General features: G+C 39.8%; 3 protein-coding genes and 2 pseudogenes across 5 annotated transcripts; 2 read left to right on the top strand and 3 right to left on the bottom strand.

Moving 5' to 3' along the window:
• The first annotated feature begins 32,759 nt into the window (after nucleotides 1–32,759).
• NPY2R (neuropeptide Y receptor Y2) lies at nucleotides 32,760–40,193 on the top strand. Its single transcript, XM_059697781.1, has 2 exons — nucleotides 32,760–32,944; nucleotides 37,689–40,193. Exon 2 carries the CDS (start codon nucleotides 37,711–37,713, stop codon nucleotides 38,854–38,856), a length of 1,146 nt encoding a protein of 381 aa, XP_059553764.1. The 5' UTR covers nucleotides 32,760–32,944; nucleotides 37,689–37,710; the 3' UTR covers nucleotides 38,857–40,193.
• A 7,553-nt stretch (nucleotides 40,194–47,746) lies between these two features.
• On the bottom strand, nucleotides 47,747–49,983 carry LOC132236134 (flt3-interacting zinc finger protein 1-like; annotated as a pseudogene).
• Nucleotides 49,984–50,877: 894 nt separating this feature from the next.
• Nucleotides 50,878–52,309, top strand: LOC132236133 (protein-S-isoprenylcysteine O-methyltransferase-like; annotated as a pseudogene).
• A 211-nt stretch (nucleotides 52,310–52,520) lies between these two features.
• On the bottom strand, nucleotides 52,521–68,687 carry LOC132236132 (phospholipid-transporting ATPase IK-like). Its single transcript, XM_059699523.1, has 24 exons — nucleotides 68,586–68,687; nucleotides 68,046–68,159; nucleotides 66,848–66,949; nucleotides 66,465–66,526; nucleotides 65,859–65,931; nucleotides 65,655–65,725; nucleotides 65,113–65,195; nucleotides 63,894–64,052; nucleotides 63,488–63,576; nucleotides 62,765–62,955; nucleotides 62,288–62,679; nucleotides 61,748–61,936; nucleotides 61,540–61,670; nucleotides 60,543–60,707; nucleotides 60,306–60,417; nucleotides 59,446–59,521; nucleotides 59,137–59,221; nucleotides 58,628–58,868; nucleotides 58,318–58,541; nucleotides 55,470–55,553; nucleotides 54,700–54,933; nucleotides 54,383–54,521; nucleotides 54,057–54,184; nucleotides 52,521–52,982 (listed from the first exon to the last, which is right to left on the bottom strand). The coding sequence occupies exons 1-24, from the start codon at nucleotides 68,685–68,687 to the stop codon at nucleotides 52,773–52,775; spliced, it is 3,456 nt and encodes a 1,151-aa protein (XP_059555506.1). The 3' UTR covers nucleotides 52,521–52,772.
• Nucleotides 68,688–106,204: 37,517 nt separating this feature from the next.
• On the bottom strand, nucleotides 106,205–277,059 carry TLL1 (tolloid like 1). Of its 3 annotated transcripts, XM_059697780.1 has the most exons (23): nucleotides 275,297–275,423; nucleotides 243,815–243,914; nucleotides 201,755–201,865; nucleotides 198,302–198,382; nucleotides 196,423–196,575; nucleotides 195,781–195,898; nucleotides 187,272–187,450; nucleotides 183,788–183,893; nucleotides 176,790–176,914; nucleotides 170,839–170,954; nucleotides 163,889–163,991; nucleotides 161,241–161,357; nucleotides 159,908–160,053; nucleotides 148,471–148,666; nucleotides 147,330–147,455; nucleotides 144,922–145,082; nucleotides 141,425–141,605; nucleotides 133,348–133,431; nucleotides 129,843–129,968; nucleotides 127,503–127,630; nucleotides 116,087–116,300; nucleotides 110,631–110,881; nucleotides 106,205–109,419 (listed from the first exon to the last, which is right to left on the bottom strand). In XM_059697780.1, exons 2-23 carry the CDS (start codon nucleotides 243,834–243,836, stop codon nucleotides 109,288–109,290), a joined length of 2,976 nt encoding a protein of 991 aa, XP_059553763.1. In that variant the 5' UTR covers nucleotides 243,837–243,914; nucleotides 275,297–275,423; the 3' UTR covers nucleotides 106,205–109,287. The 3 variants fall into 3 exon arrangements, with proteins under 3 accessions (XP_059553763.1, XP_059553761.1, XP_059553762.1); XM_059697778.1 differs by lacking the exon at nucleotides 243,815–243,914 and having other exon boundaries at nucleotides 275,297–277,059; XM_059697779.1 differs by lacking the exons at nucleotides 133,348–133,431; nucleotides 243,815–243,914 and having other exon boundaries at nucleotides 275,297–277,058.
• Nucleotides 277,060–288,358: the final 11,299 nt, after the last annotated feature.

Below are 288,358 nucleotides of genomic sequence, written 5' to 3'. Positions count from 1 at the left end.
GAAAGAAAGAAAGGAAGAAAGAAAGAAAGAAAGAAAGAAAGAAAGAAAGAGACAAAGAAAGAGAAAAAATGCTAACAAACTTGCTTTCTGAAATAAACATTTATAAATCTCAGCATCATTTTATAGAAATATTTCTCTCATGGCACTCAATATTATGAGAAATGTCTTTAACTTTCTTTAGTAAACAAACATAGGAGCCCAACTTTATGATGATAAAATAGCAAATAAGTATAAATTTAATTTAAATGCTATAGTAATTGGTATGTAAACACTCTTCAATATTATTTCTTAACTCTCTAAACAAGTATAATGGTTAATCTAAAATTTTATCTTCTCAAAGCACTAGTACAATAACATTTTTACCATAACATGCCTTAGTAAATTTTTCTCATTCACTGTTAGTTAAAACTGATGACCTTGGTTCAAATAGAATTTTTGTCAGGAATGAATTTAAAATGTTTGAGGCTTATTTAAAATTTTTTTATAACATATACAGGGTTGGGTAAAAGTAGGTTTTCAGTGTTTGTATGCAAAATGATACAATAATTAATAAATGATAGTATAAGAATAAACTGTGTTTTGCATACTTACAATTGTAAGCCTACCTTTGCCTCACCCTGCATATCTCTATATATAAAAGCCTAAGTGACGGTTACAACCAGTCGACCAAATGACCAGTTGATTGAACGACCAGTCGACCAGTCGCTATGACATGCACTGACCACCTTGGGGCAGACGCTCAATGCAGGAGCTGCCCCCTAGTGATCAGTGTGCTCCCACAGCCAACCTCTCATGCAGACCAACCTCCCGCGGTTCCTACCCCCAGCCAGCCAGGCCGAGGGACCCCCCCCACCGGTGCACAAATTTGTGCACCAGGCTTCTAGTATCTACACTAATAAAAGAGAAAAATGGTAATTGGCGTACGACGCTGCCCTTTTCATTGGCTAATCAGGGCTATATGCAAATTAACTGCCAACTAAGATTGGCAGTTAACTGCCAACAAGATGGCGGTTAATTTGCATATGTAGGCACAATGAAGGGAGGTGAAAGGGAAAGCAGGAAGAAGCCCCCTGCCACTGACAGTGATCAGAAACCCAGGGGGGAGCTAAGAGCTGGGGGGCAGGGCAAAGGCGGCCCTGGGGCCGCCTTTGCCCTGCCCCCCAGCCATGATCGGAGAATCAGGCACCTTTGCCGCCCTGGCCAGTGATAGCAGGAAGTAGGGGTGGAGCCAGCGATGGGAGCTGGGCACAGTTGAAGCTGGCAGTCCCGGGAGCTAGGGGTCCCTTGCCTGGGCCTAAAGCGGAGCCCACGATCGCGGGGCCGCTGCCGCTGTGGGTCCCCGCTGCCTGGGCCGGACGCCTAGGCCAGAGGCGTCCTGCAGGGGCAGGGGCGGAGCCCGCGCGATCGCAGCACCCCCCGCTGCCACTGCAGGTCCCCGCTGCCCGGGCCAGATGCCTAGGCCAGAGGCGTTAGGCCTGGGCAGGGGCGGAGCCTGCAACTGCGGGGAGCTGGGGATCCCCTGCCCAGGCCTGACACCTCTGCCAGAGGCCTCAGGCCTGGTCAAGGGGCCGATCCGGTGATTGGTGATCGGAGGGTGATGAGGGTCAACTCCTCTGGCTGAGGCATCAGGCATGGGCGGGGGGCTGGGGGTCCCCTGTCCAGGCCTGATGCTTGGGCCAGAGGCATCAGGCCTGGGTGGGGGGCGGAGCCGGGGATTGGGGGGATATGATGGTCCCCTTGCCCAGGCCTGAAGCCTGGGTCAGAGGCATCAGGCTTGGGCGGGGGGTGGAGCAAGCGATCAGAGGGAGATGGGGGTCCCCTGCCCAGGCATGATTCCTGGGCCAGAGGCATCGGGGGGAGATGGGGGTCCCCTGTCCAAGCCTGACACCTCTGGTGGAGGTGTCAGGCCTGGGCAAGGGGCCGATCAGGCGATCGGAGGGTGATGGGCGTCTACGCCTCTGGCCAAGGCATCAGGCCTGGGCAAGGGGCAGAGCCAGCAATCGGAGGGGTCTGGGGGTCCCCTGCCCAGGCCTGATGCCTGGGCCAGAGGCATCAGGCCTGGGCTGGGGGCAGAACCAGTGATGGGGGGAAATGAGGGTCCCCTGCCCAGGCCTGACGCCTCTGTCAGAGGCGTCAGGCCTGGGCAAGGGGCCGATCCTGCGATTGGAGGGTGATGGGGGTCAACGCCTGAGGGCTCCCAGTATGTGAGAGGGGGCAGGCTGGGCTGAGGGACACCCCCCCCCCACACACACACACCCAGTGCACGAATTTCGTGCACCGGGCCCCTAGTATTTATATAAATAAGGCTGCATGCCTTCATATCTATAATCTGTCTACCTATTCTCTATCTGCACTCTATCCTTCTTTTGAGCTTCCCTTACCACTTCCTCATATCTCCATTTTATTTATTTATTTATTTTGGTTTATTTATCCTTCTCATTCTTTGATACAGATTTACTTGAGAATTTTCTGCTCTTATTTTTAATACTATGAAGTGACAATGCAAATATCACCTTATGTTATCTAGAACCTTTTCTGGATTTTTGTCCCATAAAAAACCTTTGGCATTTTTAGTAAAGAAACAGAATTATTATCTCAGACTTTCCCAAGATAAGAAACTCCTCTCAACCTAAAGCATTTTCACAGAGGATGAGGGACTACATGATTTGGTAAGCAGCAGGAGAGGCAGGCAATCTAGAAACTGTCTCTAATTCTTAAATGGTTTTATTCAGCTTGTTTCTGAGACGTGCTGGGTTTACAAATTGGTTCATGGATTCAGTGTATAATCTTAGGACTCTTTCTAGAACAAAGATAATCAGATGTCAGACCTCCTAGACCTAGACAGTCCTGGATCAGTAGGTAAGATCCAAATTCCCAATAGGTTGATGTCAATTGGAAAGTTATACACATTTTATTTTTAAGTTAACAATTTTATGGAGATTCTGATATACAGAATTATTATTGTTAAAGTATGAATACTTGAATAATTCCCTAATGTCTCTAAGCTTCAATTCTTTCATCTCCAAAATTCTACATTATGAGGTTGTTTGATAATTAAATTAGATAATGTATATGGATGGCTCAATTAGTTGCCTGACACATCAGTAAATATTGCTAATAGTGATGAGATGATAATGATGACGATGATGATGATAAAACCAAATTCAAAGCTCTGGTACCCATGTTAGGTATAATAAACATTCCATGCCCTGGTTTCATATTATTAGTCTTCCTAGATAGCTCCAACTGAATGCTCCATAAGTATCTAAGATTCAAATTTATCTCATACAACATGTAAACTTCTATCCCTCCTTCCAGACATTTTCACCAGTATTATGTACCCACCCATTGTCTCCCCCATCCCCAATCCACAGCACTGACTGCGTCCTTATCTTGGTGCTTGGCATCCTCACCATGCCATGAATCTGCTCACCCACACAGAAACATTGTGCCCTCCTAGGCCTCTCCCTTGCCTTTCCTCCTCCTTCTCCCTCACACTCCCTCCCCCATGATCATTTGCTCACTCAGTTCTGCCTAATCTACCTGCAAATGATAACAATGGCTACTTTCTGGGTACTGGCTCCTTGGTAGGCACTTTGGTAGTTATTTAGCTCCCTATTACACTTAATCTTTTCCCTACCTCTTCTGTTTACAGATGGAGAAGGAGTGGTTCACAAAGCCTCCAGACAACTCATTGCACTCAGTCACCTTGCCCTTGTAAAAATTCTCTTTATACTCTCCTTTCTTCTCCACTCCTACTTCCACTGACCTATTTCGGAGCTTTCTTCTCCCATGTGGCATTCTACAGTACCTTCATTGTGGGTATCCTGTAGCCTTGCCTCCCTGGAATCCACACTCCACAAAGTTGCCAGGACAGTTGCTCTAACATGCACATGAGGAGGTTACTCCGCTGCTCAAGATTCATTGGGAGCTCCTCAGTAGCTACAGAATCAAACCTGAAGTCCTTTGTATGGCATCAAGGCCCTTTATAAGTTGGTTACTTCCTATCTGACCTACCTTATTTCTTATTACTTTCTACCCATCATCTTTATCCAAAATCTATTGTGCAGTGGATTTTTAACTACTTATTTCCTAAATAAGCCACATATTTTTAAGCCTCCAGAGTTACTATTTTCTGAAATGTCAAACTTCTACCATGCTCTGCTTAGTTCCAAGTTATCTCCTCTGGTAGGAGTTCTCAACCATGGCTTTATGTTAGAATATTCTAATATTCTTTTTAAGGCATTTAAGAAATGCCTGTGCCAAAAGACTGTGACTTAGTTGTCTAGGGCATTGTCTGATTTTGACATTTGTTTTGAACTCTCCAGGTGATGCTAGTGTGCTCAGATGCTTCTTTCTCTTACTTTCTTTTTTTTTTAATTAAAAAATTGGAATGTTGACATTATTGCAAGTGGCCTCCCTTCTTCCCCCCTTTGCCCACCTCCATCTACCCCTGTATCCTCCTCCCTTGGCCTTCCCTTTATATAATGTGAGCACCTGTAGCATAACACTGATCACCTTTTGTTGTAATTTATTTTCAAGTCTCATTTCCCATCGAGAGCATGAACTTCTAGAAGGATTGGGACCATATTATTTATCTTTCTATTCTCTGCACGTACATAACAAATGTTTGCTGAGTAGATGATTCTGTTGTAATTTTTGGTATATTTGTTGTGTCAAGTGCAGATAATGCCTATAAAACATATTTTTGCATCAAATGAATTTCTATATTTCATTCATTTGGCACCTGTTAATTTAGAAACAATTTAACTTACCATGTGAGATTCTAGAAATGATTATTAGTTTGAACAATGTTTGTTGTCAAAGTAATAGAAAAATAAATATTAAGAAAATGAAAATGATTAATTAAATGTGTGATTTGGGTCAAAATGGTGTTTAAAAATTATGTATACTTCTGTGGAGAAGTGCACATCAAGACTCATCAGTGTCCTCTAATACCTCCTCAATGTTCCCTAGAGCTTACCACTGTCATATTTATCCCTTGTTGAAGCTTATGCTTTGATGGTATTATACGGCCTACCCCAGAAACATATATTATTCATTCATTTATTCTCTTTTGCTTTCATTCAACACTTATGAGTTATGCTTTATTTTAGAGATTCTGAAATGAAGAGCTCATAGTCTACTCCTAATGTTTTCAGTTTGTAAACTGAAAACAATTTTTTGTCATTCTTGTATTGAGTGCAGTACCATTTTAGACTTTGTCATCTAAGACTTACATTTTAATCCAATTAATGACACACTAATATGCCATCTTCAGTGAGGATTGTGAACTCTTGATGTTTTAATATGCAAAATACACATTTCAAAGAGCAAAAATTTTGTTTTTATTTTCTGAGCTTACCAAGTTTTTGGAAGTAGTTAATTTTAGTGCAGATGCGTTGCCTCCCCCCCCCCCCTCCCCAAACTGACTCTTCTGTACCTCAGATAAGAAATGCATTCCTAGGAGAGCCTTGTTAAGTTTGAACCAAAAAAAATCTTAGCAATTAGAAAAAAATATCATATATACTATTACACAAAAGTCCTGCAGTTAGAAGTAATAATTTATCAATAATGAAATTTTGCAAGGGAACAGCAAAATAAAGCCACACAAATTATAAAGTAACTCTTTTGCTTTTCAGATATACCACAATACATGGGCATTAAGATGAGAATATTTAAGAAGGAGAATGATCAAAGAACAATGCTCTCATAGGCTTATATGTCAGTGATACTGATTATATATTTTAAAATATTATTAAAATTATGTCACCACAAGAAGTTAATGTTATCTTTTATTTATATAATGTTGAAAAGTAATAAAGGTAAAAAAAATCTTAGGCCAACTGGTTCTTAAAATTTATATTGACTCTAGTCATATTCTTTAGCATCTCCTCTTTTACCTCAGTCACTTAATTATATCTTGTTAAAATCATTTACTTTTGCTTGTTTCATTGCCGACCATAACAAAAGAATACATTCATAATTTAAAAAACCATCTCAACTCCCATCTCATATATGGTTCCCTAGTATTGATAAAGTTATCATTTCCTTCCCAAATCTCGTGCACCACCCAATTCATTCCTTATTCTAGAAACTATAATCCTATATAATAAAGAGCTAATATGCTAATTAGACCAAACAGCAGACCAATAGTCTGGACAACCTTCCAGACGAAGCCGGGGCTGCAAGGGCCAAGCCCCTTGCACAAATTTCGTGCATTGGGCCTCTAGTTTGTGATATAATTATTGGTTTGGGTTCATGTTTCTCCCATTGAACCAAACTATTTGAAGATGGTTATTGATCTTTACACCTACGTGTCTCTCTGACACATGAGTTGTGGTTTGAGGCCAGTTAAATGGAACATTTTCAAACCAGACTAACTCCAGACTGTTATATTCTCTCTCTCTTGCTGACACAGAGGTCAGAAAGTTATATCCAGGTTATCTTTAGTCTCATATATTTCAAATCTTATCATTATTGCATCCTGGATATAGCAGTGTGTATCCAGATGGGTCACATTTTTTAGGTATTTTATTTGGTCAAGCATTCTTATGGGCAACTTAGAATCCTAAACACCTCTGATCTCCCGGGTTTCTTACAGTCAAGAAGCCCACAGATGCAGGATTTCTCGCTCGCTCTCTGTCTCTCTCTCGATTTGTGCTATGACACCTTTGTGGCTTGGGTTTGGTCTTACTCTAATGTCAGTTTCTCCTTTCTTTTCTATTTCTCTTCTTATAGTTTATGGTAGATTTTTGCAAAATAACTACCACAATTACCTATTCTGCATCTATACCCTTTGCTAGTGCCTTCCTGCACTGACTCTGGACTTGCCCATATGACTGACTTACTGATGGAATGTTAGCAAACTTGAAGGAAATGTATGTTTAAAGCATTTGCACACTGGGTCTTTAGTGAATTTCAAATTATTGGGGTTTTTTTTAGTAACTACGTTTGGGGTGATTTTTTTCCCCTGCAAAAGCTACCTGATAGAAAAAGGGATACGAAGACTTGGGATGTTTCCATAACAACAAAACAAAACAAAACTAAACATGTGACAGTAGCTTTGGAACCATGCAGTGGGCAGAAGCTATAAGACATTTTGTGAAGTCTGGAAATTGGCAAGTTAACTGCTAGTGGAGGATGGAAAGATTGTAACATGTGTTATGTAATATTATGAGATAATTTGTGAAACTATTGCCTCCAGTAATATGGAAGATTAAAAAAATGGGGACTTTGGTAAGATAATTTTCAGGAAATCTGTTTAAAATACCATTTTCTTCTTTTAGTTGTTTATGACACTTTATAGGAAAAGAGAGAGGCACTAAAGAAAGTACTGATCAGTTTGCAAGAAGAACTTATATAGAATACAGAGGAGCCAAAACATGCTGGATTAACTATTGCTCACTTGCAGTCTCTCCAACCAGTAAAAGAGTCCCAAAATAAATTTAAACCTGAGGGTGCTTTTAAAATACAGGGTACTTCCAGCAAAACATGGGCTCCGAGTCAAGATCAAATCAAGAGTTTGGTTTGTAAAACCCTTTGTTAGGACTTAGGACAAATTGAAAGTGATGTCTAGTGGACTCTGTCAGCGAGACAAAAGGGCTTCAAAGACCAAATAGCATTGCCCGGTAGCAGCTTAACCTGCTGCCCCAAATAATCTGAAAATAACTGTGGGTATGACCTTTAGTAAGAAATGCTTAGAAAGCTCAATATTTTTGGAGGGAGTTGTAACTTAGACTAAAGAGCTGCTAACTTAGACTAAAAAACAAACAAACAAAAACCGAGTGCCTTCAAATGAAAAAGAGGCCTCTGGACCCCCAAATTACTAATGGAAGCAGATTTAGGAAGCTACTTAGTTATTATCCACTTGGGCCTTTTTTTGTTGTTGTTATGGAAAACGGAGGATGTCTTGGAGGAGCCAAAAGCCCAGAGGCCAGAGATAAGAATCAAGGGGAAGAGAGTGCTTGCAAAATGGCTGCTAAAATTCCTGTTTCATCATCTGTGCCTCTTGGTAGTATCTTCCCACACAGCCTTGGGGCTTGTCATGTGACTTACTTTAGTGCATAGGACATTTGCAAACTTCACTTAAGTAGAGGTTGAAAAGTGCTTACTCCTTGGGGCTTGTCCTTTTCCTGATCTTGGATTTCTGCTTCCTCAAGGGAGTCCTCGACCTGATCCAGGTTCTTGTCATGGAACAAGAAGGAATTCACGAGGGTGACAGAAAGGTTTAGCAAAGCACAGTAAATTTATTCAAGCAATAAGATGCATTGGAGAAGTTAAGAGCAGTTGACCTTGGAGGAGACTTGCTGTTGGGCTCTGGGTGGAAGTGGGCAGGTTGTGGACTCGAACCCAGTGTGGAGTATGCAGGAGGCAGCTAATCAATGATTCTCTCTCATTATTAATGTTTCTACCTCTCTCTCCCCCTCTCTGAAATCAATAAAAATATACTTTAAAAAGTATCAAAATGCAAGGTAAGCTTTCAGTATGCTTCTTTGTTGACAGATTAATAATTTTCCTTCATCTCTATCTTTCACAGCTCAAACTTTTTGAACTCATGTACTAATTCATGAAATATTTATTGACACCTAATATATGTCTAGCATGTTATGTGCTAGCATTCTAACAAGGAGAACAGGATTTAAAACAAACAGAAATATAAATACAAAAATAGATATTACCATGCAACAATGAGCATATATCATGAGTACACCAACCAGCACTAGGGAGCATATCTTACCCAGGATGGAGCACAAAGAAACTCTTCAGCAATGCTCAGTGTTGTCCTATGAAGTTGTAATTAAGGGGTAGAAAAGGCAGGAGGAGAAGCGGTCCTGGCAAAAGAAGCAACATCGAATGGATTCACAGTGACAGGAAACTACAAGGCGCATGGAGGGAGAAGGTATTTTGTAGAGGGGGAGGGAGTCAAGTACAACACTTGGCTACAGAGACGAGGCAAGGGCAGGCTATGGCCAGCTCTGCTCCTGACACCAAGGAGCTTGGGAATGCTCCAACGGGGGATTACTTGGAAGGTAGCAATAGAGATGAGCTATGATAAAATGCTTGTGTTGGACCAAACTGATCCAGAGCAGTAAAATATGGCCGTGGTCATATTTGGTCTTCCTTCCATCCAGATGTAAATGTTAGAATATATAGGAAGAGTGATATGAGCTTTGTTGCCTGTTCTGAATAAGAAACAAGGACTAAACTTTGTATGCATGCACATCACTTCAGCATTGTTTTCTTCCTTGGGTGAAGGGAAGGTAGTTTTGTTGATGAATTACCCTTGTCAACTGCTTAATACCATGGTATGCACCCAGTGACTTCTCAATTTATATTAGTTGATACTCATGAAGTTATGATCAGTAAATATATGTTTTAAATGCAACATGTTTTTCTGCTTACTCTGGGTGTTTAGACTGCATAGATTTTTAGAAGGTCAGTTGTGAGAGAAGTTCAGTTATTTCTCAATTTTATATTGCATTTAAAGGGAACATAATCCATGACTCTCTTAAAGGTTATTTCCGAAACTCACACTTGAGGGAATTTATTATGCCTTGTGTTTGTTTAAACGTGGTCTTCACTGTCTTTCACTTCGTGTTTATTTTTCTCCTGAAAATTTCAATCTTGAGTGCTGAGTTTAATAAATCAATTGTTTAATAAAACTGGGATATTGGATGACTAGTGGAAGGCCTCCATTGCTGCAGCCAGAGAAAGAGAGCACTTGCCTTCTCACATGTGACTAAGGACCACACGCCACACAAAGAGAATTGACTGCAAACCTTATCTCTATAAATGGGAATCCCTAGTCATGTGTAATGTTTTGGAATAGATACCCCTGCTAAACAGATCCTCATATGTCACTTTTCTTTTATTGGGAAATCCAAGTTCACATGTGTGGAATCACATTGTTTGATATGTTTATGCATGTTGGATAACAGAGTATAAAAGTTCCATATTTCAGGTAAAATGTCACCAACTTGGGCTCACTCTGATACTAACCAACTGTCCATGTATCAACGCCAATATCTGGAACCTAAGAGGGGAAAATATAGAGAAATTTTCATATAACCAGAGCTTTTTTAACTTTGAAAAGAACTTTTCATACATCAAAACTCTTTGAAGACAAGGTAGGCATATCAAATTGAAATGAGTTCCCTCTCACTAGGAGGATAATGGAGAGACATTACAGTTTCTCAGTGAGGATGATGTAGGGACAATTCAAATATCAGATGCATGGTGGAGTCAATCTCTTATCTTTCCCAAAATATATTCTTATGATAGTTAGGTTTTGAGCCATGTGGAGAATCAGAGAAGGTTTTAAGGAATAGAGAGAAAATGATTGTCAGGAATTATACAAAGGCAGTCTCTGGTACAAATAGTTGAAACAAAATTAAGTGTTTTCATATTCTCTTTTGTTATGAACCCAAATGTATTATTTGTATTCCCTTTGCTAAGTAATGTGAAAATCTTGCCAAATACATTCTGCGTAAAATGAATAACCTGAAACGCAGAAAGACTCTTTCGATTTATGCAGTCCAACTAGTAAAAACACAGCCAGGCCCTGGGACTGCAGCGCCTGATGGGGATAGAGCTCCAGGTGCTGTCTGTCCGTGCACAGTGGGATAAGAAGCTGGGACATCTAGGGCTTTCTGTTGCCTTCACATCCGTATCTATTAGCATGCTTTCAGGAACAAGCAGCAGAATCCACTGAACAATAAAGATACAGAGGTCTCCCCTATGGATGCCTGAAACCACAGACAGCCCTGAACTCTATTTATTGCTATGTTTTTTCCTATACACACATACCTATGATAAAGTTTAATTTATAATTGGGCACTTCCTATGTATTTATGATGTTGCACATCAAGAAGCCCGGAGTAAAGCAGTTCCAGGTGCAGTAGATCCAGTGGCTAATGCTGTCGGGTATCCAGGTTGAATCTCTGTGATTCCTTGTGGCTTTTCTCTCATAGCGGCAACCTGGCTGAGCAACACAAACAACCGTGTAAGCGGGCTGAAGCGCTGTATGGATATAGATATTGTTCTCACACCACGATATCTAAAAGCAAAGAAAACAGTGTACGTACCTGTCTTGTGTTACTTATCAAAACAGAAGAAAACTTTCCTAGGAGCCGCACAGCAGGGTTATGCTACAACGAACAACTCACTGGACCTTGCTTGCCCTGGCACCCTGGCTTGTTTCTTTCCAATGCAGTGTCATCCCCTTGGGCAGGAAGCCAGCTACTAGCTTTGTCCCCAAGCAGGGCACAGGCCACACTTCAGATAAGGCTAAGGAGGATAAGGGACAAAGAACAGACTCCCAGGGCTATAAGCTTCACGCCACCGAAAACACTGGGTAAAAATTTCCTCCCCAAGAGTAGAATCAGTGTCTACTCAGGATACAGCCATTTCTGCTATAACCTATTAACACACGCATTCCTAGAATCCACTGCACTGTGCAAAATCCTGCAATGAAAACTCGGGGCGTATGGGGAAAATGGGGCTAGGACGCAACACTCACAAACTTTGCCAGTGACATATGAAAAGTAGAGATAAGAACCTGCTAAAAATGGCGACACAGCCTTACACATAAGGGATCCGTACATGCTGCAGTAAAGTCAGCACTGCACTGGGAAGACGGCCCGAAGCGCTGGTATGAGTAGGCTTTGGAAGGGTTGCAAAAACTCCCAGTTGTGTGCAGGGAACAGCAATGCATAGACTTTAGAGTGAGTCATAGAAGAAAGCATCACTTAGAGGATCTGAAGGGAAACATCCACATCTCAGCAGAGCGGAGCGGGGAGCCCTCCCCTGCCACTTCCACTTCCTGCCTCACTACCTTTTCTCTCCCCAGCACTTGTAAGAAGAGCTGCACGCTAACATTGAGAGTGAAGGGCACATAACTGTACCATTGGGTAACACAGAGGCTATGGGCTCAGTGTCAGTGCTGGTGAGGACTGCTTGTGATGTTCTCAAATCCCCTTTGCAGAAACTTCGCTGCAGGGTTGATTTCAGGTAGCAAACAGGATCTGCAGCAGCCAGTCCTCCGTTTGCCAGTTCTTTCACTGTCGTGTAATCAGCTAACTTTGTATGTGGGTTTCAATGTCAAGTATGCATGTTCCTTTCATGTGTATTTAATCATGAAATTTAATTTTGCACACTGATTTTTAATGTTTCTTTTAAATAAAAGTGACTAATTTTGTTGTAAAAATAATGAGTTGTTTAAGGGAAAAATTATTACTAGTTAAGATCATGGCTGAGGGTGAGGGTACAAGGGAGACGTTTGGGATGCTAGTAAATATTGTATGTGTAGACAGAGGTGGCAGTTACAGGAGTGTGTTTAACTCTGTGATAATTCATTGCGCTGTATTCTTACAGTTTTGGAGGACACAGCTCAATGTGCTGTCTCTTTATGTATATTTTACTTCAATTAAAAAAATAAAAAGGAGAAGCTTTACCTCCAAAATTCTCCTTCTCTTACTTAAATGTACGTACACAAGTACAAATATATTTGTTTTCTCTTATATAGGAAGAAAGTAACTTTCATTGGGTGTATATTGAAGGCATGAGCTGGGTCTTATTTTCCTCTGGCTAAAGGTGTTTGGATTCCAAACACAAAATTTGAAAGAGACGAAAATCCTTACTTGTCAATCATCTCCTCCCCATAGTCCAACTGCAAACAATAATTTAGAGTCCTTGCTAGTGTGGCTCAGTTGGTCGAGCTTTGTCCCACGCACCAATAGGACACTGGTTCGATTCCCAGTCAGGGCACATGCCTCGGTCTCCAGCTTCATCCACAGTAGGGGGCATGCAGGAAGCAGCCGATCGATGTTTCTCTCATAGATGTTTCTCTCTCTTTCCTTTTTCTCTAAAATCATTAAAAGCATATTAAAAACAATAATTTGGAAGGGAAAAAAATCAGTGAATTAAATAGTATACTTTTCCCCATGGACAAATAGCAAATACAGAATGGAGAAATCACAACTTCAAAAACTTTGGTAAGCATAGAAAATGTAGACTTCATTAGCCTGTAGAAAAAATCAAGATTAAATAGTTAATTCAGATTTCAATAATTTATAATAACAGTGACACACGATTAGCTAATATTTTTGAACATTTACCATATGTCATGTACTGTGTAAATTATGTGTAGCTGCATAACAATATTAATGCAGACTTAGCAAGTTCAAAAAGCACACATGTATCGTCTCAGTTTCTGGGGATCAGAGTCTGGGCATGGTTTAATAAGGTTTTTGGCTTTAGGGTCTCCAAGAACTATAACCAAGGTATCAACCAGGGCTGTGGTGTCGTGTGAGGATTAACTGGGGAAGGCTCTGGTTTCAAGCTCGCTTGGCATTATTTAGTTCCCTGTATCCTGACAAATTGAGGGCCTCAGTTTCCTGCTGGCTGTTGGCCAGAGTTCTTTGCTCTGTGGGCCTTCCCAATATGGCCCCTTGCTTCCTCAAAGCCAGCAAGGAAGAGTTTCCTCTCAAGATGGACATGACAGTCTCATATAATATAATCATATACATATAATCACATCCTCTCATCACCCTTGCTGTACTCAATTGGCCAGAACCAAGTCAGAGGTCCTACTCACACTACAGAGGAGGGCATTGTATGAGGCTGTGAATGCCATGGTGGGCATTTACTCTTCACAATAGCTCTGTAATGTAAGTTCCATAAATGCCTCTATTATACAGAAGAGGAAATTCTGGTCCTAAGAAGGTTAAATACCTTGTCCCTTTATATGTGTTGGAGTTGTGATTCAAATAGAGGCACCTAGAAATTAAAGTTACTTGCCTTTATTGGGTTAAGGTTTAATATTCCATAATTAATAAAAAATTTTATAATAAAGTATATTACAAAAGTGGAAAATCTTTTTAACTACTTTAGAAAAGATATATTTTAATAGATTATTAATAGATTATTCTTATCTATTCACAAAAGTGGTATATGTTCTCTCGCAATTAAAAAAATAAAATTCAGCCTGAAATGATATTTTGTTAGATTATTTGTACTATATTAATGAAAAACACAGATTTCTAGTATTTGATTAACAAATTCATATTGGTTACAAGTGTGTATTTTAATGATACAGTTTCACATATAAAAGATATATTTAAACCAAGAGATTGAACTTAATATCATATTTTTAAAAGGAAAATGAGAGACAGAGAGATGACCTGATTTAAGAGTTTCAGTACTAATTAGCTGTAGGCTATGTTTAAAGGGGTGTGATAATACACACTGGAATCATAAGTGAATTTTCACCATGTTAGCCATTTGAGTTCTATGAAATAGAAATTAAATGACAGAAAGAGAGGCCTTAGTGGAATAAATTACACTTGTTGCAAAACACAGTTCACCAAGGTACAACACTCATCAGTGGACAATTAGCAGTATTTTGCTCAAATAACCATTAACAGAAAGTGCTGAACCATGTGTTAACACTACCTTTCATTGACAGAAAGTATCCATGGGGAACATATTGACAGGACACATGTAGGATTATCTCTTTAAATTAGAAAAAAAAATTTTATAAATAAATGGCATTACAAAAACAAAACAAAACCCAGCATTATGTTAAGCAGTGAGTAATAACTTGTCACTGAAAGTAAGTCTCAGATTGGTTAAATGATTTGCTCAGGTGTACAGAGCAAGTAAAAAACACAGCCGGGCTTTAAACCCTGGCGACTGGACCCAGGAAAGCCCTCATCAGCGCTTCTCAACCCTGGCGGTGCTCATCAGAGCCACTGCACGGCCTCAGCAAAATGTGACTGCTTTGGCCACAGGTGAGGCTAATTATATTGAAATCCCAGGGTCTGGAATTTAGGCTTTTATACAGATTTTTAAAGCACTCCAGGGGATTCTAATGTGCAGTGAGGGTCAAAGAGCCTGGTTTTATGCTACCTATTTTCTTACTCATGCCACGAAATTTTAGTACACTATCAGATTCTCTTAGCTATGTCTCCTTTTCTCCTGTCTTCTTATTTGTTTGTTTTTGAATTTCATAGCTAAAAGGATATAAATATTATGAATTTGCAGAACCATATTCATTCAGCTTAAGCCACAGACACAAATTGTCATGGCAACCAATCCAACGTAAACAAGAAGCAGAATGTGCTTTTTCCTTTTTTAAGCACTACTGTTTAGTTTTGATTAATTTGATTTTACACCCTTTGTGTTCTTTAAAGGACAGATTTCATTTCTCTCGGAGCCCAAATTCATGCCAGTCACATGGATATTTTTTTAACGACAGTGCTCATAGCCTATATAATAAAAGAGTAATATGAAAATTGTCCCCTCAACTGGGAGTTCTTCCAGGAGTTTGACCAGTGGGCAGGGCAGGCTGGGGGAAGGTAGGGAGGCCCTGGCCAGTGGAAGGTGCCCAGGGGAAGGGAGGGAGTGCAAGTTTTGTACACTGGGCCTCTAGTGTTTTAATAAATGTTTTAATGCTTCACAAAACAAGAACTTATTTAAACTGCCCAAATCTTTTGTGGATTAAGTACAGTTTAATCATTTGTTGAAATGTCAGCACAAGCTGCAATTTTAGGGCATCTTGAGGTTGTTTAGCTCATTTCTGAGAATTAGATAAAATGATTTTCCTGGCTTTTTGAGAAGAATTTCATGGTCTTATTCAAGAAAAATCTAGGTTTAAATCATGAAAATAGTAATAACTAACTGTCATTGGGGTTGAAGCAACTAAGAACAAAGTTTGCCTTAATTAGTTAACTTCAGATAAAAATTTTTTTTTAATTAAATCTTTATTGTTCAGATTATTACATTTGTTCCTCTTTTTTCCCCCCCCATAACTCCCCTCCTCCCAGTTCCCGCCCCACCCTCCGCCCTCACTCCCCACCCACTGTCCTCATCCATAGGTGCACGATTTTTGTCCAGTCTCTTCCCACATCTCCCACACCCCTTTCCCCCCCAAGAATAGTCAGTCCATTCCCTTTCTATGTCCCTGATTCTATTATAATCAACAGTTCATTCTGTTCATCATATTATTTATTCACTTGATTCTTAGATTCACTTGTTGATAGATGCATATTTGTTGTTCATAATTTGTATCTTTACCTTTTTCTTCCTCTTCCTCTTCTTAAAGGATACCTTTCAGCATTTCATATAATCCTGGTTTGGTGGTGATGAACTCCTTTAGCTTTTCCTTATCTGTGAAGCTCTTTATCTGACCTTCAATTCTGAATGATAGCTTTGCTGGATAAAGTAATCTTGGTTGTAGGTTCTTGGTATTCATCACTTTGAATATTTCTTGCCACTCCCTTCTGGCCTGCAAAGTTTCTGTTGAGAAGTCAGCTGACAGTCATATGGGTATTCCCTTGTAGGTAACTGAGTTTCTTTCTATTGCTGTTTTTAAGATTCTCTATCTTTTGCTCTTGGCATTTTAATTATGATGTGTCTTGGTGTGGTCCTCTTTGGATTCCTTTTGTTTGGGGTTCTCCGCGCTTCTTGGACCTGTAGGTCCATTTCTTTCACCAGGTGGGGGAAGTTTTCTGTCATTATTTCTTCAAATAGGTTTTCAATATCTTGCTCTCTCTCATCTTCTGGCACCCCTATAATTCTGATGTTGGTACGCTTGAAGCTGTCCCAGAGGCTCCTTACACTATCCTCGCATTTTTGGATTCTTTTTTCATTTTGCTTTTCCGGTTAGATGTTTTTTGCTTCCTCGCATTTCAAATCATTGACTTGATTCTTGCGCTCCTCTGGTCTGCTGTCGGGCGTCTGTATAATATTCGTTATTTCAGTCCGTGTATGCTTAATTTCTAGTTGGTTCCCCAATATAAGATCGAGGGTCTTATTAGTTTTCGTGTAGATCTCATTAAGTTTATCGGCAGCTTCTAAACAGTTCTTGAGAGACCTTAAAAGTGTGGTTCTGAACTCTACATCTTCCATTGACAATTTTGTCCTGTTTCTTTGTCTCCCCATTTTGTTATGCTTCCTTGGTGCACCCCCTAGTGGTCTTTGTTCGCAATCTTATAGTTAAATCTTGATTGTTGTAGCTAATTCCAGGGAGGGTTTGACCTCCAGGCCAAGTGGCTATGAGAATCAGCTGTGTCAGCAGTGAGAGAACTTCTGTCCTGTAGGGAGGTGCTAATCTAGCCTTTGCCTGAGGCTATCCGGCAAAGGCCTCTGTGCAGGGCTTGGGCGGGGCGGGTCGCACAGGATCAACAGGGTGGGCCGGAGAGAGCAGTTATGGCGGCTCTCAGTCCTGTCCCCAGGGGCTCTGCCTCTCTGAGTCCCAGCACCCGCTGCAAAGCTCGGAGAGAAAGCTGCACTCGCTCTGACCAAAGCCAGACAGTCCCGTTTCTCCTGTTTGAGTCTGAATTCCTAAAGACTCGCCCGGACCTGGAGCTCAGAGTCTGCGACTCCCTCCCGATTGAAAACAACAACCGCGCGCTCCGCCGCCAGCCCGCTCAGCGCACTCCGCACCTCAGAACTTGACCTCAGCACCGCCCCTCCTCTGAGTGTCCGTGTGCATTTCTCTTTCCTCCTAGTTGTAGGATTTCCACTCAGCCTGTGGTTCTGGGTGATGTCCCTTCCGTTTTTTGGTTTCACTTTTGAAGTAGTTGTTCAAAGCAGCAAACTCCGGCGTTAACCTATGCCGCCATCTTGGTTCTCTGGGGAATCCAGATAAAAATTAACTAACATATATTACCAGGTACTGTGCTAGGTTCTTTTACTTATTATCTCATTTATTTCTCACAAATTTTATTCCTATTTTTCAAAGGTTATTGTTTCTATTTTGTGGAATCATATGCTCTCCTAGCTGGTGCATGACAGATATATCTGGACAGGGATATTTGGAATAGCATAGGCTATACTTAAATATATATATATATTCTATCTAATAAAGAGGGAATATGCTAATTGATCCTCATGCTGTCACAAAGATGACGGTGCCCACAGCCTATGAGGGAATAAGCTCATTGACTGCCCTGCTCTCAAAGATAGTGGCGCTCACAGCCACAAGATGGCTGGCAGGGGAGGGCAGTTGTGAGCGATCAGGCCAGCAGGGGAGGCCAGTTAAGGGCAACCAGGCCAGCAGGGGAGGGTAGTTGTGGGGGGCCAGGCCTGTAGGGGAGGGCAGTTAGGGGTGACCAGGCTGGCAGGGAAGGGCAATTAGGGGTGACCAGGCTGGCAGGGAAGGGCAATTAGGGGCAACCAGGCTGTCAGGGGAGGGCAATTGGGGGCAACCAGGCTGTCAGGGGAGGGCAGTTGGGGGCAACCAGGCTGGCAGGGGAGTAGTTAGGTGTTGATCGGGCTGGCAGGGGATTGATTAGGGAGTGATCAAGCTGGCAGGCAGAAGCAGTTAGGGCAATCAGGCAGGCAGGCAAGCGGTTGGGAGCCAGCAGTCCCGGATTGTGAGAAGGATGTCCGACCGAGCCTAAACCGGCAGTTGGACATCCCCTGAGGGGCCCCAGATTGGAGAGGGTGCAGGCTGAGCTGAGGGACACCCCCCCCAGTGCACAAATTTTGTGCACCAGGTCTCTAATATATATATTCAAGTGAAAAATGATTCTGAGAACAAGAGCAAGAAGTCTGGAAAAGTCTGTTTGAGGAAGTACAATTTAGAAAGTTCAAGAGAAGTAAGGCTAGGAATGCTAACTTTCTGATATTTGGAGATGGTTATGATTTAAATAATTATCTATAACAACATGAAAATCATCCCCAATACCAAATTTGGCCTTGACTTATTTTTGATCATTATGATTCTTTTATTCCAAGGATGTCAAGTTGCACAGACTCAAGCTGAGTTATTCTAAAGCTATTCCCTAAAAGATACAAAATATTTAGATCTTTAAAAATGGATTTGAATCTTAATTTTCTACATGAAAAGAAAGAGATACCTCATTCTTTCTCAGTTTTCCACAATTAACTTGAGAGTCTTGTACAGAATATGACTGAAATGTGCAGTGGTAATTTTAGAGCATCATTAAGGCAAATTTGGGTAACCAAGTACCATTTTCAGATAAACTAAGTGCAGTTTTCACATTGTAATTCCCAGGAGTATGAAGAAAGAAAAAGTGATGTCAAGTTCTGTAAAATCTGCTGAAGTATTTGTTAATGCAGAGGGGAAACGCAATCAGTGAAAAGTGCATTATTTAAAAAGTTTTTAAGCTCAAGAAAAAATAAGATTGACCTAGGTCAGTGATGACGAACCTATGACACGCGTGTCAGAGGTGACATGCGAGCTCATTTTTTTGGTTGATTTTTCTTTGTTAAATGGCATTTAAATATATAAAATAAATATCAAAAATATAAGTCTTTGTTTTACTATGGTTGCAAATATCAAAAAAATTCTATATGTGACATGGCACCAGAGTTAAGTTAGGGTTTTTCAAAATGCTGACACGCCGAGCTCAGAAGGTTCGCCATCACTGACCTAGGTGAACCCTAATTAAACCCCAATAAAGAAAATAGTTCCATCTGTATTAAAAACAACCTCAGCTCTGCCATCTAATCATGGCTTTTAATATCTAAATCTACAACCTTGTCGTCAGTCTGTTTTTCTCAGTATTGCTGAGAGACTGGAGAGATAATTTTGCTTCATATATAATTAGTAGGTTTTAATGTTGGTGAAGATAGTTACAACTGACCCTTGAACAACTAGGGTTTGAACTGTGCAGGTCCACTTAAATGGATTTCTTTTTCCAATAAATACCTGTACTATTACCATGTGCTTGATCTACACCATCTTATTTCATTGACTTTGGTATCTACCAGGTCCTGGAACCAATCCCCTGCAGATACTGAGGACAAATTAAGTTTTGGAGGACTCAAAAGTTACACACAAATTTCTGACTGCGTGGAGATGGGCTCCCCTAACCATTGTGTTGTTCAATGTAATATCTAGATGATAGCAACTTGTTCATTTTTATGGGTAATTTTTGTTAAAGGCTGGTCTAAAGTGTAATTACTAACAAGCATCACAAGATAGTGAACTACTAATTGCTCTTGGGTTACATGTCCAAGAAAGTGATGTGTATTAGTTTTTTATTTGCTGCAAGTGACATAAGTTGAACTCACACCAGTTTTAAATTTAGTGAGACATTTTTCTTGACCAGTATATGGGCTATTTGGATGCTATTTTCCATGATACTTTACAAAAATATGTATTTGAGCTATAAATGTCAATAAAGACAAGTTGGTTGCTTTGTTCTTTAAATCTTCTGGAACTAATGGTTTCTCTCTACTTGTTTTATAAGTACTCTGAAGAATGTTGAAATAGGCAACTGTAATTGTATATTTTTCTTTTTCATTTTAGTTCTTTCAGTTTTTGCTTCATATATTTTAAAGTCTTTTTGAAGCATATTGGGTACATATGCATTTAGGATTAGCATGACTTCTTGATAAATAGAACTACCTTTATGTTAGATGTTCCTCTTTGTCTATGTTAATATTCTTTGTTCTGATGTCTGTTTTGTCTGATATTAGTTTTTATTAAATTTTGAAAATTTTCAGACATTATTTCTTCAAATATTGTTGCTGCCTCTCCTTCTCCTTCTGCACAAATGTTACACAACTTGATATTGCTCCATAGGTCACTGAGTCACTATGCAACTTTAGCTTTATTTATTTTTTAAAATATATTTTTATTGATTTCACAGAGGAAGGGAAATAGAAACATTAATGATGAGAGAGAATCATTGATTGGCTGCCTTCTGCATGCCCCTTCACTGGGGATCAAGCCCGCAACCTGGGCATGTGCCCTTGACTGGAATCGACCCTGGGACCCTTCAGTCTGCAGGCCAATGCTCCAGCCACTGAGCAAACCAGCTAGGGCTAGTTTTATTTTTGTTATTTCTCTTTTTGGCTAGTTTTGGTTGCTTTACCTTCAAATTCACTTTTGTTTTGTTTTCCTGCAGAATATAATTTGCTGGTTATTTCATCTAGTGAAATTTTTATTTCAGACACTGTATTTTTCATATCTAGAAGTTGCCTTTTTTATATATTCCATTTCCCTCTTAATTATGACAATAAGATATTCCCATTTACATCCCTGAGAATGTTCAACATACTTAAAAGATACTTAATGCCCTTGTCTGCTAATTCTATCATATTTGCCATGTCTGTGTCTGCTTCTATTCATTGATTTTTCTCCTGGTTATGAGCCACATCTTCCTCTCTCTATGTCTCCTTTTGACCCAATGCCAGATACTGTTGAGTGCCTGATTTTGTTGTATGCCTTTGAATAGTGTTATATGAGTGCCTGATTTTGTTGTATACCTTTGAATAGTGTTATAATTTGTTCTGGTAGGCAGCTGAGTAACTTGTGAGACAGCTTGATGCATTTAAGGCTTGCTTTTAAAATTTTAAAAGATTTCCTAACTTGTTTACTAGTAGAGTATCCTCTACCCTAGGCAATTATTATTACCACTTCTAAGACATGACCATTTTGGAATCTCTATTGCAGTGGTTCTCAACCTTCCTAATGCCGCGACCCTTTAATACAGTTCTTCATGTTGTGGTGACCCCCAATTTCATTGTTACAAATTGAACATAATTAAAGCATAGTGATTAATCACAAAAAACAATATGTTAATATATATGTGTTTTCCGATGGTCTTAGGCGACCCCTGTGAAAGGGTCGTTCCACCCCCAAAGGGGTCGCGACCTACAGGTTGAGAACCGCTGCTCTATTGATTGTTCTAGTGAGTCCTCTAAACCCCAGCTAGTTGGAACTCAAGTCATTCTCAGCCCCTGCAACATGGGCTCTGGAGAATTTTCAGCTGACATTTCTCTGGTAATTGTTCTCTCTAAGGAAGTGGTTCTTTTACTGTTCTCATGAGGTCTCACTATGCACGCACAGGTTGGTGTTTGATCAAAGACTCAAGAGATCCCTTTGCAGATTTTGTAACTCTTTCACTGTGAAACTCCCTTTTTACCGATAATCTGTCCCATAAATTCTTGACCTCCCCAAACTCCGATCACGGTTTCCTCATCTCATTGAGGCCAGGTGACCACGTTTAGAATTTCCCGCCATCTGCTGCACTCTGGAAGCTTTCTCTGAGAAGAAAGCTGGAGGAATCCTAGTGCTCACTCATTCTGTTACTTGCCATCAAGGACCCCAGTCTTGCACTGTCTGTTTTCTAATCTATAAGTATAGTTGTTTCCTACATTTTGTTCAATTTTCTAATTGTTCACAGCAGGAGGGTAATTCCAAACTCTGTTGCTTCTGCATAGAAATGGAAATGCTGCTCTCAGTAAGTAACATTTTCTCAATGTTTTTATTTAATTCTTTATAAACCCTGCATTTGCAAACTAGGGACTATTTTTCGCCCTTCTAACACAAAGGGTGCTCACGTCCACTTGTCATAAAAAAATGGAATTAATTTATTTGGATTTTTTCAACCTCATACTTCCTAAATGGCTGGCACGTTTCATTTTTCACTAATTTGTGTGGAATTCTTTCTGTTGTTTTGTAAGAAACAATGAAATCTTTATCCTTCTGACTAGGTTATTTTTAATACTCCAGGGGGAAAATGGGATATCCTAAGTCTTCTTTTAAGTATGGGAACTTCAATACACATGTTTGATTTTTCATGAGTATTTTTTCTTTTCAAAACGTTAAGCTTCATTTCGTAGTTACTGTGAGAATATTAGAAATTGTCCATTTTTATGCAAAATTAGAAAACTTGATTATAAATAATTGCTTGAATATTGACTTTTTGTCCTTATATTTGACATTTTGAATTATGTGATACAATAGATAGATAGATAGATAGATAGATAGATAGATAGATAGATGATAGATAGGTGTCTGGACAGATGGATAGATTCTCTGTGATAATGACATCTATAAATTTGAACTAATACTTTATGGTAATTTAAATAAGCAGCCTAATAGTGCTGAGATTTACCAAAATTATGAGCAATTTTTAATAAAGCTAAGAACATAAATTACACTATCCTCTCAATTTATATGTCTCACACTCTTCATGTGCTGTGCCTATTTGTTAATCTGATACCTCTCAGTACATATTTATGGCCTCATGGGGCAGTTCTCTATGACAAAGTGATGAAAAATATGAGCTTACTGCCCAAGTTATTCTGCATAATCATTTGGCTCCATCCCAAAGTGAAATGTTCTAGCATTCACCAGCTGAGGGTGGCCCTGAGAGACAGCCTAGAAGGAATTACCTCTGTGTTAGAGACACTGTGTTAAATCCTGATGATACAATTTCAAACAGAACACCTGGTTTTCACGGGTTTTCCTGTAAGGAGGGATGTCCAAAGGCATGACTCTATGTACATTTATGAGCAATTTCTAATGATTTTTGAAGGATTAGAAAAATAGTGATAAGGAGATTTGCAGGAGGAAGGTATCAATGGATATCTCAGGAAGGGACTAAGTGGTGAAGAAATCTGAATCATGTGAAAGCTTGCTCAAAGACTGGAAGCAACCAATAATCAGGTGGATAAGATGACCTGCTCATGCTCGATTAATGGGTTATGAACAAAATGCCTTTGGTGATACAAATTAAGGTTACACATGGACTCACCAACATGAACTGCCTTTGCAAAACACTACATACCGCAAAGCCTTAAATTATTTTGCAAGAATTTCTTTAATATTTGCTCCTGAGCCTAAGGACACATGGTCAGCAAGGGTATTAAACACCTCCAAGTTCTTCGAATCCATCTGTAATCTCTAAAAGGTTGTATTAGTACCATTTTACCTGTGTAAACTTATCCTTTGATTTAACAATTCTGCCCACAGAAATCTTATGAGTCCTGTTGGAGCTAATTACTAGTAAGAAATATAGGGCATAACAAAGAACCCCAACTGTTTCTAGTTCCCTCCTTTTATAATGTGAATGAATAAATCTTTTTTATTTTCTATTGTGTTTTAAATAATCAAGGGCATGCTACAATCAACTTGGAGCACAGAAAATTATTCTGTATTATCTACAATCTGGGCAGATTTCATAGAAGGTAAAACAAGCAAGCAAAGAAATATTTTACTATACCTTGTTGAAGGCAGACAGAATGCTCAAACAAAGTTAGAAAACCATGTTCTAGATGCATTAATGTAATTGGTCCCCAATTTTCCCTGTGGGCAATGCCTCACTCTTGAGGCACCATGTGAATTGCTTCTACCCAGTAGAAGAAAGCAAAGGTGATGAGTGATCTCTTCCATGATTATTATTACATAAGATCAAAACTTCTCTTTTGCTAGCAGACTCTTTCCCTTGCTGGCTTTGATGAAGTAAGTAAGCCTCAAGGTAGAAAGGCCCATGTGACAAGAGAGAGTCATGTAAATCTGTGGACTTCGGAAGTTACATATATCACATTGCAACTTAATTACTTTTCACACCTCAGCTCTTTAATCAGATTTTAGGTCCTTTAGGGCAAGAATTGTAATTTATTTATCCCCTTATCTAGTGACGGATGAAATATGTCCTTGAGTCAGAAAAACATTGACTTTCCTTAGCAGTTCAGGAATACCTACTTTCTTTGCGGTTTAGGGGTAGCTCCTTTTCTGAGCAGTGGAGAAGGGTGACTTGTGCTTGAAGAGGACATAAAGGGGGCAGGAGAGACATGTTCAGTCTACGAGAAGTAAGAACTGACTGCATGAGGCACCGATGAGTCAAGAAGTAGGAAATTGACAGAGATAATAAGAAAGGAGAAGAGAGTTTCAATTATTTGTGTAACAATAAGTTAACAGGTTAAAAGAAGGAATATTTTGGTAGACTACCTTTTCATGTTCACAAATACATACAAATGTGCAAGATACATTGATTTACATCTGTGTTAGAGGCACTGTGTTAAATCCTGATGATACAATATGATAAAAACACACACAGAGCCTGCGCTCAAAGTCTCAAGGAATAGTTGGGAAGATATTTCATCAAGTAGTAAAATCAACACTAATAAAAGAGAAAAATGGTAATTGGCATACGACGATACCCTTTTCATTGGCTAATCAGGGCTATATGCAAATTAACTGCCAACTAAGATTGGCAGTTAACTGCCAACAAGATGGCGGTTAATTTGCATATGCAGGCACAATGCAGGGAGGCGAAAGGGAAAGCAGGAAGAAGCCCCCTGCCACTGACAGTGATCAGAAACCCAGGGGGGAGCTAAGAGCTGGGGGGCAGGGCAAAGGCGGCCCCAGGGCCGCCTTTGCCCTGCCCCCCAGCCATGATTGGACAATCAGGCGCCTTTTCCACCCTGGCCAGTGATAGCAGGAAGTAGGGGTGGAGCCAGCGATGGGAGCTGGGCACGGTCGAAGCTGGCAGTCCCAGGAGCTAGGGGTCCCTTGCCTGGGCCTAAAGCGAAGCCCACGATCGTGGGGCCGCTGCAGCTGCGGGTCCACGCTGCCCGGGCTGGACGCCTCAGCCAGAGGCGTCAGGCCTGGGCAAGGGGCCGATCCTGCGATTGGAGGGTGATGGGGGTCAACGCCTGAGGGCTCCCAGTATGTGAGAGGGGGCAGGCTGGGCTGAGGGACACTCCCCCCCCACACACACACACCCAGTGCACGAATTTCGTGCACCGGGCCCCTAGTAATCACATAAAAATGTAAAATTGGAAGTGCTACAAGTGTTGAAAAAACACAAGCGGCTAAGTTTTCAGATAGCCAGGTCAGTGTGGCTCAGTGGTTGAACATAAACCTATGAACCAGGAGGTTATGGTTTTAATTCCTGGTTAAGGCACATGCCGGGTTTCAGGTTCGATCCCCAGTGATTGGCATGCAGGAGGCAGCCAATCAATGATTCTCTCTCATCATTGATGTTTCTATCTCTCCTTCTCCCTTTCTCTCTGAAATCAATAAAAATACATTAAAAAATACTTTTAAAAAAGTGAATCTCTGACTTCTAACTAGAAAGTTAATTAAGCAAAGAGATGTATCCCCAGGAATTTACAACAGATATTTATATCTTCAACTAATTTTGTTTATGGAAATAAAATGTAGTATTACATTAAATTAATATGAGCAATGGGAAGGGAAGAATTGTCCAACAATTTCTGAAAACATCAAAATTCTGAATAATTCAGGTAATATTTTCTCTCTGTGTCATTCTCATTTATTTAGCCTTTAAAAATTTTTATTTTTTTATTAACTTTATTGGGATAAAATTGGTTAATAAAATTATATAGGTTTCAGGAGTACAATTCTATAATAAATCATCTGAATATTGTATTGTGTGTTCACCACCCCAGATTAATTCATCTTCTGTCATCATTTGTCCCCTCTTTATCCTCTCTACCTCTCCACACTCCTCTTTCCCTCTGGTAATCACCATATTCTTGTTTGTGTTTATGAGGTTGTTGTTATTTTTTCTTAATCCCGGCACCTTTTCACCAACTTCCTCCAACCCTCCTACCCTCTAACAGCTGTCAGTCTATTTTCTGTGTCTATGAGTCTGTTTCTATTTATTGGTTTATGAGTAGGATGTCCCCTTAGCTTAGTGCTTGTCAAAGGTAGACATACATTTGAATTATCCAGGAAACTTGGTAATCGCAGAGTTACCCCAAAAGACTCTTTGGCTGCAGTGTCTGGAACGGAGTCCTGGAATCTGCATTGTTAGGAGGGATCCTGGATGATTTTAATGAAGGGACCCTTAGGATCACAGTTTGACAAACATAGTCCTACTTTAGATAATTGTATTCCACATTTGTATTTTCTCCACTATGCTTATCTCAATATAATCTTAGTATTATACCCATGTTACAATATATAATCCGTAACAGGAGGTAATATTTGCATTTTCTGTATGCTTTCCCTGTGACAGATAAACTTAATTAAATAATTGGCATCTCCAAACAAAGCAGTTACATTATCAGATTTCTATGTACTAGGAAACAAAGAGCAAGATGAATGAATCAGTCAAAAGCCTTATTATAGCTTATTTTTTATACTGCCACAAAATAGAAGAAATAAAGATGCCAGAGGACAGAATTGCCAGAAGACTACACAATTCTATATTATTTGCTCTTAGTTATTAGTCTTGAAAGAATAACTCAGTAATAATAAAGAAAAGTAGAATAAATATCAAGACATGAAATTTTTATTTAAGTGTGGTCTAGATGTTAAATGACTAAATTGAACATTTTAGCATTTATTTCCAAGAATTCAACAAAAAACCCTGAATGTATCACCCATGCACGACAATATAATTTTTAGAAGTTTAAAATCCTAAAATGGAAACAAAAGCCAAGCACATACCCCTTTTACATCCTGTCTGGGGCATAACATTCCATAGTTAGAACACCATTCTCTCAGCTACACTTTTTCTGCTAAAATTTTTCCCATTCTGTCTACTGATACCAACAGCAATTTAGTATGAGAGAGTGCTTTGATTTTGCTTGTTCTTTTTTGAGAAAAATTAAAAATTCTATTCAGCTTGAGTGTATGATTCAAAAGCTATACATCAAATTATGTCTCTATATGTTACAAGGATAAACACATAAAAATTTAAGTTTCCAAAAGGGTGCATACTTCATCTTTAGCCCTGGGCCTTCTGTGCACGTTTCAGATAATCAAATGAAAATTGGCATTGATTAAATTCTGAATTCCATTGCAAATGTCCCTTCATTTGTTCTACCTTAAAATTTGAACTGTGAATCATTTGCATTTAAATATCCTTTTAGATTTAGATCCTTACCAGTTTCAATATCCATTTGTCTGATCACTGAGAAATAAAAATCTCAGTAAAACGTTGCATATGCTGCTTACAATCCTGCTTAATTACTTTGAATATTTAAAATTTCAAAACAAAAATAAAATCTCTAAATCCATAGACATGAAAATCATTGCAAATGATATCTATGCCCAATTTCAGATTTAGCATTCATTTCACTTTGAATGATTAGTTGCTGTTCTTCAATGAGACACCTGTCTTCTTCACATACTGCACACAAACATTTGCAGAAACTCTAGCCTCTCAGTTTGTTTAATTCAGTATTTGGTGGCCATTTCTTGCTCATTCACACATTTGCTGGTGCACTTGTTACAAAAAAACAAGTTTGTAATGAAGCAGAAGGAAGTAAAAGTATTACCATCAAAACAAGCGTGATGAGACTAGCTAGGTTTTTAAAAATTAAGGTTTGTTTTTTTTAAAGAGAGACATTTTAAAAGTTATAACACTTCCAGATCCATTCATATAAACTGGTCTCTCTATTCTTGTCTCCTTGATGCAACCTCATCATATCTGTTCAGATATTATGTCTCATTGTGCCTTCTCCTACCGGAAATGAAAGATGAGCACAGATCCAATAGAAATATATCAATTGAAAATCAATATGATAGCCAAATGGCCTATTGACCAGGATATCTAAGTTCCATAATTTTTACTATAAAGGAGTGTTACTGAAACTTTAAAAAGAATTTCTGTAAGATGGACTTAAGCCTAAGGATAAATAATAACTAAATTTATTGAACATTTAAATAAAGCAAGACAGAATCTGTGTCAAATATACTAAACACTATAACTACCCGTTAAGTTAGTTTAATTATTACTATTTCCTAACCGAGGACTTGTTAGCAGGCTTTTTTTGTTTACTCTAGGTTATTTTAGAGCTTCCCTGAGCTTTTCTGACATTACTGGGGTTTAGAGAATTCCTCTGCGTGGGCTTGCTGCCCTCTCTCTTTTGGTCCTATGCTCTCCACCCCTTCCTCAGATTCCTTCTTCACGCTGGTATCTTGACTTATGGAGCTTCCTTCTTTCTTCTTCTAGAATCAGTTTCCACATTCCAGCTGCACTACGCTATTTCTTTCTGTCTGTGATTGAAGTCAGGTTGCTCTGGATCGAAGTTTATTTAATAATCTCTCAGGAAACTGTGACATAAACCTGAGAAGAAAACTAGCTTCTGGCAGAAGGAAACCAGGAGGACATTCCCCCAAGAATCCAAACATACTTATTCTTTTCAGTGGGTTTTTAAAATGATTAAAAGTTAGCAGTCAGCAGTTGCACCAGCCACATTTCAAGTGCTCAAAGGCCACGTGTGGCTGGTGGCTACCTTATTGGATGGTGCGGCCAAAAAACATTTTCATCACAGTAGAAAGTCCCACTGGGCAGCATTGTTTCAGATAATGTGAATTTCTTTGCTCCTTTTTCTTTATTTGTATTGTTGACACTATTACAGATGCCCCCACTCCCCCCTCACTTGCTCTCCTCCCCTCAGCTCTTTGCTTTTTCGTTTTGTTTTTAACTTATACAATGGCTATAAATTACTTTTATTATCAAAATAACAATGAGATTATTTACACCTTGAGGGAAGCTTCCTTGCTTTTAAAGTAAATTTAGGTGAAAGGAAATCCATATCATGATTTACTTTATCTAAAAATATATCACAGTCCTAGTTGGTTTGGCTCAGTGGATAAAGTGTCAGCCCGTGGACTGAAGGGTCCCAGGTTCAATTCCAGTCATGGCCATGTACCTCAGTTGCAGGCTAAATGCCCAGCCCTGGTTGGGATCCCTGTGGGAGGCAATCAATTGATATCTCTCTCTCACATTGATGTTATTCTCTCTCTGTCTCTCTCTCTCCCTTTTACTCTTTCTAAAAATCAATGGAAAAATATCCTCGGGTGAGGATTAAGAAAAATTTTTTTAAAAATACGTTACAAATGGTGTTCTATATGATGTTATCCAACTTTTTCTTGTTAAACAGTGAGCTTCTCAGAATTGTCTTCATTTTAACTATCCAAAATACCAAACTGTTCAGCTACTCACTCGGCCCTTTACTTCAGAGCCTCATTGAGAACATCTACTCAACCAGAAGTGGAAAAGAAAATTACTTGTTTGGCAATTAATTTTTAGTTGTATTCCTTTTATATTTATATGTGCACAGAAGAATGGTGTATGCACAGGACCCGGTAGAAGAAATGGTAGTAGAGGCATCTTTGAGATATTTTAGGAAGTTTGTCAAATATCACATACTAATATCAGAAGCTTCAATGTTGGAGACCCAGGGGTCATGGTGCACATATTCATCCATCCATCTATCTATCCATCCATCCATCCATCCATCCATCCATCTCCTTATTTATTTTGGTCTGCACAGATATGGCCCATGGGGGGGGGAGGGGGAGGGTAACTTATTAAAAATTAATTTCCTTCATTTAAAATTTGGAAAAAAATTAAGAACATGGATTCTGCTTAAAATGTCAGATCTGATAATACTGGATCTAGGGTTGTGCAGGGCAGCTCAGTGGAATATGAGAAGCAGCCTCCTCCTTCAACAAAGTATGCTTTTGTGCTGTCCAAGGTGTCAATACCCCACCACTCTGTCTCCCACAGCCTCATCTGCTGGTGTATTTATGTCATTGGCACCAGCTACATAGGCATCTGAGTTTGAGTCTGTTCCTTATTAGAAGAGCAGTCAGCACTCAGTCTGGTTAGATGTGGTAGTGCCTCAGGAACTAACTGATTTGATGCAAGAGAAATCAGGCAGCGATAATCCTGTCCTATCCCAATTCGGATTAATCAATATTTCACCACCACTTCCACAAACTTCTATCAGTGTCGTATTTGGCTTTATGGGTGTTCATCAAAGTGACTCACTGTTACCATAGCACACAGTATATGCACATTAAAATATATGCACAAAAAATATCATGAGTTTATAGTTAAAACTATCCACGATAATGTGACACACAATAAAGCAACTTTTATTTCAACAGATTTCGTTACTCATTCAATTCTGCTCTTTGGAAGACATTAGTCAAAGAGGTCACTTACTCTTAGGGCTGCTGACTAGATGTCTGCGGAACTATGTGAATCATCTAAGACACACATATGTCGATAAGGAAGTGAGCAAACATCTGTGTATGATTGATTGCCAAGAAGCTTTTAAAGGAGGCAAAAATGTTTTGTGCAATCAATGTCAGTGAAAAATCAGGTGAGTCCTGCCAAGCCATTACTCTGAAGGCCAGCACTCACATGGTCTCCTGTGTACTGTGTTTGTTTTTGTGGCTGTTGTTTCAAGCCACTCATACTTTGCACTCCTTAGTACACAGCTCTTTCTTCACTGGTGCAAAGATATTAAGAAGCATGGAACCTGTTGCATAAGACACCTGTCTGAGCAGGGAATACTACCCAAGGTAAAAAAAAAAAAAAAATCTACAAAAACATTCTAAGTGGAGCCGTGTAGAACATCTTGGATATATCCTGTTCTGTTTACTTGTAACTCTGGGTAATTGAAAAGCCCAAGCTGCTGCATTTCGGAAGTAATTTCTATGCTGCTCTGGGCGCATTTCCACATTACGATCCTTTTCAGAATAGGCTGTGTAGAGATGCCTTACCAATGCAGCATTATTAGGGTGGGTAAACGGGCATGGGATTGGAAATTCAATCCTCTTGAGGTTAGGCCTTAATACTTTGGAGAGAGTATTTTTTTAGTAGTTTAATCCCTCCCCCCCTTTTTAAATACTTCAGAGAAATTCCAAGTGAACCAGTGTGATCATTCTCATTTCAGAAACGAAGAGACTGATACACAGAAGGAAAGGAACGTTGGGTAAAACCCCAACAGGGGAGAGTTAAGAAAGAGGTTGGTTTCCAGTCTCAGGCTTTGGTTTTCCTCACTTGACAGGGTCTGCTGTCCCCTCCGAAAATGAACATGGGAAAGAGAGACTGGCTGTAAACTTCCAGGAGTGGCTCCGAATAAGGAGTTTTGGGGAGGAACACCGAAGACACAGACCCCATGGCTCTGTGGACTGGCTCCAGGATCCTGCTTTCCTCCGATCCACTACCAGGCTGCAGGCGTTAGCACCGGGCTTCGCCAGGAGGAGACAGGCGCTCGTGGGGGCAGTCAAGGTTTGGGAAATGACCGAAGAGCGAAGGATCTGGAAGTCAGCTAACTGGCTAAAGCGCCCTTTGGTTTTACTGGGGACCCATTGTTTTCCTCTTCCTACTCCAGCCCCTGCCCGTAGCCAGAGCGCACACCACGCCCACTGCTGCTTTAGCGTCGGCAGCCGCGCTCCCGGCTTGACTTGTGGGCTGACACCTGTTCAGGCATCACCGATCTTGGGCTACAAGGACCTGAACTCGCTTCACCTCAGCGACCCCGTTGAGAGTGGCATCAGCGCCCTGCGTTCCAGCCCTGGAGCTGAGCGCCCAGGTTGCCAGCCGCGCAGCTGTGCGGCGCTTTGCCCGGTCTCCGCGCGGGTCCCGCGCTCCCCCTCGGCTCCTGCCAGCGAGAAAGGAAGCAACTTCTGCCTCCCGCGCCCGCCTCCCGCCTCCCGCCTCCCTCCCGCCAGCTGGCGCCCTGCCCGCCCGGGCCGCAGCCCCGCTCCCGCAGCTGGGTCTGGCCTCCCGCCTGCGCCCGGACCCGCTCCTTCCCCAGCGGATCTGGTGAATCCCGACCCGCGTCTGGGGGGTCCATCCTTCCCGGGTCGTCTCTCGCGGAGCAAAGCGAGGGAGGGGTTCGTGGCAGGGAAAGGGGTAGCGATGCTACAGAGGTTTCCCAAGAAGAGCATCAAACTTGAGAGTCGCCCGGGGGAGTGAGAGCAGCAGTTGGGGGCGGCGGTGGGGACCCGCGAGGAGGCGCCGCGTAGGGCAGGGCGCTGCCGGGAGCGCTTCCGAGCCCGGGAGGCGGCGAAGAGACGGCGGTCGCGGTCCCCGGCTCCCTCGCTCGGACACTTCCCATCCACGCCTCTCCCCTGCCGGCCCTTCGCCCCCACCTTTCGCACCGGTGTCTTTTTCTTCGCCGGAGGGGTTCACGGGCTCTCCACCCTCCCACCACTTCCTCCGCCGCCGCCTCGCCTCCCCGCTCACCCCACCGCGGGCCCTGGCTGCAGACGTCCGCGGCGGAGCCTCCGGCAAGGACCCAGCCTCCCGGCCACCTGGACCGAGGGGCGCCTGCCCTGCGAGGTCAGGACGGACGGAGCTGGACTTGCCTTCGGGGACCTTGCAGTGCCTTCGGTCAGGCGTCTTGCTTGTGCTTCTAAGCAGAAAGAAACTCGACGGCCGGCTCAGTGAGTGTAAGTCCTAACTCTGATTCGCCTTCTGGGGAGAATATCCCACGAAGAGGCGCTCGGGTGCTATGAAGGGGGCCTGGGGGGAGGGCCTCATGAGTGTAGGAGCTTTCCCCCCTCGTTTAGGTCAAAGGTGATGCCATCCCCAATTGCTATCTTCTCAAGATGCGTGACCATTTCCTTTTCCTTGATTCTTCCTTCCAGAATAGCAAGTTGTTATTGTTCTTGCCCCCTTTTTGTTTTAAATATACTTTTATTGATTTCAGAGAGGAAAGGAGAGAGAGAGAGAGATGGAAACATCAATGATAAGAGAGAATCATTGATTGGCTGCCTTCTGCACGCCCCCTACTGGGGATCGAGCCACAACCCAGGCATGTGCCCTTGACCAGAATCGAACCCGGGACCCTTCAGTCTGCAGCCCGACGCTCCATCCACTGAGCTAAACCAGCTAGGGCGTTTGTTCTTGCCTCTTCTCTTTAAAATGAAACCCCTGTCTAAAGGGGAAGGTCGTATTGGATACTCCCGAGCTGTTCAAGAACAAACACATTTATTTAAGCACCCACTGGTAGGAGCATATGGTGGATGGAGGAGAAGGAGGCAAAAGTAAAAGCCTTAAGACTTTTTTTTTTTTTTTTTGCCAGAGGAACACATTATTTAAACTTAGTAACATGAAACAGACAATGCTGTTTTCAAAGAAAAACCACAAACTCAATTGGAAGAGAGATATTCAAGCCCTTTGGCAAATGTTTTCAACTTTTTGCTGATTAGGCAAACAGCCATGTCTTGTGTGTAGCATTCTTGAATGTCCACTCCTCTCTCTCCTGGGACCAGCAAGTATAAGGCGCTTGGTGTGGTTTTTGGGCTTTTCTTTTGGGAAAAATTCCTGGAAGGTTTTGTGATTGATAAGGTGGTAAGTTTTATCAAGGCCAACCTGTGACAATAAGCATACCATTGTTAAAAGTTCCACACATTTAAATGTATCGTTAAAGCATAGCCTGGTTTCTCACTGAGATAAAGTTCTTTGAATCTCCGGGGGGAGCGGGGGGGGGGGGGGAGGGGGGGCTTGAAGCTATTTTCTTGTTCTATAAAGAAATATCACTATAACAGAATTCCTAAAGAGTCACTTTAAGGAAAATATTCAGTTTTCCTTAAGTGTCTTGAACAATGAGAATCGTGTATTTCAAGGAAAGGGTTTTCCCTTGTCTACTTCTCTTTTAATTTTTGTGCTCCTGAGTTTTTAACCTGGCAGCTCTCTCTCTCTCTCTCTTTGCTCTTGTGCGTTTCCACAAGTGTGCTCATGAGGTAACACATTCCCAGGTGTGCTCTGACCTGGCTGAAGTCCAGCACCCATATACTAATAGCTTGGCTGTTCCTGCAGAGAAGCTTTAAATAAAGGGGCTTTGAAATAAAGAAAATGGGACTATAAAGGAAAAGAGGTTAATAAATGAAATATGGTCCTAATATCCTTTTATCTCAGGCTCACTCTCAATTTAGTTTGCTGCAAACCTCTAACTCAGGCCTCTTGGAGTCTTGTTAGTTCTGTTAATGAATTGTCAGGATTGACTAATCCACTCTGTAAAGTCTCTCTTAGTCTAAGGGAAATGGCACAGCCGATCAAATACACACGCCAAGATTTGGCTGGTTAGTTTCCATTTTCCCTAATTACTAAAGAGGGGAGGCAAATGCAAATGAGGACCCCGGCTTCTTGGAACAGTCTATTTAAAATTTATACGAAGAGAACTTGAATATATTAGTAAAGCAAATATGTGAGTACATGGACATCTCTCTCTGCATTATGGCTCCTATTAGTGTGTGTGTGTGTGTGTGTGTGTGTGTGTGTGTGTGTGTGTGTGTTAAGCCCTTGAGATAGAAAGTTTCCTTCTGGGTATCCCGACTGACAATTTTTTAATGTTCTAATCAGGGATTGGTTTAAGAGGGATCTTGGCATCTTGGGACAACTTTCTTCTAGAAGTGGTTGCCTGACCAAGAACAAGAAAATAATTACCAGGATGGCATATCAGAACAAGGAGTTCTGTACAGGCTATTACAGTCAGTAAAGGAAAGGATCAAAATTACTTGGTGTTTTGCTGCTCTCAACTATTCAGCAAGATTATGTTTTCCTTTAGCTTCATATTTGTTTTGCCAAAGTATTGAGCACCTCTAATGTGTTGGATGGTGTGCTAAGAATTAAACAAGGGGTGGAAATGACCCAGTTTCTGTCTCCCAGAGATTGCCGTGTGGGCCGATGGGAGGGAAACACTTGCAATGTGACACGCAGAGCTTCAGGGTTAGAAGTGAGCACAGGTTGTCCGGGGAACGAGAGGCTTCCCACTTCTGGGCAGGGAGGGCAGAGAGACAAGAGAAAGGCTGGTGTGCTGCTGGAATTGGGAGTAGTTTAGTACAACGGAAGCACTAGTATATACTGGGATGTCAGGAGAGATGAAGCCAGAGGGGTAGGCAGGGATGAGTCCAAGGAAAGCTTTGAATGTCATACAATGGCGTTGGGATTTTCTTCACATGCCAGTGTTATCAACCTGTGCGTGCAGAACCTTTAGTGGGAGAGCACATCAATGAAAGCAGCAGGTCCAGCGAAATAAGCTATTCAAGAAGCAAAAGAGAAGGAATTACAGGCAGCGAATTGGTTATATAAGTAATGAAAGCCAAACAGGGGATGTTGAGGCCGCCCAGGGATTAGCAAGAGCAAGGAGTCATTACTACCTCCAGGCAGACGGACATGGGGAGGAGGCAGTGTGACTGAACCCCAGGGACCAGGGCCATCCACTGGCAACAGAATCACTATGGGTCAGCCCTGTGCCAACCAAAGCCATGGATGGGCTGCTGAGGCTCTGGTGGGAAGAGAGAAGGAGGGAGAAGAGTACAGTGGCTTCTGCCTTCCTCCTGCCCTCTAATTACCCGCCAGGAGTTCCCATTGGCCATTCATTCTGATGAATCATGGGCCTGAAAGTACAGCCTACAACAGTCAGCCATCCAGAGGAAGGGTGGGATATGGGGCTGGGGCACTGAGGCCCAGCCAGCCATGGTCTGTGAGGTGAATAAATATAACTCACCAATGTAGGTAGATGCTGTTATGATGAATACAAAACAAATTCATTTAAAGGAGGTTCTAAATTAATGGTGGAAGCCTTTTTTTCATTATGAATATATTCAATAGGTACCACTACTATGATGTTGGGATCTGAGTGTTTTTATAGACTCGAAAGGGGAACTATTATTAATAACCAATATATTATATTCTTTTAAGACATCTGGGGACATATGGGAAGTAATATGATCACGTTTGAATTTCAGAAACCCCATTTTATTATCCAGTAAAATGTAGGAGCCTAGAATAGAGGTCCTATCCTGCTGTCTTTTCCCGCAGCACAAATTCTTATTCCTGACATAAGATTTTAAATGCTTGCTCAATGCAAGGATGGAGCTATGCCTGGCATTTGGAACAGTGGTTCTCAACCTTCTGGCCCTTTGAATACAGTTCCTCATGTTGTGACCCAACCATAAAATTATTTTCGTTGCTACTTCATAACTGTAATGTTGCTACTGTTATGAATCGTAATGTAAATATCTGATATGCAGGATGGTCTTAGGCGACCCCTGTGAAAGGGTCGTTCGACTGCCAAAGGGGTCGCGACCCACAGGTTGAGAATCACTGTTATAGAAGATGCTCAATTATATTTGTTAAGTGAATGAATGAGGAAGGAAGGAAGGGAGGGAGGGAGGGAGGGAGGGAAGGAGGAAGGGAGGAAAGAAGAAGGTGAAGAGGGAGATAAGATAGAAGACTACTAGAGTAATTATGGTAAGAGATCAAGGGTAGCAATGATAAGAGGACCCCTGGGAAAGATAAGTGAGAGATCAGTCTGAGGGTTTCTTAAATGTGGGGGCTAAAGGAGATGAAGAAGCCTAGAATGGTAACTTGCTTTTGAAGTTTACTTGGCTTAATGGATGGAGAGAGTATTGACTGAAGTTGGGCATGCAGAAGAAAAAGCCTGGGATTGGGGGGCTGCTATTGGGGAAGCGAAGTGTGAAAACCTTAATTTTTAGGGGTTAGAGAGAGATGTAGTTCAGATTTAGACATAGTTTTTGCATAGTTCCTATGTAGGATTCTGCTGTATGTCAGGTAGAATGTTTATTTTAGAACATGAAAAAAAATCCAACTGCTTTGAACAGGTTACCTGTTTTTAACACTAACCCCTACACTAGGAATAGTGGCAAAAAAAGAGAATCCGCTCACTTTACCCTAAATATTTTATACTCCCAAAGTTCAGGCACCAGGCCAAAGGTTTCAAAATTTGTCTCTTTTCTACGTAGTTTGTTGCTATATTTATAAATTTAGAACAGTCAAGATATTGAAGGACACTTTTTCTAATTTAAAATTAATTTGATGAATTAATAGAAGTTATAAAATTAATTGATAAAGTTTCTAGTATTCATCTCATAAAATGGGTTGAATCAGTTTAGTGGCATTCACATAGGAATTACATTTATACATAGGTATTACATTTTACCATTGTAACATACATGTCAAGGGCCTTATTTAATTCATCCATATTTAGACTTAGACAAAGAATAGACACATTAAAGGGCCTGTTTTATTAAAAGATTACACTATGTGCAACTTGAGATATCAGCGGACAGGCACTTTGAGCCCCCCCCCCCACAATGAAACCAATCCTTTTGTGATATTCCTTTGTCTCACCCTTGCTTCATAGTTGTTCTTTTTTTTAAATTGTAGATTCTTGAGCTAGTTCCTGAAAATGGGCCCAATAGGTGCAGAGGCTGATGAGAACCAGACAGTGGAAGAAATGAAGATGGAGCAGTATGATCCAGGGCAGACCACTCCTAGAGGTGAGCTGGCCCCTGACCCTAAGCCAGAGCTTAGAGACAGCACCAAGCTGATGGAGGTGCAGATTGTTCTCATCTTGGCTTATTGCTTCATCATCTTGCTTGGGGTGATTGGCAACTCCTTGGTGATCCATGTGGTAATCAAATTCAAGAGCATGCACACAGTAACCAACTTTTTCATCGCCAATCTGGCTGTGGCAGACCTTCTGGTGAACACCCTGTGCTTGCCATTCACTCTTACCTACACCTTAATGGGGGAGTGGAAAATGGGTCCTGTCCTCTGCCACTTGGTACCCTATGCCCAGGGCCTGGCAGTACAAGTGTCCACGATCACCTTGACAGTAATTGCCCTGAACCGGCATCGTTGCATCGTCTATCACCTGGAGAGCAAGATCTCCAAGCGAATCAGCTTCCTGATCATTGGCTTGGCCTGGGGCATCAGTGCCCTGCTAGCAAGCCCCCTGGCCATCTTCCGTGAGTACTCACTGATTGAGATTATCCCTGACTTCTCGATTGTGGCCTGTACGGAGAAGTGGCCGGGTGAGAAGAGTGTGTATGGCACTGTCTACAGTCTTTCCTCCTTACTGATCCTGTATGTTTTGCCTCTAAGCATCATATCTTTTTCCTACACGCGTATCTGGAGTAAACTTAAGAACCATGTCAGCCCTGGAGCTGCTAATGATCACTACCATCAGCGACGGCAAAAGACCACCAAAATGCTGGTGTGTGTGGTGGTGGTGTTCGCTGTCAGCTGGTTGCCTCTCCATGCCTTTCAACTCGCTGTGGACATTGACAACCAAATCCTGAACTTGAGGGAGTACAAGCTCATCTTCACCGTGCTCCACATCATTGCCATGTGCTCCACTTTTGCCAACCCCCTTTTCTACGGCTGGATGAACAGCAACTACAGAAAGGCGTTCCTCTCTGCCTTCCACTGTGAGCCCAGGTTGGACACCATTCACTCAGAAGTGTTCGTGTCATTCAAGGCTAAAAAGAACCTGGAAGTAAAGAGGAAATATGGCCCCAATGGCTCTTTCACAGAGGCAACCAATGTCTGAGGAAGCTGTGGTGTGAAAATGTGTGGATGAATTCTGCCCAGAGCTATAAACCTGGGTGGGGACGGCACCCAGGTACATCCTGATTTCCCATTTTTAGGAAGAAAAAGAGCATCTAAATGGATGCTCTTTGGTGTCATCCACGGAAAACGCATCGGCAGAGCCGAGGTGAAAACACACCTATTGGAAGATAGGACAACAAAGCATTTCACGTACAGTTGTATGGCTGGAAGGTGGAATTACGGAAATGCTCCTGACAGTTTCCCAGAGTGAAGGGAACCTGAACAAGGAACTGGCGTTTTCAGCATCCCTAAAAGGCGGTGGCTAAATAAATTGACTTTCAAATCACACTGGGGAGTAGGTTGGGGATGATGTATAATTAACTGCTCTCCCCTCCTCTGATGAAAAGATGACCAAACACCAATTTCCCTAGGGAGCCACAGGCTCTCTCTCCTTTATTGTATTTTGTGTGTGTGTCTGTTTTAATGAATCTTCCTATAGATTAAATCCACTAGGAAATGCTGCAGGTAACTGTTACCACCGAATTGTAGGACTTCAAGGAAGTAAACGGAAATTTGCCATATAATTAGTGTTTTGGAAAATGACGGGGGAAGTTCTTAATGCTCAGCTAGCTGATTATTCTTAAAACCAAATGCACGTTTAGTGAAAAGTTGCTTCAACTCAGAATCAAAGGTTGAAGTTCTCAGAATTATGAAAATGTAAACCATCATTTGACTTCTCATTTAAGTTGTCCCTGCTTTCTATATATAGATACCATTTAGATAACCAATAAGCATGCAATGTAATGCATTTAGTGATTTAATTAATTAATATTAATTATTATATCTTTTGAACATGTATTATTCCTATGTTGGAGTGAGTTTGTCTTCACTAGAAATTAAACCAATTAGAAAATAATTTTGTGGCATTTTAAAAAAATTTGTGATTATTTGTAAGCAATATTTGCACAGGTACATAGCTCTAATGTGTTCACAGAACACTGTAGTGTTTTTTTGAAATTCCTTTTCAATGGACTCATTCATGAAACAGTATAATTTCATCTAAATGGAACCCCTCTGATAAGAAAGCTAAAGACATTGGACTCATTCCATTCTGCAAATGTTCTGTTTGGACCAATTTCAACATAAATTATGCTCTCCTCAAAGTTATTAGCTGAGTTATTTTAATAACATGAGTATATACCTAATAAAATTGTACCTATACAACCAAAGATGCTTAAAACCCTATTATGTTCATGACAAATAATTGAGATGTTAAAATAATTGTAGTTCTTTGAATGCTGTTAAAGAAGTTTCACTGCAATCATGTTTTTGTAAATAGAGTCTCTAAATTAAAAAAAAAAATCCATGAGTAGTATAACACTTAGTTACAAATATTAACTTTTTGAACTGGAGAGTTTTATTTTATTGACATATTTAAAATTCATACTATAGCTCTTACTGAGTTACTTTCTTGCGAGAAATGAAAGACTGATCTTGAAGAAGACAGGACTTTTGGAATACAGAAAAAGAATGAAAAATATAATTTAGATTAGGTGAAAGACTGGTTTAAAAGTAAACAAAAATACTACATCTGTAATATATCATATAATTAAAGATTTTTCTGTTGCACTTGACATATATGTCCAGAAAGAGATTTTTTGCCCTTTAAATAGCAATTACTTTGCATAAGCTATCAATAGAAAATTGTGGTTAAAAGTCTTTTTGAGAATTCTTACACTGTAGGAAATGTGAATGGTACCATATTACCAGTTGTAATAGTAAATTATTAGAATTTAATTAATGATTCAGTAAATGTACATGATCTAATTAATTCTGTTAACTCAGTAAAAACATCTTTTTGTATAGTGATTTCATCTGTTGAAATAAATAGAATCTAGGAAACTAGAGAAATTGAGTGGTACTTTATATAAGTTCCTATTCAAGACGAGATTGTAAACCTCTCACATAGTTAAAACAGGAAATGAATGGTGGCTTCTCAACAGTTAGTCTATCTCTCTTTCCATTTTAAACATGAACCTGAGTCAATGGACACACTCTGATGCCTGCATCTTTATTTTCATACCAGACCTCTCATCTGAACTTGTGTTTGTATCAGCTGACCTGACATGTCCACACAGCTATCTCGTCAGCAGATCAAAACCAGGATGCCTGAAACAGAACCTTCCACTGTGATGCACATCCCAGCCTCCTCCACTTTGTTTTCTTGTATTTCCTGCCCCAATCACTTCACTACTATCTTCCCAGGTGCCCAGAGCCTTACACTTTAGAGTTACCCTTGACTCCGTCCCTTTATCACACACGTCCAATTAATTCCCACAGTTCCTTCTAATTCCTAGATGTTTCCTGAATCCATTCACTTTTCTCCATCTCTATAGTCCCTAGCATATTTCAGGCTGTGATTATCTCTCCAGACCACTGTTATCTCTCATCTGCTTTGATGTAGCAACTTCCTAATTAGTCTCTATATCTTGTCATCTTCCCATCGAATCCAACTTTTACCCCCTAGCCAGAATGATTTTTCAAAAACTCAAACTTTATGCTGTTTCATTGTCATCAGACAATTCTGGCAATCTTGAGAATTGCCCAAATAGTAATTTCTAGTTTCAACCTCATCTGAAGCAGGGGGTCCCTCAGGGGTGAGGACGACAGAGCCCCAATGCGCTAGGGCTTCTGCATGCACGACTCCGGAGACCAGGTTCAGTGACGCAGATCCGTTTTATTGTGGAACTACAGGGGTATATACAGCATGAGGGGACCAATCAGAGGGAGACACGTTGCTACAGGCGACCAATGGCTGAAAGGCTGGGGTACTGTGCATGTGGCTCTAGGAGTTTGTTCAGGCGGGCGTTGCTACTTCCTGGTGTGCCGAGGAAGCATGTCATGGTGGAGTGTGCTCACACCATTGCATCTGCCGCAGAGCTGAGACATACTTCCCGAGCTCTACGTACACGCATCCTCTCATCTCAGTGCTTTGTTGGATTATGCAGAATTGCAATGATGTGGAAAGACTCCATTTCAGTGATGGCAAACCATTTGAGCTCGGCGTGTCAGCATTTTGAAAAACCCTAACTTAACTCTGGTGCCATGTCACATATAGAAATTTCTTGATATTTGCAACCATAGTAAAACAAAGACTTATATTTTTGATATTTATTTTATATATTTAAATGCCATTTAACAAAGAAAAATCAACCAAAAAAATGAGTTCGCGTGTCACCTCTGACACGCGTGTCATAGGTTCGCCATCACTGCTCTATTTCTTTTCCTATTATGAAAGCCAATGTGTTAAAGATATTCTCTAAACCTGAAGATATTAGGGGTGTTAATGGCACCTAGCTAAGATGAAAATTTGTTAAGTATGATTAAACATTTCTAGCACATATTTAGGTACCTATCATTAAGCCTGAGTTTCTACATTAAAGAACTTTTTGAATGATATATAAATATCTTCAGCTTCTTCAGGCTGAGATCCTCATTTTCATTCACACCAAAACTACAATATTGTTTTTAATCCACCAGAAGCAAGTTATAAGATATTATGAATCAACCCATTTGCTTGAATAGCAACACCAATCAAAAATCCTTTAACAAACTATTCAGTTTTGATTTATGCCAGATGTATAAACGATCATTTGAATGCTTAATATGGAACTTAAATGGAAATGCTGAAGAAGTCTGTAATGGCAGAACTGTAAGATGCTTTACAGCTCATTTTATGAAATTCATTCTAAAGTACATTCTTTCTGCCCATTTATTTATATGGTATTGTAACTCTGATCTCAAAACCTATCCAGTCATAATAACCCTTTGTTCATTTTACTTCATGTACTGTACTGTTTTCTGCCTTCATCTGTTTCACTCTGAGACACACTCTGATTAAGATAAATACTTTCAGGAAATCAATTGTTCTAAAGCTCTCTCTCTCTCTCCCTCCCTCCCTCACCCTCTCTCTCCCTCCCTCCCTCCCTGAATATATTCTCAATTGTGCTGCTCTAGTAGTCAATAATGACATCGTTTTTGTTTGTTTGTTTGTTTGTTTACTTTTCATATCTGCAATGCCCTTATAAAGACAAGAATATACATAGTTTTTTCACAAACAGCCCTTCCCAGGTCAGCCTCACCTCTGCTCCTGTCCCCACTCAGGCCCAGCAGTCCTAGGACAGTGGCTTGCAGCTTCCAGTGTGCCCTTCCCACCAGGCTTCGGGAATGCTGCCTGCAAAATCCTTCTGTCCTCTCTTTCCTTATTTGATTCCTACTTTTCCTTCGTATTTCAGTGGAATCATCACTTTCTTAAGGAAATTGTTTTGCCCTTGAACTAATGTATCTTCTCTGTTACATGCTTTCACAGTGGCATGTACTTTTCACAGTCATAATTTTAAACTCATCTGTGAGATTGACTATGTCCCTCAGTAAACTGGGAATCTCCAAGAGTGTTAGCACTGTGCTTCTCTCCCACCTGGCCTTTTTCAAAAAAGACAGACCATGTTTGCTTTTTTGCTTACCAGTTTATTTCTGAATACTGAGCACATAGTGTCTGGCACACAATAGACCTCAATAAATATTTGTTAAATGAATTTTGACTGGATAAATCTAATGGGTACCAATTTTAAAAATATATTACTGTAAAATTCTGAGCTACATTTTTATAACATTCATTTAATCTTTATAAGAAGCATATCAAATAAGAGTTATCCAATTTTAAAGATGAAGGCATGGAGACTTGGAGATATTGAATAAATTCACCAAAGTGTCACAGCTGATAGGAGAGCTAGACAGCTCCGACTCCAAAGCATGTGCCATTAACCAGTGTGAAGTGTGATTTTACCAGGTTGTTCATTCACTGCCCAGTTTTGTTTCCCCCCCTTCAGCCTAGATTAATTTATCTCTTTATTTTTAAAGGACTTTCACTTGCAAAATATACTTGATTGACTCAAAACAATTTCCCTCATAGGTACATGTTTTTTTCAAAAGACATGTACATCCTCAGCAAAAATAAGTGCTGTTCTCGGTTCTATGTGTATTCAAATATATACTTACTAAAGGCCAGTGCACAAAAAATTTGTGCACTCGGGGGTGGGGGGGAGTCCCTCAGCCCGGCCTGTGCCCTCTCGCAGCCTGGGACCCCTCAGGGGATGTCCACCTGCTGGCTTAGGCCTACTCCTGGGGGGATTTGGCCTAAGCTGGCAGTCAGACATCCCTCTAGCAGCCCAGGAGCCCTTGGGGGATGTCCACTTGCCAGTGGGGAGCAGGCCTAAGTTGCAGTTGGACATCCTTAGCGCTGCTGAGGAGGCGGGAGAGGCTCCCGCCACCACCGCTGTGCTGGCAGCCTTCAGTCTGGCTTGTGGTTGAGCAGAGCTCCCCCTGTGGGAGTGCACTGACCACCAGGGGGCAGCTCCTGCATTAAGCATCTGCCCCTCGGTGGTCAGTATGTGTCATAGTGACCAGTCATTCCCAGTCGTTCTGCTGTTAGGGTCAATTTGCATATTACCCTTTTATTATATAGGAGTGCCTGGCCAGCCTGGGTGAGGGGCTGATGGCCGTTTTCAGGCTGGCCACACTCCCTGGTGATCCAAGCTCCCAGCCTCTCCTTTTTTTCTTTTTTTTCTAGGATTTATTTATCTTCTATAATTGAAACTTTGTAGCCTTGAGCAGAGCCCAGGTCCAGCCATGGCAGGTGGGAATCTTGGCTTCCTCCATTGCCAGGGGCAACCCAAGCCTCCTGCTTGCTCCAGCTCTGTGGCCGTGGCCATCTTAGTAGGGTTAATTTGCATACTCGCTCCTGACTGGCTGGTGAGCATGGCTTGAGCATAGCAGAGGGATGGTTAATTTGCATGTTTCTCATTTATTTTATAGGATATCTGTATATCTGTGTCTGTGATGGAATATTTAGACCATAAATGCCAGAAACTCATGAAGGTTGATAGGATTTATTCTTTATCTACTAGTATATATGTAAAAGCCTAAGCAACCATTCAACCTGTCAACCGTTCCACTGTTCCACCAGTCGCTATGATGCACACTGACCATCAGAGCTGCTCCCTGGTGGTCAGTGTGCTCTCACAGTGGGAGAACCAACTCAGCTGACCAATGGGTGCCAGACACAGGGCTCATGGCTAGCCACCGCAGCCTGGAGACCGCATCGGAGCGGCAGCAAGCCTACTGAGCAGCGGCAGCAGGCGGGCCAGGATGAGTAGGAGCAGCAGGCAGGAGCAGCAGACTGCATTGGACTGCTGGTTTCACCAGATCTCCGCAGGCCACACTGAGGGGCCCCATGGGTGCACGAATACGTGCACCAGGCCTCTAGTTGCAATATAAACTAAGAAGAGGCAGAAAAGGATTTATTTTATGGTTTAGCTTTTATATTGTAAATAAATCAATAGCAATGCTAAAAATCTTGAGCTACATAATCCTATAGAAAAATATGTGTTTCATCTCCAATATAACTTCCAGTACTGGTTCATTACCAATAAATGCGATTTTCAACCCTTAATCTGTCTGTCAACTATTTAAAGCGAGAGAACACTAAAGTACAGGCTTACTAGTTTATATTCTTAATTTTAAGTTGAGCAAAGCAATGAAATCCTCCCAGGCCACTTTACTTGGAAAATACCAATCTCAATGCATTTTTAGAGACTAAGAAGTTAATTCCAAGCCATTCAGAGAACAGTGTGATTCCTACAAGCATGCTATCATGAGCCAAGCCCTCTTTTTTAGTCCATGGGAGCATAGCCACCTGTTGCAAAGAACTGGAGCCACCACTAATTCCCTCAGTCAGTGGGAGTCAGAATACTTGTGTCTGAGGCTGATTTCCCCACTGGGCTTGGTGGTAGCACATGTTCAGCAAGGTGAGTAGTAATTAAGCTGTGTGAAGTCCCATTTCTTAGGCTGAGAGGAACAGGGCCTGCAAGTCATTTTAAACCCATTAGCTGGGGGAGCAGCAGCAGGTAAACACTTGACTGCATTGGGCTCTGCTTGATATATGTTGGGGTGAATGAAGCCACAGGGGTACTGCATTAGCTCTAATGAAAGGTCTTGGCTAAGTAACCTCAGTCTGCATTTGCCAAATGGTTAACTGCTCTTACAGTCATTTCATAAATGCTCACTCACAAGGGGCACACCGAGTCCACCCCCTTTTGCTCTTTCATGCAGAGATTGTCTTACCATCGCTTCGGATTTGAAGAGGAGGAACCATCCTTTATGGAAAATGCAATATTTCTTCAAGGGTGTGAGAAATGCTCCTGGGAGGACTCCTGCCACCCTGAGCCACGCTGACCACAGTCACTGCCCTGGGCCCTTGGTGCCCACATAAAAGCCAAGGTGAAATAGTATCTTCATAAATGCAAGGCTGGAGTCACCAGCAATACTCTTACTAAAATACAATCTGTTTGCAATTATACTTCAAGTGTTCCGCTGTCCTCGCTGCTTACGCCACCTGGAGCTGGAAAGGAATCCTTTTGCAATGCGCATTAGCCCTCTCACCTCACGTAGATGATTCTCAGTCCATTTGTAGACCTTGTAAACTGAGGATTAAATTCTCAGTAGACCTAAGGCAACCAAAGGCCCAGTCCTCTATTATTCAGATTTTTTTTTTTTAAGGGGTAGGGTTCCATGTAGTTGATAGGGTTAAGTGCCATCTCAAGGACTCCAAATTCCTTCGCTCTTTGAGGGGCCTGGTCTAAGTCAGGAGGGAGGAACCCCCACACCCTGGGGCCAAGGTACAGACAATGAGATGGCATTGACTGACAGGATGAGGTTTATTGGGGTCTTGGAGACACTGGGGACTGGGATGAGGGGGTGAGGTCAAGGCTCATGGGGAGAACTCCCTAGCCAGACCCTCCTTCCCCTTGGGTTTGGGAGGAACACAGAGACAGACAAACCAACTGAGATGGGAAGACCAACAGGTGCTAGAACAGAGTGGGAGGAGACCCCAGTGTCCACCAGCTCCCACTCAGGTGAGCTAGCAGGTCGGGAATGACGCAGAAGAGGAGGGGCGTGTCTGCTGTGTTCACTGTGAAGAGGGTGCAGCGCAGGCCACAACAGTGCCAGCCCATTCCAGTGGACAGGAGGCTGCGCATCTGGACCAGTCCAATCTACTGGGGGTGGGGGGGATGCCCAACCAGCCTAGTCTAGTGTTTGGGGGTGGGGAGATCACTAGGGTTGACCCATTCCACAATAGGGGAGAGCAGCCTGATTGGGAATGGGCTGAGGGCAGGGGGATCTACCCTGGTCTTCCTTCAGCACAGGGAATGCAACAGGGAAGGCAGATTCTGGCTCTATCCATCACCTAGGCAGCGGTTCTCAACCTGTGGGTCGCGACCCCTTTGGCAGTCAAATGACCCTTTCACAGGCGTAGCCTAAGACCATCCTGCATATCAGATATTTACATTACGATTCATAACAGTAGCAACATTACAGTTATGAAGTAGCAACAAAAATAATTTTATGGTTGGGTCACAACATGAGGAACTGTATTTCAAGGGCCAGAGGTTGAGAACCACTGACCTAGGGTCACCAGTGATTGTGGGGGGTGCATTTGGAAGGATTCAGGGAGATTGGCGGCATGGTCCCCCCCCACACTCTCCAGACCAAGGTCCTTGGGAATGATGGCTCTCAGGGAGGGGGCAGGCTGCCCTTGGGGAGGGGTGCCCATCTTTTATTAGGGCCCTAGAGGTGACAAGTACTTGTGGAGGCCCATTTCTTGGTTCCCCAGCGTAGGGGCCCATTGATTTGCGGGTGCCCAGCTCAGGGCCTATATAGGTTTCTGGTGGCTCTATCTCTCCAGCCAGGGCCCCCTCATCTCAGAGTCCCTGCCTGGATTTGGGTGGCCCCCTGGGGAGACCCCGAGTCCAGCCCCAGGCGGCGGGGCGTGGTCAGTCTGAGCTTCGGTGCAGCTTCAGGTGCCTGGAGAGGTTGCTGAGCGTGATGAAGCCCTTGCCGCAGATGTGGCAGGGGAAGGGCCACTCGGTGGCGGTGCCGTGCAGCAGCCGGTGGCGCTTGAGGCAACACTCATGCGGAAGAACTTGCCGCACTCGAGGCACGGAAGGGCTTCTCGCCCGTGGGCACCAGCACGTGCTGCTCCAGGTCCCGCGGGACCAGGAAGAGCTTCTCGCACTCGGAGCAGCCAGAGATCTTGCTGGGGCCGGAGCTGGCCGCGGGCTCCCCCTGGGGGGCGGCCGTGGCTGGCATGTCCGTGCTCTTCCAGAGCCGCCAGGGACGCGTGCAGCGCCCCGCAGTGGCCGCAGCCGTAGGTGGCCGGCCCCAGTGCGCTTCCAGGTGGCTGGCCAGCGCCGCCGAAGCGAAAAAGGTTCCACAGTTGCACGGCTACAGAGTGTCCTCCCAGGGCTCTGCCGCGGCCGCCGGTGGTGGTGGTGGTGGGGGCTCCCCGCCGCCCACCCCCCGGGGGGCAGTCCCCCCAGCTCGGGCACACCGCCCCCCACGCGACCCAGGAAGAGCCCGCCGTCCCAGGCCGGCCTGGCATCCCCCGCCTCCTCGGCGCCACCCTCCCCAGGGGTCTCAGGCCCCGCACCAGCCCCCGCGGCCCAGGCCTGCGCGGGGGCGGGGGCGGGGGGGGGGGGGACGGTGCGCCCGGGCCCTGCAGGTCGTGCGTCAGCTTGTGCCGCTCCAGCAGCGCCGGGGTGTTGAAGTCGCGCTCGCAGCGCAGGCACTGTGTGCGGCCCAGGGGCCGCCAGCTCCCGGCCGTGGTCGAAGCGCCGAGCACAGGCGCCGCACGCGGATGGGGGCAGCGAGGCCGCTGCGGCCGCTGCCGCCTCCGCCAACCCCCAGCTGCGCGGGCCCACCCCCTCCGGGGCCTCGCCCCGCCAGCGCCCGCGCCCCCGCACCCGGAGCAGGGCCCCACGTTGCAGCACCGGAGCAGGGCGCGCTCAGGGCGGCCGGCGCGGGCCGGGCTGCAGTGGGGACGGGAGCACCCGCGGGGCTGGCGCTGGCGGTGGCGGCCCAGGCTGGAGCGCGAGGAGAAGCGGAGCTCGCAGGCCCGGCTGCGGCAGGGCTCCTCTCCGGGGTGGCCCCCCTGGTGGTGCCACAGGCCGGCGGAGTCTCAGAAGCCCGTGTGCGAGCGCAGGTGATGGGCCGGATGGAAGCTGTGCTTGCAGCCCTGGCCACAGCGCGGACACGCGTGGGGCTTGAGAGCCGTGTGACGCGCGAAGTGGCGCCGCAGGTCCGAGCGGTAGCGGAAGCTCTTGCCACACTCAGTGCAGTAAAAGGGCCCGCGGGGGGCGGCGGCGGCGGTGCTGGGGCCCGGGCGGCCGGGACAGGGCGCGCTGGCCGCGGGGCGTCATCCTTGGTGGTGAGGCGTCAGGGCGGTGGCTCTCTGGAGCAGGGGAGACATGGAGGGAAGGTGAGGGGAGGCACCTCCCCGAAAATGGTGGTTTTTATATTTTTTTAACTTTCTCATGTTGAAGCCAAAGCACTTTAATCCTCCTAGGCAGTGGTTCTCAACCTTGGCTGCACATTAGAATCACCTGGAAATCTTTTTTCTTTTTAAAATATATTTTATTGATTTTTTACAGAGGAAGGGAGAGGGATAGAGAGTTAGAAACATCGATGATAGAGAAACATCGATCAGCTGCCTCCTGCACACCCCCTACTGGGGATGTGCCAGCAATCAAGGTACATGCCCTTGACCAGAATCGAACCTTTCAGTCCGCAGGCCTTCGCTCTATCCACTGAGCCAAACCGGTTAGGGCCTGGGAATCTTCTTAAAATCCTGATTTCTGGGCCTCATCCTCCGGAAATTCTGTTTCTTTGTTACTAATGTTGTGGCCCCACCACGCCCAAGGCTAGGAAAGCTGAGGGTAGAGAACTAAGGTGACACGTGGCTTCTCCAAGGACCTCTTCCGGTTTCTCATGGAGAACTATGCTTGAGTTTGGGCATGAATTAGGAACCATATTCCAGCAGATGGCAGCAAAGTATTTAGCACCTGAGATTAAATACCAGGACATAATCATTAATATTTTCAAAAGAATTTACTTTGCTTAGAGTCTTATTGTTTAAGAAATACATTTTTAAATCTTTATTGTTGGGAGTATTACAGATCTCTACCCTTTTTTCCCCATTGTCCCTCTCCATCAGGTTCCCACCCAGCCCCATGCCTTCACCACCCTGTTTATATGCATAAAAATTCTTTGGTTAATCTCTTCCAGTTCCTCTTCCCTGCTTCCCTCTGAGATTCATCAGTCCATTCCATGTTTCCATGCCTCTGGTTCTATTTTATTCATCACTTTATTTTGTTCATTAGATTTCACATAGAAGTGAGAGTATGTGATATTTGTCTTTCTCTGACTGGCTTATTTCATTTAGCCTAATAATCTCCAGGTCCCTTCATGCTTCTCTCTCTCTCTCTCTCTCTCTCTCTCTCTCTCTCTCTCTCTTTCTTTTTTTATAGCTGCATAATATTCCATTGTGTAAATGTACCACAGATTTTTTTTTTATCCATCCCTCTACTATTGGGCACTTGGGCTGTTTCCAGATCTTCGCTATTGTAAATAGCACTGCTCTGAACATAAGAGTACATATATTTTTTCTGGTTGGCGTTTTGGGATTCTTAGGATATATTCCTACAAGTGGGATCACAGGGTCAAATGGCAGTTCAACTTTTTTTGAGGAAACTCTACACTGTTTCCCATAGTCGCTTTATCCACAGTAGAACTTCTTTCAAAAGTTGAAATCAATCCTCTGAAATCCTACCACTGCTTTATCAACTAAGTTTATGTAATATTCTAAGATTGTTGTCATTTCAACAATCTTATTAGCACCTTCACCAGGAGTAGATTCTGTCTCAATAAACTACTTTCTTTGCTCATTCATGAGAAGCAACTCCTCATCTATCAAAGTTTTATCATAAGATTGCAGCAATTCAGTCACATCTGCAGTTCTAATTCTAGTTTTCTTGCTATTTCCACCACACCTGCAGTTATGTCCTCCCCCGAGTCGAACCCCTCAAAGTCATCCATGAATGCTGAAATCAACTTCTAAACTCCTTTAATGTTGAAATGTGGAAAACCACTAAGAAATACATTTTATAAGGCTAAAGCTGCCACAGATAGTGACTCCTCTGATGGATCTGGACAAAGTAAATTGAAACTTTTTGAAAGTAATTCACCATTGTAGGTGCCATTAAAACATTTACAATTTATAAGAAGAGGTGTCCCAGCTGGTGCCCCAAGCCTCAGTGGGGTGGGAGAGGTGTCTCTCACTGAGCAGAGGTAGTGCGTCCTTCGGGTTAGAGCAGCTCCCTCCACGCCCACTCCTCATCCCCATCCTTCCCACCAAAGCTCCCAGCAGATTGGTGCATACAGCTCCCAGGGAGCTGAGAGGATGGCTAGGAGATGGGGAGGATGAGCTACCATGGTCCCCCTCCTCTTCCTTGCCCCCATAGGCGTGGAAGGACAAACCCTCGTGTGGAGGATTGTCTTTCAATAGATCTAGATCGCAGTGAAGGAGGTGCTCTGCCCCGGAGGAAACCTGACCAGAAACAGGTTGTCTACAATGGTTTAGCACTAGGTTCCCCAGGAACATGTGTTGTGTGATGGACAGGGGCACGGGGTGGGAGGGTGGCTCCCTTTCCAGCTGGCCCTGTTTTCCAGACTGAGGCACCCTCGGCATCAGGCCCCTATCTGACCCCCTGCAGGGAACCAGCCATGGGGCCAACCAGGCTTCAACAGCCCAGTCCAGAGTCCCTAACTGGCCCTACTTAGTCAGCTCAATGAGCTGCTGCTGCTGCTGCTGCTCGACCAGCTTCCCTTCGAGCGACCACATAGCCATCTGAGCTTGCTTTCTGGACTTCCTGTTCCAGCAGGTTTTAGCCAGTGTTCTTGGAATCACTGTGGTTGGTCACATCTAATACACCCCCCACGGCCAGTAGAGGATTTCCCCATATATGGTGATTTCAGCCCCTTTGAGAGCCTTCTAGCCCCTGCCCTGGATATGAAACCAGTGGCTTCCAGTATATATGCCCCTTCCCTGACATTGTTCCAGTATTCTGAATACTTAGCCACAGTGGTCAATAATCCCCAAAATCTGTCCTTGGATTTCTTTCTCTGGAATCGCAGTCTGGAGTACACATAGGTACTCTTTCTTTTCGGATAGAGTTCACACTTGAAAATATCTTTTGTCCAGAACCTGAAGCGGATCACCTGACTCGGTGCCACAGGCCTGCTGATGGTCTTTGGAGAATGTCTGAGGAAAGTGGCCATGTTTACAGCTGTTGCAATTTCAACCACGTGGTGCAGAATGGAAAATCAGAAGACCATAGTCTGGTGACAAATGGAGTGTATGCCTGATTCTAGCATCCTTTGGGTGGTTTTCCTAGAGTATCAGAACACCAGTGATGCTGTGCAACCCTGTCTGTGATGTTGGCTATGCTCTGACAGTATGGCAAGTCTCTTGCCGCCAAACAGAACCTTTCCATACCTAGACCTCCCCATCTGCAGAATGGGGTCAGTACCACATACCACCTCACAGGGTGTTGTGAAGACTTAGAAGAATGTCAAATGTTTTTAATATTTAGACGACATTAATGGAATCTATACTGTGTAAGAATTACATGAAAATGGACATTAGGTAAACTGTACCAGATACCAGAAATGTGTTGTTCAAAAGAGCATTTTAATAACAGTATTAATTTATAGACTTCATGGCCTAATTAATTTTTTCATTATTACATATACCAAAAAGGAAGAGAGAGAGAGAGAGAGAGAGAGAGAGAGAGAGAGAGAGAGAGAGAGAGAGAGAGACTGCCCTTCCACAATCAAGGAGGAGCTCATCACAAAGATGATTTCCTCAGAGGACACCTTCCCCCTCCAGTGCTAGAACCTATTCTCCCCCAGGAATGACATCTTCTACTGGTACCAGGGTGGCTTAATGCTCATGGAAAATCATCAGATGAAATCTATGCTTGTGGAATGATCCTCATCAGATGAGTATTTGTTGACCAATGACCTGCGCATAATTGTGCCCTGTGTGATGAGGTCTGCATAGCCTTCTTGGTGGGAGAAGGCATAGCTTGAGCGACGGGCCCGTGGCACCCCAGCCGTCTCCTCAGTCGGGACCTCTTCCACCTCCTCTTCTTTCTCCTCCTCCTTCTCTTCCTGCAGAGTAAAGGGGCAAGCAAGGGTCATCAAGATCTCACACTGTGCAGACTGCTCTTGGGTTACCTGCTCCCAGTGGCTACCATACATTGACCAGGCTCTTCCTACCTAAGTTGACCCAACTAGAGTCCTCGATGGGACCTGATTCTGGATCAACTGCCAAGTGCCTTAAGTGCGCTCGTATATCAAATGCAGGAGAAATTAACCACGGGGTAGCCATGTCTCCAGCCTGTGTGACAAAACATGGCAGGTCTGTGGCCATATCTTGGTACACTATTCTAGTCAATTCTGTAGCCCAGCCCAGCAGCTTGTCCTTCTAGGTTTGTTACCTGAGACAGTTTAAGTCCCCCAACATTTTTTCATTGTGGTAAAATAGACACGAAATGTCCCATTTTAACCATTTTTAAGAGCATAGCTCAATGGCATTAAGCACATTTAGTCACACTGTTATGCAACTATCAACTCCCATCCATCTTCAGAACTTCATCTTCCCAAATCCAAGCTGTCCCCATTCAACACTAACCGCCCCCCAGCACATGCTCCCACTATCTACTTTCTGTTTCTATGAATCTGACTCATCTAGGGACCTCCTCCTATGAATGAAACCATACAGTATTGTCCTTTTGTGATTGGCTTGTTACTGAGCATAATATCCTCAAGGTTCATCCACATTGTAGCAGGGGTCAGAATTTCCTCCTTTTTAAAGACTGAATAATATTTCACTATGTGGATGGACAACACACTGTGTTTATCCATTCATCTATCGATGAACAGACACATTTGGGAGTGTTTTTAATCTTTCGCCTAAACCTTTTCCAGGTCATTTCTGTCACCTCAACCCCCAAGTCCTAGATAATTCATGGTGGAAGTCGGACGAAGTCAGAGCTGGAACCAGGCTGGCCACCTCCGCTCCGGGAAGCATGGTTTCCTTTCTGGGGTCCCAGAGCCCATTACTTGGCCTCCCAAGAGGGCACTGGGTGTGCGTCTGGGTCTCCAAACCCCTAACCCCAGCTCTACATCTCCTTGGCGTCCCTGCTTCCAGCAATGTGCAGTGGGGACCCCAGCCACCCTCACCTTGAGAGGTAGCTGCTTGAGGGCTTGGTAAATGACACGGAAGGCCAGTACAGGCAGGGTGTTTAGTGACACATTCAGCATGACCACCAGCAGGACGTAGGGGTGAGATAGCACGTTTTGTTCAACAGCTGAAGGAGACAGGGCAGGGTCATGGCCTGCCTCAGGGTTTAGCCTCCCTAGAGCCTGCTCCAAACCCCCTCTTCCTGACACCCACCTCCTTCCTCACCCTTAACCCCCAGGGTGCCTTTGTGCAAATTCTCTTACAACACTGGTCCCACCCATCTCCAGGGCTGCCCCCCCCCCCAATCTCTTACTGGAAGGCTCACACATAAAAGGGAAGGTTATGGGGGAGACGGTGAAGAGCCAGACGCTCTGGCTGGCCCTAGTTACGACTATGTAGAAGCAGAGGCTGAAGAAAATGGCCAGCACGCTCAGGATTGTCCAGTACTTGATGATGAGGATGACCTGAATGGGAAAAAGGAGGGTTAAACCAGGAGGGCCAGAATTCCAGGCAAGGCTATGTGGAGGAGGTTGAAGGGTGGCACCTGCTAAGGCCTCTCAAGGAGGGTCATCAGGTGATGAGACTTCCATGGTTGGTGTCCAAAGTCCCCCTGGGAGTGGGGAGGGCAGCAGCCCTGCCTACCTCCATGGTGACTGATAGCAGGCCCGACAGGGCCATGACAGTGGCAAAAGACTGATAGTCACTGATGGGCCCAATAATGTCATGGCTGATCCACAGGGTCATGAAGAAGTTGACCAGGGAGGTTCCTGTGCCATGGACAATGGCTTGGAAGAAGACCCAGTAGTTGAAGAGCTCATCCTTCTGGCCAGCAATGTACAGCTCAGGCAGCTCCAGGCTCTGCTCATCACTCACATCCTGGAGTGGGGGTGGTGGTGGAGGAATTCTGGAGGTTGGTTTCCCAGGAACATGCGTGCTTGGCATGCCTGAACCATGCATGTGAGAATGGTGAGATGGTGAATTTTGCTACTGTTTTACCAGTGTAAAAACTTAAAAAAGATGAAATGCTATGTCTCATTCCTCAGGTCACACCAGGAAGCCTCAAGTACTAATTGTTAGCCCCCTGTGGTTGGTGGCTCCTGCCTGAAGAGCATAGGCATGAGGCACTTCCGTCATCCTAAAGGATCTACTGGACTTCCCTAATCTGGATTACGTAGCTAGACCCCTATTAAAGAGGAGAACCATCTTTTCTGATCTCCTCCCCACTGTGAGATTGAGACTCGTGGGAGGTAGCTGGGCAAGAGAGCTTCATCCACTGTCAAGTTGGGCTCTGGTGGGAACAGTAGTACTCTCCCAGTCCCATCCCCACCCTAGCCCAGCACCCTGGAGGAGAAGGCGGGGCAGAGACAGGAGTATCTTCAGGGAAGGAGGAAGCAAGTCCTTGGCCTGCTCACCTGTTCAAACAGTCCGATGTACAGAACCGGGAGGGTGGTGTACAGCAGGTTGAAGAGCGCCAGGAACCAGCTTTCATAAAGAGGCTAAGGGTGGGAAGGGATGGGAGAAGGTGGTTAGTGATAAGCCTTCAGATGCCAAATGGCCAGAAACCAAAATGTTCTTTACCTGAGGAGACCCACTCAAGTTAGCTATGCACCTGGAGAGGATTCCTAGTGAGTTAGGAAGTTGCATTATAATCAACGGATGATTAAGTTTGGAAAATAAAAGAGAGAAAAAGCAGAATCTAATTATTTTAAAATAGAATCATTGTGTGTTTAATATGAGAACTGCAAGTAAAGAGCTATAGGAGGAAATATGGCTAAAAAGTGTGGTTTTTGGTCATTTTAGATTTAGGGAGACACTGATGGGTAAAAAGGAGTTGGAAGAGACCCCAGCAGACAATGAGCTCAACCAATTCTCTTTCCAACGCCTGTATCCAGTCCAGTTAAAGTCTATGGAGGAGAGAGGGGTTCTGTTCCAAAAACCATTTTTTAAAATGTGGACAAATAGGGGCCACATGCTAACCTGACAAGCTTAGAGATTGCCGGTGTGGCAGTCTTGCAAACTCAGAGATCTAACATAACCACAAAGGATGGTCTAAAATGAAAACTTTTAAAACTAAAAGCAGTTTATGGTGGGTAGTCATGTCTTAGACCTACATCTTCCCTGACAAAGGTCAATCTTTACCTTAACTGAACCTATAGTCTTTTTGCATGTATAGCATATCTTTGGAATGTCACAGTAATTTTCCACTTTGTGGAGACCACAAATCCCCCCATTGTTATAATTGTTGACTGTTAACTATCCTGTACCCACCTATGTAAAAGATGTGTCTATCATTTTACTTTTCATTCAATTCCAGAGGTTTCCCTGCTTTGCTTTCTTTCATGCACCTCCCAATTTATCACTAATAAATTTCATGTAGCCCACTTGGATCTGCTCTTTTGATTGTTATATATAAAATGAGGTGCAAAACTGCCATTCTCTGGAGCATTTTCTTAATCTGCTGAAATTTTGCTTCCTAGCAATTGTCTTCAGTTTGGTTCAAATAAACTCACAAAAAATTCTCTACAGATTTGAATGTTTCTTACATTGACAAAATTTAAAAAAAATATTTTATTGATTTTGAGAGAGAGAGTTAGGCAGAGAAACAGTAATGTGAGAACAAAATATTGATTGGCTGTCCCCTGCATAACACCCACCAGGGATCAAGCCCAAAATCTGAGCATATTCCCTGACACAGGAATTGAAACAGCAACCTTTCAGTGCATGGGACAATGCCCAACCAACTAAGCCACATTGACCCAGAACTCAAAAACCATTTTATGCGCATTCTGCAAGCAAAAATATAATGATCAAGAATTTTATAAGAATCAAGTTTCTCACTGCTGGAGAAGTGTCATAAATGAGTACCTGGAAAAGGCTAAGCTGAGCCTTGTCTTGTAGGATTGGAATCAGAACTATCAGTATGAACTCACATAATTTTTAATATACACAAGCTAGATGGGTAGACATATAAATAAAAAATAGACATAGAGATGCTTCTATCCATGGGCTAATATGTGTACATTTCCTAAATCTGTCTATTGAGAGGGTAATAGCACCCAGTGGCCCTAAGCACACACTGAGCACTTAGCTCTTAGTGTCTAATACTACCCTTCTCTGATGAAAAGAACCAGGTTTCCTTATTAGCCTGGAACCTCTTGTAGCGCCAAAAATGAAGTTATGCTCAGGGAATAAAACAGGCCGGGGACAATCGGAGCAAAGAAATACACAATAAAAAATACCCAGGAGTCCAAACTGATAAAAATAAGTAATTTCATAAATAAATGAGGGAGAAGGAAAGGTTGGTTCTTCCTACAGAAGCATTCCAGTTAATAAGTATTGAAAGACAGAATGATGTCCTCAGTAAGACTAGGAAAAAAACAAAGATGCCAACCCTCACCATCTCACTGGGAGTTCCAGCCAGAGAATTTAGGTAAGAAAAGGAAATAAAATGCATCCAACTTGCAAGGGAAGAAAGGGAAAACACTATATTTGCAGATGACATGCAGGAAATCCCCAGGGATCCTCCAGAAATCTCCTAGAGTCAATAAAAAGAATTTAGCAAAAAACCCCATCTGTTTCTACACACCAGCAATAAGCTATCTCAAAAGGGAATTAAGAAAACAAATTCCATGCACAGCAGCATCTAAATGAATAAAATATTTGGAAACAAAAAAGTGAAACAAACAATTGTACTTATTCAAGGGTGCCCTCTGGCAAAGCTCTCTCTCAAATGCCTGGATAGCAATGACAGCAGCTTATTCGCTATCACAGCCATCTATTTTCAAACAATTTCCTGATACTCATGGGAAATCATCTTCCTAGGACTCTTCTCAGGCTCTAGGAGGCACACTTTTTCTTCACCACAACACTGTCAAGAGTGTCTTAAAGTTAGACCCAGACCCCATAGTCTTATCTTCTCTGGGGTTCAAGCTTTCCCTCTTTCCCCTAGAAAGATTTACCCGTTGGAGCATGTGCTGTCCTGCCCTGCCTTCAGAGCTCAAATCTGTCAAATATCCCTGAAAATGTCAGGCTCAAAGCTGACTGAGCAGAAACCATCCCCTCCCTTTATCTATACTCTATACCTCTCTGAGTGCCATAGAAATTATTGATAGGCCCTGTGACTTCAGGCAAGCCCTGCCCCATGAGGATCCTAGAGTGGAGTAGGTAGTGCCCACCACCCTTCTGCAGGCCATGGGAAGGGCACAGAACCCCAGAACCCCAACACAGAGAATCCCCAAAGGGCTGTTGCCTGCAGTGCACCTGAGCAGTGAAGCCACTGTAGAAAGCAAACCAGATCTGAACCATCATGATGGCCAGCGTCTTGTAAATGAAGTAGCGTAGGAACTTGCACACTCGCATGTAGGACCAGCGCCCGTGCACCAGCAGCAGTCGCCTCAGGAAGCGGAACTGGGCCAGCATGTAGTCGCTGTTCTGCACTGCCTGCATGCCCTCTTGGCCCGCCAGCCCTACACCGATGTCCGCAGCTGCAGGGGCATATGCAGCATGTTGGCCCTGGGCCACCCCCAGCCCACCACATGCCTTCCCCCCAGAACCGATGCCCACCACTCACTCTTGATCATGTTGACATCATTGGCACCATCCCCGATGGCCAGGGTTATTACCTTCTTGTATTTCTTGACCAGTGCCACAATCAAAGCCTTCTGCTTGGGTGTTACCCGGCAGCAGATGACTGCTTTGCACCTACAGGCCAGTTCCACGAAGGTCCGTTCCCGCCACACCTCGGGACTCTGGGGGGTGTTGGAGTCCTTATTCTGCAGCACTGGCCCTGCTACACTCTTCATCAGCTGGTCCTGGTTAGCAAGGGAGGGTGGGGGCGAGGGGGCACATCACTCTGCCTTCACCTCTCCCCTTAATGAACGTCCCCAACTGGCCTCTGCTCCCTCCTGGCCTTCTGCCCCAAACCCCAGTGTGGACTTGACCACATGGGCTCCAGTTCATCTGAAAACCATCTCCTAGCGTGGCTTTCATTTTGGCTTTTCCAACAGTCTACCCCCACCCCGTCCTCCCAGTTCCCTCCCCCATGTTAGGGACCCCAGTCAAGCCTGAGTTGACACTGACCAGAAATTCTCCACTAACGATCATGGCAGCCATCTCGACCTGAGGCAGGCTGTTCTTGGTCTCCTGGTAGGCTTCCAGGATTGCACTGCAGGGACCCAGTTGGGGCTCAGCCATGCCCAGAAACAAGCTTCCTTCCATCCTCCACCTCCAGCCGTGCCTCAGTTTCCCCTTCTGGGAGTCCAGCCTGGTGGAGGCTGAGGACACTCTGCTGATCCCCAGGGCCACACCTAGGTGTCCATGGGTGTTCACTATCCCCCACCCTGACCTTGCCCCCAACCAATTCACCTGCCCCCACCCCCAACTCCTTACATTATCTGCTCCTCATCCAGAATGTGCATGTCCTCCGACAGCAGCTGGCAAGCATAGCCAATGTTCACCGCGGTCTCTGCAAACCAGCCCAGCTCAGCCTCTGCCTGGGGCCATGCCCAGGCACTCAGCCCACTCCTGGCTATGGCAACTGGTTCAGAGGAGGGTACAACCCAGGCTGGCCAATGAGAGCTTGCCCTGAGATTTTGGCCTGCAGCTCTGAGCAAAGGGGCCTGCACTCTGGCTATCTGGGGCAGGGGCCAAGGGATCATTAGACTTATCAGGCTAGGGCCCATGGGCACTTTTAGGAACCCACCAAAAGAATTTATTTTAAAATCTGAATAATGCCGAAACTGGTTTGGCTCAGTGGATAGAGCGTCAACCTGCGGACTGAAGGGTCCCGGGTTCGATTCCGGTCAAGGGCATGTACCTGGGTTGCAGGCACATCCCCAGTAGGAGATGTGCAGGAGGCGGCTGATCGATGTTTCTCTCTCATCAATGTTTCTGACTCTCTATCCCTCTCCCTTCCTCTCTGTAAAAAATCAATAAACTATATTTAAAAAAAAAATCTGAATAAAACTCATGTTTTCCAGCCTTGACATTTGTCTTTATAACAACACCGCTGTAAAACGTCATTTTAAATATTTTGTGTGTATGTGCCTCCCACCCATAGAAGCACTAATTCAGAACCTACTGGCAACCACCTGAGGGAGGTGCCAGCAGTTTTAATCATCCCATCTTCCCTTCCCCAGGACAAAGTGGGGGGCAGGACTGAACCCAGACCAGTGGGATAGGTTGATGGTATAATGCTTGGGGCATCTATAAGTCCTTTCTCCCACATCAATGGCCACCCTAGGACCTACCTTGCTTGTCCCCTGTGAGTACCCATATTTTGATGTTCCCTTTCTTGAGACACTGGATAGTTTCAAGAACACCATCCTGAAGCCTGTCTTCAATGGCTGTGATTCCCAGCAGCTGGATGGGGAGTGAGCAGGAATAGAATGACTGAGCAGGGACCCAGTTAACCCCAGCACAAGTGGGAGATCCACGGTCCCATAGCCAGGGTGCTGGAGCCCCCTCACTTCTTGTGCCATGCTCACCTGGAGGTCCTGCTCTATCTCCTCATACACCTGCTGCAGGGCTTGGGCTCGGTTCTCAAGAAGGATCTTGGCTTCCTGGTGCCGCTGGCTCCACTCTTTGTACTGCTCCTCTTCCACCTTTTTGTAGGCCAGGCACAGTGTGCGCAGGGTCTCCTCAGCAAAGGACTGGGGGCCGGGCGGGCAGGCAGGTGCCACCCTGTCACATCTGCCTCCCTCTGCTTCTTTCAGCCCCTTCTCCCTGTGCTTAGGCTCCCTGAGCCTTGATTGCACTTCCCCAGTTCTTAGAAACTAGTTACCTGCCCTGGACTCCTGCTCCTGACAGAGCTGGGCACTCTGAGAAGTCCTGAATGAGACGCCAAGAACACTCTTTGCACAAACCCTGATCCCTGTGCTGGGTGAGGCTGAGGATTCAGCAAAGCCCTTGGGCAATCTCAAAGGGTCAGAGCCGGGCCATAGAGCGGTAACCTGGCATAACATGTCAGCCCCATGTTAGGCTCAGGCAGGAAAGTCTCTGGAGGTGGCAGAGCCCTGAGGACCAAAAGACCCCGAGTGACAGAGTGGAGGAAGGCATCCAAGCAGAGGGAACAGTGTGTGCAAAATTCCTGGGGCATCGCATGAGCATGGGGAAAATTGGGGTCCTGGGGAATGCCCTGTGGGCAAGGGGGGTTAGTCTAGAGAGGGCAGCAGGACACAGCTTTGAAAGCTTAGCTGAGACATTTGGGGTTCACTCATGGAGACAAAAGATTTGGGGCAGAGTGTGTCTCAGAACGCTCACCTGACTAGAAAAGGTTTGAGGGGGCTGGGAGCATCCAGGCCAAAGCCTAACCAGAGGGGGTCACTTGTGTCACTTAGAAAAAATGCTCCCTCTGTGAAGGGTTAAGGGCATAACCTGGCCAACTGTATATGACTACTCTGTGTACCTGAGGCCATTTCTCTGCACACCTTCCCTTCTCTTTACCCCCTCTACCCAGCCTCCCTCCCTTCTCACAGGACTCACAGTTAAGGCCTCTTCTGTAGCTGCTTTCACGATCTGCTCTTTCCTATACATGTCTTTCTTATGCAGGCGTTCGAAAAGGACAGTGTCTGCGCCTTTGGTGTAGAGGTAGATGGAGCCCTCGGGGTTTCGGACTGTGGAAGGAGAGGTCTGGGTGCCCATAAGTGCTCCCCTTCCTGCCAATCTCCAACCCTGGGCAGAGGGCACTCACCCAGAATGGACATCCGCTTTCGGATGCTATTGAAGTCCATCAAGGCCAGGACCTGGTATACCCGCTGCTCCCCCAGCTCCATCACCGTGATGCTGTCCTGTGTGCGTGCCAGGAACACATAGCCGAAATTCCGGGCTGCTGTGACCAGTGCCTCCTCATCAGGGGATGCTGCCTGGTAGAGTAGCTGGTCTGGCAGGGGAGGGGCCATGGGATGGGATGTGAGAGGGGAACATTTGCTGAGGACGTGCTGTCTTTTTTGGGAACCTACCACCCATCTTCAATGGACACAGTTGGTGCTCACCAGATATAAGACCATGGTCTCCTGGGCCAGGACAACCTCTAAGCCAAGTAAAAGAAAGTGGGCACTTGGGCCCCCATCTTGGGACCTCCCCTTCCCAGCTCAGTAACAGATCTCCAGCCTCATGCCTGAGCACCCTCTAAGGTGGGTAACAGGAGCCCTGGGGGTTGGGATGGACAATCTCGAAGGCCAGACCACCACCTCAGAAGCCCCAGGGCCCGTATAGCCAGCAAAGCACTCACTGTCTTTCTCCTCCACCATCACTGTGTGGCAGATGGCCAGGAGACGCCAGAACTCCCGCACCACCTTGTCCTTGTTGGTGCGCACAATACTCAGGAGCTTCGAGTTTCTGAACAGCAGCTTCTTATCGGCAAATGCGTTCCAGAGGAAGGGGTTCTCCTTATATATATTCTCCTGTTCTGGGCTGTAGACAATGCCGTTGATGCAGCACTTCTTGAAGGTCATGATGTTCTGTGTGAGCGTGCCAGTCTTGTCCGAGAAGATGTACCCCACCTGGCCCAGCTGGACATTGAGACTGGTGCTACGGGCTTTGGCAGGCAAGTCCTGGGGAGCATAGTACATCTCCACATCCCAGTCAATGAAGATACTGTTCCCCAGGTAGATGAATTCAGCTCTGCAAACACATGCCAGGTCGCACCCTGTCCCGTTGCCGACCTGAGCTCCCACGTCCCGCTAGCTGAGTAGTGCCCGGGACTCACGTGATGAACATGGCCATCGGCATCATGACGCTGAGCAGAATGACGAAGCTCAAGAGAATGAAGATAGACTCGGTGGTCAGGCTATGCGCGTGGGCCGTAGGCACATAATAGTGCTCGGTCTTGAATTCCGTCACCTTGCTCCAGAAGCCCAAGGTCAAGGCCACAGAGATCAGCACCACGAATATGCAGATCTGCTCAGCAAAGGGAGACAGCAGAGCCTGGGGGAGAACCCAAGGCAGCACCACACACCACAGTGTAAAAGAAACAGGAGAGGGGAAGCACCCCCGCTCCCCCATCAGGATGGGGGAGGAGGGCTGAGGAGAGGCGGCTGGCAGTCCTAGGGGGAGGGAACTTGCAGGGGTTTTGCTGAGTTCTATGGCTGCTATTATACAAATTATTACAGTGACTTATTTAAAAAGACAGTTGATTAGGCAAAAAGTTAAGAATTGTTAAATAAATGTCCACGGAGGGTAGGTGAACATTTTATTGTCTCCTGTAGGTTTGAAAAAATTTCAGAATTGAGAAATTTTTTAAAGATTTTGATTACAAGAATATTTTCTGGCCCACAGACCTCTGTTTGTAGGATCAGGCTGCACACATTTTGCAGAGGAAGGAAACTGAGGCCTGAAAAATGACAGCCTTTGTCTATGGGAAGGGCCCCTTCCCTTCCCTCTTTCGTGTCCCTCAACCCCCACCCCAGGGCAGGGGCTCTGTGAAGCTCACCATGATTACCAGCTTGTTCATCAGACGGTCTATCTTGGTCCTCTTCAGATGGATCTTGCCACAGTTCCTCATGATCTTTGTGTCAAAACCTGCATGGTTTGCATCCATCCACCTGTCCACCTGCCTGTCCATCCACCTCATCCTCCATCCCTCTGTCACCCCACCCCTCTACCCATCCATCCACCTACCTGACTAGCCACCCATCCAAGGGGGATGGCTCAATATGCTTATTTCCACAGTTTTAGAACCCAAAGCTCCATAGAAGCTGTGCCAAGAGCCCCACATCTTGTGGCAGCAGACACTCAGCAGGCAAGCCCTGGCCTTGTGATTTCTTGACTACAACTTGAGGGTTCTCACCCACCCCACCAGGGCAGCTCATGCTGCAGAGGCTTTAGAGTGGTCATACCAGCATAGATGACCATTCCATAGCAGGTGTCTGTGTTTCGAATCTTGCAGCCACGTAAAAGGATGTTGCCACTATCCAGGGAGTATTTCTTGCCCTCCCACTCCAGGTGCCCGGTAAAGTAGTGCATCCGACTGTTGGGTTCCTCACACACCACCTTGCCTGTGAGTAACAGTGCAATCAAGGAGCTGAGAGGCATGCCTGGGGTAGGGCCATGCTTCTCCAATGCAGGGTAGAGCAGGATGTGGGGAACACTCCCCATCACTTTCTGGCTCCAGCCACCCTCACAATGCCCAAAACTTGTCCCATTGGTACCTCAATCCTCCTGCCATGCAGCCTCCTCTTCTGGATGCTCCAAAGCTGGTTCTATTAAGCCTCAGGGCCTTTGTGCATGCTGTTCCCTGTGCCAGGACTTGCACCTCCTCAAGAAAACCCTTTCTTCTGATCCTTCAGTTCTCCCCCCCCCCCCCCCGCCCCACCGCCCACCTCCATTAATCCCCTTTCCTCCTGGTTACAATCCTGAGAGGTCACTAGGCATGTACTCCTGCCAGTGGTGTCTCGAATACCTGTGAGTTCCAGCCTCATCTCCATCATCCTGGGGACTTTGGGAACCAGGCCAGCATCTGGCAGACAGTGCCTAGCTCTCCACGTAAGCTAGGCTTTTCCTCAGATATCATGAAAATGAATGCAGCCGGTGCTTGAATATCAGGAACAAAAGGGTTGTGGCTCAAGAGAAAAGATTCTGCTCCAGCACCAATAAAGTAACTGGTTTTTGCAACCAGACAGGAAAAAAAAAATGTGTCCCCTTGCTGGGCCTTGGGCAAACAGTACTTGTAACCCACAGGTGTGAAATGTCTCACTTTCCAGGTGGGAAATAAAAATATACTGCAATGGGTGAGTCAGTTCCCTATCTCTCTACACACAACATGCTGCCTTTTTGATGAAATAACCAAAAACATTAAATGTGATCAATGTTTTAAAAATAAAAATGCCTGATAAAAGAGTGTTGCATGTTTTGTAACAATAACAGAAAACACCCCAACTGTTACATGGATTCACAGGCCTGGATAAGCTGGTCTGTTAGAAGCTATTTCACTTCCCTCCAGCAAACACCATTGCCATTTCCCCAAACCCAGTGATATGGGGACATTTCATGCCCACTGTACAGAGGGGCAGACAAAGGCCCAGATGGGTGGATGGTGGATGAACTACTACCTCTTACCTTGGAAGGAAGCCATACTCTTTATAGTGGTCAGCTCATGATGCGTGACTAACAGGGCCTGCCTATACTTCAAGTTGGTCTCCCTGATGATGAGAAGGCGAGTGTGGTAAGTGGTAGGAACAGATAGTACCCAGGCAAGACATCTCCAGCCCCTTTCAAAAGTCACTCAAACATTTTCAGTGAGCCCCTAATATGCATGCCAGCTAACCCTTGAGGAGTCTGAGGCCCAGAGAAAGAAAGCCTTGCCCAAAATCACACAGGGCATTTTCAAAATGGCTGAAGCCAGACTCCAGGCCTTCTTTTGGGCAGGTGTACCTGGAGCACAGTAGGGCTTCTAGAAATGTTGGTGCAAAGATGGGTCCCTTCACCTGATTTAATGTTATGGCCCCTGCCAGCTTGCAAGTGCCCCCAAAATGCTCCCAGAATGAATGACCTAAATATCCCAGTGGGCTTGGGGATCCACATTTTGTGGCTGTTGGGGAATGAGGAAGGCCTTGCTGGCTCCTAGGTCCCCAAGCCCCTACTGATAACCCACATCTCACCCGTCGATGTCAGCTGTTTCCACATAACACAAGCTGCTGGGCTCCGTGCTGGACAGCAAGACCATATCGGCCTGGGGTGGGGAAGGTAGGGATGGGAGGAAGGAAATAGCATTGCAGGAGTGGAGAGGAGAAAGACAAGCGGGAAGGCAGGCCCTCCCACCCCAACCCTAGAAGTGGGAAGTTCTGGGCTGGCTGACAGCTCACCGGGACAATGTTTGTGTCATGCAGACGGACCAGGTCCCCCACATGCAGGTCCTTCCACTTTTTATGCAGAAACCTATGGGGGGGGCAGGTGTAAGAGAGGGCCCCAAGCTGACCCATCTTTGAAACCCTTGGCCCTCTTGCCATCCTGAAGCAGAAAGAACCCCAGGAGGTGGGGCTATAGATGACTCCATGGTGCTTTGCTTCCCTGTGTGCCCACCTACAGGTTTTTGGGGCAGGGGGTTCTTAGCCCACACAAGAAGTCCAACCTTCCCTAACCTTGCCCCTTCCCCCAGTTTGTGTCCATTCTTCAGAATTTCTCTGCCGCCCTTTTCCGCTAAACTTTCAGGCCTGCAGGGTTAACAATCAGGTCCTCTGCCTCTGTCCTCATCACAAGGCACATCCCAGGCCTGGTAGACAGCAGGCATCTAATAAATAATGGCTGAGTCCCTGTCACACATCAGACTCAACCAAGATGTCTGGGGGGCATGGAGGGTTCTGGGCACTCTGCTGGGCACTCCTCCCTGATATGTATACACACACACACACAGTTGTGCTGGAGTTTCCTTCCTCAGGATGAACTCCCCAACACAGCACTAGAGGCCTCACCTCTCCCCCACCAGCATCTCGCAGGGCCTGTTGTTGACGGTGCTGTCACTCTTATGTCGCCCCTGAGTCAATAGGGATGGGTTAGAGGGGTGGCCCTGTCCCAGCCTTGTGCCTTGCCCCCACCCATCCTGCCCCCACACCACCCTGGTGAAGGGCCTAGTTGCAGAGCAGTTCCAGCTCATACACATGGCCCCTATAGTGAGCCCGCACCAGCCACATCTGTCCAGCGCCCTGGTGGGGGAAGTGGGAACTGCTGGGACAATAGCTATTGGCAGCAAGGGCCAAAGGGCCATGTTGTGCGTGCACCTGTCCCTTGTGGAAGCAAGACAAAGACCCCATCCTGCCCCCAATGCCCTCCCCAGCAGTTCCGTGACTTTACTTACGATGTCATCCACCAGGTCTCGGATGGCCCGGATGAGGAGGAGGCAGACGAGTGGGGCAAAGAGGGTGAACCAGGGCATCGTGGAGATTTCAGGAAAGACACCCTGACAGACAGGGGTTGTTCACACCAAACCACCACTCCTGACACTCCCCACAACTGCCTCCCCCTGCCCCCCCATCCAGACCCTCAACCTGGCATCCTGCGTCCCACCTGCCACCACCACCTGGGCTCAGGGCCAGCTACCTCCCCCCACAAACCTTGAGACAATGGCCTATTTCCACACCCTGCCCAGAACTCCCCCCCACCCCCCCAGCAAACTCATCTCCCTTTCATGCCCAGCTCCCATGTCACATCTTTCAGGTACCCCAAGCATGTTCCCTCCTCAGAGCCTTGGGTTTACTATTTCTCTCCCTATAGTTCTGCTTTTCCAAGTCACCCTTCAGGCCTGAGTTCCAAGTGAATCACAGACAAGCCTGGGTGGGAGAGTGGGTCCCCTTTCCATCACTGGGCCCTGCCATGTGGTTTAATGAGAGTGGGTGTCAGGGCAACTGCTGGGCCCTCCGTTTCCAGCATTGGACCTGCACACAGTATGTTCATGGGATCGATGAAGAAAAGGAGAGGGTCAGACCAGAATGAACTGTTGAGGGCGAGGCGGGGGGGAGGTCAGGGTGCTCTGAAAACTGCCACCCAACTGAGACAGGCCGACACCTGCCCTTCTGGCAGGGTCACCCAGGTGCTGGGAAGTAGCCCAGCAGGTCCCTAGAATCTGCTCTCAACCCTTTGCTCCTCACCCTTTGGAGTCAGCTGGGGGGATGGGGCCAAGGGGGTTATGTGGCCAAGGCTGTCTATCCTGGGGAGAGGCTGCACCCTCCTTGGACCTGAAGGAGCCACTCACGCACCTTCATCGCTGAATGTGTATTGAGCACCTCCCGTGTGCCAGGCCCTGGGCTAGGCAGGGGGACTCAGCCATTTCCCAGTGTGTGAGGAGGAGCCAGACACTGCCCCACCCCTGCCTCCCCATCCAACCAAACAACCAACCTCACAGACAGACACACATCCTCCCACCCCCACCAAGTGTCTACACAGCCATGTGTCAAAGGTGGTTAGGTAGGGCTTCCTGGAGGAGGCGATTCCAGCAGGTGGAAGGAATGGTGTGTGCACAGAGGCTGACCCTTGGGGCCACCCCCACCCTGCCCTACCTGGAGAATGATGATAAAAAGGAAGTAGGAGTTGGATATTCGGTGGAACTGCTCGTACAGGTTCAAGGGCAAGAAGGAGAAGAAGTTGTACTTGGCTGTGTGAATGATGTTGCCCTAGAATGAGAGCCAGCATGGGGGCACTGCCCAGGCCAGGACTCCACCTTGGCCTCACCCCACCCTTTAGCTACTATCAGCAGTAACTGAGCACCCAGGGCAGACAAAGTCTCAAGCCAGATGTACTGAGTGCTAGCTGAGGGCCAGGCCTTGAGCCAGCATTAACTGAGCCTCTACTGAATGCAAAGACTCAGCGAAGAGGGCTGTGGCCCCGTATTTCTCAAAGTGAGTCGCACACATCCAAAGATTTTCGGTAGAGCCTGATGTACTTTGAAGGTTTAATATTAACTGATTTTAATGGGAATGGGGTGGGGGGCTGGCAAGGAAACACAGGACATTCTAGCACCAAACTGGTGACTTGCTCATGATTAAAACTGGGGCCGGGGTTCGGGGAAAGCGTGGGGGGAGGTAGGAGGGGCCGCCCACCTTGTACTTCCGCCTCTGCCAACACAGGAAGGCCTTCTCCTTGAACTGGTTGTTGTAGGTCCTGTCGTTGGCCTTCACTTCCCAGGTGAACACTGAAGCCATTGGGGGGGAAGGGGTTTGCAAGGGGTGTAAACCCGCCTACTGATCCCCCAGGGGAGGGTTCGTGGCACCTGGGGAACCTAGACACGGGGTCGCCTGGCTCTTGGCCACGGGTGTGGGAGCTGGTCGGCCACCAACAGCCTGGGCCAGGGCCAGTCACCAAGTGTGGACACAGGCCCGCCCTTCTGCAGGCGGGGTCAGAGCCCAGCGGCTCGCCCGGCCCGGGCAGCCCGGCCCCTTCCGGTCTGCAGCCCCCAAATCCAGAGTCCAGCACTCAGTCCCGGGGGCTGGCACTGCTGGGACCCAACGAGAACCCCGCGGCGGGTCTGCCGGATGGGTGTGGGGTCTCCCCGTCAGCGAACCTCTGCATGGCTCCTGGCTTCCTCCCGGGACCCCCCAGCGGCCCTGAGCACGCACCTGCTTTCTCCTCCTCCTCCAGGGCCTCGCCGGGGGCCAGGCTGCAGAAGCTGGCCGAGCTGTGGGGAGGGCCGGGTCAGCCGGGGGCCAGCCTTTGCCAGACCGGTCCATTAGCTCTGCCTCCCGACTGTCACCTCCCGCCTCACGGCTCCCCTCGTCGGGCTCTGAAGGCTCAGCCTCTGGCTCTGGGTCCTTCCCTGGGTGCCCCCAGGATGAAGGACTCTAACCCCAGCTGCCGCTGCCCCCTCCACTGCCACTGCCCCCCACTGCCCCCCGCTGCTCCCCGCTGCTCCCCACTGCCCCCACTGCCCGCCACGGCCCCCCACTGCCCCCCGCTGCCCCCCACTGCCTGCCACTGAGCCCCGCTGCCCCCTACTGCCCCCACTGCCCCCCACTGCCCCCCGCTGCCCCCCACTGCCCTCCACTGAGCCCCGCTGCCTCCCCTTCCCCCCGCTGCCCCCCACTGAGCCCCGCTGCCTCCCCTGCCCCCCGCTGCCCCCCACTGCCCGCCACTGAGCCCCGCTGTCCCCCCACTGCCCCTCACTGGGCCCCCCTGCCCCCCCTCACCCCACCCTCAAGATTCCCACATGGACACCAAGCCTCCCCGGCGAGGGGCTCCCTCCTTGTTTGTTGACCGACTGTGTGGTCCGGGTCAGAGGTCGTGGCCCTTAGTGTGGCTACAGCACCCGCTGCTCCGGGTCTGAGTGTGCTCTGGAGGCGGCATCACCGTGAGGGAGGCAGACAGCAGACTCCCCCGAGCCCTGACACCGCCCCCCCCCGCCTCCTTCCTGGTCCCTCCTTCAATCGGGGCACCTCACCGCCCCCAGCCGCTCCCCCAGTCCTGCCCGCATGCCCCTGCCCAGCCGGCTGCCGCCTCACCCCTCGGGTTTCCGCTCGGGGTGCTCAGGCGGGCCCAGCTTGAACAGGCGCCTCTTCCGCGCTCCCCCTCTGCTCGGGCTGCCCCCCATCCTGAGCTTCATGCTCTCTGTCCTCCGTCCGGGGGGCCGCTGAATGGAAGCCCCTGGCGGTTATAGCCGTTGGGGGCTGTCAAGGGCCCTGAAGCCGCAGCGCAAGCACGGGCGGGGCCTAAGGGTGTTGTGGGGCGGGGCCACGGCGAGTGGGCGGGGCGGGGCCTAAGGGTGTTGTGGGGCGGGGCCACAGCGAGTGGGCGGGGCCTGAGGGTGTTGTGGGGCGGGGCCACGGCGAGTGGGTGGGGCGGGGCCTAAGGGTGTTGTGGGGCGGGGCCACGGCGAGTGGGCGGGGCGGGGCCTAAGGGTGTTGCGGGGCGGGGCTGAGGCTGCCTCACCAGTGGGGCCAGCATAGGGGCGCTGCAGTGGCCCAGTGGGCAGGGTCCTGCACCGTGGGGTGGGGTGGGGTGCGATGTGGGGGGGTAATAGGCACCAGGAATTACTAATTACTAATTATTAGGGTCGGGACCTGGTAGAGCTGGGCCGGAGTCAGGGGGAGGGGGACCAGCGGAAGTGGGGCAGGGCCAGGATGGGACTGGGTACCTGGGCGGAGTCTAGCCACCTGGGTTTTCTCACCTCTAAGCTGGCAGAGACCATCCCAACGCCAGGATATACCCCAGTGCCCTCCGGCTCCGCCCTGGTGTGTGCCCACTCCGCCGCAGCCTGGGCTCTTGGTGGGGAGCTTCCTGAGGGAGGCGAGGGGGTGGGAGGCAGTGGTGAGGCTGGGGCGGCCTCCAGGCGGAGGTGGGGAACCAGAGCCAGGAGAGCCAGGGCGGGAGGAGTGTGGAAGGGGCTGCTACAGTTACGGTCCCCTTGAGAGTTGGGGCTCAGGGGGCGGGGCAAATTTGGTGGCTGTGGCCTAGGAAATCCCTAGGGGAGGGGTTTCTGTGTCCTCAGCGGGGATCCTGCCCTCATGACCGTTAGCAAAAGCCAGCGTGACGGGGTGGCAGGGGCCTCCTCCTGGCAGCCTTCCAACACGTTTATGCTCCCAACATCAGGACCTGGGGACGCCACCATCATCTGTCCCACAAGGCTTTTTCTGGCTTCATTTTTCACTTTGAATAAATTAAAAGCAGAATCTTGAACAGCCCTGGCTCTCCCACCCCCAAGAGCCAGAACAACACACCAATAGGGTAGGATTCAGGGCACTGGGCACACACATTTCCAGGGATGGGCACACAGCACACAGTGGGCCGTGGCCACCCTGCCCTTTCCATGGTAGCTTCTTGGACATTCAACGGGACTTGGCTGCTGGCTCCCAACAAGGGGCAGGTCCGGGCCACAGGGACAATGACTTCCTCGGGGTGTGGCTCCACACCTGGCACCCCCAGACATCTCAAATCCATACATTTACCATACAATTATTCTGTCCCTGCCTGGGGGTGGTGGAGAGGGCGTTTGGACATTGGGGGGCAGAGAGGATTGAGGCATTGAGGGGAGAAGGGTCGAGGCATTGCCGGGAAGTGGGGGTGGGGGGTTGGGGGGGAGGGTGAGGGCCTTCACAGACAGCTCCCAGGTGAGGGCATGGCTCCAGATACTCGAGGTTCAGAGACAGAAAAGAAACCGGGATGGGGGGGGGGGGGAGCGGGGGTATGTATATAAGACAGTCTGAGCCAGGCTACAGTAATGCACCTTGGGGGTGTCAAAGGGTCATTGCAGGATGATAAGAAGGGCAGATATTTTATAAAGTTTCCCTGCTACATAAATAGGTAAAACGTCAGTTCTGGTGATAACTCTTGTTGTGGGTCCGGCTTCTGATTTAAATTCTTCTACATAGTTAAGATGGGGAAGCAGAAGTTTCTCTTGAGCCCACTATGTCTCAGTTACCTTTAGTGCAAAACAGTCTGCATACCATAGAGACACATCCTGGGTGGCTCATTCTGAACCCAACACCGTGAATGAAGACAGAATCAGAAATACGATTCACTCAGATTTTCAAACACCCTTGGTAAATAACTGGTACAGTATAAGTGTGTTTCCGAGGTGCAAAATGACAAATGTGCTCAAGTAGAAATAGAAAAGAATGAAAGGCCCTCACCACCCAACCAACTCTAATTCAATCCCATTACATAACTTTCCATTTGTTTTTGCATTCAATTAGCTACCAGTGTAAAAGTAAACGATGCAAGCATTCTGCTTTTACTTAGAATGAGTGACTATTTTATTGCTGAAAATGTGAAAAAACATTTTTTGCAATATGCATGACATGGATTGTGTGGTTCAGAAAAGGAGAAGTAGAAATATATAAAAATATGAAATATTTTATAAAAAGTTTTTCAATACTTTTCCCCCATGGCTGTTTAAATATTAGAAATACATTTGTTGGTATATCTGTTTCTCTACATAAATATTTTACTAGAAATTAATTTCTGAATCCTTTTTAAAAATAACTTTTTACTAGTGATGCTTATAGGATAATGTAATTAAAATTAGGTATCATAATATTTTCTTGAATTTGAGTGACTTTTTATGCATTTTTGACAAATGAATCTAAATTACTAAGCAGTTGTTACTGTGGTTAACAATAGATGCCTGTATTGTATGACTCTGATTATTCTTGTTCTTTATCAACCTCACTGATTGTCAATTTTTAAAAATGTTCTTTTAAGTTAAGGGAAATTATTTCACACCATATAAAATATATTTCCTAACTTAAATTATGTAACACACACTAAGAGAATTAACAGCAGCGCTTGTGGGGGAAAGATGAAAACTAACATATTAGGCCATAAGGTAGGTTTCACACTTGCTTCTTTTTGTACAATTGCCTACAGAAGGGCCTCAGCCTCTCCTGGTAATAAATTGAATCATGGTGCCTGTAAAGTGTACATGAGTGTATATACACTCAAGTGGGTGACAAATACTGTAGATAAATTTAGCCTCTTGATCAAGTCATGCTGATATGAAGGCTGGACCTGCCAATCAAGAGCAACCATGTGGCCTCAGATACAAAGGTATTGGCAAATTTTGTTCCACGATATTCTGGTGTTGCTTTTGCTTACTGCTGAAAACAAAATGCTTAACTATAGCTTTCTATTCTATAAGGTTTCTTAAAGATCCATAGTTTACATTACACACACACACACACACACACACACAAAATACACAATGCATAGTATAAATGATATATATATATAAAAATATATATATATAAATGAATATATTTGATACACATGTACAATGCTTTCCTGAATTCTGTTACTTGTATTAAATCTGCTCTTCAAGTTTTCAAAGGTGCTTGGCATTCTTAGCTATATTTGAAGCTGATTAGTGCTAATAACATTCCATAATATTAATATTAACAAGGCCTTGACAGATACTTTCTTTTTTTGCCTTTATAATTTTTCTATAAAAATATTGCTGTTTAGATAAGAAGAGTAGTAATCATATAACTTTAAACAACAGGAGCCATATCATAGCAAACCGGAGAGTTCATGGCAAGCCCTGTCTGGTAAGATTCTGTGAAGGCAAGGTGTTCTGTCTGAAAGAGGCTACTATGCCATGAGTGCCTTTCTGTGGAAGATAAAGAGCAATGCTGCCATCTAGTGTCTAAGAGCTATAAGACAAGGGCTGATATTTTCCTTTATGAGCGTGCATTCTAAATGACCTGGATCACACCCAGGAGAAAGACAAGGACCCTGGGCTCCAGAGAAGGAAAAGGCTCAGCTTCAGTTTACTGTCTAACCTCACAGTTATCTAACGGAGTGTTTCCATTTGTGAGAAAGAGCAGAGTTTGGATGACTGTTTATTGCTGACATTGAGATAACTAGTGATTTCCAAAATCACTTTGTGTGCACTCAGACTTCCTGCCAAGTGAAGACAGCTTGTCACTGAAGAAAGAGAAAGAGAACTTAAGGAAAGGGTGGCAGAGGCTGTGACATAAGCACTCATTTAAAAGCCCTGGAATGGCAGACATCCGTAGGATGCCGACTGCTAGTACTCCTCTACTCATGGTAGCAGGTTCCCGACTCTCCCCCTCCAGGGGTCAATAACCCACCTGCCACGGCAGCTGTGCTTGCTGTGGGAAAGACCTCACGCAGAACTCTGCCCTGCCTTCTAGACTCTATTCCGTAGCTGCACATTCCCACAACGCCCCAGGACTCACCAGGAGCCAACTGGATATTTTCATCTATTGTAACTGCCTCAGTCAGCCATCAGAGATACACCACTGGCCAGGTTATCATGTAAACAGGCCATAAGATCGCACAGTCTGAGGAAACTTAGCCATATCTGTTTCACCCAGGGTAAACATTTCTAGAAATACCTACAGAAAACTAATATGATTCAAGGAGAATATTGTGTCTAAATTTCTTCCCTCTAGATCTGGGTTCATTGAGGCATACATATACAGTGGGTATCCGATATCTTTGAGTGTCTCTGAGGTAAACTTTGGGACCAGAATTATGCCCCATCGCTGCCTCCAAAGTACACCTCACTCCCCATATTGGGCTCTGCTGACCTTGAAAATTCACAGAAGTTTCCACTCTCACTTAGGCAACTATATACCAAATGATAAATGAGAACTAGGCAGGGAAAACAAGTAGCAAGTTTCTCTGTTGTAGGGAAAGTGTATGTTTTCTTAATAATTTACTTATCCTATATAATAAAAGCCTCATATGCAAATCGACCAAATGGCAGAACGACGGGTGGACGGACCATTCACTATGACACACACCAGGGGGGCCCAGGCCAGCCAAGCAGAGGGAGGCAACCAGCAGCAGTGGGATCTGTTTCTTCTGCATTTGTAATTTCTAAATTTTTATTTTTTCTTTAGTTTTATTGTCTCTGTTTGACTTTGTAATTCTGATTAATCTTGCTTTTTCTTATCTTATATCTTTGTTGAGCACCTCAGCTTGTTTGGAATTATTTCAGGGGATTGTCTTTTTGAAGCTGTTATTTTCTCTAAGAAAGTAATACTCCTTGAAACGTTTTTCTATTACAGTGATTTTAATTGAGCTTTGTCTTTGATTTTTTTTTCTATATATTCTCTCTTGTTTCCTTCATGTGAGTTTCTTTTTTCTGAACTTTAGAAGAAAGTTTGGCTCACATGGTTTTTCCAGCTTCACAAATATCTCTCTTATGTTGTATCTATGAAGTGTTTAAAAATATAAAGTATTGTGTTCTGAGCTGCCCTAGCTCTGTAACCTGCTCCTACCTTTACCTGGACCATCTGCTTCTTTTGTGCCTGTGGTCCCCATCCTCTCTCAGTGTGGAGGCCTGCTCTGAAAGGCATGTCTGAGGGCTCAGTGTCACCAGTTCCTGGAAGCTAGATTGCCCCTGTCCCTCTATGGCTAATATGCCCGGCATTTACCCACTAGCACAATGAACCCCTTGTATTGCAGTGACTATCCATTAGATATTAAGGATTCTCCACTTATTATCATGTCAGATGCCTGATCGTTTCCCTTTGCTTTCTCCTGAGCAGGTAAGAAAGCATATAGGTCTTGTAACTATTAGTGGTCCCCCATACCCCCACTAGTATTTAGGAGATATCTTGCTTTATTGTAAATTTTGGATCTTTCTCTCTAGTTACTCAGGATGTTTTAGCATGGGCATTCAGGAATTTACAAAATTACGCTGCCGATGCCACCGTGTTCTTAAGTTTCTTCCAGACTGTTTTTAACAGTGTTCAGAACAAACCCTTCAAACCCTCTTTGGGCTGTCTATTTAATTTTACTTCACCTCAGTGTCTATCCAAAGCTTAATGATGCTTTACAGGTTTGCCCTTAGACAGTTTACTTAGATATTGAGTTCCCTGTAAATGTGTGAGAGCTTAGATTTTATCTCCTGTTAAATAGTCCCATGTTTTGTTTTTCTAGTTGTGGATCTACTAAACTATGGGCCTATTCTTAATTAGTATCAGTGTTGCTGTTATTGTACATGGAAATTTTCCTTACTTCTCTGTATTCCTTTTCCATGATTTAGAATGCAGTTGTTTATATTAGATAAAGTCAAGCATCTTTGGGAGCATTTTTAAATTTCTTTATTAAGTCATCTGCAAGCCCAGTCTTTAAGTTTTGCTATAAAATTTGAACACAGCTAACATTTTCATTTTCTTTTTTTGTTGTTGTTAATCTTCACCCAAGGATATTTTTTCCATTGCTTTTAACTTTTTATTATTATTTAAAAAAATATTTTTATTGATTTGAGAAAAGAAGGGAGGAGAGAGGGATAGAAGCATCAATGATGAGAGAATCATTGATCAGCTGCCTCCTGCACTCCCCACACTGGGGATAGAGCCCATAACCCGAGCATGTGCTCTCATGGAGAATTGAACCGTGACCTCCAGGTTCACAGGTCAGTGTTCAACCACTGAGTCATGCTGTCCAGGCTCGATTGCCTTTTAGAGAGAGGAGAGAGAAAGAGGGAGAGAGAGAGAGAGAGAGAGAGAATCCATGTGAGACACATCAATTGGTTACCTCCTGTAGGAGTGGTGCTAGAGATTGAACCTGCAACCCAGGTAATGTGCCCTTGATCAGGAATCTAACCCATGACCCTTAGGTGCATGGCAGACACTCTAAACATTGAGAACCACCAGCCAGGGCTCATTTCCCCATATTTATTTATCACATAATGAAAATGTTATTGTAGGGCACAAATGTAAAAAAAAAGAGATAAAGAAATAAATGTGGGAAAGATTGACATTAAAAGGAAAAGATAAAGGAAGAAACAAAATAATTATGAATAAGATTAAAATTTTATAATTTTTATTGGTAATATATTTATAATAACACGATGTATCAATAAACTTGTTTTTGCACAAACAGTTCTATTCCTGGTAACACACATCCATAAATATTTAATAATTGCTTATGGTAAAGTATAAGTTATCAGGTCAGCTGTTTAGTACAAAATTTCCTCAAGGGGAAAACTATCTCTAAAGTGATATTTCATTTGTGCTGACCTAGAATCTCTAAAAATCATTGGGGCTTCTAATTTGTGCAAACATCTGTAATGGCTAACATGTGCTTTCTTTATTGCTTTTTTATTTTCAAAACATGTAGGGTTCAGCTTCTCTTGTTTCAATTCATTTCCTTCCTACAAAATGTGCAACATATGGATGTTTAAAAGCATGACCTGTAATAAAGTTTGCAATTTGGAGAACTGCTAAAATTTTCATAAATGTACTAACAAGATCTCCAGGGTAAAGCTCTAAAGCCTCAGAGAATAGGGGATTGGGAAGTTTGTGCTGAATTGGCACCTGCATATATCAATTCTTCATCTGCAAATCTTCTATGTCTTCTGCTTGTCTGTGATTATTTCCACTTGTCTCTGTAAGTACTCCCTTAGTGTATTCCTCTAAGAGTTATGCAACCTGACTGCTTTACTAATTCCTTAAAACTCTGTTTTACTTTGTATTATAGCTTCTCTTACAATAAGCATGAATATACATAATTTCTGGAGAGGAAAGCAGTGTTCAAGTGATAAGATACATGGACAAAAAGCTGAAGACTTACAAGTGAACTGGAAAATCTCAAATTTGGATGCATTTTTAAATAAAATGCACCAGATTCCTACCTAATTCAATAGTCATCTTGTTTTATGTTTTAGATGGTTGTGTTTGTTTAGATAAATTAGGCTTAAGTTTACTTATAGTTCCACATTCATCATGTTTGGCTTCTCTCACTTAATTTTTTCCAGGTGAATCAAAATCAGTGCACAGTATTTTGACAGAGGAAAGAGGCTCCTGTTGCTGAATTCCCCATTCTCTCAGGCCAGTTTATACTCTAAATGCCCATGATATTATGTCATGACTACCCCATATCTACCAACTGCTTGAAAAACCAAATGGAGGAGGTTGTAATTAAATCATAATTAAAACTTCTGATAATTTTGATCTAATTCAAAAACATGTTATAAAGCTATTGAGCACACACAGTAATGAAAGGCTTCCATTTCACCCATTACCACAGGATTCTTATCCCCATGTAGTGTGAACAAAAACTTCCTACGTATCTAAAGCTACCAGTGGACTCCATGGGCTCTGAGTTGACCATCCTCAATATACTCTCTGAACATCTTACTTTCCCTACCGCCAGTGGTCAGCAAATGGCGGCTCGCGAGCCACATGTGGCTCTTTGGCCCCTTGAGTGTGGCTCTTCCACAAAATACCACGTGCAGGTGCGCATGTACAGTGCGATTGAAACTTCGTGGCCCATGCGCAGAAGTCGGTATTTTGTGGAAGAGCCACACTCAAGGGGCCAAAGAGCCGCATGTGGCTCGTGAGCCGCAGTTTGCCGGCCACTGCCCTAGCCCAAATCAGATTACTTTCTGGGGCATAATTTACCCTGTAGTACTGTTAAGATGTGACAGAGTTTTTCCCTCCCATACTCTTCTCACCACAGGTTAAAAGTGGGTAACATCCAAACTCACTGATTAATCACCATGTGTTAGGCATTTACATCTATTAAACTCACTTAATTCTTAAAACAATTCTATGAGATAGCAAATATCATTCCAAACAAGCGATGAGAGAAGTCGGATGCCAAGAACTTAAGTTATTTACCGAAGGTCACCACATCTGCTAAGTAGCAGAAGTTAATTTGATTCCAAGTCCATAATATTAATTACTGAGCTTTGATACCTCCAGAGTAGGTACCCTCATTGAACTTTATATTCTAGAACATTTACTTTCCCTTTTCCCCCAACAGCATAACTTTTGAAGCTCAAATCAATAGGCCATATCACTTTATTTCTCTCTTAGTTAAAGTCAGCTATCTCCTTATCACCATCCCTCATGCATTGCAGAACTAGATTCTGATATTTCTCTTCATCAGTCAACATTCATGTCATTATTCTGGGTGATTTCTATAACCATGTAAAAGATTAATTCCAGTCCCACTCAATGACTTACTACTGCTTTCTTCATGTCTTCCAGCTATAACCTCCTATCTTCCTAGTGAACTTGCTTTATTCATCCAATGGAACAACTCTTTGATCCCTCCCACAAACATCACTAATCCATTAACTTGGCCTTTTTGCTTTCTCACCACCTGAATCTCTACTCAACCTTCAGCAGTAGTCAGGACTACATTTCCCCGGTCAATTCATCCTTCTATTCTTTGGGGTGATTATTATTCTCTCTTCAAATTTTCAACATCCACTTCTCATTCTCTCTTTCACATGATGATGTTGCCTCTTATTTAATTGGGAAATAGAATCATTTTGAATAGATTTCCTCATCTTCCCACCACCACATACATGAACTGACCTACATTTATATTCATTTATTTCATTTCGGACTGTTAAAAATACATTATGTATTCATTCTACTCTTGTTTAAGGCCAAGGTCTTTGCTTGTGCATAAGACCTTCTATTTTATTTCAGCCTTTCTAGCAAGGCCTGTGTGCCCAGGAGTCTAGTCCACTGAATCTGCTCTGACTAGGATCCAATGACCTTTATTTTTCCAGCTGGATGTCAGTTTCTATCTTTCCAGTCATTGGGTCCAACCCAATGGTCAGTCTTCATTTGATCCCACCTCTCTGTAGCACTGGGGACAGTAAATTACTCTTATTACTTTATTCATCACTTGATCTTATTTTATTTTTCCCCATCACCATTTATCACCCCATATCCTCTTCCACCTCCACCCACCTCCTACCCCTTGCAATCACCTCACTGTCCATGTGGAAAGAACTCATTACTTCTATTTTTAAAGCACTTCCCTTTTCAGACATTCTGCTTATTTTCCTCATTCTTCAAAGTTTCTCAGTCTCCTTTTATGGAATTTAATGTAAATAGGCATTTAGTGAAGAAGAAGGGAAGAATCAGAAAGTATTTCAAAAATCACATAAATATTACATACCCACTTCTTTATTATTTAGAAAACAGCTACTTTTAAAAGGCTGAAGCTAGAGGCCAGCTGGTGTGGCTCAGTGGTTGAGCAGTGATCTCTGAGCCAGAAGGTGACAGCTCGATTCCAGGTCAGGCCATATGCCCTGGTTGTGGGCTTAATCTCCAGTGTGGGACATGCAGGAGGGAGCAGATCAATGATTCTCATCATTGATGTTTCTATCTCTCTCTCCTTCTCCTTTCCTCTCTGAAATCAATAAAAATATATTTTTACAAAATAAAATAAAAATAAAAGGCTGAAGCTAGAAATGAGCATTTTCACTGAAATAACCCAAAATGTCATATGCACCAAAATGAGAGAAAACTTCCCCATCACTAGTGATTGGTTTACACATTACCATTGAACTCAGGGCATATATACATCTTTCCCAGAGATTTCACTGAACTGTTGTCATATATATAGCATTCAGGTTTCAGAATGTGTACAGGGAAGAATTAGAAACCATTTTTTTTTTTTTCATGGAGGCTACAGAATGCCATCATTCTGTAGACAACCATGGAAAATGATGTCATTCCATGAACTTTAGCTTCCAAAAATTTAAGTCAAAATCCATGGGAAATATACGGTGTCTCCATGTTCAGTGGGAAGAGAAGAAATGTAAAAGAAATTGTGCTTCTCTAAAATATTTGAGAAGTTTAAAACTTCACCTTAGTCGAGAGGCACCTCTCTTGTTGCAAAGTTCATTTCAAATAATCTGCACTGATGGTATTTGTGAGATCCCTTACTGAAGATTCCTTTTAAGTACATGGATAAAAGCCCATGTTCCCACAGCCATTTTAGTTTCAACTATTTTAGTTTCAGAAAGAAAGTGTTTGTTGTTGAGTTGGCACATAATATTTAAAAATTAGATTTGATTTTGAAAGTTATAAACATAAAAGATATTCTTTCTCCTTCCTTGAACTTGTGTATTTCTCCTCCTGGGAGCTGGCCTCACACTGGAAATCCCTGCTAGGGTGGAGTGAAGTTGTGTCAGCAGTTTTGTGTGCAGCCCACACACTGACACAGAGTGACTGGGTATTAAATCCATGTTTAATCGCTCATTCCCAAGATAGACGCATGAGCCAAACCGACAAAGGAGGAGCACATATTCATGCTGTAAATAGCTTCAGGCAGATTGCTCTTGAGTAAAGCATCGAGGTCAACTTGTCATTGCTGACTTTGTTTTCTGTTTTCTGGGAAAAATTCAGTGTGATGCTACTTGCTTTTTAAATTACACAAAGAGTTGTCCAACCATTCTGATCAGAGTTATGCCTACTCAGATTCTCTTCCTGAACTGGTCCAAGGCCATGGTGTTTTCCATTTTTGCACAGAATCTAAAAACCAGAGGCAAGTACTGCATTAGGCTGTGATGACGGATGCGTTGTCTACACTTCCCTTTATAAACTGATAGTATCTCTGCCTGGCAACAGCATTACCAATCATTTAGTAAAATGTATTGGCCATGAAGCCATTGCCATGATTTTCATTAAAAACTAGGTTTGCTTTCCAGGAGTCAGGTGTTTTCAAAGGCATGTCACCGTGGGACTCTCAGGCTGGAACCCTACAAGTGGCAATGAGGACCCCTCTCCAATAATCAGAACTCTCCTTTCTGGGGGCCGGTGCAAGCAGCCTCCAGTCGGCACTTGGCACGCCCCTTATATCTAGCTGCGAGTGAGGTGTCCTGAGAAATTTGTATACTAGTATTTTGGAGACACAGGTCAGATCAAGGTTTGTGCTTTGCATTCTATCCCACTCTTCTTCCCCAGTCCGATGAGCATTATTATTGTGCCTCTGAAGACTCCTTCGTCTTATACTCTTTTTGGAATATTTTCCTCCTAACAGATACACTTATTACTTCTGGCTTATGCAAGGAAACCAATTCTTTTTTAACATTAATACTAAATTGCTTTTTACTTTTATTCTTTGAGTCATTTCACTGGAGATTGGAAGTGGACAAGATATAAGCCCATATGCCCATAACATCTTGAGCTACAACTATGGTCCATTTAATAGCTGCTTTTATTTGTGTTGGTTTTACAAATGAATGATTTAGTTTTGTTTATTCTTAGGAAGTAAGACTAGTCACAACTGCCAAATACCTTGCATCTGTTAGCAATGAAACCAAAGGTTATAGTTGCTTTCCTACTATGAATATTAAAGGTATGGATCATCTAGAAAATCCTAAAAAATAGAAATATTTTATCATGAATGGGTTTTGAAATTGCAAAAATCTATATGATAGTCATAAAAAACCTGAATAACTTGGAAATCCTATATAATAAAGAGGTAATATGCAAATTCACCATCACACCCTCACCCAAGATGGCTGCCCCCATGTGGTCAGAATATGGCTGCCACAAGATGGCTGGCAGGGGAGGGCAGTTGTGGATGATCAGGCCAGCAGGGAGGGCAGTTAGGGGTGACCAGGCCAGCAGGGGAGGGAGGGCAGTTAGGGGGGACCAGGCCGGCAGAGGAGTGGTTAGGGGGTGATCAGGCTGGCAGGCAGGCAAGAGGTTGGGAGCCAGTGATCCAGATTGTGAGAGGGATGTCCAACGGGTCCCAGATTGGAGAGGGTGCAGGCTGGGCTGAGGGACAACCCCCCCACACACACACCGCCCAGTGCATGAATTTCGTGCACCAGGCCTCTAGTATGTAAAATAAACCCTGAAGTTCTTTCCCCTCTGTGGCCCATTGGTGATAACACTGTTCAACAGTTTAATATTATTAAAGTTTCTTTTTTCTGTCTCTCATATATATCTACTTATCACAACATTTTTGTTTATTTTTTAAAATTGCATTCTCTTCTACATATAACTGCGCATAATGCAGAAAACTATAGAAAGTGTGCTACTATTTCATAGTTTGCTGTTCACTCTAATATGTCAAGGATGCTTTATTATAGTAATAAATTTAAACGTTTTTTATTATTTAGACTGTTGCATATAGCTTTTGAATAAACCATTTTGTCTACTTATGGGTGTTTAGCTCATTTTCAATAGTTTGTTTTAAAAATTTCTGCAAGGAGCATCTTGTTCTTTCTCTCCTCTGTAAAAATATCTTTAGAAACATAGATGGGAAACTGCTGGTTAATTGGCATGAAATTTTAGATTTTTTATATAAATTGCTCCCCAAAAAGAATGTACCAAATTACAGTCCCATCAACAGTTGGTGCCCATTTCTCCACACAGCCACCCCAGTGGATGTCACCAATCTGCTTTATTTTTCATATCAGTCACAATACTGCTATAGTGTCACAAAAATTAAATAATCAAGAACTCTTTAATCCCAGTGGTTTACTACAGCGAAAATTGTATTTGTCTATCACCAAAATTCTTCCAACACTATAACTAAGCCATCTGGAACCAATGTTCTCAAAGCTGCTGCAGAAGAAGATTCTTTTTCAATAGCTAGATCCCACAGTGACACTATTTCTTCCTCTTGCCACCCACTGGCACTCAGACCAGCCCCTTCTATTTGCAAAGGGGTTGGGACATGTAATTCTTTCATATCCCAGGACGGAGGGAGCAGTGGTCCTGGGTGAGTAGAAGCCACTACCTCACTGTTACTAATGTGATGTGTGAAAAATGTTTCTCCCTGTGGCTGTAGTTTTCTTTCTCCCTGGTGGTCTTTTTACTGTGTGATTGTTTTTTCTTTCCTTTCCTTTCCTTTCCTTTCCTTTCCTTTCCTTTCCTTTCCTTTCCTTTCCTTTCCTTTCCTTTCCTTTCCTTTCCTTTCCTTTCCTTTCCTTTCCTTTCCTTTCCTTTCCTTTCCTTTCCTTTCCTTTCCTTTCCTTTCCTTTCCTTTCCTTCCCTTTCCTTCCCTTTCCTTTCCTTCCCTTCCCTTCCCTTCCCTTCCCTTTCCTTTCCCCTTCCCTTCCCTTTCCCCTTCCCTTCCCTTCCCCCTTCCCTTCCCTTCCCTTCCCTTCCCTTCCCTTCCCTTCCCTTCCCTTCCCTTCCCTTCCCTTCCCTTCCTTCCTTCCTTCCTTCCTTCCTTCCTTCCTTCCTTCCTTCCTTCCTCCCTTCCTTCCTTCCTTCCTTCCTTCCTTCTTTTTTTAAATTAAGCACTTCTAATTTTTATAATTGATTTATAGGAGCCCATTATCTACTATGCATAATAACTTTTCTTACTATATATTACAAATGTTTTCTCTCAGGCTTTCTGCTCTTAATAGTTACAACATTTTTGGTGAATGACCCTCCCTGTAAAAATCATTTGTTAAATCAGTGACACACCATCTCATTTGGGCCTTGAATTTACAATAACCAAATCTCCTCCAAGCTTCCAGACTAAAAGAAAAACTTACACATTTAAAAGTGATTTATGTCATGTGTAAAAGTGAAGATAGTGACACTGCATTACCTAACCATAGCTTCTGGGTTAGTTTTTAATCTTCCCATCAGTACCATTTTTTTAAACAAAGCTTAAATTTTATGCGATACTGCCCATTGTTGGGAACTATCATTCTAAGGTAAAAATAGTACAACAAGAGTCCTATCAAGAAAACCAGGCCTGCCTGGCCAGTGTGGCTCAGTGGTTGAGAGTCGACCCATGAACCAGGGGGTCACCGGTTTGATTCCTGGTCGGGGCACAGGCCCAGGTTACAGGCTCCATTTTCAGAGGAAGCATGCAGGAGGCAGACAGTCTATGTTTCTCTCTCAGCCGTGTTTCTATCTCTCTCTTCTTCCTCTCTCTCTAAAAATCAATAAAAACATATCTTTTTTAAAAAAAGACACCAGGCCTGGGAGTCTAACGAGCAAGAATAACACGGCATATACAGTAGCTCTGAACAAGCAGGGGAGGGTTGCCAGCAGAGTTACACTAATACTTTAAACATGTACACAAGCAACACAAACGCATATTTGGGGGAACATGTTCCAATTTGGAAAATTAGCCCCCAAACAAGTAAACAATGATTTAAGTCAATACATTAGAGTCCAAGAAATAAACCCATGTACCATGCACAAAATGCTGCAATTAAGCAGCCCTCGTAAACACACTTCAAAGTGAGGGCTCCCCGTTCACTGCCCTGGTCTTAGACTCCCTGCTGGAGAGAAGTGGAAACAGTTTCTACAGCCCTAATTTTGATAGGCTTGAGTGACAGCTACACACAAAATGTACAAGCTGTTAACTTGCTCTACATGCTGTAATTTATTTTTCACCCGTCAGAAACATCTTTCTGTAAAGCAAGTATAGTGGTGCCCCTTCAAATAAGCATTTCTGGTCTTTTGAAAGTCAGAATGGCCATTAGAGGAGAAGTTTCTGAAGGGTCACTTCTTACCACAGCTCCCACAGCAGATGCCCACGTAGCAATTCCTCCTCCAGGAACTGTGCCACAGGCGCTGTGCAGGCGTGCTCACTCCCGTGGGTAACCTGAAACAGACATCCTATCAGAGACCCACACAGCACTGTGCAGGCGTGCTCACTCCCGTGGGTAACCTGAAACAGACATCCTATCAGAGACCCACACAGCACTGTGCAGGCGTGCTCACTCCCGTGGGTAACCTGAAACAGACATCCTATCAGAGACCCACACAGCACTGTGCAGGCGTGCTCACTCCCGTGGGTAACCTGAAACAGACATCCTATCAGAGACCACAGTGATGACCCACGCAATAGGACAGTGAATACACTCTGTATGCCACTGAGACCATGGCTATGTTATCATTTCTGCTGCAAAACACATTTCTCCAGACACTAAATCACATTAGCCATAAGCTACATCTCACACTGTACCATGCATCATTCCCAGTCATATAGAGCCATGCCTGGGAGTGATGCTTTTAAGCAAGTGTCAAAAGAATTGAGGTTACACAGCTGTAAACAAAACAGAAATCCAGCAGCTTTAGGATTAGTATGGTGCTTTAATTATGTAAGCATTTCTATTTAAAGTGTCTTTTTCAAAGCATTAACATAGGGCATAGAATTTACAATCTCTGCCTTATTTTAACTCTATATTATTGCCTGATGTTTCCTGACATGAGCAGGAAAACTCAAATTTGAAAGACGGAATCAAAAAATTACTGAGATGATGACATGCATACAAAATGTAATTTAAAATAGAAGTTTCTCACAACTTCAGGTGCTTTTTTTCCTTCAGTAACATTATGAACGAATAGCTTTGAAGATCATATTTTTCCATGTAGGTGTCATCAGCTCATAAAAATAAACCGGTGGCCTGTTAGTCTGTAGGGACTTATGTATGGCCCTGAAGGAGAATAGGAAGATCTCTGAGACTTGTCCCCTACCATCTCCCATGCTGACACACCATCACACCACTGTAGCGAATAAGCACTAAACGGTTTACATTAAACTCCACCAGGGTGACTAATTCTATTTACTTCAGGGGCCATCAGGGCGACATAAATAAGGAAAAAGGATCAGATGAGATACAGTGGGGCAGTGCATAGGTGTAAGATTAATTATGCCAAAGTATACCTGTGCTGCCTAAAGACATTCACATTTAAAAAAATTCATAGAGTTCTAGTTAAAAATGATAAATTATACAGAAGTGTTTCTGAATTACATCTGTTAAAAGGTGCACTTCTCAAAGATGAGACTAAGCAATATGTCTTAAAATTTTTTTTAAATCTTCACATGAGGCTATTTTTTTTCGTTGCTTTTCAGAGAGAGTGGAAGGGAGAGAGTAAGGAGGAAGGGAGGTTGAGAGAGAGAGAGAGAAATATCAATGTGTGAGAGACACAGTGACTGGTTGCCTCCCACATGTGCCCTGACCAGGAGCCAGGAGTGAACTCACAACCCAGATATGTGCCCTTGACTGTGAATTGAACCCTTGACCCTTTTGTGTGTGAGCCAACACTCTAACCACTGAGCAACACCAGCCAGGGCAGTGATATGTCTTTGTATCCCTAGGATTTAGTACAGAATCAAAATATTGAGTCTTGTGATGGCTATTTGTTTAATTGAATTGAAGGATTGCTCTTTGAAGAATTGTGATTAAAGAGGACATTCAAGGTCCCATCTTATGCCCTCCCAACCTCTCAGAAGCCAGATAGGGAGAATGGGAAGGTTTAGGGAGGCGATCAGACCATGCGAGCACATGGGCATGGGTATGGGCTAAGATTTAGGAAGAAGCATTCACATACGTAGATATATCTATCATGGTAGATACATATGTAGCTTTAAACAAATGAGAGGAAAGAAGGTGAGAGAAATGAAATTTCATACAAAAGCCAATGGATGTTGCTAGATGTTTGCCTTAAAATACATGGCCTATCTGGTAATGTATCACTTTTTACTTGAATAATCACTTTTTAGAAGGGGGTAGGGTGCTCCTCAAATCTAGGCTGGAGCAACGGGAGATGATCTTATCAACATACTGTAACATAGATAACAGCATAAAAGAGAGGTACGGGTGGGGAGACTTCTAATAATTCCAGGAAAACTAAAGCTTCAGATAAAAATCCTCATAGAGAGTAATACACATCATGCCCAGTAGCTCCATATTTACCCTAGAAAAAATGGAGATCACCAAAAGAGTTGAATATAGAGTTGCATGGTCATATATATACACATTTTTTAGATTAACCCCTTCAGTGGCTCTGAGGGGTGTGGAATCTACAAGCAAAGTCTCAATGCAGGGACATCAGGGGACTGCTGCAATAACCCAAACAAAGATGATGAGAGTCTAGATCACTGCAGGTTTAGTAAGGATGAAAAACTAGGAACCAACTGAAAAACTGCTTACGAAGTCAGATATACAGTGCATAGTGATTTGGTTAAACGGGGGTACAAAAACAGTAAAAATCGGATTTGTATCATGGTGGCCGGGCAGAGGGAAATGAGATGATCCGGCTTAGAGCACAGAAGAAACAAGAGATTCAGAAGGAAGATGCCAACACAACAACTTTCGGTGAAAAAAACTTTAATGAGATATGAGGCATCAATTCAACACTGAAGAAGATATAATTCTGGTAACGTATCACTTTTGAAGATCATGTGCCTGTGAGTTAAAAGTCCATGTTTCAATGACAGAGTACAAATTCTATTATTCTTGAGTTGTTCAGAGAAACATGAAACGAAGGAGCCCAACAAACCACCCTCCCTAACTCAAGGTAGCTCTTAAACTACATAATAATATAAGCAAACAATTTGTTTTTCACTGAGGATTTTGGTGACTATAAGGGATGCAACAGTAAAATCTCAAGCAAATACAATTCTATGTCCTCCTTTTTAGTGAATGTCAGGTCTTAAAACTAGGGTTGTGTATAACAGATGATATAACTTAGGCTCTTATAGTTTGAAAGAATCCTTCTCTTACTACGTGTTTGTTAGCATAGCAAGAAAACCAGTGTGTAGCTGCAAATCTAATTTGCATCTCATCACTTTTCCTAGTGATGAGCTGGTGGCCTCAGCCCTCAGGCGTTGCGGTAACATGAGAATGAAATGGGAGGAGGTAGCAAACCCAAGGAGATGATAAGGGAAATAATGTGAATATTGCCTCTAGGAACCAATAACTCTAACATAATGTAACAGTTTTCTGATCTCATTTAACTTTAAAGAGCTTGAGAATATCTCTTTCTTCTAAGTAGTAGGAACAGATGGGCACAGATGATCCCAGTCCAAAACATTTCATGCAACAGCTTCCTCGTTCCCACACAGTTTGCACACCCTTCTACTCTTTGTTCATATATTTTATAAAATGTCCAAAAAATACACCACCCAATAGTAACAGTGGCTTCAGAAAAAGGTCATTCATTCTATCCGCTTCTGATTTTATGGGTGTTATTAATATCATGAAGCCCTAGGACCCGTTCATTTCCTGTGTTCTTCAGAATAAACAAATGTTCCATTCTACTTCTGAGGGTATGCTTGGAGAACTTTGTGATTTTTTTCTCTATTTACTTTAATTCAAGCCTGAAAAGTCAACCAACCAATTATGTTTCAATAAACATCCTGTTTTCCTTATTAAAAGTACGGTGCACTTCAAATTTTATTGTTCAAATCAATTGTGACATTTTATCAATTCTTAGAAATTGATTTTTGTGACTTTTAATATTTTCTCCAAAAAATTATCGGCCAATCTTTAAATTATTTTTTTTTTTTACTTGCATCCATTTTGATGAGAGGCTAGTGCAGTATTCTTACAAACTCAAATGATGTTAACTCCCTTTTCCCTAGATGTAAGCTATGTGATTCCACAGATGAGGGCGTCCAGGATCTCTGATGTCATATTCACAAATCTCTATTTCTTAGAGGAAATTCTGCCCTCAAACACAACTTCCAACAAAACAATTCCAGTGAGATATGTCCTTGATGTAGAGAGAGTGGTTTTCTATTTACTCCTTGAGCTTATAATTGCCAATTGTCACCAAGGATCCACAAATAAAATATGAATTTGATTTTTCACTTCTGCATTAGTTCTGTTTTGTGTGGATCAGCTACAAAGAAACAAATAAAGGGGGGAGGAAAGAAAGAAGCACAGAAAGGAAGGCGAGAGGGAGGGAGACAGACATGAGGCCAAGACCAGAACATTGGTGTCTTTCTGAATTGTCATTGTCTTCCCCACCCACCTCATTGACCTGATTTGACATGGTTTTACCCCTTCTGCCTTGGACTTCTACTCATGAATTAACAAGACCTCTTTAGCCAAAATGGCACAAATGCATAGCAAGGTCTTTTCCTGTTTGCCAGGCTTTTGGCTTTTATTACCTGTATTCTCTAACATCAAACTTGTTTAAAATATCCAGTGACCCACAGAGCATCCTTGCCAAGTGCTTGCGTCCTTCCTTTTAGACATATGCACACCTAAAAAAAGTGCAGTCTGCCCAGCAATCAAGAAGTGCCTGAGAAATATGTTGTAAGGTGACTCATGTGAAATTCCTTCCAAGGGGTCCAGTGATATAAATGCTGAAAGCTGTGCTTCCCGAGATGGTCTGATCCATGGTAGATCTTCAAATGTTTGAGTAAACCCTCCAAAGCACTTTTAAAAAGAACCATAGGTAGCCACGCATATTATGAGGATTTTTAAGCGTATTTTCTCTGAAGCAAGAAAAGAACATGTGCCACAAGCATGAGGGAGGACCTAAATCCAACAAGAGCATCTGGAATCAGGTCTGATATTTTTCTCCTCTTCGGGAACAGGGAAAAGAGAGTCAAATGAATTCTTTAGAACTCACTTGACAGACTCTCATAATATCTGCCGGGGTTCTTGTTCCAGCATCTAGAAGGGTTCAGCAATCTGGAGAAGCGCTGTGTGTAACGTAATAAAGAGTCCAGAGACGAAACATAATTTAGAAAGGCATGTTGAGGAGTCAGAGAAGACTTAGCAAGAGGAACTAAGTTCTGGTCTCAGGACCCCTTGCTTTTTATTAACACAATTTGTCCTAAGGCGAGGTAGATATGCACATCAAAGGGCAGGGTTTCCGTATACATAGTCCGTTGTCAGATTGGAAGACTTGCTTAGGGCTATTCAGGTGTTTGGCCAGTAGGAGGCAATAACATGTAGATTAAGATGCCCTTAGCTGTCTGGGAGCAAGCAATCATTTTTGCATCCTTTTCAGGTATGGGGAATGCCCTTCAGCCACTCCAGATTCAGCCCTGCTGTCTGGAATTGGCTTCCTGTAAATATCCCTGGCATCTTTCACATACAGTTTGTTTTGTTTGGGAGAAATTTCACTTAGGTGTGGTTACTTACCCATGTTCCTTCTCAAGTCTTATAAACTATTACTAATAGAAAAAATCCTAGCGATTCCTCACCAACGAGCTGTGCCAGAAATGGAACAGAGGGGAAGTGCTGCAGAACTCTGCCACCCCGGTAGTTTTTATGCAACTGGTCTGCATAACTTTGCCTCTAAAAATAATTAGGTACATTATATTAATTGACTTAGTACTTGAAAATTTGAAGTATCTATAAATTACTTACTATTGACATCTGCCAGGGTGCATAACTTCATATTAGAGAATGGACACCAAACCCATTTCGAAAATACATCCTATCTAATAAAAGAGAAACATGGTAATTAGCGTACGACCGCTACCCTTCCCATTGGCTAATCAGGGCGATATGCAAATTAACTGCCAGCCAAGATGGCAGCCGGCAGCCAGGCAGCTTGAAACTAACATGAGGCTTGCTTGCTTCAGTGATGGAGGAAACCAATGTTCCCCGCCTGCCTTGCCGGCCTCTGAGCCTGCAGTTTGAAACATTGTAACAAATATAGAAGCTAAACAAAACCCCAGAAACCTGCTTTCAGCAAGCCGGGATCTCAGAGCTGGAGTTATACATTGTTTCGATTATAGAACCCAAACAAACCAGATACCTGCTTTCAGCAGCAGAGGCCTCAGAGCTGGAGCCAGAGCTAAAGCTGGCCCAGGATAAAAAAGAAAAAGAAAAAAAGGAGCAGTTGGGAGCTTCAGCCCTCAGCCCCTCACCCAGACTGGCCAGGCACCCCAGTGGGGGCCCCCACCCTGAAGGGGGTGTGACCAGCTGCAAACAGCCATCATCCCCTCACCCAGGCTGGCCAAGCTCTCCAGTGGGGACACCCACCCTGATCCAGGACACCCTTCAGGGCAAACCAGCCAGCCCCACCCGTGCACCAGGCCTCTATCCTATATAGTAAAAGGGTAATATGCCTCCCGGCACCGGGATCAGTGTGACAGGGGGCAGCGCCCAAACCCCCTGATGGCCCTGCAGCTCTGTGTGTGACAGGGGGTGGGGCCACAACCTCCCTATCTGCCCTGCTCTGTTCGTGACAGGGGAAGGCGCCCCAACCTCCTGATCAGCCCTGCTCTGTGCCTGATACGGGGGAGCTCCCCAACCCCCTGATGGGCCCTGCTCGGTGCGTGACAGAGGGCAGCGCCCCAACCCCCTGATTGACCCTGCTCTGTGCGTGACAGGGGGTGGCGCCGCAACCTCCCCATCGACCCTGCCTTGAGTGTGACAGGGGGCGGTGCCCCAACCCCCCAATCGGCCCTACCTTGATCGTGACTGAGGGTGGCATCGCAACCTCCCGATCCGCCCTGCTCTGTGCATGACAGGGGGCGGCGCCCCAACTCCCCAATCAGCCCTGCTCTGAGCCCGACCAGGGGCTGCACTTAGGGATTGGGCCTGCCCTCTGCCACCCGGAAGCAGGCCTAAGCCAGCAGGTCGTTATCTCCCGAGGGGTTTCAGACTTCGAGAGGGCACAGGCCGGGCTGAGAGACCCCACCCTCCCCCCCCGAGTGCACAAATTTTGGTGCACTGGGCCTCTAGTGTAATATAATGCTGAATTGGATTTGTAATACAGCTTTTCACATAGATTTATGGACCGGCAAACAGATGAGAATAACATTTCAAATATTTTACTTTATTCAGTTGTCTCACACATTAATACAGTAGCAAATATATATGTAAAATGCACTATGCTTTGTGAAGCAACAACCTCAAAACAGTTTTTAGAAATTTGAATGCTGACCAATATTAATGTTAACACGCACATTTTAAAGATATGTGTAGCTCTCTGCCAGCTTAATATATTCTCAAGCAGAGTTAGAGGGAAGTACCCAGTCTGGCCCTGCCTGCCAGCTGCTGTCTCAGAGAAAACTCCCAGCCCACACAATTCCCTGTTTTCCTTAAAGTCATTCTTTACTATCTTCTTTTGAATTGAAGCCCAGTATCTCACATCAGCACTTTGGATCACAATGATTTCATCCTTTTAAAATTCCTCTTTTCTACATAGAAACCTATGCAGTTTCTTTTTATGATTTCAAAAATTGCTCAAACTCCATGACCACCCAAGTCTGAAAAAAATGTTCCTTTCTCTTCTTTTATATCTCATCGATTGCCCATGTACTAGATACAGATAGCAATACTACATTCCCTGTTGTTTCTTTCCTTTGGTTGTATATAATCCATTTCCTCTTTTTTTATTTTTAGTCTTTCATCTCATTTCATAAACTCCTTGAACAGAAGCTTGTGTCTTCAATGTCCTCCAGTCCTCTGTACTGTGTTGTAGAGAGCCTTGAATACGACAATTTCTGATTAAATATCTCTTGCTTTGCTTTGAATGACAGCATATTCTATTAAATTTTTGAGCCTGGTAGTTTTCTCCAGAAAAATACTACTACAAAGCTGACCAAAATATTAGCAAATATGATATTTTTAGTACTATATCATTGCTTCTGTGAGGCTAGCCAAATAAGGTGTCAGTTTTACACACTAATAATTTGACATATGCCTTTGAAGAATTTTTAAAAATATCTGTGCCTTATTCTAGAGAAATCATTTTGGAAGATGAAACTTGGAAGAGCACATCTAAAGGGATTAAGTAAGAATAGAGCTATAATATTAGAACTCACACATTGGCAGTCACACTTTTAAAGAAAAATTCTCTAAAGAAACCTAATTTTTGCCAAACTCTACTATAATTACAGCAAATGAGTTTAAATATGATAGTAACAAAAATTAGTAGCCAAGATATATCTGGGGAAGACAATAAAATGCACCCCAACCAGATTGTAAGAGTTACGGATTGTTCTTAGTGTACGAAGACAAGCTAGTACACAACTCAACTACACGACAATGATGAGAAAGCACCGAATACACAGAAAATGTTTTGTTCTACTGTCTATATAGTGGCCAATATGTTTTATATTTATATATAAATAACTAAGAAGCTAACTCAAATAAATGTTTTGGTTAACAATGGCAATGTTAATACTTAATGTTTATTAAATTTTTAATATGTTCCAAATATTTGTTTCATATTTCATGCAAATTATCTCATTTTATTCTCCCTAAATTTTGAAAAAAATAAGTTGCAACCTTTATAAATAATCACACTTAGACCTAAGTAGTGGAACTGGATTACATTGCAGGCTGTCTGATTCTAAAACACTTGTGCCCACAAATTAAGCTCTCTGCAAGATGCAAAATATTTTCTTCATTGAGTTAAAAATTAATAGTAAAGTTTATAGTCATTCAGAGCTGAGATTGACACAGAACATCTATAACAGATAACACACTTTTAATTGTTTTTGTTGCTTAATATATTTCTGTGCAATTAAAACAATTCTACATTTACTTACATCTTACAAAGTAAAATGGAATGTGATAATGCAGTGTTACGCTTTTAAAATTAATCCTTATTGTAGTCATGATGGTTTTACTTTTGTCAAAACTTATTTTCTCTTAGTTAGTGATTAAGCCTGATCTTCATCCGTTTCTCTGGAATTATGTACTAACGGCTCTTTATAGACAGAGAAACAGGTAAAGTAATGAGTGGCACATTACATGGGCGTCGCAAAGATAAGCACTAAATTTTAAACGTTTGTGAAGTAAATATAAAAAGAGGACCTGAAGGAGAGATGAACCACATGCCCTCACACGTAGTCTGCATTAGTTTTATCCTGCACGAAAGTTCATAGCAATGAAGTCACTCTCTCCCAATCTGGAACAGAAGTAGATAAATGTGATGTTGAGCTTTTCTTAAAGTTTAAGGAACTCGCTTTTGAATACAAGAAAGAAAGATGTTGAAATCTACTCAAGTTTAATTTTATATGTCACAATTGCTGTGACAATAGCAATTATTACATTTGGTTAGACTTCTGTTCATATGCGAGATCTTCTAAACTTCAGATCAAACAAGAGAAAATTTAGAACTAAATTTCTCCAAAATCAAAATAATACATTGGTCTGACATCTGCAAAATCATACTTTCCTTGGCAGCATCTTGGTCTCCTCTTTCTCTTTTCTTTGCATGTTGAATGGGCCAAGAAGCTTACAGCTGGAAAGTGGTCTAATGTTAAATGTGTCCTTCCCACAATATTATACTAGGCAGAAATGCGTAAGCAGAACACATATCTCCTTTTCTTTCCTCCCCTACCCACTATGGAGAGGAAATGTACACACAGAATTGAGGCAGATTCCAGGCAATTGATTGTGTAAACAAAGCCTTGATAACAGGCCCTGAAATTTGGCAGAAAGTTCAGAAGACTTCAAATGAGCCATGAATTTCTTATTTAGTAGATGCATAATATGGCACACATACTCAAACATTAGAGAAGAAAACAAGAAGCTGGTGTTTAGAGAACAGATGTGATATTATGCTTTAATATTAAAAATAAATACTCAAATAGAATGATCTCATTTGAAAATATTTTTAAATGAGTGAATTAAATGCTGTCATACCTTAATATTTAGCTGAGTGGGAAGAAATTTAAATTGGAGCTGTTGGACCTTGGGCCAGTCACTTAGAGACATGGACTAGGTTTTTCTTTCTCAAAAATGAAATGAACAAACGGAATTATCTCTGAGGTGTTAAACCTCTAAAATGACATAATTCTAAGAAGTACCAATGCACTTCTGAAAAATTGCTTGTGAAATAAACACCTTTGCAAAAAAAAAAGGTTTTATATTAAATTCTAATAGGAGGCAGGAAATAATAGAGAATATTAAGCAATGAATGGCGGAAATAGTTATTTGAATATGAGGGACAGAGTAGATATAAATAACCAAAATAAAAGCTGACTTCTTAAAAGATTAGTAATAAATCTTTTCACCAGTTTTGTAATGATCATTTCTTATAAGAAAAAGTATACCACATAATAGTATGCTAACTAAAAGAGTATTCATTCAACAAATATTTATTAAACACCGACTTTGTCCCAAAGTAGGGCTAGGCCATTGTTATAGGTGCTCTGAATATAGCAGTGAAAAGATAAAAATCCCTGGCCTCATGAATTTCAAATTCTAACTTTATGCAGACACATACATGCATACATACATACAGGGTACAATATGACTAAGTTTCAGAAAGATACTGTACCCAAGAAAGGCAATCCAACAATAATATCAAAAATAAGACTGATCTGTAAGTTCAGATCTCCCATAATCCTTCTTAAAATCCCCCCTTCCCCTTTCTAATCCTCTCCAACATCAACATTCTTCTAATCTCTGTCTATGTACCCTTCACTCTTGGTTCTGTAGTCCAACTTATTCTATTTCCCACACAGGTGAATTTTTCTTTCTTTTTCTATCAACCCTTTCTTCTAATTTCTTCTTTTAAAATAAGGAGTATATTGTTTTCATAATAATCACACAATATCACATATTTTTCATTCTTAGGCCTCTTAATTTGATTCATCTATTGCTTGCCTGAACTTTTTAGAAGAATATTTACTAAGGAATACATTTCCTGAGTTGTTTCATATTTTAAACTATTCTTTTATATTTGAGTGGTAAGTTAACTGACTATAATGTTGCATAATTACCCACCTTTTTTGGGGCAATATAATAATTTATTCAAGAAGTGTTTATTGAGCACATATTATGTGCCACAAACTGCTGCAGGTGCTATGGTTATAGCAGTGAATAAGTGAGATCTGGTCCCTGCTCTCATGGATCTTTATCTAAATCATCTATAGACACATCTCGGTTCCTTTTGGCATTAATGGTTATTGTGGAAATGTGTGAGGAAGAAGTGATTTTTCATTTTTCAAGTTTCTTGTTTTATCCAGGTAGAATGCCTGCATAAGGATATTTTCATTCTTACAATAGTTCACCGCTGTGCTGAGATAAGATTCAGTGTGTGCCCTTTCAATTTGTAGATGCAATCATTTCTTCATTTCAGGGAAATTCATCTGTGCTGTATCATTTAGTATTGTCCCTTCCATGTGGGTTATCTACTTCAGAGACACAACTTGTTTTATGTCAGGTTATCCCATTTACCTGTCCTGTTATAGTCTTCTTATGCTTTGATTCTTTTCTCTCTCTGTCTTTACTGTGATTGTCTCAATATTTTCTTCCATTTTGGGGACTTAATGTTCAGCTGGGCCTATTCTCCTCATTGAGGTGTCATTTGTTCCTTAGAATGCTATCTTGCCAGATCATTTCTTGTTATATTGCTCATGCTTAACATGACAAGCTCTGTCCAGGATCTCTAATTATTCTTATAGAGTGTGCCAGAATTGTAAATGTTGTGTGATTCCATTTCTAGATTATCTAGATTACTGTTCTCTGGGTGCAACAGTTTCAGGGCTAAGTATTACGGTACATTCATTGGGAGAAAACACAGAGAGCTGAACTGAGCTCTCTGATCACTGTGGGTGAATGGGCTCTGCCCTTCTAATATTGGACAGTTCTCTTTCCACATGCGCTCCACCCAGGGAGGGGTGTGTCATATTCCAGGATGGGGAATGCCTTAGAATTTGTGAGGCTTTCTCTTCTGGATCTCTAAAGCTATTACTTCAATATGAGAAGCCAGTTCTACCTCTCTACAAAAAGACAGCCTACTTTTACATATTCCAGTATACTTTTCACCTTTCTCTACAAAACTAACATTTATACTGATAAACAGAAGAGGAATTGAATAAGTGTACACCTCAAACCTGCCTTTTTCCAAATCTGCAGACATACAAAATTATATATTAACACATCGCAACTGCCTGAGGAAGAGCAGAAATGAGGTGAGGAAACATTCAAATTTTCTGTAACTATCTCCACCCCTGAATACCATAGTTCATTGATTAATACCTTTATCCAGGTGGGGACATTGAGTGATAAAAACAGGAAAGCCTAAGCTAAAAAAAAAAAAAGTTGGAAGTAACCTTAGACTTACCTACAAGCTATTCTGACCTACTAAGGTGGGACTTTGTAGCTGTATATGGTAACTTCACTGAGGATGAGACTTCATTCTGAGCTGAAAGTCAGTGTATCCAAAGTCAACAATAATAGCTAAACTCAAAAGAGAAGGAATCAGGATGCCCCTCTAGTGTTACATTGGCATTGAGGGATGCCACTGGGGAGCTGGCCAAGTGTGTGCCATGTCCTTGGAGCTATAGAGAGACAGTGAACTAGAGAGGGTCTTAGTAACCTAGAAACAGCTAGAGAGCATGAGACAGCAGGAAGACCAACTTATTGGAAAGTGGCCACTGGAGCTGTCACAACCAACAGTAAGGGAAGCTCCTGAGAGCTGCTGCATAATTCAGCAGACGCTGGAGTTGAGGAAAAGCCAACAGAAACATTTCAAAGAATTGTTAAAAGATGGTCTCTCCATAGAAGAATGGAACAGACTGAAGAATTTCTGAGGGAAGAGTGGGGGCAGGAAGAGACTAACCGAAGAACTTACATGCATACTAGAGGTCCAGTGCACAAAAATTCGTGCACGGGGGAGGCAGGGAGGGGAGAACACCCTCAGCCTGGCCTGTGCCCTCTCACAGTCTGGGAGTCCTCAGGGGATGTCCTACTGAGTGGGCCTAAGCCGCAGTCTGACCTCCCTCTGCAGGAGGCGACTGGGCCAGCCAATCAGGGGATGGCACCGCCCTCATCACCCTACCGCTGCTGCCGCCCGGCCTCCCTCTGTGGGAGGCGACCAGACAGGGGATCAGGGGATAGTGCCAGCTCCCCACCCCCATCACCCCTCCACTGCTGCTGGTCGCCGCCCCGACCACACACATCACCATTCCCTCCCTCTGTCCACTGGCATGTGCCTTGGCTGGCCTGGTGCCACCTGCTCGCCGGCCGCACTGGCCATGCCAACTGGCCGTTCCGCTGTTCGGTCAATTTGCATATTATGCTTTTATTATATAGGATATGCATAACCCGAGGACACAGACAGTGAGGAAGGCCCGAGGAGGGGGAGAGAAAGGGGAGAAGAGGTTGGGGGGGGGGACATCTGTAATACTTTCAACAATAAAAATAAATTTTAAAAACAGAGAAAGACAAAAATAAAGTTGACTTGATAGATTTTGATCAGTTGAATCAAACCTATGAATGCACAGATACATTAATGTAAACTAAAAATTATGATACCAATCATATCAGAGGTAAACTTGTTTTCACTGACTAAGGGCATATTGAGGTGTATTAAAGAGCATTGGCCTGACATCTTTAGGATTTGGTCTCTAGGTTTGGTTTTGTTCATTAACTTACATGAGTTATTAGGTACGTGGGTTTCAATTTCTGCAATTATACATTGAGGAAGTTGGAGTGGTGACCACCAAGGTTCCCTGAACCTCTAACTTTTCCGTTGTTAAGCACTCTTGAATTCTTAGGTGTATTTACTCTGCTTTCTTTAGAGAAATTCTCCAACATTTTGCTAAAACAATAAATTGTCAATAGAAAAAAATTGTCTCTCTCTCTCTCTCTCTCTCTCTCTCTCACACACACACACACACACACACACACACACACACACACACACACACAGAGGCCCTCCGAGTTAGAAGCTCTCAAAGATGTTAGACATCAGAATCACCAGACTAAACATCATCCAGGAATGGACAAAGACATGACATCAGGAGAGAGAGTACAAATTATTGATTTTTCAAAATACCCCTTGCTCTGGAGAGAAAATGTTTTTTCCCCAAGAAATTCAATAATTTCAAAGTTTTACAACTCTGGGTATGGTGTCAACCCAACTACAGAGATTTTGATTTTGAGCTCATTCATCATATCCAAACGTGAACTAGGAAAATAAAGTCACTCTAAAATAAAGAGTGTAATTGAATAAGCCTGCAGGCTGTCCTGGACTCTATCTCTGTGAAAATCAGAGATGGATTTTGGGAGGTAATGCATATCAGTCTCCTCAGTTTCTAAAACAGGATGTCAACTCTGCTCCTGTACACCTGGAATTTAAATTACATGGATACTACCACCACTAAGAGGGATCGAAGGGATGCCCTTCAGGCACGGGTCCCAGGACTCACTGTAAATAGACTGTGACGCAGCACTTGCCCAAGGCTGGCTTGAGGTGCTGACATAGCACAGGCACCCCCTAAGAACATGTGAAATCTTTACTCAAGTTCCTCCAAACTCTATCCCTCTGTTAAGGCAAATGCCAGGTTTTTGAAGGAAAAAGATCTGGATCACATTATCTTAATTCCCTATCTTAATTTTAGCGAGCTAAGATGTCAATGTTATATTCTCCATTTTGCTCAGTCATAATTTAAGAAACTCCAGTATAAAAGATGTGATCTTCCATTTTATAAGGCTGTATTAAGGACTCAAGATAACCTCAGTTAAAACATTCACAATCCATTTTCCTAGAAATTGAGGAAAATAACATATTTGTTTCTTTCCATCAGGTTCTGTAATGTTGTGTAAGGACATATGCAAGCACCTGGTAGACCTCATTAAAATTCCAGCCATTTCACTTACTGGTTGTGTGATGGTAAACAGATTGCCCCATAGGCAGAATCAGGATAATCATAGTGTTGGCCTCATAGGATTAGGTTTCAGTAAATTACTATATGTAGAGAGATGAAATGGCTGGTAGATAGTGACCTAATACAAAAGGGCAGGGAAGACATGATAATAACTCCCCCTTGGTAAGCAGCAATGGAGACAGAAGCAAACTGAGAGAGAACTGGGAGTAATATTGACAAGTCTTGGTGCAGCAGAAGGATTTCTAACATTACACCTCGATTTAGCGGTTATACAAATGGAGGAGAAATTACGTCATTCCTGAAAACAGAATACATAGAATCCTGACTTCAGTTTGGATATATTGAGTTTGAGGTATTTTTGAAATACCTGGTTGGTAGTTTGATATTCAGATCAGGAACATAACAAAGCAGTCTGCACTGGCTATGTGGATGTGTAAATTATCAGTTTCATATGAGGATTGGAGGATAGGGAAATAGTTTCAAATGAAAATAGACCTACAATTGAGACCTGAGGAACTGCAAAGGGCATTATAACATTATCACACTAATACAGTAATATTAATTCATACAAACTAATACATCTACCTCATACTTAAGTCAATCTTAAAAATCCACACTAATAAGAAGTAAGGATAATGGACATAGGTAATCCCAACTGATAGAAGACAAAATGTTGTTCAAAACATGATATAAAATAGGTTAATATTAGTGTATTTTAATCATTATACTAGTATCCAATATTGAGAAGTTAAGTACATTTGATTAACTGTGACAATATTAAGGATTGCATTACTGACATTCTTCCTTATAAAAAGTGACCTCATGCCGGGAGCCGGTCCATGCTTGCTGTTTCAAGGGACCTGGCATATATGGTATACTGTTCTTAATATGTTTGCTCACCTTCTTGGCACTATGTGTTTAAACCAAGGTCTCTGAGAAAGGTTGTTTCCCCAGGTAGGGATTTTTCCCTGAAGTAAGGGAGGGGATGAAACTCCTTAACTAAGTGCCAGGCGGGTAGTTAATCACTTTAACTACAAACAATCATGCTTAAGCTACATAATCTTTACTCCCTGGAATGGAGATAAGAAACGCCCTAACCTTTGTAATAGAGATTGATAGGATTGAATCAACTGGTATAAATACAGATGTAACAAGACAGCAAGACACAGAACTTAGAACACAGAACTTAGAAGTCAGAACTCAGAAGACAGAACCTACACAGAACCTACAGACAGAAGAACTTCGCTGGAGAGAACATGGCAAAAGATCCTGGACTGAACCTGACTACAGAAATATGGCAAGAGAACCTGACTAGAACCTGGTGACCGAACCTGGCTGGAGAACCTAGCGAGGGAACATGGCTACAGAATCTGGCTGGAGAACCTGGACAGAACCTGGCTGGAGAACCTAGCGAGGGAACATGGCCACAGAACCTGGCTGGAGATCCGAAGCAGAACCTCTCTGGAGAGCCAGACCAGAACTTGGCTGGAGATCCTGGCTAGAGATCCTGGCTAGGCTGCTGATCAACTGAACGCTGTCTCCGTGTCATTCCTTCTTCGCCGACTCCGTCCACACCTTTGGGGACCCCTGGACCTGCTGGGGTTGGACCCCGGCAACCTCACAATTTGGTTAGTCTATAATAAAAGAAGAATTATCTGGCTACTCACAATGGCTTTACTTGGTTTATTATTCCCAAATATAAAATTTTAAAAAGTATTCTGACATCCTTAACACTTTCTTCAAGCTTATTTGCACACATATCTTAAATAAACTTTAATATGTTAACAACCATAACATTAATGCAGCTATAGGTCTTTAATGCATGTACTAGTAAGTCCTCAGGGATAAAAAAGGTACTACATAGAATAAATATCATAGGCACAATATTATAGTCTATAAAATATTGTGAAAGTTAAAAGTGAATGAGGTTGTTAGTACTCTTTACTATGTCATACAGTTTTGCCATTTGTAAAAATGACTTTATCTTGTAGGATTATTCTGAGGATTAAATAAATTAATGTAATTTAAAGATCTTAAAATAGTGCCTGGCACATGAAAAGAGATTAATATATGCTAGTATAAAAAGTATATTATGGAGTATTGTGGTGCTTTCTTTGGTAAATGACTGTATATTTTTAAGGAAACAATATATTTAAAATACTTATTCAAGTAGAAATTAATTTTAGAAAGAAAATAATCAAGAAAAAGATTGGTTCCAATTCATCAGTAGTTGAAAGTAACACTAAACTTTTCTGAAAATGAAATATTAAGTGAAAAGCAAATTTTCATGAGGAAATTTAAACTATGTTGGAAAACTGAATGCAATGAGTGATTATTAATGCAATAATTGGGGAAGAAGACCAGCTGTCATAATAGGTATTGCTCATATCTAACATATATGTAGATAGATTGGTAGGTATATAGGAAGGTAGGTAGATAGATAGATAGATAGATAGATAGATAGATAGATAGATAAAAGAGCAGTATAGGTATAGTTATTTCCCTAAGAACAATAAACTATTTTAATAGGGATAATTGGAAAAAATAGAACATTAATTATATAAAAAAGATCAATGAAACTAAGAGCTGGTTCTTTGAAAAAACAAACACAATTGACAAATCTTTAGTTAGACTTACCAAGCAAAAAAGAGGACTCAAGTAAATAAAATTGTAAGTGAAAGAGGAGACAATACAACCAATACTGTGCACATACAAAGGATCATAAAAGTTTCTATGAACAAATATAGACCAACAAATTGGATAGCCTAGAATAAGTGGATACATTTTTATTATTACACAACCTACTGAATCATGAAGATGAATTATGAAATAGAAAATCTGAACTGACCAATTACTAGTAAGGAGATTGACTGAGTAGTCAAACAAAATTCCTGGCCCAACTTCCCGATACTCAGTTCTGAAAGTTTGAAAGGCTTCTCTAAAACCAGGAAAGAGGACAAGAAATTTTCTATATCATTGAATGGAATTCTTGGTTGATGGGTAAGACACCTTCCAAGTGCTAGATATGGTCAAGTAGCTATCCAAAGGGTTTGCACTGTCATTCCGTCCAGGAGTGTGTAAGAGTTCCTGTGCTATATACAGCCTTGCAAACTCCGGAAGTGTTTAAGACTTTGTTTTACAAATGCAATGGATATATAACAGTATCCCACTTTTTAAATTTGAAGTTTTTAAATAATAGCCATGTCAAACATGTTTTCATCTGTTTATTGACCATTCTGATTTCCTCTTCTGTGAATCACCCATACATATCCTTTGCACATTTATCTCTTACATAGGTTAGCTATCTTTTTCTGTAAAGGGCCAAAATAGTATTTTAGGACATATGGGCCAACATGCAATTGTCCTCAACTTTTTAACTAGTCTTAGCTCATGGGCTGAGCACAAGGAGGAAGCGACCTGGATTTGGGTCAGAGCATGTAGCTTGTCAACCCTTCATCTATTGGGTGGTTTATATATTATTGAATTTTAGGATTTCTTTATATACTCTGAGTTCAAATCCTTCGTCAGGTGTATAGATTGCAAATATTTTATATCTTAATATCTCTCTCACTGAGACCTTAGTATTCTAATTTATCATCATGGATTACAATTTTTTTAAAAACGATTTTGACAATTTTATATATTTTGAGGGTCTGTTCTTACATTCATCCAACTTCAAGTTTTTAAAATTTGTTTTAAAATGTTTAAATGTATTATTTATTGTTATCATTATGGAGTCACCACCAGATGAACTTTTATGCCTCAAGATTTATTTTATTTAATATTTCTATAGAAACACTAGCTATTTTTTAGCTTAGAAGTATCTGATGTGACTTCCAACTTTTCTGGTACTATGTTTTACAAGCAACTTTTCTAAAAGCTTATAAATATATTCGTGATCCAATGTGAGTATATCATTTCTTAAATTAAAAGTTGTAGTCTGATTTTTTATTGTGATTTATATTTACTTTGATTACCAGTATATTTGATTTTCTTCCTCATAAAATAGAGACAATAAAATGCAACTCATAGTTGTGAGGAATAAGTGAGTCAATGTCAGGCATTAAAAAAAACACTGACAGATGTCAAATTTTAAATATTTGTGAGCCCTCCCTTTAAATATCATAAAGGAATCATGATTTAAAATTATTGTTTTTAACTAAATTTTTATGGTTACTCTTATAAAATTTCCTAGAAGAGCTTTTGATGGATATGAAGTTTGTCAGTCCTTAAATTTGTTGAAGAGTTAAATATTAAGACTAATAGTCGAGCCCTAGCTGGTTTGGCTAAGTGAGTAGAGCATCAGCCTGCAGACTGAAGGGTCTCAGGTTCGATTCCAGCCAAGGGCACATGCCCAGGTTGCAGGTTTGATCCCCAGTGGGGGGTATGCAGGAGGCAGCCAATGCGTGATTCTCTCTCATCATTGATGTTTCTCTCTCTCTCCTCCCTTCCTCTCTGAAATCAATAAAACTATTTAAAAAAAGAAAATAAAAAGACTAATAGTCACATAATATTAGTGAATAGAAGCATCATTGGATCTGCTTTTTACAATATAATTTGCAAAATACACTGATGCATTGAGCTCATGTGTAAACTACTATGCATCAGTTTGAATAACCTTAGTTGCTATTTTTATTTCAGAGGCAAGTATGCTCTAAAAGTTTGATAGGCCAAAAATAAAATGCTATATAACTAATTTTTCAAGTATATGAAAAATATGGGTAGACAGAGCAGAGTAAGGGCAGTTGGATTGGTGAAGCGATTAGTTTGTATTCGTATAGAAATCACACATAACACAAATAATTTCATTACTTACTCAATGCCTTCCCCCTGGCTACAAAGGCAAAACAAGACCCAGCTGCCACGACCTTCTATCTTCTATCTAGCTGCACATTGGCTCCTTAGGTCTTCTCTTTCATAAGCTTTAACCCAGATATATTTCCATCTCCAAGTCTTCTAAAATTAGAAACTGATATTTATTGTATTAAAAATTGTTATTTGAGATATTGTGTGAGATATTGTATGTAAAGAGGCCTATAACCTCTTTGGAATCATCCTGCATCAGTGTCTGCAGAAATGAGGTGTCAAAGTGCAAATTCAAATCACACGTGGTGAGCCTGGATTCAGGTTGAATACCATGGTGGGTAGTGAAAGACGGGTGCGTTGAAGGCTGGACAATGAGAAAGAGTAGATGTCAAAAGAAAGTTCAGAGACTAATAATAATATCTCAGCATGTATCAGAGCCAGCTTTATCAACAATTTTTTTCTAAGCTAATGACAAAATTTTTCAATTTTATAATAACACTAAAAGGCTAAACGCTAAGTATTCACTATGCATTGAAGCATAAAATGCTCCCATTCATTCACAGACCAGCTTTTTTTCCTTTTTAATAAGCTCATATTACACATTTTTTCTTATAATAAAGGCATGCCCAGGCTGGTTTGGATTAGTGGCTAGAGCATCGGCCCACAGACTGAAGAGTCCGGAGTTTGATTCTGGCCAAGGGCACATACCTCCGTTGTAGGCTTGATCCTCCGCCCTGTTGGGGTGGGAGGCAACCAATCAATGTGTCTCTCTCACATCGATATTTCTTTCTCTCTATATCCCTTCCTCTCTCTCTAAAAAAATCAATGGGAAAATATCCTCAGGTGAGGATTAAAAAAAAGGGAGAGAGAAAAAGAAGGCATTACTGTAGTTCAAATTATAAAACTTTAGGAGGTAATTATTTTTCCTGCTTCTCCTCCCATGCCAGATTTAACAAGTGGCATAAAGGTTTTTCAAAAAGTAAATCTAATTCTCATTATCACTGAACAAAATTTCCAAACATTTTGATAATTGTTAAGTAAAAGTCATTTTGCATGTCACACAACTGTAGTTCACTAAATCTAAGCAATCTGTAATTTAATGTTTCTTTTAAAAATAATTTTTATTCTTCTTAAAGAATAATAATTAATCATTAGATGTTTTTAGAGATTTTCTGTGTGGAAGAATAAAATTTCCTATTTGAGGCTTCCCATAAAAATACAGTAGTAATAGAAATCAAATAAAGGAGACTAAGATATTTAAAAACAAAATTGAGTAGAATTTGACACTGTAATATGACACTGTAATATCTTAAACTTAGTCTTTGATAGCAAAATCCAGCCAATATAAACAGGAAACATTTGGGAGCTTCAAAATATAATTGCTGTTTCTCATTCATTTGTTTAAAAATGTTGTTTTATTAAGGTACATTAAGGCATGATAATAAACTAGATTAATGACTTTTAAAAATAACTTAATAAAATCATATTAAGTGGGAGCAGTTTTTTTCTGTGTACACGATGCATAGGAGTAAGAACTGTGGCAAATAGAACAACCAATATAGTAATGTAGGGGTTGAAAATAATTTACAAAATTAATTTAATAAAATGTCTAGAACAGTAACTAACAATTATTAACAAAACATTGAAGCTGTCTGCATTTGCATTTAACAACACATTTAAGCCAAAGTGGAATTAATATAAATTAGTATGCAGTGAACTAATATGACATAAGATACAATAAAAATTAATGACCACACTCGAGACCTAAGTTATGACATCGCCATATGCTTTCTAAATACCTTTTAACTTTAACTTCTCGGTTGTGTTGAAGCAGCACATTGTAGCCTAATTGTCAACTGGAATATCCAGAATATTTCATAAAGTAGAACACTACATTTCCCTACCACAGCAGATAAAATAATTTAATATTTATTTGAACAAAAGGCCCATGGTTACTAACTTCAAACTATTGTTTTTTTATATTTCTAGTACTAACTGTAGTCCTTAAAGCTATCTACAGTTGATGTTCGAATTGCCATGCTGTTTCTGAAAGGAATAGGTTTATCCTGAAGATTTAATGTATTTCACCCTATAATTTACTCAATGTGGAAAAGTTTCATCATAAAAAAATCCACTATTTATATACGTTAATATTGATTTTACTACATTTTGTAGGACAAGCACAGATTTTTAGAAGAGATAAGCTGGCTTTCAACATCTGACTGTACGCTGTGACCCTGGGAATATTATGTGTGTTCTTTGAGCCTCAGGTCCTGAACTAGAAAATGAGAACATCATCACAGTTGTCAAAGGGAGCACAAGGTTAAAAAGAGCTAGTACGTGTGCCCAGTCCCAGGCTGGGCATAGTGTCGTACACTGGGTGTTCATGTGTTTTTTTCTTTTCTCTTTCCCATTCCTGATAAATTTTGGCTATTTGGAGATTAGTGAAAAATATAGAAGTTACTGGAATAAGTCAGCTCCATTAAAATCTTATTACGTTGCAGGCAATAGTTATACATTTCCAAAGTAACATTCAATAAGATGAAAAGATTGGTTTTAAAAATGTATTTACATATTATAATTCATATGCAAGAAAAGATTCTTTAGGGAAACAATAACAAATAAACTATATCTGTGTGTATAGTTTAATTTTGTAAAAATGAAGAAAAATACCCAATTTTATTAAATGTTCAATATTCATGGACAGCTAACAGAAACAAAGCTACTTTATAGAGTGATCTCCATCAACATCAAAACATATCAAAATAGAGTTCCTCTGAAGGAAAGAGCCGTTTTTTAATGGGTCGATAATAATTAGAAGTTCCCATTATTTGTCCATGAAACTGCCTAAGAAAGGTGCTACTTCAAACAGGATTCTAGTAGAACTTGGCACATAAATTTTAACTTTTCAAACCGCCCACTACTTTTCACCTTCTTTTAGCTTCACTCAGACAAGCTCACATATACATACATTACTATTAAAAACACACATGGCTTTAAAGCAGAAAATCATTTTCTACAACAAAAGCAGGTCAACATATTTATACCCAATGTTCCGTCAGAGAAATGGATTTTCCTCATAGAGCTGCTAATTAACATACACTATTGCGTGCAATATTTCAAAAGATGTGTTTCTAGGAGGATATGGTTGATCATGTGCAAGAATTCTAAGGCATTATAAGTAGTTGTTCCATAGGACAAGTGCTGCCCTTGTGATGATACACTCTTGATACATTTTACAAGTCTTTCGTCTTCAAATGCCACCACCCAGACAGAGGGAGACATTCATAGTCTACAGGTGGTTGGCTCAAAGTCAAAAACTTTGTTTAAAAAAATGTTCATGGAATAGCACCATAGAAAGTCTTTCAGAACAAAACCTTTTTCCAACATTGCATTTTTTTCCTTAAAGTGAATCCCAGGAAGGAAAAAAAAGGAAAGAGAGAGAGAGAGAGATCTTTCAATTCTTACAAGGCCTACTTCCGCTTCATTTCATTTTTTTAAATACAACATTCACCATGACAACATCAACAATAACAACTACAACTACAACAGATCAACAACAAAAGAAAGACAATAGCAGCAGTGGTAACTTGAGTATGAACCACCCAGACAGTCATTTCATTTAGAAGAATCCTGTTCACACCGGTTGGGAATTTTTTTTTTTCCAGTTAAGTTCATAAGCCAGCACAAGGCTTCTTGGATTTGGTGTGAAAAGGCAGCACTTTCGCTGAAAGAACGGAGTCTACGGATCAACTGGGCACTTTTCAGCACTTCAATAAATGATGTCTAGAGTTTAATTGCTATAATAGAAACTATTGACATTTCAAAGTTGTCAAAATATCAGTAAAATAAAGTGGTCTCAAGATGATCTATGTTTCAAAGAGGTTAATCTGGCCTGCAAATGAAAATAATGAAGCTGAAATATTCCAGTTTCCAAACATTGGACACACCTACATTTAAATTACAAACCACCCTCCTTAAGACTCCTATTTCACAACATTTTACAAGGATCTGGTTTACACTGTGTCCAAGATACAACGCCAAAGCAATTATCCTAAGAAACAAGGAGAGGGTTTTCCAGTTTATGACCTGCAAGATCCTTTTATTTATCCCCAATCTTGCAAAATTGTCAAAAAGAACACTCTGGAGGCCCACAGACCCTGAACCTAATTGTCTGACTTGTGAGGCATCTGCGTCAAGCCGTGAGCAAAAGCTTGTGGAGTCTTCCTTGAAGCACGTCATGCCCTTCCACCAGCTTTAATCATACCGTCAAGCTGGAGTTCAAATGCCCTGGCAAAGCTGACCAAGGTTCACTGCCAACCTCTCGTTCAGTGCAGAGATAATTCTGGTCATACAGCTTTCTTCTGTTCAGTTTTATTATATAAAACATTGTGCTAATATCTTCATTTAAAAAAACAAACGATGTCTTCTCTCTGTTATGCACATTCCTTTATTTTCTGAAGGAGGTTTTGGTATTAGTTATTTGGTATGCGTGGTATCTTGATACCTAATGCTTTTGTATCTTATATGAAATCCTTTCTTGTTGATTGTGTCATCAGTGTGAAAATGAATCAAAACTGCATTCCCATTTGAATAGATCTCTTCTGGTGGCTGAAGAAAACAAACAAACAACAGAATAAGTCACTTTTCCTTTCATGGAATTCGTGTTTGGGAACTTTTGGGGGGTATATAACTGAATCCTCCTAAAACCTTGGAAAGTGGATATGAGTGATTTCTTCATTTTACAGATAAGAAAACTTGAGTTTCAGAGAAGCAAATGACACGCTCAAGTTCACCCAGTTAGTCAGTAATGTAGCTGGGCTTTGAGCATACTTAAGTCTGTTTCCAAATTCTGGAACTTGGTGTTTTGTGCCCAAGTTTTTAAGCCAAGTTCCTTTGATTTACAAATTAATAAAGTGAGGCTCAGAGAGGATGAAGAGACATTAAACTTGTTTCATGAGCTGCTCTGAGGCAGAGTCACTTCCAGAACCCAAACTTTCCATTCCTTCTAGTTTTAATAATTGAAGTCCAAGAAGGTTTTTGTTTTCATTTCAGTTGCTCTTTGGACAGGAATTTAATAGTATTAACTAAGCAATAGATACTGATAGACAATAAAAAAATTGGGGATAATGTCGTCAAAACAATATATATACTCAGATATTGAGTCTGTGGATTTGATATTGATGCAGAGGATTCTGGGAAAGAAAGCACTGAGGCTTTCCTTAAGCTCCCCCCTTTATTTTTGAAATTTCTCATTGTGACACGCTCTGGCCTGTACCTGGCAATGTGTCCTGTGCAGAGTGATCCCCTGCGGTTGAATAACATCCCGCTGATCTGCACGGTGGCGGACCATCCACTCCCACCAAACACATTTGTTGAAAAGAGAATGTCAGTCTGAATGGGGGAGCATATTCGTGTTTGTTTGTTTTGTGTGTGTGCGCGCGCTTTAATTTAGGAAGGTGACAACATTGTCAAATGTGTGTGTTTAAGTATATTCCATTTATATTATTAAAAAGTTAAATATTTATTGCACTATAAAGCCAAGAATATAAAATTTAGAATGTGGATGGTAACAAGAAATTATAACTACTGAATTCATCTACCTCTTTTGAAATTATCAAGCAAATAGACCAGAAGTGGTAAGAAGTGGTAAGGCGTGTTATAATGTGTTAGGAAACTGATAATATATCACTTTTTTTTTTTTGTCAAAACACCGCTGTTCTGCATGTTACATATGTTAAGCATGAATCGATAGGCTTTTCTTTTCTTTCTTTTTTTTTTTTTTTATCATGGCTATGGTATTCTGTTGGTACTGTATTTACCCCTGATCCACAAAATCGACCAAGCCCCATCGCTGTTGAATCGAGGCCACCAAAGAGCTCAACATAGTCATAGCCACAGTCAGCTTCTTCTTCCACTTCGAAAATCGGGAAAGATAACTCCAGTCGCGAGCCCCGTTCTGACACTAATAGCCATTCACAGTCGACTTGCGCTGGGTAGTTGTTATCGCCAAACTGCGCATGTGAGTAAAGGTCTCTGGGCTTGGATTCCGCTTTCAGGCGGCCACCGCACTCTGCCAGGTGAGAAATGAAACAGGTAAGCTCGATGAGCTTTAACAGGGCAGTTTCCATTCCAATGGAGTCTAACCATGTTCTACCTTCTCAACTTAGAAGTTATTGCTGTCTGCAAAAGGCAGAAGGCATTATCATTCAATTTTATTGAAAACCAAAAAAATTGCATAGTTTGAAAAAAATGGCTTAAAATATTTCAAAAAGTTCCCGTTTTTATCTGTTTCAATTCACAACTGAATCCTATGAACCACTCAAATAACCCTATGGACCCTATGAGTTTCATGAGTTCCTATGGATGGCTCAAAATAATAAATCTGGAATTAATTTTCCATAAAAAAAAGGAGAGAGGATTAAGTCTGCAGGATACCTTTTTAAAGGACGAACATTTGGCTATTGTATGCAAGAGATCTGATTGGCCTGGGAAACATTTCCATCAGCAGGAAATAACAGCCAGCGTGGGGCAATTGCTTATGAGTGGCTTTTGAAATATGTTCAATAGTTCATTTTACATGGTCCCTTTAAAAGAAGATATTTAAATAGAGTAAACACACTTCCTGCAAATATCCCTATTCATTTACCAAGTCAGCAAAATATAAACAGAGTAGTTTAGCATGTCAGCAATACCATCTTCAAATCCATTGAAAACACTTTGCAAGCTCCCAGAGCGTCTTCTACAGAATTCTGGGAAATGGAAAATGAAGCTCAATAAGAAAGGAAAAAGAAGAGAAGAGAAGCCCAGGGGTGGCCTTCATTTTAATTTGGAAAGACAAGTTTGTTCATTTCCTGAAAAAGTATTAAATTCCGGGAGAGGTCCTGTAATTTGACCTGTAAGTGCTTTTAGTGGTGGGCATTCTACTTTAATTGAGTTAGATCAAAATAATTTCCTTTCTAAGGAGCATAATAATGTATCATTTGATTTTTAAATGGCATTGAAAGTGTGATGATTTGTGCTACAGAAAAGTCCTACCAGACCATGCCATGTTTTAAAACATCACTTTCTCTCCACATTTCTCCTTTTTTCCTGTATTATAGCTGCATCCTCTGAGCGAATACACCGGATTTTTCTTTTTATTGGAAAGATTTGTTCCTTACAATTCATTTATTTAAAACTGTAACAATAACATTGCTACCAGATTAAAATAAAATTGGATCTATAAGAAACCAGATCTACTGTCAGGGGAAAACACTATTCTGCAATGAAGTCCATTTCCAGTGGATTTGGACAGTATTAACTTGAGGAAAAGTAGCCATAAAGCTATATTAAAGCATATTTCCAATCACCTGGTTTCAAAATTTGTAATGTTAGAAGCTTTTCTTGTGAATAAAATTAAAATTGTATAGAGAAATATAAATTTAGGGAAGTAAATTAAAATGCATACTTCAGGGTCCATTGATAATAGCCATATGTATTCTAGAAGGCTGTAAATCATGCATAAGCACTTTATAAATGTAGCAAAAACAGTGGACAAATGTAGTACTGGATTTGGCTGTCTTTTTAGTAGAAACTGCCCTAAATCAGAAGTTCAGAAATGTCTGAAAATCAGTTTAATTTATCATACTGTAAGCTGTTCACAGGTGAAAACTCCTATTTTCCAATAAATTCCCTTGAATTCCTAATTTTCCCTCAGAAATTACTAATACCTTACATATCTATCTAAAGCTTGTGCTCAATAAATATTTGATGAAAAACTACAGAATAGAAAAAACTTGTTAAAAAGAAAGCTCTGGGGAAAAACACATAGTAGGCAGAACATAAGAATATTTCAAAAGATGTGGCTACTAGAAAGTAGCAGTATAAAATAAACGTGTCCAGAAAATTCCAAGAAAGCTGGTTAAATGAGGGCAAAAAATTATACATAAAGAAAAAAACCTACAATTTTTGATAAGAGCAAATGATAAAAAGTTGGAAGGCCAGAACGCTAATTCCAACTGTTATTTTTGTTATGTGGTTGTCATCTAAGTTTTACTCATCTCAGAATCCTCATTTCTGAGATGACAGTGCTGGATTGGACAATATCCAAGGCACATTTTGCTTAATAAAACGAGATCGAGGTTGTTCTCGTGGGTTTATGAATGGGTATAAACTGCATAGGGAAAAAAAGGAGACTAGATTTTCTTGGACTGAGGGAATGTTTAAAACTTAAATAAGGAAGCATGCAATCTTTACCTATTGCTTAAAATAATCCATTTTTTAACAGTTTCCTTTCTTATCCAAAATTTGTACATTAGGAGAAAATATACAGTAAAAGTACATAAACTTTGGAGACAAAATTAGGATAAAATCCATGCTTTAATGTAATTTTAGAATTCTTTGAAAATTAATAACTTCTCTAGATTTTTCAATGTCTTCCTCTGAAAAAATAAAAATAATATCTATATCCTATAGCTCTTTTGAGCATTCAATGTTTGTAAAGCATATGTATGTGCCTCAAGTGCTGGTACCAGATTTATTGGGAGTGTCATTTTGTAAGTTATATAAATGTCTAATCACTATGCGATACACCTGAAATTAATATTGAATATCAACTTTAATTAGAAGCATGAACAGACTGTTGAACCTCAGAGGTAAGGCAGGGGAGGGTGGGTGGGAAGAGATCAACCAAGGAACTTGTATGCATATGTGCATAACCTCTGGACAGGGACAATGGGGTGGTGGGGACCTGAGGAGGGTGTGGATGGGAGCGGGCTGGAAGAGGTTAGGAGGACCTATGTAATACTTTTAACAACAGAGATCTTTTAAAATTTCCCCCCCAAAGTAGAGAATTAGATTCTACCAATATATTCTTTTTTTAAATTTTTCTCTTAAAAGGTATCTATCTATTTATGTATGTATTATTTAATTTCTTTATTGATTAAGGTATTACATATGTGATCTTATCCCTCCATTGCTGCCCCCCCCATTCCCCCACTTATGCCCTCACCCCCCCTGGTGTCTGTGTCCATTGGTTAGGCTTATATGCATGCATACAAGTCCTTTGGTTGATCTCTTCCTCTTACTAATAGATTCTTAATGGGAATATAAACACTGCAAATAGACTCCATGAGCAGATGCCAGGCACATTAAGGTGTCATGGAGTTTGTAGCTATAAGAAACTTTGAAATTATTATTTTACAGATGAATAAACTGAGATCCGAAGACAGTATCTTTTCCAAGTTCCCAGGTAGGTGATGGCATAGTTGGACCAAGAGCTCAGATGTACCAACATAATTTTTACTTTCCATTTACGACAAGTACAAAGAGAAGTTTCCCTATTAAAGAAAATTTTTACCAAGCTAAAAAAAGGAATTTATACTCAGATAATTTAAAAATACCATATCATCAACTATTTTGAAAGTTTTGAAAGCATGTTGTCACACTGCATTCTTGAAATTTGTGATAGCCAGAATTTCATATACCATGACCTCTCTACTGTTAGAAAAATGCTGACAGAGTAATGGGATTCCAAATTCCTTCAACATATGACAAGTTATCAGAAAAATATTTAAAAGTAAATGTCAAATGTATGGAAAATCCTTCATTAATATGAAATTTATGGTCCATGAAAGATTTTTCTCAAACCAAAATATTTATATTAATCATAAAAAAATTATTACTTTATATTACATATGAATCTTATTATTACTACTATGAATCAGATAACTATCCTGACAATTAATATTCACATTCTCAAAGCCTTCAATGTAAATCTAATGCTTATAATAAAATACACTAGAGTGAAAAATAATATTGGACAATAAAATAATTAAAATTCAAATTTCTAAAACAAAATGAAACAAAAAGATAAAAGCAATCAGCATGAAACTGTGACAAAAATTACTGCACTAAAATTGTTTCATAAGTATGCATGCCAGTAATTTTAAACTGGTGGGCTGCAAGAATATTTAAAACATGCAATACTTGACTATTTAGTCAAGGGCACTGACTTTTTTTGCCTTAGATTGTCAAATAAAAATATGACAACAGCCAACACAATAGCTGTTCAGTGTGAAGGAATTAAAATTATATCTATTTTTTTTCAGGTTTGCAAAAATATATTTTTGGTGCACTGCAGACTTTATTAATTAGTTTATGTGTGCCATGAGATGAAAAAGGTTGAAAATCGTTGATGTAGACATTTTATACTGTTCTATACCAAGATAGATTTCTCTCGTGTCTCAATAGTTTAGACATAGTTAATGCCACTAGATGTCACTATAAGCTAAATGACTTTAGTAAACATCTGCAATTAACTGATTTCTTTTTTTAAAAGACTTAAAAAATGACATTTCCTAGACATTTATGGAATATATTATTAAATTGGATCCAAGATATAAAAATACTATTCTACATGTTTGCCTAAAATTATCCATATTTTTGTAAATTATAGTTTATTTCTTAAAGACTTGTAGAACAGCTGTAATCTGTAAATCATATTAGTGATTAGGCTTACAGAACTTCTGTGTTTCATGCCAAATAAAAGGGGAAACAAATAAGGTTCTATAAAACAGATGATCCCCAAATTTGATTAAAAAGTAAACTAATGCGAAAACTAACTAGTAGGGATTAGAGAACACATAATTTTTGAATACCAAACTATAAATTTTCTATCTGTTAAATATGGCATATAAATCAAATTGTTACAGTTAATAATACATTATAGAAATATTTAGAAATATGTAGTTCAACTTGATCATAATGCATTTGAATACGAATCAGACCAAACTATTAGGTTGCTTCCTAAATGTTCATCAATGATAAAAGTTAGATAGGTCGGATGCTGCATGGTTCTAGACCAGCGATTCTCAACCTGTGGGTCGCGACCCCTTTGGGGGCCGAACGACCCTTTCACAGGGGTTGCCTAAGACCATCAGAAAACACATATATAATTACATATTATTTTTGTGATTAATCACTATGCTTTAATTATGTTCAATTTGTAACAATGAAAATACATCCTGCATATCAGATATTTACATTATGATTCATAACAGTAGCAAAATTACAGTTATGAAGTAGCAACAAAAATAATTTTATGGTTGGGGGTCACCACAACATGAGGAACTGTATTAAAGGGTCATGGCATTAGGAAGGTTGAGAACCACTGTTCTAGACAGTGCTTCAGTGAGATTTACTCTGTTGTGGGATCCTGTTATGGGACCCACTGCATTCACAGGAAGAAAAGCTGGCCCTTAGTCAGGAAAGAGAAGCAGGGCCCTAATTTGCTGACCTGTAGAATGTGTAGCTTGAAAGCCTCTTCTTTGAACAGATGCATCAGAAACAAACCGAACAAACATTTTATTTCCAGTAGCCACTAGGGGCTCTGGGATCTTGTTGCCACATAGTCGTCCAAGAATTGGTGATTTTTCTGTTTCTCCATCAAATACTTCCAAGTGATCGTAAGCACATTCTTGATGCTGCTCTATCTCAAACTCACTAAAGGCCTGTTTAAAGAAAGAAAGAAAGGAATGTAGGAAGGAAAGAAGGAAAGGAGTCGCTTATTATTAAAAGTAGCTTCTGGGTTTTGAAGCAGAAATACAGATCAATTAAATATGTTCAGGCCATGCAAATGATTTGATACATATAGCACATTATTAAAAGGGTTATAAAATCAATAAAATGTAAAATAGCTGGGAAAAAAAGAAAAAAAAATGTAATAACCCCATATGAAAGTCTACTATTTGACTATTATAACTAATTCTACTATTGCAATTAAATCCACACCAGTATTTAGACAAATTAGAATAACACAGTAATATTTTATTCCAAATTTAATTCCAAATATTTTATGAATGTATCAGAAAGTTTTAAACCATTATATTAAAAAATTGATTCTTTCTGGTTTTGATGATCATAAACTATTGGACATCATCCTACTTTCAGGCACCTAAACCAAGAAGAAAAATCCACAAAGTAATTATCATATTTTGACAAAAATGAAATGCAGTAAATCTTAATAGAATAACTAAAACAAAGAAAATTTTCACTATATATTTCTTTATTTAGATTTTACAACCCACATTTTTAGAAACTAATATAAATTTAGGCTAAACTTTTAAAATTTACTATTCAGACAAATGGTAAACTTATTTTATATTTGGAATCTTACAAAGTTTAGCATGCTTTGCCATTTAAAAATCATTTTAATTTACCTGTGTGTTAATTTTTATGTGCAGGTCTTTGCAAATTCTTAAAATAAAAATTCATTAAATCCTATGTAATAAAAGGCTAATATGCAAATCCACTGAACAGTGGAATGACAGGCCGCTATGATGCACACTGACCACCAGGGGCAGACACTCAATGCAGGAGCTGCCCCCTGGTGGTCATTGTGCTCCCACAGGGGTAGTGCCGCTCAGCCAAAAGCCCTGAGCCAGGCCCGTGGCTGGTGTGCACATCAGCAGTGACGGGACCCTCTCCTGCCTCCATGGCAGCACTAAAGATGTCCAACTGATGGCTTAGGCCCGCTCCCCCTGCTCCCGCCAGTCAGACATCCTCCAAGGGCTCCCAGATTATGAGAAGGTGCAGGCCAGGCTGAGCGACTCCCCTGAGTGCATGAATTTCATGCACCAAGCCTCTAATATATATATATATTATTGCAAAGAAAAGTGTAATGAAGATAGACTGAAAATAACATTGTCCAAACTATTAATGATTCCAGGTAGTCCAGGTTATTCACAATTACCAAATAAGGCTCCTCCCCCGCAAACCATCACACATTTGAAAAAATAATCTTTCACTACTATTTAAGTCTATAGAGCAGTGATGATGAACCTATGACACGTGTGTCAGAGGTGACACGCGAACTCATTTTTTTGGTTGATTTTTCTTTGTTAAATGGCATTTAAATATATAAAATAAATATCAAAAATATAAATCTTTTTTATACTATGGTTGGAAAGATCAAAAAATTTCTATATCTGACACGGCACCAGAGTTAAGTTAGGGTTTTTCAAAATGCTGACACGCCGAGCTCCAAAGGTTCGCCATCACTGGTATAGAGCAAAGCTAAAAAATAAAAGAAACCTAAGGAAATAGAAAATATACCTGAAAATTCATTAATTTTGCTATAATCCCTGAAGCATAAAATATTTGCACATAAGCTTTTTATATGCTGATAGATCACCTCTTCCCCGAAATGGCGGGCAGAGTAACGGTAATCATGACACAGCCTGCAGCCCGGAAATGCCAGGAGGCCCAATTCTGTACCTTATATGGACTATACATTGAATCACCTATCAGCGCACGCCGAGTACCCTAAGCCCCTGTTCTTTCCTCATTCCTCCCCTCAAAAGGAGCGCTCACCTCTGTCAGGGCCGCTGCTCTCCCGGTGTGAGACAGCCCAGCAGGTCTTTCTCCTAATAAAGCCTGTAATACCTGGTTTTCGGCTTCCGACTGATCTTTCATATACATGTTTTCTTTAATGCAATTTTGTGAAGTAATCATAATGCTCAGTTTAACTGACACACATTTTATAGTTTTTAAAGAAAAAGTGACTAAGAAGAGTTCTCCCTCAGTGCTGGCCACAGTTCCATACCACACCACTGTCTACTATCTCTTCTGACTTTGGGGGGAGGAAGAGAAAAAATGAAAGAAGCAATTTATATTAATTAGGGTGTAGGAGAAAGGAATGAAAGGTACTTAAAAAAGAAAAGAAAAGAAAGAGGGCTGATCTTTCATGTGTCATTCCATTGAATTCTAATTTTTAAAAAGAGTAAATTAAAATGCATTAGAGAATGAGGCTCAATCCCCAGTAGGAGGTGTGCAGGAGGCAGCCAATCAATGATTCTCATCACTAATGTTTGTATCTGTCTCTCTCTCCTTTCCTCTCCGAAATCAATAAAAACATTAAAAAAAAAAGAATTGCACTGGAAACAAAAAAAGTGGTGTGGAAAAATATAGTGAACAGTTTATCCTGAAACACAATATTCAAAGTAGGCAGTCACTGAAGGAGTTTGTCATTTATTATTATCTATTATCTACTGGCATAGAGTAGACATGAGATATGAGATACAGAAGAACCTAAATGGATGGTTGGCTGAATGTCTGGATAAGTCTGCCCATTCATTTGCCTACCTACCTATCCCATGTTTATGGCCAAAACCATGAGTGGAAATGCTCTGGGAGTGGCAGACCAAAGAGGCTGCTTTTCTGTCTCTCAGGAGATGGTACTCAGTTAGCGTCTCTCATCCTTGAGCACACATTCACAGTCTTAATATCAGTTTGTAACCTTAAAAAACCAATGAGAGAAAATTGGCTTAACTGCACCAGATAAATTTATTAAATATTATATCAAGCTTCTGAATTATAAGATCAATAGTATTTTAAGAAGAAAAATACTGATATCTGAAAATAATGACAAGTAATTGTCCCTTGGGAATGTGATTTAGAATAATTCATCTATAAATATAAAGAGCAGAGAGACATACTGTGTAGAAGAGAAAATGGTAAGTGTGGTGGGGGTAATGGCATTCTATAGCACATACTCTAAGTAAAAGCTAAACCTGGGATCAGATTTTACAGACCACACATGTTCAGTCCATTGATTGGTCCATTGAAAACTAAGTGAATGAGATAACTGACTACTTCACTCCTTAATGAAATGCAGGATGTCTGGAGTAAATCATAACATCTGTTTTACAGAGCACAGCAACATTACACAGCGTGGCATTGAGCTGGTGGGCTGGGGGGCACGCTGACACCTGGTCCGGAGCCAACTGGCTCCGGCTTTTTATCAAATTACTAATGGAATCAGACTGACCCTATAAGAATCAAATTAGGCAAAGATTCTGTAGCTGACATATTTTCAGGCAATGCAAACAACTCTCATTCATTAAGGTATTAATGAATTTTCTTCTTGGAATTGGTGGCAGCTTGTTAGGTCAACTGCAAAGATTGGGTGGTCCTTTTCCAGCAGTCAGCCTAACCTAAATGCGCTGCCACACACAAGCAAAGCATGACTAACTCACATACTGAGGTCTCATTAATTTGGCCCTAAATATCACTGAGATAGCCACATAGAGGGACCTCCATGCATAGTGACTTTGCCTCAATATAAAATATTTCTAGGCCATAGAAAAGTATTACGGGAGCCCATGGGGAATCAGAAATCTTTAAAAATACTCTTTCGAGTTTCCAAAGATATAATGAGATGCAGTTTATTGCTTTATGCTATGACACACTCTGAGATATGAATCTCTATTATATCTAAGTACTGCAGAACATGAACATTTCCAGCCACCAGGAACCAATGTTACAGCAATGCCCCACAAAGACACTTAGATAACCCACAGGTCCTGCACCTTCACAATGAAGACAGGACAGCTGGCAAAGCTGATGTATGGAGCTGTAAGGAACTCTGAATTTTGCTGCAACACTACCTTCTATTGTGGGATTTTAAAAATATTTTTATTAAGCATTTACACTACTACTTTACAGACATTTTGGTATTCAAATTTAAACCTTACTCATTCCATGCTGATAGTTCTGTGATTTTAAGCTTACTAATCTAGGTTTTAGAAAGACCAAGAAAGAGCGAATAACCGTGAGCTCTTGTCAGGAATCTTAATGTATTTCCCATAAGATAAACTAGGAGATTAAGGAGTCCCATTCAAAGGAAATAAAATCGAACTCTCATTTTAGGCTGTGGAAAGAATAACTGTGTGTTTCTGGAACACCCAAGAAAGCCTAATCTACCTTGCTGGCCACCAGCCAGGCGTGCATATGCAGGCCCCTCATATGAACATCTGTGGAGGTGCTTTTATTGAAAATACAGGCACTGGCTAAAGGATAAGGCCGTTCAGAGTCGCTACATGTATCCACAAAGGACAAGATAAGAAAATGATAGCGCTGAATGCGGATATAAAATTTAGCCAGGGTGGCCATTTAAGAGAATTAAAGAGACTGATGCAATTTGAGCAGCTGTGAAATAAGATTCAGAGCTCCCTAGTCCCAAGCCATCTTTTGCCTTTTCCTGTTTTGGGTAAGAACTGTCATTTGGTTTCCCACAAGATATTGGAAGAATTAGAGGCCACTGGAAAAAATGGTACAGTGGAATACAAACCCCAGTCTTCTAATATAAGAGCTTTTTTTTTTTCTTGTGAGCCCTCTATAACTTTGATTAAATACGCTCTTTATGGATTTATGGTAGAGAATTATATGACATGTGCGGGTGTTTTGTTTTCTAAAAATATCCCATATATGAAGCTATAAATAACAACTACGGAACTTAGCAGAACTCTAGGCCATGACGCAGAGAATAAAATTAATTACTGTATGCTCCATTGCCTGGAATTTTGTTTCAGTTTTATTTGTTTTGGTTTTGTTAATCCTCACCTGAGGATATTTTCCCCCCATTGATTTTTAGAGAGAATGGAAGGGAGGGGGAGAGACAGAGAGAGAAAAACCAATGTGAGAGAGACACATCAATTGATTGCCTCCCACTCATGCCTGGACAGGTCTGGGGATCAAGCCTGCAACCTAGGTACTGTATCCTTGACTGAAATCAAACCTGGGACCCTTCATTCCATGAGCCGCCTCTCTATCCACTGAGCCAAACTGGCCAGGCCTGTCTTTCTTTTTTTTTTTAAATATGTATTTTTTTTGATTTTTTACAGAGAGGAAGGGAGAGAGATAGAGAGTGAGAAACATCAATGAGAGAGAAACATCGATCAGCTGCCTCCTGCACATCTCCTACTGGGGGTGTGCCCGCAACCCAGGTACATGCCCTTGACCGGAATCGAACCCGGGACCCTTCAGTCCACAGGCTGACGCTCTATCCACTGAGCCAAACCGGTTTCGGCAAGGGCTGTCTTTAATGAAGAATAATTCAACATAATGGAAAAGGTCCCCCAAAATTTGATGAGCAATTTAGTCTCATAAAACTAAAACAGGATGAAGGCAGAAATAATAGATCCTTCTTCTTATTCATTCAGAACTTTATCCCTTTCAACCAAGGTTCTTTTCACTGTGTAGCTATTACCACACAGTAAGTATCTCATGATTAAATACATGCCTGCACACACACTAAAAACAAGGAAAATGCAGTAATTTTCTATTGTTGCTGTAGCAAAGGGCCACAAACTTAGTGGCTTAAAACAACACAGATTTATTGTTCTAGGACTTTGTAGGTCAACAGTCTACAAAAATGGGTGGGCAGCACGTAGTACTTCTAGAGGTCCTAGTGAGAATCTGTTTCCTCGCATTTTTCCAATTTCTAAAGGCTGCCCTCACTCCTTGGCTCATGCCCACTGCCTCCACCTTCAAAACCAGCAGAATAACATCATTTCTCCTCTCTGACCACCTGCCTCCCTCTCAGAAGGACACTTAGGACTCCATAGAGTCCACTCAGATGTTCCAGGATAATCGCTCCATTTCAGGATCCTTCGTTTAACCACAGCTCCTTTTGCCATGTAAGGTAACACATGTACAGGTCTGGGGATTAGGGCGGGGACATCTTTGGGGGTTTGGGGAGAATTATTCTACCTGTCATAGAAAGTACGTCCAAATGTTTTCACTCTGCTTTTCAGGAAGATGAGCACAAACACTGATGATGACATGATTTCAAACTCCTTTACCCCTGACCTCCTTAGCTTGAGTCAATGACCTAAATCCCACAGAGCAAATACGGCCTGCGACCTGTTTTTGTAATTAAACTTTTACTAGAACGCAACCACGTCCATTCATTTGTGGATTGACTAGGGCTGCTTTCACAGAATTAAATTGTTGCAACATAGACGACACAATCTACAGTCTATAATATTCACTAACTGGCCATTTAAAGAGAGAGTTTTCTGGCAAGTAATCATTAGCTACATTTTTAATTGTTAGAATTTAAAATGAAATTCATAGGCTACACAAAACCTTGATCATGGTTGAATTAGATAATAAAATGGTGTAACTTTTTAATTATTAATCATTATAATTATGATTTGTATTTGGTTATCATACATCAATATTTATTATAATTCAACAAAGCATTATGCCAAATATTTTATATTCAAATTCATTTAATACATATGAAATTCATGAGCACTAGGTCCAACTTGTAGATGAAGAAATCAAGGCTTTAAAGGATAAGTATCTTCCCAAGATGACATGGCTAGTAAGTAGAAGTGCTATGATCTAGATCCAAGTCTCTTTGAGTTCCAAATATATGTTTCTAATCCCTCCATGTTTCTCTTGTATATTTATTTGGTCAATCACTGTACGTTTGTCTTACTAACATGATTGTTTTCCATTTAAATTATTACATATGTGCATATACACAGCAATTATGGATTTCTTTCTTCTCTGATGCAGGATGTTATAATTAAAAATATATTAAATGAAGAGACAGAATGCCTAGGCTCTAAGGTGTTGATAGGCCTTCTAGTTTTATAAACTTTGCCAAGACACCTCAACTGCCTGGGACTACTTTCTTATTTACTGATCCTGATTCTGAGAGTGATAATGAGAGTCATGTTTTATAGGAATGTGATTAATGGGGGGAGGAGGGTAGAGTGGAATCAATATTATGCTATTATTCAGAAACTTGAGGTGGCAAAAGTGTTTTAACAAGTCTTCTAGATAATTCTGATGCATGCCAATATTTGAGAAAACCTGGTTTAGACTGTAACTACTTCTACTAAGATCACAAAATCTAACAGTTAAAGCAAAGATCCATATTTGCATTACAGCTCTTCTTTTCCTTCTGAAAATTACCTCTTTAGGATAATAGTAAGTATGACCATTGTTGAACAGACATGCTTTACGTCCTGATCCTCAAGAAAATACTTGCATGAAAACTAAAGCCTGTGAGGTATGAAAGAACAGACTTAGAGTTGGAAGGAATGTTCAAAAAGCTGGAAAACATACAATTGAGAATGAATAAAGTATGGCCAAATTTAGGTACATCAGGAATTCTATTTCCCTGTGGCTATAGAAAGCTGGAAATAGTATTGCCTTTACTCTAATAGAAAAAACTATATAAATTAAAAAAATCACAACTTTGCTGAACACATCCAAGAACTGAAGTCACCGGTCAACCAAATAGTATCAAATCCACTGAATCTCGGGCCCATCCAAGGAGAGATGAGACATAAACATCTGCTCACAGTGACAGACTACAGAAGAAAGGAATGCTGGGTGCCATATAACTAGGTAAGAAGCATTCAGCTACAATTTTTAATGGATTGGTAAAGATCAGGTGTGAAGAGGGTAAGAGTCTAAAACTCCCGGGAGCTATAGACATGGGGAGTTTGCAACCACTGAGAGACTCTTCTCCATGACCTCAATCTCCTGTTCATGAGAAAGATTGTAGGCAGAGCAGGAGATGGCCAAGTGCATTCCTTGGTGTTACAGGCTTGGAAAAGGGAATAGGTCACTGCTGTGAGCATGAAGCCCTGTTGCAACTCTTTCTGAGAAACAAAGCCCTAAGCCTCAGGGGGTGGAGCAGAAAACCCTATCACCATCAGGGCAAAGGTATAGATAGACCTAGCGTAGCCAAAGGAAAGGTGTTAAAAAAACAAAACACTTCTGCCCCTGGGGAAGTTCTGGGCACAGGTTCCTATCCCAATAACATGAGAGGTCTACTTCAACTGTGAGAGGGCAAAGAAACTTTCCCATGGAAGACCAACTAGAGCCATAAGGTGGAGTTTGGTTGTCACGGAGACAAAAAATAGGACCACTGAGAAGGGCAAGCCCTCAGACCTAAAAACACAGCCTGTCTAAAGAAGAGACTGTGCTAAGACAATAAAGAATCCGCAGCCCTCACTACCAGACTAGCAAGCACCAAGTAATGAGCAAATTCAGTCTACCACTGAAAAAGGAAAAAAGTGTGGAGAGGGACATAGTTCATGGTGAATATAAATGGGGAAGCTAAAGATGAAAGACAAACATTGATAAAATACCTCTTAAATCTCAGCTTCCCATCTAAGAAAATTGAATTTGAAGCCAATGTTACATTGAAGATAATCATAGGAACAAGAAAAACCAAACTCAGCTTAATTACTGACTAGATTCACTCAACAACACCCTCTCCCTTATATGCACATACATTAATAGCCTAACAGAAGAGATGTGTCTACTTCCAGACATAAAGTCTCTACTATTATATACATACTGTCTGGTGTTGAATAAAAAATTACATGACACACATAAAGGCAAGAAGAAAATATCAATGTTAAGACATAAAATAACAGAACAGACTCAAACATGACCCTTTTGTTTAAAGTATCCAACAGAATTTAAAGTAACTATGATTAATTTGTTAAAGATTCTAATGAAAATGCAGACAACATGCAAAAATAGATGGGAAATTTCAGCAAGGAGATTTTATTTTGGAATGAATTGTCCTCCCCTCAATTCACATGTCAAAACTCTAAACCCCAATGTGACTGCACTTGGAGGGAGGTCCATTAGGAAGGTAATTAAGGTTAAATGAGGTCATAAGAGTGAGACTGTAATCCCATTAGTGACCTTTTAAGAAGATGAAGAGGCACAGAGCTCTCTCTCTCTTCATGTGTAAAGGCCATGTGAGGATAGAGCAATGAAGTACCATCTACAGGCCAGTAAAAGAGGCCTTCCTAGATGCCAACACTGACAGTACCTGATCTTGAACTTCTAGTTTCCAGAACTATGAGAAAATAAATTTTTGCTGTTTTAGACATTCTATGTTACTTAGTCATGGAAGACTGAGCAGACTAATAGACGTGAGAAGTATAATAATGGGTCAAATGGAAATGCTAGAGATAAAAAACATAATAAGAAAGATAAAGAATGCCTTTTACAAGTTTATCAGTAGACTTAGGATAACTGAAGAAACAATCCCAGAACTTAAAGATAGGTTCACAGAAATTACTGAAACTTAGACTAAGAAAGAATGACAAAAATATAACAGAGAATACTAGAGTTATGGGGTAAAATGAAACAACCTAGTTTATATGTAATTAAAGTTCAAAAAGGTGAAGAGAGACAATAGTGCAGAAGAATTTTGTGAACAAATAATGGTTGAAAAATTTTAAAAATTCACGACAGACACCACAATACAGATGCAAGAAATTCATAGAATTCTGAGAATAAATTACCACACACACACACACACACACACACACAACCCTAGATACATTGAATTCCAACTGCTGATAAAAAGAAAATCTTGAATGCAACCATAGGAAAAGGAATCATTACTTTCATGGGAATAACATTAATATTCACAACAGACTTCTTAGAAATCATGAAATTCAGAAACTAAGGAGTCAATGGTTTAAAGTGCAGACAGTAAAATAAAATCGTCATCCTAGAATTCCATACCCAATGAAAATGTCTTTAAATAGTGACACCACACAGATATACTGTACACAAAACATAAAAGGAAATTATTCAGAGAGGACTTTGATACCAGACAAAATCTGAATTTCACACTGAAAACAGTCTTCGGGAAAATCCATGTTCTCAACTCCTTTAGCTAACTGCACTGTTGAAAGGAATGCAGCCTCTCTATCTCAGCCCATAACTTCAGAGAGTGATCCTCTTAATCAGGACCTTGGACAGGACTGGAAAGCAATCAAGTTCCTACAGTGCTGTCATCTTAGCATCTAGCATCCTTCCAAAGACCAGCTGAAATGAATTAATGTCTTTGTTTGGAAAGTCACTAATATTTTTCAAATATGTTGACTGCAAGGAGTTCCATACCAGGAATATGAATGCATTGGTGACTGCATTAGAGAATTTTGTTATAATATTGCAGAGAACTACAGCCTCTTTATTGCCCCCAAAAAATAACCACTAAAGGAAAGAGTTCAAACAATTTTAAAATTAACATTATGGCTGGACTGGCCTAGTAAGCTACCATGGACTGATAGCCTTATTCTCTACACAATTTCTTGTCTTTTCTTATGGCAACTGCTAGATTATTTTGAGCCTTCCTAGCTGGCATTCCTTCATGCTTTTGACAACAGCATATTGTAGGAATTTTTTAAAATTTCTATATTCCTACGATTTTATTTTTTTTAATTAAACTCTTCATATATATTCTGTAGCCTGTAATGAAATTTAATATATACTATCAGATGACCAGGACAGAATGTGAGGCTCAAAGACTACAGGAGAGAGGACAAACATTACATTCATATTTGAATTTGTGAGAAGTCTAAGGATATCAGTATATGTCTAAAGAGGCAACTATAATGCAAAAAAGAGTATTTCATAAACCACAACACAAAATTACCTCTATTATTAAAAATACATATGCTTTGTATATAGGGCATATAGAATGGACACAGCCAGTAGAATTTACTATGCTGTGTTTAAGTGCATACTTACTGCTGTCCTGCTGATTTTTTAATTTCTTTTTTATTTTCTCCATTTGAAAACATCACTTTCAATAATACATTAGGAAGTAGAGCTGACTGCTTTGCAGTAACTTTGGTAAAGCATCAGGATAAGATCACTATATGAGAAGTTCATGAGTACCAGTACTATTACCTTGATTTAGAAAATCAGGGATTTGTTTCGTGTTAGTAGGAAAGCAAAAGAAAGAAAATCTGTTCCATCTGTCTTTCTTACTAACTCAATTCCATCAAATAAACGCATATTTTACTTCCATGTGTGAGCCATAGAAGACACGGGCAATCGGCTTAATAAACGAAGGTGACGTGCTCACTTACTAATTTGACTCGATGGCCTGGAGTGGCACTGATTTCCCATGTGCATTCCTTCCTGCTTGGGTACTTGTCTGGCCAGTTGGGACTGGTGATGAGGCCACTTGAACTGTGGATCTTCTGTTCACATTCAGCTGTGCCAGTAACAATAAGATCAATCAGTGCAGAAATCTAGCCCAGTATTGGACCAACAATAAAGCAGTTTATTTACCCACTATCCTACTGAAAGACTTTTCTGAATACTAACTAATCATCACTCCAGTGTCTGTTATCATATTCATGTGCTTTGGCACACATGTTGCTGAGCATAATCAGGCAATGTTTGTTTTCTTGCTTTCATGAAATTAAGTGTTTACAATGAATTTTATAAATACCTGAAAGAAAATAAGCTATTTAAAATGGTTGGATCTGTAAGTTCAGACTTTAAACGAGCAGCATATATTGACAATTAAGGATATCAACACTTGGTATGTGCAAAATATTTAATACAATGTCACAAACAAAAATCAATGGATTTTGACATTTCAATTAATTTTTTTCTATAAACAGAAAGATTATTTATAGCTAATTAAGATCATTGAGCCATTTTATGAATTATGTACTTATATTTCTCTCTCCTTTAGTTGAAATATACACTTGAATACTGGATATATTTCTATATATAAGGAAGTTTCCTATAAAATCCTTTCTTAAAAATATTTACTGTAATGAACAAACATTTATTTGCTACCTGTGAGCCCTGGGCTACACGCATACTCTGCAAAAGCTGTCTCTTTTTTTTTTTGCTCTGAATTGTCTTCCATATCTGCAAAATGACTGGGCCTGTTCCCAAGCCTGTCAATTTCATAGATACTTTACCAAGTTACAAATATCAGAATCTCTAGGGTTCTGCATTCACACATGAAAGGGAAAAGAGGTGAAAATCTTGCTTGCCTATGATTCTGGGTCATGTCAGTAGCTCAATGAAAACATGGGGAGAAAAATAAACTCTTGACTCATGACCATATTAGAATAGAACTGAATGGAACAAGGGTCATTTCACGATACTATGTGAATGTGCATACAAACAGTTGCTATCTAACTGTGGTTCTAGACAGGTACCTACCAATCCACATGTGCTAATGACACAAGCTATAAAATCTGCCTTAGTAATTCTTTCAAAATAGGCATAAATCCAAGTTAAGTAGAAAATTCAGGAGCAGACCCTCAGCAACAATGATAGCCAATATGAGCTAGATGGGCACACGGAATATGTATTTAGAAGAAGTAAAAAACTGAATAAATATTTCTTGTGCTATCTAGCTCATATTGGGTATCATTGTTTTTATAAAATATTGAAATATTGTAAGGTCTGGGGTCCAAAACTGGTAGGCTACTGTTGTGCTACTAGTATGTTTCCTCCCTCCCTCCCTCCCTCCCTCCCTCCCTCCCTCCCTCCCTCCCTCCCTCCCTCCCTCCCTCCCTCCCTCCCTCCCTCCCTCCCTTCCTTCCTTCCTTCCTTCCTTCCTTCCTTCCTTCCTTCCTTCCTTCCTTCCTTCCTTCCTTCTCCCTTTCTTCCTTTTGCTAAAACCAAGACATAAAACTTTAAATGGCACAGTATCTCCATTTTCAAATGCTTTCTATCTGGTAGGCATCTGAGTTTGACTCTCCTGGTATTTAAAGTGGCATCACTCATATAGCACATATATGAGATATTTTGGGGAGGGAAACTAAACCAAATGCAAAGCCTTTAGCAGAAATTCAGCTTAAATATGTAGACTGTCAAAAGGTCTGTCCAATGAAAACCTGGGGATAACGTGGTCCTTTTCTGGCTGCCAGATGGCATCATAGCAGCAACTACGTCTGTTATACAAAGTTATTCTAATTCTACCCATGTGTGAAGTGCAGACTCTTTAGGTAATATGAGGTTTCCAATAGTTTGCCTTGGATCTTGGACCACTGCATGTGAGTGTGTGTGTGTGTGTGTGTATGTATATATATGACATTTGAACACTCGAAAGTGATATCACTCACTGATACAAAGAACTCTACCTGGAAGCAGTGTTTTACCCAAACGGCCTAAAATTCTAGCTGCTGTCAAGAAAAGAACACTCCTGAAATCAGAAGCATGGAACAGAGTGTGGAATTTCGGAGGGAAGACAGGGGAGGGTGGGTGGGTGGGAGTTAATCAACCAAAGACCATATATACAAGTATATATATATGCAAAACCCATGGACATAGATAATAGGGTGGTGAAGGCTTGGGGCAGAGGGCAGGGTTGAGGGAGGTCAGTGGGGGAAGAAAAGGAGACATATAATACTTCCAACAATTAAGATTTTTTTTTAAAAAGGACACTCCCTTCATACCTTCCTTGCAGTCGTGTTTATTTTCATGCAGCACAAATCCATTCCTGCACTGACACACGTAGCTTCCCACCGTGTTGACACATTCATGTTGACACCCACCGTTATCCTTTGAGCATTCGTCTTTGTCTAGCAAAGAGATAGCCCCATAGTTTAGTAAGTAGCTTTAAAAACAAAGAATATCAAAGAAGAATCATTTAGTTGCAGTTAACACAGGCAAAGGGTAAACTAAGCCACAGCTTACCCTGTTCCCAACAGAAAAAGAGGACAAAAAAACAAAAACAAAACAAATCTTAGTTCTATCCAGTCCTTGTTTAGCTTGGCGCCTTGTACCATAAATTGAGGGTCCAAGACCATTTGTGCCAGGATGAGAACTTGTAGTCCTCTTTCATTCCTGAAGTAAAAGTTTTGAGTAGGACATAGAGAAAGAACAGATCTTTTTACAACTAATTCTGAACATTTACAGTCAATATTTAAAAATAAATGTAAAACTGTGAGTAGTTTGAATAAATGCAAGATATGGCATTAAAGTAGAGAGAAATTCTTCAATATATTAACCATGGTGTTTAGATAGAGGCTAAACAAGGCTCCAAGATTTGTGTATAATCACTTGAAAAATTAGTTAGTGTAACTACTCTAGTTGATTTTTTTCATTAACATTGCAATTAGGCTAAGTATTGATGAATCTGGACATTTCATAATATTCTAAGACAGAAAAAGGCATCAACAGACTATCCTAAAGAAGAAAGCTAATTTATATCTATTTTAAAAATCCACTCCAGCAGCCTAGTTTATTAATAAGTAATTCCTTAAAAGGGCTTTTATTGTGCTAGAAGCAAAGGTTAGAATGGGAAATATGAGCTTTAAGAAACAGCCAACAAATGCACGACAGGAACAAAAGCCAAACTAGAGTGGCAGGCAGTCAATCCAGGCAGAGGCACCATCAGCACCACATCATGTCCCTCAGCTCTTAGTCCACGGCTGGCTTGTCTGTCAAAGTCGACAGATTGCTCATGACACACATATATGATGACATGTCACTCACACTGTCATCACTCCCACACCACAGAGAACAAAAGGGACCCACGAAGTAGTATCAGGAGTTAGGCTGAATTCATAATTTACACTGTCAACTGGTTTTCCTAAAGGGAATTTGTGAGCTCATGGTAGGTCACAAGTTGCAAATACTATATTTACATTTTTATCAAATCACTAGTCCCTCTATGAAGATGGGTTTAAGAAAGATGTTTTTGTCCAAGTATCTGAGAGTGATTTTTAAAGATACATCTATTTTTCCCCTTTTGGAGACTGATTGCATGGCAGAGTCCATACGGCTCCTGGCATATATTCACTGGTAATATCAGAATATTCCAAATAGAAGCAGGCAGTCCCAAAGTTTTAAAGAACACTATCAGAATCAATATCTCTATGATTTATGTGTATTCTACCTATCTTTAACAGTTTATTACACTTTTAATATTTACTATGGAGACTAAAGAAACACATTCAAAATGTAGAATAAGGAAAATTGCCTAGCACCAAACACCAATATGTATAGAAATTAGAATTTAATAGAAAATGAGCCTGGTAAAATTGAGAAATTTATAATAATTTGGAATCCCTACTCCCTTATTTGCATCAATAGTGAAAACTATAGTTTGAGTTATTAATGATTAATGCAAAACAGGTGGATGGTAAATCATACTTTCTGCCACCATGGTGGCAGCTACCTCCATTTTCTAATTTAGACAGTCAAGCAGTAAATGTTCTAAATTTATTGTTTTTATGTACCTTTCCAGAGGCTCTTAAGATCCCTCACTCTCTCATGAGTGGATATAGAATACACTTCATGTTTGTTAAGTGGAAAGAGCCAATATAAAATTTTCTGGTGCCAGAATTTCTTACTCTGCAATAGACACCATATTTCCAATGAAAATGTTTATATAATGATAGCTTGTTATACTTAAAGTAAATCTGACAAAGCTAACTGTAGTTGTACTATAGGTCAACCAGACTTGAGAGATGGTTGAAAATCTAACAACTGTAAGCATTGCCTGAATCCTCCTTTTATCTGGATCTGTTTGGATTGCTATACAGAAGATATAAAACTGTTATAATTAAAAAATGAATAAACACAAGTTATTATTGCTGAGTTTTTAAATCCATAGTCATTTCATCATGAAGATAATTCTAACACAAAATAAATATTTCTAACATTGAAGCTTCATTCTGGTGGAAATCTTGTCACTAGGTTATATTTCTAAGGAGGATTTTTTTCTTCAGAGTTGATAGAATATAATCTGACCTGTGGTAATGATAACTAAAGCGAAATAATGTTGAAAGTAAAACCAATCAAACTAGAATAGTGGTATTTCATAGCCAATTATTCATATGTCTGTTGTGATTGAAAAATAATAATTTAAAAATAATTTTTAGAGGAATGAGGAAAAGGAGGAAGAGCAGAAGGAGGAGAAAGAAAAATATTTTATATATTCATTATTGTCTAAGTATCTATTACACTTTAGTTTCCCCATTGGTTGGTGTTTCCTACCTTTGTCCCAACATCTAATGTCAATCAATATAATCAATGTTACATAAAATTCAGGATATATGCTAGAATATATGTATGGATTAATCTAACGTTTAGCTTAAATTCAAAAGTGGACTAATCAAAACAGTAACTAATAGCAGCAGAGGAGTCATCATGCCCAGCAAAGTAGCGTATAAAACTGTGCCCCCATGAGTCAAATGTTCATATGAAAAGAGAAAATTTCAGTAAACATTGAAACACTTAAAATTATCCCAATGTCTTACATCATTCAGATAAAGGTATTTAACTTAATATTTCAAGTTGTCTATGAAGTAGTAAACATGGTGAGGTTATTAAAACACACACACATTTGCTTGAATAGAAGTATATACACTATTCTAATGAAAGTGGATGTAATTTCAGAATATCTATGTTGATGAGAAATAGCAACAATATAAAATACCTAATTCCACAAGTATATTCTAGATTTCTTATGCATGAAAGGTCATCAAACCAGGGGGGAAAACTATTAGCAAACACAATTATGTTTTCACATTTCTTCTCTTAGGACACAAATTACAAATATTTTGAACAATGAAAATCCAAAGGAGAGAACCAAGAAGGGGGCAGCATTTTAAATATTTCTCAGAATGTCTGTATAATAAACTTAGTCATTGAGAATTTGATCAATAGTTAATTTGAAATTTTCTAGCATTTTCATACTGTAGGCACAAAATTTTTTAAATAGTTTTTCTATTAGTGAGAGAAATAAATGTTTTATTGAGTAGAAATAAAAACATTTATTTTTTGCAGATGGAATGAGCCTCCTTCATTGGAATGGACATATCTACTTTCCATTCTTTCATGTTAGATGAAGGACAGTCCATTATACGAGGCAGAGCAGGTGGCATTCCCCACAGAGGCCTGCAGAGCATCTCTGAGACTATCAGAGGCCATCAGTCTAAGAATAATACCTACTGGATGGAACTGAAGTGGCAACCTGTATCAAGGTCTTGCAAGATTCAAAAATAAAAATTTTCTCTTTGCAGAAAGCTTCTTTGTCTGTAGGAAAAAGAAGGGTCCATGCACCACAACAGAAACATACTGTATAAAAGCAGTAAACTCCCAATAAATGCTCAAATATAAACAGACCCATGTACACTGGTGCACACACACTGCCATGCATGTGTACACACAGACATCGCATACATAGATTTTAGCACAAAACTACTGAATAAATAATCACCTTCAGAAAAGCACTACTAAAGTATGAGCCACGACAGAGACAATTTATGCTTTCTAAGATATGCAAATATTTAAATATCATTAATAATAAAAACTTAGAACAATTCAAAATCATAGGAAAGTTTTATGTTCCCATTTGAAATGAAGCACACCAATATTTAAAGTTTTGTTAGAATAAAATTGGGTTGAATTTCTTCTAAAATATCGATGACCATTCCATGACAGAAATAATGTATAGGAGGAACAATGTAAAGAAAAGTCTGTATATGGTGAAAGATGAATAGGGTTAGGAGCATATCAGTTTAAACTACTTCAGTTTAGCGATAGAATAACTGCACAAATCATTTTATCTGACTCCTTTATTTACTACAGACACAAACCTGGGAGTCAGGAAATCTGGGACGTATTCTATTTGTTTCACAAAGCAAGTTACTAGGTCCATCAGTAACAGATTACATTCCCATTAAAGTTACCCATGAGGAAGACTGCTTTTAAATGAGGTTTATTCTTCAAATACTAAATACTTTAAAATATTAAATCAGACTTCATATGTGATGGTTTCTTAATTTTATGAACATAGACATGACAGGAAATTGATATTAATGACTGCTAATAAGTTCTTAGACTCATTCTTCCATTTCCCAGGCCTATACAGTGCTTTTAAAACGAAAGGTTATGTGCAAAAATAACTAACATCTCTGTATGATTATAAATATTTTCATTGTATACTGTACATTAAAAACCTAAAAAACATTTCCTTGTCTTTTTCCTTGATGCATCACAGCAGAAAGAAAGCTATTATTGACTCTAAATAGCTTTCCTCTTCAAATAATATGGAATCACCTATTGTCAAATATTGTTTCTTCTTTTTATTGGCTCCTTTGATAATTGTTCTTAGAAAAAGAATTTGAAAAAATAGTTGAACATGGTATATTACTCATTATCTACACTAATAAAAGAGAAAAATGGTAATTGGCGTACGACGATACCCTTTTCATTGGCTAATCAGGGCTATATGCAAATTAACTGCCAACTATGATTGGCAGTTAACTGCCAACAAGATGGTGGTTAATTTGCTATGCAGGCACAATGCAGGGAGGCGAAAGGGAATGCAGGAAGAAGCCCCCTGCCACTGACAGTGATCGGAAACCCAGGGGGGAGCTAAGAGCTGGGGGGCTGGGCACGGTCGAAGCTGGCAGTCCCGGGAGCTAGGGGCCCCTTGCCTGGGCCTAAAGCGGAGCCCACGATCGCGGGGCCGCTGCAGTTGCGGGTCCCCGCTGCCCGAGCTGGACGCCTAGGCCAGAGGCGTTAGGCCTGGGCAGGGGCGGAGCCTGCAACCGCGGGGAGCTGGGGGTCCCCTGCCCAGGCCTGACACCTCTGCCAGAGGCCTCAGGCCTGATCAAGGGGCCGATCCGGTGATTGGTGATTGGAGGGTGATGAGGGTCAACTCCTCGGGCCAAGGCATCAGGCCTGGGCGGGGTGCTGAGCCGGGGATTGGGGGGATATGATAGTCCCCTTGCCCAGGCCTGAAGCCTGGGTCAGAGGCGTCAGGCTTGGGCGGGGGGTGGAGCAAGCGATCAGAGGGAGATGGGGGTCCCCTGCCCAGGCATGATTCCTGAGCCAGAGGCCTCAGGCCTGGGCGGGGGCCAGAGCCAGTGATCGGGGGGAGATGGGAGTCCCCTGTCCAAGCCTGACACCTCTGGCGGAGGCGTCAGGCCTGGGCAAGGGGCTGATCAGGTGATCAGAGGGTGATGGGGGTCTATGCCAATGGCTGAGGCATCAGGCCTGGGCAAGGGGCAGAGCCAGCAATCGGAGGGGTGTGGGGGTCCCCTGCCCAGGCCTGATGCCTGGGCCAGAGGCATCAGGCCTGGGCTGGGGGCAGAACCAGTGATGGGGGGAAATGAGGGTCCCCTGCCCAGGCCTGACACCTCTGTCAGAGGCGTCAGGCCTGGGCAAGGGGCCGATCCTGCGATTGGAGGGTGATGGGGGTCAACACCTGAGGGCTCCCAGTATGTGAGAGGGGGCAGGCTGGGCTGAGGGACACTCCCCCCCCACACACACACCCAGTGCACGAATTTCATGCACCGGGCCCCTAGTGTTTTCATAAATCCATAACCACCTCTGAAATTTTTAGAACACTGGTTACAAACAGAACCATTTAAGACTACGTCTTCAGCCCTAGCTGGTTTGGCTCAGAGGATAGCAATGATGGTGAACCTATGAAACACGTGTCAGAGGTGACATGTGAACTCATTTTTTTGGTTGATTTTTCTTTGTTAAATGACATTTAAATATATAAAATAAATATCAAAAATATAAGTCTTTGTTTTACTATGGTTGCAAATATAAAAAAATTTCTATATGTGACACGGCACCAAAGTTAGGGTTTTTCAAAATGCTGACACGCTGAGCTCAAAAGGTTTGCCATCACTGGGATAGAGTGTCAGCCTGTAGACGAAAGGGTCCCAGGTTCAATTCCAGCCAAGGACACATGCCTGGGTTGCGGGCTCAATCCCACCCCTCCCCCCAAGTAGGGGGTGGGCAGGAGGCAGCCAATCAATGATTCTCTCTCATCATTGATGTTTCTATCTCTCTATCCCTCTCCCTTCCTCTCTGAAATCAATACAAATATTTAAAAAAAGATTAAGTCTTTATAAAATATCCCTTAACAGATACACTAGAGTAATATTTATTCAATTGTCTATAGTAAAGTAAATATTGCAAATTAACTATCAAATTAAAATTATAAAATTTAACTGAAAGTACATATTAATATTAACTTGTATTACTATTTATTAACTAATCAATAAATAGATGAATTTTAAATTTTCTTAACTCTCAATGATCAAAGTGTAGTAGGTAATGTTTGCAAGCCTAGAAATATTTTGGGTACCAGGTTGGTAGAGATATGATATGTGTTTTTCTCCTAAAGTTATTTTTATATTTCAATATAATGAAAACTGAGAAAACTTGGGGAAGAACTATAATGCACCAACTCTCCATCTTAATATAAATGTTCCTGGTATTTTTGCATAGCAGCTTTCAGGGTTGCTCCCACTCACATCTTGGCCATGTGCATAATGCACAGATAGTTTTCTACCGAGTTTTCCAATCATATTTTATCGTAGATAACTATTTACACATGGAATCATTAGGTAATCTTTATCATTAAATTAATACATTGCTATCTATTATTATACTTGAAGCATTATTAAAACTCAAACAATAATTTCAATGTGAGTAGCACCTATCTATTAAAATGGGTGATCTTTTGTAAATTCTGATTTTGTGAGATGATCATAATTAGGACATTAAGTAACAAGTCCTTATTAGTTACCATTTCTTGATAGCACCACACCAGCTCTTTACTACAAATATAATGCTTTTATCTTCCCTTTACCTGAGCAGACATATTCCCTAGGAACTTAAATGTGCAATAGATCTACTTACTCATCCAGAACCACAGTATTCTAAATATGAATCTGACAAGTGCTAAGACTTTTCAATACATCAAAAAGAAAAAAAATACTGAAAATTTATGCTCAATGGTAATTATCTTGGCCTTTACAAAATAATTATCTAATAAAAGGGTGAAAAGTGTATCTGGTGATTTTTCGGGGCACCAATATGTTCAGTGTAACATGTAACTAATGCCATTTGCAAAGGGCATGATCAGCTCTTATAGTTGAGACAAACCAGGAAAAATGGTGGGTTTCCGTGCTCTGAGACACTAAGCAGCTTACTCCTCAGCTGCTTTATCTGTCAAATGAATATAACAAAGAGAATGTCACAGCCTTATTGTGATTATGAGAGGTAATGTGTGTCTGCATAGAAAGTTCCCAAAATGGCAGCTATCTGACGGCTTGGGGTTCAACTTCCCCTTGAACTTCGTTGTTCAGCGTACTTTACTACCAACACGCCATCAAACAATTTAGGCTAGACTCTATCAAAATGAAGTGTTGTCACCTAGTTGACTTATAATTTTTAAATACATCACTGATAAATACTAAAAACAGAGACTATTTCTTAAAATCATCTGCATCAGTAAATGTGATTTACAGCAAATTGACTATTATGAGCTTTAGTACTAAGGTACTCAGATAATTTTACAATTATATGACTACATAGAGACTGGAGTAAAGACTATGCTCGCCCTGTGCTGAGAACAGCATCTTTTGTATGTGCCCTCATATCTCTATTACAGGGGTCCTCAAACTTTTTAAACAGGGGGCCAGTTCACTGTCCCTCAGACCGTTGGAGGGCCGGACTATAGTTAAAAAAAAAAAAAAAACTATGAACAAATTCCTGTGCACACTGCACATATCTTATTTTGAAGTAAAAAAACAAAATGGGAACAAATACAATATTTGTATTTGCATGTGTCCCGCGGGCCGTAGTTTGAGGACCCCTGCTTATAAGAATTAAAGTAGCATGCCTAATATTTCAGTACTACTGTTCTAAAGACATGAACAAATAACCTGTCTTTATGATTAGGGAAGTTTTTCCTGACGAAAAATATCAGAGCATGAATTTTAAATATTCTGATAACTTTAAATTTAATTGTGCTTTGTTACCAGTATACATAACATGCACCTTTAGAAAAAGTATTATTAAATAAAATGAATAACCAATTTAATGTGAGAGGGATCCTGAATAATATTAATATGATTATCAAATGTATTTATTTTATAATTTCAATTTTTAAAATGAATAATTTGGGGGCTCTAAGTAAGATAAGAAGCCTTATCTCTAATGACTGGAAACCTAAAGTTTGCAGCATCCATGATATTTTTAAAATAGCGAAGACTAAGGAAGTCTTTTTTCATTGAAATAGGATACTAAAAGTCTACTTTGAATAACATAAATCTTAAATGAATGCCTCAGAACAATTTTTAAAAGGCAATTAAATCTGGGGGAAGGAAGGGAATGAGAACAAGGGAATCAAATCCATTGTATTTTGAATGTACTTTTGTGTATGACTTGAAGCTCAGTGGAGCTTGTGAACCATTAACTTCAATTACACTGAAGACTCCAAACAAATCATTGCTATTGTAAATCTCATTAATTTTAAACACATGGGGACTGGAATAAATGGACTTTGAATTAACTCAATCCAAATTACCTAATATTAAAATATAATTGGAATTCAGTTGCTGTAAATTGCTTCCTAGTCTAAAAGGCAGAACAGATTGCTATACTAAGGTTTATTACAATTTTATCTAGCTTTAAAATTTCATAATAATATTTCTATTAGGTATGAAATGGGAAACCAAGGTAATTTTACTGATGTTTCTATATATTTTCTTAAAACTTGGGAACCTTTTATCGAATTTCAGCTCTTTAAGAGAGAAATTTTACTGTGAGTTCATTAAACTATTAAATTCCAAACACAGAAGTGTCAAATGCTAAATATATCTACTAATACACTGTTTTTAGTAAAATGATAATTTCCTTAGTTCTAAGTCTCTTCCTACAATAACTTCTATGGTGATGAGGCAAAATGTGATTTTAATATCAGCTAATAATAAGGATCCTATCTAATAAAAGAGAAACATGGTAATTGGCATACGACCGCTACCCTTCCCATTGGCTAATCAGGGCAATATGCAAATTAACTGCCAGCCAAGATGGCGGCCGGCAGCCAGGCAGCTTAAACTAAACATGAGGCTTGCTTGCTTCAGTGACGGAGGATTCCAACGTTCCCCGCCTGCCGCTGCAGGCCTCTGAGCTGCAACTCTAAGCAACTATGTAACAAATATGGAAGCTAAACAAAACCCCAGAAACCTCTTTAGTCCGCCAGGCTTCAGCCAGCAGGATCGCACCATTGTAAGCAAAGGCCAGAAACCTACTTTCAGCAGCGGAGGCCTAAGAGCTGGAGCCAAGCCTCAAAGCTAAAGCTAGCCCAGAAAAAAAAAAGAAAAAAGAAAAAAAGGAGCGGTTGGGAGCTTCGGTCACCCCCAGCCTGAAAACAGCCCTCAGCCCCTCACCCAGACTGGCCAGGCTCCCCAGTGGGGACCCCCACACTGAAGGATGAGTGACCAGCTACAAACAGCCATCATCCCCTCACCCAGACTGGCCAGGCACCCCAGTGGGGACCCCCACCCAGATCCAGGACACCTTTCAGGGCAAACCAGCTGGCACCCACCCGTGCACCTGGCCTCTACCCTATATAGTAAAAAGGGTAATATGCCTCCCAGCACCAGGATCAGCGGAGCCGCGAGACCTCCCGGCACTGGGATCAGCGTGACAGGGGGCAGCACCCAAACCCCTTGATTGCCCTGTGGCTCTGTGTGTGACAGGGGGTGGGGCCACAACCTCCCTCTCCACCCTGCTCTGTTCATGACAGGGGAAGGCGCCCCAACCCCCTGATCAGCCCTGCTCTGTGCCTGATAGGGGGGAGCTCCCCAACCCCCTGATCGACCCTGCTCTGTGTGTGACAGGGTGCGGCGCCCCAACCCCCCCACCCCCTATGGGCCCTGCTCTGTGTGTGACGGGGTAGAGCCATAACCTCCCCTTGGCCCTGCCCTGAGTGTGAGAGTGGCGGCACCCCAACCCCCTGATCGGCCTTGCTCTGTGGGTGATAGAGGGTGGCACCCCATCCCCCTGATGGGCCCTGCTCTGTGTGTGACAGGGGGCAGCACCCCAACCCCCTGATTGGCCCTGCTCTGTGCATGACAGGGTACAGAGCCCCAACGCCCCATGATGGGCCCTGCTCTGTGAGTGACAGGGGGCAGTGCCCCAACCCCCCGATTAGCCCTGCTCTGTGTGTGACAGGGGGTGGTGCCACAACCTCCCCATGGACCCTGCCTTGAGTGTGACAGGGGGCGGTGCCCCAACCCCCCAATCGGCCCTACCCTGAGCGTGACTGAGGGTGGCATCGCAATCTCCCGATCCACCCTGCTCTGTGCATGACAGGGGGCGGCGCCCCAACTCCCCAATCAGCCCTGCTCTGAGCCCGACCAGGGGCTGCACCTAGGGATTGGGCCTGCCCTCTGCCACCCGGGAGCAGGCCTAAGCCAGCAGGGCGTTATCTCCCGAGGGGTCCCAGACTGCAAGAGGGCACAGGCCAGGCTGAGGGACCCCCCCTCCCCACCGAGTGCACAAATTTTTGTGCACCGGACCTCTAGTACATATATAATAATAAAAGAAGTATATTGCTAAATAGTAAGAATTAAAAAATAGGTTTCTAAAATGAGACCACAGCCCTGGCCATTTCTCTCAGTGGATAGAGCATTGGCCTGCGGACTGAAGGGTCCCAGATTTGATTCCGGTCAAGGGAATGTACCTTGGTTGCAGGCACATACCCAGTAGGGAGTGTGCAGGAGGCAGCTGATCGATGTTTCTCTCTCATCGATGTTTCTATCCCTCTCCCTTCCTCTTTGTAAAAAATCAATAAAATATATTTAAAAATAAATAAATAAATAAAATGAGACTACATATTCTAAAAACAAAGATAAATTATTTTGAAAAGGTCTGACAGTTTTTGGACGTTTGGTATTATTATCCCCATCCACTTGTGAAGAGTGAAGTCACTGTATGAAAATACTATTATAGTAATTTCGTATTACTTATACCAGCCTTTACCATGTTATATTAGTTTATATAATATCTAAGTGTTTGAGAGCTACATTTCAATAGGGCACCTATTATTAACATTCTGCTTTTACGTAAAAAATTGTTCATCATAGGATACATGTTCATGCATTCTCTGTACCTCCAAGTTACTTTCATGGAATAGGTAACATCATTATTTAAGCCAATCCACCTTGAAAATGTGTGATATGCACATGCAGCTTGTGAATATTGATACCTGAGAAGAAATGCGCTTTGAAGCCCTTCTTGGATACAGTGTTGTCAGATTTGAACTCAATTCTCATGTTGTTGAACTGGGATGTGATCACTTCAGGTACTTCAGCACCACAAAATTTGCCATGCAATTTAGAATCAGAGGAAAGGCCACTCCAAATCTCCACATAATCGTATTTGCAAACCTAGTAAAAAACACACATGGTCATTATAGTCACAAGATTTGGAAGTATCAGATAACTGACATTTTTTTTTATTGCTTAAAGTATTACAAAGAGTATTACATATGTCTCCTCCCCCCCCCTTGACAATCCCCCAGCCTCCCCAGTGTCTTATGCCCATTGGTTATGCTTATACACATGCATACAAGTCCTTCGGTTGATCTCTTACGCCCCCGCCCTAATTTTATTTCTCAATTACAGTTGATATTCAGTATTATTTTATATTAGTTTCAGGTGCACAGCATAGTGGTTAGATAATCATATACTTTACTAAGTGGTCCTCCCAATATTTCAAGTATCCACTGCCACCATAGTTGGTTATTACAATATTATTGAGTATATTTCCTATGCTGTATTTTCCATTAAATTGGAATTGATAGGTAACCAAAAAAATCAAGGAAAGGGCCCAACTATGAGACAGAAATGTGTGCTTGTTTATATATATTTATAGCATATATCTTATATCTCTTTTTAAATGTTCAAATATTTAAGTTTTCACTAGGAACTGTGAAAAAATTTGTCATTTACTATCTTATTCAATGCTGACAACAGCTACATGAAATTTAGTCCATGAAGTAACCATTAGCAATAGACATGATCTTTTCTATTGTAAAGATGAGAAACCTGAGGCTCAGAAATTTTATATAACTTGCCCAAACTTATACATCTTATACATTGCAGTGTGGTGATTGATAACATGGACTTTGGCTTGGTCCAGACCTGCCTCCCAGAAACTTCATTCTAACCAGAACAGCACCGTTAGGAAATTTCAAAGTGAGACACTGGTATATAATAAAAAGGATCCTTTGCCTTTCAAACTTATCAAACAAACTGATATTTCTTTAAAAAAATATTTTTATTCATTTCAGAGAGGAAGGGAAAGGGAGAGAGAGATAGAAACATCAATAAGAGAGAATCATTGACCGGTTGCCTCCTGCACACCCCGGACTGGGGATTGAGCCCATAACTCGGGCATGTGCCTTTGACCAGAATCGAACCCGGGACCCTTCAGTCTGCAGGCCAATGCTCTATCCATTGCGCCAAACCAGCCAGGACCAAACTGATGTTTCTTAATTTCTTTGAATTGCTCGGCAGCATTGCTGCAGGACTACAAACAACAATAATTCTATACAGTGAGATGGAGGCAGACATTTCTACTAAAAAGAGATAGAATTTATATGTAATATACAAACACCACCAAAGTGGCAGAAGCTAAGTGAATGCCAGGTATTCTTAAGCAATCTTATGGCCACTAACAGATGTTTCCATCATACAATTCTAAAGTTTCGACAGGGCACATTGAAGAACACATCTTGCATGAATGACCTTATTACAAAAATGTGTAATTAGCAAGTGTAACAATGCATAAGATTGAACCCTGGGGTATGATCTGTACCTTGTAATATGTCAACTCAAATTACTGGTTCTTGGGGTTTTAATTAGGTGATAAATTAGCAAGATATTGCTAGAAAAAATGAAATGATTGTTCTATCTACTTTGTTACAGCTGCATCTTTTGTTTAGAGAGGCCTCTGACATTGGATAGGAGAATGTAACCAAGGCCAAAGTTGTCTGACATGGACTTTCCTTTTGGATATCCATTTAATGAATAAAATAACTACGTTTTAGCTAAACTCAGTATTCTATACAGTCAGGTTTTTATGCATGCCTTTATTTTAAATAGTTAAGACATCCAACTATGAAAATACACAGAATTTTGTAACATCCTTCCACACAGGGACATCATTATAAGTTTAAGACTCTGAGATATGTTACTGAGTCTGAATGGGTTTTCCATGAATAAAGACCATTACAATGAGAAAAATGCTTTTCGAACACAAATCTCCATTTACTTAGAGCCACCTCCCCCACCCCACCCCTGCTTCCTCCTGAATATAAACTTCAAGCCTTTTTAGGAACATTTATCAATGAATGAATCAAAACGTCCTATCTGCCACAACCAATAGCTTTAGGGAAAACTGAAAGAATAGAAGTCATTCAACACAAAGTTCATATCAAACCACAGCACTGGTAGGGAGATTCCCATTTTCAAAAAGTGTCACTCATATGAAAGCTCTTCTGAAAATACTATAAAATATTTTCGCCCTGACTGGTTTGGTTCAGTGGATAGAGCATCGGCCTGCAGACTCCAGGGTCCTGGGTTCAATTCTGGTCAAGGGCATGTACCTTGGTTGCGGACACATCCCCAGTAGGGGGTGTGCAAGAGGCAGCTCATCGATGTTTCTCTCTCATCAATGTTTCTAACTCTCTATCCCTCTCCCTTCCTCTCTGTAAAAAAATCAATAAAATATATTAAAAAATATTTTTGTCATTCAAAGTTCCTCTACATTTCATATAAGACTAAAGGAGAAGAATGTTCCATGTGGATAAAGTATGTTGTGAATATAAACTGTGGTCTTTCCCATCATAAAATGTATATATGACGTAAAGAAGATCTCAAAATGTCCAGTGAGCCCTAGAAGTCTACAGTTCTCTGAAATACAAATGTTAATCACATTTCAGACTTTAATTTCCTTTAAGGAAACACAAAAAACAGCAACTTCTTTTTACCTTGAAGCCATTAGTAAGAGGTTTGAAATCACACAGAAGCACCTTTCAAATAAATCATTTCATTTGTTTAAATGTGGTCACCTGACAGAAAACTGTACCTTCACTACAGTAAGTTTTTGTAAAGGAAAGATAGCATCAATTAAGTGCATTTTAATTGAGGTTAAAAATATTAATTTTGTAAATCAAAGACAATATCAACTAAAGGTACCTTTTATTAAGGGTAAAGTATTAACCTTCCCTTATTTGTGAACAGGGAACACATTCATAATAAAATACTAGTTATGTAATGAAAACATATCCATTGCCACAAGTCAAATATATTGGCTTCTCCCAAAAGAATATTTTTGTTATGACTCAACCAGTGGATTTTGGTTTATTTTCATTTTAGAAAAGTCCATGTGACATGAAGCTGACCTTAATGTTCTCAAAATTCTTTAATAAATCACAAATGCTGCATATTAATACACAAAATAAAAAAAACCCCTCAAAGTAATTTTCAGTCTCCCTGAAACAGTCTAAAATATTATCCAAGGCCAACAGGAATTATAAGCAGTTGCAGAAATGAGCAGTACAGCAAAGAAAGACTATAATATCTATACCATTGTACCACCAAAATACATTCTTTCTTTCCTTACATTTTTAGTTTATCAGTTTGCCTTCAGGAAATCCAAAAACACAATAGAAAAAAATTATATTTGTTATTCACTTACTTCATTGCCCTCCAATTCAAAAAACTCAAACTTCACAGAAATTCTGTACTGAGTTGGCGCAACCACTTGCCACACACAGTTCTTATTAGGAGGGTACTCCTTGGGCCAACCTGGAGTGGTTATGGTGCCATTAAGTTTGGTGAGAAGTCCACCACAAGCCGCTAGAAGAAAAGAAAAGGAAACCATTTTTCCTTAACAAAGTCATCTTAGCACCTTCCCATTGATAACCCAACATCTCAGCCTTAAATTTCAACCATCTTTCAGATTTTTCAAGATGTAGAGCATTGCAGTCTCTGTTCCTTAGACTTTAGTACAACTATTTTAATCATCCTAGTCCCACTTATAAACTGCTATTTCGTAGCATTGGAACCAAGCAAAGTATGGTTGTACTACAGCATTTTAGATCATTTTAAAGTTGGGTGATCAATATAAGGAAAACTGGGTGTCTGCATCCTTGTCTTTTTTAAAGATATATTTTATTGATTTCAGAGAGGAAGGAAAGGGAGAGAGAGAGAGAGAGACATCAATGATGAGAGAATCATTGACTGGCTGCCTCCTGCACGCCCCACCCTGGGGATTAAGCCTGCAACCCGGGCATGTGCCCTTGACCAGAATCGAACCCAGGACCCTTCAGTCCACAGGCCGATGTTCTATCCATTGAGCCAAATCAGCTAGGGCTCATTGTCTCTTAAATGGATATAATAATATCTACACCCTATGGTAGTTGTGAGAATCAATGAAAAGTACAGGTAAAACACAATGGGGTCTGATGCTGTAAGATCACCATCAATTGGTTATTCCTTTATACTCTTTTTTCCCAACACAAGCAATTCTTGGAAACAGTTGTCTGTGTAGCAAGCAAGATAAACTATACTAAATATAACATAGCTATTATTAAAAAAAATCCAATTAGAAGTATTTTTTCCCTTTTGGATGAGCTATTTAAAAGATGTACTATTTATGTTACCATTCTTCCTCATTGAGAGGGAGTTCAGCAAAAATCAGGGAATCCAAGAGGAAGCTAAGTGAAAAGAATATGTATTGTATGTATTTGGTTTACAAATAATTGCTAGGGAGTCAAGAGTTACCTAAAGTAACTGTTCTCTGCTTTCATTGCCCTTGTGTGTGTGTGTGAGTGTGTGTGTGTGTGTGTGTGTGTGTGTATGATGGGACAAAAGTTGGTTTACAGTTCTAATATATGAAACTGTTTATTCTTATATTATTATTTATTATTGCATTATTTTTCATATGAACACTGTAAACCTATTTTTGTCTCTCTATCTATCTATATACACACACATACACATATATACACATATATATACACACACACACATACATATACACACACACACACACATGCACATATATATCTTAAGCTTAAACTTTTAAGAAAAAACAGAGTCCTTGATTTTATAAATAGGTCACTGGGGTGTGGCATTTATTCATTAAACAAATAATTCTGCCCCCTTTGCCACTTTTTATGTCCTCTGTTACAGATACAATAGAGAACAAGGTGTTCATGTGTAGGGAACTTACATTTTTGTTGGAAACAAAAATAGCCTCAATACATACATAAACATGAATAATATTAAAATGTCTCAAGTTGTACGAAAATGATTGTGGTAGAAATCTTCAGAGAGGAAAAAATGAGGAACAGAATGGAGGAAGCAGATCAATTTATGTATTTTGTCTGTCACTCGAGCATGAGGGCTTCAGTGTGGAACAGGGGGAAAGGAAGAGTCAGCTTTAACTTCTGAAGGAAGAGATCATAGGACATCGCAACAAAACACCGTAGAGAAATCTCATCTTAGAATTACAGAGGAAATGCAGAAAACATGACAAAATGTCTTTGTTTATGAATCTTTTATTAATAACATGTATTCAGTTCCTGCTTTATGTCTGACTGTGCTGGATGCTGGAAATACAAAGATGACTAAGAGTCAGGACTCTGCAGTTCAATAGGGGAGACACACCATAAATTATGTTTAAGAAAATGTAATAGTAAGTGATAGATGAATGGACAGGAGGATAAAAATATAGGTTCAGAGAGAAATAAAAACGGAAATAAATAGTTAGATAGATGATAGATAGATAGATGATAGATAGATAGATAGATAGATAGATAGATAAATAGGTAGATAGGTAGATAGGTACATAGGTAGGCAGACAATTGGCCTGGTTAGTAACCAAAGGTGGAAACAACTGATTTTAAAATGAGAAGCCAAGCAGTTTCACATTAGCTGTGACTAAACATTGAGTCTTACTAGTTGAGGAAAGAAGTTATGATAGGAAAGGAAAGGAAGAGAGAAGGAAAGGAAAGAAAGAAAGGAAATGAGACTTTAATGAAAGAAAGAAATTAGGTAGAGGGTTTCAGCAGGGAGCGCCAAGTGCAAACCCAGTCATACCTTCACAGCTCCTTTTGTCAGGCCCCAGCTCATAGCCAGGCTCACACGCACACTGGTAACTTCCCAGGGTGTTCAGACATCGCTGCTCACAGCCTCCACGGTCAGGCTTGGCACACTCGTCTTCCTCTATAAAGACGGCATGAGTTAGAGAATGAGTGGAGTGTTTTGTTTTTATATACTAAGGTGTAAGGTTTTTTGAAATTATGATATGCTTAATAGCTCTGGATGAAAATGAGCCAATTAACAGCGTCAACAAAGGAGAAGGAACAATTTGCAAGCCCTTAATAGATGAAAAACAAGAATTCATGTCACTGCATCCTAAGAACATGTAAGAACCAAGAGAAGTACTAGAAACCTAGAGCAGGGCCAACTGCAGAGCACCGTATCTCAGACACAGTATTATTATTTTTCAGAATGAAACAGAAAAACTTTCTGAAAAAAACACAGCTTCACCTGCTCGTATCATAGTGTAGTTTTCTAGATATCCTAAAAATGCTTTTAAAGAAATATGTCATGGTGAATATAAATTAAAAAGGAAAAACTCAGGAACTTACTGGACCTCTTTAAATGTAAAGCACTCAGTGTTTTTATATAGACATATTGATCCAAAAAATATAATAATTTCATATTTTTACACCAATATACTCTTTTAATTATAGATGGAAACAAAAACGTACTATATGAAAGTATATATTCTTCATTAAAAAAAAAAGACATTCTAGGTATTCCACTAAGAGGCCATAAATGTTTTCCAATGTAGTAAAAGCCATTCTATAATGGGTGATTTGGACATGCTGTCACCTAGAAATAAATTGATGAACTACAAGTCAGTATGAATTCTTTGTTGACTATACTGCAAATATTTTCTCCCAGTCTATAGATCCCTTTCTGAATTTTACTTTGTCTATTTCATTTTAAAATGGTAGAATATCCTAACAGAACTAATACCCTAATACCCTGTGTGACAATGTCCCAAATTCTAGTATTTTACCAATAACCATTGTCCTCAAAACCCATCAAAATCCCCTTATGAACAGCGTATACTTCAACTTTCAATAAAACTTTTGTCCCTACCTCAAAGCTAAATGTCACATTTATCCTGGACAAGGAAAATCTCACATTTCAAATTATTTTAAATTACCTTTAAAAAAATTGGCAGCAAACCCTGCCTTGTTCACAGTCCCATCAGAAACAAACTTCATCCACAAGGTGTTGGAGGTAGACCTGATATCTTCAGGTTTATCATAACCACAGAAACGCCCTATCAAAGGGCTATTCTCTTTGGTCCCATCTCGAACTTCTAGGTAGTCATAGGCACAGTTGTCATGTCTTTCAATCTTAAGAGAGTAAAAGTATGTGAACATATGTCTCATTAATAGATAAAACAATTTCTACAGTAATATTATTATGTATTCCCAGTGCCATAATACTGATATGGTCATATAACAGATTGCTATCTTCCAAGTGTGCATGGTGATTATCTGCACTGCCCATGGATAAAAGACCCATATTATTCTGCTAAATGTGGAGAGATAAAAAACAAATCTACAGAACAATACATCTGTATGCATCTAGATCAACAAAAGTTAAACTGCCTTTTAAAAGAAAATTAAAATACAAGTGGTAATTCTTTAGAAAATAGAACAGATAACATATCCATACTTATAATGGTCCTTAAATGTGTGGACCAGATTATGCTACAAGAAGTGTAAAATTTTCTCAGGAATATAGGTATAACAACTGCCCGTTGTTAATCAAAGAAATGGTTATTTAATTCAAAGAAAGCTGCATTCAAATTCTATTGGCAAATATTACACTGTTTTAGGTTATAGATATATTTTTGAGGGAAAGTCTGATAAAATGGATTACATTACTTCCCAGTCTATGGAATTCTTTACCGATAGTTAGCATAGTTACATGTAGAAAGACCACCATACTGTAGAGTCAGCACTGGCGAGGCCTTTCTCCAAGTACCTCGGCTGATGTAGATGAGCCCTTTTACCTCAACACACTCCCCTCAACCCATATTAAGTGGCAGAACTCAATGTATCTTCTTCAACAACTAAATGCAAATGGTAGGTCAGACTATTGGCCTATGAAACTTATGGAGAACTGTAAGTTCCTGGACTCATGTTTTTGCCTGGAATTACTTCTAAAAGCAACAGAGCCAAAATTTACAAATTATTTTAAAAGTTATGAGACAATTTCTAAATAAAATTCTTGCTTTTTTATTTTATTTTTTTAAGAAAGGAGGCACTCATCCTGAAATTTTAATAGAGTCAACTGCTTATTAGACATCTGAAGCTAGAGAACCATGAAAAGTATTCCATCTTGTGAACCACTGCCTGACATACACTTTGCTGATATATAGAATTCGGTTGCAAAATACAGTCATTCATGGAACTACAACCAGAAGGCACAGAAATACTGCATAGTTGTTGGAAGAATCTGTTTCCTGAATTGTCAAACATTAATAGCAATAGTCTTCAAATTAAGTAGCATAAGGACAAAAGACAAAAAATAGATTTTTGAAGCACAGATTTGGTTAGAACTAAGAACTACATTTGCTGCTTCCTTTTCCCAATCGCAGTAGGATTCCTTCAACAGTCAGTGCCTATTCTCTGCCAGGCACTCTTCCCACTGCTTGGAAGGCACCATTCAGCAGAATGACAGCGCCCCACCCTCACAGGACTTAGCTACTTCTGGTGGGTAGAGAGCAAAGGAACAATCAACAGGAAAATAATTAAATCATAAACTATTAGAAAGTAATACATTTTATGGAAAAACGTAAAGTGGAACAAGAGGTAAGAGAAGTTGGGGGTAGGAGGCGTGAACGTTGCTCCATCAGGCTCATTAAATTTGATTAATAAATTCAGACTTTTCCCTAAAAATGTATTCTCTTTCTGTGTGAGATTATGGGAATGAATAGAAAATATTTAATATAAATAACATCTCATTTTTTAAACACACTTTTTAAAAAAAATATATTTTATTGCTTTTTTACAGAGAGGAAGGGAGAGGGATAGAGTTAGAAACATCAATGAGAGAGAAGCATCAATCAGCTGCCTCCCACACACCCACCACTGGGGATGTGCCCGCAACCAAGGTACATGCCCTTGACCGGAATCGAACCTGGGACCCTTCAGTCCCCAGGCCGAGGCTCTATCCAGTGAGCCAAACCAGCCAGGGCTTAAACACACTTTTTAAACTGTAGCTGTTTAAATGGAGAGATGGGGAGGGAGAGCTAGCAATAACTAATTAAGGCACTAGTAATTTAGTCACTGGAGATGACCGGCCAATCTGATCAGCGATATATATGCTTTCTTCTCGTCGCTTTTAATATACTCCTTTCAAAATCAAAGTTCTCTATAAAGATGAGACCATTTCCAGATGGCCAAAGGCTATTCTTCAGTCAAGGGACATATAAAATAACATCTAAAGCTCTCAAGGTGTAGGGCTTGATGGAAGAATAAGCAACATCGAACTAGAGACAAAACTGCAGGAAAAATAACCCATGTTCTCAGCAAGCCATCCTACACTCACTTGCTTAAAGCAGCGCAGAATGAACTGCCCCTGACTCATAAATCATATTGGAAGGGGGAAGGGGGAGCTAGAAGAGGAAAGGAAGAGAGACCACACAATGAAGGAAGAAGCTCCTTGTGGTAGGAAGTCAACTAATAGAAACAGAATTACAGTGCAGCATAAAAATTAAGAAGATTAATTTTAAAAGCTTTTTAATTACTATTTGAGGAGATTACTGCTTTTAAAAATTACAGTATTACAAGGAGAAAAACAAAATAGACACTATTGAAAATGAAACAAAAATTTATATTTCTTCAGTGATTGAAAAGAAATAAGATAATGGATATTTCCCTGTAAATAAAACTCAGTCTATTTTTTAACAGATATGCAATAGCTCATTTTAAATTTTAACTTAAAGTATAGTCACTAGCTCCTTAAGTTTAAATAATTTATATGAAACACAAGGATAAATATTTCATGATCAATTATAGGATTGATTCCACTGGTAGCTATTTATGAATTATGTATTACTTACATATTAAATATTATGCACCTGGTGTTATGGATAACACAATAGAAATATGCACTGTATTCTCACATAGTAGCCTCACATAGTAAAGGCTACAGTTGTTGAATTACTTAGAAAGTAAAATGTGCCTCATACATATGAATTTATAATATTCAGAAATGCATAACTGGTTCACCAACCATCCTGGATAACTTATCAATGACCTCAATGACCTTTGTTTACATAGTTTTCCAGCTTAACTGAATTAACCCTAAGTGGAATGCCAGCACAATGAATCTGTTATATTGGTGTTATTATAATTATACCTTTTCAACTACATCTCCACAGAAGTAATGGTGAGCACAAATGAAAGTTTCAGTTATTGTATTTATGTCACTTGCGTAGTAGCATTTGCTCCAGCTATTTCAATTATTTAATCAAGCAATATACTGATTAGCTAGAAATAAATATGGTTGAAGCTGAAAAGTGAATAAGTGTATTGATATTATACCGGTAACTTTAAGCTCCATGAGAAAAAGAATATCAAATTCAGTGATTTATAAAAACAGTAAAAAAAAAAAAGTAATTTCTTCTTGAGTTATAGCCTGGACACAGTTCACATATATGTGACCTGAATGCAATGCCATGCATGGCTGCACGTATAATAAATTTGTTTGGATAATGATGATGTTAATTTATTACAGACTTTAAGGTAACCAAACCATATATGAATGTGGCCAAGTTTATCTCAATGTAAACAGATCTAACATGCATTTAGAAAATACAATGAAAATGATAGTAAGCTTCTAATATATTTAGAAAACTGATATTTAGGAGATATTGGAAGTAGACGCAAATACACAAAGAAGGAAAAACAAGTATACAGATTAGTGAGAAGGTATTACGGTTACATTTCGTTACTCAGTGGGGGCTCATGCCTTTACTAGCAGGTTAGAGAGAGAGCATGAAAAAGCCAAGCAATTTCCAATTAGCAAGAACTAAAATCAATTACAGGTCATCTAACGTGGTCAGCCTCGCATTCTAAAACTGCCTGGCGGTGCGAAGCTTTGTGGTCAGTGCATGTGGGTGAGCGCCGACACTGAAGGAGAGCCAGCCTGGAGGAAGGACTATGCCTCTGCACAGGACCCATTCATGCACTTTGCTTCCATTTTATAACCAAATTTCTAAAAATAAACATAACACTGCAAAAATATCTACTGCAGTACCTAATTTGTAAAAAGCTTGAAAAGTTCCAAAGTTTCCAGATAATATTTCCAATAAAAGCTCTCCCATGTTCCCTGAAAAATTAAAAATAGAATTCCCATGTGATTCAGCAACCCCACTTCTAGGTATATAACCCCAAAATTGAATGCAGTGTCTCAAGGAGATATTTGTAAATACATGTTTACAGCAGTATCATTCACAATAGTCAAAAGGTGGAAGCAATCCACATGTCTGTCAACAGATTAATGCATAAACAAAGGTGGTATATAAACACAATGGAATATGATTCAGCCTTAAAAAGGGAGATGCCCAGGCAGCATGGCTCAATGGTTGAGTGTTGACCTATGAACCAGGAGGTCATGGTTGGAGTTCAGGTCAGGGCATATGCCCGGGCTGTGGGCTTGATCCCCAATGTGGGGCATGCAGGAGGCAGCCAGTCGATGATTCTCTCTCATATTAATGTTCCTATCTCTCTCTCTCACTCTCTGAAATCAATCTATATATCTCTATCTCTATCTATCTATCTATCTATCTATCTATCTATCTATCTATCTATCATTACAACATGGATGACCCATGAGGATATTACACTAGTAAAATAAGCAGTCACAAAAAGGCAAATATTGTATGATTCCAATTACATGAAGTATCAGAGTAGAGTAGATAGTCATAGAGAGAGAAATGAGAAGAATGGTTGCCAAGAGTTGGGGTAGGGGAGAAAAGGAGGTTCTTGTTTATTGCGTGTAGAGTTTCAGTTTTGCAAGAGTTCTGGAGAGGGATGGTGGTGATGGTTGCACAACAATCTGAATGTACTTGACACTACTGAACTATACACGTGAAAATTGTATATTTTATATTATGTCTATTTTACCATAACAAAAAACATAACCCTCTCCCGTGACAGTTAGTGTGTAGCTTAAAAATATAATTAATGCAATCAGCTCCTAAATGATTAAACTTTTATAGAAAATATCCTGTGAAATTATATACATTTGGAATAATGCTCAAGTAATTATTCTTTTTAAAATATATTTTATTGATATTTTAGAGAGGGAGGAAGGGAGAGGGATAAAGAGATGGAAGCATCGATGAGAGAGAAACATTGTTGATCAGCTGCCTCCTATGCCCTCCACTGGGGATTGAGCCTGCAACCCGGGCATGTGCCCTGACCGGCAATTGAACTGGTGGTCTCATGGTTCTTGGCTGGACGATCAACCACTGAGGCACACCAATGAGGCTCAAGTAATTATTCTTTGCTTTGGAAGAACATGTTAGTCTATAACTAGCAAAATCAATGTTAGTCACTAAGCATTAGTCACTAAAAAAGTTAATTTCCACAATGGGAAAAATCCAGTAGAGCCTAATAAATAATCCTATCAATAAGAGGAATTTTGAATAAAAGAAGAAAAGCTTAATAATAATTTATTATTTTTAAATTTACTATCATACTTAATATTTTATTATTTAATGAAAGTATTTTATTATTACTATTTAATTTTAATTAAAATACACAAATAATTACAGCTTTAAAAAGGAGGAGAAAAAACAAATATTCTCAACATGTGAAAATCAAAAGTCTAGTTTATGTTCATTTTTATGTGACTCAAGTTTTTAAATGCTGCCTACTTGATTTTTTCCCTTCATGACACAATTATTTTTAACTGCTCATAAATTTAGCAAATATTCATTGAAAATCTGTTATGGCCAGAAAATATTCACTTGATAGTGTGTAAAGAGTGGTGAATAAAACAGACACATCCCTGACTGACAGGCATATATGTTAATTAAACAGTACAAATGTGTAAATGAAGAATGTTATAAAGGGAAAGAATCTAATGCTATGAGAGAATATCAATGCCTCTCTTTGTGACCAGGTCCTGGGCGCAAGAGTGCACAGGCCATGGAATTGGTATCAATCACAGTGCTACCAGTTATGAGTTGTGTGACCTTGGCCAAGTTTACTTGAACAAAGACATGCTCATCTTTCAGAGTAGAATTATAGCCTTAGCCATCATTCTGAAGACCTACTTAATTTTCTTTAATAGTCATTAACCAACATGTATTCTTTTAAAAAAATTTTATTGATTGATTTGAGAGAGAGGGGTGGGGCAGAGGGATCGATTTGTTGTTCCAATTAGTTATGCATTCATTGGTTGATTCTTGTATGTGCCCTGACCGCGACTGAACACACAACCTTGGCATATTGGGATGATGCTCTAACAAACTGAACTACCCGGCTGGGGCCACTAATATATATTCTTAGCTAAACATCCCCAAAATAGTATATCACAAGTATAAAAATTTTAAGTAATTTAAGACTTCCCTGTCTAGGCTTCTTAGTTCATTAACAAAGACTAGCCTAATTAAATTAAACTAATATAAAATATTTAAAAGAATCAGAGGATTACTTTTAGTTAGGCAGTCCACAAAGTGCCAAAATAAAAATTCTGTAAGTAGTTTGGAATGTTGCAGCTTGCAGTAATGATGGGTAAGACTATTAAATATTAAACATCTATGGTTTCTATAAGGGAAGTACAACCAAATCAGTGTGTAGAAATGTGGACAAGTACCTCAAACTTAATCCCATTTAAATTAATGTATGTAGAGATTTCAAGGTAAACATAAGTCAGCTCTGAGTTTATTTCACTTCTTTTCTGCTTTATTAACAGTTCTTGAAAGTCGTTACTATAAACATTTCCAGTCTTCCAGACTGTTTCTCTTCTGTATGTCTGCATATGGAAAGTGCTCAAGTAAGATAGTACTTTAGGGGTTTCTTTATGAATAACGCTGCTGCTGAATAGAAGCAGCAGGGTTATTCATAAGTGATCGTAGACATCATGATCTCCACGCATGCACAAGCTCACTTCAGTACTGGTCTTCAGACGCAACGCACCCGTAACTACTAGAGAAGAGAAAGCTTCACAAAGGGGATGATATAGAATTATCAGGACTCTATAACCCCCAAACAGTGTCCTTTCCTGCTGAAAAGCACCCAAGATTCATTAACCAAAGCACTGTCCAGATTTTCTTCCTATATTTACATTAAAGCCTAAATGGCATTAGGAGAGGTAAGGGTGTGACATAAATTCACAAAAAAAGTATAAATAACGGACAACTAGTAAATCCTTCATAGATTTCAACAGGATGGGGCACAAGTTTATCTTAAGGGCCCTTTTATCTGAAAGGGCAGAGAGCAACAGAAGATTCAAAAGTTATGAAAATAGAAACAGTTCTTAAAAAATGGCAAAGACTGATATTAGGGAATAATAACTGGGGGGAAAAACACAAAACACTGAAGATTGGTGAGGACTTTCTAAAAATTATACATTTTCAACATAAAATGTATAAGCCATATATTGAAAATATATTATGCAAACAGAAATAAATTGATATAAAAAGGTAACTGACTAAATGAAATAAACCACCTAATGACCACTAGAACAAATTAAAAATATATATACAGTCAATTTTTGGTATTCATGGTTCAGTTCCATAGAGTCACTGAAAACACTGAATTAGTGGATACATTGCTCCTGCAGAAATACTCGTTAGGTTCCTGCAAACTTCTGGTAACAAAGTTTTTGTCAAGAAATCAATACCTAACCTTGTCTTCTGTGTGTTTCTGATTAAAGGCACCTTAAAAATATCGTCAACTCATTAACACTGAACTCATGGGCAAAAGCACTATAACTTATACCTGAATGATGCTTGTCTAACACATTTTCTCCATAAGGCACATCAGAGCCGGGAAGGTGCATGTCAGATGACTCAAATATTTTGCTGCTCTGTGTCTGTGCATGAATAGCCCAGAAGCATCATGAATGTTATTTGAGGGTTACAAGTAAGTTTTAGTGAGTAAATGTGTAAATACAGAATCTGTGAGTAATGAAGATATACTGTACCTGAAAATTAATGCTGATTTAGGGCTCATTTGTGCGATACTAGCTTAATAGCATAAGTACAGTTCCCTAATCTAAAAATATTTAGATGGTATATTAGGACATCTCTAAATCCCTTTTCACTTCTGAATTTCACAGAACCCTGGATCTCTAGTTAAATTCAGCCACACCGCACACTAGGTCCTCTATAAACCAAACCTATACAGGCATATTTCCTTTTTTATGAAAACTTATGTACCTCTGATAAAGGAAGGATATATTAATTTCCACCTACCAATCATCATGTGCTCCCATAACCACATATACTTCATCTATCCATCCCTCCCATTATCAAATATTAATCATGCACCGATGCTGGAGATATAGTGATCAATAAGACATGTAAGATTCCTACCCTCTGATGATCATATCTAGTGAGAGACAAACAATAACCATGTAAGCAAATCCATAGCAAATTCCAAAAGATGTAAGTGCAATGAACTGAAGTAAACCAGAATAATGGTTTGTAGGCAATTGTAGGTAAGAAAATATTTTAAATTGAGTTACCAGGCAAGGACTTTTTAAGGAGTTGATGATTAAGAAGTAATACTTTTAACAATAAAGATAAATTAAAAATAAATAAATAGATTAAACTTCATTTTAAAAAAAAGAGAAAAAATCTGAATTAGGTAAGAGATGAGGGAAAAATGCAAAGATCTAGAAGTTGAAGAACATCAATGGCAAGTGCTGTGACGAGGGAGTAAACTTGGCATTTTTGAGGAAAAGAAGGAAGGCCCAGAGGGGCTGGCACAAAGGGAGGGAGGAGCTTGGGACCAAATTGTGGCACACCTTGGTCCATGATAATTAAATCTGTGTTTTATTTTAGGTATAATGCAAAAACCCTGAAAGAATTTAAGCAGAGTAGTGTTATGATCTATCTGACATTATAAAAGTATCACTGTGACTGTGTGGAGAACAGGATATGTAGGACCAGGATAGAGCTGTGAGAAGGGGCAGTGTTGGGACCAGACTGATGGCCAGAAAGTAAGTCATATATGGAACATGTTTTGAAGAAAAAAAATAAATGAAATATGCTGATAGACTGGCCTCGGGGTTAAAGAGAAAAAGTAGAATTAAGGATATTCTTTTTTTTAAAAATATATTTTATTGATTTTTTACAGAGAGGAAGGGAAAGGGATAGAGAGTTAGAAACATCGATGAGAGAGAAACATTGATCAGCTACCTCCTGCACACCCCCTACTGGGGATATGCCTGCAACCAAGGTACATGCCTTTGACCGGAATCGAACCTGGGACCCTTCAGTCCATAGGCCAACACTCTATCTACTGAGCCAAACCAGTTAGGGCAAATTAAGGATATTCTTTGAGTAAATAGAGACACACTGAAATAGTAAATACTAAAATGAGGAAGACCGAAGGAGAGTGGCTTAGTGAGTGAGACAACACAATCAAAGGTTTGGTTCTAGTCATTGAAAGATGAGAGGCTTATTAGACAGTCAATATGCCTAGTATGTAAATGAAGGAGGGGAAAAAAAGACATAAGAAAATGAATCAGCCCAGCTGGCACGGCTCAGTGGCTGAGCATCAACCTATGAACCAGGAGGTCACAGTTTGATTCCTGGTCAGGGCACATGCCCAGGTTACGGGTTCCATGGCCGGTGTGGGACAGGCAAGAGGCAGCCGATCAACGATTCTCTCTCATCACTAAGGTTTCTATCTCTCTCTCCCTCTCCCTTCCTCTCTGAAATCAATAAAAATATATTAAAAATAAAGAAAATAATTCAAAATTAAGAAAGAACAGAAACTAGAGATAATAAATAAATGTAGTGTGAGCCAAACTATGACATAATTTTTTTCAGTCCTAAAGCTTAGTAATTTATTCATTCACTCAATCAACAAGTATTGTAGCTACTCTGTGTTAGGCATGGTTCTAAGTGCTTGAGATGTAAATCTTTCCTACTTGTCCTTTGTACTATCCTAGTTTTTAGATACATGGAATAAATGCATTTTCTGACATCACTTTTGTAATAAAATTCCATAAATCATTGGATTATATATTGAAAGACAGTCCATTGCTTAATTTTTGCAATATCACAACATATAAGTAAGGAGGTTATTAGGTAGATAATTTTTCAGTGAACCAGTTGTTTTGTTTTCTAAATAGCAGGCAAATCCTACCCAATTTTAGTTTTCTGTTAACAATAAAATGTTCTAATTTGAATAATAAATTTGTAATCTTATTGTTCCATTAAAATAATAAAATGCAAATGTGAATCAAATGATCTCAGAACCAAGGTTTCCAAACATGCAAAATGGTTGAAAGCATAAACATCATGACCACAGCAGAAAAGATAACTTTTTCATGATAAAAAAATGTATGCCTTGGGAAATTAAATGGTACATGCAAAGTGGTAGAGATGAGTCTCGAAAAATATATTACACAGCTTGCAGGCGGGGGTGCAATGTTCTCTGGTTTCTGAGTAAGTAATGCCTGGATTCCCCTGGTGCCCCTGCTGTGGGGACAGAGACACCACCACGGGTCACTGCACTCAGCACACCCTGGCAGCCTACAGGGTTCCCTACCGCCTTAAACTTGCTTGGACATGAATCAGCGTTCTAATCCGTGAAGTAATCATCTCCAGTTGTGGCATCTGGTACCCCCTGCCTGGACCTACCACCACATCTCATCATTACTTCCCTTTTCACTTGGGCTCTCAATTTCTAGACTGATTTTTGCCTTAAATATACTCTGAAATTCCTGATAACTTCCCTATCGCTTGGCTTCTAATCTCTCAGTTCCTTTGACCTCACAAAAAATGACTCATTAGCCAGTTTGGTAATTTGGGGCCCAGACTTTGCTCCAGAATTCTGACTGGCCTTTCGTTTAATCTGCATCATCTAACACCGTGATGCTGGCGCTGACCTCCTCCTCCATAAATATTTTTCATGAAGGCAGAAGCTCCTAAGAACACTTAAACCCCTCTTTTTGACATAAACGCTTTTCTGTGTCATGGCAAAAATGGATTACCCCCCCAAACAACAACAAAAAAGACAGTCTACCTTTTAACCTCTTAGTTTAGAAGAGAAATAAAAGTTCTATTATTTAATGGACCTTTAAGACAGTTTTGTGAAACAAGCCCCTGCATTTGTCAGAAGAAACTATTGTCAGTACTTCAAACATTCTGATTCAAATAGCACAGATAATGTAAACGCACTTTAATCTCCTTGCAAATGTCTGCAACAAGAGAAATGATGGGAGGAAAAAACACATTGGCTCTTGATGTTACATTTTATAGGCAATCCTTTGCTTCTTGGCTGATTAAAACGTTGATTCTCTGGTTCTTTGCTTATTTAATGAGGATCCCCTTAAATGCCACTGTCATTTATAGAGCGTACACTCCAAGAAGGTTGCCTAAACGACTTTACCTCAAAGGCCTGAAAGGTCAGCCCGACATAGCAGCCTTCTGACACCATTATTTTCCACACACATTCTTTCATCGGTCTGTAATCATCGGGATAATTAGGAGACTGAATCTGTCCTTCATTTTTACGGATCTCACCTCCACAGATTGCTGGGGAAAGCAAAAATAAACGAGTAAATCTAGACATGGCATTTCATTTTCTTCTAAAAATAACATTTCAGTTCAGTGCCTGCAGCTGAGTAATTCCATAAAGACCAGGTTATAAAAATCAAAGTTGGCCGGTTATACTGTTGTAAAAATTTAGATGGTTAAAAAAAAAAAAAGCCCCCAAAATTCTAGCCACTTAACTATAAATATTAGATAGTAGTCAGCACAGGCATATGTGCTTTTTTAATCACCACACTTTTACTCAGAATAAAAAGCATATTTTTAACACTTAAAAGCTTGAGAGGTTTTACAAGTTTCGTGTGAGTCTGCTCTGTGATTCCCTGAGCTGCTGCTTTCAAGTTTTGACCTCAGGTACAAGAGCTGATCAGGAGAGAAGCTGCACAGAACTCTGGTCCCTGGCAGTGGACTAGCGTCATGTGCTCAACATCTGTGGCTCCATCCAAATAATCCTTCTCACTGCCATGCAGTTAATCTTGGGAACAAAATACCTCCGTTTACTTAAAAGTTTAAGGGAAGCAGAAGTCTGCTGTCTTCTGAATTTCCTAAACTCCTGTCCGAGCAGAGGCAGGAGCACGGAGGGCCTCCTCCACCCACAGCCAGGCAGGAGCAGAGCAAGGCGGGAGCACAGCGCCAGGGTATTGTCTTAGAGGACAGAACAAAGCGCCCAGGAGGTTCTTCCCTGAATGCTGACCCTCTCCTTTAGACAAAGCGTGCTCCACATGTGCACAATTACTTTCTGTGCAGTTTCCTCTAGCAGAGCATTTCAGCAGTGCAGGCACCAAACAGACACAAATTCAATACAAAGGAAAAGGATAAGTTCTTCACAATATTCTAATATCATCATGAAAAAAAAAAAACATTTGGAGTGTAAGAACTCTTGTGTCCTTTTTCCCCCAGTATACATCCCTGAGTACATTTATATGTTACTACATCAATGGTACAAAAAAAATGCAATTTACATTCACCAAGTATTTTTATTAAAAATCATCCTTGTGAATATTATAACACAAAGTTTCAAAAACTTATAATTAAAATACAGCTACAATATCACTGTACTGAGTTTATATATTTTTTTGTTTGTTTTTATTCTCGTATGTTTTTGAGAGAAAGCATATTTCTATTAAGAGCCTCCTTAGAGGAAGTAACCTGTAAAACTCAATGGAACTTGCCTTCATAGAGAGCTGCGAAGCCTTTTCCTACCCAATTGCTGCTGCTCCGAAACTCAATCCACATTCTGCTGTCTGTAGAGGTAAGAACTTCAGGCAATTTGTCCCCACAGAATCTGCCTAAAAGAAATAAAGCAATAAAGAGAGACTCCTAAATATGACTCTGTATTCTAATTGCTTTCCACAGTGTATCTCTCTCTCTCTCTCTCTCTCTCTCTCTCTCTCTCTCTCTATATATATATATATATATATATATATATATATATATATATATATATATATATATATATTTATTACCTGATTTGGTTCCTATCTCTCTCCTTAGTAACTAGAACCATAACCACACCTTAATATTTACTTATTAGTTGTGGATAAATAAACCAATCCCTTTGTGTCTATTTATAAAATATTAGAACATATCTTCAGATTAACCAACTGTCAGTATCTTTATTCTGTAGAAGGAAGAAATAGCTAGCTCAAAAGACATACTTGTAAAAAGTCATGTGGGGACATCAAGGTGGGGAATATTATTCTATGAAGAAAAGAAAAAAGTACAAATGATGCTGAGAAGCCCGTTTAAATTGTCAGTCTGGGTCATTCGTAGGGGAGTAACTTGGTTAAAGCCATGCCTCAGCTCAAAGTGGAGTTCCTTGTCTAGCCAGGTTCAGTGATGACTCATCTGAGGGGCTGACAAGCTACTCCGAGGATCTCATGCTACTGCATACACTCCATCTCATCTATAACGCTACAATCTGCAGTGTTAGTAGGCAGAAAAATGGAATATAAGTTCTAACATTTCTATAACTGTGTATCCATTGGCAAGAACAATACCAAAGAATATAATAAATCCTGTCATGTCTGCTTTCTTCCCTCAACCCTTCACAAATACTCATTACCTGCTATATGTCTGCCACTGTGTGGTAAAATTCAATGAGATAACAAAATGGTTAAATATGACAATGCACATGAAACTATTCTACAAACAATACATTGTCATCCATTTTTGCGTGCCCCTGGCAATGATGTTGTACATGGTTTTAGTATATTTAAGACAGCAGTCAACGTGAAACAAATTCATAGTAACAGCGAACAGGTGAGGGACTGTCTTCCTAACTGGCAAAGCACATGGCGGGCATGTAAAAGAGTGCAATGTTTCTTCAACTGCAATGTGCCTATGAATCGCCAGGGTGTCTGTGAAATACAGTCTCTAATTCAGGAGGGATGGCGTGGACATAAATTTCTACATTTTTAACAACCTTCCAAGTGATTCTGATGTTGCCGGTCTGGTGACTACTAGGAGGGACAAGGTTTTGGAGGAAATAGTGGGGAGAGCTTTCCACATGAAAACTCGGATCCATCCGACCAGGGCAGTGTGGACCCTCAGACACCACGCACTGCTGATGGTGCACTAGATGTTTTAATTTGCATTTGATTCTCCAGTATGAGTTCAATGAAATGTTTTCTTTGGGACGCACATACATGTGTCACAAATTGCTTCATCTAGGCCAGTGATGGCGAACCTTTTGAGCTCGGCGTGTCAGGATTTTGAAAAACCCTACTTAACTCTGGCGCCGTGTCACATATAGAAATTTTTTGATATTTGCAACCATAGTAAAACAAAGATTTATATTTTTGATATTTATTTTATATACTTAAATGCCATTTAACAAAGAAAAATCAACCAAAAAAATGAGTTCGCGTGTCACCTCTGACACGCGTGTCAGAGGCTCGCCATCACTGATCTAGGCTAAGAAACCAAATGTTCAAGACAATGTTTTCCTCAATCTCAATTTGTTCGAATCTTTATGTCTGCTCACTTTTTAAACATTTCTACAGGGCTCTCTCTTGGACTTCCTAAGGCTGCTGTCACTTTTAATATAACAGTGTCCATGCAATAGGTTTTAGGTGGTAAGAAAAAAGATCTGTATGGTACATAAATGCAATTGAGCAAAGCTACCTCTAAGAGTAAAGGTAAAGTCACAATCCAAAAAATCAATAGATGCTGACATGCCAACAGCTCTCACCTTTATGTAAAGCAGGGCAACAGGAAAAGGCCTCATGCAAGTTAATGGTGTGGTCTGTGGTTTCACGTTGGCAGCAGACTTCCCTGAGATTCAGATCTGAGCTATGATTTATGACACAAACTACAGATGTCTCTTCCCAGCCACAGTAAACTCTCTGAGAAGCAAAACTGTGTCGTTTACAGTACCAGCTAATGTGCTTGGCATTGGAAACCAGCTACTAACTACTATACCTAACAGCTCACATTCTGCTGCCTGAGCAAACACACACATACACACACACACACACACACAATTTACCTGGTTTTCTCATTAAAACTATTGTTTTAAAATTAAAACTACAGAAACACTGTGATGAGTAGTCACTGTAAACATAATAGATGTGAACGCTACTTTAAGTCATTATTCTAAATCAGATCTGAGTACTACCTCATATTTGAAGCTGGTTTAAATCAATTTACTTATTTATCTATTTGTCGTGAGTAGTTTTTTGTGGTTTAAAAAAGAATAATAAAATTAATATGTTGGTCACATACAATTTTAACTCTAAGATGACTCTTGAAAGAATCAATAGTCTTTAGGCAGGACAGACTATATGCATGGCCACAGAGAAGGTAATTGATCTCTTACCAAGGAGAGCCGATTTCCTCCAGTACCCATCTCTTACTTCAATGTAGTCATACCAGCACAAACTACTTTTGTATAAGTCCATCGTGGTAAAATTTAAAACGATCTGCAAAACAAAGCGAAACAGCACCGAGTTAAAATGATTGTAACTGCACATGATGATTTGATTCTTGGAGGTTAGGAGGCCAGGGCTACTGTGAAAACATGCTAATTTTTTTTCTACATTAGTATTCTCTTATTTTTCTTTATAAATACCACACACACAAACACACACACACAAAACACACCACCCTGATTTTCTCATTCTCACTATGTTTAACAATATAAAAGCACAAACATTTTAGCAACTAAAGCACAGATTCTGTAAATTTGACCAACTGTGAAACAAACAGAAACCTTTATTCATATAATTTATTTTGAATTTTCTAAGATAAACATGACTTAAACCATGAAAATTCTGATTTTGCCATAAATGTCTTCTTTTTAATAATTTATTTCAAAGGCGACCAGACATATATAATCATGTTAAAAATAACCACCACGTGCCATTATCCAAGAACATAATATTATTGTGTATGTTGAAATGTTCAAGAACAGCTCCAGAATTTGAATTTGTCCCTGTAAGTATAATCAAAGGCAGATGTCATTATGCTTCTCTAGATCCAAGAATATATATATTCAAAGACCTTTCAAGTTAGATATTGCACACGATTCTTTATTCTGTACTTTGTTTTGCAATGCTGCTGCTTTGTGTGAAGATAATTCAAGAACAGCTCTCGGCCAGACAATTTCCTTACTGCTTTATAAAAAGACTTTACTTTTCAAATATGTAACTCTTTTTATTACTTCATTACATCCAAAGAAGAGTCAAACTAATGAGAAACTCACCTACCTGATGAAAAAAGTACATTTGGAAAATATTTTTTTATATTCTAAAACTCATTCTGGCCCAGCCAGCATGGCCAAGTGGTTGAGCATTGACCTATGGACCAGGAGGTCATGGTTTGATTCCTGGTTTGGTCAGGGCACATGCCTGGGTTGCGGGCTCAATCCCCAGTACAGGACACGTAGGAGGAGGCCGGTCAATGATTCTCTTTCATCATTGATGTTCCTATCTCTCTCTCTCTCCCCTCCTTGATAAAATCAATAAAAATATATTTTCAAAAACATACAACTCATTCTAACTCCTTTCTGCTTAAAATAGCTAAGATAATTAAGGCATTTGATTAACCTATTCTTTATTCCCGAAAATGAAAAAGGCTTTGGCTATAAGCAACAAATATAAGTATTTGAAATGCCTCCACTATAAAACTATAGTTTGTAACAATACACAAAGAATCTTTTTGTGATGATATAAAAATCTAGACGTAAGAGAACTCTCAAGGAATGGCTAAAAAAAGAAAGAAAAAGATATATCAATCAATCCTGAATCCATATTCAAGAAATTACTACCATTGTTGTGTTAAAAAAACATGTCCTTCTCTCCTTTCTTGATTATTTAACAGAAAGTTAAGTACTAATTAAGACAAACCAATCCTTAACTAGCTCACTTTTTCCAAGAATGAAGATACAGAATAACAATAAATATTTTTCATGGCACCTTAGATCTCAGCATCACAATGATCACCCATAATATTGTACAGCAAAGTTGGTTATACTTGCATATGTAAATAATTATTTTACAGAGATAGAAACTAAGAATTTATCAAACTATAATGAAAGTCAATTGTACCTAATAATGGCATTAACGTGTCACCATTAAATTGAATGCATTTAAATTTCTTTAAATGTACTTTCTAGATTACAATGAGATGAAATCTAAGGATGTAAAAATAGAGACACACTTTAAAAAATGTAATACAGTAGATGTGGCATAATTCTGTTTTAAGAAAATGATTCATTTATTTTTATCTACCTTATTCATAGTTTTTCTTTTATCTTTGCTTTTCTTCTCCTGCATCTAATTTTATCATTCCAAATACCTTCAAAAATGCTTACAAAAATGTCCAAAATAGCCAAGGATAAAGGACTTAATCATTTCCTTTCTTTGTAAATAATCCTCAACAGTTGATTATCAAAATGCATTATTTCTGAATTATTTTTTTTGAAGATCCCAAAATGTTTCTCCTCTATTTCTGAATACCAAAACAACATTAAGTCATTCTTAGGACATAATTGGGAAATAATTTCTGGTTTTTCTCAGGGAATACTACCAGTGTTAAGTTTCATTTGCATCTGTATTTCCCTTATGGCAATCACAAGGGATTCAAGTCTGTATAGCACATATAAAAATTCATTTATTACAGCAGAGTTGGCACAGCTAGAATACAGACATGAACAGTAGTAGGCCCCAAGGCTTATGTTGTGCCTTCCCTCTTGGGTTTAAAGGGGAGTTTTATACTAGTGTAAGAATAGTTCAACTTACTCCTCAATGAGGTAAAAAAGATGAGCTAAATTGGAAGTTATGTATATCATCAAACTTTATTCAGAATTGAAACAATGTGTTTGGATTGCTAACAAATAGTTAATATTTGAAGTCTGGAACACACACACACACATTTGGAAGGAGAATAACTCTAAACAGAAAAGTTTCCTATCTTGTTTTTAAACTTCTATTTTAAACGCCAAGCACCACAGAGAAACAAAACTGGCCTACTTTAATATAAAACACAGAGCCCTTTCAAAGCAGAAAATGTAATAAAGATAGATTTTCTAAAAATCAAATCGGAGGGCTCTGATGTACAAGTAAAACGCTGGCCCTTTCCTAAGGCTGCTAGCAGAATCCATACATGAATTACAAACCATAAGCATTGGAAAATACTTGATTGTTTTATATTATACTATTTTATGAAATTTATGTTGCATCTTTTTCCAAAGAATGGCAAAATAAAAACTACTGAGCACAATTATATAGATGTTTTATTTCTTATGATAAGTATTACCATTTATTGATGTACCCATAGTTCCCTTGGAACAGGGGATTGAGGGAGATATAAGGAACAATTTTAAGATTTCCCGTTTATCAGTCAAGAGTCTTATTTGTTATTCTGTGAAGTTAAATTGATACAATTGTGGTGGAGTTTGCTTATTAAAAACTTTGCTGTCCAACGATGCAAAGAAAGTGAAGAATATTGAAGAAAGACAGATCAATAGTGTAGGGACCAGATGTTTGTAAGTCTTCAGAGGAAGATTAATCAATGAACTTTTGTCAGAATGATGAAGATGTTATTGGTTACCTAAACTAACTCCATAAGCACCATAGAAAGATCAACTAGAACATTTATACCTTATTGTGCTGAGGATGGGGAAGATGTTATAAATCTTGTCAATTATACTGATAGCATGAAGTGGTTTTTTGGAAAGAGATATTAGAATCAAAAGCAGTAAATTAAACAGATTTCTGGCCTTTATCCAGAAGCAGCTTAGGAAAGACTCATAAACTCTCTAGGGAAACTACAGTTTTCTTCTCAGAAATCAGACTAGGAGCAGAACAGGGATCAGTAAACTATGCCCGATGCACCAAATCCAGCCCTCAGCCAGTTTTTATAAAGAACGTTTTGTTGGAAACATTACTTTACATAATTTCTGGGACTAAACAATAGAACTGAGTGTTTGAAACAGACTGTATAGCCTGCAAAGCTAAAAATATTTACTGTATATCCTTTCAAAAAAAATGTGCCAACTCCTGGAATAATTGATCATTACATTTTTGTTCAGCTTTGAACTGTATCATGCTAAAGGGAAAAGTTTGCATCTTTTCCTACAACTAAAAGCCGTCTGTGATTGGGAGTCAGAAAGCCAGGATTAAACTTCTAGCTTCTCAGTTTGTTAGTTTACTTAAAATTTCTGAGTTTGAACGAATTTTTTCACTGTAACATGGAGGTCATCGTATCAAGCTGATCTCAGCACAATTAAATCTGAAGGACTTACTTGGATAATGTGTAGAAAACACTAATAATCCGAAGTATTGTTAATATTCTCCTGTATTATTATTATTTCCATGATACATATTCAGGCATCTCTCACAATATAAATGCTACAACAGTTATGAAATAAAAACATAATCCAATTTACTTAATCTAACTATACTGGGAAACACAAAAATATAGGCTCGGTTTTATTGTTGTTGTCAATCCTCACCAAGGATATATTTTCCATTGATTTTTTTTTTTTTAAAAAAAGGAAGAATGGAAGGGAGGGAGGGAGGGAGAGAAGGAGATGGAGAGAGAGAGTGAGAGAGAAACATGGATGTGAGAGAAACATATCAATTGGTTGCCTCCCGCAATCACTCCGACTGGGGCTGGGGATTGAGCCTGCAACTGAGGTATGTGCCCTTGACCAGAATCAAACCCTAGACTCTTCACTCTGTAGGCAGACACTCTACCCACTGAGCTTAATCGGCTACTAGGCCAATATAGGCTCAACTTTAAATTTTCTCAGGAAAATCAACATGTCAAAGTAAAGGATCTTTTACTTTAAAATACAAAGGACGGACAAGGAAGCTTGTGGCCTTGGTTCAAGGCCCTGCCTTACAACAGACTAGTTGTCTGACTCAGATAGACCTCTAATTCCATCAGGGATTAACTATATGACAGGTGAGAAACAGGAGTTAAATTATACCAGGAAAATAATTTTTTCTGCTTAAACATATGTGATATCTGGATTTTAAAATTTTGATTTATCATCACCAACTACTCACAGGGTCTTTTAAAAAATGTAATAGATTTTATTATTTCTGAAGTTATACATATATTACATAATTTAGTAGAGGTTTCATTCAGTGATTATATACTTTGCTGCAAACAGTTTGCACATATCCCATTTGGTACAAATTAATTTTGTGTTATATTTTGTTATGTTTAGTATATATGTTTTATTATTGCTGACACTTACAGATAACCCCCATTCCCCCACCCTTGCCCACCGCCACCCAGCCTCTGCCCTGCCCCCCTCTCCTGACCTTTACCACACTGCTGTCTGTGTCCATGGGCTATGCATATATGTTCTACCTCCCTTTCCTTAATTCCCACTCCAACTTTATATCCAATCAGTTGCAACTTCTCTAGATGATACTCTGCAATGCTGCTAAAAATGTCCTCCTCCTTCCTCTTTCAGTCAGTGCTCTCCATGTTTCTCTGAATTAACTGCACTAACTCCAAGATCTGAGCTCTCTTATCTCTGCAAATCCATAAGTGGTATCTTGCTTTCGTCAACTATTTTTCAGAGCTCGCCTAGGATATCACTGGGCCTTGTCTGTGATATATGTGCATAAGATTCCTGATAGCAAAGATTTCTTTCACACATCAGAAGATACATTTTAATGGAATCAACAATTTATCTATACAGCAATTGCTAGATTTAAGCTGTGCCTTTGCCAATATAAACATTATATTGTAAATTGACCCCATATGTGTAAACTGTTAGATGAGTGGTTAAGAAGACATTTTTTTTCAAAATTAAAGTAGTCAAATGATAGCTTTTAAATGGGTTACAAAGGAAAAGAAAAAAAATGCTAACTGTATTCAATATGTAAGAAGTCTATCCTTGTTAAAAGATCAATCAGTTCTGAGGGATGGAAGAATCGATATTGCATGCTTTTATCAGCTCAACACAGCTACATTCTCAGCTGCACATCCTGGACTGTTACCAGCATGTCCTGTGCAACATCAAAAACAGCCTCAGATTGGACAAACTCTGTCTTTACCTTGGCAGGCTTACTCCTACAAAGATACACACATGCACTGACAATCTCTCTTTTTTTTAGTGTGGTAAAATATACATAACATAAAATTTACAATTTTAACCATTTCAAGTGTACAGTTCTGTAGCATTAAGCACATTCACACTGTTGTACAACAATACTTTCATTTTTTAAATGATATATTCCCACCCTAGCTGGTATTGTACAGTGTTGGCCCAAGCACCAAAGGGTTGTGGGTTCAATTCCCAGTCAAGGGCACATACCTGGGTTCGATTCCCAGCCCTGGTCAGGGTGCGTGCAGGTGGCAACCAATCAATGTGTCTCTCTCATATTAATTTCTTCTCTCTCCCTCCCTCCCTGCTTCCCTTCCATTCTCTCTAAAAATCAATGGGAAAATATCCTCTGGTGAGGATTAACTAACAAATAAACAAATAAAAAATAAATGAATAAATTATGTTTTTCCTGCATAAAATAATATATGCTTATCATAGAAAATAAAAGAAGAAATGAGCCCTTGCTGGTTTGGCTCAGTGGATAGAGCGTCGGCCTGCGGACTGAAGGGTCCTGAGCTCGATTCTGGTCAAGGGCACATGCCTGATTGTGGGCTTGATCCCCAGTAGGGGACGTGCAGGAGGCAGCCAATCCATGATTTCCTCTCATCATTGATGTTTCTATCTCTCTCTCCCTTCCTCTCTGAAATCAATAAAAATATTTCTTTTAAAAAAAAGAAAAATAAATGAACCTATATATAAATCCAACAAGGATAAATAAGCATTGTTTTGTTATATATTCTTCCATAATTTTGTCTCTAACATATGTACTTTAAAAATTAGATATTTTCATGCCTCTGACTTTAAACCTACTGATTAAATTTTCCAATATATTGAAAAATTGTCCTCTAGTTCCAGGAAACACACAATCTTATAAAAAAAAAGAATGTTTGTAACAAGGGTGCTGTGATGTTTCTAGATAATAACTCATGTGATCATCTTCAGGAAGATAAATTTAATGATATTCTGTATCATGTTTTATTCCTTTTTAATGAGGATGACTTGATAAAGAAATTATCAATAGGTCTCTTACATTGGCCATTCTGTATATTTTGGTAACATAGAACGTTCACTCTTTTAAAACCCATTATAAATTTTTTGAACTATTTAGTCTTTTATTTGATTAATTAAACAAGAATAAAAAATAAAGCAAATTAAATTTGAAAAATAAACCTCTGCACTTATATGGTATTATAAACTACCTTCTCCCCTGGGGTCACAGAAACTCTCCAGATGCAGTGTGTGTAAGAAGGGTAGCCGTTGGGAAAGCCTGGAGAGGAAAGGTTGCCGTTGGACTCTTGTAGGGTTTCTCCACATGCTGAAATAAAAATAAAATACATATATTTGATTTTTTTAAAAGATAATATCTATTATTTTCTAAAAAGTATAAGATCATTTTTAATTTTAATGAAAGGTATGGGCATCATACTTAAAACCTTGAGTCTTTTAGTGTTAGACAAGAGTATGTATTTGTATTTTATAAAAGACTTTCCCTTTCTAAATAATTTATTTTTATGTCTCTCATAAGAATTTCACTATACCTAATGGGATCACTAGGGTTAACCAAATCACGAGAACCGTAGATAAATAACTGGCCTGTATGAAGTACTTCCTCATGGAAACCTCTGCTATCCCTTCCCAAGGAGCCAGTAGCCAACTTGTAAATGGCCCATATTTTGATTCAGGTCAGTCGCTACCTTGTTGATGTGTCTCTGAGACCACATGAAACATTCCATCAACATATTCAATGTAAATTGAGGCTAAGTTCAGTTTACATTGAATTATTCCATGTGAAAGTTGAAAAAGAATCTTAGCTAATAAGTAATCCATAAAAGTGGTACCAAAATGTAATCACAATGAAAGTTTTTCTCAAAATAAGCCCCCCAAAACTGAAAGATTAAAAAACATCATGGACGCCCTGGCCAGTTTGTCTCAGTGGGTAGAGCGTCGGCCTGCGAACCGAGGTGTCCCGGGTTCGATTCCAGTCGGGGGGCACATGCCTGGGTTGCGGGCTTGGTCTAATGTGCAGGAGTCAGCCAATCAATGATTCTCTCTCATCATTGATGTTTCTATCTCTCCCTTCCTCTCTGAAATCAGTGAAAATATATTTTAAAAAATCATGGAAGACTCAAATTTTCCAACAGGATGTAGATGTTTATTTACTCTCTCTTTTCTGTTGATCATAAGTACAAATTGCTGGAAAAGCAATTACATTTTTCTCTTACTAAGCCTGTCTAATTTCTTGGAAGTAATTACTAGTCATCTGAAATAGCAAATTATCAGCTCCACAGCCTTCAGATCTGTATGATTGATATCTCTAGGGCTATTTCAACAAAGGCAAAAAGCAGAGTGTAATTAACTTATTGGTGCAGCCAAGGTCAGAGTCATTCTATAACGGGTTTTCCTGTTGTTTTGTAAGACATGGTATGAGCTACATGAACCTAGGATGCTTTAAGTATCCTTAATCCAAAAATAATTTCTCTGCTGCAGCCAGTCATCTTTAAACTTTTACTCAACAACAATGTGAAAGAAGAGTTTCTTCCCTCTGACGGAGACTGAAATAAAAACTGAGATATTTCCATATGAGAGACCAATAGCTACCGGCAGCTCATCATATCCTCAATAAGTTGCCGATGGTTTTGCATATCTTAACTTAAATGTAAAAAAGAAAGATGATGACTTCGAAAACACAAAACAGAGCTGTAAAAAGAGTCTGATACAATATAAATATTTATTTAGAAACACAGAAATTATGTTTGCACAGCAAAATAAGTTTAAAGTAAGAGTAAGCAATATTTATTCTGATAAAAGCAACTTTAGAACAAAACAAAAATGCTCATTGGTCAAAAATACACCATTCAGGACTTTTCATGAATCAAGAAGGGCACTTGATAAATATAATGTTATAAGAACCCTTAAAAAGTTTAAATGTGTTAAGATTTATGGACGCAAACAATGTGCTTCTCACTAAAGTCAGTTTAGATGCTAGTCATGTTGGAGTTGAGTGTGTTTCAATAAAAAGAGCTAGAATTCACAACAATTTAAAAATAAATTCTGTAATGATTGAAACCTCCACTAAACTACATAGAATGCTGGTAATGAATTTCCTAAAGTAGAATTAAAACAAAGAAGTATAGTTAATCTACAAATATAACAATAATGATATGATAAAAAATAAAAGATTCTATAAATGAAAAAAATAAATATAACATATAATTCAAAAATTTAATAAATATATAGCACCTGCTTATAAACGCAAGAAGTACAAACAATAGTCAAGTTGTGGCAATTATTTTTCCATTTTCTAGTACATGTGGTTGTCCCAGGTTACATAATTCCTACTAACAGAAGATTTCCATCCATTTTCCCAGCCATTTGTGGATTAATGCTCAGATATAAAGAGCAAACTTTATTATTAAAAGAATTAAAGAAAAATTACCAAGGAAAATGTGACACTAAGATAAAGTGCATAGTCTGCCCATATGTATGTGGATGAGAAAACTGTTATGGCATTACTAATATACAAGTAAGTCTTTTAAGCTTCCACCTCAGTTTCTCTTCTCTAAAGCGACTATCTTGTTGATATGTACTTCGTAAAGTAGCTTTGTAAGGGTCAACTATTATGACGCCCTAAGGTATGACGTCTACTTACATACCTTTTTCACAAAAAGGAAGACTGTGGCCTTAATTGTTAGAATGTGTTTTTGAATTACAAATGCAGTCATATCCAGTTAAAAAAAAGGCGTTAAAAAATATGCAAAGAAAATTATCACTTTCCTAATTGAAATTACTCTAAAACAAAACATAATTCAGAAGTTAAACTTCTATCTCTCTAGGCAGATGACATGATCTTATATGTATAAAACCATAAAGATGCCACACATTCACACATAAAACTGTTAGAATTAATAAATTCTGCAAAATAGCAGGACATAAAATCAACATACAAAAATCAGTTACATTTCCATACACTAACAAGTAATCTGAAAAAGAAATAAAGAAAACTATCCCATCTATAATAGCATCAAGAAGAATAAAATATTCAGAATACCTTAACCAATGAGAAAAAAGGATTATACACTGAAAACAACAAAACACCACAGGGAAAAAATTAAAGAAAACAAAGCAATGTAAAGAAATTCTGTGTTCATTGATTTGAAGACTTAATATTGCTACAATTTCCATACCACTCAACATTACCTACAGATTCTATGCAATCTCTATAAAAATCCCAATGGCTTTTTTTGCAGAAATGAAAGAAAAAAGTCTTAAAATTCATATAGAACCACAAAATCTGAACAACTAAAACAATCTTAAGAAGAACAAATATGGAAGCTTCACACTTCTTGACTTCAAAACACATTATAAATCTACAGTAATCAAAATAGTGTGGTATTGTCATAAAATAGACATACAGACCAATGGATCAGAACAGTCAAAAATAAGCCCATGCATATACAGTAAAATAATATTCAATAAGGGTGACAAGACTACACACTGAGGAAAGGACAGTCTCTTCAACAAATGGTGTTGGGGGAACTAGTTATACACATACAAAAAAAATGAACTTAGACCTTTATCTGTCACCATACACAAAATCAACACATAACATTTGTATTTAAAAGAAAGATATCCTTAGGAGCTTCTTTATTATAAGGTATTTACTTTATATTCCTCATATATTCACTGTTATTTGACATATTTAATTAAGAAAGAATTATGAAGATAATATTAGAGTTGATAGTTGGTATAAGTACTAAGTAGTTATAAACAATAAGGGCATTGGGCTACAGAAAAAATGAATTAAGAGAAAATGCAATTAAAGACCAGAAAAGTCACAACCTCGAATATCTACATGTGAAGGTCAGGCATCCTTTCAAGATTAAACTCTAAGGAACAGCTCTATAGGATGCAGAAGAAATAGAACTTTGAGCATAAACTTATATGGAGTAAAAAAGTTGGAGTAAAAAGTAGCCAAATAGCTTTATTGACTCTATTTACCAGCAATTTCTAATAAAACAGCAAGACAGACTCCAAAGAAATATGCAGTTCTATAAAACCCTCTTCTCTATTAAAAGCAAGAAACAACCAAGTGTCACGTTATAAATTCTTACTTTCTTAGGTGATTCTCAGATGAGTCATCCTATTTAGACTTCAGTGTATAATTGTGGGTCTTTACCACAATTCCACTGATGCACTTGGAGTTGCTGTTAAACCAACAGCATCAGTGTAGCTGAACTGCATTTTGACAATGGCAAGTGTATGTTTACTAACATCATTAGTACTCCCATTGTGAGGAAATGAAGAACCTTAAATACATAACCATAAATAGGGCTCAGAACTAGCGCATATGAGAGAGAGAGAGAGAGAGAGAGAGAGAGAGAGAGACAGACAGACACACGGAAGGGATGGGTACAGTGCTGAGAGGGACAGAGAAAGAATAGAAAGAGGGAGAGTTAGAAAAAGAGAGAAAGAGAGTGTGTTGCTTGGTGAGCATGAAGGATGGATGATTACTAGAATTAGTGGGATGATCACACTGTAAGGTAAAAAGATATCCAATAGCTATATTGTACACCTGAAACTAATATAACCAGTTTAAGATTGAACACCAACTATAGTGAAATAAGTAAAAAAGTAAAAAATGAAAACAAAAAAAAAATCAAGCCGAAGTCATTCTAAAAGACCTTGGGAATTAAAAGTTAACATATCTTTTTTAAAAATTATATAAACATATCTTTTAGTTCTCCCTTATTCCTTGCATTTTATAAGCTGCAAAACAGAGACTTGTTTTTTATACTGTTTTAGAAACACAAGATATATTCCTCAGTAATGATGATGCCTATATGCTGTGGTTTTTGCCATATTAAACAAAGCAATATACATATTACTATATTTCAAGTAAGAAAATAGCCCATTTATCTATTTACATGATTAAAGTCTCAAGTAAAAATTATGCTTACTAATTATTTTCCTATTAATAACTAAAATATTCAAGAGCCATAGGTTGAAAATTAAATTAGTGTCATACATGTGATGCTTTTGATTCCCATTGACTGACTTTTCTACAATTCATTGTGTAAATGCATCTCTAGTGTGCTCTTTAAGTATAATGTACATACATACATATTTAGAAAGATAATCAAAATGTTTTATATGGGAACTGTCCATTTATTTAGTTGATATTAATCACATAATCTTTTCCATAATTTTCTATTTTGAAATTTAAAAAACATAGTTCATCCAATACTGCCAGAAATTAGCCAAGGATCACCCATGTGTTTTATCATAGTGGTGACATCTGTTTATAAATTCATCTTCCCTGTGAAAATTTAGATTTTAGCAAACAAATACTACACATGCATTTGTGTTTTATATAAATACATGGACAAAACAATTTGGAAAATCCATCTTAAGTAAAGTTAAATATGTTTCTTTGAAATAAGGTATTTTACTAGGAGAGGATTTTGAGTGTGCAGTAGGTGCATAGAATACACAGCCTTTCCAAATTGGAAGCTGACTCTTTTTTTTCCTTGAACCAATAAAGCACTAGTGTTCCCTTGGAACTTTCTTATTAAGACCTTCCATTGATCTTTTTGATAACTTTATTCAGTAGAAAAAACAATCAGGACCTTCTATTAATCTTTTCCACAACTTTATCCAGTAAAAAAACAATCAGTAGCTCATTAGCAACATGGTTAGAACTAATTTTTTGCAACTAATTTATCAATTCCAATAATAAAAATTTAACTTATATGCCATTAATGATGGTACTTGCAAGAAAAGATCATTCAGGACTCAAATCTGAAGTCGAACTAAAGGACATTCTTTTTATATTACCAAGGAGACCCAGAATTTGACTTTGAAATCATGCAACTATTTAATAACTATCAGACAAACATGCCTTTTACTCTTTTACTCCTTAAATTAAAAGAAATAAAACATACTATCCTTGTGCTTGAAATTTGATTTCTAGCAATTTGTTTTTAATTATATCAGTGGGTGTTCCAGAGTTCTCTCCTATTTCATTTTCTGATTACTGACTTTGAACTGAATAAGTCACTTGCCAGCATGGAAAGAGACATGTAAACAGTTGAGTAAATGGTGGCTTATTCATCTGGCACAATTACGCTTCTGTGTTTGTATGGTGCAATACCTGGACATCTATACAGCTTTCTTGCCTGTGCAATATCTCCTTTGCTTAAACGGGTCCGCTGACCGATTGCGGGACGTATGCCATTATCATCACGAGAAGGGAGAATAGTGTCCAGAAACATCCCCCTGAAAAAAATCAGAAGCAAGCCACACATAAGTCAACCCAATTAAGACACATATACTTCGTACAAGTATTTGGGGTTTTTTCAAACTCAAGTCAATCTACGGGGAAAAACATCAGTGATGTGCTTTAACCCGTGTGTCAAAACACTTTTCTTAAAGTAGAAATAAAATGTGTGCTAAATACAGGGTGTTCTCCCAAAAAGTATACACATTTTAATAGCTGATAGCTCAGTTGATGTTTCTTTCTTTTCAGATTTAACCCATTGGAATTAACAACTTATTCAAACTGTGTACACATTTTTTGGAACACCCTGTACATATGCCTAACATGGAGTCAGTGATGATATTTACATTTTCCTTAGAAATGTATATTACATGATTTTCGAAACCTAGAATTCTATATAGTCCCCCACTACATACACATGGCTTTTGTTTGGATCTCTCAAGCAGATCTAAGAACCCCTTGGATTACAAAGTTGTAAAACAAGTCTTCCTCGTGTAGCTATATTTCTTAAAGACAACCTACAATAAATATTTTTGAAGTTACTAAAATTGCAAAAGAGAAATAAAATACACACATATATTCATGTGTGTGTGTGTGCATGTGTGTGTGTAGGTTCATTTCTTAGTTAAACTACTAATTTAATATTAGTATTCTTCTAATTAAATCTTAGATTCTTCTAATCTTAGTATTCTTCCAAGTATTTCAGTACATGTTAAAGAACAAGGAAAAACAAAGAGTGTCAAATTTTATATAGAAGAGTATAAAGCAAAATAGTTCAATGATATACACACATACATACACATACATATAGTATAAAATGTTTCATGTTAATGATAATCAACTAAGTAATGCCTTAATAATGATAAGGTATGGCTACTGAGTTGTTTGTTCTCAAGGTTGTAATAGAAACTCACTATTTTTCTTAATATGCATAACTAAAAATTCTGACTCTAGTGCACTAAAAATACAGCCTAATTTTGCAATAGAAACCAACTTTATAGCTCTAAAGAAAGTTCAATGGACTGAGGGACTATTCTAAGTGGTGAGAAGAATAGAGTGTGTATTTAAGGATTTTTTTTTAAAAAAGAGAAACTATAAACTATAAAGGTATTTTATTTTATTTTAGTTTTAGTTTGGATATCATTAATTATGAAAGCTTTCAAAACTTCAGTGGAAAGGGAAGCTTCCTATGATGCCATTTCAATAGTGATTTATTTCAGTTTACATACTTTCCAAGAATGTCACCATATTTTTAAAACATGTTTTTATTGATTTCAGAGAGGAAGAGAAAGGGAGAGAGCGATAGAAACATCAATGATGAGAGAGAATCCTTGATAGTCTGTCTCCTGCATGCCCCACATTGGGGATCGAGCCCACAACTCAGGCATGTGCCTTGATCGGGAATTGAACCATGATCTCCTGGTTCACAGGTCCACGCTCAACCACTGAGCCATGCTGGCTGTGTTGTCACCATCTTTAAATAAGAAATAATCCTTGTTATCTGGAACTACTTTTCGATCCCCTGACTTTTCCTCCCTAAAGATAAAATCTAGGTCTCAGTTGTATTTTAGCTCCAGGCCCAGAAAAGCAGCAAAACCAGATAAGTGACACAGTGACCGCCTCAGGACCAGCTGCATTGACTAATTACCCCATCCTGGTGCCAACCAATCAGCGGAGACCATGTCCCTGAAAGAGCACACCTGGGAAGTTGATTAATATTGTATTGAGACCCTTCCCTGAGACCTCCCCTAAAATTACTGCCTGCAAGAGAGATAAATACCCTCAACACAAAGGACGCAGCATACCCTCAACAAAAAAGACCCAGTGTGTGCTCTCCCCCAAGCGAGCATGCTGCACCATTCCCTTCCCCACCCTTCTTCAAGGGACCCCATGAGACTTGCAACCAGGGGAGCCATGGGTAGCGGCAGCTCATCCCAGGCTAATCCTCTGAACTTGTCTCCAAGGCCCTCTTTTCTCTGACTCCCCAGTGAGGCAAAGCAGCCCAGGCTAGGCTCTCCTGTTGCTTCTCCTATGCCCTGCCTTATTTCACTGTCCTAAGTGTGTTTTTGCTGCAGCCAATACATTTTCACTTGCTTTGCTTGCTGTAATTTGTCTCTTGATTGCAATCTCTCCTTCAAGAAGACAAAAACCAAGGTCTCATCGTCTCGCTGGTAACATAATGAACAAAATAAACTAATAAACAAAATAGAAACAGACTTATAGATAGGGTTCCAAGGCTGGGTAAAAAAGGTGAAGGGATTAAGCAAAAAATCAAAACAAAGCAAAAAAAAAAAAAAAACCTCTTAGACACGCCTAATAGTTTGGTGATTACCAGAGAGAAAGGGGATTGGGAAGGTAGATGAGGGTTGAGGTGATGGAAGGAAAGTTTATTTGGGGTGGTGAACACACAATACAATATACAGAAGCTGTGTTATAGAATTGTATACCTGAAACTTACATAATTTTATGAGATAATGTCACCCCAATAAATTTGATTAAAAAGTTTTAAAAATTTGCCCTAACTGGTTTGGCTCAGTGGATAGAGCATTGGCCTGCGGACTCAAGGGTCCCAGGTTCGATTCCGGTTGTGGGCATGTACCTTGGTTGCGGGCACATACCCAGTGGGGAGTGTGCGGGAGGCAGTTGATTGATGTTTCTATCTCATTGATGTTTCTAACTCTCTGTCCCTCTCCCTTCCTCTCTGTAAAAAATCAATAAAATATATATTTTTTAAAAAGTTTTAAAATTTTTCAGTTCTACTTTTTCCTACCTTTAGGAAATATTTACTGAGAATTGTTATAGGTCTGGATTGACAGCAGTAAATAAAAGACACAAAAAAATTCCTCCTCTTATAATGCTCACAATCTCATGGGAGGAGAAAGACATTAAATAAAAGAATGATAAACTGGGATAGTGACAGGTACAACAGAGAAAAACATAGAAGATCTGAAAGTAATAAAACAGAAAAGTAACAGGAAGTATGAGTAATTTATGACTGAGCACCCTAGTTTCTAGGTTTAGGTAATGATCTTTAGATAAAACTTAGATAACTCAAATAGAGAATGGAACTCAAAACCAAAGCTAAGTATCTACAGAGCTCCATATGTAAATTATCTAAGATGGTGGTAGGGAGGGGAAACTAGTAATTGTTGTTATTGACCATTAAAAGTGAGAGCTTAGAGGAGAAACCAAGATGGCGCCATAGGTAAACGCCTGAAATTGCTGCCTCGTACAACCACTTCAAAACTACAACTAAAGAAAAAACAGACATCACCCAGAACCACAGGAAGGCTGGCTGAGCGGAAATTCTACAACTAGAAGGAAATTCTACAACTGAGACTTAGAGGAGGTATCGAAGTAAAGTGCAGAGGTACAGAGGTGCGCACGCGGAAAGGGCTGGCAATGGAGAACGCTGGTGTCTTTTTCAATCCGGAGGGAGTCTCAAGCTCCTGACTGCTCTGAACTCCAGTTCCAGGCAAGTCTCTGGGGACCCACACTCAGACGGGGAGAAACTGGACTGTCTGGCAGCAGGCGGAACTCGACTTTCTCGGAGGTGCTTGCAGAGATTACCGCGAGACACTGAGACCTGAGGGCCTCTTAGGGCAGGACTGAGGACCAGTCATAGCTGTTTGCTCCACTCTGTTGATTCCCTGAGACTCCGACCCACCCAAGCTGCAAGCAGAGGCTTTTACATATGAATGGGCTGGCCCTTTGAGATCTAAAATTACCTAACAAACTGCAGCTGGGTCAGAGAGAACCAGAACATCCAAAAGAAGGCTCAAGGCCCCACAGCAGCTTGCATTGCTTCACAGCTGGGCCTCATCTGATCACCTCCAAACCCCAAACAAGGAAGAGGAATCTGCAGATCTCTCCATAGCTCCTGCTGGGTAGCCTCAGGCAGAGGCTAAACTAGCACCTCCTTAGAGATCCAAGAGCCCGTGTACCCAGTGGTCAGAGTGGGACCATCCAGATTACAACTCCTCAGATCCATAAGGGACACACTCAGGGGGAAGACTCAATGAGCACCAAAGCCCCACTGAAGCAAGTCTTGCTCCAGAAGGGTGTCTTCAGCACAGAAGTTCTCCCACTGTAGACACAGCTGATTCTCACAGCCAATTGGCCTGGAGGTCAATTCCTCCCAGTGATACCAACAACAATCAAGGCTTAACTACAACAAGACTGTGCACACAGCCCACAAAGGGGTGCACCAAGAGTGTCCACCTCAGGTAATTAGGGAGGCTGAGCCACTGGGTCCTATAGGACACCTAGCACACAAAGCCACTCTATCAATACAGGGAAGCAGCCAAAATGCGGAGACAAAGAAAAAGATCACAAATGACAGAAATGGAGGAAAGAAAATGACTGGATATAGAGTTCAAAACCACGGTTATAAGCTTTTTCAAGAAATTTCTAGAAACCGCTGATAAATTTAGTGAGACCCTCAAGGATATAAAAAAGGACCAACTAGAAATTAAGTATACACTGACTGAAATAAAGAATAATATACAGAGATCCAACAGCAGACAAGAGGATCCCAAGAATCAAGTCAAAGATTTGAAATATGAAGAAGCAAAAAATACCCTACCGGAAAAGCAAAAAGAAGAAAGAATCCAAAAATATCAAGATAGTGGAAGGAGTCTCTGGCACAACTTCAAGTGTACCAACATCCGAATTATAGGGGTGCCAGAAGAAGAGAGAGAGCAAGATATTAAAAAACCTCTTTGAAGAAATAATGACAGAAAACTTCCCCACCTCATGAAAGAAATAGATTTACAAGTCCAGGAAGTGCAGAGAACCCCAAACAAAAGGAATCCAAAGAGGACCACACCAAGATACATCATAATTAAAATGCCAAGAGCAAAAGACAAAGAGAGAATCTTAAAAACAGCAAGAGAAAGAAACTCAGTTACCTACAAGGGAATACCCATACGACTGTCAGTTGATTTCTCAACAGAAACTTTGCAGGCCAGAAGGGAGTGGCAAGAAATATTAAAAGTGATGAATAGCAAGAACCTACAACCAAGATTACTTTATCCAGCAAAGCTATCATTCAGAATTGAAGGTCAGAAAAAGAGCTTTACTGATAAGAAAAAGCTAAAGGAGCTCATCACCACCAAACCAGTGTTATATGAAATGCTGAAAGGTATTCTTTAAGAAGAGGAAGAAGAAGAAAAAAGGTAAAGATAAAAATTATGAACAACAATTACATATCTATCAACAAGTGAATCTAAAAATCAAGTGAATAAAAAATCTGATGAACAGAGTAAACTGGTGAATATAATAGCATCAGGGGCATTGAAAGGGAGTGGACTGACAATTCTCGGGGCAAAAGGGGTGTGGGATTTGGGGGAAGAGACTAGACAAAAATCGTGCACCTATGGATGAGGACAGTGGGGGTGGGTAAGGGCAGAGGGTGTGGTGGGAACTGGGTGGAAGGGAGTTATGGGGGGGAAAAAGAGGAACAACTGTAATAATCTGAACAATAAAGATTTATTAAAAAAAAAAAGTGAGAGCTTAAACATACTGAATAGGATGCAACTCCAGCGAGGCCAGTGCAATTGAAGGGGAAGTTGAGGCACAAGACAGCATTGAAAAAAGCCATTATTCAACTATGTTGCATGAATCAACAGATTATTAACTAGGTAAGTCCAAATTAATGAAATGTTATAATTTCTGCAGTATTCAGAACTAATAATTCACTATTTTCAATTTCTGAAAACAGATTTGTAGCCTGAAAAGGTTTTTTGTTTTTTTTTTTCCAGTTTTCAAAAGAGATTCTGCTTTAAAAGTACCAGGCCATCTTAAATTGTATGTATTCAAACTCAGGCAATCGAGTGATGAACTTTGACTCATTCTGTCCACTGAGGTAACCTCCCTTTCATTGGGTGGGGGGCCAGTTACCATTCTTTTGCTCCTTCTTTGTGGTCAGGGACTTAACTATCTTCTTGACACAGGCCCTTAAGCAATGCAGACTCTTCCTAAACACCTTCAGTAAGGCACTATCAATGGACTAGAGACAGATCATTGAGGGCTTCAATTACTAACCTTCATTTGTTTTAGCTACAATGGAAGAGTAAATTAGCTATGCTTTTAAATAAGCTTCATAAAATTTTACAATTCTTTACTAATGGAAAATGGGCAGCCCCAGTTAAGCAAAAATCTATGTTACAAACTATGCATGCATATAAAAGCCCCTTATCTTTAGCCCATCCTTCCCACAAGTAAGTACCTAAATCTGCTGATGGGCTATATTCATGAAAACAACTAAAAGTTTTATAGACTCTGTGGGTCAAGAATAGAAGAAACTATAAAACTTCAATTACGTACATGAATAGAATGAACAACAAATACCATATGTTCATCTAATTGATGCAGAAAAAGCATTTTACAGAAGTCAATATGCTTTCATGATAAAAAAAAAATACACACTCAGCAAACTAGGGACAGAAGGAAAGTACCTCAGCATCAGAAAGACCATAGATGAAAGCCTATAGGGTCATCATATTTAATGGTTGAAAACTGAAAGCTTTGCATTCAAGATCAGGAATAAGGCAAGCCTAATTGCTCACATCACCTCTATTCAACACGGTATTGGAAGTCCTAGCCAGAGCAATTAGGCAAGAAAAAGCAGGAAAAGGCATCCACATCACAAAGAAAGTAGTAAAATCATCTGTTTGCTGATAGCAAATGTAAAAATATGTTTAAAAAATTCCAAATGTCTGGTGTTGGCTATAAATACCAATCAAGTATTTTTGTATTTTATGGCAGGAATGTTTGAAAATGCTTCTAGTTCTAATGCTAGACATAGCTTTGTGAGAAGCCACACAGAGGAAAGGAATTAAAAGTCAAAAGGTATAACCTGAGACTCCAACCTTGAGAAGGTGTTCCTGGCATAGTGCATGATACTGTCAAAATCATATCTTTCTCCCAGGGAGTTCACTTCTCCAGGCTCCATCTTCAGAAAGTTGTACTCTTGACCTAAGAGGCAGGCACAAAGAACATTTCAGAAGCTTTCTACCAGGCAGAGAAGAGAAGAGCTACTCCTATGCCTGCACCTTCTCTTTACAAAGTGGCTAATCTTCATGCATACTGTAATTACATGCTAACACCCACATTGTGTAAAAGTATCCATTCAGTGTTGCTGTCTTACTTAATATCACATTGAAAGTGTAATACTGAATTCCATTAATAAGTTAATTTTGGAAAAAGAGTGGATTATCAAAAGGATACTTTGGGTCTGTTTTCTATGTATACTCTTCTGCATTCTCATATTTGTTTCTTTAAAATTTTAAATGTTTTTTTTTCAGTACTGCAGAAATGATTATAAAAAGTTACATCTTACTTAATAACTTTCCCACCTTTCTCTTATAACTAAAGTTGCCAAGACAGAAAAATTATCTTCCTATTTGCTTTATATTCTTTCTATGAGACACTGAAAAAAATATAAAAACAATGTTTCTAAGTACCTACAAAATGACGAACTTTAGCTATGTGATTTTGTTACTACAGGTAAAACAAATTTTTTTTTCAAAATTAGAATAAGAATCTCTTTGATTAATCTACTCCAAGTTCCAACTGTAGAGCATTTTTGATTAGGAGGAATATGCTTCAAAAGAATAAGCCGTCTTGAACGCATATTCTAAAATGGATTAAAGCAATCAATCCTTATATCAATTTGCCTCTTATCATAGTCACTAATTTTGCATATAAATGCCAAGCTAAAGTCTGCACTTATTAGACATTGCCCTTGAATAACACTTAAGTTTCGGAGCCAAAGCAAGTCATAAATTTTTTGAGGATTAATCTCCAATATGAATTCTTACATACTAGAATTGCACTACTAATAGTTCCAAATACTCAGGAAATCTCACTTAATAAATTATGTTTTCTACTGGCCTGAATATAGAGTCAACAAAAGTACGAATACCATAGTCATATTTGCTTAACACTGTGTTAAGTATTATACATTACATACTATTTATACATTTCTTGCTTGTTTCAGGTACATATTTACATTGAAACAGAGTCTTATTTTAAGAGTAAACATCATTCTTGAAAGTTATTTCCTTTATAAGTTTTGTCTGCATAATAGAGGAAATTTAATAACTAAGGTGAACAGATAACTTCTCATTTAATTGGTAATTGAAATAATTTTCAGAAATATTATTTCCTTTTTATTTCTCACCTAAAGATATAAAGTATAATATGAACCTTGATAGCTGGCTTAGGCATTAGTCTTCTATTTTGGGAGTATACATTTCTTTACTTGTCTTTGATATTCAACACTATAGATTATTTCATCAATCTTCAAATGATCTATTCTCTGAGGCTTCACAATCCATTAATTTTCTGCCTCTTAGACCAAACCTTCTTAGTTTTGTGGGAAATTTTCTACGAAATGTTACTTCATTTACTTATTTATGTATTTGTTTCTTTACTTACTTATTTATTTTCATTTATTGGGCTGGCATTGGTTAACAGGATCAGATAGGTTTCATATATACACAAAATGTTGCTTTAAATATTGATGTTCCCATTTTCTATCCTCAATCATTTTCTTTTCCCTTCAGCGTTTCCATACAGTCAGATTCCCTATCAAATTTCTATCATAGATATATATCTGAAAGTTTAGACTCATCTTCCCTTTGTCTACTAAAAATCTCAACTTGGATCACCCAAAGGCTTCTCAAATTCCAGGATATGCTCAATAAAATCATCATTTGTTTTTCTCCCTCTCAAAAGTGTTGCCTTGTCCATATTTCTTATTTCATTTGATGGTGCCACTATTCATTCTGTCGCCTAAAAATAAAACCTTGAAGAGGTCTCCTCGCATGATGATGCTCCTCTTAAAATATTTTGAAAGATTATTCCCTTTTATTTCTCTTGACCTGAGCTACTTAATTGAGGCCTTAGCTATATCATAAACTACTTACTTGTCTAATGAGTTTCCCTGACTTCAGGTTCATCTTCCCCACATCTATTTTCCCAATTTCAGTTAATGATCTCCAAAATGAGAGAATTATTTTTTCTTTTTTAAATCTGAACCCAATCGGCTTTCAAACTTTCAATTATTCTCTAGGACTCAAAGTATAAATCTAAGTTCCCTAGCTTTAGATACTAGTAGATGATCCCTGCGATCGAACCTTCCTGGGTAATTACCAACTAATTTCCCACGTGTAACTTCCCATGCAGCCACAACAGGCAGGTAAAATGATTCCATTTTCTGTATTTGCATCTTTGATCATGATGTTTCTTCAGCTTAGAAACTCCATCCTTCTTCTGTGCACTTAGAACACTTCTACTTCACTTACAAGTTTTGGTTTCTTTGTGACATCCCCTTGACTCTCCAAAGTACATCTTGTCACACCTTGCTTGGACTCCATGGTATTCTCAACACGACAATTGGTACCTTTCTCACTCGCTTGCAATCATTTGTATACTATATACTAAGCTCTGTGTTTTTCATCAGCATTTCCAACATCTACTAGTGCCTCAAGAAATAATTGTCACCAAATATGTGAGGAGTAAATAAATAGATCAATGCTGGTAATTACTGGGAATTCTAAAGAATTTCATCATTGTAATTGAAACTGGCCATGAATAAGTTTAAAAAGACACATTTTTTACTTTGTTTACACTCGAAATACATACTATCTCATAAGACAATTCCAAGCATTAAGATTTTTCTTTTGATAATTGAAATGTATGGATGTTTATGAAGTTATGAGAATTAAAACAAACAAAAAGCTGTACACACATCAACTGTCAGAGAAAATTAAATTTAAATTATGTATTATATTTCAACTGCTGAAAACATTCTTAAATATTTGTCTTTCGGGCAGCTAGGTTTAAGAAAAATCTCAAGGAAACTAGACTATCCTGGGATGACTCATTTCACTGGAATTTCTCCAGAAGTTGTCCCTGATATAATATAGATTCCTATGGTAGCAGCACATTTGGCAGTAAACTCCAGACTCTTCCTAAATCCATACAACATAAATATAGAGCTAAGTATATAAAATGCTTTAAAATCTTTAATAATATTTATGGTTTAATAACCTACACCCAGTTTTGGAAAACACAGAAATTTAGAAATAAAAGAGCTAAATAAAAGAAATTTAGAAATAAAAGAGCTGGGGGGGGGGGGGGAAGCAAGCCTAAAAAAACATAAGATCATTTATTCTGAAGAAAATAGAACATCAGCATGGGTATTTTTTACTTAGGTGAAGTATTAATATTAATTCTATCATATAAAAAACAAAACAAAAACACAGTTTACATTTGTTAAGAAGTTAAATGATAAAAAGTACAAACACAACCAAAGGAAACTCAGTCACCCTGAACCCCAATTCTCACCTGGCTGGATGTTTTCTCTTATGATGGTTACATGGTTATCTCGATCTGGTCGCGTGTGTTCATGCCAAAAGCCTATCACATGGCCCAGTTCATGAACAACAATTCCAAATTTATCACAGTTCTTGCCAATGGAGATTGCCTGAGGTCCATTACCCCGCCGACCTACATAAGAGCAGCATCTGGAATAAAGAAGAAAGAGTAGATGGTGGTGGAAAGGGCAATGCTGGATGAATTGAAATATGGTCAACTTTTGCTAAGAATTGTGATGAACTATAAAGTCCAACACAGTCAGAGGCAGAATAACCTTTTATTAATAATTAGAGGCCCGGTGCATGAAATTCGTGCACGTGTGTATGGCGTAGGGGTGGGGGGGGGTGTCAGCCCAGCCTGCACCCTCTCCAATCTGGGACCCATCAAGGGATGTCCAACTGCCAGTTTAGGCCTGATCCTGGGATTGAGCCTAAACCGGCAGTCAGACATCCCTCTCATAATCTGCGACTGCTGGCTCCCAACTGCTCGCCTGCCTGCCTGCCTGATTGCCCCTAACTCAGTGGTTCTCAACCTTCTGGCCCTTGAAATACAGTTCCTCATGTTGTTACCCAACCATAAAATTATTTTTGTTGCTACTTCATAACTGTAATGTTGCTACTGTTATGAATCGTAATGTAAATATCTGTTATGCAGGATGGTCTTAGGCGACCCCTGTGAAAGGGTCATTCGACTGCCAAAGGGGTCGTGACCCACAGGTTGAGAACCACTGCCCTAACTGCTTCTGCCTGCCAGCCTTATCACCCACTAACTGCTCCCCTGCTGGCCCGGTCTCACCCAACTGGCCTCCCCTGCCGGCCATCTTGTGGCTGTGGGCAGCACCATCTTTGAGGGCGTGGCAGTCAATTAGTATATTCCCTCCTTATTGGCTGTGGATACCACCATCTTTGAGGGTGGAGCAGTCAATTAGCATATTCCTTCCTTATTGGCGGTAGGTGCTGCCATCTTTGAGGGTGTGGCAGTCAATTAGCATATTCCCTCCTTATTGGCTGTGGGCGTCACCATCTTTGCAACAGCATGAGGGTCAATTAGCATATTTCCTCTTTATTAGATAGGATTATGGCTAATTTCTAGTACCATGGTTAATTTTTATACAACAAAAGTCTCTAAACAAATGACTTGAAGTTCTCTTATACTAACTCATATATTAGACATATGTCTTAAATCATTTTTAGAATATGAATTAGAAAATAAAATACAAATGTTGATTAATGTGTTACTGTACATATAGTTAAATGCAAGACTTAACTGACATTTATTTCTAATATAATTTTTTATCCTCACTATCCATTATTATATTAATTTGTTAATACTGGTATCTGACAATAATCTAATATTTCAGTATTAAATATAAAAACAAAGTTTATTTAGGAAAAACAAAATTAAATTTATTTATGAAAGATGTTGGTTAATAAAAAAAAGAAGCATTTTTCCTACTTATAAAATAACTTTTTTAAGAAGAAATTTTTAAAAGAAGTCAATTGAGGAAAATTAGTTTCGAAGGTGAGTTATCTAAGGTTAATGGTTCACTTGGGGAGAAAAAACTGACAACTGGTAGAATTATGAGAGTTATGAGATTGTGTCAAATGGTCAGCAGTTACCTAAGTGTGACATTCTATTTCACCTTCTGAAAGAATCTCCTGAGCTATCCAGGGTATCTTCCTGCAAGTTTTCTTCAACTTATTGGTATTTATAGACTTCAATGATGTTTCCCTACCTTAAATATAGAAGTTCCATTTATTCATTTGTATGTGTGTCTATGTGTGCACACATGCATGTGCATGAGAGTTCATGAGTGTACACACGTGTAAGGGTGGGCACACAGGAATATCCACTTTAAAATAAGTTTTAAATGGTATAATAATATAGTATAGTAACTACAATTATATAAAACTTTATTATTTACATAAATAATATTTAAAGCTTTGATCATTAGGATTTATATTAAAACTAGAGGCCCGGTGCACAAAAATTTGTGCACTCGGGTGGGTCCCTCAGCCCACCCTGTGCCCTCTCGAAATCTGGGGCCCCTTGGGGGCCCCTTCCCCTGGCTGCTGGCACCAGTTTTCCTCCGGTGCCCGGAACCCAGGCCTTCGCTCTCCGCTGGGAGGGGCCCACACGGTGGGCGAGGGGCTTAGCTCTTTTAAAAATACTTCTGAATGTTTGGTAAATAACCCTGTAGGAATCTACTTTCTGAAACATGCTGGTTGTTAAGGGCTGATTTGGGTAATCAACAAAATGTATGTTAAAATCCTAATCCCCAGAACCTCAGAATGTACCTGTATATGGAGATAAGATCTTTAAAGAGGGGATTACATTAAATTGTGGTAGTTCCAGTGGGACCCTTAGCCCATCTCACTGAAGTCCTTATAAGAAGAGGAATGTTGGGGTCCAGCCCCAGCAGGTCCAGGGGTTCCCAAAGAAGGAATGACACAGAGGCAGCATTCAGGTTATCATCATAGCCAGGTTCTCTTTTTATTGTCCTGTTGCATCTATATTTATACTATTTGATCCTATAAACATGCCTCTATAAGCTTTTTTTTTTTTTTTGCATCGGGTCCATTTATTGGGGGGTCAGTCAAAGGGGGAGCTGGCTAGGGTGGGGTAGGGCAGCAGCTTGTCTGGCCCCCGAGAAACCCAACTTAAGTCCAGAGCCTCGAGGGCTTAGAAGCCAAAGTCTTCCTCCACCTTTATCTGCACGGGGGCCAGCTCCGGAGTCAGCGGGACTCCTGCCCAGTGCCCTTCCTATGGCACTCGCCGCCTCTTCCAACTGCTGGGCCCCTCCCAGGGGCCGGGCTGCTGGCTTCTGTGGGCACTGGCGTCCTCCTGGGCGGGGACAGCCCCTCTTTCTCTGGAGGCTCGTTCTCAGCGTTGCCTGGGTTGGGGGCGTCTCTGCCCTGGCTGCCCTCGTCCTCCAGTAAGATGGTGAACTGGCTGGCCCGGTAGTTGTCACCGTAGGAGTCCAGCACCTTCATGAGGAACCTCCGCTCCTGCTGGAGTCTCCATGTTATCCTCTATATCTGATGGAGCCTGTTCAGGACCCGCTCCTTCGCCTGCTCAATCTCCCTGCAGCGCCGATCCAGCGCCTGGTACTTCCTGCGATTGAGTTCCTGTTGGCGCCGCCCTTGCTGGCCTCAGGCTGCCTCCTCCTCTTCGTCTCGCTCCTGGAGGCTGGAGCTGCCCAGACCCCCAGACACGAACTCCACTTCGGTCTCAAGCTCGCTCTCCAGGATGTGACCACCTTCAGCGGAGGCAGCGCCAGCTCCCAGCCTGGAGGTGCTGAGAACTCCTCAAAGCCCACAGCTGCCATGGACCCCTCTCTCTTTTCCAGCTCCATTTCTCCCTGGCTCCCGATGCAGAACTTCCAACCTTGCAAGCCTCTAGTTTAAAGTGGCTTGCGAAACTACAGCCCATCCGATTTCACAGCCAGGCACCCAGGCCCTGGCCGCTAAGCCTCCTGGGAGTTGTAGTTCTCTATTTCCGGCTTGCCTCCCTCGCCCCACCCCCACCCCAGTCCCAACTGAAAGGCCCTGCTGGCTGGTCTAACCCTGCGGCCAGGCATCTGAGTCACCTCGGGTCTTTATTCCTGTCCCGACACCATGCCATCTGACCATGGAGACTCTCCTCTTGCGAGGCCCCTGGGTCTCCTTCTGGGTCGCCTCAGCCCAGGTACTGGATCACGTGCCCCAGCAGCGATACAGCCCTGGTGCCTGGGTCTCCTTCTGGGGCCTGGCTGTATCGCCCCCGGACGGGATGGCGTGCCCCAGCTGCGACGCAGCCCCGGGCCCTGGGTCTCCTCAGCCTGGGCACCGGATTGCGTGCCCCAGCGGCAAAAACAGCCCCGGCGCCTGGGTCTCCTTCTGGGTCTCCTCAGCCCAGGCACTGGATTGCGTACCACAGCTGCAACTCAGCCCCGGGCCCTGGGTCTCCTTCTGGGGCCTGGCTGCGTCGCCCCTGGGGTCCAGATGGTGTCCCCAGGCAGCTATACAGCCTGGCCTCTGGCCCCGCCTCTGGGTGTTCTCCCATCACTGGTGATCAGTGATCTGAGAAGCCAGGCAGACATCCGCCTCTTCCCTGCCCCACCCAGCTTCTCCCATTACTGGCCCAGGGCTGGCAAAGGCCGCCAGGTTCTCTTATCACAGAAGCCGGCAAAGGAGGCCTGGCTTCTCCGAGCAAAGGCAGCTTGGTTCTCTGGCTCTTGGCTGCCGCCTGGGTTTCCGATTGCAGTCAGCGGCAGGCAGCTTCTTCCCTCCTTCCCCTTTCGCCTCCCAGCATTGCGCCTATGTTGGCAGTTAACTGCCAATCTTAGTTGGCAGTTAATTTGCATATAGCCCTGATTAGCCAATGAAAAGGGTATCGTCGTACGCCAATTACCATTTTTCTCTTTTATTAGATAGGATAGCTTATCTATAGGACCACCCTTCTAGACAGCAATAGAGGGCAATAAATAATTGGCATTGAATAGTTGGCAATCATGATGGATCAGACACCAAACACTTCTTCTAATTTATTAAACTGGAAGAGAAAATTGTCAAAAATTAATTGCCCAAATGATTAAAAAGAATTTCACTAATTTCAATTTCCAGAGTAAGTACATTTGATAGTCATTTTGATTGTTCATAAATACAAACATTTGTCATTCTCATGGTTTCTTTGGGTATTTAAATGCCTAAATATTTTAACCTACACCTTCCCAGTTACATGAATTAATTTGACATTATTTATGAATCTATTATAACAGTTAATTAAACTTAATAAATGAATAATAGAAAGAGAAAATTGGCAGAGAAACAAGCAGGGAATTGTGTTTCTGCTCCCAGGTAGTTTTGTTTCAATAGTATGTTGTAATCCACACATAGATAGTTATTTAGTACATACCCAATAATAAAATATTAGATGTAAAAAACCCACAAAACGTGCAGATTTTGGAGAGATTTAAATATTTGCTGCCATATAGCAATAGTGACAAAAAATGAAATATCTGATAATTAGGTAGTAACTAAATTAACCACACTGAGTCATTTTTGCTGGTCACAATCACAGAAGAAATTACTTTGCAAATCAAAATCTGGGAGATAATCAAGAAGAAGGGTCCATTTATTTAATGTCAAACACCTTTTGTAGTGTACTTTAGCCCATAGCCCTCTCCAATAAATAAGACGGGGTCCATATGGGAAGCAAAAATACATTTCACATTGACTTTTACAATGGTCCTGTGAAAGTAGAAAAATGTGGTAATATGACCCCTGACATATTTATTATAAATTTATAAATTGCCTCAGCTGACTAATACAGGCTCTTTCTTTTACTTAGAGGAAAGTCTAAAGTACTTACAAAAACTCTGAGATCCTACATGATCTTCCCACACAAATGCCTTACCATCTCCTCTCTTACTGCTGTCCCGTCACTCACTCCGCTCAGCCACGCGGCCCTGCTGGGCCCTGAGCCTGTAGACGCGCTCTCGCTCACAGCCTTGTGGCTGCCTACTCCCTCTGGCAGGAACTCTGTTCTCCCCTACATGCAGACGTCTCACTTCCTCATGGCTTTCAGGTCTTTGCTCAAATGCCCTTCTGTCCTACATACATCGCTTTACTTTTTGTCCTAGAAGGTAGTGTTCATTAATACACTTTATATTTCACTTATTTCTGTGTTTCTGCTTCCTCACCCTAGAATGTGAGTAAGCTCTCTGTGGGCCCACCATTTAACAGCTTTGTTCACTGCTGTATCTGTGGCCCCTAGAATACAGCTCAACATAGTAGAGCTCAACAGATACAGGGAACAGATTGGTAGTTACCAGAGGAAGGGGCTGGGGGTGAGAGAAATGGGCAAAGGGGGTGAAACGGTACCAACTTCCGGTTATCAGTTCTGAGGCTGTACAGTACTTTCCTTCAATACCCCTTTCAATTCTTACATTCTTTTATTTTGAGTTACACACAATGTACTTTAGCTAACATGTAAGTGGTCAGTATTTTCTAGGTCCCTAGTTGTAAAGCAGTTGCTGGGTGTCGAGGGACATGGAGATCAGCTAGCTGCCCTCATCACTGATGATGGCCGACAGGGGAACGGACAGCAGAAATGTAACCATGAGAGCTGTGGATAAAGCAAAGCCCCTCTGTGGGCAGCTCAGAAATGACTGAGAATGAAATATGTGAAGGATACCCACTGTTGGAAAATGAAAGCAGAGGCATTCCAAGCGACTAACATACCACGAGCAAAAATATGAAGAAATGATAATGAATGGGGGAAAGTAGTTTAGCAGGATCAAACAAGTGAAACGTAAAACTTTGAAAAGAGCCAAATGAATGAAAGAAAATGAGTATGAATTTGTTACAAACAGAAATTAAGCAATAAAATAACAAGTGATCCATGCTTTGGATGTATTTGCTTTACAAAACTGAAGGGTGGGAAAGAAGAAAGATCTGACTGAACACATTATGTGTTTAGAAATATGTAAGCTGAGTTACATCCTTTTCTATTAAATAACCAGAAGGAAGGACAGTCCAGATTTAGACCTTTTAAATATTAAATAGATATAAAAACTAGGAAGCATTTCAAAAGTAACCAAACCTCATCAAGTTAAAATTAGAGTAACTTAAAAGAAAACATCACTTGAATAAGTCATAACTAAAAAACTATGGTGCTATCGAAAAATATATAGAAAATAAATAATGTATCATTTTTCTTAATGTCACTCAGAGCCGAAATAAAATCCATCAGTTTTAAGTTAAATGATCTAGGAAAATATGATAGCACAAAGCCAAATGACAATCCTCCCCCGCCATATTTCATGAAATATACTCCCCCCACAAAACAAACAAACAAACAAACAATAACAACAACAACAAAAAACATCATTAGGTCAAAAACTATTTCCTCCAAACAAATTAAGCATTTATTTTTATTTCCCTGTATAAAGTACACCAGAGGGCATCCAAATAGATATAAGTGATTAGAGAAACTTCCTCTTTATAGAAGAATTTGAGCTAATCAATGTAGGAAGGATAAGAAAAGAACACCATTAGGAAAATCACTATAGGAAAATCACTATTTTGCAATGATGGGAACTTTTACGGTGGCAGGATGTGGCTGTCACCATTTGAATCTATTGATGCATTTAAGAAAAAAATCTTTATTGTTGAAAGTATTATACCAGGAATATGTGCCCTCCCCACCCCCCCCAACCCCCCCACCCTGCTCCATTGACCTCTTCTAGGCTGCCCCTGTCCCTGACGCCAGGCCTTCACCACACTATTGTCTGTGTCCATGAGTTATGCACATATGCATACAAGTTCACTGGTTTACCTTTTCCCACCCACCCAACCTTCCCTGCCTCCCTCTTAGGTTCCAGTCTGTTCCATGCCTGGCAGGTCCAGGCGCCTGTGCCTCCTGATGTGATGCAGTGCAGACAGCACATCCTGCCCCCTGCCAAGTATTCTTAGCAAGCAAGCAAACCAAAATTCGAGCTGACTTTACATATGTTAATGTAAGTTCCAATGAATACAGGGAAGAAGAGTTTGAAAACTTCCCCAATCGGAAGCCTTTTACAGTGTACCGCATTGCTGCAAGAGCAGCTATTACTGCAACTTGGCTAGATGATGGGACTTGTGGAGAGACGCGGCGGCCGAAGAAGCTTCCGAGGGAAGCTGTGGTAAGTTCACAGCATTCCTTAAATGTTATACCAAGGAATGTGGAGTTTCTCCTCAGACTAGCACTTCCCAAAATGTGCTCCAAGACACTGGTGTGTGATTGTCGCTTTTAAAAGGGTGAAATGGGTGCTCCTTTCTTAAAGTAAGTTTACTTATTTATTTTTTTAAAGTAAGTTTAGAGGAGCCTGTTCTTCTCCATTCCTTTCCATCGGTTGAATAGTAGCAATGTTCATCAGCACACTGCTACAGAAATGGCTATCAACATTTCATACAGCGTTTCCACAAATTACAGGTGAGTTGTAATGGGCAAAGGGGGTGAAATGGTACAAACCCCCTTTGGAGAGAGTTTTTATCATCATCCTGGAAGAAGCAAGTCTAGAAAAGAATCTCATAAAAGTGTGGTTTCTTGCTGTGACCGGCATTTTGTGAAGGTAACTCTAGTGGCAGTGACTTGGTGAGGCAACGCAGGAGAGCAGCTGGGATGGATCAGGTGTGAGACGGCCAAGACATGAATGGACCAGGGCACTGACGTAGCACAGAAGCGGAAACCAAAAGACAGAGTGAACACCAGGGGAAACTTAATGGCTTGTGGAGGAAGCACAATAGAATCACTAGCTCAGGCGCGTGGGACGCAGGCACTGCCACGCGAGAACACAAGGAAAAGCAGCCAGGGTCACGGAGGAATGCACTTGAGATTCATGCACGAAGGTCAGTGATCCAAGAATATATTTACTTAGAATATATTAGGAAATGAATCCTGCCTGTGGATTTTTTCCCCTTCTAAGTTGACGTAAGTCATCCTTGGTTCTACTCACCCACAAGGCCTGTATGTGAATACAATGTAACTCTCTTCATCACTTCTCTCAATGAAGGTCACGCATGTGTGCTTCTCCCAGTGCCTCATGGCCTGCTTGAACATGGCTCGCTGGCTGCCTGGAAGAATGGCATGACATGAACAAACAGCGTCTGCCCCGGAGAGGGCTGCCACACGTGGACTCCCCTGTCCCCAGTCTGGCCGAGCAGTTCAGACGCCACCACTATCATCCACCAAAGCGCACCAGCCTGGGGCGCCACAAGTGAGCCATTGTTAAGGATGGACACTCACCTTATAATCAGAGGGTTCAAGCTTACTATCTCTACAAGTATGTGTGGACAGGGCCCTGGGAACGGGACATACATGTTTCCTGTCCGTTGAAGAGAAACCAGCTTCCAGATTTAATGGACACATTTGAAACATGGTTTAAAAGCCAGGACAGTGCCTGAGACTCTTACAACTCAAGACTCAATAAATTTTTCAATTACAAAACATTCTAAACGAACAACTGAGGGAGAGGAGCATATCTCAAGTTTGGTTTAATACTACATTTTATAGATTAATATTCTATAAAAATGTCCCCTTTAGCTGTATGATAATTATTATTTCTTTATCACAATAGACATGTGGGGGAGTATCTTACCAGTGAAGTTGCCTCCTATAATGTAAGGAATAACACCTCCGGGCCATATTCTGTCTGTTCTTGATGTAGCAGCTCTCGGAACTCGATTTTTCTCATTTTGCCCTGAGAATTTTAGAGGTACTTTTCCCTTAACTGTGCTGTTTTGTTCCAAGCCTGCAGTGACATTTAAAAGATTCTGTGAAACAAGTCCTCGGGCAGGGAGTCATTTACCCCTTAGAAGACAAAAGTTAAAATGTCTTATTTACATATTTGTATAAGTACTAGTATGTGTGAAGTGATGCACTAAAGACAAGCTTCATGTATACTACGTACTTGAAGAAAGTATTAAAAGATTTTAAGTGTATCACATTAAGTCTATTTCTAAATGCTCTATGAGCAGATTCTAATGTATTTTTATACAATAGCCTACAGTGGGTAGAAGTTAGGTAAACTTTGCAGGCCTCAGAAAAATTCTTTTATGTAAGTATTCTACTTTAGTAGACCACTAGGAAATTCACCACCAATATAAAAGACATTGTTCAAAGAGTTCTATGATATTCAAAACTATTCCTGCTAAATCCTTAATCATTTTTTAGCATTGATATTCTATAGGACAGATTAAAATTATGAATATTACATTAGAGAGAAAGTGAAGGAAATAACGTTAAGACAGATAAGGGCTCCGCTTCCTGGGACAATGGCTAGCTCCATCCCAGTTTCCCGTGGACTCATACCCAGGTACACAGCAACACCGATGCACAGTGAATAGGTCAACATAAAATGCAGTCGATCCTGGAGCATCTTTCAAATCTGTAGTCGTTAATGTGTCTTGATGGCCTTTCATAAATGTTTGCTACTAAATTTGCAGAATTATTTTTTCTTATTCATCTATCACTGCCAACACAAATATCCTATGGCCAGTAGACACTTCAGACACAATAAATATTGACTATATGCCCTATGCCACGTCCCTAATGTATTTTTTTAAATTTTATTTTCCAATTATAGTTTACATTCAATATTATTTTGTTTTAGTTTCAGGTGTACAGCATGTCTCTTTAATACCCAGGAGCAAATCATCTTTGCTTGGAAAAATTAAACCATCAATTTAAGGGGTTAGAACAGGGGTAGGCAAACTTTTTGACTCGAGGGCCACAATGGGTTCTTAAACTGGACCGGAGGGCCGGAACAAAAGCATGGATGGAGTGTTTGTGTGAACTAATATAAATTCAAAGTAAACATCATTACATAAAAGGGTACAGTCTTTTTTTTGTTTGTTTGTTTTATTCATTTCAAATGGGCTGGATCCGGCCCGCGGGCCGTAGTTTGCCCACGGCTGGGTTAGAATATGAAATTTGAACATTCTTTGAAAAAAAAAAAAACAACCCAACTCAAATCTACAAATAGGGGCTCATAAATTCAATACTATAAATATTAACTAATTATGAATCCAGGGGGCAGTTTTTCTAAATGTGTTTTTGGAAGGGTCAAAAAAAATTCAGCTACTCTTTAAAGCTAATAAACGTTTGTCAATTTAAGTGAATTTTATTTCAAGCAGCCAGGATATTTTTCATTTGATTAAAACTGATGTAGTTCCATGGTTAATAAAACACCGTGGTGTGATACTCCATTTACTAGAAATACATATTAACAATAATATAAATACCTAATGCGTTTTTAAATAAGGAGAAGCTGAAAATAAGTTAACAAAACATTGCAATTGTCCCCCATTAAGTTCTAAAGGACTTACATCAAATATCAACTAACAATAAAAATAAGGGACTCTTTCTTAGCATATATCCTTCACATACTTTGCATCATAATGGCAAACTGAACTGCTATGAGTATAATATTTACTGTACATCAAGTCAAGCGTCTGCAACTTTAAACATTGATATACCAGAGCCAATTCTTCTTATCCTGTCTATAAGTTGGTAGAGGGCCCCTCGTTTCTTTGACATACCATGGTCTCCATATCCACCTTAAAAATAAAAATAAAATTGTTAGATCAAACACTGTATTTTGAAGCTCTTGTAAATAAACAATAGTAATAGGCTACACTAATGTCTCTTGTGACATCTTTTTTTAATGTGGTCTTAGAAAGTTAAAGGCATGAATGTCCATAAATCTTAGACGAGGAGAACAATTATACATTAGCAGATTTTGGTAACTAAAACTAAGGCTGTGAGGGGAGGTCCAGAGAGCACTCTCCATGACTTTATTTGGACATCACGGAAACTGAGTCATCTATTGGTAATTTGAAACATTTTTCTTCGCTGTGGCAATGACATCACATGGGATGACAGCAAGTTGTTCTGCCCTGTTGCCTGCATTCTAGCTATTTCCCCAATGCAAACTGAACATTTGCAGACGCCAAATCAGCAAATGGAAATAAAAACAGTAGAGAAAACGGAGAGAGTGAATTTTGTTCCCAAATTATGATCAAATTTACAAAAATAGATGTAAGTAATTTTATAACTTAAAAGGCAGAAGCAAGGGTCAAAAAAAGGAAATATGTTTTCTTGCAATTTTAACAACAAAGACTAGAATAGGTAGATTCCTGTCAGAAGTGAGAAAACAGATTATTTTATGAAAATCAAGTCCTCTTATTCTAGGGTTTTAATAAAAATGCTCTCTCAACTTTACCACCTAGTTTCCCTTCTTGAATTTTTAATAGACAAATTACAAAGAGGTATCATTGAGCAAACAACCAATATGATCACGAATGATATCAGAACAAGTGCAAACAAACTCATACCACGAACTCATGAGTCTCTTTGGGCTAAAACAGTGAAAGAGGACCAGAAGTTCATAAAAACAGCAATCTTGACTTTGAACTCTTGCCTCTCAATATCTGTTTTTCTCCCTTTGAAATTAACACTGTAACTTAATGACCTATATTGAAGCTATTAACAAAATAATAAAAATTATTACCATATAAGCACCTTATCAAAAATCAATTAGGTCCTTATAAGGTAAACATGTTAGAGTGCCTGTTCACAGTCTAAGATTCTGTTTAATTATCTGCATTACATGGTCACATTTTTGCTGTGCCCCTTGAGAAAAATGTTTAAAATTTTTTTCATTGAACATTTTAGAGAGATGAGATAATACTTAAACATGTTCATTCCTAAACAGTTACAAGAAACATTTTTAAAGGATGGCATCTATATGTTTAAAGTGACCATTATGTAACAATTATGTTTCATATTCTATAGGACTGAAACAGATTGTAAGAAATAAATGTCTTAGTATTAAGGTAATTAGGATTAGAGTAATTTTAGACTTGACAAATAAAATGTTTCAAGGCTATCAAAGTGAATAATGTTTTTATATTTAGGATTTTTGAATAATTTTTATAGGCATGGAAATAAAATTCTATCTAGATAGTTCACTGGAATAGAAAAAAAAGAAAATGAATGAAATAGGTGGTTATTTCTCACATATTCCAAAGACAAAATGAAAATATTCAAACTAAATAAATATTTATGGGAATGACCATATATTTTGAAATTAGGAAATAAGAAATAGAATCAATTCAACAAAAACTAAAAAGAAAGGAAAAAGATAAAGTAAAAAATAAAACAGAATATTTTTACATTGAAATGTAACGGAATAATGCAAATTACTTTCAAACACGTACCTTTCACATATTCATTTAGACTATGTTGTTTTTATGATTGAGAGTATAACCTGTTTTATGCTATTTACCTAAAATAATGATAATTTTTTCCCAACTATTACTATTTCAGAGCTTAACTATAAATGAAATGACAAAATTAAATAGTATTACCATTTTTTAAATCACAGAAAATGAATGCTCCCAGTATGAAGAGAGACAATGGGTTAAAGAAATGACCTGACCAAAGTTGAAGCTAACAAAAATTTATGTAAGAAATGAAATGTAACATGATAAATCAAGGATTTGCTGAGTTGTTTCACTGCTCTCTTGTCCAAATCCATTGTCTCTGTGGCCCGGTTAAGTGTGAGATAGCAACTGGAGAGTTGTCAATACAAGTGTCCTACAGGAATGTACTATATGTGAGCACACTGCAATGTAGTGTTCCTCCTATGTTTGGGATATGTTTCAGAACCTACACATAACAAAGCTTAGAGCATACAATTCTTAAAGTACTATGTATTATCATTTTAAATAAATCTGTAAGTTGTGTTATGATATAAATTTCTTATATGTGATAGTGGTATTTTGATTATATACAATAATATCTTTATTTTCAAGAAGTGAATGCTAATCTACTTAATATAAAAATGCTATGTAGTTTGCAATTAATTTCAAAATGTTTTATGCATGCTGATGCATGTATACATGCACATACACACAGATCAAATATGATAAATGTAACAATTATTGAATCTTTAAGTGGGAATACCATTGTGGTGGTACCTCTTACACTATCCTATCAACTTTTCCAAATTTGGCATAATCAAAAAGTGCAAAAAAAATCAAATTGGACAGAGATATTAATTCACAGTAAAAAGTCTTAAGCCAAGTTTTTGTCTGCTGCATACCACAAATAAAGTATGTATTTTATTTTCCATAGAACAGAAGAAAATAAAAATAGTACTGGGTTTGAGGGGAGATTCAATGAGATCAAAAAGCACTACATTGAGTGAATTTTTTAGTTATAGCTACAAAAAGAATTTTTAAAGTTGCAAATGTTCTCCAAAATATAATACAGAATAAAAATCATATCAAGATAATATAAACAATTTTCAAATTTTAATAAAAATATTTTAAAATGAGAACTCAAACAACCTTTTAAATATTACAAGTCTCATATAGGCACAATTCAAGCATGTCAAACAACTATAATTAAAATTGTCTTCCAGGTTTTCATAAAAATTATATTAAAAGATAGATGAATCTAACTAAGTCTGTGTATAATTACTCTATGAATACTTTACATTTTGCAACTCAATATTTGCAACTGGAAATGGGAGGCAACTGAATATAATGCTCAAGAGTGAAATTTGGCCTTCCTCGGAATTGAATTTTGGTCCTGACTCAGACACTTCTTGGCTGTGTGACAATAAGCAAACTATATAACCTTCTAAACCTCAATCTCCACATTTGTAAATCACAATTACTTTAGTATCTACCCTCTTGGGGTTCTTGGGAGGATTCAAAGAGTTAATATCTCCAAAGCACTTAAAGACCACAACCTGTTGGTTAAATAAATTAACTAATGAAATAAAAACTGCGAGCAAATCTTTAATTTCTAAATAGGCTCATTTGTGTCCAGGAAATCAAAGTTGTTCAGAGAGACATTATAGCATTTAAACAGTATATTCTCTTCTAAATTAATGCAAATTGAAACCGATACAACCGTACCTGTGGTATGTCCAAGTTTTCCAAAGGGGTTCTGGGTAAGGTCAATTGTTCTATCAATTTGAAAGATATTTAAGTCTTCATCATCTAAGGCAATATCACCCCAAAACACAGCTAAAAAAAAAAAAGAAAAGTTCAATTAAAGTGTAAAATATTTAAAAGCAAAATCAATGCAAACAAGGCTCATTAAAAGATCAGCATAAGCCTCCTTATTGATTTGAGTCCAAAATTAACCAATCACTAAGCACTATCAGAAATCAACATATAATAACTTTAGGAAACCACAAACTTAAGAGAAATAATAAATTAATCATGAGATAGTAAAATATGGACAAATGCCTTGAAAGTTCTAGGATACTTGTTTTTTGATATAAGTTTACAAATTTTTCTTTTTAAAATTTTGCTTTAGATTTTTCTTCTGCAAAACCAAAAGTAAGGCAACACATGAAAAATTTAGGAAGTGAAAAAATCCATGCTTTTCAAATCACTGTCCTTTACTGGATTCAGACTGTAATACTTATGAATTTTAGCTATAAAATGCTAGGTAATAAAATTAGTTATTTTGTGAAATTTAAACTTTAATCCTGAAAGTTATACAATGCGTTAGGCTTTGATCAAAGGTTTAACATATAAAATTATTTACCCAGTTTAGTTCCCTCATAAAAATACTGATATGTGATAAGGGATTAGGTTTATGTGCAAATCCAGAAAGGAAGAAAATAAAAATTAGTTCAATGTAGTTTATCAGTGCAACATACAGAAACATTTTTATTAGAATTAGAATTCTCTCGTTAACCCCTCTCTCCTGCTCTCATGTCAATGGAATGGCAGCCTGTTGAAGTAAAGAGATGTTTGCTATCCTTTACCATCATAGAAACAAAGTAATGAAAAGTCTGTAAAACAGTTTATAGCCCTGGCTAAGCGGCTGCTCTTGATACCTAAAATTGAATCCAGATTCTAATCAGTTTCACTCACAGGCAACAGAAACCTCTGATGCTCCACTTCCCCTAAAGCCAGACATCCCAGGAAATAGCGGCCTGCCTAAATAAAATATTTTGTTATTATTTAAAAGGCTTGTTAGTTTTCATAAAAATAAATTTTGCATTGTCTTTTTTCTTCTTCAAGATTTCACCCTACTTTAAAGTAAATCCAAATTTGGTAATTATTTAAATCTTCCATCACATGTATTTATTATACAAATTGTGGTGGGCACTGACTGGCAGTGACTCTCAGCCTGGCTTGCTTCCTTAGTGCTGGCGGGGGGCGCAGCTAGAGACACTAATGCTTCTCTAGCATCAGTTTGCATAGGAATCACAGTGGACTTGGTTAAAATGCAAGCTCTGATTTAGCTGGTCTGGAGAGAGGCCTCAAACCCTACATTTTTAACAAGCTCCCATTAGTACAAATAATTATCATCATCTATATTATTAGTATTTTTTTTCCTGCAAGAATAAACTTTTCCTTTCTTCTGAATCAGCTGGTTGACTTGAAAGCTGAGGCATTCAACCAAACAAAACACAGTTTGTCAGTACTACATTTATATAATAAAAGTAGTATAGTAAAATAAAACTCAAATGTGTTTTAGATTTTTATTTTCTTGTAATGACTTTTCACGTGCAATACGATTCATGTCTTGATGGATTATATCAAACAGAGATCAGCAGTCCAAGGATACAATACTTCACAGAAGCAAAAACATTATTTCTGGGGAGACGAAAAGGCACAAGGCCAGACAATTCTTAAGAGGAGACAAAACTTTTCTGGCGCACATAAGTTCATTTCTTATTTGTCATTTTTTCCAAACTAATAGCTTCAGAAGAGTTAGGTGGTTCTCAATATGCCAAGAATCGCTTCAGGAGAAAACCAAATATTTCTTTGAAAACAAGTAGTCGTGAGTGACTAAGCCAATTCATTTATGTGTAAACTTGATAGCCTGTTTAGTCTTATCGATCTTTAAAATTTGATATGATCAATAGAAAAAAATAGACATGTTGGAATTTTCAATCTAATACAAATTTTTTAATTGATTTGAGAGAGCAAGAGGAAAGGAGAGGAAGAAAGAAAGAAAGGAAGGGAGGGAGGGAGGGAGGGAGGGAGGGAGGAAGGAAGGAAGGAAGGAAGGAAGGAAGGAAGGAAGGAAGGAAGGAAGGAAGGAAGGAAGGAAGGAAGGAGAAAAAGAAAGAAGAGAGAGAGAGAGAGAGAGAGAGAGAGAGAGAGAGAGAGAGAGAGAGAGAGAAGAGAAAGGAAGGAAGGAAGGAAGGAAGGAAGGAAGGAAGGAAGGAAGGAAGGAAGGAAGGAAGGAAGGAAGAGAGAAAGAAACCCCAATTTGTTGTTCCACTTATTTATGCATTCATTGCTGATTCTTGTATGTGTCCTGATTGGAATCCGACCTGCAACCTTGGCATATCGGGACAATGCTCTAACCAACTGAGCTACCCAGCCCGGGCAGCTATCACATAGATTAAAATGCACAATTTCTTTCTTTATATTTCACACGTTTAAAGTTTTCCTTAAGGTGTCCTATTTCATCATGCTAAAATATTTTACTTAGCATTGGTATACTGGATCAAGACAATTTATATTAATGTGGATTTAGAATTTGCATTATAATCTAATATATATTTGTTATTTAGCTCCAAAATATTTGTAACTCTCAAGTGCACTTTGGAGTTTTCTGTTTTTCTTTCTACGGGGTATTTTCTATTTATTTTGCATTAAAAAATGAAACTAGAGAGAAAGTTTTAAAACTATGAATTATCACTCCTGTGCTCCATTTAACATAGTGATTTGAGGCTAGTGATAGCAGAAGTTGAAGCAATATAGGAAACCGGTTATAGATGACAACACTAGGGAAGGGCCCAAGTGCAATTATAACATTTCCTATCTGGAATTCTGCTTGGATTCCTATGGTCAAAAATGGGTTGAGAGCTAACCAGTAATTCAAAATAAAATGTCAAAAAGAACGATTTTTAAACTACATGGAAAACCACAAGTTTTGTTTTTCTCCTGAAGACTATTTGCATTCATCGTACTACAAAAAAATTTTTAATCAGAGACCAAGAAAGACAAAATAAACACATTTTAGAAAAGAGTGTTTGTGAGAATAAGTAGTGCAACATTGTGGTTCCCTATACCCTAATGTGAGAATACGTAGTCCGACACTGTGGTTCCCTATACCCTAATGTGAGAATACGTAGTCCGACACTGTGGTTCCCTATACCCTAATGTGAGAATACGTAGTCCGACACTGTGGTTCCCTATACCCTAATGTGAGAATACGTAGTCCGACACTGTGGTTCCCTATACCCTAACTTCACATCGTGTCTGTTCCACTCACTTCCAGATCCCCCAGCGATCCTCCGCCCTGCAGTTTTGAAGCTGGGGTCCAGGGACCAGTTTCAAGGAGGCTTCCAATCTGTGATTTCCTAAAAGCTGTCTGCAAAAAATATGCATGAGTTTATAAACACAGTCACCACATGTTCTGCAGGGGAAAGGTCACCGGTGGATCACACAAAGTAAAGAACCACTACTGCTGTAAAAAGCAGAGCCTTCCAGTCGACTCAGGAGAAAATACTTGCAAACTAAATACCCTCAAGAAGATGAATATATTTACTTGAATAAAGGCTAAGACATCTGATAGCTGATTACTGCTTGAGAGCAACTCTAATAGACAAGTGGCTAAGAGCCTCCTCAGGCAGCAGCTACAGAAAGCCCTCCCGGCAACCTGGTGTTCCCGACTAACCATCAGGTGTCTCATCGTTTCCATGTCCTGCCTGCACTTCTCTCAGAAATAAAGCAACACACGGGCTTTCATAATATGTTTTCAACCATCTGATTCCTCAATCTCAATTTGAAAACACTGACCGCAGGAAGCAAGTGCTGCTCACCAGTAACCCTCACTGCCAGAGGGCCTGACAGAAGGTAGGACCTCAATGTGTGTCTGAAGGCACAAAGAACATGTCAATAAGAAATGCCACGGGATGGGGGACACATTGTGTACAGCAAAAGGGAGGGTGGCCGTGCTACATTCTTCACAAATTTGTCTTAAGACCCAAAATACTAGCTATTCAACCATTCCAAGGAAGGAGTATTTCAAATTCTTCCAATCTAAAATGGATTAATTGTTTCATCAAAAACAATCAAAAGGCAGCTGCCTTTGTCGTTATTTCAGTAGTTTATATTAAGTGTAGTTATGGGAAATGTGTCCCCTTTTCTTTAGGCCCCACACGGATATGCTCAGAAAATGCATGACTGAACTAAACAGATCAGATATCATGAGATTTATGGGATTTGGAGAGATAGCTCAAAGACTCAACAATAGCCGAGAGCACTTTCTTATTACACTTTTTTCCATATAGATCTTGAACTTTCTGCTTTTATTGATATTGGATTTAGGGAGGAAACATTATGTCATGTGAAGGCCTGCTCCAGTCCCCAAGAAAGGCCTAGTGAAAATTTCCTCGGACAAGAGCAACAGTGAAGGCTCAAAAGTCAAATATTTTTACATGATTGACAACCTCTAAGAAAATTCCCAAGGAAAAGTAAGATCTAGCAAAACTTCTAATATATACATTTTGAAGACAATGTTTCACTACTTAAAAAAGAAAATAATTTTCTGGTGTCATTTCATATGCGCACACTAATTTTTTTCTTCCATGATGACACATATGAAAGTTAACTTAAGTTCCAAGAAACAATTATCTAAAATTTTAAAAGCTCTTGATACAATACAAAAATAAAGATACATTCTTATATAGACTCTCAGAAATACTCTTCCAAAAAATAAGGGTAAGAATGTTTTCCATCTAGCACATTCTTAAATTTCTAATAATAAAAAAGTATTTGCAATCCAATTATTTCAGTGTTTTTTTTCTTTCATTAAGAAAGCATCCCATGCAGTGTTTTATTTAAATAATTTATACTTTTTTTTTCAAGATCTGCATTTTCACTTCTACTGTATACTATCACAAACTGAACAAATTCATCTAAACTACAATTAAAGAGTGTGCATGCAGTTAGCTACAAATGATGAGCTCAATAAGATGCGCAACCTTTCCCTCATAAACTGAATTAAAAGGTGCTTCTGAGTAACATGACTCTTATGTGGCCACTTTAAAACAAGATGCCTTTATCTACCAAAGCAGATTTTTTTTTGGAGTGGGGGTGGGGGTGTGGTGTAATAGACTGTTTGGATCACTGGTTATTAAAATAAATAAATAAGTAAACTGTCCAAACATTCTCCAAATTTAGAGGAGAAGAGAACTGCTGCAAGAGTTAAACACAGTCTTCTTTAATTCTTTCCTGAACACGAAATAAAATATAATCTCAATACAAAAGCAAATGTTTGATCTGAAATACAAAACAAATAAACATGCATATACACATATACCACACTAGAGCAATAAATATTCCTCCAGAATATGGCGGTATTTAATAATAAAGTTATTTTTCATGATATGGAAGAGTTTCAAGATTAATCTAAATTGATCAATAGATTCTTAACACAGAACACAAGCAGCAAGTTGTCTTTTTAAATCTTTTTTTTTCTGTTTCAAAAGCAATTTTGCACTACGAATATGATTAAATGTTAAGTTTTCAAATAACATATCTTTTCTTTTTTTAAGTCAGAAAACCAAAATTTTCCCATAACAAAAGATCCATTGAAATACCATATCAATCTGCCTTTATAGCCCACAATGCCAGTGGATAGGATTTCTCAGGACATTTTTAAAATATCACCCATACCACAAATATTCGTTTTGAACTCTTTGTCTCAAAAGAGAAAACATTGACAGAAAAGAACTTTGATCACGAACTGTATAAATAAATATTGAAAAATTTTGATTCACCCTAATATTTTGTCGCAAGCTTTAGTTAAATGAAATATTGATAGTTCTTACATTTTTAAAAACTGCCTTCCTTATACTGTGCAAATAATGAATATACTATAATCAACCACTAGCAAATTTGGTTTATATTTCCCAGGTTGTACAGCTTGTAATGACAGAGCAAACACTTGTTTTCTTCTTTCCTTTACCCCATTATTATTTGCATTAGTGGCCAGTGTAGGAATCAACCCTGATACTTCTTTTTACATTAAGTCTGTTTATTTTCTAAATATTGACACTAGCTCTTGGAGTAAATCTTGATGTCTTTCTGGAAGTAAAACTGTTCATGGGCATTTACTACATCCTATTTTCTAAGCTATCTTTTGCCCACTGGCTGGTCTCCCCCCACACAAACAGAATAATCTTTTCTACCACTTTTTTCCATTTTCATTTGGTCTACTATTATGATAGGTTAAGAGAGAAAATGCTGCATTCCAACCTTTCTGGTTATTATTCATCATTGTAAAACATTTCCTCTTGGGCCCAAGTCAGAAGCTGGAGTCCTTTTACTTCGGTTAATATCTCCCACTGTACAACCCACAAAACAACATGTGCTCAGCGAAATAAACTTTATGAAATTTAAAAATGCACCGACATTCTAAAACTTGACTCCACATACTGATTTCTATTTCTTCTCTTCATAGTCCTAAAGACCTTCAACAATTGAGAGGATAGATAATTAAAGGAACTTTATTCACACCGAAACAAGCAAAAAATGGAAATACCTGTGACATGTCCCTAGTCAAAATTATTTTCAACATTTTAAACTTTTAAAGGTCCATAAAGTGTCAGGAAGTTATACTAATATCAAACGTGTGGTGCTTACTATTAACGAAGTAGCCTCATCACCATTATCCCCTTTGAGCCTTGGAAAACTCTAGGATATTGATTCATACTACTAGCCTGCTCATAGAATTTACTTCTTAAAAACTCACTATTCCTTACTACTTATTGTATTGTTATAGCAGTTTATTATCACTGACTTTAGTCATTTGTCAAAGTTAGATATTAAGTCGGAAGTGCTGCCTGGCTAAAAATTTCAATTTGAGGTCATGTTGGTGACTCAACCACATGAAGGTGTCATGTGAGATCTGAAGGAATAGGTGGTTCCTTTCTTTTTAGATTTGCAGAAGCAAGGATGTTACCTGTACTGTCAGATAGACATTATATACTTTGTTGAAAAATGGAAATGTCCAGTTTTAAAAAATGTGCCGAGGACTTGAACAGGCACATCTCCAAAGAGGACAGACAGATGGCCAATAGACATATGAAAAGATGCTCAACACCACTAATCATCGGAGAAATGCAAATTAAAGCCACAATGAGATATCACCTCACACCTGTCAGAATGGCTACCATCAATAAATCAATAAATAAGAAGTGTTGGAGAGGATGTGGAGAATGGGAAATCCCCATGCACTGTTGGTGGGAATGCAAACTGGTGCAGCCATTATAGAAAACACTATGGAAGTTACTCAAAAAATTAAAAATAGAACTACTTTATGACCCCACAATTATACTTGTGAATATATATATATTTGTGTGTGTATGTGTATGTATATATCTGAAGAAATCCAATACATATATTAATCTGAAAAGACATATGCACTCCTATGTTCATTGCAGCATTATTTACAATAGCCAAGAAATGGAAGCAACCCAAGTGGCCATTTAGAAATTAAAGAAAGTAAGTTTTCTTAAAAAACAGTTATATTTACAGTATTTTAAAATATTGGACTTCTAGACTAGAGCATCTCTTACTGGTAAGCACAAAAATAGTGAATACATATAAAAATTATCTGATTAATTATAAATATTCATAGCAAAAGCAGAGACCAAAAGGTTTTAATATTTTATTCAAAAAAGTTGTCTTCTATGGCCTTATAATCCTCACTAAAAGTTCAATGTTTACATTTTATAAAGTAAAAAGACATTCAGAATCTTTTTTTGATGGTGAACTTCATGTTAATGAATTCCCTTAGTTATTTGGAATGAAAATCTGTGGGAACTGTAGATTCTGTAAAATTACACATAGAACATTACATAGAGTAAAACTCTAGCTAGGAATAACACCTTCTCATAAACTTCCTATATAATAAAAGGCTAACATGCAAGTTGAACAGCAGAAGGACCAGTCGCTATCATGCACACTGACCACCTGGGAGAAGATGCTCAATGCAGGAGCTGACCCCTGGTGGTCGGCAGCATTAAGGATGTCCAACTGCCGAGGGCTCCCAGACTGTGAGAGGGCACAGGCCAGGCTGAGGGACGCCCCCGCCCCCCAGTGCACGAATTTCATGCACTGGGCCTCTAGTTATATAATAATGTGCCCTAAATATTTGATTTAAATATTTGATTATAATATTTGTAAATATTTGATTATACACAAAGCAAAATTCTTCAAAGATCAGTTAAAGTTTTTAACATTTTAATATGAAAAGGTCCTTCTAAGTAGGGTGATTAATAATTCTGACCTTGTGCTCTATAGTTTATTTTCATGACTTCAAAAATGCCACACATGTATGATAGGAAGAGAAAACAGGCCTTGAGTCATTTCTGTTAGGTCATTTCCAAACACACACACACACACACACACACACAAAATAACTTATGGTTCTCTCTGCTATCATAACTTGTATTCATTCATCCATTCAAGTTCTATATATTTTTCTCAGAAATTGGCTTACAGAGAGAATTGCTGAATTTGGAGCCTATTTGAATATATTCAACATATATGCAATATTTAACTATATAACTATATAGATATAGTTATGCACTCACCCTAACAAATAAAAGTTAAAGGCAACCTTCATGCTAAATGGCTTAGGGTCCTGACCTCTTTAGAAACAAATGTCCAGTGAAACACAACAATAAAGGTAAAACCACATATCCAATATTAGGTAGAAGAATTAAGCATTTCAATATAATTAAACATACTGGGAGTCTGAAGATACATGGCCAATCATCAAGGCACAAACTACAATTTTAAACTGAAATCAGGCTTTCTGGACTGGAATACAATTTAATACTGGCAAAACAAAATTTCTAAGTTCAAAGCAGAAGGTCCCATGGTTATCAGCAATCTCTCATAAAATATTGGAAATGAACCAGAAATGAAAAGATTGCTTAAAATACCCAGAGGTATAAACTTCAGGGAGAAAGCGATTCTCAAAATATGTTTTGAGTTTTGCTAAACATGAAACATCTCAATGTGAAATTTAATTTTGCCAAGTTCAAAACACTTCCAGGTTCTCCCAGGCTTAACACATACATATTTATATTCTTTTCACCACCCAGGCAGCAATGAATGTGGCTTTCCAAAACCACAATCCACATCTCTCTGAACCAAGGTATCACTGTTTCCTATGTAGCTCATCATACTATCCATCCCTACAGTCACTTGGAGAGAAAATCTGCCTTTTAAGAGATGAACTGTATATAGTATTTCCTTATCTTATGATTAGAAAAAAAAATGTCATTTTGGTTGAAAACATTAGAGTTTGAATCTTTTTCTTAAAAAAGTATTGTCAAAACATAACTCATTTTGTTCCCTTTTTAAGGCATCAATGGGCTAAATTGGCTTAGATTTCCTCTGGGGGAACCAATCTCTCCATGTTCATCAGAATCATCATGTATTTAATGCAACTATTTTGGCAAATAATGGTCCCATGGCAAATAATGGTCTCACAATAGCCCAAAAGAGTTTGTTCTAAGTCTGAAACTAGTTACCACTTCCCTAAAGAGCAGGGAAAAAGTGGTGTTTTCACCATTCACTTGCTTGATCTATGTTCTGAAGCTGAGAACTGATGAATTAGAAACCCCAGAGACATGGACAATGGTGTGGTGAAGGCCAAGGGAGGGGGAGGGGGAGGGGGAGGGAGGTGGAGGTGGGCAAAGGTGGGGGGATGAAAGGCATCTGCAATAGTGTCAACATTAAAAAAATTAATTAAGAAAGAATTCAAAATTGGAAGTGGACATAGAAAAAGTGTACTTTGAAATCCTTTGGCCTAGAAGCAGTTAGAAGTACATGAGTTCTTATGTATAGTATATGATGATTAGTAACATAATATTTCTTTAGACACAGTCAAAATAACTCAGAAATTTAGATTCATGCTTCTTGTTTACAAGTTCCATGTTGTGAGAGAAAATTCAACATGTACAAATAAATTAAGGTTCTTGTTCTGCAAACAGACTTCTGAAACCAGAGACAAGTTAAGCATTCACAGATCGCTTTTCTCTGATGTACTAGTATATGACTTAGAGAAGGGATGCCAAAAGTGTTATGCCTACACTTATTTCTCATAATAACTCTATGAGAAAGATCTATCACCCTTTTACAGACGAAAAATACTGAAATTCAATGAAGTAGACAAACTTGTCTAAGTTTTGGTAAGGGGTAAAATTTATACCCAAGCATTTTATCATTAATTATATTAATTCATGAGTGAACCTTAAACAGAAACCAGACTAATTACAGTCAAATAAAGGAAAAAACTCCACATAAATTCTATCCATTGCCTTTAAAATAGTTTTCCTTTCCAGTAATATCTTTGAATGTTACCTTGTCATTGCCCTCTCCCTCTTATCTACCACATACTGAGTGTGAATCATCACATTCTGTTGACTTGCCCTCTACACACCCCAGGAACTTTTCTGTCTTTTCTAATATTTCTCTCAGCATGCGAGGCCGCTCTCATCACCTCGCTGAACTCATAAGTAGCTTTCATACTGGCCTCTTTTTTTAAAATATATTTTTATTGATTTAAGAGAGGAAGGCAGAGGGAAAGAGAGATAAAAACATCAATGATGAGAATCATTGATCAGCTGCCTCCTGCATGCCCCCTACTGGGGATCGAGCCCGCAACCTGGGCATGTGTCCTTGACCGTCATCGAACCTGGGACCCTTTAGTCCAAAGGCTGATACTCTATCCACTGAGCCAAACCAGCTAGGACCATTCTGGCTTCTGGCATGCCACTCCACCAGATTAATCTTTCGGGAACACTTTTAACATTACTCATTCACACAAAACCTTCAACGAAGGTTTGTTTATAAGCATTAAAGTTGATGATGATGTCTCTAAGCCCTAAGGTTGAGAAACCCCTGGCCCTCAAAGTGTGCCTCCATCCTTTGCTCAGGTCTTGTCATTGTCTCATGACCACTGGTCTTGTTCTACTTCTTTGCTTCATTCATGCTCTTGCTATTCCCTCTTCTCTCATTCTTGTCCTTTCTAAGATCCAATAAGGCATCTAAATACTTTAATGTTTCTTAGTATTCCGGGCAAGTGAACATTCCACATCAAATTCTTAGATGGCAACATAATGCAATAATACATAGATGTCTACCTTCATAGAAAGTAGATAGCTGACATTCTTTCTCAGTGACTCATAGTAGGCGCTATGAACACAGATGACTGGAATCTGCAAGCATACATATCCATGTTGACATCACAGTCACTACGACCTCCTCCGGTTGTATGTGGGGTCACTTCTCCAGCTATCGATATACTTACTTCCAGAAGCTTTGCTCAGTCCTTTTCAGGACCAATGTGATGTGGATCAGTAAAGCTGATAAGCAAGCTTATTAAAAATTTTATGCTAAGAATCAATAAGGCTTTGGTTTAAATTCCAAGACATGAAGTGCTCAAATAACACAGGATTTGGGGATGCAGAGGTACAACGCAGGCTGGAGTGAGTCCTTCATTTACTTCAAGATCCAAACCTCACTCTCCAGGGTTAAAAGCTCTAAATAGGACTTCAAAGTGGTTTTGTAAAAGGTTTTAATATGTAGAGTTCCTTAAAGGTAAATATAACCTCATGAAAATACTCCAAACATTTCTATCAGGAAACGTATCAAGTCATTTCTGAGTCTATATACTATCCCGACATGATCCAGCTATATTTATATGACTTTGATCATTTTAACTTAACATAGAAACTAAGTCATGGACCAAGTAAAAGTGCAATTTGAGAAATCTCAGTGATCTGAACAGAAACAACTAGGTAACATTGGTCAACATGGTTTTCACATATTCAAAATGAAAAATATATATGCCCCAAATTATGCAAGGGTAATTGAGATAAATGAATTTATTTATATTTGATTTAGAGAGTCTCTTAAAACTCACACCACAACCTTTTGAGGTGGGAATTACAACATATGAGGAGATAAAAAATGAGAGAGACTTCATGAATCATCAGAGTCAAAACTAACCAGCATCAAGCCAGAAGTGGGGCCTAAATCTGTGTGACAACGTTAAAGTCAGAGGTCTTGGGAACATCGTACCCAAATAACACACACAGACACACTCAAACACACTCAAACAGAGAGACTTTTCATGTCCTATGCTATGTATATTACAATGTTGCTTTCATAACATTTCATTCATAATTTTTCTTATGAATAACTTACTGTGTGTAACAAGCACTAAAGTTATTATTGTACAGGTTTTGATACACAACAACTTAAGAGGGAGTCCAGTCATTTGCCTCAAATTTTAAAAAACTGATGAAGAAAATGAGCCCAAGAGAAATAAATTCAAACCCAGACAGTCTGATTAGACTGTAATATTTAACTACAATTACTTTTCTAATATCATTCTTTTATGGCACTTAATTAATTTTAATGTATGTGCTAAGCTGTCTCCCCACTAGGTTGTAAAATCTCAAAGGGTTTCTACCATATTTAGCCTAAAATCCTGTGATTTTGACACACAGTCTGGTGTATAGATGTTTCTTATTAGGTGTTAATGACAATACAATTCCACAAAGATGTCACTTAACACATGTATTTCAGTAATCGGTGATATTTTAGTAACGTTCTGCGGGACTAGGTATCTCCTTCCATTTCTCCCAACCACACTTTTTCTTTCACTTCATCTGTTTTCATGGTGAATGCACAGCTGCAGTGAATCTGTAAACCTCAGAGCAATCACCATGGAGACTAAACTCTCCTACCAGGTGTAGATAGAGGCCCTTACTGTATTGAAATTTCACTCTTACTCCTCATCTATAATAATAAAAGTGTAATATACTAATTAGATTGGAAGTCCTTTCGGACAACCTTCCAGATGAAGCCTGGGTCCCGGGTACCAGAGGGAAGCCGGTGCCGGCACCCGGGGGAAGAAAAGCCTACTCTTACAAGAATTTTGTGAATCGGGCCTCTAGTCTCTATATATAAAAGGTTAATATGCAAAGTGTCCCTGCAGGAGTTTGGGAGACCAGGAGTTCTATTGCTCACAATGACGTGCACTGACCACCAGGGGGCAGTGCGGAACAAAGGAAGGCCCTGGCTGGCAGCCAGAAGGCCCCGATCAGCCCTGATCACTGGCCAGGCCTAGGGACCCTACCCATGCACAAATTTCATGCACCGGGCCTCTACTACTGTATAATAAACTATAGACAATTGCAATCCTTCCAGTCATCCACTAATATTATGTATTTTTCCCTTCACCTGGATTATCTTTTCTTATTATCTTTCAATCTTTACTATAAAACTCTTAAAATTAGAGAATCAAATGCAACTTCCCTGACTGAAAGGGAATATAACTCCCCCACTTACCCTGACAAAAATAAATAAAAATATGATCTATGACAAACATAAAATAGCGAGGAGACCATCACAAGAAGAAACTAATCCAAATATGTAGTCATTTAACAGCCTGATAATATTTCATCTTAACCTAGAATCTCAAACTTCTGTCTTTTGTTATCACACAATATTGTTCTTGACTGTGTTCACCCCCCGCCCCTGTATCCTCAGGAGTATTATTAAGCTTATAGTTATAATTTGTTCCACTTATTGTTTTATGAGTCCACCAATATTTTACAGATCGTTGTAAAATCTTCCTTTTGGGAAACCCACTTGTTCCCTGTAAGTGGACTTACTACTCCCCTCAAATGTATAGGTATTCTGAGTATTTCTCATTGACTATATAGTTATAGTCAATCTCACTTAAAGACATTTTTAGAACATTCCTCCCTCCATATCCTTTGGCATCCCCCACTGTCATTGGCTAATGTTGTGTGGCCCTTTGCAACAGTCTCATGCAAATCCAATTATTGAATACCAGAAAGAAGACAGTAATTATTTGAGGAGTTAAAGTAATAAAGATCCAAATAAGATATAAGATAAACAAGTTTTGAGTTTAAAAGTAAACGTCATATAGTAACCAAATTAAAAATCCTAGCCACCAGAGTAAAGTCCAAGCACTGATGTTTGATAACAAAGATCATTGCAAAAAAAGAAAAAGAAAACATACACGGAAATATTCAAACTTTTTATTACAAGACATTCTGCCACAGGATCCCATCTTAAATCTAGAACCTCACAAGTATTCTCCAATGGAATTTTTTCAATTACAAAAGTCTAGCATTCACATTTCAGTTAAGAAACTCTTCTCCCTAATAAAGCTGCAAAAAGGGATTTAAGGGAAATTGTGGTCTACTGTTAAATAAACATAAGTGTATAAATGGCACTGTGTCCTTGATTAAATGAGTACATTTCACTCTCTTCATTTGTACATAAAAAAAAGACAAAGAGCAAGTGGATGACCTATCTCAAAGGTATTTCTTTAAGATGAATAAATACCACTGCAGTTAACATCTCTGCAAATGAAAGCAACAACAAACCCAGCTGGGTGCTGCAGCATGGTGCTATATATAAACAGATGCTCTTGGAGAGGAGAGAACACAGCTGAGGAGAGAACACAGCCGCGCGAGAGGCAGGTAGAAGTCAGCTCCTGGTGCGGCATTGGCACAGCTAACCAGACTCCAGACGGAGGAGGGAAGCTTGGGGGAGCCAAAGGATGTGAGAAGCACAGGCTGTCCATCTGGCGTACCTCACGGTTCCTTCAAAACTGCAGGTTGGGCGAGAACCTGAGCAACGACAATAAATAGCAAAGGACGAATACTATGCACACTCACTTGGTCCTGCCTTCCACACTTGGTCTTATGTGACCCAAAGCCATGGTTAAGTGTCAAAATGTAGAAGTCATTCATCCTTTCAGAATGACACTCTGGAATCATGATGTCAAACCTAATACTTATGCCTTGACAAGACAATAACTGCTTTTAACATCTTATTTTGACCTTCGTTTTTACTCTACCTATTTAGATATGCTGAATCTGTTTGAAAGAGATTTCACCCTTACTCCTCACAAGTTATGATAAATTGTAGACAACTGCGATCCTTCCAGTCGTCCAATAATATGCATTTGCTTGGAAATCTCAATTAAATATCCAAGTCCTTCACTTACAATTTCTGCTTCAACATAACCACAGGATGCAATTCTGCTCAGTGCTCTCCACTGCATAGCAATGATCCCATTCTTCCAGTTTCCAATAACATGTCCCTCATTCCCTTCTACACCCTCATCAGTAGAAACTCTAATGTCCATATGCTACCAGGATCATGCTCTAGGTTTGTTTTTAACATGTTCCTCAAAATTCTTCTAGCCTCTGCCCACAACCTGATTCCAAAGCCATTCCTACAATTTAAGTATAAATTAGAGGGGCAGCCTACTTCCAGCTACCAAAATCTGTATTAATTTTTGTTGCTGCCATAACAAGTTATCACAAATTCTGTGGCTGAACCCAACACTGTTTATCTCATGCTCCCTGTAGGTCAGAATTCCAGGCACAGTGCAGCTCCGGCTCTGCTGGCTGCTCTGCTTCAGGGCTGAAACTGAGATACCAGGGTGGCTGCATTCTTTTCTGGAGGGTATGGAGAAGAATCAGCTTCATTCAAGCTGCTAGCAGAATTCATTTCCCTGGGGCCATAGAGCAGAGGTCCCTGAGGACTCTTTGAAGTCACATGCATTCCTTTTCTCCTTGTACCTCCATCAACAGCAGGTTGAGTTGTTCTCACACATTCTTCACACACTTCAAATCCCTCTGACTTTTTCTGCTACATCTCTCTGCCTGACTCTTCTGCCTTTTGCTTTTATGAGCTGCCCTGATTAAGGTGGGATCACCAGAACCATCTAGGATAAGCTCCTTATTTTGAGGTCAACTGTCTAGTAACCTAAATTCCATCTGCAAATCAGCCTCCCCGCAGTACTTGCATGGCATCTGGTCGCATAACCTGTGGACAGGAGTCCTACGGGGCCAACTTTAGAATCTGTCCACTACATTTGTGTCCCTCGGATTTTCCTTCCATGCTCTCCTTTTAGATATTGGCATATTTTTCAAATCCCATTTTAATTTTCCTTGGCTTTTTTACTATAATCTTTTATATAGTCTTTTATGTAGACTTTATATCATCTTTTCAGTTGTTCTAATGTTTACAATATACAGTTCATACTTTAAACTATCAACGTAGAATTAATAATTTTACTACTTCAGCAAAAATAAAGTTTATGACTAAGCAGATCCTTTACCATCGCCCTTCATGATGTCATATGGATCGCAGTGAGCCCTATCAGACAATTCTCCACTCTGCTGAATCACCATCCATTCCCTCTACTAAATGGTTCCCACCAATGTACAAAATTGCTCCAATACTATCATTCCTTGTAAAGACCTCCCTTGACCCCAATTCCTTCATGCTATTATACCACCCTCTGCTTACCATCCAGAGCAATTTTTCAAGTTGTCTATATATCCTGCCTTTAGCTCCTCCTCACCTTTTAAACCAACTCCTGACAAACATTTGCTCCACAACAACACTAAAACTTCTCTTGCCAACATTAGTAATATTTCAGGTGGTTTAAGTCCATCTATTGGTAGCATCGGGCAAGGCAGACCACTCCTCACAATCCTAGCTTTCCTTCTACAGTATTTTCTATTCCTCCTGAGTCTATTTGCTGACTGCAAAATTGTGCTTCCTAAATATTAAGATTTCTCAGGCTTCTTCCCTGGACTTGCTTCCTTTCCAACAGTGCTTCCCAGTTGGTTATATCCAGCTCTGTGTATTTGAAAAATAGTTACAATTCAAAGATTGCTAAATTCTTTTTTTGTTTTTGTTTTTTATTAGAACCTCTTTTCTGAGTTTGAAACTCCCATAGCTACTGCCGGAGTTGCTATCTTTACTTGGGTCTCAGATACCTTTACCACAGCATGTCCAAAGATTTTTGATCCCCCACCCCAAACTTGTAACAGCAATATTATATTACACATCTGCAGAACCGCACTGACATTATATTCTCTCAATTCCTGTCTTCTTTTCCCCCAACCCTATCACAACCTCTGGAGTCCAAGTCACCGTCTTCTCTTCTAGATACTGCACAAGCCCCCGAGGACTTTCCCAGTTTATTCTTCCCCACATCCTAGCCAGTCTCCAAGAACAGTGGATCTGAACTTTAAAATGAGGCCTTTTCCTCTTGCCGCCCACTGTGGTCCAGCCACACTGGTCTCCCTGCAGTTTGAGGAACACATCAAGCCCCTTTCTGCCTCAGGAACTTTGCATAATCTGCTCTAAATAAAGATATTCTTAATCATTCATTCTTAATCTGTCTTATATTGTTGAACACTGATAATATACTAATCATGGTGTTAGATGCAGAGACTCCTGTCAATATGGAAAATCACAGGTCTTTAAGGTCTACCACTTATGGTACAGTAGATAAACAATAAAAAAGGAAACAAAATGTAACATATATATAATCAAGTAAATAGTATTACAGATTAGGGCCCAGTGCACGAAATTGTGCACCTTGAAAGGAACTGTGGGCTGCAAGGCTGCAGTGAGCACAGGGGTGGGTCTCAGCCCATCCTCCGTGCCCCCACCTGGCCCCTCTTGCCACGGAAGCCGGTCCCCTCTCTGCTGGAAGCCCCGCTCCCATTGCCACCGCTCCCATGCACTGATGGCGCAAGCCCCGCTTGCACCCACTGATGATGTGGAGCAATTGGGGCCGGCTCCAGCAGTGGGTGCGAGCAGGGTTGGCGCAGGAAGCAAGTGCAAGAGGTGGCTGCCAGCCCCAATTGCCCCTCAGAAGCAGAGGGAGGTGGAGAAGCCCTGAGGGGCAATCAAAGCTGCTAGCCACCGCTCACACCCGCTGACAGCACAGAGCAACCGGAACTGGCATTTCATTCCAGCAGCAGGTGCTAAGCGGCGGCTCCAGCGCTGACTGCAGGTGTGAGTGCCGGGCAGGACCGCAGCACCCGGGAACAAAGAATTTTCAGTAACCACCAGAGGCTCGCCCCGATGACAGTGACCGGTGCCCCACCTTGATCTGGCGCCCCTGCTCACCTGCTCCACCATCCTGCCACAGCCTACCCCCACCATGTTCTGTGCACGCCCCCTGGTGGTCAATGCACGTCATAGCGACCAGTTGTTCAGTTGTTTCGTTGTTCCGCTGTTCTGTCTATTTGCATATTAGCCTTTTATTATGTAGGATAACATGGGGGTAGGAGTAATTTGGGATTGATGAAGAAGGCCTGAGAATTAGTCAATGAAGTAAATGAGCCAAGATTATTCAAAGTGAAGAGAAGAGCAAAGACTCTGAAGTTCAGAAAGTGTCCTATGTTAGAAAAACTGAAGTGTGGCCATGGAGACTTAAGCATTTTGAGTTAAGAGAAGGACCTGCAATATAGTTGGAGAGCAGATAAAGGCCCAGTCAGACAGGGTCTTGAGAGACCAGATGAGGAATTTGACCTTTATAAGTACTTTGGACAGCTTTTGGAATTGTTTAAGCAATAAATGACACAATTTGATGCATAAAAATAATTTTAATGTAGTGCAGAACTCTTACTTTTTGTGACAGCATGGATGGACCTGGAGATTATTATGCTAAGTGAAATAAGCCAGTCAGAAAAAGACAAAAACCATATGATCTCACTTATATGTGAAATCTAATGAACAAAATAAAGTGATGAACTAAACAGAAACAGAGGCATGGATACATGGAACAGACTGACAGCTATCAGAGAGATGGGGGAGGGCACCTGGATGAAAGAAGGTGAAGAGATTGGCCAAAGAACACATATGCATAACCCACAGACACTGACAACAGTGTGGTGATGGCCAGAGGGCTGGGTGGAGGTGGGAAAAGGGGAGTGGGAAATGGGGACATCTGTAATAGTGCCAACAGTAAAAATAAAGTTTAAAAAACATATCTCCATAAAGTGTAGCCTAAAATCAACCGTTGAGATAACCAATAACGAGCATCTCCAGATACTGAATGTCCTCCAAAGGGGAATTTTACCCTTTTATTATGAAGTTTTATCAGAAGACAGCTTATTCTCAAATAGCTGAGTCCATAAAACTTGAAACAAGAATTTAGTTGAAGCCACTAAAAACATATATACACGAGCATAAAGAAGTCAATCCCCCAAAGGAAGGTGGGATAGCTAAACTCAGTATTATTATGATGGGCAGAAGCCAATATATATTTTGCATATGCAGCAGCAATAAAAGAAATAACTATGTTTGTTTCCAATAAAATATACAGCAAAAAATCAGAAATAAAAAATAACTCCAAACTACATTAACAGCTCTATTTATAGAGTGCGTGCATTTTCTTTTTCATGACTTTGCCTTACCACGGCTTTAAATGATGAGGTCAGCAATAAGCATTTTGCTTCACATTTTCCAAAGAGTACATGTGTGGCTTAGGAAGACTATAGGAAACAATTTCCAAATCACCACAGCTAGAACTCAGATTCATGGTTTACTTAATACTTCCTGGCATGAGTATTTTAAAGGTTCAATTTTTAAACTTTCAATTAAAAGTTTTAAAGAAAGCTTTCTCGATTACATGCACTTAATCTATTCTTTTTTAAAATCATATTAGAAATATTAAAAAGAAACAGAAAACATAAAATACTACCAAGCGAGAAGAGTTTATGATCTTTTAAAATTTGGAACTTCCAAAGCTCTCTAAGATTTCTAAAAGCATAAATAAAACTGACATTACAGTGTATACAACTCATAAAATTATTTTTTAATCAAGGAGATTTTGAAGTTAACATTTTTCTTCTTTGTATGAAAGCTTAAAATTTATTGTTTTGAAAATGTTTTTAAATATTAAGTAACTAGAGGCCTGATGCACGAAATTCGTGCAAGAGTAGGCCTTCCTTCACCTGGCTGCTGGCCTTGGCTCCCTTCTGGCACCCAGGATCCGGGCTTCCCTCTGGCACCTGGGACCTGGGTTTCCTGCCAGTGGCCGGCCTGGGACCCAGGCTTCCCTCCGGCTGCCAGTGTGCGCCCCGGGCCCGGGCTTCCCTCGCAGCCCCGGCTTCCTCTGGAAGGTCATCCGGAAGGATGTCCAGAAGGACATCTGGTCTAATTAACATATTATGCTTTTATTATTATAGATTAGATTCAACAGGAGAAAAACCCATCTAAGCACTTTTTCTATTTGCATGAGCAAGCAATCCTTTCTTATATGATGAGTATAGCAAATGAATAATAGAGTTAATCTTGTAGGGCAATTAATTTTAGTTTAAAGTACCCAGAAAAATATTGAAAATTTAAGGAAGAATAAAAGGAACTTGAATGTACTATTCATTTTGATAACTGAAGGAATTTGCTCTGCTCCTTTTTTTTAAAATTTAAAATACAATTTATTTTTAAAATGATTTACTTTAAATTTTTTAAAATGTCCACTCTAGAAAATGGTACTGTCTTTTACTAAATATGAGTATAAACGATACACAATTTTGTTACCTGCTTTTTTTGTTTTTTCAATAATTTAATTTGATCACTCCCCCCCCCCCCCATCTTCCCTCTGAAGTTTTATGGTCTGTTTGATGCTTCTCTATCTCTAGATCTATTTTTGTTCATCAGTTTATGCTGTTCATTATATTCCACAAATGAGATCATGTGATATTTATCTTTCTCTGACTGGCTTATTTCGCTTAGCATAATGTTCTCCGGGTCCATCCATGCTGTTGTGAATGGTAAGAGTTCGTTCTTTTTTATAGCAGCATAGTATCCCATTGTATAGATGTACCACAGTTTTCTAATCCACTCACCTGCTGATGGGCACTTAGGCTGTTTCCAAATCTTAGCTATTATAAACTGTGCTGCTATGAACATAGGGGTGCATATGTCCTTTCTGATTGGTGTTTCTGGTTTCTTAGAATATATTCCTTGTTACCTGCTTTTAAATATTTTCCATGTTGTTTAAAACATCATAAATATATAAATATATATATATATTTAAATTTATCTTTATTGTTGAAAGTATCACAGATGTCTCCACTTTTCCCCACTGACTCCCTCCACCCCAGGCCCATCCCCCCCAGGTCTTCATTACATTATTGTCTATGTCCATGGATTATGCATATATGCATATAAGTTCTTTTTCTAACCATTAAATAAAGTACTCTATTCTATCAGAGAAAATAATCAGGACTAGTAGTATATTACATAGTGTGGTGTTCTTAGAAAGCCCACGTATGTGAATAATCCAGGACACTCACAATGATCAGAAAAGCAGCTCTCACTTTTTGAATAACCTTCCCATGACATGTGCGCCCTTAACATATGTTATCTCAATTCTCACAGTTATCCTACGAGGATGGAAATAACATTGAGCCCTTTGTACAACTGAAGAAGCAAACCTAAGAGAAGTATTGTTCAAATCATACAACTTATAATTTAAAAAATTATATATATCCTTCTCACAATCCCTACTCTATCCTGAAATGTATGCAGCTAGATTCTGGTAACAGAAAAATAGGTCATAATTTCTGCCTCAGCCTGATCATGAAAATAGACAAATAAAGCAATAACTATACTGCAAAGTGAAAAGATAAAACGTAAAGAGTCCACAGGAGTTCAGCATCCTTTATTGAACTCAGCCAAAGGTGGACAGAGAAGCAAGGCTTTCTGCTGGAAGTGGTGACAAGGTTTGGACTGGGTCTTAGAGGAGGATGAAGAGTTAGGCAGGAAAAGCAACGGAGGGTGGTGGGAAAGACCTCAGAGGGAAGTACAGTACAAAGCCACCAAGATATGAAATGACCAGATCTATTTTGGCAACTACAAGTGACAAAGTTGTTGGGAACATGAGTCTTGTGGGGAGATACTGGGGAACATATTAGCAGATATCCTTGATGAAGAGACTCAGGAAAGCTACTTAGTCTCCTGTTTCTTCATCTGTAAATGGGTTAATAATACCTATAGGTTTTGTAAGGAATAGATGGATTAATAACTAAAACTGGAAAGAATAATTGGAACACAGTAAATATTCAATTTTTTCTATTATTATTTAAAAGAAGGCAACTTGCTGGGTCCAGATCATACAGCTAGTAAGTGTCCTAGCCAAGACCTAAACTCAGACTGGAGGGACTTTAAGGCCAATGATTCTAACACTACGTAATGTCTAGTGCAGGGGTGGGCAAACTTTCTGACTCGAGGGCCACAATGGGTTCTTAAACTGGACCGGAGGGCCGGAACAAAAGCATGGATGGAGTGTTTGTGTGAACTAATATAAATTCAAAGTAAACATCATTACATAAAAGGGTACGGTCTTTTTTTCCAATAGTTTTATTCATTTCAAACGGGCTGGATCCGGCCCGCGGGCCCTAGTTTGCCCACGGCTGGTCTAGTGGCTTAAGAAATACATAGGCAGCAACACAATTCAAATAACAAATATTGTTTTTTTCCTCATTTTTACTGAGCTTCCAAAATTTAAAAGAAACGTCAAGGAACGAGTACAAAATAGCAAACAGAAAAAGAGCTTGAATACAATAATTATGTTTTACAATCTCAAAAGAAAAAAAAAACACCTAAAAAGTAAAAAAATAGAAAATATGAAGGAAGGAAGGAAGGAAGGAAGGAAGGAAGGAAGGAAGGAAGGAAGGAAGGAAGGAAGGAAGGAAGGCTAATAACTAACAGCTCTTGGTTAAGCATTTATTCCTTATATGTGGGAGTACTTCATGTGAATAACTATTTTCTATTTTTAACTGAATTTTAAGTTCTTTTATCAAATGGATATACTTCAAACTTATGTACATTTTCATGTTAGCACTGGGCTATAAAATCACAATAATTTGTTAATATGTAGTGCTAAATAGATCAATTGCTAAATTTCAGCACCAATGAATTACTGAAATATGTCTTTGCCGTGTCATTCATCAAATACCGTGTCCTCTGTTTCCCTCCTCATAAATTCTAAGCTATGCTATAATGGTTGGCACTTTTGTTTTATTCATTCATGGTAGAGGTTTTGTATATGCTTTCAAACAAGTTCTTGTCTTCAATTTACCTCTACTTTCTTCCTAAAATTTAATTCTTGCCTCATCACTAGAACAAACTCAATTTATTCTGTAGCCCTCAGAGGAATTATCCTTTCTCAAGGACTCTCTTTTATAAACTGGTAAATAAAGAGTAGAATCCTATGAATTATCATAATGGCAAAATCTTATTCAATAAATGCTTTGTGTTCAGATAGTACAACAAAATAACAAATAAACAAACCATGTCTATCAAATTTAAGTGCTGAGACAGCCATTTTTAATTTTCATGTAACCCTGACCCAATTACAAAGCAAAGCTTGAAAAAACAGAAATATGTATTTTATTCTCAGATCTACATGATGTAAAATAATCATGAAATCTCTGATAAAAAAAATCATGTTATATTCTAACAATAAAATGTGTACGTAGAGTAAGTAAAATAAGCAATTTTAAGGGACAGATTTAAGCAAATGCGTAATATCTCCAGTTAAGTGTCAGGATATAAAATACCAGGAAGAAATAATCCAATAAATTGTGAATGCTTACCAAATGTAATCAAGTCTGGCCCCATCCAGTACTTTACTCAGCCAGAAAATTAGATAACAAAGGTTGGCCATGTGCATTCTGCTCTTTAATAAAATAAATGGCCCGTAACCGGTTTGGCTCAGTGGATAGAGCGTCGGCCTGTGGACTGAAGGGTCCCAGGTTCGATTCCGGTCAAGGGCATGTACCTGGGTTGCGGGCACGTCCCCATTAGGGGGTGTGCAGGAGGCAGCTGATCAATGTTTCTCTATCATCGATGTTTCTAACTCTCTATCCCTCTCCTTTCCTCTCTGTAAAAAATCAATAAAATATATTAAAAAAAATAGATGTTACAAAATTGGTAATAGGTCACATGTCTTTCCTAACAATAACACAAAGAGGAATATATAGAAGGGCAAAATCTCAAAGTATTTTGTTTGGAACAATTTCAACTTTGCACATGTGCATATTAATGAAAAATCTTTTTTGAACAAATTAGGAAATAAACTTTTCTCCATACCACAAATTTATTCATAAAATTATCAACCTCTCATTATTTTTATGCCTAGTATGTGTATATGTGAGTACATATATAAACATATATAGCATGTATAAATATACACATATATAGATGTAGATATACTATGTGTGCATAGACAGAAACAGCTATTTTGTACATTTCTTAAGAATTTCAACTTTCTTATATTAGTGTGATGGAATTTACACTCAGATTTCTTTAGTTTTACAAATGTGTGAAGTATATCTTTTATTAGAATAAACAAAAAATAGCACAAATTGGATCAAACAACAGCAATGGAAAGAAAACACTGAATGAAATCACATACAATTTTAAAGTAGGAACCAAATGGACTGACTTAATTTTCAATTAAGTATGTAAACTGTAGGTAATTCTAAACTGTCAAATTTGATTGCATAGGGAAATTATAATAGCCTTCAATAGAAAGGTGAAGAGGGGAAGCTGATATAAGGAAGATATTTTTTAATTTATTTGACTTTTATAAAAATGGATAGAACATGTAAATAAAAATGTCCAATAAAAAGATAGTTAGAACTGCAGTTGGGTTAAAGCTAGAAGTTATAGTCTAAGTGATTACTAATGGAAAGACAGAAGAGTAATAATTATAAAAGCCTGGGTTATATCTATGTTGAAGGGATACTATGGATAAAACTGGCACCATAAGAACAGACAAAAAAGGAAGGAAGCTGTAAGAGAATACAAGTCATGAAAAGCATGAAATTCAAAGGAAAAGAAATTCTAGCAATAGTAATATATTAATTGTGTCCAATGCGGTGAGTCTACAATTTATGTATGGGAAGTCCATGGGGATTCTTGAGGATATAGCTGTAAACTTCTCATTTCAAGATGGATATGTAAAGATAGTTCTGTATTCTTGTAGTGCTCTCAAAACTCTCCTAAACAATAAACAAAAAAGAAAGTCTAGCCATCATCTTGAAAGAAACTAGAAAACATCTGCAATCCAAATTAGAAGTTGATAAAGGGATAGTAAGTGACAGCAAAATGCAAGAAAGTGGCCACCACAGGCATGTAAGGCCATACCAGAATGGAAAAAAGATAAACATTACAGAAATAACAAAGAGGAAACAAGTCAACTTGCCCTGTAGAACCAAGAAAGATTCAAGTGTGGAGAGCTGCAAGGATAGTGAAAGGCAGAGATGTGGCTGGGGCTGAAAACAGGAGGGTCACTTGACAATCTGTTTAAAGAATAGTTATAGCCCCAGACTCTACCCCATCCAGATCTGTCAAGCTACCCAGAAGAAAGACATTTTTATAAATTCTGGAGAAAAGTAAACCAGGAAGATGCCAGATTTAGGGAACACTAACCAAAAAATAAACCCGGGATGAAGAGTGATATTCAAAACAGAAGTCTCGAGTGATATTCTGTACAGGCATCAGTGAGATCCATAACCCTCTTTAGCTGTCCCACAAATATAAGACCAGCAGCATCCATAATCAGGAAGAATATTGGTGACCCTTTGAGGTAGCAAATCACTCCAAGAAACAGTGAATGACTAGCTAGTCACACAACCATTCTGTAGTGAAGCTCAAAAACTGGCAAGACACGCGCAGGCACGCAAAGCTTCCAATCAGCTCTTCGGAACTTCACAGTTAATGTGATTGGACAGTAAAGAACCATCAGACATCTGAGAAATGTATCCAAGTTGGAGAGGGGAAAAAAAAAAGCCAAAACAAACAGGAAAAGGAACCTTTGAGAAAATACAGACAAAACTTCCAGGAAACCATAATTAATATCCACAGACATAAAATGCTCAAAAAAATGAAAATACAAGCCAAAGATTTTTACCCAACAAAACCAACTTCCCACATAAAGGATACAAACTGTTATCAACAGTTAAGAACTCAAAGAATGTGGTTACTTTAACCCTTCCTCAGGAATCTACTAGAACACACTCCAGACAACCAAAATGGCTAGAGGGACAGCAGCAGAAAAACTTGTGTGGAGTATTAAATAAGTACTTCACTTGCAGAATAAAGAGAAATGAAAGTTAGAAGGAATCAAATATTGTACATTATGCCTGTAAGCTCTGGCCAAAAAAAAAAAAAAAAAAAAGGTTAATGTATCCTGTGCAAAAACATTTCGTTTTATTGTTTTGAGTAATCATAATTGGTCATAATTGTCCTAGCATTGTTATTCGGGGAATGTTGGGTGTCAGAGGTGTGATAGAATAATTATGGAATAGTCTAACATCCTCAGTGTATTTGAGAACTGAAGTGAAATAAAGGGATTGAGTAAAATCCCAGACATCCAAAATTTGAACTGGCAGTACTATCTGAATGAACTCATCAGGAATTTTATCTTTAAAAATACAAAATATTCCCTAGTTTTTCCAGTGAATAAGCTAAGAAACAATGATAAATCATACATGAAGAGATCTTTGAGCCTGAAGAAGATAGGAAGAAAAACAGAAATTGGGGCATATATAAGAGACTATCCTTATGAGTTATATAAAACATATATGATGATTGGAACAAAAATTATAGCATCATCTGATGCTCAAGATAATGATACTTATTTCTCCCAGATTTATTGATATATAATTGACTTATAACATTGTGTAACTTTACGGTGTACAACGTGTTGAATTGATTTGATATAGTGCATTGCCTAACACCTCCCACAAGTCACATAACTACCATTTCTTTTTTGTGGTGGGAAGATTTAAGACCTGCTTTCTGAGCAATAGTCAGGTAGATACTATAATATTAACTATTATCACCATGCTGTGCATGAGATCTCCAGAACTTGCTCATTTTTAAATCTTTTAAATTGAATTTACTGGGGTGACATTGGTTAATAAAAGTATACAGGTTTCAAGTCTACAATTATGTATATTGTATTGTGTGTTCACCACTCCAAATCAAGTCTCCTTCAATAACCATTTATCCATCCTTTACCTTCCTCCACCTCCCCCATCCTCGTTTCCCTCTGGTAATCACCATTCTGTTGTTTGTGTCTATGAGGTGTTTTGTGGGTTTTGTTTTAGTTTTTTGCTTAATCCCTCACCTTTTTCACCCAGCTCCCTAATCCCCTTCCCTCTGCCAGCTTTCAGTCTGTTCTCTGTATCTATGAGTCTGTTTCTATTTTGTTAGTTTATTTTGTACCACAGTAAGATATCACCTCACACCTGTCAGAATGGCTATCATCAATAAATCAACAAATAAGTACTGGTGAGGATGTGGACAAAAGGGGACCTTAGCAGACTGCTGGTGGGAAAGCAGTCTACCACCTTTGAAAACACTATGGAGTTTTCTCAAAAAATTAAAGATGGAACTGCCTTATGATCCAGAGATTCCACTTCTGGGAATATATCCAAAGCAACCCAAAACAGTGACTCAAAAAGATATCTGCACCCCTATGTTTACTACAGCATTATTTACAATGACCAATATTTGGGAGCAGCCCAAGTGCCCATAAGCAGTTGAGTAGATAAAAAATGTTTGATACGTTAACACAATGGAATACTACTCAGCCATTAAAGAGAAGTAGGTGGTACCTTTTGAGACAGAACTTAGTCATTTTTAAACTGGAATTTTGTACTATTTGACCAACATCTCCCCATTTGCCAGTCCCTAGTAACCACAATTCTACTCTCTATTTCTCTGAGTTTGGCTTTTTTAGATTCCTCATACAAGTGATATCATACACTTTTTAGGACAATGATGTTTAAATGTGAGAAAGGTAAAGGAAACTAAATGGAAGGTTTCCATAGTTCATTCAAAGTAGTAAAATACTGACACCAGTACACTGGGATAAGCCACAAATGTATATTGTTATGCCTAGAGCAACCACTACGAAAACCATACAAAAACAACAACAACACACAATCAAAACCACTATAAATAAAGCAAGATTTCCTCATTTTAATTGTAGTGGATGGAAACCTATCAAATATGTTTAGTCAGTTCATGAAGATACTTAAAAATACTAACATCTTTTTTAAAGGATGATAGGAAATGAAATTATTGATTTTAAAATTGTGCAAATAAGGAGAATTAAATCTTATTCTGTCTTTCTGATATGAACTATACCTCCAAGTAACCAAAAAATAGAAGCGAAGGAGTATTTCTTTATAAAATTATTTATATCAATGAAAAAATAGCATCATTTTGCAACTCTCAAGGAATTACTAGTCATTAGAATCAATAAACATCAACAGCTACTAATATACTTTTTAAAGTTAAAACCAGACAATGATGTATAAGAGAACAAACCACCAATAAGAGAACAAACCACCACCAGAGGAATCTAACTTGAGTCTGATGACACAGCTCGATCCAACTGCCAGGTGCAGAAAACACAGAAGGCAGAGGGCAGGTGGAATGCATCACCAGCCTCTGAATCAGCAAAACCTACACTATGGTCAACAATACCAGTTAAAGAGTGCATGTTCTTCCTCCGGTAGATTATAAGGAAAAGAAAGAGATTGAAGGGGAACCTGTAGATCAAAAGAGACTTAAAATATTACATTTTTAAATGAGCCAGACTAAACTATAGTGTCTCGGATTGTACTCTCAGCTGATAAAAACATTGGGAAAAGTAGTTATTATAAAAATCAGGAGGGCAGGGCACATGGAGGGCTTCTGGGTCAGTGGAAATGCTCTATTTCTTGACCTGGGTGATGTGTACAAGAGTATCTACCTTATAGTTCACCAAACTATGTTTGTTTGGTCTGGTTCCTACATCTGAATTTTATTTTACGTATAATACTAAGATCTAAAAAGGTTTAAACTTAGATCAAGTGCATTTACTTAGTACTACATTCAATTTACATATTTGTAGAGTACAAGAGACTGATGTCAGGTAATAGTGGCTCTTTCAGCATAACTTCTCAGTGTATTCCTAAAATAACTAAGCATTGAACATTTTGTCACTAGATTTTTTTTTTATTTTTTTTTTGCCACAAGGTATTTGTAACATGATCTATTTACTGAATCATAATAACATGAAAAGGCATGGGTGTTGACTATTTTTTAGTTTTGTGACTTAACCTTTCTGATTTTTAGTTTCCTTATCTGCAAAATGAAAGTAACTGCTGATTTTTTAAAGTTCAATTTTTTATATGTAAGTTCCAGAAACAGTTCAGGCACTTGACATATCATCTGCTATTTTTTTTTATAGAGCTTTCATTTTTCATTCTAATAGTCACTTTAACAAAATAACAAACCCCCAAATACTGACTGCTCCCTAATGAAGGAAACACAAAATTTTGATTCAGATTCATCAATCTTAACATTTTTATTTCATTTCTCATGACTAGCTTCCAGATATTTTGAACCAATAAGAAACACTACAGTTATCTTTTTATTATGGGATCCTGTAGCCGTTGTGACAAACACATTAAAATCTACTGGATTCCTGAAGGTCATTAACAAGGGGACAAAGCCAATAGAAGGCTTGTTAGAGGTAATCCTGGAGTCTGTTGGAGTGAGATCAATAATGAAATACAATCAAAACCACTACAAATAAAGCAATATTTCCTAATCTCAATTACAGTGGACTGAAACATATCAATCAAATATGTTTGAATTGGTCAGTTCAAAATAATATTTAAAAATACTGCCCAGCAGGCATGGCTCAGTGGTTGAGCATCAGCCTATGAACTAGGAGGTTATGGTTCAATTCCTGGTCAGGGCACATGCCTGGGTTACAGGATTGATCCCCAGTAGGGGGCATGTAGGCAGCAGCCGATCAATGATTCTCTCTCATCATTGATGTTTCTCTCTCTCTCCCTCCCTTTCCCTCCCTCTCTGAAATCAATAAAAAATATATTTTTAAAAAATACTAACTGGTCACTTCTAGAGGATGACAAGAAATAAAAGTATCACCTTTAAAACTGTGTAAAGAAAACATGTGGTAGAGACCTGTTCCTCTATCTCTTGCCTTCTCTCTGTCGTCAGCTCCCGGGACATTCTTCTGAAGCTGGACATGAGTTCTTTGAGTCTGATTTCTGAGAACCACTCTCTGTACCTTTTTAAAGACGTTGTGAATCATTACCTGACATGGAGGCTCCATCCTCCAAGTTCTAGTTGCCTGGACTAGTGCAGTAGACTTAAGTCACATATCAGAGACTACAGAAATGATATTTTGAAAGCATCATTGAATTTTTAAAATTTTTTCTCTATGATGACAAGTTTCCCAGCAGGCATTCTGCACTTAAAAAGAAAGAATGAATGCCACCATGAGAAGGAGATGGACACGACCTAGAAGATTATCCAGCAAAACAGAAAAGAGAAGTCAAGTGCATAGAAATTTGAACCAGCAGGGAAATCAGAGTGTCCCAGCTCCCACCCCATGTGTCGGGGAGGGGAGCGGCTCAGGTGCACTGAGAGCAAAACTGAGTGCACAGGGCACCTGGGAATCTGCGAGGGAAGAAGTACCTGTGCAGTGGACTCCCGCCGATGTGGGCTTCTGAATATAATGCCAGTGCAAGTTAGTAACCCCAACCCCTCTTCCACAAAATACCACAAAATCCCACGTGCAGCCGCGCACGTACATTGCGATTGAAACTCTGTGGCCCATGCGCAGAAGTCGGTATTTTGTGGAAGAGCCACACTCAAGGGGCCAAAGAGCCGCATGTGGCTTGCGAGCCGCAGTTTGCCGACCGCTGGTCTATGGGGTTTGCGTCAGAGGGGACACAAGTTCATCATCCCTGACTTCCACAGTGAACGCCAGCCAAGGAAACAGCAATGGGCACAAGACCAGAATTGTCACCTCCCAACAGAGGCCACTGTGAACCGAGGGCCAAGGCTCAGATCTGAGGCTTCCTCTCCCCCAAGACCATGATGTCACAGAACAACCTACCCTCCCCGCCCTCATGCACCAGATAACATCCCAGGGAGTGTCTGAGAACAAACTGACCAGACCGGGAGGAGAACTTACTAAACAGTTATGCAAAATGAGACTGAGTGACCACCACCGGCATGCAACGGAAGCTTAAACAATTACACATGAGCTAGGGTGTTGTTTTAGGTTTGGTAAGGTTGTTGTTGTTTTTTCTCATTTGTTTTTGAGTTTGGGGGGCACATATAGAAGTATATAAACTTGTGAAGCCTTGTACAAGAATTTTTTGAGAAATTTCATAGACTTAAAGCTGCTTGAACCTTCTAATCAGAAATAGTAAAGTGCCCGGATAACTGAAGTGTCTTATTGTACAGGTGGGAAGAGCAGTATTATATCTGACCAACATTTACACTCTAGCTTCCAAAGTTTTTTTCCATACTTCAAATAATTCAATGTCACAATTCACTCTACAATTCGACGAAGCTTATTGTCTCAGAGGAAGCTTTGTTTTGTTTTATTTGTTGGGGTGACATCTATAATAATAAAAGCATAATATGCTAATTAGACCTGATGACCTTATGGATGAAGCTGGGGCTGCGTGGGAAGCCCGGGTCCCGGGTGCCTGCTGGTGGCCAGAGGGAAACCTGGGTCTCGGGTGCCAGAGGGAAGCCGGTGCCGGCAGCCAGGGAAGGAAGGCCTACTCTTGCATGAATTTCATGCATCAGGCCTCTAGTTGGTTAATAAGATCATATAGGTTTCAAGTGTACATGCATATTGTATTGTGTGCCCACCACCCAAAGTCAAATCACCATATATTTGACCCCTTTCCCCAACCCTTTTCCTCTAGTAGCCACTATACCATTATCTGTGTCTATGGGTTTCAGTTTTATATCCCACATATGAGTGAAATCATATGGTTCTTAGCTTTTTCTGACTGACTTACTTTGCTTAGCATAATATTCTTAGGTCCCATCCATGTTGTCACAAATAGCAGTATTTCATCTTTTCTTATGGCTAGTATTCCCTAATATATATATATCAGATCTTTGGAGGCAGTTTAAAATATCAAATGACTATATACAAAATGGAAGACTTTTTTTCACAGACAAGAGAACTCATAACTGATTTAATGTATTAAAATGAATATTAATACATTGATAATTTCATAAATAATACAGAACTACTATAAAATTATAATTTTCATAATCATATCAACTAATTTTGTGATGATTAAATTATTATTATTTCTAAATATGTTTTCTGACAAGTAATTATAAATTTCTTTAATACCAACAGCTTACAAACAAATTCTAAAAGAGGAAATCTGAAATATGAATGTCAGAACATTCCATTTAACACAGTATTAACTTCCCATTCTCTGTCTTTATTTCTTGACTCATGACTGAGCTCTATCTTCCAAATTTGCATGGTTACTGCAGATGCTAAAAGGGTTACAAATCATTCTTATTATTCTGATCTTTTATCTTGATGTAAACAGCTGTATAGTTAAAAATGATGAGACTCAGGGATGGGGAATACTTTTTGTTAGGAACGCTCACTTTCTACCCACAAAATATATTTTGAATAAGAATTCCCCAGTTCAACGGGTTAAATAACATTTCAAAGTTAAAAGCATATGGTGACATGCTGAATAGCTGAAATAGCAATACTATGGATTCAAGAAAAAATGGGGGGGTTCTCATGAATGTGGACTAACCAGGGGAATTTCTGATCTCAAATGTCTCTGATGGCATTCTTTGCCTTTGCTTCCCACCTCTTTCCATTGTCTCCTTAGTGCTGCCGCAACATAAATTCCTGAGTAGGCAAAGCTAGGTGGTGTTAAACGCTGAACTGCAAACACCTCACTCCCTATTCCATAATGTCCAATCCTTGTCTGACTTTCATGCAAAGCTAAGTCTCAATTGGTGCCTCTACTTGCAGTCAAACTCTATCAGTCACTCCTCTGACATTCTTATAATCAGCATAGCATAGCTTCTGTTTTCTACTAAAAGCCATGCAGAGGACTACATCCTCTGCTTATCAATTATCCACCACCTTCTGAAAACCTCTCTCTGCCCAGGCCACGTCATCTTTGTGTGAGTGCCGTATCTCAGAATGAACTCCTTAATGGAGAACTACCTGGTGGAGAATCTGAAGCCAGCCACTGCAGTCTCCAATATGGGCACATTTGAATGTGTTAACTTTAAAGGAAAAGAAAAATAAAACCAGCAGAAACCTAGTCATATTTGAAAAATTAAATTAAGCCTCTCAAAAGCTTAAGAGAATTAAATTAAGCTCATAACTGAAAACTGCCAGATTACAATTCGAGATAACTTTCCTTTGTTTTAAAACCATTTGCTATCATTCTCAACAATATATAGTCAGTTCCTTGGCTTTGCAATTTTTGGAAACTTAACGAATCATTTGTATTAATAAGTCCATGAAATAAATAATGAGTATTTTATTAGAATATTATTCTTACAAAGTAAATTCCTCAACTGTATTCACAACTAAAAAATGCCCTATATAAAACAAGGAAAATAATCATTCTACCTGAAAGGGTTGCTGATGAAAGGAATTAAAAAGTATTTAAATGGTGTCTAACAGAGAATAAGCATTTTATAAACATTTGCTCTTGTTATTGTTATGCTATTTATTCATTTCTTTAAAATAACTGGTGACAATATCGCTTTATAATCACTATACTGCCATATGCATGTTTTTTCTGGAATGCTTATACATCATAAGATACATATTTTCATTTACATATTATTTCAACATTTGCATATTTAAAGAATCTCAGGTATTATAAAGCAAATACAATGAAAAGAAAGTATTTGGGGTTACCACTTCTTCAAAAGAAAAGAATTTCATTCATCTAGGGCAGTGGTCTTCAAACTGCGGCTCACGAGCCACATGCGGCTCTTTGGCCCATTGAGTGTGGCTCTTCCACAAAATACCACCTGTGGGGGCGCACATACAGTGCGATTGAAACTTCGTGGCCCATGTGCAGAAGTCGGTATTTTGTGGAAGAGCCACACTCAAGGGGCCAAAGAGCCGCACGTGGCTCGCGAGCCGCAGTTTGCCGACCACAGGTCTAGGTGAATGATCACCCTGAGAAAATTTCTCTAAATTGCAGAAATTTATTTTGTTTACAAAAGTATTCTTTAAAGCAAGGGTCAGCAAACTTTTTCTGTAAAAAGCCAGACAGTTCATATTTTTATTTCAGTCTTTGTAGGCTATAAATTCTCTGTTGTAATTACTAAACTCAGCTATTGTAATTAAAAAGCAGCTGCAGACTCCATGTGAATGAATGAGTGTGGCTATTTCAGTAAAACTTTATTCCTGCTCTAAAACATGAAGTAAGATGATTCTTCACATAGAAAACAAAATCTAATAAATAAAAGAATATGCACTTATTGCATAATGAACAGTCTTTAAGAACTCAAAACATTTAAAACCCTCATATGTCACACCCAATTGCTTGGGCATTAATTCTGTGTTATAGTCCCTCCTCAAAGACCACTGAGGGTATCTATATATACCAAAGGGGATGTGTTGGCCTGGAACACAATTATTTGTACCTCCTGTTCTTACCAAGCAGATAGAGACAGCTGAACTCCAGTGATTTCTGGGAGAATGCACCCAAGTCTTGATTTCTGAACATCCCCCCTTAGCTCATTGCAGATTCAAAAGTGTTGGCTTAGTAATGACCAAATTAGCAAAGCTGTGCTGATTCAACTCCAGCCAAGCTGGCTCATTTCTGGGATATTTATTAGGTTAAGTGAGGTTGGGACAAATTCAGAAAGAGCATTTAACCATGAATTTTACATTCTAGTGGGGAAAAGAAAAAGTTGCCAAGTGTCAGACTTCTTAAAATTTAAACATATAAACAGGGAACTCACTGATATCAAGGGTGGAAAACTACTTATTTGTGTGATGCAACCTTTTTCTTCTCAATTACTCTACAGACATTACTTCCTAAGCAATGAGCAGCAGGTATTCTTCGATGCATTTCTAGAAGAAGTTCAGACATCAAGAACTAAGTGTCACAGGAAGTCAGCTGCTTGGCTGGAAACAGAAGACAGATTTCCTGAACTCTCTTGGAGTCGCTGTGATAGCTACTACAGAACTTCATCTTCTATCTGGATATTTCCAAAGGAAAGCAACAGAAGGAGTTATTCCTCTTCAACTCCCCTCTCCCGAGAAAAGTCAGACTTGCTGAGGGAAAACTCATGCAAAATGCGTGGACTTCTTCACGGAGGAAAGATTAATTTCCCTCAGAACACTCTCATTCCTTTTATGACCTTCTCTAAGGGAAGATGCTGGTTTCCCAGCTGCAACAGAAAACTGTGATGGTGGCTTTGGCCAAGCTGCAAACCAATCGTGCAGCAATGCTCAGCAGCATTTGACCACACGAAGCCAAAAATCCGTGCTGCGTGACTTCCCACTGTGCCAGAAGCTTCGGCACTATTTCTGCCATCAGGTTCTCTACGTGTCTTAGGAGGGCCAAATGGGATGGCGCTGTACTTGGCTCACTTGCGTTTGTGCATTAACTCAGATGTCTTAATTACCCAAGTCCACTGCCCCAGGGGAGTTATTAAAATTCAAAGTTATTTCAAGGGAAATTGATGGGGGGAGAAATCAGGCACTTTTTAAAAATATGGATTTGTTTTTCCCGACAGCTCAGCATCCCGAGTCCCAGCGTTAACAGTGAAGCAGCAGATCGGAAACAAGTTAAAACAAGTAGGAGAGACAGGAGCCTGAAGGAATCCTCAGCCTGTAATTGAGGCTGTCTGTGCCTGTGACACACACACGGTGGATGGCTCAGGTGTGCGGGGGTAAGGATGAACGGTCATACTGACTTTCCGTCGCCTTAAAAATGTGTGATATTTTAAAGTGATGCAAGAAGAGTGACGATGTCCCAGCCATCCTGAAACTTTTTAACATCACCAAACATTCCAGGGCTTCCGTAATTCTAAGCCTTTGTTTACGCCATTCCTGTTGCCTAGAATGCCCTTCCTTGTCTTCTGGCAAATCCCTCCTCTCCTCCAATAGCCATGTCAGATTCTACCGTCTCTCCTATAACTGACCCAACTCTCTTTTTATCACAGTTGTGGCAGTCCTCTCCTGCTCTGTAGAACTTCGATCACACTTCCATTAGACACTTATCACAGTGGAGTCACTTCTGTTTACATGTCTGTCTCCCCAGTTAAATCCCGGGCATTGCTGCCTACGCACAGCGATGAGGAATGACACCATCTGATCTTCTGTACTGTTTCACTCTGCATGTTATTTGATACAGAGGAGGTGCTCATGTCAGGCTGAAGATGTTTTAGCCAAATTACTTTGATTTTGTTGGTCTAGAACAGCGGTTCTCAACCTGTGGGTCGCGACCCCTTTGGCAGTCGAATGACCCTTTCACAGGGGTCGCCTAAGACCAGCCTGAATATCAGATATTTACATTACAATTCATAACAGTAGCAACATTACAGTTACGAAGTAGCAACGAAAATAATTTTATGGTTGGGGTTACAACATGAGGAACTGTATTTAAAGGGCCAAAAGGTTGAGAACCACTGGTCTAAAAGAATCCTTAGATCCTATTCAGTTTTGATTTTTAAAGATAAAGAAATGAAAGAGTTGACATGACATGTCCAAGGTCATATACCTACAGTACATGTCTCCTGACTTCCTTTTCACTCTGTACAATACCATATCTTGGGAAATGACTTTGAAAAGATTACACATAGCACAAAACAGAAACTTATTACTTCTTCTCCATTCCAAGCTAGACATACCTGGTTAAAAAGAAGGAAAAGTCAAAAGAGAAGAAATAAGGAAGAAGCCAAACCATAAACACTCCTAGATTAGGGTTTCTTAACCTTGCGGGCACTATTGACATTTTGGACTGAATGACTCTTTGCTGTGGGGGATTTTCCTTTACACTGTAAGATGTTTTACCAACATCTCTGGCCTCTGCTCTCTAGATGCCAGTAGCAAATCGCCCCCTTCACACACACACACACACACACACACACACACACACACACACAAATTGTGACAACCAAAAATGTTTCCAGACATTGCCAAATGTCCCCAGGAGGTAAAATTGTTCCTGGCTGAGAATAACTACCCGAGGTGAACAATCTCAGAGGAGGTAATCGTCTACATTACTTCAAGCAAAGTAGCAATGAATTAGCATGTATAGTATACTGGTTTCAAGCCAATCCTCTGATATTAAGCATAGAAGAGAGAATCTAAAATGCTTAATCCAGTTGCATTTTTATTAATCCTTTTTATTAAAAACAGTGATGCTGTCACTTGGTCTATGGCTGCAACTAGAGCAGAAAAAAACACACTAGTAAAACTTCCAGGTCCAAAGGGAATTAAGCACCTTAACATGCTGTAGAGATAATCTTAATAGCTTTTATTTTAGTTTTACTTTAAACTTGCATAAAGGTCCCTCGTCTGTATCAAACATAATTTAATATTCCTGCAAAACAGTCTAAGAAAACAGAAATTAATAAAAGAGTAAGCAAATGCCCTTCATTTGATTTTAGTATATAGCATATCTTACAAAACCATGTCTTTTTTATGGTATGTAAAAGTTTCTAATTGAAATTTGCATATACTTGCTTTTTTTTAATTCTTAAAGTTAGTTCCAGTATTTAGAGTTCTGTTTTAGTTTCTAAGTAAAATAACATCAGTTCATATTTCAAAACTCTAATATCAGATATGAATAAGAAACCACTAGAGCTACTACTTTTTGTTTTTGATAAGGAAGCTGGGCTTGTTTTTAAAAAATGTATAACATAAACATAGCATACACTATTCATCTACTGCAATAAAACCTTATCATGACTTAATAGGTAGAGTTCAAAACTATAGTTGTTCAAGTGTGTAAACAATGAGGTTCCATTACTGCAAAGTTAATAAAACAACAGAGTTGCCCAGGACAGCTAGCTGGCCAGGAGTTCTTGGGGTCTGGCTTTGGCATGGCACCACTGGGTGGCATGAAAACAATACATGGCACTAATGCCAGCTGCCATGTCCAGAACAGCAGTAGGGATCCCTGAAACTCAGGTGATTTCATCACTGGATTGTGCAAATAGGACCAAAAGATGCTCAAGACTCGCCCTTCTGCCTTCCATTTCCGGAGACGGAGCAGCCTCCTGCTTCCCACCCCACGTCACCCTCCCCGATGGTCTTCCTGGCCCCATAAGATAAGAACTTTAGCCAGAGGATAAAAGGAAATTACCTACCACATTATATCCAAACTGCATTTATTTTGGGGTTTTAATATAGTTTCTCATATTTTTAAATGCAGCTAAGAGGGATATCACTGCTTTAGGGTATGAAGTTTTCAACCAGAAATGTTTCCCACCCTGCTTATCTCCTCAGTAAGGTCTTAAAATGTGAATTAATATTTTAAAAATATATAGATGACAGATAGATGATAGATCTACACACACACACACACACACACACACACACACACACCACACATTTCATATTTTACTTTTATTGGAATCGGTATGTTCCTAAAGTTCCTAAGCTATCAGAAAATCTGGAATGCTACCAAGGCTGGAAATCATAATTACTGCCACCAACTCTTTGACCCATGAGAGTATTCACAATTTAATCTTTCATTTAATTTGCCATATTTCCCTACCCCAACGCCTCATTAAATAGCATAGAAACAAATCTTATATTTCACTTTTCAAATAATTCATACCATGTGCCTACCTACTTAAAATAAGCACTTTATGTATATAGTACTTTAAATAATAAGTTGCTTAACACTTTGAAAACTGACAGATGAAATGGTGATAACCTGCTAATTCCAAAGCATCGTCATTTTTAGGGAAATCTCCCATTCTTCCATCGCCCTATGGCTTGGAGGCAGGACTGCTGCATAAGATTGTACTGTTTATACTTGTGCAACAGTTCCCGGTGGCAAACGAGGGCCCATATCCAGGCTGGTCTCAGTGCTGAGCCACACCGGAAAGGAAACGTGCCTGTTGCAATTCTTCTGTTCAGTGGGGGTAGCTTTTTGCAATTTTTCCAAAGACATGTACAAGCTAGTTACTGATATCCCTGCCTGAGAGACAGAGGTACACTACAGCAGCTCTGCGATCACTCTCTCACACATGGCAGCCCAGGCAAAGGGAGGAACCTCCGGTGAGCAGAGGCCAACCCTCTCCAATCCTGGGCTGGCACCAGTGCCTGACCCTCCGAGAAGAGTAGCCTCCATCTAAAGAACAGGTTCCAAACTTCCCAGCTTTTACATAAACATAAATTCTGAAAATTATAAGACAATGCCAACACACAGCCTAAATTGCTGAAGTAATGCTCTGTTTTAAACTTTCATGTCTTTATCAGTATCAACTTCTTTAGGCAGCAGGGAATTTTTGAAAATTCAAGATGGCATGTGAGTCTCTTTTGAATTGGTATTACTCATCATTGATATGTCGGAGGAGAACCCTGCTGAGATGTCCCATTGTCAAGTTAGGGCTTGTAAGTCTAAGGAAGTCATTCTAAAATCTAGGGGCAGGAGAATGGAGAATGAGGAAGGAAAGGAAGAAGAAAGAGATATGGAAAGAAAGGCACAGAAGGGAAAGGATGACTATAATAAAGAAATGAAGGAGAGGGAAAATGGAGAAAAAGCAACTCCAGTTTTCTGCCTTGGGGTAATTGCAGAATGGTAAACAGTGTTCAGCAAACACTGAGCTTTCTTATCCACTCTTTCAAACTACATGTTACAAAAACAACCAATAACACAGAATCACAGCAAGTATTTCATGCTAATAAGTTTAAATAGTTTCAAAACAGATACTCCTCTTTAGCTTGTGTTTAAACTATGAGTGCCAAGATAAATGAGTTCCTTACCTCCTTTTACCCATTTATTTTTGGCCCTTTTTCTACCTTTGCAATGTTCTTGGTTGGCATAGGGCATCTGGTGTGCACTGCTCCCCGGGATTCCAGAGCCTCCCCCCCCCCCCCCCCCCCGCCATCAGCTTTTCAGAAAACAGCCCTGACAAGCCAGAGAAACCCTGGTAAATGAGTTCTCTTTGTTCTTTCTCTCTCATCCAACAGCCTTCCTCACATCTCCCACCTAAAAATCTAAAAATTCACCTTTGCAATGCAGGTTTCTATGTATTTCTTCTCAAACTCTGCTTACTTTCCGTTTTATGCATTACTTTTCTATTTCTGCTTTTCTCTGAGTTTTCATTCTAAACATGTCTTGTGGGGTTTTTGTTGTTTTTTTTCTTGAAAATCATTTTTAACTGAAAATGGTAGTGACAGGTCTAACTAAAGCGTTTCAAACCAAGGAACAGTCCCAGCTGAAGTGAGCCTATGCACACCTGTCAACACTACCTGTGCTTTCATGACTCACTGGGGACCAAAGACTACGCTCCTTTTTCTGGCCCAGCAGCTTCGAACTTCTCCCTGTCTTACTCCAAAACATCAAGGGGAAGATGTCAAAAAACTCATACAAACCCGGCCAGATGTCTAAGTGATATAACACCCGTCAAGAAGCGGGCCCGCAAGGTATAAAACTCAAGGTCAGGAAACAGACAAGAAAGTCCAACCAACCTTGGAGAGTAAGTGGGTGGGGGGAGAGAGGGAGAGGCAGAAGTGGGAGAAGTTAGAGAGAGGGCTGCGGAGGAGAGAGAGAAAGGAAGCTAATGAAAATCCCAGGCTAGGCCATGGTAACTAAAGCTGCTTTTCCCAAACATGTACGTTGTTATTCCGTGTATTTCAGCCCACTATATATTAATGACTTTGTTTCTTGCTCTTTTTAAAAATGTAAATTATATATAAAGAAGACAACCTTCTCTAAACTTGCTGAATAAAATACACAGATTATTTTAAACGTTTTGTTCCAAGTGTTGCACCCAAAAGGTTAACAAATTTTCTACAGCTTGTTGCAGTTAACAAAGTGCTTTCACATGTATGGTCCCATGTGGTTTTCACAACATCATGGGAAGGCAGGCAGGGCAGGGAGTCAGAGCTGGTGCTCACAGAACATACATGACACTTAAGTAAGTAATGTGGGGATGGGAACTTCAGCTGTACCTGGGGCCTTTTTCTCTATTCCCATGCTCTTCCAGGACTCTCTGTTTGAATACTTTATAGGATGAATTCAATTAAGGAAATTAGCATTACGTAAAACATTCATTTATATGACATCAGCTCAGACATGCTTATTAGAGTTAGATCCAAGCCACTAGATAAAAAACATATAAACGAATTTGAATCTTTGTTCACTGCAGAACGTTGTTTTCCCTTCTATATAGTGAAGCACTATAATTTTACACCAGAGTCAACTGTGCACGAGGAATTTTCTTCTCGTCTTTAAATGCCGTTACCTTATAACTTATAAACTGCACAGAAAACAATCTGAAAAGAGATTTAGATCCTCAGGAACTGATGGCAACAAAACGATATTATTTTAATATTTTCTATGCTATTGTTATTTTCTCCTCTTATCTTTGTTTATTATAACCTCATTATTCTGCCCTAAAGGAAAAATCCAACCCTAGTCTCCTGTAATTTATCACAAACAAACATTATTTCTACTATTTCTATTATCCATTTGAACATATACTAAGTATTTTCTGTAACAGCTTACTAAGTTGCTACCTTGGAAATTACTACATGATTGGGAATTCAGGAAGTAACATTGAAAAGAAAGAAATCTGTACTGAGCAACAGTGTTTAACAACAATGCTCAAATATATCAAAATTAAAACTATTCTCAAATTTAGCAGCTTTTCCCACTTATGCATTTATGAGTCCATTTATGCTCAGCTTTAAAGTCCAAAAATTTTTTTAAATTAAACGTTCTAAGTTTTCACTGAGCTACATTTGACACAAAGTTTCAAAGTAACTCCAAGTTCCTCAAAGTGGTATTTTCACAGAATTAAAAATATCTATGGGTAATCCTAAGGAAACAAAAAAAAAGTGAATGCATCGTATTTTGTACTATGTTTTTCACCAAAGATATATAAGAATTTATTACCTGAGCAATACTTCTAACGTTTTATTTTAGGCCAAATGGCATTATGTTGGGGTATGATGATGACATAAAACAGACACTGGAAATAATCATTTATATGCTGACTTCATACAGATCGGAATCACTGAAGGGATGTAGCCCCCCAAATTAGGAAGTCACTTACATTGACTCTGACCTCCCATCATGAGAAGTCCAGGTGCTTCTTCTTCAAGGGCTCGGGCAGCCCAGGCAATGCCCCAGCCCTGCTTAGAGCAGTGGTCAGTCTGGAAGTAAAGAAGCACAGTAGGATCCCAGAGTGAGTGTGTTCAACAAGGCCTTCAAGGCCTAACACTGATCCACGCTTGGCCACAGGCCATTTGAGATTTATAACATTGTCCCAACACAGCAAGACATGGCGATGAAAACCTAGAATAAACTGTATTTATGCAAAGAATATACAGTATCATAAAAGGGTTATAAACACATTTTTTCCATATTGCCATTCACGTGGACATTAGCTTTAATGGCATGACAATATTATAACTCCCTATTTTTAAAAATTCTGACATACACAGAAAGCCAATTAGTGGTGGATAGTATATTAATTATATTGTTGTTTACAAATAAGAACAAAATCGTAAGAATTAATATTACAAAGTCATTTTAAATGAGCTTTAATACAGAATATATATTGTTTAGTCTAATGTCTTTAAAATAAACTTAATATATGTCCCATAACTAAAACTAGCCCAATATACATACATTCTATTATTACTGAATAATGTGAAATATAATTTAATTAATACGTAGTGCATAAAACTGAGAGTAACCACTTAGAAGTGTCACTGTACTTCCTCATGCTCACAGAAGGCTCTATTATTTATGGGCAAGCTCCACCAGTCCAGCTCAGGAACATAGGGGATGTGCCAACATCTTTACGCACTCCCCAGTGTTTCAGGAAATACAAATGTATGATATTCCTCCGGCTCAGCCACCAAAACTAGGCCTGACTACACACAATCAGTCTACCCCAAGGATTTTTGGAGCCACATAAACTCAGTAAAAGAACACAATCTGGACTAACCAAAGGAAAGCAGTGTGGGAGTGAAACCACTGGCTTAATAGGAGACCAAGATTCGGTTTCAATTTTGAAGGTAAATAGCTCTGTGACTTCACCAAAATCTAGAGCAATTCTGTGTTTCCTTTCTAAATGTTAGCCAAAAAAACAAACAAAAAAACAGGCGGATGATCCTGACATTGACATCATGGAAGGTTTTGAAAACTAAGACTATTCAGGCCCCATTCACAGAGATTCTAATTTAATACATCTGGAATATGACTAAACATTAGTATTTTTTTAATTTCCTGAAATAAGGATTAAAAACCAGGAATCTAGAATTCCAGATGATTTCAAAGTTTCCTCCCAGCTGCCTCCCACCCCAAATTTGATAATTCTGTACAATAAAAGCATTTCATCACTCTTGGAAACTATTAAATATCACATTGTTCAAAAAAAAAAAGATTACAAATGATGGACAAAGAAAGCTTTACACAACTACTGAACTATAGTAAATATAACCTTGAAATAATTTTTTCTCCTTCAAATGATACACTATTTTCTCATGTGTATATGCATGCTGAAGTGAATAACATAAACTTATCCAATAGCTTTCTAGTTAGCATTTTTATCAGTCTGAAACTGTGCCTATAATTAACACCAATATCTTGATCCACTTAATATGAAAGAGTGGCATCTTTATATTGCAATTTTTTTTTAAAGTTACACTAATGACTAAGCTTTAATTTCTTTTTACTCTTTTACAATTCTACATTTCTTATTCTTGAGCTGTACAAATTCCAATTCTCCAGTTCTTACATTTTAGAATTCTAGGGAGGAAACTGAAAAGCAGTGATCAACACTAAAATCTGAGAAAGCAAGAGTCTTTTCAAGGATGACAGAGTTAAGAAATAAATAAACCCAATCTTAACTAAAATGTGCTTTCCAGATGACTCATGCTTTTGTGCAAACAACGTAAGAATTAGAGTGCGTATGCTTTATTGACAGGACAAGTGAAGATGTGAATCCTATAAATATCCAGGAGCTCAGTCCCTTGTGAAAGTAGATGTCAGCTATAAATGAAAAGTACAATAAATGAAACAAAATATACATATAAAATGTTACACGTGAGTCCTTCACTAGCAAATCCTGAGGTTACCACTAATAAAAGTTGTCAGAACTGCCTTTATCTGTAGAATACTATTATCCCCATTTTATACCCAAGGAAAAAGGCTCAGAGAATGCAAGAACTTCCCCAAGTTTCACACTTAGAAATATCACAAACGGAATTTAAACTTCAGGCAGTCTTGACTCCAGAAATCCCTACTGTTTAAATGTTCTAGAAGGGTATGAGAGTAAATACGTCATTTTTAGATAGTCCTTCGTTATGACACACCAAACAGTAGAAGCAAAACCAGTTTTTCGTGTGTTGTTTTTTCCCCACCTTTACCTTCACTTACATTCTTTCAGAGGAATATACTGATCAAGAAGTACCATATGCATTTTTATATGTGAGTGGAAAACAGAATGGAAAGTTGGCTCAGAAATACCATGAAATATGTATATAAGGTCACAATTGGTTCTAACATATTGAACTAGGTCACAGTGATGGCGAATCTATGACACGCATGTCAGAGGTGACACGTGAACTCATTTTTTTGGTTGATTTTTCTTTGTTAAATGGCATTTAAATATATAAAATAAATATCAAAAATATAAATCTTTGTTTTACTATGGTTGCAAATATCAAAAAATGTCTACATGTGACACAGCACCAGAGTTAAGTTAGGGTTTTTCAAAATGCTGACACGCCGAGCTCAGAAGGTTCGCCATCACTGGCCTAGGAGAAGTACAAAAACTGCCTCAGTGCTACCAGCATGAAAATAAACCAAAAAGGGGGAGGAGGTGATAATCCTGTAGAATGCCGTCCCTCCCCCCATATTTGACATTACTCATGATTTTTCTGACATTTAGGTAAAGAAATCTTGGAGCAAATGTTCCAATTTGAATGTAAAGATAAGAAGCACAACCAGTTCTTTGAAGATTTTGGTTCTAGTCCTTGCTCTGCCAATGTCTTAATTTTATTCTGTCTGACTCTCACTTTCCTCATTTACAAAAATGGGAGAGGTAAAACATGTTTGTGAGTTTTCCCCAAAATAATTTATTAAGAAAAATTTTAAACAGAGAGCCAAGTTTGAAAGACTCATACAATAAGCACCCATATACCCTCTGTCTACATTCCACCATTAACATATTACTATCCTTGCTTCACTGGGTATCCATCCATCAACCCACCTTATTTTTGGTGGATTTCCAAGTACATCACAGACATCAGCACACCTCCCCCTAAGTTCTGTGGCATGTTACAACAGAGTTCAGTAATTGTTTACTTTTTTTACATTGAATGCAAATATAATAAAACACACAAATCTTAAGTGTATATTCACTTCGTTTTTATAAATGCATGTACCCAAACTCCTTTCAAGATATAAAATATTATGTATTGGTGAGAGTTTGAGTTTGTTTTCTGAGTAACAGAGGCCCAGATGTGGTAAAAATAGAGTGACTCTGATTAAATGATCTGCGTCCTCGCTGGGTCCCTCTGCCCTGCCACAGGGTTCCAAGAATTTAGGCTCCTCAAAGGGAGAAGATCATCCCAGCAGATGCTCTCTCAGATCCCTTCCAGCTGAATATGGCTAAAGCCTCTGACTATAGATGAAAGCAGTTAAACCACTCTGACATTTTCTGCCTCTTACCAAACATGAAACATGGCCAATTTCTCAATGCTTGAAAGTTTCCCAGGCAAATTATAATTGGCTTATTGTTTGTGTACTGTGCTTAAGATAGTCTTATATTTGCGTCTCAGATATTCAACTTTTTAAAGTGATTTTGAATGGCAATTAATATATTTCTACACTAAGGCCAAACTCTAGTCATTAACTGAAAGGCACCTTCATTCATTCTGGGAAGTTCCCAAACACAACATTAATTTGGGTAGGTATTTACAATGACAAGTAAAGTTTTCTATACATAGAGGATTACAATTCCTGCTGAGAACACTTTTTCTCTCTGTCTCTCTCACTCCCCCTCTCTCTCACTCTTTCTCTCCCTCACTCTAACTCTCTCATTCTCTCATTTTGACCTTAAAATAATGAGCACCTTTTGAGTAAACTCATGCCCTATGGGGAAATGTAAGAGATTAGCTCTGCTCCTGGCCTTGTGTGACTTTAGGTAAGGCTCCCAGACTTCCTGGGCCTCAGCCTTCTAGTGGTAATACTTAGTAAATAAATAATCCCCAGTACTAATAACCTCAATCATATGAACAGTGAATACAAAATACACTTCAAAAGCACCATCTTCCTGCAGGCAATTAAGCACCTGGCAAAGAAAGATATAAACCTGTAGTTCATCAGATCATTCCATCTTATTCAAACCTAACCACAAGCCTTCAATCAAACTGTGGATAGAGACTTAATCCTGCTCTCAGTAGTTATGCAGTCCTGCCTGAATAGCTACACCTTATTTCTCTGGCACTTTTTCTTTGTTCCATTTTTTTTCCCCTCTCAGATCATCTTCTTTAAAAGTAAATTCCAGTTTGGGCTATTATTTAACACTAGAGGCCTGGTGCACGAATTCATGCATGGGTGGGGTCTGGCCGGCCTGCCCCAATCAGGGCCAATCAGGCTGGGCTGGCCAAGGGCAGGGGCCTGAGGGTGGTTAGCTGGCTGGCCCACCCCCTGGTCAAACTCCCAGTTGAACTTCTGGTCAAACTCCCGGTCAAGGGGACAATTTCCATATTAGCTTTTTATTATATAAGATGTTTCCTAGAACCCCAAAAGGCCACTATCATTTGCCATATAGTACAGAATAGGGCCTGATCTATGATGACCTGCTGCTCCACTCTTCTGTATGTCTAATCACTTGTGTTTGATCTGGACTATAAATCATCAATATTGCCTATGATGAATATATAAAAAGATATACTCCAGTATACCAGAACTGGTAGACAGGGTAAAAGAATTCTGGTAGGAACAGTTTAACCCATGAGCATACTCACTGCTCAGGACTATTAGGAGACAATTCTCCAAGGCTCTCCTGGGAGCACATCTTGTGAGCAGAAGTACTGACACCCTTTGTTCTAGATCTAGACTACCTGGTCAAGGGTTTTTGTATGAAGAATAGCCTATAGGCAGACAGGGCAGCAGGCAGACTTGTTTGCTGAGCAGTAAACATCTCTCCGCGGCAAAGTCTGGACAAGTTTGCTCCAGTCCATTAGGAGAGCGTTCCTTAAGCTCAGGAACTCCAGCTGGGACACGACTCCTTTGCATCAGCACCATCCACCCAGCTCATGTCATCACAGCACCCGCAGGAAGAACTCACACAAACCTGAGGTTCATACTCTTTTTCTCTGAAACAAGGGTTTCTGCCGGCATCTGTGAAAATGAGGTAGGCTAAACCCAACAGCCTGCAAAGACGACCTACAAGAATCTCAGACTGTGAGTGTTCTTCCTGAGGACATTGTCATTGTCCAGGCTTGTTACCCCGGTACGTCCCTCTCCCTCAATGAGGACCGCCCTGTCTCTCAGGTGACACTGAACTCGCTTGAACAGCAAACCTTCAGATACCATGCCTGAAGTCAGAGTATTCTATGGGTTTGGAGAGCAGTACAGAGTGCATTCCACAGACTCCAAAAGTTATAAATGTCCATTTAGAAAAAAAAAATCTAGGAAAAGTAACACGAGTAAGTTCAAGACTTCTCCAAATCCCCATGAATAGAACTTTTTTAGTAGAGCCTGTTGTTCTCTGGGGTAGCAAAAGAAAAACAAACCCTATGAGCACTTTGCACATGGTAAAGATGAAAGCTAAGCAGAAAACACTATCTAATGAGGGTAATGACTATAAACAAATAAACATTCCTGAAAAGAGTTTAAACATTTCTTGTTGGTGCTAAAGGCAACTAAAGAAGGTAAAGAATGAGAGGATTACAGAGATTAATTGCATTGACTTCTTAGAGTTTTGGAACTTCCCTAGTGTATGCTATAAATAATTATAAACTGCACTATAAGTGTTTCACAGAGTACCTCAGTTTAAATGGCTCCTAGGAGACAACTGTTATTTTGCACAACTGCAAATTAGGGGTAAGATGCAGGAGGAAGGCTCACTAATACGGGATTCCATTTTGGAACACAGTATTAACATATTTTCAACTTGACTTTCATACCTAAGCAGGATCAGCTTTGCCCTGAATAAATTATATATCATTTTATTTGCTTTATACAGTTCTTTGTAATTAAGCCATAGCTCAGAAAGTAATCTATGTGTGCTGTCTCAGGGAGAAAAATAGCATGAGGTGCCAAACACGAACACTTGGCTCTGAAAAGGCTCCTTTTCACACAATAAAAAGAGAATAGTCAGCAACACGAGGACATAAACCATGTTCCTCTCTAGCCTCTAATAAGATCCCTAACATTTTGTAGATATTGATTAAATATTCACTATGTTATTTAATATAAATAACTTCATTCTCATTGAATATTTTAAACATAACAAAATCACGAGTACTAAAGGGGATTGAAAAAAAATCAATGATCTGGACTTGTTATTCAAATACAAAATATATCCACTGGGAAATTGGCCGAACCCTCTTACTTGAAAAACTGTCTTGAATAAACATGTGATTACTTCACAGTCATGTGGTATGCTGATCATGATTTCTAAAAAATATTTGCTTGAAACTCCAATGCATAAAGTGTTTTATATTTGATTAGAGAAGGGAAAAGAAAAGAACTCAGCCCTAAAGGCTTTTGTTAGTTATATGGTAAAATGAATACCTCTATTGGGAATATAATTCTAAATGCAATTTACTATGATGTGCTTACACAACTATAAGTATAAGCAGACACATGTTCTTAGAGATTAGAATGCCTTCTTATGGAAATTCTCAATACTTAAGTTTCTAATCAAAGTGCCGTGACAGAATGATATCCAATTCCCTAACTCCCAAAACCTGGTGAAGAACCCAGACCACTGAACCAGGAGAAAACCAACACGGGCACCGGCTTCAGGTCAATATATCACATGGACCAGGATTCCCAGTCTGGTTCTGCATGAAAGCACTCTTTCCAACATAGATTTCCAGGTCCCAGTTCCAGCAACTGGTTTTGTACTTCTGAGCTGTACTATAGAATCCCAAGTTTAACATTTTTCTCTAGGTGATGCTGATACTCTGACAGGTTGGAGAGGTATCCACATGGGTCACAGAAACTGATTAGGAAACCAGAACAGAAGACAAACCACAGCAAGTTTTGGAATGAGAATTAGGAGGCAACGGAGGAGGAAGTCCAATCTAGGAGGGCTCCATGGCTGACAATTCAGAGAGAAATGGAAATCAGAGACTCAAACTGAAGATATGAATAGATTGTGTGTTAAGACCAGGAGGATATAAAGGAAACCATGCATCACCCCCTAGACCAGTGGTTCTCAACCTTCCTAATGCCGCGACCCTTTAATACAGTTCCTCATGTTGTGGTGACCCCCAACCATAAAATTATTTTTGTTGCTACTTCATACCTGTAATTTTGCTACTGTTATGAATCGTAATGTAAATATCTGATATGCAGGTTGTATTTTCATTGTTACAAACTGAACATAATTAAAGCATCGTCATTAATCACAAAAACAATATGTAATTATTTATGTGTTTTCCGATGGTCTTAGGCAACCCCTGTGAAAGGGTCGTTCGACCCCCAAAGGGGTCGCGATCCACAGGTTGAGAACCGCTGCCATAGACTGTTAACAATGGCAACAGTGCAGCAAAAAGAATGTCTATTGTCTTACTTTCTGGATTCAAATACAATATAGTTTTTAAGAACATCTTTGACTTTAATTTTACTGTAGAAAAAAAGAAATATTGTCACATTAAACAGACCCATAAATTGAGAGACATTTGTGTTTCAGAAACATTAAAATGTGGGTAATGCATTTTATGACGGAAGAATAAGGAGATAGAGCAAATCATGTGAGGCACACAGAAAGGAGGTGGAAGCTGTTAACTCAGTTATATTGAAAAATTAACTTGAAAAGAAAGTGGGGTTTAGAAATTAAGCACTTGATGAAAAATCAAACATACTCTGGTTTTCTCACTTTGTAAACAAAAATAAATCATTACTTCCCCATATCACAGAAGTTTACACCCCAAAAGATTTGAGAGAGCAGATGTATTTAGTAAGTAAAAAAGAAAGAACTCTTACCATTTGCAACAGCATGGATGGACCTGGAGAGCATTATGCTAAGTGAAATAAGCCAGTCAGAGAAAGATAAGTATCACATGATCTCACTCATTTGTGGAATATAATGAACAACATAAACTGATGAACAAAAATAGATCCAGAGATATGGAAGCATTGAACAGGCCGTCAAACCTCAGAGGGAAGGACGGGAGGATGGGGGAGGGGGGAGAACGGGGGAAGAGATCAACTAAATAACTTGTAGGCATATAAGCATAACTAATGGACACAGACAATATGGGGGGGTGAAGGCCTGGGCTGGGGGGTGGGGGCAGGCTGGGAGAGGACAATGGGGGATAAGGGGGTATATGTAATACTTTCAACAATAAGAATTAAAAAGATTTCAGGCTGAGGACCCAGACTTGGGTTTCACCATTGAGCAGCTATGTGATCATAGCTACTTTAGCTAATCTTGATAAACCCTCATGTCCTTCTATGTAAAATTGGATGATGGGTAATATTAACAGTCAAGTGTTTGGTGTAATTATGTGAAATAATGTATTATTTTACTGAATTACTTAGTACTGACCCAAATTACAATTTCAGCATTACAATATACCAGGGTATTTCAGTTACCTGATTTTCTTGAACACATTAGTTCAAAGATCCCTTCTTACATAGTACCTAGAGGCCCGATGCATGGAAATTTGTGTAAGAGTAGGCCTTCCTTCCCTGGCTGGTGGCACCAGCTTCCCTCCAGCACCTGGGACCCGGGCTGGCTTCCCTTGGGCTGCCCACAGGCACCAGGGACCTGGGACCCGGGACCCAGGCTGGCTTCCCTCTAGACCCAGCTTCGTCAGAAAGGACATCTGGAATGACATCCGGAAGACGTGCAGTCTAATTAGAATATTAACTTTTTATTATTAAAGGTGAGGGAAGTGACCATATTTTAAAACATGTTGCTCTCCATAGGATCATAGGATGCTAGATTTGGAATTGGTTTTAGGGACTCTGACCAAACTCCCTAATTTTATTGGAGGAAATAAGGCTAAGATCAAATGCATATAAATGACATCTTTGATCAATGTCTAGAAATTGCTTAATTAAATTTTGTCTTAGTTTTTACTCACTTTTCTTTTTGGATGAAACTGAAGGAAGTAACACTTGTTCATTAGAAAGAAATCAAACAGTACTAAAGAGGAAAGTAAAAACCTCCCTTTGTTGCCCCTACAAGCCCACTCTGCTCCCGAGAAGTAACTCTTTGACATATGTGTCCTCACAGACCTTTTTAATGTGCTTACAAATCCTTTCCTATATGAAAGGTATGATCTCGGCAACACACTAAACCCTGAGAAATTGGATTGAAGGCTTTCTGAAAGTTAAACAGGACTTATATCCAAATGTCCTGATTCTTAGCCTTATGCCTTTTCATGGACCATACCATCATTCCTCGTGTCCTTGTAGAATATGACACAGTTTGTATTCTAAATCTTATAGTCTTTTCCTTAACATCAATTACTTTTCTCTGTGTTGGTCTCTGATTGGTTCCTACTTACAAAATATATCACTCAAGGGATTTAGTAAAACTTTTGTCAGCAGGGACTATGGCAGGCAATGAAAATGAACTTGCCATTAATACCATTTCTCCCCCAAGAAAATCCATGCTACAACTATAACATTGTTTGTTGCAAAGATTTATCCTATTTCTCATCAACTGATATTACCGTCCTGAACTCGTATTTCAATATCGTAATGCTGTTTAGCTTACCACCAGTTTATAAAGTGTCCTATCCGAAACTGCCCTCGCTCTGCTTTGTGACCACAATCACCTATATTCTTATTCTATTACTCCTGCCCATAGAGTTCTCTCTCTGCAGGACAAGACACTCTCTCCAAGATATTCCCTTTAATTCCTCACATATTCCACAAGTGCCTCGTAAAAGAAAATGCTCACACTGCTATTACTGAGGTGGCTGTTTGGATGCAATGAACAGAAATTGCTTTAACATCTCGTAATGAACAAAACTCATGCTTCCCACATTGACAGAAACATCTATTACGGCCCTACAAGGGAAAGGACATCATGGCTGGAGTCCAAAAGATGGATAAAGCTGTAGTATGATAATGGTCTTTTACAAAAGCATAATTCTGACACATTGTTAAATATTAGCTCATGCGAAACACTGGTCACAAGTATATTTTCCATAAGAAGAAAGTTTTCAAATTGTATGTCTGTAATTTTTAAACTTTTTTGAGACCACTGTGTCAAAAACCCAAACGTAAATAGTTTTAAGAAAAATAAGCAAGCTGTCAGAATCTCTTGAGCCTGTTTTGTTCCACATGTTTCAGTTGCAAACAATTACTGAAATAAATGCTTACTGATTTCTCTATCACAGTGATGCAGAAAATGTAAAACAGGTTTAAGAAAAACTCAAAGTTGTAGAACTAAAATTTTGGAAATGATTTTGATTCCTCAGTGGAACAGTTACATGGATATGACACTGAATAAAAACATAAAAGGTAAAATAGAGAAATAGTAACGCTGACAAAAGAAGTCTGAGTCTCCTGTAAAATTACAAAACTGAGATGTAGGCCTAATTAAAGAATTTACTAAGGGTGAATAAAACTAATTTTTTTAATTGACTAAGTCACACAATCATTCTTTCATGGATAAGCCTGAAGAAACTGCACTAATTAATCAAAAACTAATTAAATATACCTTATCTTCTTTCTTGTAATTTAAATAATTCCCTGCTCTTCACTTAAATTAATTGGATATCCACAAATTCACCATGTATTCTATGTGCTGGAATTCTTTTCTTTTTAATTCTTTACTTCCTTTATTTCTTTCAATTGGAGCAGCAGTGTGAGACAGCTGTTAAAAGTCCAGACTTTGGAGTCAAGCCACCTTTGTTCAAATCCTGGCCCTACCACTTACTAGCTTTGTGACTTAGGACAAATTACCTAACCACTCTCAGTTTCCTCAGTTAAACTGGTATTTTAACAGTATTTACTTCATATGGCTTTTATGAGTATTAGAATTAATAGTTTTACTTAATATAGTAAAACAACTTGACACACAGTTAATGTTATATTTGCTATTATTAATTTTAATTAACTATAGGGGTCAGAAAATATTTCCTAAAGGGGCCAGAAAGTAAATAATTTAGGTTTGCAAGAGGTCCATACTAACTCTAGTGGTTGCACCTACTCAACTCTGTTATTGTAGCATGAACACAGTCATAGACGATGTATAAAAGAATGGGCATGCAAAAACAAGTCAGCAATTTGCTGACTCCTGGACTATACAGTATAATGTTTAGAATACTGCTCCTATCCTAGAGATGTGCTGTAGCAGTATTACTCTAAAAATAGAGAAGCAGAGTCATTCCTATAACACAGCGAGGGTACACGCTTCAGTGGGGTTTCTCATTGGTGAGAGTGTGGGTAATGAATCAGAAAAGTGACTGATGATGCTTTTAGAAATAGGATTAAGAATCATAACTTTGGTCTTAACAACACTTGAGTACTATCTCTTTACTTCAGCTCCTAATCTTAAATAAACTATGTCCAATATGTATCACTCTTAATTATTATACACCCTCATTAATGTTGTTATATTTGATACTAATTTTAACCCAAACTCAACTTTATAAAAGTAGGTGTGTGTGTTTTTAAGTCCAAGGAGGCAGGGATTCAGAGTATACCAGTAAACAGGAAGACCACAGGGAGGGGAAGTATGGAAAGTCACAATAAAGAGGGAGTGTTTAGGACACCAAATCCTTTGTGAAATGAGACATAAAAGACAGAGCAGATGAAAAATTTTAAACAATGAAAGGTATTTAAACAATGAAAAAAAGTCTTTGTTGACCAATGTGGTTATCATTTCCTATGCTCTTCATTCCTGATTCCTTTGAGTAGATTCGGAGTTTCATCTATTGTCATCTGCCATTTACTTAAAGGACTTCTTTTAACATTTCTTGTAGGGTAAACTGGATAGTGATAAATTCTTTCCACTTTTGCATGTTCTTTACCTCCCAAAAGTATTTTACCTTCATTTTTGAAGGATACTTTCACAGTGTAAAAAATTCTAAGTTGGCAATGTTTTTCTTTCAGTACTTTGAAGACATTGCTCTACTGTCCACTAGTTTGCATTACTTAAAAAGAGAAATCTGCTGACATGCTCATATTTGCATCACCATATATAATTCCTTAGTATGTATTTCTGTAATGTATTCTTTTCTCTGGCTTCTTTAATATTTTCTCATTATCACTGGATTTAAGCAATATGTTGTGACACAGTGCAGTTTTCTTCATGTTCTCTTTTGCACTTGGACTTCGTTGATATTATTGCATCTATTGAGTCATTGTTATCATCAGATTTAGACATTTTCAACCATGATTTCTTCAAATAGTTCCACCACACCACATTCCACCCCCCTTTATCTCTTCTTTTCAGGAACTCCAATTCCTTGCATATTGGTGTCGTCCCACAGCTCACTGATTCTCTGTTCTTGCTTTTAAAGTCTTTTTCTCTTTGTGTTCCCTTTTGCATAGTTTCTTGTATTGGGTTCAAGTTTACTAATCTTTTCTTCTGCAGTGTATAACCTGTTGGTAATACCATCCAGTGTATTTTTAATCCCAGATACTGGCTAATTATCTCTTAAAATTTGATTTGGATCTTTTTTATATCCTTCATGTCTCCATATATCAGCTTAAGTTTTTTTTCCTGCTTCTTGAACATATGAAATCTATCTATATAAAAGGCTAATATGCAAAGTGTCCACTCGTGAGTTCGAGCAGGAGACCAGGAGTTCAATTGCTCACTATGACATGCGCTGACCACCAGGGGGTGGTGCAGAATGAAGGAAGGCCCCAGCTGGCAACTAGGGAAGGGAGGCCCCTGCCAGCAGCCGGAAGGCCCCAATCAGCCCTGATTGCCGGCCTGGACTAGGGACCCTACCCTTGCATAAATTTCGTGCACTGGGCCTCTAGTGCTATTATAATTATTTTGATGTCTTTGTCTAGTAGTTCTATCATGTGCCCAACTTCTGAGAAACTTTTATTTGGCTGATTTTTGTCCTCTTTGTTAATCATGTTTTTGTGGTTCTTTGCAAGACTATTATTATAAATACTAGAGGCCCGGTACATGAAATTCATGCACAGAAGGGGGGGCGTTCCTCAGCCCAGCCTGCACACTCTCCATTCCGGGACCCCTCGGGGGATGTCTGACTGCCGGTTTAGGCCCCATCCCTGCAGCAGTTGGACATCCCTCGCGCAATCTGGGGCCGCTGGCTTCTAACCATTTGCCTGCCTGCCTGCCTGATCACCCCTAACCACTCTATCTGCCTGCCTGATACTGCCTCTGCTTGCCAGCCTCATTACCCCCTAACTTCCCCCCGCTGGCCTGACTGCCCCCTAACTGACAGCCTGGCCACCCCCTAACTGCCCCCCTGCCAGACTGGCTGCCCCCTAACTGCCCCCTTGCCGGCCTGGCCACCCCCTAACTGTCCAGAAGGAAGTCGGACGTCTGGAAGATGTCAGGTCAACCCAGTCTAATTAGCATATTACCCTTTTATTAGTATAGATAGCATTTCCTAAACTTTGAGGAAATTGAAAATAAAAATGATTCATAAGATGACATTCTAATACCTTTCACTTATACATTTTTACATTTTCTCACCTACATTTGTCCACATCCATCTATATTTTACATACTTTTTCATATTAGAACTATCATTTTTGCTCACAAACATTTAGATATAAAAAGGGGGGTAACTATACATACATCTATCACTCTGAATTTCTTACTGACCCTTATCCATGTGTACATCTCAATTTTGCAGTTGTAATCAAAGTATATCATCAAATTAATATTTCTCTGGTATTATTTTATATTACAAAAATCTTTAATGTTCCCATATAGTCTTTGTTATTGTTATTCCTCTTAAATATTTTAAATTTTGAAAAAGTGAAAGGTTATTTATGCTTATTTTACAAATAAAACAATACAATTATATAAAAGAAAAAATTATATAGCACATCCTACTCCAAGTCCATTTCCTCAAGTAATAAATACTAACAGCCTGTATGTATCCTTCCATATCTTTTTCTATTTTTTCTCTATTTCTTATATGTATATACTATATACACAAATATATACTTTTTCATAGTTGTTTTGGGAAACTTTTTTTTCATTTATTACACCATAAATATATCTCTAGATGAACAGATATATGCTTAGTTAATTCTCTTCAATATCTTTATTACATTCTCTACTAAGAATATAACATATTTTGGTCACCATTTTCCTAGGATAGCCAGTCCAATTGTTTCCAATATTTTTTGCCTCTTAAAACAATGCTGCAGTACTGATTGGATGCCAGATGCAATACTGGTTGAATTTTAACCTGTTAGTTGCTGGATATGTTTATATTCCTATACATAATCTTTACTTTTGTTCTGAGGAGCAGTTAAATTACTTGGATCCTCGGTAGTCTGTTTTTCAAGCTTTGTTAGGTAGGACCAGAGTAGTATTTAGTCTAGAGCAAAGTTTTCCCAAATATTGTGGAAAAATTCTTCTCAGTATTCTACCTGATGTCCAATAAATATGAGGTTTTTTCACTCTGTTTGATGAGAACAGAATACTATACTTGCTCTGTGTGAGCTCCAAGGATTTTCCCCTTTTATCTCTTTGGGTGGGTATTTCCTGAGCCTTGGGTAGCCTTGTTACATGAACACACTAATCAGCTATCAGCTGAATATTCCGGTTGGACATTTTGCAGAATAAATGTAAGAACTCTCTGCAGTGCTCCAGGATTTTTTATCTGTGCTGCTCTCTCCTCTCTGGCACTTTGCCCTGAAAACTCCAGCTGCCTTGGATTCACAGCTCCGTCTCCTCAACACAGGGAGACTTCTGGTCTCTGCCTGGATTCTCCTACCCTTTTCTAAGGTAATCACAGGGCTAAATCCATTGATTCCCTATCTCCCAAACACTGGTGTCCTTGTTGTCTGATGCCCAATGTCTTGGGAAATATTGTTACATATATTTTGTTTATCTTGTTAATCGCTTCAGGCACAATGATAAACCTGGTCCCTGTTACTCCATCCTGGCCAGAAGCAGCTCACACAGCTTGAATTTATCAAGATCTTATCTAATCCCATATCAGCAAATACGACCATTCAATTTAGAGAAAATTTGAACACTCACCCATATAGAAAACCTTATTAAAGCAGTTTAAAAATTATCAGTCTGTGGAAGTCTGAAAAACTATCAAGTGATAATCCCACTCAAAAGCTCAGTACCAGCTTACATGCTCACTGTTGACGTAAAACGGCAAGCACAATTTGGAGCTATGAGAAGGAATAGAGTTGAGAGAAATAGCTCCTAAAATTAGGTCAGAATAATTTATATAGAGAAGAAAAATCTTTATAACCACAACCCAGAACAAGGCTAAGAATCACTAAGAATAATGCAGAGGCAACAATATAAAGAATGCAAAAGTTTAAAGGACAAGAGAGTCACTGGGAAACCCAGACCATGAGCTGCCCGAAAGCAAAGTGTAAAGTAAAAGTAGGCTGGAGTTATCCTAAGAGCTGCTTTCTCCACCTTCTTACTTTCTATCTGCCTAGTACATTTATGAAATGAGCCTGACCTTTCACGTTAATGATTTTCATGTTAATAACTTAATGTTAACCCAGCATAGAGTATTTATATTTTAAAAGAAAAGAGGCAGAGAAAGAGAGCACTGCTTAATTCAAAGAAATCATTAATGACATATTTTCAGGAAGCCATAACAAATCAGTGAATGACACACTGTGGGGCACTGGGTGACCTTTTGAGTTCACTTCTGTTCATATTGACAAATCACCATCCCCAATTTCACGTAGGTGCATCGCCTGCTCCAAGATAGGTTAAGCATGATTTTGGACTGATTAGGACTTCAGAGTAGCACTTTAACACCTCTATTATGAGGAGTTTGGAGTACATTCTAAAAGTACATTCAGAGCTACATTTCTGCAAATTAACGAACAAGACTTCCTTTGAGACCCTGTGTAACTGAAAGGTTATACAGGACATTTTGAATGAGTGTAAATGTCAACTGAGGTTAAAGTTGTATTATTAAAAGTTTAAATAATCATGTGAGAATAGGTTAAAGAAATGCCTCTTATATTAAGTTTAAAACAAGAAAAACCTTATTAATGGCTTTTTAAGGATTGAAGAGATCAAATGATGGTGAGCTGTTTCTCTATGTTTTCCAAATCAATAAAAGCCAATGCATTCAGTAGCAAGAGATGCAGAAAACATGCCCGATCTACCTGACTGGAAAGTTTAGGGGAAACTAAAAATAGCTCTTTCCACAAGGTTAAAGAGTAACCCCAGCTGCCCACAGGCAGCACTGGTCATGCGGGCACCTTGTACTGCTTTCTTCAAGCTGCCTCTTCCCTGCAATCACAATGGCTGGTTTGAGTTACACATGTGTGTTCTTCCCCCATGAAATATGAACTGAATCCTTTCAAGCAATGGGCATAAAAACGTTTACATTTAAAATGAAGTTTTCCCGAATAATGCATGAAATTTTCAGAGGTCTTGTGCATACCAGGGCTGAATGCATATCCTCAAAAGTCAGCTAAAACCAAGGGTAGCTGAATCATTATGAAAGTCCCATGTTAACAAAATTAGTTCTATGGTATATTCTCATAGTAGGCTTTATGGTTATATTTTATAGATAACTAGGGGCCCGGTGCACGAAATTCGTGCACTGGGTGTGTGTGGGGAGGGGAGTGTCCCTCAGCCCAGCCTGCCCCCTCTCACATACTGGGAGCCCTCAGGCGTTGACCCCCATCACCCTCCAATCGCAGGATCGGCCCCTTGCCCAGGCCTGACGCCTCCGCCAGAGGTGTCAGGCTTGGACAGGGGACCCCCATCTCCCCCTGATCACTGGCTCTGGCCCCCGCCCAGGCCTGAGGCCTCTGGCCCAGGAATCATGCCTGGGCAGGGGACCCCCATCTCCCTCTGATAGCTTGCTCCAGCCCCCGCCCAAGCCTGACGCGCCTGACGCCTCTGACCCAGGCTTCAGGCCTGGGCAAGGGGACCATCATATCCCCCCAATCCCCGGCTCAGCCCCCCACCCAGGCCTGATGCCTCGGCCAGAGGAGTTGACCCTCATCACCCTCCGATCACCAATCACCGGATCGGCCCCTTGACCAGGCCTGAGGCCTCTGGCCTAGGTGTCCGGCCCGGGCAGCGGGGACCCGCAGCTGCAGCGGCCCCGCGATCATGGGCTCCGCTTTAGGCCCAGGCAAGGGACCCCTAGCTCCCGGGACTGCCAGCTTCGACCGTGCCCAGCTCCCATCGCTGGCTCCACCCCTACTTCCTGCTATCACTGGCCAGGGCGGCAAAGGCACCTGATTCTCCGATCATGGCTGGGGGGCAGGGCAAAGGCGGCCCCAGGGCCGCCTTTGCCCTGCCCCCCAGCTCTTAGCTCTCCCCTGGGTTTCCGATCACTGTCAGTGGCAGGGGGCTTCTTCCTGCTTTCCCTTTCGCCTCCCTGCATTGTGCCTACATATGCAAATTAACCGCCATCTTGTTGGCAGTTAACTGCCAATCATAGTTGGCAGTTAACTGCCAATCATAGTTGGCAGTTAATTTGCATATAGCCCTGATTAGCCAATGAAAAGGGTATCGTCGTACGCCAATTACCATTTTTCTCTTTTATTAGATAGGATGATAAGTGAGTTTTAAATAAAGCAATTTAATTGCCATAATTTTTAAACTCTAGAAGGAAGTGCCCAATAATGTTTAACATTTTCAAGAACTTTTTAACATTCAAAGTCCTCTCTAGAGAATGTCACTTCTGCCAACATGGCAGACTAGGTACTGGGGCTGACCTTTCTGCATAACTAAAAATGCTAAATAAAATATATCTTAAAATCTCCCTGAATGTATGACAAGATGAATGAAAAACATTTTCATGGTCGAGTGAAGGACGGGACCCGGAAAGATAGGCAGAAGACGAGAGCCAGCTTTCAACTGAGGGCACTTCCAAGCTTGGTTGACATGACTATCAGCTTCTGTTGTCAAGCAGGGCACAGGGGATGGAATACACTGCCCAAGGCCCACCCGCGCTGGAAAGTCTAGCAGGGTAACCCAAGACTCCCAAATCTGGGACTCCGATGTCATAAGGAAGAAAAAAATTACATTTATACCACCCAGCTAACAGCACAAGAACTGATTTCCTTGAGACTTAAAACTAAGTAGGGGAAGAAAGGCAAATACCCTCTGAAGTCTCATAATCGAAAATCATCCCCAAACAAGTTGGCATCCCAAATTTACCTTAGCGTGGTAGCCCAGCATATCAAGCAGGGAATTTAAACTTGTCATGAACTGTTAGTACACCCAATAGAAGCAAAGAAACATCCTTTCATTAAAGGAACAAATAACTCCAATCTTCCACAAATTATTCCAGAGCATGGGTGAGGCTAACATAATCTTGATACCAAAAACCAACAAGAACAGTAAAAGAAGAGCTTCGGGCCAATTTAGCGAAGAAACATAAAAACAAAAATTCCAAACTAAATGTTAACGCACTGAATCCAAGGATGTGAAGAGAAATCAGCCATACCTCGTTTTATTGTGCTTCGCAGATATCATGTTTTCATCAATACGGAGGCAAGATCCTCCACCAGCAAAAAGATGGCAACTTGCTGAAGGTTCAGTTGATAGTTAGCATTTTTTAAGCAATAACGTACTTTTAATTAAGGTATATACATTGTTGTTTTTATACATAATGCTATTGCCCACTTAAAAGAGTACAGTATATTGTAAACATAACTTCTGTATGCACTGGGAAACCAAAAAAATTGTGGCTCACTTTATTGCAATATTTGGTTTCTTGCCATGATCTGGCACTAAACCCACACTATCTCCAAGGTATGCTTAGAATAGATCATGCTCGAATTGGGTTCATCTCAGGAATGCAAAGTGAGTTAATATTATTAAATCAATTATTTTAATTCACCACATTACAAGGGGAAATAAAGATAATTATATCATCTCAGTAAACGCTGAATTCCTAATCTGATAAAAAAAAGTATCTAGTTTTTAATAGAAAACATCAAATAGCATAACTGGTAAGTAATAAATCAAAAGCATTCTCTTAACAACTGGAAACAGAGTAAGCTAGCCCTCAGTCATCACTTCCGTGCAACACTGGAGGACTCTCAGCACAGTTAGGCAAGGAAAATTAAATTAAAAGCGTAAGGATGGTAAAGGAAGAAACAAAAGTACGTTTATTTCAGATTACTTGATTGCCTACATGAAGACTATACAGATAAATTATAAAAACTAATGAGACACCGTAAGGATGCTAGATAGAAAGTATATCAAAAATCAAATACAGCCCAGTGCTGTGGCTCGGTGGTTAAGCATCACCCTATGAACCAAGAGGTCGAGGTTCAATTCTTGGTCAGGGCACATGTCTGGGTTGTGGCTTGATCCCTAAGAGCAGGGAGGGGTGGGTGCAGGAGGCAGCCAATCAATGATTATCTCTTAACATTGATGTTTCTATCTCTCTCCTCCCTTCCTTTCTGAAATCAACATAAATATATATTTTTAAATCAAATACATTTCAACACAACAGCAACAGAAAACTTTTTTAAAAGTATGCATTCATATTATGAAAAAATATAAAATAAATGAATAAACCTATCAAATATCAGAAAAAACTTTACAGATAGAAATATTAAAAATTCAATAAATAACACTAAGGAAAGCCTAAACAAATGCAGTTATATACAACGTTCATAACTTAGAAGGTTCAATATCATAAAAATAATTCTTGCCCTAGCTGGTTTGGCTCAGTGGATAGAGTGTCGGCCTGTGGACTGAAGGGTCCCAGGTTCCAATCAGGCCTGGGTTGCAGGCCTGATCCCTAGCAGCGGCATGCAGGAGGCAGCTGATCAATGATTCTCTCTCATCATTGATGTTTCTATCTCTCTATCCTCTCCTTCCTCTCTGAAATCAATAAAAATATATTAAAACTAGAGGCCCGATGCACGAAATTCATGCAAGAGTAGGCCTTCCTTCACCCAGCTGCCGGCATTAACTTCCCTCTGGAACCCGGGACCCAGGCTTCCCTCTCAGCCCCGCTTCGTCCGGAAGGTTGTCTGGAAGGACGTCCGGTCTAATTAGCATATTACACTTTTATTATTATAGATAATAATAATAATTCTCTCAAAATTAACTTAGAGAACCAGTCCAATTCCAATCTAAACATAAACAGTGGGATCTGACAAATTGATTTCAAACTTAATATAGAACACAAAAGTCTAAATATAACCAGTTTACTCCTGAAGAACAACATGAGGGGACCTGAGAAAACAAACATTAAGAATTATATACAACTCCACTGTGCCAGAGGGAAACAAGGAAAAGTTTACTGCCCAGAAGAGCCAGCCCTGAAACAGCTAGAAAACCAATTTGAAAAAAGAAAAAAAAAAAAAAAGAATTATATACAACTCCAAGGATCTCAAAACCAACTTTATTTACTTTACAAAACACAAACCTGTCTTTTTATTCTTTGTTTCTCACCTTACTCACCTGTATCACTGTCTCCAATCACTCAAGTATGCAGCTATGAAGACATCATCTTTGACTCCTCCTTTTTTTTCTACTCTCTTGACCTTTCACCTCAAGGCCAAGCAGTTGGTGCCTAGTTTCTTCAATCCAATCCTCTTTTCTGTAACTACTGATTCCTTTTAAATGCAAGCACTCATCAACACTGACCTCTACTACAACTCTAACAAGTTGCCTCCCTGCTTCACTTGCTCTTTACTTCCAATGCCAACTACGGGAGCCCATCCTTTACAACCCCTCCTATCTATACAATGTGGCTGTAATCAACCCAATGATTTACTGAAAATTTAAAGCAAATTTTCAAGTTCACTCCCCTTAGCAGATAACTGAAGATCTTGTACATTGCATCTTCCAGACTCATTTCTTGCCAAAGCACAAACCCTTCATACCTTTTGTTCTGTCTGCATTAGACTATTTACCACTTTCATAAAATTCTGTAACTCTTCACAGCTCTTCGCCTGTTAGTCATTTAATAGCCTTCTTGGTTATCACACCAACTGTGGCAGTATAGCAATGCTTGTGTTTAAGAAACACTTATTTTACTTAATAATGCCCCCAAAGTTCAATAGTAGTGAGGCTGGCAATTTGGATATGCCAAACAGAAGCCATAAATTGCTTCCTTTAAGTTAAAAGTTTTTGATTAAATAAAAAAGAAAATTATATGCTGGGGTTGCTAAGATCTACAGTAAGCACAAATCTTCTATCCATGAAACTGTCTAATTTATCAATTAAACTTTACCATAAGTATGTATGAATAGGAAAAAAAAACATAGAATATATAGGGTTTGGTACTATCCAGTTTCAGGCCTCCACTTGGGGTCTTGGAATATATTCCCCACAGGTAAGAGGAGACTACTGTATACCATAAATAAAGAAAATTCCAGGAAATATTTGTAAGAATATATATTCTGATAATCATAATATGTAATAGTATCCATTTTCAAATACTAAATTGGAATAATTTAGCATACAATTATGTGATTTGAATATAAGCAGCTATTTATACATAAACTATCATCTACCTGCAAATGGTAACGTTAAGGATACGCCAGGTCAGACACTGTATCATATTTCATATCTCTTAAACCCAAAGATAAATCCATGTTTCACTCCCAGGAAGTGTTCAATAAAGCTCTGATGAATTTATGAATATTTCTAGCTTAGAGCCATGTGCTTAAATTTAACTCTGCGTAAACTTAGGATTGTGAGTATGTAAGCTCTTCAAGTTAATCCAGATGGCAAATAAAATCTGAACCAGAAATTACTGGAAGACTAGATGGCCAAGATTCTATTCACACATTAGTTCATGTGAATTGAAAATTGTCAGTATGTTTTTAGTATATTAAGTATTTGAGCAAGCAGCCAAGAAAACAACACATAGACATGTTTATATTGTTACCTCTGATATCTTTCCAAACAAAAATGTCTATCTGGGGGTTTAACCTCTCAATTGCAATATTTAGAGGACTTGAGATACGCACATATGGTGGCAAGAAAAATGTACTTTATCCCACAAATGTTTTTTATAAAGATCATCTTCCCACAAATATTGTTGAAATTCAAGAATAATCTTCCACCTCCTATATATTTATGCTACTATGAATAAAAATTACACAGTGTTTACTACTGTGTTCCAGACAAAGTGATTGTTACTTTACATCCATTTAATTCTTCAAATAATATGAGCATCATAACACCATCTCCATTTTATAGATCAAAAAACTGAAGTGTAAAGGGGTTAAATATCGTGCTAAAAGCCTCACAGTTACTATATGGTAGGTCCAATATTAGAACCTATGTCCATCAAACTCCAAAGACCAAGTTTTTAACAGATGCACTATTCTGCCTCCCTGAAATCTTAAAATATAATTTTTGAAGCCAACCCCAGTTTTCAAAAATGTACTAGTGCCCCTAAAAGTAAAAAAGAAGAAACATCATGGCAACAATAGCAAGACATGACATCCAGAGTTTCATATTCAAAATCTAATTCCATCACTGAGTGACATAAGGCAAGTTATCTTAAAGCAACAGGTGCAATTCAATATAGAAATAAGGCAAGTTATCTTAAAGCAACAGGTGCAATTCAATATAGAAATAAGATACAGTATTAAATACTCATTTAAGCAGCCTACACTTTTGTGCATGAAGCTGCATCGTAACTCTGAGCTCCATTCTATACAGTAGAGATCTGTTCTTACTGCAAACATCTGAACCCTGTGACACTAGGGAAGTGTACTCTATAATCATTATCTTCCTTCTGTATTCTAACTCTTGGGCACTGGTTCACAAATCTCTTTCCCCTACAGAAACATAAGGCAACAGAAGGCCCCAGATTTAGGTCATTACTTCCGTTACCCATTCCAGATGGCAAATCCCAATTATTTCTCCCCGAATGACTGCCTGCAGTCTACACTCCATCCAGGTTCAGATAGATACTATTTCTTCTCCTGGGACTAAAAAATATATGTAAAAGAAAAAGTTTCCCTTGTCCTTAGGTTTCAAAAAGAAGGAGACAGAAAAGGGAAGCCTGTTTTACCAGATTTTGTTCTTACCTATTTGTTAGAGAACAAGTATAAGCAGGAACTCTTCCTCCCAGAAAACCTGATATTTTGCTAAAAATACGTTTTCTTCAAAGAAACTATAATATAATAAATATTACATATAGTATGTATTTTGAATGTACCAGATTTCCTACTCTTAGGAATCTAGACTGGATTCCAAGAAGTTTAGTTAACCTTATGATCACTAAAAGCTTTCAAGCTTTGGATCTTAGGGCTTTTACACAAGTTGGGATTGAAAAGGCTCAAGTTATTTATGTACCTTCTCACAGCGTATTTATTTTCTCAAAGGCATTCACACGTCATTTACATACATAATGTACACTGTAAACCACTTTCCTGAATTGCCTGCATTTGAAAGGATATTCTTCACACTCCACAGGCTCATAATCATGAATTCACTGACTACTCAGAGAGCAAATTGAAAGTGTGAAGCAATTTAACATGTACCACACAAAATGCTAGAACCTGTGCCAAGAAGGAACACTAATGACTGAATTCTACTCAAATTCAATTCAACGCCTGCCTTCATCGACATGGAAAGCCTGCTGTCACAATTTATATACTTGGGGCAACCCACAGCAGTGTCTCCCCAATGCCATTTAGCATTTTCATTTGTCTCATACCTAACTGAGGCATTTCAATGGTAGGTCTCCCCACTCTGACAAAATAGTACGTGGCTTATAAAATGTAAGGATGTTGAAGGCGAGATGTATTCTCAGTACAGGAAATCACAGTGGATGGATGCCCACTGCACAAAGACCATCACTTCAGCCGCCAGGCTTTATACACTTGTGCTGGCTGGAGAGCCAGCGTAGAGGATTCAAAGAAAGCATGGCCTCTGGAACACAGAACCTCCATTCATGTTCCCGCCACTTCCCGACTATGATGACAGCCAGCCAAGGACATTTTTGAGGCCCATTGTCCCCTTTTGTCCAAAAGGGGTAAGAATAATGTTAACTTGGATGGAATATGGTAAAGCTAGGAGCCCATTGGATATGTTTAATGTAAGTTTATGAACTAAAGTTATTTTGACATGAGTCATGAAGGCAAATCTTAGATATGTGAGGTATATGAGGTCCAAAATGTATTCTCTTAAAAGTTCTCCATTTGGCTGTTTTCTAGTTACCCATGAGGGTCTTCCTGGGTATTTTAAAGATGTACCTTCCACGAGATGGTACATAACACAATAACATGAGTACAAAACAAAAAATGCCATCAACCCTCAACTACTAGGCGCTTGTGCTCCAAACGATCAAAGCAGAGAAATAGAGCTCCTCCCTTCCAGCACAGTCGCCCCATTGACCTGATGCCAAGGCGGTTCCCAATGCTGCAGGAGAACCGAGTTTGTCCTAATAAACACATCAAGTCCACTCACAGCCAAAGAAGCAAGCTCGAAAGACGTTGATATTAGCAACCAGGCCAGGGGCCATTCGAGGTGCCCCTGTGGTACACAACCCAGGTGCTGACAGGTTAACATGGATAAGCAATGTAAGGAATGAAGAAACTATTCCACCCTCCCACCCCTCCACCTCTGCCTCCCCCACCACACAAATTAAATGCAATCTCAACACAGACAGTATCAAATGCTGACATAAATATGTGGTTTGTGTCTCCATCCCTGTAAAGATTCCTATAATTTGTAAAACAGTGCAGCATATTAAAAACTGTTGAAATGTCCTTATTTAACACTGCAGTAAATGCTTTGAGTAGGATACTAATACATAAAATTAGATTTTGTTGAGGAAAAATAATATATCTTGGAAGCACTTCTGACCTACTTAAGGTATGGGGTTCAACTTTTTAGAACTGTTATCATTTGAGGAAGTTGGTTCGTTTCCCATATAGTCTATAGCAAATATTTTGCCTTAAACCATACATGTAAATTGCAGGAGAAGAGCAGAATCAGACAAACATCTTCTCAGTTCACTTTCTGGATTTCAATTAACATCTCATTTACAATACGTCTTAATACAAATATATAGTTGAGCTCTTAAGACGAGCTTGACAGGATTAGCACACATTTTGTAAGGCGCTGACAAAACAAGCATTCCATTAGCCAGCCCGCAGTGTCTCAAAATCTAATAATCAAGATCCAATTTTCAGTGCTGACAATGGCAAGACGTAAATAAGCAAGGGATTCCTTCCTCCCACTTTCTGGGGAAGAACACATTTTGTAGAATTCATTCCATAGCTTTGAGGCTATAAAATTTTTAAAAAATTTTCTTCCCAAATATTATTATTTAATAGATAACTACAGGAAGTACACCATTAACCACATTTCTAAATCATTCTACTGTACGCAGGGTAGGGGAGAGGACACCCCATGCCTTAATTTAGGAAGTATAAGGCCACGATTAATTCCAGGTCTTGGAATGTGAAAGAACTGTAAGAGGCCTCAAAAATTTTCCCGGTTGAGGAAATGCTACATTCCCAGGAATCTTGCCAGGCACCTGAGCCCTGGCCTAGGCCAGGCCTAGCTGGGGGCTCAAGATGCTGCAGGGGGTTTTCCTACAGTTCAGAGGAGCAGCAGTGCCCTCCCCCACCTCCCCAGACACCAGATGGCCCCAGCAGGATGTGCAAGGCCACAGCTTAAATGGATTATTTGCCTCTATCTTTTCTAAGCATTCTTAGGAAAGCTTAGGGAAGAACTGGATTTAAATATTCTAAAAGATGGGTCTAAGGTACTGCTAGAAATAATAGGTAATATCCTAAAAAGAAAAAAAAATTAATGATGGTAAATCACTAGCAATTAATACTTTCTATCTGAGTTCTAGAAAAATTTAAGGGCTTATTTCTTTCCACTAATCTCAGTGATTGAGAGGCCTAATGGACTATTGAGGTGACTAATATTCTTAAGGTTTCAAAGAATATGGTGGAAACCAAGGGAGTCTAAATTTTAAATCAGGGAAATTTGCTTAAGCTGTACAAAAATAAGACTCATACATATACAATGGAGGAAAACAATATGGTTTCCATAGAAGAAACCCTGCAATGGCATATACTAGACTTTCGTAGAAAAGTGAGCCATTATGAGGGCCAGAGGAAAAGCTGTGGAATCATATATTAACTTTTTCAAAAGGCCTTCACTAGGCTCTTACACACTCTTAACTGTTTCAATGTGGACTAAGGAAGCCTAAACAGAGAAGGGGTGGGAATCCCTTACCTGGAATCCCTTCTCTTAGGTAGTTCATGTAATAATTCACGGAATTATCAGTCTAAGGGGATATATTTAAGAAAGAATAACCTTATTCATATCTAATAACAGGAACTGCCATTTGTTGGCCAAAAATGGATGTGGGCCCTCATGACAAAGGCTAAAGAATTACTACTGCAAATGAACAACAGAATACAAATATGTAAATATAATGCCTTAGCCATCCCTTTCGCAAAAACTGTATTTTGGCCACTTCTGAATTGGCCCCAGACGCAGGAGGAGAAAAAAAAAAAATTCAAGATCTGAGAAATGAAAACTAAAACAGAAGTGACTGGCTAAGAGAAGCGGCTCCAGGGAATGCATTTTTAACATGAGGGTTTGGCAACCTAGAGTGGTGCCAACCAAGAACTATATGTTTGGGTATTTAATAAAAGGATGGAATAAAGTAGACATGGTGTTGAACATCAATTCTAAAATACCACACCTATGAGGCTGCCAATTAAGCTAGAAGGTACAACATCGAGGACTGAAAGACTGATAAAATCTTATGGAGAAATTATAAACTTATGAAAACTATCCCAAGAATTAGTATACTAGGAAACCAGGGCACTGGTTATAAAGCAAAGTAGAAAGGAGATACCTTTAGGATGCCAAAAATCTATTTCTATATAAACAGGCTTGCATATGCAACTCTAAGGCAAATGTAACCTTGCAAATCACTGACCTTTAATCATGCTTGGATTTTTTTCAAGAAAGAATCATTGACTCAGAAGATTCTAGGTAGAAAGTCTTTTTTCAGAGTGCTCACACTTGCGTAAGAGGATAAGGTTATCCTTCTGGACAAATATTTACCTCATCTGTCTAATCAGCTTCCACCCATCATTCAAAATACTACTTTCATCAATCTCCTTTATTTGATATTATATTTTCAATTGCCGGAGCTTTCCTGATATACCTGAAGTACAAAGAGACAAAGGAAGAAAGAAAAGGAGGGGGAAGGAGGGAGGACGGAGGGAGAGGGAGAGGACTTGAGGAGGAAGGGAGGGAGAACACCGACTGGTTTTATCAGGTCTCTGCTTTTCCAGGTAATCTCTAGACGAATCTGAGAGATTAATTTACACACTGAATTTGCCCAGGCTCTTCACATATTAACACTCAGATTTACACCTATTGGAATAGTTCAACAGGGAAACAGGACACCTCAGTCTCTGTTCTGGAAGGACTTCCTGCAGCATCAGCGTCCCAGTGTCCCTCAGGACGCTTCTGAACTGGAGAGAGTAAAAGAAATCTGATTGCAAATTCAGGTGACCATGTACTGCACTGAAGAAAGGCAGTCAGACATTCCTATGAATTATCTGCATCGTTGTGTCTATTTATGTGGACATTAATTACCTATATTCCGCCCTAATGGATTTGGCTGTATAAATATATCTGAAGCTGTGCTGCATTAACCAGTTACTTTCATGTATCCCAAAAATGCCTTTTGAAATCAAAATTCAATTAAATTAATACAAGGCTTCTTTTTTGATCTATAGTTTCATGAATTTGAAGTCAGAGTTGTGATTGTTTCACAAATATATTAAGTTTCACAAATATATTGTTTCATAAATATATTAAGTATGGCACAAGTTATCATTATGAATATTCCTCCTTGGGTAACATCTGAATTTGGTTAGAACAAAAGTTTGTAGATAAGGGGTGAAGATCAATATCAATAATCTATAGGTATTGAGAACAAACTACACACTTAACAGTAACCCATCCTGTGATAAACATTAAAAATCATGTATGACCTTTGTCCTCAAAAACCTTTTATATTCTTTTTTAAAATATATATTTTTATTGGTTTCAAAAAGGAAGTGAGAGGGAGATAGAAACATCAATGATGAGAGAGAAACACTTATGGGCTGTCTCCAGCACACCCTCTACTGGGGATCAAGCCGCAACCAGGGCATGTGCCCTTGGCCAGAGTCGAACCTGGGACCTTTCAGTTTGCAGGCCAACGCTCTATTCACTGAGCCAAACCAGCTAGGGCAAGGACTTTATATTCTAATTGGGTTTGGAAAAGATGAAACTATTTTCATAGCCATTCCACTTATATCAGCTATAAAATAACTGCATTTTTCTTAGTCTGGACTCCAGGTAAACCTGGGTGGATTTCTATTGTTTGCATTTCAAGGAAGGCTTCCAAAGCTAAGGCTGCAGTAACCATTTCAAACAGCCAGACTTTGCAGCCAGGAGACTTACAATGAAGTTATGGGTAATCTTAGCAAACACATGTACTTCACCAAGCATTTGTTTTCCAATCTGTGTAATGGGAAGATGAACAAACGCTACCATACAGAGCTGTAGTGCTCAGCTGAAATAATGTACGCAAAAGTGCTCTGAAGCCATAAAGCTATTTGACATCAAGCCACTGTGTAGTTTAAAGAATATTAGGACCCCTGTTAGAAAAGTTCAAAAAGAATACTTTATTCCAGGGCCAGGCCCTCCACTCTGAATTTTGGAAAGGGCAGATCAACGGTGCCCCGGAGTCTGGAGAGCACAGTCCTTTCTGTTTTTGAGTGGCCATCTTTCACATGGCTGTCCTCATCTCACTTTAGTGACCTTTCTTTTCGACTCCTGTTTGAGATGTCAATGTACTATATTATTTTTTCTGTCATTACAACTCTTGTCTTATACAGTGCCAAAAGGGAGGCACAAAGATTTTGCCATTCTTTAGCCAAGATGGTAAATTTAAAGCCTTTCATTTCACTAAATTAAAAAGCAGGGTTGATACTTTAAAAAGTGACCTCAGATTTTGGGCAAACTTCTCAGCCTTCCACTTGGGCCATTCTTATTTCACTCTCACTACCCACACAAGTATGCTTCTGGTACTCAAAGACAGGGAAGAAAAGAGATTACAGTAATAATCCATTCCAGGTTGTTTTTATTGTTGTTTTAACTTCAACAGTTATGTTCAAAATAAACCTGTGTTAAAAGAAAAATAAAAGTAAATGCTGTTAAAGGTTATTTTTCCTTACTTTAGGTCTTATTTGCTGAGGAAAATAAACATTTATACTTGAGGTGCTTCAAGCTGTATGGCACAACTACTGAAATTTAAAAATTGAAAACATAAATAGAAAAGAAACCACTTGTGGTCACAAAATCTTCTGGACAATTTCTAACATAAGATAAGCTTGGAATGACATAACTGCTAAAAATGCATTAGATAATTTTTGACACTGCTTAATATATAGTCACATTTGAAACTAATGATGTTTAAAAAGCAGACACTTTTACTTTTAATTTGTGTACAAAACTATACTTATTTTCCTGAAATTGGGCCAATGGAGCCCTGTTCAGCTCAGGTTGATAGCTGGTTGAATCTTTCACACAACCTAAAACAATAAAGTGCACAATTTTCACCCGGTTGTAGATATTATCCAAAACAAATTTCTCGATAAAAAGTGCGTTTAGGAGTTGCACTGAATTCTGGTTGCTCAGCCACCAGTCACCCCTGGCAGAAGCACATCCTCTCCTCCAAATGACCAGGGAAGGCCCAACGAACTTTTAGTGGGATACACTGAGTGTTAAAGGTGAGAGGAGAACATATAAGCCAAAATGAATTAAATCAGGGTGTGTGTGTGTGTGTGTGTGTGTGTGTGTGTGTGTGTGTGTGTGTGTGTCCCAGGCTGACAAGTTTCTCCTAAGCTACTTGGAGTTTTGATTAAGTACCTGCAGCAAGAGTTCACCAGGAAAGATCTGATAACGCGGACGGAGCACGCACACACATCCCCCTTGTCAGAACCACGTGCTAGCAGAGGCAGAAATTAACAAGGGAATTTCCATCACTTTTCCTGGCGTGTCTCTCTCCTTCCTTCAGGCCCAAGGGAGGCGGAATAAGGTTTACCTAGCCACGGAAGGAACGAACTCGCAGTCACCGACCGAGTAACCCCGCACACCACCCGGAGAGGCAGAGATGCGTGCGGTTCTCTGCTTACTCCCTTCCTCCGCCTCTCGAGATGGGGAATGAACACGCCTTCAGCTTCCAAACAACTCTCCCTGTCCAGCCGGCCCCCATCACCCCTGTAACCTTCCTTCCGCAGTCAGTCCAAGTCCGCGCTGATGCCGGGGCACCCCAACCTCAGTTCGGCAGAGCCAGGGTTCGGGAGCGCCGGGAGCCCCGCGGAAGGGGAGGCGAGGCGGGCGCGGGCGCGGGCGTCCCGGGGCGCGGCGCTCACGTGGTCTCCGGCCGCCGCACGTGCAGCTCCGACCCGAGGCGGCGGGAGGGAGGCGGCGGGAGGGGAGCGCCGCCCCGCGCGGGAGGAGAGACCCGCAGCGGCACCGGGCGCGCGCAGGGGAGGGGAGGGCCCTGGCGCTCCGGGACCCGGCGAGGAGCAGCCTGAGCGGCGGGCAGCGCCGGTCCAACCGCAGTTCCCTCCCGGGGGTGTACGCAGGAAGGAAGACACAAGTTTGAATGGGGTGGCAACTTTGCTTTTTTTTTTTTTTTCTTTTAATGGGCCAGTGCTTTGGAATTCCATCTAGCGTGAGAGCTTCCAAGGGCGTCACAAGCCCTTTCGCGCCTGGAGCCCACACTGGAAATCCCTGGCAAAGAGGGAGCGAACGGGTCCCGAGGTAGCCATTCCATCCCCACCCACCGTTTGGGGAACAAAGGGGAGGTGTTGTGCCCGCCAGGCACAGAGCCGGCGGAGTGTTGGTATTTAAAACCCACGGCAGCCAGCTGTGTTTATGCCTCGTTTCGTTTTGCTGGGGGAGGGGAGGGGAATCCACTCCAGGACGCTTTTCCCAAACCGGGAGCCTGGAGCTTGGCATCGGATGCCGCTAGCACACAACTCCAGGCACCTCGGGCCGCGGCGGCTGCCGCTTGGGGGGTAGGGGGCGGAAGGCGAGGAGGGGAAGAGAAGGAGGGGCGGCGGAGGGGCTGGCAGGGGAGGGGAGGAAACAGGTGAGCGGCTCCCACCGCCACCCGCGGACCAGGGAGCGCCGCGGTCCCCCGCGCGCCACGTCCCAACCTGGAGAGGCACTTACCGGCTTTACACGGGTCCTTGTAATCGATCACCTCCGCTTTCTCCTCTTCGTTGCCCTCCAAAGTGTAATCATAATCGAGGCCAGCGCAGACCCACCGTTCCCCGTAGCAAATAATCCCCACGGCCACCAGCCACCAGCGCATCCTCGGGGGCAGCGTTTCCAGCCCCATCCTCCACCCCTGGAGGAAAAGGAGGGACCGGCCCGGGAGGAGAGGCGTCCGCGGTCCGCGTGGATGTGCGGGGTCAAGGGGACTGGCGCTCCTCTCCCCGCGGGGAGGCTCCTCGGCGGGACCCGGGTGCTCAGGTGTCCGGAGACATGCGTGTGCCGTTGGGACAGTAGAGGGGGCCAGAAGTGCCTGTTACCCCCAGTGGCAGAGAGAAGTTGGCGAAGGGCCGGCGGGTGGGCGGAGGGCAGGTAAGGAGCTCGTCTCCCGCGGGCGGGGAGGAGCAGCCTCGGGCCAACTCGGCTCGGGCGGAGTGGGCGCTCGCAGCCTGCCGGGGCGTCCTTCTGGCGGCCGGACTTCCCACGGCCGCGGCTGGGCGAGCGGCGCCCCACGGGCTCAGCTGCAGCCGGAGCTCCGGCTCCCGCGCCGCGCCCCCGCCGCTGCCCGGACCTGGCGGCCGAGCGCGAGCCGCCGCCGCCGCCTGCGCCCGCCGCCGCTGCTCCGGGAAGATGAATCCGGTCTGCACATCAGCACATCTGAACTGAAAGGGGAGACCGAGGAAGGGGGTGGGGGGCAGGCATGTCTACGCCTCGAGACCTTAAGAGCCTGCTGAAGCCAGCAAAGCAACTGACTGCAAGGACGAGCCAAAGTATGAGGATTGGGGGATGCAATGTTTGCCTTCCCCCCCACCCCTCCCCAGGCTGTCTTTTTACCCTCTTCCTAACTTGAAAAAAAAAAAAAATCTTCGCCGCATCTAACCCAATCACTTGCATCCTGCTTACTTATTCATACAATCAGGGTCAGGATCCGGGCCACAGCCTCCTCGGTGACTTCTTTTGATAGCCTTAGACAAACAAACAGACGCGAGCGCGCTGAATATTCCATTTCTATTTCACCGAAGATAAAATAATGTATATAATATGTATCTGCGTCCGCGGACAGCAATTAACAGATGATGTACGTGTCGGTCTTGAGTGTCAAACCGGGGGGTGGGGGGATGCGAGGGATCATAACTTAGCTGCGAATCTCCACTTCCCCTCCCCCAAATAAACAGCCAGTGTGTTTCTCTCCTTCGCTGCCCATTAACTTCAGTCCAACCCAGGAATGGAGGGAAAGTGTCGGAGCCTCCGTGACTTAGGTAAGGAAACAGTTTAAAATCCCCCTAACCAAAAACTTTTGCTAAGAACCAAGATCCTCAAAACTACAATTAGAAGAAAAAAACACATTCAAAGTCAAGTTACAGATTGCAGCCGCAGGAAACGTGAAGACCTTGCTGACGGGCTGGCGCTCTGGCTCCCGTGGGCGCAGGAAGGGAAGTTGGTGGGAATACTCGGGAAGCAAATTTTCTCTGACAGTTCTGGCGCCCAAGCCCGGAGTGGCTCAGGATCCTTGGGCTTGAGTTGTTTTACACCGGAGCAGAGTGTGTAAAACCTGGCAGCAGGACCAGCGAGGTAAACCGCATGTCAGCCTAGCAGACGCAAGACAAACACAGGCTGTGGGAAATGGGGAAGAAAAAAAAAAATCAGAGGCAAGCTCTGCAAAACCCCCGGTGTGAGCAACGCGGAGGTTTGCCCACATCTGCAAGTCGTTTCCAAAATAGGTGAGAAGGTTCTCCCCCCCCCCCCCCCCAATACCCAAGGGACTGGGGACGGGGAGCCTTTTCCTTTTCCAACTAAATCTTGAACTGTCACTTCAGTGGGGACTTCTAAAAACACTTCCGCTGCCTTTACATGTTAATGTAACATTTAAAGTTCCCCCCTTTCCCAAGCTACCATCAACATACAGGCTCATCTAAAGGGAAACATGAAGGTAACCGCACACACGCACACGCCTTTGACAGGTAGACCAGGTCTTTGGTTAGGGGATTTGACCGGGTGTTATGTTGGTTGAAGAAAAATTTGCGGCTAATCTTGAAGAAGTATTAACTATTTGCAACTTAAACTGAAAATAAAAGGATGGGAGGATGAGGCAGAACTGACTGGCAAGAGAAGCAGCCTCCCTTAGGCAGGTCTCAAACTCCTACCCTCCAGGTCACAGAGCAGAGAGCACGTTTGAAAAGAGCATGTTCAATGAGCTGGTGGAGGTATTTGGTTTTGAAACCTCTTGCTGAGTCATTCTCAAATTCTTTTACCCATCCAAAAAAAAAAGTTTGCATAATTAATAAAGGTGTTGCTCTAGTGCAGGGCTAAACAATGTATTCTGCTTAGCCCATGGGAAAGCCTAGAAAATCCGAGTTTCCTTTAGAGATCCTTGCTCTTGAGCTGCTGACAGTGTCCCAACTCTCTGCCCCCCACCTTTTAAAATGTCCCTCGGTAATCCACATGTCAGCAAATATCTCATCTCATTAGACTATTTGATCATATGTAAATTTGCAAGACTTTGTACCTGGAGTTTGCCAAACATCACTTACTTTTTTAAAAAAAATATATTTTATTGATTTTTTACGGAGAGGAAAGGAGAGGGATAGAGAGCTAGAAACATCGATGAGAGAGAAACATCAATCAGCTGCCTCCTGCACACCCACTACTGGGGATGTGCCCGCAACCAAGGTACATGCCCTTGACCGGAATCGAACCTGGGACCCTTCAGTCCTCAGGCCGATGCTCTATCCAGTGAGCCAAACCAGTTAGGGCAAACATCACTTACTTTAAGGAATAAATATGTCTCATTCATCAGTCCTGAAAAAAAAAAGTACCATATAGGGACATCTGCCTCATTATAGTATAATGATTCCTATTATGCTTTCCTTGAAGAATTTATTATTGCTTAGTTTTATAATTTTATAAATTTTCAATCCAGAGTTAGAACATAGTAGAATCTCAAGTCAAAATATAGAAATGTTTCTTTATACCTAAAATATTTGCCGAGAATACTTCTTTACATCGCAGGCCTTTATTAAATCCAAGTTTATAATATTAAAATACAAACTTTAAGCTTAATTTATTTCTATAGTTGCCATGATTGCAAACTAAAAATAGTTTGCCCTGTCCATGGAGAAACTTGAATTTACAAGAATTTGCAAGAAAATATATAAACAAGAATGTGCACATGAGAAGGGAGTTGAGTGTTTGCAGCCACGTACATGTATATCATGTGACCCCAATCTCCTCAGGAAGATAAAAAGAGGAGATGGATCCCTTTAGTAAGACATGCACTGAAGTCACCTTGGTGTCTAGCTGGCAACTGCCCTTGACCAGCATGGCCACCTGCAGCAGGACCCTATCAGCCCCCAGCAGTCCTCCAGAATAAAGCCTCCCGAGATAGCTGAAGCAGGAGGCTCCTTCTGTGCCAATTGGTATACCCCGTTTGCCATCACAGTGATTAAAATAAATTTGCCTTTAGGCAATGTCATTTAGAAATGTCTATTTTCTAATGTAGTCCATTTGTGAAAAGCTAGTTGTGATTGTTTTCTGTTATGAAACCAAGGAATGTATGACTATAATCCCCTCAAGTCCCCAGTTTAAAATAATAATTCAAACGTGTACAAAGTAAAATGTTTCCTTCTCTTCCTTGATCTCAGCCCTCTCTTCCGAAGTGAACGCTGTTAACCTGTTAGCCAAAGAGTGTATGTAGAGGGACTGCTATGAAATTCTTATCTGCAGATCAAAACCAGCAAATATTGGCAATTTCATATGGTTCAATCGATTATTTTAAGGCTTTATTTTAAAAACCTGCTTTAGATTCATTACTACTGTTGTTCTTTTCAACTAATTTATATGCATCTCAATAAATATTTGTTTTTTAATATATTTTATTGATTTTTTACAGAGAGGGAGGGAGAGGGATAGAGAGTTGGAAACATCGATCAGCTGCCTCCTGCATACCCCCACTGGGGATGTGCCCGCAACCAAGGTACATGCCCTTGACCGGAATCGAACCTGGGACCCCTCAGTCCGTAGGCCGACGCTCTATCCACTGAGCCAGACCAGTTAGGGCTCAATAAATATTTTTAAGCGAAGAAGCCTTTGATTTCCAGTTTCTTTTCTTAAAATGTTATATTCTATCACAGTATTTCATACATCACCACTGCAGTAGGCTCCCAACCCTTGATAATTAGGATGGTACTACATTCAGTCAAAACATGGACTTATTGCTGTTTCCTAAGTAACAAACAGTGTCAGAGACAGAATGAAAAAGTGAACAGAGAGCAATATTTGCTTCACAACACAAGTGCTAAAGAAGGTGTTTGTTTGTTTTCAAAAAGATACATACCTCCTCGGGAAAAGAAAAAAATAACCACCTTCCTTCGGCAGTTGACTCTGGTGTGAATCCGGGTAATGGCCTGAGTCTTTGGTTATTCCCTGGTACTTGGTAGTTGGCTGTACCTCCCTAGTCTCTAGGATGCCTGGGCTCTGGGGCACAGAGGCTGTCAGTGACTCCAGACCTTCCACCTGTCCTTTTCACCCCATTCTGATGTGACCCTCTACATAACACTATTTTTCCATCCTTTGTCTTAGCTCTCTCTCAGCCCTGAGCATTTCTACTCCTCTCTCACGTGCAAATCTTATTTTTCATATTTTCTTGCAAATTCTTGCAAATTTATGTTTTTACATGGACAGGACAAGATTAGCATCTCTTAATTTTAGTTCAGTGTCCCAAAGTATGATACTTCAACCACTGATGGTACATGCAATGATTTTAGGTAACAGTGATAAACTTTAAAAAAATGTTAACGGTTTACATATATGTATATATGTACATGTGTTCACATGTATATATGTATTAGAAAAAATAATTATTAAAAAATCTGCAATTGCATATATATATTTATGTATTTCTTATAATGATGCTTAGGTTAAACAAGTTAGTTGCTTTATAATATGAAGTCAACAATAACAGTGGCACATGAAGGTTAACTGATGCTTGATAACCACTGACCTAATTCAATCCCTATGTCTCCTTACCCCACATTGTGAAAAACAATCTTTTTGCACCTTTCATCACACCTGGACCACAGTCTATTCCTTCTCTTACTTGCTTATCACCCACTCTCATTGTCAGCCCCCAATACAGAAAGGCTATGGTTGGACACAGAAATTACGTGTCTTTACTCTTAGCACTTTTGGTTTATTTGCTTGTTTAGGCATCACTTGCTACATAAGTCTCAAGAAGAGCCACTGACTTGTTTGTTCAGAAACCACGTGTCATTGCCAAACAACATCTGGAAATCATTGTATCCTTTAGTCAGGCATCAGCTTTGCCAAAGGACAATGGGGGTGAAGGAGAAGAAGAGGAAGGGGGTCACCTCATTCCCGAACTCATAGGTCTGGCTCCACTAGTGGTTTCAATTGTGTGACCTCTACACCTCCACTGAACCCTCACCATCGCCCCCTGCACACCTAGCTGGGGAGGCCCGAGAGTGTGAAACTTGGACATATCCCTCAGCCTGCATTCCAGCTCTCTGCTCACTAGCTTGGCCACTTCCTCCCACTTTTTTAACCTCCCGTCCTCAGTTCCCTCATCCATAAAACAGGGATAGTCTTAGGAGCAATACTGTTTTATAAGGATTCCATTAATTACTATACCGGATGTACTTTCAGTACCGAGGGTATAGTGAACTTTTGGTACATGTTTGCTATTATCATCTTTACTGAGTTAAAAAAAAAAATCAAACTCTTTCCAGCCCCTCTAAGTACATTATTTGGAAAGAGCCTTCTCCTCTTTCAGTTTGACCTAAATGGTATAACTCTAAGACACAGTAGCACATTCGAAGGTATGCAGGAGAGAGGAAGTAGACAAACAGGTTAAGATCATAGGCTTCACCAACAGAAAACACAGAATTTTAAGTCCAACTTTGCCATTTAGTAGTTACAGTATTTTGCCTTGGGCAAATTATGTCCCTTACTTCACTTTTGATTTTTGAAACAAATTAAATACTAAATAGGGTTGAATTGAGAATTAAGTAAGATTATGCATGTAAGGTACTTCTAGTCAGGTGTAAGCACATTAGAAAGGTGGTGATTATTAATTGACATTTTCCTAGTGATCTATGAGAAAAACCTGTTCATTGTGGACTATCAGGCAAGACATTTAGCTTACTTACACACACATGCACATGCACACACACATACCTGGTTACAAATTAAATTAAATAGCTAGAAAAGTTTTAGTTAAAAATTCGACTAACACAAAACCTACAAAACTGAAATAAAGATTAGGTGACATCACATTTGTTGCTTATAAATTCCCCAACAATATACTTCTGTGACAGAAATTTAGTTTGTCTCTCATCTGGCCATTTTCTGTTCCCTTAATTTAGCTAATTTGGTGCTGTATCCTTCTTTCTTTTCCATATAATGAGCATAAGGTAGGTCTCCCAATTTTTCCTAAGCAATTTCCCTATCAAATGAAATTTGTACTTTATTTCATTCTGCTTAACTCATGAAAATTAAAAATAGCCACTGAAGCCTTTGATAAACATACTATATACTTCCCATGCAATGAGAATAACTTAATTTTAAAAATAAATAATGAAGTAGTAACAGTTTCTTGTGAAAAAGAAACACCCATACTCCATAAGGCCCAGTATCCAGGTCAACCACTTTTCTGATCTTATGCGAGTTTGAAGATAGGGAGTAAGAGTTGGAAGGAGTGAGTCCTTCATGAACATATTACTGTCACTTCATAATCTTGGACCCTCCACTGGCTCCTGCAGCTGACCACTCATCGGGGCCCTGCCTTTCTGCTAATCTTTCTGACATGGACTGTGCAATGGAGAACTGCATGTCTGATGGTGACCAAGGGCCTCTAGTCCCAGCTAAAGCCCATCTTCCCTTCAAGCATCTGGTCACACCTCACTCTGCATTGTATCCTGCTGCATTCCCCAAATTATATTCTAGAGCAGCGGTTCTCAACCTGTGGGTCGCGACCCCTTTGGGGGTTGAACGACCCCTTCACAGGGGTCGCCTAAGACCATCGGAAAACACATATATAATTACATATTGTTTTTGTGATTAATCACTATGCTTTAATTATGTTCAATTTGTAACAATGAGATTGGGGATCACCACAACATGAACTATATTAAAGGGTTGGGGCATTAGGAAGGTTGAGAACCACTGTAGATAGAAGTGCCTCTACGCTGCCTTGCATTCAAGTCATTGATGTAATCCAGGTCACATCTTTTTCATGCCCATCTTTTCCGTGATGGTCTTTTCTGGGCATGAACCCCACAAAAGACTTTGTGCGTATTGGTGCAAATAACTTTTTTTACTGACAAAAATAAAATCGAGTCTATTTCATCAATCCAAAAACATATTCTAATCACCAGAAATATTTAATGCTAGGATATGAAGAAAAATTAATGTTAAAAATCTATACATCTACTATAAAAGCAAAGTTTGGGGTCAAACAACATCTTTGTTTTTTGTTTGTTTGCAGTTTTAAAATCACAGTTTATATTCAACATTGTTTTGTGATAGTTTCAGTTGTTCAGCACAGTGGTTAGACAGTCACACACTTCACAAAGTGTTCCCCTCGATATTCCCAGGACCCACCTGGCACCGTGCATAGATATTACAATATTATTGACTATATTCCTGTGCTATACTTTCCATCCCCATGACTGTTTTGTAACTACCAATTTGTACTTCCTTTTTATTGTTGTTGTTGTCATTAATCCTCACCTGAGGATATTTTTCTATTGATTTTGAGAAAGAGTGGAATGGAGTGGGAGAAAGAGAGAAACATCAATGTGAGAAAGACACATGGACTGGCTGCCTCCTGCACACCCCTGACCAGGGCCAGGGATTGACCCTGCAACTGAGGTATGTGCCTTTGACTAGAATAGAACCCAGGACCCTTCAGTCCTCAGGCCAGTGCTCTATCCACTGAGACAAACTGGCCAGGGCCCCATTTGTACTTTGTGTTCCCTTCATCTTTTACATCCATCCCCCCACCCCACTCCCCTCTGGCAAACTATCAGTCTGTTCTCTGTATCTGTGAGTCAGACAATGTCTTTGCATCGTTGTTGCTCTACTTGTTAGTTGTCTTTGAACACTAATTCTTTCTTAGCTCAATTTTTCTTTCTCACCGTTAAAATAAAATGTTTACTCAGATGGTTATTTTGCAACGCAAACACATCAGCTGTACACATCACTTAGCACGGAGCCTGGCATTTAACGGGGGCTCAGAGGCTATGAGGTCTTGTCTTTTCTCGTGCGCACAGACACAAACAGTGCTGAGAACACCAACAATCAAATCGGAGACTCTGAAAGAAAAGCTCATAAATAGTTATAAATATAAGTATTTATAAAATGGTTGGGAAATACAAAATTATTTCTTCAGAGTTAAAAAGAGACTAGCTATACTAGGAAAAGAAGACTGGAGAAAGAGAATGTTTATATCCGTTACAGAACTCTTCTACTTCACAGTTTCATCGCTCCATCCTCCACCTGTAAACAATGTAAAAAAATGGGTGTGGTACCTTCTCAAAATAATTTCTGAACACCTGAAACTAATACAAAATAATATTGAATGTGGACTGTCATTGAAAAAAATTTAAACGAATGGTAAAAAATAAAATAAATGTCTGTCAGCTGGATTTATCAAAGCAAATGTCTTTCAGTCATCAGTACATAAAAACACAATGTGCTGAGACAAGTTAAATTGGAAAAGCTGACATTATCTAACTTCTTGATTAAGTTGTTGAGTAATTGGTTGGCACATATTTAAAACTTGTGTGACTTTCGTTTTTATGATGCATTGTAAAATCACCAAGTGATTTTATAACTTATTTAACTCTATTCATAATATGCAGCTGCACTCGAACACTAGTTTTTCTGTGAGTATTTCTAAGCTCTCTATTATGCTCTGACTCTGATTCTGGGGCCAGGCCAAATTTATTTTGTAAGCTGCACTGGGCTTTCAGGTGGCCATCATTAATGACCTTGGCCTTCATCTTCAGGTATTTTAACTCACTTTGGGTCACTTTCCCAGCCACTAAAGCAATAGTTTTGCACTATAAAACCAATCTTCAATCAATATGAAGCATCTGATATATATATATATATATATATATATATATATATATATATATATATATATGGCAGCTTTTCTCTCTCTCTCTCTCTCTCTCTCTCACACACACACACACACACACACACACATATATATATATATATATATATATATATATCTTTTCATCTTCAAAGCACTCTCACAACATTAACTAATGGTCCCTAAAATAGGTGAACATGGTTTGTTTGAGGCTAGCAACACAAACTCTAAAAATCTGAGATGCTGAATTCAAGGAGGAGACAATTTCCTCATGTCTTTCCTTTTCCTCACCTCCTGGGGAAAGCTTTCATGCAGATTTACTCTGTGTCTGACAACCAAAAAAAAAAAATCTTGTCAACAGAGCAGAGCACAGCTGGCCCAGGGACGTCAGCTGTCTGACAGTGGATTCCGGTTGTCTCACAGGTCAGCAGAGCGCTGGAATATGCACTTGGCTTTGCCAGGGTACACGGAAGAGCTGGGTTATCAAAAGCTAATTATTCCAACAAGGCTTTGAAAGCACCCCTCATCCTCAATTATCTCGCTATTTCAGATGAAAATGGGTGTCGTATTTTAATTTTTTGCTAGTGGGAAAGTGCTGACATTTTTGGATAATTTCCTCCGTTTTCTATGTTAGTTAGCATGTACTTGATAGAAGGTAATACCAGTGCCTTCCAAAGTATTCCCATCCTCTAAAAAGACCACCATCTGTGAGTTGAGGTCAGAGTTTATTGTAAGGCTATGCTTACTGTATCATTCTTCACTATTAAGTATTGTGGTGTTACAGAGTTGGAGAAGGTTGCTATCTATTTTTTTTCTCTCTCTCTCACTGATCTTAGGATTTTTTAAAAATGTGCTCATTTATATGAGTTCCAATATCAACATAATTATAATTAAATTCTATTGCTAGAACAATTTATACATTCAGCCCCCTTTTAAAATAAAACACTTTAATAATTTCCAAAAGAAATAACAAAAGGTTTAGACATTCCTAGATAGCCTGTAAAAATGAGTTGGTCCTCCTTTGTTTTCTTGCTCTCTAATAACAATTGCTATGAGAAATTAAAATTGTCATGTGTTTGGCTTTAAAATCAGTGCAAAGTTTATGGCTTACACTTTTGGATTCATCAGCCCACATGCAGAGAACCTAGCTGCTCTTAATTATTAGTAAAACAGGAAAGCAATTAGTAGAGCAATTAATTCAGAACGTAGTGGAACATTTTATTAGCCATTTTAATTCTAATAACCCAGTATATAAATGCCTCCATTCACAGGACATGATCTCAAAAGATAAACAAAATTATGGAATAAGAAGCATTTCAGAAAATAGAATATGTGCCAGTAAATGATCTTAACTACACAAAAAGCATAATATCAGAAGACCAGTTACTAGTTTGTACTCTTCCTGCCTCTAAAATTTAACTGGCTCCTATTACTAAATTGATATTTACTGCTCTGACCTAAGTTTCATTATGTTTAATGAAGAATTTCCCAAAATAATATACATCAAAGTAAATAATGCAATGATAAATTTTTTATTTAGCTCAATAGAACTTTTTTTTTTAAGTTTAGAGAGGAAGGGAGAGAGATAGAAACGTGGATGAGAGAGAGAGAGAGAGAGAGAGAGAAACATTGATCATCTGCCTCTTGCATACCTGGGGATCGAGGCCAAAACCTGGGCATGTGCCCTGTCCTGGAATCAAACCAATGGCCTCTTGGTTCATGGGTTGACACTCAACCACTAAGCCACACCAGCCTGGCAATAGGACTTATTTTATTGCAAAATTAGTTGTTGCTTCCTTTAAATGTCAAGTACTATAGGCTGAAATGATGGCTTTTTGATCTGTAAGATTTCCTATGTCTTTTAGAATTTCAATCAAAGATGAAATGTTTTTCCTCAATTGTTACAATATATTTTTCTGTAATATTAGTGCTTTGGCCATGTCACTCATTTCAGGGTAAGTTTTCAGAATGATTTCTCCATTTAAAAAATTTCTGAAGCTAATATAATGTTGTATGTGAACTGTAATTGAAAAAGAAAAAATATTCTAAAAAATAAAAGTCCTCCTTAAGAGTTATAATTGTTAGTTTTGTACTACAATTTTGAGAGATTTTTGTTTTACTAATGTTCTAATAGTTAATATGATGCGCAAAAATCAAAAGCATGAGCTGGACATCAAAGCTTGAATATTAAAAATACTATATATGAGGAAAGTTGAAAATTAAAGTTACCAAATAAATATTTGCTTATGGAAACTACTAAAACATATTAAGGACAGGACAATATTACCTACTCTTTTAGCAATATGATTAAAACTCTTAAAGAAACATTGATTTTGTAAGTGTTGAATTTATAGTAATGATTGTGATAATAATTAAATATTAGTATCTCTAACACTTCATAAAAAAAGAGGAAATCTTATAATAATCTAAGTAATCACAAAACCTTGACTGTATTGAAGCATTTGCTCTGGAGAATGTTATACCAACCTTCAGATCCTGTTTTTCTGTTCGGTCTTGAAAGGCCACATAGTGTTGAAACTTAGTTTCAAAGACAGAAACAGTGCAGGAGTCAGGCACGAATTGGCCTTACTGTGTTTCAGAGCATGGGGTTCGCATTGGAGTGCCGTCTGAGGCATTACCAAGACTGTGCAAGGAGGATGCCTCATGCAGATAACTTTGGCAATTGGATGGTCCCTGTTGGCTGGTCAGTTTTTTGACATCCTGCAACCTCTAGTGAGAACCAGAAGGTGTCAGCCAACATAAAGTCCCTGCCCTGTGTGAATCCCTATAGGAACTGCAGATAAAGAAATAAACCTTAGCAAGGCTCAGGGAGTACTTTCTCATTATTCAGATTTAGCATTAATTCAGGTTTGAGAGGGTGAAAATATTTAAACATATACAGGGGTGGACAGAAGTAGGTTTACTGTGGCATCATGACATTCTTTTGAGTTAATAAAGCTTTATAATAATCATAACCTGCATGTTTTTTTCCATATGAACAACTGCAAACCTTCTTATGCCCACCCCTGGATACCTTTAGAAAACTTTCCTAAAATTTTCTAGAAATTTCATTAAGGTCAGAGTACCTGAAGTTACTAAAAAAACCAAAAAAGTGAAAACAAATATGCATACGAATGGAAGGAAAACAGTGAAAAGTCCAATAATAATATAAGCTGAGTATCAGAGGGAAAAGAAAGTAATGTGCCTCTTCCTTACATCACACCTAGAGGCCCGGTGCATGAAATTCCTGCACTGGGGGTCTGGGGTGGTCCCTCAGCCCGGCCTACTCCCTCTCGCAGTCCAGGACCCCTCGGGGGATGTCCAACTGCTGTTTTAGGCCTGCTCCCCATGGGCAGTTGGATATCCCTCTCGCAGTCCAGGATTCCTCGCTCGTTACCACCTGCCCACTCGCTGCTCCTCACCACTTGGCTCACTGCTCCTTAGCGCTGCCGCAGAAGTGGGAGAGGCTCTCGCCATCGCTGCTGCACTCACCAGCAGTGAGCCTGGCTTCTGGCTGAGTGGTGCTCCCCCTGTGGGAGCACACTGACCACCAAGGGGCAGCTCCTGTGTTGAGCATCTGCCCCCTGGTGGTCAGTGCACATCATAGCGACTGGTCATTCTGGTTGTTCCACCCTAACAGTCGCTTCGGCTTTTATTATATAGACTAGAGGCCTGATGCACGATATTTGTGCATGGGTAGGGTCCCTAGGCCTGGCCAGCAATCAGGGCCAATCTGTGGGGTGACCGGCAGGATGATTCGGGGGGCTCCTGCTGGCACCTGCTTTGGCCAGCCAAGCACCTCCCGGTCACCTCCTGACCGGCAGGACAATGGGGGGGGTGGTGCTGGCCCACTCGCCAGCTGGCTCCACCCCCTGCCACTGCCCGCTCACCAGCTGGCCCTG

The sequence above is a fragment of the Myotis daubentonii genome, chromosome 5, assembly GCF_963259705.1.
Source record: "Myotis daubentonii chromosome 5, mMyoDau2.1, whole genome shotgun sequence".
Lineage (NCBI taxonomy): Eukaryota > Metazoa > Chordata > Mammalia > Chiroptera > Vespertilionidae > Myotis > Myotis daubentonii.
This window is presented reverse-complemented; position numbering and strand designations above follow the sequence as displayed.

Excerpts from the sequence above, each read along its gene's own strand:
- TLL1 (XM_059697778.1), bottom strand. The coding sequence starts at position 275,465 with ATGGGGCTGGAAACGCTGCCCCCGAGGATGCGCTGGTGGCTGGTGGCC. Across the intron at positions 160,054-161,240 it reads CTTCGCAGCTCTCTATGAAG|CAATCTGTGGAGGTGAGATC; the intron begins GCAAGTTCCATT and ends TGCTTTCCCCAG. Across the intron at positions 127,631-129,842 it reads TAAACACGACTGCAAGGAAG|CTGAATGTGAACAGAAGATC; the intron begins GTATGAAGGGAG and ends TTACTGGCACAG.
- LOC132236132 (XM_059699523.1), bottom strand. The coding sequence starts at position 68,687 with ATGGCTTCAGTGTTCACCTGGGAAGTGAAGGCCAACGACAGGACCTAC. Across the intron at positions 62,680-62,764 it reads CCGATGGCCATGTTCATCAC|AGCTGAATTCATCTACCTGG; the intron begins GTGAGTCCCGGG and ends ATGTGTTTGCAG. Across the intron at positions 52,983-54,056 it reads TCAAGCAGCTACCTCTCAAG|GAAGAGAAGGAGGAGGAGAA; the intron begins GTGAGGGTGGCT and ends TTTACTCTGCAG.
- NPY2R (XM_059697781.1), top strand. The coding sequence starts at position 37,711 with ATGGGCCCAATAGGTGCAGAGGCTGATGAGAACCAGACAGTGGAAGAA.